Raw genomic sequence first — 288,358 nt, 5'->3', positions numbered from 1 at the left:
TTAAACCCATATTAATAGTTAGTTGTGGGACATAAAATTTAAGTATTCTAAGATGTGTTTTTTTGTTTTGGTTTGTTTTGGGGTTTTTTGTGAGGCAATTGTGGTTAAGTGACTTGTCTAGGGTCACACAGCTAGTAAGTGTCAAGTATCTGAAGCCAGATTTGAACTCAGGTACTCCTGACTCCAGGGCCGGCGCTCTATCCACTGTGCCACCTAGCTGCCCCCTCTAAGATGTGTTTTGAAGGAAAAGCTCAGTAACAGTTTAGTGGATCAGTCAAAGAAAGCTTCTTGGGAGAAGTGTGCCTTGAAAAATCAGTAGAATTGAGATCTTGGGGAAGCTAGGTGGTACAGTGGATAAGGCAACTGGGCCTGGGGTCAGGAAGATCTGAGTTCAAATCTGGACTCAGACATTTGATAGCTATATGACCCTGGGCAAGCCATTTAACCCCTATTTGCCTCAGTTTCTCATCTGTAAAATGGGGACACACTGGAGAAGTATATGGCAAACCACTCCACGGGGTCACGCAGAGTCAGACACAACTGAATGACCAAACACCAACAACAAAAAGAAGGTAAGTGGAAAGAAAAAGAAAGGGCATTGACGTCAAGAGGAATGGTGTGAGCAAATGTGTGGAGATAGGAATACTCATGGCATGGGTGAGAGACCATGAGGAGACCCTCTTGGATATACTTCTCATGATCAAAATGAGACAGTTTTAGATTTGGCATGAAAAAAGGCTTTCATGTAAAAAAGCAGTTATGTATAGAAAGAGAGCCAGATTGGGAGTCAGTACACCCAGATTCTAGTTGTTACCTCTGGAGAATCACATCCACTCTCTAGCCCTCTATTTCATTATCTGTAAAAGAGGGGGTAAAATTAGATAAGCTGTAAAGTCCCTTCCATTTCTAATTCTGGGTCAGGCCTCTGCCAGCCTAGTCTAAGCACAGGGCTTTAGAATGCAAGGAGGTCCTCATAGACTATAAAATGCAATAAAAACAACTTTACTTAGAACAAGGCCCAAATTTTCTAAACATCAACTTGCAATTATGGAAGGAAAGAGACTAGACTAGCCATCCTCTTGGACATAGTGATCCCATTGCTGGGTATACACTTCAAAGATGGAAGCAAAGGTCAAAAAACACAAATATACTCAGAGCAGTATTTGCTTTGTTTATGCACTTAATTTTTATTATCTTGTTTTCATTTTAAATTAAATTATTTTATTATTGTTGTTGTTTTTATGTTACCTTCATTTCCAAATATATCTCTTCCCATCCCTCTCCAAAGGGAAGGAAGAAACAAAAGCAGTTCATCTAAATTAATCAATACAGAAGCTTAATCAGACAGTCATATATACTGTGTTTTATACATCCATAGTTCCCCACTTCTGCAAAGATGGGAAGGAGGTGCAAAGGGGAGAGAGAGAAGATATCATCTTTACTTCAAGGCCAAACTTAATCATTATAATTAAATAGTGGGTGCAGCTAGGTGGTGCAGTGGATAAAGCACTGCCCCTGAATTCAGGAGGACCTGAGTTCAAATCTGACCTCAGACACTTGACACTTACTAGCTGTATGGCCCTGGGCAAGTCACTTAATCCTCATTGCTCTGCAAATAAATAAATAATCAAACAAATAAATAGATAACAATAATAATAATAATAAAATAGCATTCAGTTTTTATTTGGGGGCTCTTTTCATTTATAATATTGTAGCCACTGTATACATCATTTTTCTGGTTCTACTTACCTCACTTTGCATCAGTTCATACATATTCCCATGTTTCTCTGTATTCTTCATAATCATTATTTCTTTAGATGCAGTAATATTCCATTTGTTGTTGTTGTTGTTGTTGTTTAGGTGTGTTGACTCTTCCCCATTTGGGGTTTTCTTGGCAAGGAAACTGAGTGCTTTACCATTTCCTTCTCCAGCTCATTTTACAGATGAAGAAACTGAGGCAAAGAGGGTTAAGTGACTTGCCCAGGGTCACATAGCTAGTAAGAGTGTGAGGCTGGATTTGAACTGATGTGGGGCCCTGTGTTCTATCCACTGTGCCACCTCACTGACCTAATATTCCACTACATTAATGTAACACTATTTTTTGACCATTCCCCAATCAGTTACTCAATTTCTAATTCTTTTTGATGGCAAAAAAGTGCTACGCCACCAGAATTGCCTGATGCTCCCAAAGTGACTTGACCAAGGTCATACAACTAGTAAGTGTCAGAAGCAGGATATTAATTTAGCTCTTCCTGATTCCAAGTCTAGCCTCCAATCTAGTTATAGTAGCAAAGAATTAGAAACAAACTAGGTGCTTCTTGATTGAAGAATAGCAGGAAAAACCTATGGAAAATTAATATCACAGAATACAATTGTCCAGTAATAAATGCCAAATACAAAAAATACATATGGAATGAAAGAGTGAAATAAAAAGAATCAAAAGAATAATATTTGCAATGACTGCAACAACATAAATGAAAAGATCACCAAGGAAAAACAACCTGTTGATGACATCATGAGGAATGTCTTGACTTTTGTGTGAATTGGATTTTAGTGAGGCAAAGCTGTGCAAAGTTGTCAGCTTCATTCTCTCTTCCAAAGTCCTCAGAGTCCAGTGACAAGCCAAAAGTCAAGATGGCTGGCAATGGCCCAGGATGCAGTGAATGACCTTAGCATCTTCAAGGTCTTACTAAACCCTAAATTCTCTACAGCACTGCCTTCATGGCCATTGGAACAAATGTTCTCATCTGCTCATTCTGCCATAGAAGGTCTTCACATGCTTGGGGTAGACATCCTCTAACTCACTGACAGGTTTGAGGCCTGTCAGTTACCCTCAACCTGATTTAGCCAGTCTGCTGAGATGGTTTAGCTGTTGCACATGCTACAACTTCTTGGTGAGAGTTGGGTGAAGGTGCACACCAAAGGTGCATGAGTAGCCCTGAAAAGGTCTCAACAAGCCCTCATACCAGAGGTGCTAGTCTGCCCTAAACACCCCATACTGAAAAAAATAATGAATCCACTAAAAATCATGAAGAACAGATAATGAATCCTGTTTGCCTCCTCATGAGAAAGAGGTAGAAGACTACCAGGTTAGAATGTCTGTATTGTCAAGGGTGGTCAGGTATCGGGGGGCGGGGGGAAGACTTGTATGAACTGATGCAGAGGGAAGTGTGCAGAGTCAAGAGAACATTGTAAAGACACGTAATTTAGAAAGACTTAAGACTCTGATTTACACAACAACAGGATTCCATAGCCCTCGTGACAAAGCCTCTTACTCACCTTCTGACAGAGAGGTGATAGACTCCGGGCACAGAATAAGAAATAGATTTGTTGGATTTGGCCCAGTGTGGAGAGTTGTCTTGTTTAACTATGCATATTTGTTATACAAGGGTTTTGTTTTTCTCTACTTTTTTTTCTAATGGGGGTGGGAGAGAAATAGGTTTAGTTCATTGAAAAGAATAAAATTTAATTTTAAAAAATACCAAAGTAAATAGTTCCTTTCACCTTATACTGACTCTCTGAGTCCTAGTCAAGCTTAAGGGCCTAGCTTTGATGTGACCCTTCTCCAGTCACCATGGCTGGAAATGACTTTTCCTCCCTCTGAATTCTTATTGCCACTCTCTGCACCATCACACTTCTTTCTCCATGCATAGACTCTGATTGTTAGTTAACTTTTCCTGGGTGAGAGCTTTGTCCCTCCAACTAAATTTTTAATTCTCTGAGGGCAGAGACACTCACTGCATCCTTTTGGGGCCTGGCACAATAGCAAGGACTTAGTGTGTAAGTTCAGTAGATATTTATTGGTCAAATGATTCATCTCCCTGTTCCCTGGACAAACTATAAATAGATGCTCCCACTCAGAGTCTTCTGCTTTAAGGAACAGGGCCGCAGACCTGGTTCTGAAACAGCATCAGGCAGAACCAGACAAACTAGAGGAGGATGTTCCTTTGGAATTCAGGCTTCTTATCAAACTCAGCCTGGTCTATCTACCTTCAGAGTCAAGGGTCAAGCGGGAAACCTTTGTGGAGGAAGGCAGTGCTTTCAACTGGTCAGGGAGATAGAGAGAGCATCTATACCTGGAATATAAGATAATGTAACTTAACATGATATGATATGATAATGTAATATAGCATAACAGGATATAATATCATGTTCTATTATAATTATAAGCATATTGCATCCTATCATACCATATATAACATGATGTAATATTAATTATATATAATTAATATAATACAACATAATAATCGCTAACATTTAAATAGTGCTTTATGGTTTACAAGTCCTTTTGTCACAACCCTGTGCAGTAGGTCCAGCAAATATTATTATCTGTGTTTTACAAATAAGGAAACTAAGGCTTGAGGTGCCTTGCCCCAATTACATGACTGTTAAGTCTCAAAGCTAGAACTCAGAAACAGATCTCCTGACCCACAGGTCTCCTGGATGCAAGTCCAGTATTCTCTCTACTGCACCGTGTTGGACAAAGGCCAAGCAGTGGGAAACATCAATCTGGACCAGTCAGGTTGGAGTCTCATCGAGATTTCTCAAATGCAGTTACTGCTAAGTGGGGCAAACATGTAAATGAATGCAGGGCTTGTGGAAAAGCCTTGAGATTAGAGGTGAACTGGCATAGCTTCAACAATAACTTTGTTAAGTCAATAGACACCATGGGGGGCAAAGGAGCAAGAGTCAAACAGTGACTGCTGACATAATTCACACACCAATTATACACCAATCTACCCTGAGCTCTAAACAGTCTGCACAGAGAATGTGCCAAGTTGCTGACCCCACAACCCCTACCTGAAAATGTTAGCAGAGAAACACTCCGGAAGGATTTAAGACCCAAAAAGTCAAGGTTGGTCCTGCCCTTGATCTTTCTCTTTCTATTTGTCTTTTCCCCTTCAAATAGGATCCTTCACTCACTTTGGGAGCCCAGGAATCCCAACTCTCTTCTCTATCCTCCCCATCAAATCAGAGAAGCATCTGATATATGTACTTGTTGATAGACATTATGCTTTAGAGGGAGCTGAGTGAATAGAGTGCCAGGCCTGGAGTCGGGAAGACCTTAATTCAAATCCAGACTCCGACACTTACTAGTTGGGACAACTGGTTATTGTCCAAATGGTCATTTAACCATTGGGTCAAATAATGGTTAATTGGGCCAATTAACCATTGGTCATTTAACTTCTCTCTGCCTGAATTTCCTCAAGTGTAAAATAGTGATAACCTCCTTTCCAGTGTTGTTATTAGAATCAAATGAGATATTTGGGAAGCATTTAGCACAGTGCCTGGCACATAGTAGGCACTTAATAAATTATTATTCCCGGGGGCAGCTAGGTGGCGCAGTGGATAGAGTACTGGCCCTGGATCCAGGAGGACCTGAGTTCAAATCTGACCTCAGACACTTGATATTTAATAGCTGTGTGACCCTGGGCAAGTCACTTAACCCTCACTGCCTCGGAAAAAAAAAAATAATCCCTTCTACTTATTCCCTAGAGAAAATGTGTTTCTTGGTCAGTATGATCCCTCTCATAGAGCCAAGTATCATTGAGTCTTATCTCTAATAGTGGAATGAAAGATTTTTATTCCCTGATAAAGGGTCTCAGTAGTGAAGAACCACTGACTGGCTTGCTTGGAGGAAGAGGGCCCTGAGCTCAATAATGGATGTGGTTGCAGAAGAAGATGAGGAAACTCGGGGTATCCAAGGCCAAGGTGAGAAGAGGGAGCCAGCAGAGACTGTTCCCATGCTCAGAATAGATGCCTACCACAGGTAAACCAGAGTCAGCACCTCCATAACTCTGCCCTACTTCCCTTGTCCACAGTCATCACGGAGCCTTCCCCACCAGAAAGCAAAGTGATCCATCTCTGCAAAGACATCATGAGGCTTCATCCAGGCACCCCCTATGACCTCGAGCTTCTTTCTCCTTTCCCTGCACTCCAGCTAGACTGGCCTATAACCTCTGCTCCCCACCCCAAGTTCTGTGTGTCCTTCCCACCCCTATACCCTGTGCCTGAAATGACTTCCTTCCTCCCTCCATCTTTGCTTGTTGAATTCCATCTAAGACAGTCAAACTCACCTACCTCCTTCAGGAATAACTCCATGATCTTATCCTACCTTCCTTGGTAAAGATATCTTCCTGCCCCTTTCAAAGCACTTTGTTTTTAAATACTCTCATGTAATTACCATTTGTTGCTGTGTATTCTAGTCATCTATCTATATTAGAATTGTATCCATTATAGACAGCCTATGAGCTTCTTTAAAGCAGAGATTATGTCTTATCAACATTTTAACTCCCCAAACACCTAGTAGTGCTCTGCACATAGTAGAGGCTTAGTAAATACTTGTCATTTGAATAAATAAATGAGTGGATGGATGAATGAGTTAATGAATGGGTGGATTTCAGACATTAGCCAGGAGGTGGAGAAGGAGGATTTTTTTTTTCATTTGGAGAAGGGATACAAAATAGGTGTTCCTGGAATAAAAATTCAATCAACAAACACTTATTAAGTCCCTTAGTAGTATGGGGCAGCTAGGTGGTACAGTGGATTGAGTGCCAAGCCTGGAGTTAGAAAGATTCCAATTCCTGAGTTCAAACGTGGCCTCAGACACTTACAAGCTGTGTGACCCTGGGCAAGTCACTTAACCCTGTCTGCCTCACTTTCCTCATTTATAAAATGAGCTGGAGAAGGCCATGACAAACCACTCCTGTATCTTCTCTAAGAAAACTCCTAAAGCGGTGGGACACAACTGAAAACACCTGAACAACCACACGCTAAGAACCAGAAATCCCAATAAAAACAAACAAGCAAACAAAAACCAGTTGCTACCCTCAAAGAGCTCATAGTCTAATGGGAGAAACATGCAAACAACCACATACAAAGGAGATCTATGTGCAGGATAAATTGGGAAAGGCACTGAAGTGGTGGGGGTCTCATAAAGGCTCCTTGTAGAAGGTGATGCTTAGTCTATTATCACTGTGCTTCTTCATCATTAACAGAGGCATTACTACGGAGGAGATCAGTGTGGCAGCATGGACAGAGAGCCAGCCCCAGAGTCTGTAAGACTAGGGCCAATGTCCTGCCTCTACTTTACAGGACTCTGACTCATCAGTGCCTGCCTCTGAGGCACTCTCTAAAACCATAAATTTCAGAAGAGTGGTTAATCCACATTGGTAGAGGGACTTTACTCTCCTGGGAGATCCCTGAATAGATAATATCATATGCCTGGGGGGAAAAAAAGTTTTTCCCATAGAGGAGATTAGATCATAAATCAAAGAGGCCCATAGATTTCCAGAGCTGTAAGGGATCTTTAGCTATCTAATCCAAGAGTTCTTGAGGGTTTCATGTCATTGGACTCCTTCAGCAGTCTGGTAAAGCCTGTGGACCCCCTCTCAGAGTAAGGTTTTTTAAATACATAAAACAAAATACACATGATTGCAAAAGATATAAATTATATTGAAGTGTAGTTATAAAAATATCTTTTTTTTAAAGCAAGTATACCGATCCCAGGTTAAGAATTCCTTATCTAGTCTATTTTACAGATACATAAACTGAGGCACAGAGGAAAAGGTGCCTTGCCCAGTTGCACCTCTCCTTCATGGCAAAGCCATTTCAAACCCAGTTCTCTTGACTTCAAGTGGAGCTCTCTTTCCAGTTCCCCCACACTGCCTCTTTCTATTGTGGTTGTTACTGTCATCCCACCCAGACTTGGGCTGATGGTAAACGTCTTTTGGAGGATCCGGTCGCCAGTAGTCTTCACTCCTTCTGTAGCCCACAGAGTTCTTCAATGTGATTTTTTTTCTTTTTGGCCCCATTCAAAAGTGGCGTGTTTTCGCCCACCTAGCCTCCTCACATATGATGTAATGACCACCTGACCTGGGAGGATCCTGAACAATGTGGGAACTAGTGAGCAGATTGCTTCTTCCTCAGAATGTGGTGACAGGACTGGTCTTGTTATTGCAGTGAGGAGCCCAAGATCGTAGCCTCCCTTGTTCTGTCTGAGGCAGGCCAAGCGTGTTTGGGGACCTGCCTCTCCGGGGGTGGGAGGAGGATTTGGGCTTCACTATAAGACCCGAGGAAAACCCTTCACTTCCTAGAATTATAAAATCATTGAATATCAGAGCGGCAAAATATTTTAGAAATCATCTAATCTACCTCCTCCCCAGTAACACCTCAGCATTTAGGTGGAGAAACTAAGGCACAAAAAACTGAAATGACTCCCCCAAATCAATTAGCGATTGGGAGACAAAATAGGAACTCACGTCTCCTGCTTTCCGATGTTTTTTTTTTTTAATGTTATATTGCCTCTGGGGGAAAAAAGATTAATTCCATTAATTAATTATTATTATTCATGGAGAATTATTAGATGCCACCCAATTACACTCTCATCCACAAGAACCTTTCTTTTCCCAGGTCTAAATAATGCAGGTCCCTAAACCAAGGACCCTTTCCTCCAGTTCTTGCTCTCAACAAGGTAACCAAAGGAATCCCACATCCTAGGGAAGAAAAATCCTAGAATGAGGTAATGTTACCAGAGTGATTCATGGTTTGAATCACTTCCGTTAACTCTTTCTGGATTTAAAAAAAAAAAAACAACTTGTTGCACCCCTACCTACCTCCTTGCTGTCTTCCAACCTCACACCAGCTTCCTGTTTACAATACTACTGTGGTTTGTCCATCCTGAGGTAGGCTACCACCAAATCAGCCAGGTGGTCTTCAAGTCAAGTGAGCTCTCTGGGCTTGCCTTTCCTTTGCTCCTCAGCTTCTAAATCAGTGATCTGCAACCTTTTCAAGGAATAGGAACCTTTTTTCACCACAGAGCTTTGTCAGACTCCCCTCTGCCCATGTAAGAGCAGTTGTATTATTATTTTGACTGAGAAAATACATTCCAAAATGACAATGTTTGTTGTGTGCATGGATTCATGGACTCCATAGACCACGATTTGGGAACCATTGGCTCAGACTTACCCTTTGTAAGAGGAAAAAATTTCACACCAACACCTCTCCATCTTTAGCCAACTTTCCATCCATCCCTTTATTTTCTTCCACTGGATTCAGAAAATAGCATAGATCTTGAGACTGGGGGCGAGGGAAGTGCCCAATGAAAACCCTAACAGTTCAAAGCCAAGATTGACTGATATCCAAGAAGAATCTCTTGCCTACCCCACTGGATCTAAGGTCTTCTTGCTGTACACACAAAGATGTTAGATCCTGCCATTCCTTGACCCTCCTTCCAGGTCAGAAATGGAGGACAAGCTCCTAAGGAAGATAGCTTTGAACGCATAACTTTTTAAACTCTATGATCAGAGACTTAAAGAATAGAGGAATGTTTGAAGAATGGGAAGTGAAAGGAACGATTTGGGCCAAGGGAAGGGTCTCTCTCTTCTCTGAGATCCTAGAATACCTTCTATAATGCCCCACAGCCTGAATCATATATGATGCCCTTAAGTGTACTTAAGAGGCATCTAAGTGTCACCATGGATAGAACTGGATCTGAAGGTAGGAAGGCTGGAATTCAAATCCAGATTCAGATGCTTACTAGCTTTGTGAGTCTGGGTAAGTCACTTTACCTCAATCTGCTTCAGTTTCCTAAATTGCAAAATGGGGATAATAATAGTACCTACCTCACAGGATTGTTGTGAAGATGAAAGGAGTTGATATTTATAAAGTGCTTAGCGCAGTGCCTGGCACATAGCAGCCTCTATATAGATGCTTTTTCCTTCCCTCCCTTCCCTAATAACTTCATTTTTAGAACCAGACTTGTGATTTCAAAACTGCATTTACCAATGCAGGTCAGCACATGCTCAGCAATAGTCCTAGAAAGTTGACTAGGGAACTGAAAGTTTCAGTGACTTGCCTAGGATCACATAGTCAGCATGTATCAGTCAGTCTGTCAATAAATATTTATGAAATACCTACTATGAGCCACTAAAACTTGAATCCTGGTCTTCCTAATCCCAAAGCCAGCTTTCTCCACATGATAGCAAGCTGCCTCTCAGACTCTTAGATTAAATCACTTACCAGGATATCTTAATTATGTGTTGATTTATTTAATGTGTACATGTCTTATCTCCCCAGAGAGATTGTAAGCTCTCTGAAGGGTCAACACGGTGTCTTCTTCCTACTTTGAAATCATGCGCAGAGATGAGCATTGAACAAATACCCAGTAAACACCTATTAGATTGAATTAAATCTTGGCAACAGTCCTCACCTACCTTTTAGCATCAGCTAACCAATGCTCAACTGCTATTTATACCAAAGCCTTCAGCACTGTGTCAATATCTGTACCTTCCTATCATCAGCATCACCATTACCATCACCATCATCATGAGTAAACATGCACATTGCAGTTCACACCGAGTTCTTCCAGGGAAATGGGGTTCTTGCCCATTTGTAGTCTAAGAAGTTGACTGACATAACAATCAGGAATAGAAACATAAATAACTTACTCTAGGAATCCCCATCTCTGCTTTCACCTCCAGGGTAGAATCCACCTTCCCTGGCAACATCTCAACTTCAGATTATTGGCTGGACCCTTTAGCCATATGAACTTGATGCTAAAAGGTAGGTGAAGTTCTATGAACTTCAAGGTTGGAAGGGGCCTCAGAGGTCATCTAATCCAATCCAGATTTAAAAGAATTCCCATCTACAGCAACCTGCAACAAATCAAATAGTGATCCAATCTCTTCTCTTTTTTGGGGGGGGGGGAAGGAGGCAATTGGAGTTAAGTCACTTGCCCAGGGTCACCCAGCTAATAAGTCTCTGAGGCCAAATTTGAACTCAGGTCCTCCTGATTCCAGGCCCCATGCTCTAACCACTGAACCATCTTATTGTTCCAATCCAATCTCTTCTGGAAACCCTCCAGTGATGGGAAACCACTCCCTTTTGAGGCAAACCACTCCATCACCGGACAGCTCACATTTTTAGAAGGTTTTTCTTTACATTGGACCAAAATCTGTTTCCCTGTAACTTCTACCCACTGTCACAAGGCCTGCCCTTGGGAGACACATATAATCATTCCACCCTCTTTTCTGGATGGAAGTCCTTCAAATTTTTGAAAACAGCTTGCAATGTGTATTCTCTGATGCCTTCACTTTTCCTAGCTCAACTCCTCCTCCTGTGAACCAGAGGGTCATAGAGCTAGAGCTGGATGGCACCTTTATGCTCATCTAGTCTAACCTCCTTATTTTACAGATGAGAAAACTGAGGTTCAGAGAGGCCAAATAACCCACGAGGTCATGTAGGGGATAAGAGGATGTGAAACCTGGAATTTGAACTCAGGTCCTTGGACTCTGTGCTATTTTCACTATACTATGGTGCCTCAGGAGGGCATGCTGTCCAGTGGCCTCATAGTTATCTTTCTATAGATGCACTCTAGATTATCAATGTCCTTCCAACTCTCTTGTTTTCTATTGACCACCCAAATCATCTCTCATTGGGATGAGACCCCAAGAGAACAATACATGAAGAATGGGGGGTCCACTGGTTTTAATGGACTTTATAGGAGAGTGACTTTACAAGGTCTTTTTTTTTTTCTGCAGGGCAATGAGGGTTAAGTGACTTGCCCAGGGTCACACAGCTAGTAAGTGTCAAGTGTCTGAGGCTGGCTTTGAACTCAGGTCCTCCTGAATCCAGGGCCAGTGCTTTATCCACTGCGCCACCTAGCTGCCCCTCTCAAGGTCTTTTTTTTAAGACAGGGAAGATGGGACATCTAGGTGGAGTCTAAAAAGGGAGGGAAGAAGCCTGGGGAATGTAAGTGAGCTGGTAGGGCTCATATGTAGTAGGTAGGACTCCCAGATAAGAGACATTATAAGATAAGAGACAGTTAATAATCTGGGGAGTGATGGGACACTGGGGCGAGGATGGAGTGGGAGGCCCAGGAAGCCCCCAAAAGGAACATAAAAGGCATCACAAGAGGAGAGTGAGTGTCCGAGTCAGGACTCACAGGTTCCTGCCTTGTTGAGTACTCATGGCCCATGAGCCAGTGACTCAGTTTCTCCATTTAAAAAATACACAGGATCATCCCACTCAGGGGTGCTGGGAGGACACAAGTCAACGCCTTGGAGCTCTTCAGAGAAAGATTTTCATGGGAAGTTAAAACCACAACTTAAGCATTCACCTGACTCTCTGACTCACATGTCCCAGAGAGGCTCAATTCTTGGTGTGTATCCAGGGTTGGCCTTAATCTGTTCACAGCCTCCTGTGCGGTACGATTTCAGGAGCTCTGGGCTGCCATCAAAACTGAAATCCCCATATGACTCATTCCTTAGGGCTAAGGCTTTGAAGGCTCCTGTAAAAAAAAATGAATGCCACCTGACAGGGGCAAAAGATTAAGACATTATCAGTCAGTAACACCTTAGCAACTAATTACTCATCCAGCAAATATTTATGAGCACCTACTATGTGAGAGGCATGGTGCTAGATAATGTAGGGAGAAACAACAGTGAAGAGAAATCCAGTCCCTGCCTTCAAGTTGCCTATAGATTGGTTGGAAGACAAGACCCACACAATAGAAGATAGTATACGCTAAATGCCAAATGGGTGATACAGCTGACAGCTGGAGCTGACCAGGGTGGGGGCCGAGATAAAACACTAGGGGCTGGAGCTGCTAGGGAAAGCTTTGCAGAAGAGGTGGGATGAGCGGGACTCTGCAGGATGGATGGGACATAAGATAGGCACCAAGCAAGGGAAAGGGCATTCCAAGTATGAACAAAAGCAATGAGACAATGAGGCACGTAGATTTTTCAGGGAACAGCAAGTGGAGTGGAGTATGTGGATGGAATGGAATCCTCACATTGAGGTGCTGCTGTTGAAGATAAGGCTAAAAGGTTAGGTTGGCACAGTAGATAGAGCACCAGCCCTGGAATCAAGACCTGAGTTCAAATGACACTTACTGTGTAACCCTGGGCAAATCATTTAGGTCTGTTTGACTCAGTTTCCTCATCTGTAAAATGAGTTGTAAAAGAAAATGGCAAAGCACTCCAGTAACTTTGCCAAGAAAACCTCAAATGGGGTCATGAAGAGTCAAGCACAAATGAACAACAACAACATTTTGTTGAAAGCAAAATTATGCAGAGGTGGTGTTTTGTACTACCTATAAAGACTTTGTGATCAGAGGAAAGCGGTGGATTTGGAGTCAGGGGAGCTGGGTTTTCATCTGGTTCTTCCATTTTTCTCTCTGTGTGACTGGGTAGGCTACCTCTGTGGACTTCCGTTTTTTCATCTGTAAATGGTAGAACCTAAACTAATGATCTCAGATATCCCTTCCAGCTCTAAATCTATGATGACCTATGACCATAACAGGGGAGAGTAAGTCTGAGAGGGAATGGGAAATGAAAGGTACAAAGAGATCAAAGTAAAAGAAAAGGTACCCATAGCTACCAAAAAGAAAAAATACAACAGTTCTTTTTGTGGCCACATAGAACTGGAAAACCAAAGGAGCACCCATCACTTGAGGGATGTTTGAACAAATGACAGAACATAAACATAATGGAGTACTATTATTCCATGAGAAATGGCTAAAAGCATGGCAGGGAAGTCTTTGGAAGACTTGTATGAACTGAGGCAAAGTGAAATAAGCAAAAGCAGAAGAAGAATTTATACCCTGACCACAACACTGTAGAGACAAACTTGGAAAGGCTTAAGAACTCTGATCAACAGAATGAGCAGCCAGGATTCCAAAGGATGCAAGGCAAGCCCCCTACCCATCTCCTGACAGAAAGAGGTGATGAATACTTCATACAGAATAAGATGCACATTTTTGGACGTGGCCAATGTGGGAATTAGTTTTTCTCTCCTATGCATATTTATTACAAGGGTTTCGTTTTCTTTTCTTTTTTCTTAAATGGGGGTGAGTAGGTTGAAGAGAGAAAAAACATAAACGCTTATTTTTTTTAAGGGAAATGGAGGTGGGAGGGGGCATCAGAACAAGGGGGCTGAATGGAAGAAACTTGGCCTACTTCCCAATATTACTCCATTGGTGTCCTTTTAATCATGGCAACCAATCACCCCGGGGTCCCAAATAGGAGATTAAAGTTGGGGGGCGGGTAACTGACACTGGGCAGGAGGAGGATGGTGATGGTTTTCAAATGAGCACAGGAGGGATGGGAGCTGTCCCCTGTTCTTCTTCCCTACTAGCCCATCCCTCCCCCAGTTGCTGACAACCCACTTTCCATGAAGCCCGTTTCCATGACAATGTCCCACTGTCCATGGTGGTGGAGGGGGACAGTAATAATGACAAAATGAAATGAAATCAACTAATAACCCAACTGTAGCGGAGGCCGGCCGAGCGGCCAACGTGAGAAAGGAGCCGCGCGGAGGCTCCGGGCCGGGCTTTCCCCCTCCCACGTTTCCCCGGAGTTGTCAGTAACTCTTCAAATACCTTTGTTGGAGGCTGCCCTCCCCTCCCGCACAGGGCCCGGCTCTAATTCCAGTTTAAAAGCTTTAGGGCTTAGCCGAGGCAAACAGATAAAAAGGGGTTTAGAAACAGATACAAATGGGAAAACGGGGGCTTTGTGGAGCCCCATAGATACTGTGAATAAAACTCGGCAGCCAGCAAGGCTGGTTTAATCCACCCCAGAAACACCCAACGGGCAGGCGGCTGGGACAGAGGCACCCAGCCCCCAGGCCAGAGAAGCTGCCAGGGTGCCAGGGAGAGGTGGGCAAGCTCTCTCCACTCCTACGGACTCCTGGCTTCATCAGGGGCAAGGAAACCCGGCGGGGTGGGGAGAAACTGCGAAGTGGCCCGAGGAAGGAAGGCTAATATCGGGGGCTTTTTTCTTTCCGATGCTTCTCCGCCATCAGTTTTCTTCTCTGAGGTTTTTGTTAGTGTCTTGTTTGGGCCTGAGATTTGGTTTTTCTTTTTTCCCCTAAAGCACAATCAATACATCGTAGGATGATAAGATCTAGAACTGGAAGGAGGCCATCTATCTTAACCCCCTCCTTTTACAGATGTGGAAACTAAGGCTGATGGAGAGTTAAGTGACCCACCCTGGTTCACACAAATAGTTAAGCATTGGTGGTGGAATTTGAACCCAGATCCTTTAACTCTAGGGTCTGTGCTCTTTTGACCACATGTATTCATCATTTAGTATAAACCAGGCAATATACTAAGACAAATACAAAAGTGAAACAGGCTTTGCAAAATCACGTGTGACCCAGCACTGGGAGCTTGATTCACAAAGTCACATAATCCTTGTGTTAAGAGCTGAAAGGAACCTTAGAGATCCCTTTAATCAAACCCTCATTTTTTGCAGAGGAAACTGAAATTGATCAAAGGTATTTCACCTTGCCCAAGGGTACAAGGCCTGCTAGCCCTCCAATCTTTCTTTCTCTTTAAACAAACAATTGAGAGGAATTGTGGTGTAGAGGATCAAGAACCGGCTTCTCAATCAGGAAGTTCTGTATTCAAGACCCATTTATGACTTAAACTGTCTGAGCCAAAGTTTAATCTGTGTATCCTCAGACAGCTCTCCGAGGCTGTGACAAGTTGCAGATTGGTCAAGGAAATTCCTTCCCTCAGAGCCCTCTCTGCCAGTGAAATCAAAAGTCCGACAAGCAAACAAAAAGAGAATTCACTCTAATGTTTGTCCTCTCCCTGCTTTCTGACAACAAAAACCTGGTGCTCTGGGATGCCACCAGAGAATCTAGAGGGCACTTCTCAAAGAGAAAGGCCTTAGAAGCACTGGCTGTTTCTTCAATGTCCAGCTCAAGGCCAAAAGGCATTCCTTGACTCTAGCCCACATTGATCTCCCATATCTCTGGTCTCCCTCAATCTTTGTAAGCTGACATCACACCTACCTATCTATACACTCTGCAGAAGGAAATGGCAAACCACTCCACACTATCTTTGCCAAGAAAACCCCAAACAGGGTCATGACGAATCAGACACAAGTGAAACGACTCACAACAATCCATATGCTACCTTGCATTGTTCTTTAATAATTTCACACTGTATATACACCCATATATACATACACATACATACACATGTATACACACATATCTACATATGCATGCATATATACACACATGTAGATACATGCATCATATCCATGAGGACATTATAAATTATCAGAAGGCCCAGATAATGTCTTACTCTGTTTTCTCTGTGGCTCACAGTATCTAGCAAAATAAAGGCACACAGCAAGCTCTCCAAACAATAACAACAATAAAATAAAATAATTATTGAATCCAACTCAATTATTTGTGTGACTCTAAGAAAATCCTTTCATATCCCTAGACTTTACTTTTTTCCAGTATAAAAGAAGGGACTAAGACTAGGTAAAATTAGAGACAAAGATCCCTTCTACTTCTAACATTTATGTTTTGGTGCTTCTGTTAGCCTTGAACATTTCTTCCATTTCGACACGAGTGCCCTAAACTCTAAAAATCCAATCTCCTCCTATCGTCCATAGTTCTGGATTTTAATTACACAAAACAGGGGGAGGGGAATTTCTTTTTTTTTAAATATCTGAAAAATACACACATCTATTCAACAAATTTTTTTTTGAAATATTATTCATCTTTCAGTGTTCCACTGCTTTTATCCAATTATTCCCAGAGATTGTGAGATTCAAAGGACCCATTTGGTTTCAAACTCAGACCAGAGCTTAGAAAAATTGTCATGGCTGCCCCACTCATTTGGTAAATAAACATTCCATCATGCCATTGTGGTATGAGTCATTTGTGTTCTGTGCCACAAAGGCCTTACATAATAAATAACTAAATGGCCCATCATGCCAACCTCAGGTTTCTCCAAGTTGGAACTGAAGCTAGCTTGACTCTGGCTCAGGGCAACCTCTCATTCCCAGTCAGATTCCAATGCTTATCATTTCATCTCCTAGAAGGAGAGAGCTGAAAGGGGCCTTTTCATCCAGATCATCCAGTCCTATACTTCATTTTACAGATGGGGAAACTGAGGCCCAAAGCGTACATATAGAATCTTTGGAACACAAAGTTTTAAAAATCTATGTTACAATTTATAAGGTGGAGAAAAATTCTAAATAAATAAATAAACAGATAGATAAATTTGTGGGGGGAAAAGTGCATATAGAATCACTGGCTTATAAATATAGAGCTGGAAGGGACCTCAGAGGCCATCTGGCCCAGCTCCCTCATTCTACAGATGAGGAAGGGAAAGCCCAGGAAACTGAAGTGACTTTTCCAAGGTCATACTGTTAGTCACCCAGGTGATAGTCAGGAGCAGAGCTGGGATTAGAGGGCAGGCCCTCTAGGCTCCAAATTCAGTGGTTTCTTCCCATTGCCTACATTGTACGATGATCAGGCTGGGATTGCCTACACCGCGTGGGCTGGGGAGACGGTGATGAGCTGGCATTTTCCTTTCTTTTTCTGTACTCCGTGGCTTGTAGCAGAATGAGTGCCTGAGGAACCTGGCGTGGGTGAGGCTGAATGGGTGGTGGGAGAACCCACTGAATGTGCAGTCAGAAAACCCAAATTCACATCCTGGTTCTACTCCTAATTGCCTATAGGAATGAATAATAATAATAATAATAATAGCCAACATTTATGTAGTGCTTACTATATGCAGCACACTGTGCTAAACACTTTACACTTATTATCTCATTTTGGTCCTCACAGCCATGCTGGAAAGGAGGTTTTATTATTATCCCCATTTTACAGATGAAGAAACCGAGGCAGAGATGAAGTGACTTACCCAGGGTCATACAGCTAGTCCGAGGTCAGATTTGAACTCAGGAAGAGAAGTCTTCCTGACTCCAGGCCCAGTGCTCTATGCACTGCAGCACCAAACTATCTTGGATCCTCCGTAGAAGTGGTTGTGAAGGTCAAATAGATAATATGTGCAAAGCATTCTACAAACTGCTCAATATAAACATCAGCCGGTGTGACCCTGGGTAAGTCACTTAATTTCTTAGGGTTCTAGGCAGCTCGATCATGTTAAATTCCATAGAAGGTGCCCTCCTTCCTTAGAAGAAAGAGTTTCCTATGCCAATGGAATCATTGAGTTTACCCTCAATCCTTATCCCTATCCTATAAATGTCAGCTATTATTATTATTATTGTTGTTGTTGTTGATATTCTTATCAATTATTATTATTATTACAAACCCTCTATAATATAGCCATAGAGAGCTTGCCTAAGGCTTAGGGAGGTTATGATTTACCCTTGGACACATGGTATTAGTGGCAAGACTTGAACCCAGATCTCCCTGAGTCCAACATTCTGTGCCACACTGCCTCTCAGTAGTGGTAGTAGTAGTAGTAGTAGTAGTAGTAGTGGTGGTGGTGGTGGTGGTAGTGGTAGTAGTGGTGGTAATGGTGGTGGTAATGGTGGTTGTGGTGGTAGTGGTGGTAGTGGTGGTGGTGGTGGTAGTAGTAGTAGTGATGGTGGTGATGGTAGTGGAGGTGGCAGTAGTAGCAGTAGCAGTAGTAGCAGAAGCAGCAGTGCTACTAGTAATACTAGAAGCAATCATATCACTAATAGTAATAGTAGTAGCAATAGAAGTAGTACTGTAGTGGTGGTAGCTATGTTAGTAGTATTACCAGAACTAATAGTACCATTAGTAGTACTACTAGTAGTAATGGTACTAGCAGTAGTACTAGTAATACTAGTAATGGCAGCACTAGTGCTACTTGTACTAATGGATACAACAGTAGTAGCAGCAGTAGTTCTACTACTACTACTACTACTACACACTAGTACTACTAGTAGTAGCAATAGCACTAGTGATGGTAGTACTAGTAGCAGTACTAGTGATATAGTGATAGTAGGACTAGTAGCAGTAGTACTAGTGGTGGTAGTAGTATTACTAGTAGTCATAGTAGAAATAAGCTGAGACCAGGAGCCAGGAGACCCTAATTCTAAAATTGTCTCTACTACTAAAAAGTTATATGACTTCAGAAAGTCACTTAGTCTCTCTTTGCCTCAGTTTGCTTGTCTATAAAAAATGTATAGCAATACCCAGCCTACCTACTTTTATGGAGTTGTTCTGGATGATTAAATGAGGTCATAAATATGAAAGCAGATTTATGGGGGTGGGGGGAATCAACTGCTTGCTCAGCTTTTGGGCAGAAACTGGCTCTTCTCTCTCCTCCCTTCTCAATGAAACATCAATCAGCAAGTCATTTACAGAGTGCCTGCTATATACCTAGCACTTCTCTCCCTCCTTTCCTCCCTTTCTTCCCTTTTTAGCACTCTTTCCCCCACCCTCTCTAATTGTCACTTTCTTCTTTCATTCATTCAACTTCCTCTTTCACCTACTGAGCAATTTAACCTCTGTTCCCTCTCGTTCTCTCTTCATCTCCCTCTTGTTCTCTCTTCCTCCCCTTCCATCTTCACCTTTGCCTCTCATTTCTCCCTCCCATTTTTACCTCTCCTCCTCCACCTTCACCTTTTTTTTTTCTATTTCCACCCTTCCTTGGTAATTCCAGAAAAAGTCCATATTTATCTTTAGGATATTAGATCTTGAAGAAATGATAGACATCAGAATGTAGCACTGGACCCTTGACATAAGACATATTAGATTTTTTTGGTTTGGGTTTGGGGGGGGGGGTGTTTTGGTTTGGTTTTTGCAGGGCAATGGGGGTTAAGTGACTTGCCCAGGGTCACACAGATAGTACGTGTTCAAGTGTCTGAAGACAAATTTGAACTCAGGTTCTCCTGAATCCTGAGCCCGTGCTTTATCTACTTCGCCACATAGCTGCCCTCCCAGACGTACTAGATTTTAAAACTGGCTAATTAATGACTCATCAATGGAGGTGGGCTCCCTTTTTTTATAGATAAGGACACAGAGGACCAGAGAAGGAAGGTGATTTGCACGAAGTCACACAGTTAATTAGTTAGTGGCAGAACCATGACTAGAATCCTTACTTTCCAGTCTCTTTTCTACAAACACTGTGCCAGGAAACTTTGGCTTGGGGTCAGCAAGCAGGGTTCATTATTGGGATCAGGTTTTCTAACTTTCTGTGGGCTCATTGGTCTCCCCCTCTTTCTAACCTGTGGTGGTAACATTCATTATTAACATTTAAAATAATTGGTACTCGTAACAGAGCCACTCAGGATGAAGGAGCGTGGCTGGCTTTAACCAATTTGACTTACGTTACTTGATTAATTAAAGCTGAGGCTTTTATGAGACACCCTCAGGTTTCAAAATGTGTTCTTCCCAGGATCCAGGACAAGGACAAGGAGGAATACACTATTCATGAGATGCCAAAAGTGTCCTAAGGAAAAGCTGAGAGGCCAACTAATATGTTTTATTGGAGTCTATTTAAAATAGTAACCACCCATTTGAATTGGCATCACCCTCACCCACAATGCATGGTGTGTTTTATATCTACACCTTGGAACTTGATATGCTCTTTGTAAATGACAGGCTTTTGCAAAATGCTATTAGATGATTCATATGTGGAACGTGGAATGATCTTGAGAGGGAGAGAAATACAGAGGTGTGGTCAGGAGCTTCAGGGCCAGAGTTGAGCAGTACCTCCTCATCTTCAGCCTTGGCTGCTCTGTGGACGCTGTTGTTTGTCCTTCGTTCCCAAAGAGGACCATGACATCGAGAGGTGATATCATGACTTGCAGTGAATTAGATTTAAGTGAGGGTGGGCTGTGCAAGGTCACCAACCTCACTCTCTCCTCCAGAGACATCTGGGTCTAGTAGAGAGATACATCCAGATGACTGGAGATGGCCCTGGATGTTTAAGGCAATTGGGGTTAAGTGACTTGCCCAGGATCACACAGTTAGTAAATATCTGAGGTGAGATTTGAATTCAGATCCTCCCAACTTCAGGGCCAGTGCTCTATCCACTGTGCCACCTAGCTGCCCCCGTGGGTGCTGAGGATTCAGGTAGATACCCCATTCTGCCCCATCCAGAAAAGGGAGTCACAAACTGTGAGCACAGGACAGGAGGGGAGGTCACCTCATCCAACCCAGTCTGGTTTTTTACAGGAAAGGAAATGGAGACACAGAAGGATGACATTACTTGCCCAGTCAGTGATTGCTTTCTTTTCAACTTGTTTCTCAGGGATAATTAGTAAATACCAACTATGGATTGTGAGTTCCATACACACGGGGGCTATTTTTGCCTTTTCTTTGTACCCAAACAACAGGCACTTAATAAATGCTCTGTAAGTGTATGGAGGGAACCTTTCAATTATTGTCTACCTACAGGATGAGAAATTGACAAGCGAATTTTGTTCATGGTACTCTCTAAATTCCCCTTGTGGCATCTATGACATTTTCTATTTTTCCCCAACTAGTCTCCTCTGCCCCGAACATGCTCTAACTGTTGTAGGCTCATAGATCTACATTGGGAAGAAGCCTCAGAAGTCATCTAGTCCAACTTCCCTCATTTTACTGAAAAGGAAAATGAAGCCCAGAGAGGTTAAGAAGCATAAGAGATTTGAACTCAAGTCCTTAGGCTACAGAGGATCTCATAAACTCAATCACAAGGCAATTTAAATAATTGATAATAGGTTCAAAGTGTTACTGTTCCGAAGAGCTCCAGCATTTTAACACAGGATAATCTCTTTACCCAAAGTTATACATTTCAAATATTGTAACCTGAAACTACCCTACAATAAAGAAGAAAAGGGGCTTTTCCAATGTTCTTCAAAATCACACCACAGGTTGAGGCCTATTCCAGTGGGCATCCTTGCCTGCCAACTATGATCTGTCTTATTCCAATTAGTAGCATAACCTGTTTCAGTGAGGAAAGATGAGGACCCCACATGTTTACAAATAACAGTTGTTCTGACACAGGGCCATCAAAAAAAACCCCATAACTCATGACCTTGCTAGAAATTTGGGGCTCCCAAAGACTCCCTCAAACAAAGGCTATTTTTATGGACCTAAGATCACAGACCTAGAGTGAAAATATACCTCTGAAGTCATCTATCCCAATATCTTCACTTTTCAGATGAGGAAATTAAGACCCAGGTTTAGGGTCTCTGATCACATGGCTTGCCGAAGGTCACAGGTAAGATTTAAACCCAAGTTCTCTGAGTTGCCATTTTTTCAGAGTTAACATTTTTCCCCCCTTATCTATATACTGCCTCCTTTCTCCATGAAAGTGGAGATCAAGGAGACAGAGGCCCATGTCTCCGATTTAAGTTTTTCCTTCTTCTACAATGCCTTTGACCTTTTCCTATACCAAATAGAAGCTTATGAAGGAGGACCTTTCATAAGCTCACTTAATGAACTATGCAATCAAGAGGGACACGGTAGCTATCTGCTTAAAGGATTTGTCTGCAGTGGGTGCTGCATGAACATTTAACAACAGCCCCCACTGAATTGGTAAAAATGGGAATGGGCAACTTCCAGGTAGGTCTCTTTGAGTCCCTTCAGTCTCCAGGACCCCCAAGGATTTCAAGGAGATGCTTGGGAAGTCATCCCGTCAATGCAGTTAATGATCTTAACAGAGCAAAATCACAGAATAATAATAATTGCTGTTTGTACAGCACTTTTACTCTTCTGAAGTACACTACAACGATTACTCCATTTGAGCCTCACAACAACCTGCAGAAGGTCAGTGCTGAATCATCCCCATTTAACAGTTAAGGAAACCTTGGCCGAGATAGGTTGAGTGATCCATCCATATTCATAGATATTAAGTATCTGGTGGAATTCAAACCCAAATCTTCCCAACTCTAAGTCAAGCACACAGTCCTCTATGGCCCCAGTCACCTCTCTGTTTTACTGGCACAGGTCTTTTAAAAAAATCACCTAGACTGGGCAGCTAGGTGGCACAGTGGATAGAGCACTGGCCTTGGATTCAGGAGGACCTGAGTTCAAATCCAACCTCAGACAGAACACTTACTAGCTGTGTGACCCTGGGTAAGTCATTTAACCCTCATTTCCCCATGAAAAAAAATTACCTAGATCAATCTGTTCATTTTTATAAATGAGGAAAATAAAACCTAGTAAAGTGACTTAGAAAACCCCTAATCTTACAAATGAGATACCTGACGCTCAGAGAGGTTAAGTAACTTTCCCAAGGTCATGTAGTAAACCAAGTAAAGGAGCTGAAAGTAGAACTTATATGTTCTAACACCCAGTCCACTGCTCTTTAATGTTCTCTTCCTGTTTCAAGTAAGCTTAAAATGTAATAGAGGAATAATGTTTACACCACATGCTGGGGCGTAGGAGTATTTTAAATAGCCAAATATAGCCAACCTTTCCACTATCTGAGCTAAGGACAAAGCTCATGGCTCTCATGGATGAATGATTCCCACTGGTATTTTAACCAGCAGCCTCAGCCTCCCCCAGTGCCCAGTCTTTAGAAGAGCAGCCAGCATAATTGTGTTATCACGAGGAAAGCCAGGGAGAGCATGGGGGACACACAATCTGAAACTAATGAGGTTAACTTTCAAAATCTTCCCAGTTAGTGAGACTTTGAACATCCCCTGGCCAAACAGAACCCCTTCTCTCTGAGAATGTGGGTAAACGGAAAAGGCTTGAAGGAGCCTAGAAATGGTTCAGCTAAATTGGACAGAATATCCCAAATCCCTAAAGGGGACTAAAAGTAAATTGCTTTGGGGAGGGAGAAGAGGAAGGGAGGAAGAAAGGGAAAGGAAAAAAGGAAAGAGACACGGGAAGGCAAGAAGGATGGAGAGAGATGGTAAACATAGAAGGGAGAAGGGGGGAAAATCATGAAAGTAGAAGGAAAAGGTGAAAATGTGAGGGAGGGAGAAATGAGAGAGAAAGAAGGTAAAGAGAAAAAAGAGATGAAGATGGGAAGGAAGGAGAGAAGAAGACTCAGAAGGGCAGTAGAGGCTGGATTTATCTATAAGTGAAAAGGGAAAGAATGAAAGTGTGAAAGAAGAAAGAATTTAGGTAAAACAAAGAGAGCTACAAAACAAAAACAAAAACAAAGGGAGAAGGAAAGAAAGAAGGGAGAGAAAGAAAAAGAGAAGAGAGAAAGACAAAGGAAGAGAGAGGTACCAAGCATATAGTAGGCACACAATAAATGACCTGCTGTTTGCTATTTGATGAAGAGAGAGGAAAGGGAAGAGCCAGTTTCTACCCAGAATCTGTGCAAGCTGTTGGTTCCCCCCCACCACCTATAAATCTGCTTTTCTGTTTCTCTGGTTATCTAATTTGGAGGCATGCTTTAGCATCATATTCCCTCTTTGCTCCAAGGCCTTTCCATGGGCTTTGGAATTCCATCTTTGCTTAAAATGTATTTGCACTTGACCCCTTACTCTGACTATTCTCCCCTCAGCAACTAGGTGGCCTGACTCAATGGTACTTACTACAGCTGCTTTTTACTCTATTTGATTCTCAGAGATAAGTGATAAAATACCAACCAAAGATTTTAAGCTTCTTAAAGGACTTTTTCTTACAGGGACTTTTTTTTTGCCTTTTTTTTTTTTTTTTTGGTATATCCAGCACTTTGCACAGTATCTGGCATACAGTAAATACTTAATAGATGCTTTAATTAAATGGAAAAAAATATTTGGAGACAACCTACCTCATGAGTTTGATAGTCCAGGAACACTTCAGTCAGTACCTAAAGGAGACGTCTTCTACATCTACTCCAGAACCTTTGGGGTCACTGACAGAAGAATGCCACAAACCCTGCTCTCTCCTGCCAGAAGTCACGGACTTCTTTAGCCAGAGCAGAGCTGAGTCAAAAGTGATCAGCTGATTCAGCAATGTCACAAAATGATGTTTTGATGTTCTAAGTATCAGCCTCTTGGAAGAGTATAATGTGGATACAGCACCACACCTGGAGTGGGGAATACCTGAGCTCAAATTTGTTCTGGCACACTTACTAGCTTGTGACCCTGCAGGTCACTTAACCTGTCTACCTCAGTTTCCTCATCTATAAAATGGAGATAACAGCAGCACCTCCCTTCCAGAGTTGTCTCAAGGATCAAATAAGTTAATAATTGTAAAGTTCTTAGCGCAGTGGTAAGTACTATGTAAATTTTAGCATTAATATCATTAATAGTTATCACTTATTGCTTTATGCATATGCTTTTGTCAGTTCACACTTGTGAGTAGTTTGTGGTTTTTAACTTTTTTGCATGGAGAAAATAAACAGTTGTTGTTTCATAATTAAAATTGTGCATCAAGTAACTTTCTTCTCTCTTCAGGGGGAGGACCCTTGACATGAGGCAAACCTAAGCCTGAAGTGTCCGTCTCCGTCCCTGTCCCCGCCCCGGTTTCACAGTGGGAGTATAAAGAGCCAAAGAGTGTGAGAAAAAAGCCAGGCCTTTCTCCTTAGGAGACAAGCTTCCCTAGGAATGAACTCAGTCTGCTTACCTGGGTCCAGAGCTAAGGATCCCTTTAGCGGAAAAAGGCACAAGTCCCCTGGGCCAGCAGCAGATCCCATGTTGTGACACTTAGGAAACCTGTCCAAAATCTGAAGAGCTACTTCCAGCCAGCCCTGAGAGCTTAATTCCTCTTTGGGAACCCCACAAATATGTGGGTGGCTCAGCTGAGTTTCCCAGGAGTAAGCATCCAGGACTCAAGCTCACCATTCCACGGCTTTCTAGCAAGAAGGGTCACCAGAAGTGGCATGGGCCCAGCTTGGGACGGCCCAATAATGTGTTAAGTGCCTGCTACATGCCACCACAAGAAACAACATATCTACACATGAGGAGATGCAAAAGTAAATACAAAGTAAATTCAGGGCACAGGACACCATCTCTGATGTAGGGGGACCAGGAAAGGCCTCGAACTTTGAGGGAGGTAAGGGATGCTAAGAAAGATAGGTGAAGGTGTGGTGAGAATGTACTCCAAGCATGAGGAGGAAGCCCACGCAAAGACCCAAAGTCAGGAGATAGGATGTCATATATGATGGCAAATAGCTAGGTAGCAGCCAGATGGTTAGAGCACTGGCTCTGGAGTCAAGAGGACCTGAGTTCAACTTGCACCCCAGACACTCACTAGCTGTGTGACCTTGGACAAGTCACTTAACCCCAATTGCCTTAAACATCTGGGGCCATCTCTAGTTACTTTCCTCCAGATGACTCTGGAGGAAAAAGTGAAGTTAGTGACTTTGCACAGCCTTCCCTCGCTTAAAACCCAATTCAGTGAACATCATGACATCACCTCTCACTGTTGTGGTCCTCTTTAAGAATGAAGGACAAGGGGGCAGCTAGGTGGTGCAGTGGATAGAGCACCAGCCCTGGATTCAGGAGGAACTGAGTTCAAATCCAGTCTCAAACACTTTACACATACTAGCTGTGTGACCCTGGGCAAGTCACTTAACCCCAAATGTCTCATCAAAAAACAAAAGAGAGAGAGAGAGAGAATGAAGGACAAACAACAACAGTAATAAATAGGCCCCTTTGGTTGGACCATGGAATGAATGGGAATAAAGTGTAACAAACTTGTGAAGGCAAGTGGGGGAGTTCTTCACCTTTTTTTGGGTCATGGTCCTCTTTGGAAATCTGGTGAAGCCTACTGACCCATTCTCAGAATATTTTTATATGCATAAAATAAAACAGGGTTATAAAGGAAGCCAATTATGTTGAAATACCTGTGTGTATGCATTCATATGTATATGTATATGTACACACACACACATTTTTAATAAGTTCATAGGGGCAGCTAGGTGGCACAGTGGATAGAGCACTGGCCCTGGAGTCAGGAGTACCTGAGTTCAAATCTAGCCTTAGACACTTAACACTTAACTAGCTGTGTAACCCTGGGCAAGTCACTTAACCCCAATTGCCTCACTAAATAAATAAATAAATAAGTTCATGGACCCCAGGTTAAGGGTGCCCTAAAAGGAACATGGAGTTCAAGTCTCTTGAGCAAATACAAGGTCAGACCTGTGCTTTAGGAAGATTATTTTCCCAGCTTTTTGGAAGATGGATTAGACAGGAGAGGGACTAAAGGCACAGAAACCAATTAGGAGACCACTGAAAGACACAATGAGGTCCTGAACAAGGGTGGTGGCCATGTAAGTAGAAAGAAGGACCCAGAAGAGAGATGTATTGTGGAAGCAGAATTGATAATACCTGGCAATTCACAGGCTGTGGAGGGTGAGGAAGAATGAAGAACTGAGAATGACTGAAGGCTGAGAAGTCGGGGGCCTAGGAGAACAGGGGTTCCCTTGAAAGAAACAGGGATGTTAGGCAGGATAGGCTTTGAAGAAAAGATGCTGAGTTCTATTTTGGACATGTTGAGATGTCCATAAGATATCCAATTGGAAATTACTAAATGAATGGATGAAAAAGCAGATATCACCATATGTAATGTGCCATTAGGTGCCAATCACTGTTCCAGGGTTACAAATACAAAAAGGAGATACAAGCCCCGCCTTCAAGAAGCTTACATTCTAAAGAGGGAGACAACACACAAAGTGAATGGGGCTACAGAGAAGTAAACAACCTCCATCCAGAAACAATGGTAGGGATCTAATTCCAAAAAATAAAAAAGTGAGAAGAGGGGGAGAAAGATTGAGGAGGCTTATGGCAGTAACTAGGAGGGTCCTAAGGTAAAGGAGACCTTTGCCTAGGAGGTCTCTGGGGTAACTTATCACAGGCAACAATATAAGAGGCTCCAAGAAAACTGGAGCGGCACAAACCGCCCCCCGCCCCCATAGGGCTGCAGTCTCCAGTGTGGACTGAACTTCTACCTTCTTTAAAGATACTTGTCTCTCCCATTCTCTCCAAAGAAGGGAATTCCATAATATACACAGGCAGCCCCGCTAGATGTTGGCTAGATGCTTAGGGATGTGGGTTTGGCCTACGAGAACTACCTTTGAGCCACAACAGCAACAGAAAATGGATATTTATACATTTCCAAGGGACAAAAATTCCCAAAGTAGCTGTAGCATATGGGTACATGCTCCCCCCCCTCCACCGTTTATGAGGGCTTTACAATGTATTCTAACTGCACATTCTAATTACCGTATGTGATTCCCAGCAATTACCCAAATTAAATATGTTGATATAATTACCCCAATTACAGAATCGTACAATAGTTTAGTAAAAACCCTCATTCAGGGAAGAAAATGCAAAAAGGAAGAGACATAGGAGCAGAGGAGCCCTGCAGTTGTGAAGCCCCATGAGGCAATGTGGCCTTTGCCTTCCATGTAAAACTAAAAGGCTGAGAGATGATCGATTGAGCATGTAGGCCAGGCCATTCTCCCTCAGCAAAAGGGCCAGGCTGCCAGTCATAAGGTCGGCCGGAATTCCTACAGCAATCTTAGGAGGGTGAGGAATTCTGTGTGTGCCTCTAGTGAGCTTCCGTGGACAACATGTAACCCCTGCTTTATGTCAGCCTGAGCTAGAGGGATGGGATGGTAGGTGCAGTCTTGAACAACATAGGTCTCAGGAGGATTGTAGCTAAGAAAAGCAGGAAGCAGGTCAGGCCCTAGGCAATAAATGTGAATCAATCCATTAGCAACACAGGGGACATACAAAAAATATTAAGATATAATTCCTGCCCTTAATGATACCTTCCATTTACATAAGGCTCATTCAGTCATTCATTCATCTAACAAGCATTCATTAAAAAAAAAGTTGGCACTATACTAGGCCCAGGGGGTATAGAGACCAAAAAAAAGAAAGTCCCTATCTTCAAGGAACTTACATTCTATGGGAGAATAACATGAGTATGGAAAGGCAAATATATTTTATGTGTGTACGTGTATGTAAATATATACGTATATGTATACATATAGATAGGCACAGAGAGATACATACACACATACCGACATATACGCCCCAGTAACTGAGGGTATCAGGATAGCTTCCCTATAAGAAGCGGCACTTGGGCAGAGCTTTGAAGCAGCAGCTACTGCTGCTGCTGCTTGTTCTTCATTCTCGAAGTCATTGGGGTGAAGTCATGACTTGCAGTGAACCAGATTTAAGTGAGGGAGGGCTGTGCAAGGTCACCAACCTTACTCTCTCCTCCTGAGCCATCTTGGACATCAGGATGACTGGAGATGACCCCAGATGTTTTAAGGCAATTGGGGTTAAATGACTTGCCCAGGGTCACACAACTAGTAGGTATCTGCAGTCAGATTTGAATTTAGGTCCTCCCAGGGGCCACCTAGCTGCCCCTGGAGAAGAGTAAATAAAGTGTACCCAGCAATATACCATGAGGTATGTACTGCCAAGGTGGTCAAAGATGGAGGAAAGTATGTACAAAAATATTTATAGGAGCAATTTTCGTAATAAAAAAGAACTCTAAGGAAATCAGGTGTCCATCAATTGGGGAAACAAACTGTACAATCTAAAAAAAGTGTTGTTATGTTACTGGTATAAAATGTTATGGCCAAAAAAAAAAAATCAATAAAATAGCAAACGACCAAGGTGAAATCACACCCAAACCAGAAGAAATAAAAAGAGTAACCAGAACATATTAGGCACAATTATATACTAATACAATTGAAAATACAAAAGAAAATTAGAGGAATACCTTTAAAAATATAAACTATCCAAACTATCAGAAGACCATATAGAGATCTTAAATAAGGCAATTGCAGAAATTCTAGACTCTCTAAATCTGAGACAGGGAAGGAGACCCTTCTAGGCCTAGAGACAGGAGATGGGATGTCACACACAGGACCAGCCTGCCTAGAAATCATAGGGTATGAAGGATAGTAAGATGCAATAAGCCTGGGAAGGGAGGCTAGAACCAGACTGTGGAAAGGTTTCACAAGCCAAACAGAGGAGTTTGTCTTATATCCTAGGGGCAGGAAGAAGCCACTGGAGTTTCTTTAGCAGGGAAGTAATGTTTTTAAGAATAGTGTCTGGGGGGCAGCTAGGTGGCACAGTGGATAAAGCACTGGTCCTGGATTCAGAAGGATCTGAGTTCAGACACTTGACACTAGCTATGTGACCCTGGGCAAGTCACTTAACCCTCCTTGCCCTCCCCCCCCCAAAAAATATATATACGTATATACATATATATACATATATTAATATCTATACATATACATTAATTCAGGACTAGCATTCAGGAAAGAAATAAGGGCTGGGAGTCATTTGCATAAAGATCACTGATGGTAGGCTTTGTGGGGCAGTAGACAGAGAGCTGGACTTGGAATCAGGAAGATTCATCTTCCTGAGTTCAAATCCAGCCTAAATACTGAGTGACCCTGAGCAAGTCACTTAACCCTGTTTGCTTTAGTTCATCTGTAAAACGAACTGGAGAAGGAAATGGCAAACTATTCCAGTATCTTTGCAAGGAAACCCTAAATGGGGTCACGGAGAATCAGAAATGACTGACAAATGATTGTACAACAACAAACTGATACCACCCAAGATCACCAAGAGAGTCCAAAGAGGAGAGAGCCCAAGACAAACTAGTAAGTAGCAGAGCCAGGATTCAAATCCTTACACAAAAATTCAAGTACTCTGGGGCTTTCCATATATAGTATATCTTATTTGATCCTACGAGTTAGCATTTATATAGCACTTCCAGGTTTGCAAAGCATGGAACATTATATTATCTGATCTCTACAACTCTGGAAAGTCTGGTTTTTTCTCACTATTTTGAGTGATTTGAACAGGGTCATACAGCAAGTATCTAAGGTGAGATTCCAACTCATTAAGTCTTCATAGCTCCAAGTCCAGGGCTCTATCTACTGCCTATTCTCATTAGCTATTATTTAATCCTCACAACCACCCATTGAGGTAGATAGTGTAAATATTGTTATCTTCATCTCTGGAGGCATGGGGTGGGAGAGGGGGAAGGGGGGGTTTATCTTTATCACTAGGTGGGGAAGGAGGGGGGGACTGAAGTGACTTCCCTGAGGCCGGCCCTCTATGGAATTTACATTCTAGCTGGGGAAACCAAACTAATGCATGCACAATACAATTAGAGGACAAATAAGGGCAAAAAGGGTTCTGGGAAGGGAGTGATCAGAGTGGATGAGAAGAGAGCTTTGTCACAGAAATGTGATGCAATGGGAAGTCAGCAAAGTCTATCCAACACTCCCATTGTGCCTGTCTGGGCTCCTTACTTTTTTTTTTAGTGCCTCCTCCTTCATCACTGCACCCAGAGCCTGGGGCTCTGCTGGTCAGACCTGAAGGAGGATTCATTCACTCTAAAGCAAAAGGGATTTTCTTTAATAAGGAAACTTTCATTCTTAAACAGGGCCTAGAGAAAGCAATGAATAAATCTCAAATGGTGGAAACTGAGGCACCTACGCCCCTTGGTTTGGAGAGCTATTGTGATAGAGTGGGGCGTCTTCTGGCATTCCTCAAAGCAGGTTACTATAGGCGACCACCTTTTCCACCTGGATGGGACAGAGGAAGAATAAAGGCCAGTGAACAAATCTCTGACAAAGGAAAAGCAGGTAAATTGCTACCTTTGGTTTGTGATTGAAGACCTGGTCCGATTAAACAGGACCCATTTTTTTTAAGTCAAACCTCATTCCTCTCACTTTTTATTCTACCTCTATGGCTTATTAATACTGTCTCTACGACATAGAACATGCCGTGGCTAATGTACTCTTGCAAATGTCTTGTCCACACGTGTGTCTCATTCATCTTTGCACCGCCCACAGTATCCAGCACAGTCCCTGGCACACAATACTTGTCAATAAATACTTGATTGATGGATTGGCTAGCATCCATCAGTTCTCAGCCAATCAAGAGATCCTGCCTCTTCTACAGGTACCACTTCAGTTCTATACCATTGGCGTTTTAAGAATATGAGAATCCCCTTATATTCCGTAAATTGGTAGGAATATCACATCAGTGAGGTCACAGATTCTCACTGGCCCATTGAAGTCCACAAAGACTGGTGAGCAATTGTAATGTTTCCACTAAATGGGAAACAGAAGTAAATGGGCTTTTTTTGTAACAGGAGGGATCTAGGGTCAATAGAAAACATGAATAGCTCCCCTACAGTGGAGGCTGTGGGATTTTTGCTTACCTGAGTTGGCTTAACTCTGCCTGTCTGGGGAGGTAGGAATAAACTGGATGATTGACCTTTTTTTAAAAAAAAAAAAGTTGAGTTTCTTTGGTTGTTGTTGTTTTGGTTTTTTGTGGGGCTATGAGGGTTAAGTGACTTGCCCAGGGTCACACAGCTAGTAATTGTCAAGTGTCTGGGGCCACATTTGAACTTAGGTCCTCCTGAATCCAGGGCTGGGGCTTTATCCACTGCACCACCTAGCTGCCCGATGATTGACCTTTTAAAGTCCTATCAGCTTAACTAGGACTTGACTGAGGACTAGCTGCATTGTACATGTGGATATTGATTTATTACACACACACACTTATCCTGGTTTGGAAGAGGACAGGGGCAGCTAGGGTACAGTGAATAAAGTGCAGGAGGACCTGACTAATTTATCTTCCTGAGTTCAAATCCAGCCTCAGACATGTATTAGCTGTATGACCCTGGGCAAGTCATTTAACCCTGTTTGTCTCACTTCTTCATCTGTAAAATGAGCTGGAGAAGGAAATAGCAAACCACTCCAGTATCTTTGCCAAGAAAACCCAAAAGATGGGGTTATGGAGAGTCAGACATCACTGAAACAACAGCAAACAATGACAAAAGCAAATGAAAAGGAAGGAAAACAATGAGAGAGGAAAGAGAGACCAAATAAGAATAAAAGGAAAAGTAATTGTTAGGCAAAGAATCAAGTATTTCAGGCCCTAACTCCAGACCTTACTGTATCAGGGTAAGGGTATTCCATTGATTCACCTAATTAACAGGAGCCCACTGGGATTCCAAAGAGGGGAAGAGTAACTTAAGAAAAGGCAGAATCCTTGGATGGGAGATGGAAGAGGACAAGGAAGGGCTTCTGAATCAAACTATTCTTCAGACTCATGAAGTGATGCTCAGCTGGTCCTCTGAATGCAAGGAGCTGTAGAGTCTGGACCTTGCTCTCAATGAGCTATATGACAGGACTGAGAACCAGGAATCTGGGCCCAAGTACTGACCCTGCTACTCACTAATTACGTGGCTTTAAAGCAGGGCAAGTCACCTCTCAAAGGGGGTAGGCTTAGGTGAGCCTGAAGACCCCTGTGAGCTCTGACAGTCTATGGTTCCCATGACAGATTGTCTATTTCCAAACCAACATGAGACCGAAAACCAAACTTCAGCAGTTACTTCCTAAAAGGACAAATAACCAGGGACAGGACCTAACTCAAGACTTATTGCATCAGTTAAAGATTTAGTTAATAGTACTTAATGTCCCCAGTAGAAAACAAGAACATTTATAGAAAATATATAGAAACAGTGTTTCTATTTCTACCCCCAAAACGAATTCGTGTAAACGGTTCTGCCTGGATAGCTATCGAATATCAATGAAAACATGTGTACATTTTTAAAAGTGTGTTTGAATTTCATAGGTCTAAGATTTTATGTCAGGGCACAGAACTTGAGCAACACTTTCAGTGCAGATAATTACCCATAGGAAGAGAACTTCAAATACATACAGAATTTGTCTATTTAATCATTGTTCTTCAAAAACTACTGATAAGTCAGCAGTGTGCTCCCTGACAGCGATCCACATTGATGGTAAAAAGCTAAAATAAGGTAGAGAACACACAACATGAGATGAGGACTTAGATCAAACGCGTTTGTATTTATCTCTCCTCTACCCACTGAGAGTTAAACTTCCCCAAACATTATATGATGCAAGAATAGTATTCTCAATCTTGCTTTTTCTTTTTATTTACTTAAACTGTACACAAATGTAAAATACTTTAACAGCAAATCTATGTGAAAATTGTTTGGTTTTAAATTATTATGAAACAGAACCTAAAAGGAACTTTATTAAATAAACATAAAATTGGGGTTTCAGGATGCACTTCTCCATTCTACAGTTGTCATTTTCTTTCTACATTCTGTGTGCGTATGGTATAGAAAAAACATTGAACTGAATAAACAAAATCCATTTGTACCCTGAAATAATTGGCAGGCCACCCAAGGGATTGCTCAGAATGTCTACATCCTATGTGATGGCCTAGCCATCTAATAAAAATCATAACTAATGTGTTGGCCTCTTTGGTTCCAAAATTATGTATAATACATTTAACTGTATTCATTTTTTGCTGCTATAAAAATAACTCTTTTTTTCAAATGGCAGTTTTTGACTAATCATGCAACTAAATCAGTGCAAACATTAAAAGCAATCATTCGCTTAAAAAAGAAGCAAAAGATTTCATTTCAAGTATAAAAAAATATAAAAAGTCATCATTTTCAGTCCAGTTTCATCTAATATGGGTCAACACTTTAAATTGCATAGCTCACGTGGCACCTGTTTAACTAGATAGTGAGCCACAGTAAATGCACTGTCAAGTACCACTTCTGAAGACATGGATGGAGATCAGCAATTGCTACAGAATGGGCCTTCAAGCTGTTTTTTGCAAGTGCTATGCTGGATTGGTGTTTTCTGAACTTCTCGGCCGTCGTAGACATCTCCCGGTGAGGAAACCAAAAGCATTCCTTCTCCTTCTTTCCAAGACCAGTTACAACTCTGCTCCTCTGCAGACACTAGGTGAAACAGTGGGTGCTCTGATCATGCATGCATCCATCCATCATGTCACTTCCGCTTTGGGGGAACTGCTGATAGGTTCATGGGCCACAGAGGGCTTGCTTGCCTGGGCTCAACTGGTCCTGGAGGGAGGCCCCATCCAAGAATACAGACTGCAACCTAGAATTCCGCGCCCCCCTCCTCCATCTTAGAAACAGTTCAGATTTTTAACTGAAGGTTAGACCAGAGAGAAAAAGGCCCTTTTCAGTTTACATAACTGGCATATTGATCAATGAACTCCTTCTGTGATCAGTTAAAGCATCAAATAATGTGTCTCCCCACCACCACCCCCCTAAGCCCCTTCTCCACCCCACCCCACAATCTCATCTGGGTGATGAGTCAGGGAACAGCGCAAGTCACACTGTTTTTGCCTCTGCATTACTGTCTGCCTGACTGTGTTCTCATGGAGCCTGCCTTTCTTTTTCTCTGGAAGGGCTGCAGGAAGAGATGCTTCTCTGTGATTCTCAACATCACTGAGCCTGCAATGTGAGAGGAAGCCATCACCTTCAGGAGCAGGTAGAGCCTTAAAAGGTGACAGTCACTCTTACAGAAACGCTTGAGGAAACATAGCTCATACTGCACCCCCCCCCCAACCCCCGCTTCATTCCCTCTCTCTCCATCGTCCTCGAGCGCGCTCTCTTTGTGCTTTTATGTGAGCATGGAGAACTCATTTCAGTTCAGCTTGGACAGCTGGTGGGAATAACGGCTGCTTACCCATTCGCTCGGACTGACAGGCGTTTTGAGATAGGTTGCCATTTGTCACTGTATCCATTTGCTAGTATTCTGGAAGCTGCTCAGTGGGTGGCTGTGTGTGTGTGTGTGTGTGTGTGTACGTACACGTACATGTGCATTCTAAGGTATTTCATTTCATTCATGGGTTCTCTTTTTTTTTTTCCAAGCAATGGCAACATTTAAATGTCCAAGATTCACAAGCCGGCACCATCTTTGCACCCCAGTGAAATGGCTATACCCGACTCTCCACAGTGACTTTTGTCAACGCCGACGTCTGGAAGGATCTAGTCTGGGAATGTTCTCCCCCCACCCCAGCTTCCCCACCCCTTAAATCAAGCACAGCCACATTCTTCCACAATCATATTGGGAACGTCCCTCTTCACAATGTTGTATTCATCGTCAAAGTACAGCATTGACATTGTGCTGAGTTTGGTTGGAATGCAACAGGAGTTCACGGTCCCCGGGTTCAGCCCTCGCATTCGGTACTGATTCACCACCGCGGTGTGAAAAGAGGAAGCTGACCCTGGGACTCCGGCCAAGTAGGCCGGGCAGCTCCCTTCACAGTAATTCCCATAGTAACCCGTGGGCGCAATGATCCAGTCATTCCACCCAATGAGTCGGAAGTCAATAAAAAACTGTTGCCTGCAACAGAGATTGGTCCTGCCGTCACACTCCAGCCCCCTTTTCCGGATCCGATGCTTGTTGTCCGCCAGTCGGGCCTGCACTACCAAGAAGGGTCGATGAGATTCTTCCCCAGGGTCCACAAAGACAGGTACCACAGCCAGCTCTTCACAGCCCTCACACTGGAGTTCCAAGTTGAGCCTCCTCTCCCCTTTCTCAAACAGGGCCTGAATTGCCTCCGTCAGGGGGAAAGTGTGCCAGCCACTTCTCTTGAGGTCTACCTTCTTCTCCACCACATTCCACTTGTCACTGCGGTCCAGGTCCTGGAAGTACACTTTGACCCGGACTTTCCGCCGGGTGCCTTTCTCAAGGACATAAGGGAGCAATTTCAAGTATAACCACAGGCTGGCCTGCACCACAAACAGATTCTGGTTGCCCTCGTTGGAGATAAAGAAATACAGGCGGACCCTGGAGGAGGCAAGGTCATCTGTGGAGAAGGGGGAAACATACTACATTAATCCAAGAAGATAAGGCAAATGGGGAAAATTCAGACAACTTTTTTTTCCCCCTGAATGATGCTAAAATACATGTTCACCAAACAGCTGGAAAAAGTTAGTGACCAGAAAAACTGTTCCCAAGCCCTAGCGTCTCTAAATGTATCCTGGGAGAGGCAGAAAAAATAATTTCCCATTGAGAAATTCGGATCAGGTTAGAGCTGGAGGGTCCAGGCCTATAAAATCCTGCCTCACCTCTCTGGGGCCAGGGATCCCTGGAGACAGATTGTCAGGCCTCAAAGCTAAACAGAGGAACTTGTAAAGATGCCAAGATCTTAACAAGTTGTGATGGGTATCTGTGAAATCTGAAAAACAAAACCGGGATTGCACGGAGGTTCTTTGGGTGGGTTGGCTTTTTTTTTTTTTTAAAGTTAGGGCATTGCAAAACAGACCTCAGCTACCTCCTCTTTTCACTGGAGTCTGTTTACCTAAGCATGATCCAATACCTGGTGAAACCTCCATGGCAAACAAACCATCTCTGCTCTGATTTTCAAACACTTGGAACATGTGAGGAGGTTTTGAGCTGCAAGCTGCAGTTCTCGTTTCAGAACAGTTTTAGGGAAGAGGACAATTCAGCCTTGAAAACTCTGGGTTGGTGCTTTGGCCAGACCCTGACTCCTAGCTAATGGATATGCTCAAAGTCCCCAGAGAAAAGAAGGCTGGTTTGTTAGTTTTCTCAATAATTCAGCTCTATGAGAAAAGGGCTGTGCCAACTGATAGGTAACTCCTCTCCCATACTGCATTTCAATTACTTTTTCCCTCTGATCGTTTCTACCTTTTTTTTTTAACCCTTCCCCCCACCTCTTCTTTTGCAGTAAGGACAAACGAAGCAATTATGTAGCGACTATACAGCATTATCACAATACCACCACCCCCTTAACCCCTGCCCCCAGTCCTTTCCACTTTCCCTGACTTGCTTCTTTAATAACACTGACATCCACCGTTAGAAATCGGGAAAGCTGCAGCCTTAAAAGCTGATACTGGATGAACTGCCTGTGACCGGAATATGTTATTTATAACCCAAAAGGTCCATCCTATGAAATGGACCAGAAATATCATAACCCCTACTGTCCTTTTGTGCTATCAGGATTCAAGTTCCATGGCAAAGGAGATAGATAACATTTCCACCTTGGGCCCCAAAGCTCCTTTTCATCTAGGTCCTCTAATTATGCATCATACTTTCAATTACTACTGCAGATGGCAGAGAGAGCCCTGTATTTCCAAATGGTAACCCTCTCGGTGATTTTTCTTCTTTCTATTCATGGTCATGCAAAACTTTTTAATCCCTCTGAGTCCCCCCCCCCCAAAAAAAATAAAAACAACCAAATCTCGAACAGACTCTGGCTGCTTATTTGGAGAACATTCATTTCTATTTCTGAGAGCTCCTATTTAGGTTTACTTAACTGCCTCCCTGTTACAATGCATCTCTCATCTGCTTCCTCTGGAAGTACTCTCTGTATAAATATGATCTAAAGGGCGGCACAAAAGCAAGCCAACATCATTTGTGTCCTGAAAAAAGACAGCAGAGCCAAAGCTACTTTCATAAGCAGGGCCTTTTTCCTCCTCCTTTTAATGTTCTGAAGTATTTTCTTCCCTGATTTTTGCATATAATCAGTTATAAAATCTGGTGCCCCAAGCAAAAAACAAAAACAAAAAACCATCAGAAAGGCCCCTTGCCCTTTGTTAACAGCAAAATAACCATATTCTAGCCAAGAGGTATCCCCACACACCCCCTGCAATGCAGGTGTTGATTGGGTAGTATTTATGCCTTTGGTATTGGCATGTATCTATTTATGGATGCATCTTTATCTATATAAATTATGGGACCTGTTGAAAATGTATTTAAATGAAGCAGTTTTATGATTCTGTAACTACAATGTGTTATCAGCGCAACTATACACACGTCTTGCCATTACAACCCAGACTCCAGAAATGCTAGTATTCACGGATGATATGCAATTGGATACTAACACACTCATACCATTCATGTATGTCAACAAGAATATATATCCCACTGTAAGCCTATCTTCCAATCCTGAGAAACACAAACATTAAGCAATCAGTGAGCAAGTGTACTGATAGAGAGGGCCAGATTGCTACTAACCATGGGGTAGCAGACAAGTAAAAAGATGTGTGAAGCTGAAGAGAACCGCAAAGAAAAGTGGCCACAGTAAACAGGTAGAAATGGATATATGGGGGGGGGGGGTGAAGACGGACCAGGCAATTCAATACGAAAAATGGAGCACCAGGAATGATTTTTTTAAAAAAGGAGCATAGAAATGCAGAGCTAACTTAGAAAGCCAGAGAACCAGTGAGATGGATACATAGATAAATGACTAAGAAAGGTAGATTGGTGAATGAGCCTGACAGATGATAAATGATTGACCATTTAAATGAGGGATTGTGGCTGGATTGTGGGGAGGGCTGAACGAGAGATGACAGATGAGCGAATTAATTAGAGATGCAGCAGGTGGAAAGACAGATAGAGTTGGGGTCAGAAAAACACCAAATGAGGTTGGAGAAGAAGCGGGTGGATGTATTGATGAGGAAACGCGAGGAATGGAAGACAAGGGGCACAGACAAGGATAAGGGACTGAAGGGGCAAGGGGGGGGAAGCTGACCGAGTGAGGCGACGACGCTGGTCCCCACTCACCTGTCTCGGCGAAGCTGATGATCTCTGACACCTGTTCCTGGCCGTCTGAGCCCGAGCTGGCATGCCCGTCGAGGTGCGGGATCTCCATTCGGCCGTCTTCCCGCACCTTTCCCGCATGCAGCTTGCGCAGGGCGGTCACCATGGCGGCCTTGGGCACCGCGTGGGTGATGTTGGGGCGGCCCCGCATCTGCAGCCGGCTGAGAATGTGCCGCTTCACCGCCTCCAAGAAGTCGCCGTCCACTTTGCCCGGCTCCTCGGGGCGCCTGAAGCCACACGACGTGCAAGTGTCTGGGGGGGCGCCCTCGGCTCCCGGCGGGGCGGCCGGGGAAGGCAGAGGTGTCGGCGAGCCCCAGGCCTCTGGACCCAGCCAGCCAGCTACCAGAAGCAGAAGGCAGGCGGCTCCCAGCGCCCTCCCGGGCAGCCCGTCCATGGTGCGCAAGGAGGGCGCAGAAAGGGAGCCGGGGATACAACGCGCGCCCTCCCCCGCCCCCCAAAGCTCTGGTCCTCCTCCCCGCGCTGACTGCTAAGCGCCCGGAGTGGAGGTCTGGGATGGGGGGTTGGGGGGAAGGGGAAGGCTGGTTGGGGTGGGGGGTAGGGAGTATGTAGCCTCGGCGGCAGTTCTTTGCTTGGGGAGGAAGGGGAGGAGGACGTGGGGAGAAGCGAAGCGAAGGAAAGCGCGCACGGGAGGAACCCGGGGCGGGGAGGGAAAGGGGGAGGGGGTGAGATGGAGGGAAGGCAACAGATCACGGGGAAAAGGGGGGAAGGGAAGCGAAAAGAGGAGAACCGGGCTGGGGTTTCGGGGAGGGGAGCAGCGGCCGGAGCAGCCCCGGGACTGGAGGGGGTGGTAAGGGGAGGAGAAGAGGGCAAGCAACGGGGGTCACATCCAACTGGGTCCCTCAGAACACATCGAAATCTGCAGCTTTCTCTTCATTTCTCTTAGGATTTGCCACCCCCGCAGTCCTCGCTTAAAAACAAAAACAAAAAAATAAAATTTTAAAAAATAAAGAAAAAGAAAAATATATTTTAGTCCGAAGTCGCCAAGGTGAGGTGAGAGGGCTTAATTTAACTTGGAAAAGAAGGAAGGCATAAAATGTTCTAGCACCGTCTCCGTGCTACTGTAGCGGGTCCCCAGGACACACACCTGAGCGCCCTCCCAGCAAAAGAAAACACAGTTTCTCCTCGAGGCAGCCAGTGCTGCTGCCGAGTCGTGACTCGCTGGGCTCCGCTTTATAGGGAGGCGCCGGGCACCCTGTCCTCTTAGCCCTTGCAGCTCCCTTGACGCGTCACGCAGCCAAAGTTGTCTTTAAGAAAAAAAAAAAAAAGGATCACATTGACGAGCGACCCTCTTTCTCACTCTGCCTCTCCTCTTCCTCTTTTCCCTTCGGATCGTTTATTTGTTGGTACTGATGGTGATGGTGATGATGGTGGAGATTTTTCCCCCCTTCTTCCTGTCGCTGCGGCGGAGGCGGCGTTTTTCAGATCTGGTGTCTAAAAGTCTTGCAATGCCCTCGATGTGTGCATACATACACACACATATACACATACACACAGAGAGAAAGGGAGAGGGAGGGGGGCAAGACCGAGGAGAGGAGAGAGCTCGGTCCGAATGCAGCAGCTGCGAAATGGAAATCCTCCCTCGGTCAGATGAGTTCTTCTCTTTTGCCCTCTCTTTTACTCTCCCTTTTTTTTTTCTCCAAGGGGGGGGAAATAGCAACACAATCTCCTTGCGTGCGTGTATGTGTGTGTATTTGTATGTGGTGTGTATGCGTGCGTCGCTTATAGACGCTGGCCAGAAAAAAAAAAAAAAGGCTTTGCGTTGCAGTAGTGGATGGTGTCTCTCCTCTCTCCTGATTCTCCACCCCCCCACCCCCCCCACCCCCGGAGGAGGTGGAGAAAGAGGAGGAGGAGGAGGAGAAGAAGAAGAAGAAGAAGGGAGGGAGGGAGGGAGGGAGTCAGAGAGGCTGTTCAGGTTGGTGTCCCTACTGCTTAACCCCCCCCCCGTGTGTGTGTACATACACACACACACACACACACACACACACACACACCTTTCTTGCTTCTTCCCCCCCTTCTCGCTTTTTTAAGGAAGAGGAGTGGGGAGGGAAAGCCACCCCCTTTGTCTCCCCATTCCCATTACAGTGCCACTTTTTTTCTATTCGAAACTTATATCGGAGTTCTAACCACGTGGGGAAACTCCAACCTCTAACGACTCCCGCGGACTTCGAGATCGAAAACGACGTTATTTGTTCGGATTGTAGCATTATTGTTTCATGCCGCATATTTCCTCTTGCACCCCAAAGTGCTGCCGTACTTAACTTCCTGACGAGGAAATGGGGACTCCAGTTCGCCCCTTCACTGTCTGCCCACGTACCCGTACATAAAGCCTTTTCCCAATGCCTGCCCTTCCCCCAACTTACCCAGGCTCACTCCTTCCCTCATTCCACCCCCTCCAGCACACCCGTAGCAAACTACTCGCTTCTATTTCTCTCTTACGATATACGACTCAGAGCGGCCCCTCTGCCGTCTCTTCAGTCCCTCACCAATCACAGATAAATCACGACTAGGGATAGGGGGATGGGGGAGTTGCAAATAAAAACTACATTCCATAGCAAATTGCAATGCAAACAATATTAGAGCGGAATGACTTTTTTTTAGGGGTAAGAGGTTGGGAATTTTCCCCTGGAGTTGGGGGAGGGGAGGAAGGGGTGTCCAGCAGACCTAAGTGAGTAAAGCAGGCTATATTAAGAGGAATAATTACAAATCTTTTCCGGGCTGCATTGCCCTCCAGCGTCAAAGGCTGGTGATCCTTCATCTCTGAGGTGTGAGCAGGGGGCGGGTCTGAGGAGTTAGCTGGTGTGGCACGTCTAGGAGGTTGGTGGAGGTGGAGGAGTTTGGAGATGAGGGGCCCGAGTGGAAATAGTAGCCTGGAAGCTGGGTGGGGAACCCCCAGAACACTGATTCATCATCTGTGGCCCTTAACAGTGACCCCTACGGTGGTGCTAGGAACGGGGCAGCTAGGCTGAATCAAACCACTTAGGGTTTCTCTGAATCTTTAAATTCCCCCGTCTCCTTCCCCAACATCTCCCCACCACCACCTCAAATCCCCACAATACAAATCATTTAACACCTTTCCTGGTATGTTTCCCTTACCCATACCAGGACATATTTGAGCTTTAGGCACAAATACTTTTTGATACTTGCATCCCCAAACACTAATCCTACAAGACTTTTCTCAGAATGTCTCCTGCTTCCTTTCCCTCCTTTATTCCTACACAACACAGGGTATGTCACAGTACTTTATTATACACTCTCAGTTGGAAATGCTAACTCTGTGCTCCCCCCCCCCCCATTAAGATAATCAAACAAATATCCAGAGATACCTGGCAAATTCCACTCCCCCTCTCCCTCAGCTCACACAAGCCCCCCAACTGTGCAAACTGCAGACATGGAAACCCAATTGTCGTATGCTAACAGCAACACCTTACACAGATCGGTGGTGCCAATAGCATAGCATACAGGTAATGCCACTAGCACCTGCCGCCCCCTCAAACCACACACTTGAACCTACTACTCCACAGCAGACACACCCCATTCCCTTACACTCTCACCTGCCTGACACAGAGCTGAGCAGCAGGCCTTGGCTTGGCCACCTTTTACAAAAACACAGTTTCTATCTTTCCTCTTTTAAATCGAGGAGAGGGGGAGGCACTCCTGTAGGGTTTTTAATATATATATATATATATATATATATATATATATATATATATATATATATATATATATATATATATATATATATATATATATATATATATATATATATATATATATATATACACACACACACACATATATACATATATATACACACATGTATATACATATATATATATACATATATATAAAATAAATTGGAAGCATTATATGTGGAGTGGAAATTCAAAAAAGGAAAACCCCACCTCCACCCCCACCCTATTCGGCTAGCCAAATGCCCATCTTTTCCATAACTGGTAGCTTCCCCACATATATCTGCTGTGTCTGTAAGCACCTTGTGCAACAACCTTACAGTGGCCAGAAATCTGGAGACAGAGCGCCCCCTCCCTTCCACTAGGAGAACAGCCTTGTGATCTGCATGGGCCACCAGAGAATCTTCACTGAGGCAATGACAAGTTCTATGGGGGAAGGTGTAGGGGGGAAGTGAGGACGGTGACTGAGGTGGGGGGGGGGTGAGAAGGGTGAGAAAGACGCAGAGCAAAAGCTCTGAGTATGTTACAAACACATAAATACACAGGTAGAGAGGAAACAATTATGTACTTGAACACACATACCAGGACCTGTGGGCCTTGTCCATTTGCTGAGCAAAGGGAAGCCTGGGCTACTTGAGCCTCCGCAAAGACCATTCTCATGAACTTCGTGTTCCTTGGCACCATGGTGAGTGGCGCCATGCTGATGTGGTCTCGGCAGGGGAAGTGCTAGACCTGGGTTTCCACTTCTTTTCTTACCCCAAAGCTAAGGCAAGACCTCAGGAATAATGAGGCAGCTGCAGTGTATGTGATATCACAGAAGTTCAGTGTTGGAAGAAGCCCCCAGGGTCCTCTAGTTCAACTAGTAAGTGAAGAAGAATCCCTTCTCCAACATGAAGGACTCTCAACCTCTCCAAAGGCATTTGAGAGGAGTCTGGAGTGGAAAGGAGCTGGGGGGAGAAGGGATTAAGAGTAGTAATAACTAGCTTCAACCTACAAAGTTGGCAGCCCTTTTCCAGATTTGTAATATAGATATCTGAGACACCACCCCCCAGAGACAGTATTTCCCCTCATTAGAAGTCTTTAAGCAAAAGTTGGTGATCATTTGTTGGTAAGCAAGTCTGGTGAGGTTATTAAAATGCATAAAATAAAATACATAGGATTGCACAGGAAACCAGTTAAATTGAAGTAGTTATCAAGATTTTAAAAAGTTCTCTAATGGTAGAATTTCAGGTATTGAAACAGGTAGGGGAAGATGTCATTGGGAAGAGGCCTGCCTAGTATTTTAATCAAGCCATGTAGGCAGCAGCTTACTCCATCTATCCTAAGGCTGGCCCTGCCCACAAGAAGTCTCCTTACTTCAGTCTCTACCTTCCTCCCTGCCTCCTCCCACTATCCAAACATTGGATGCAAAATGAGGGAAGTAGATATATGGGTTTTAACCCTTTGGGAAGGCACATTTCTGATATAGGACTAAATAGCAAGATGGGATTTATGAAGAAGAAAGAGAAAAATACATTTCCCTCAGGATTTGGGGAGGAGGGAAGAATGGTGGAAGCAGGCCTTTGCTCCCACCTGGGGTAGGAGTTATCATCCTTGCTGCCTTTTATCTGCTGTGAGGGAACTGGGTCAAGTAGTAGTCAGAAACCATCTGCTTGAGAAGCTGGGATAATCCCTGACCTATGCTGATTCCACCCAGCCCATAGGAACAGAGAGTGTAAATTAGGTCCTACCAGAGCACCTTGTGGCTCTCTGGGGGGAGGGGGAAAATACAGTCATTCACTCCCAAATCCCCTCCCAGTGATATAGTGACAGGTTCCTGTTGCTTCAAATCCTCATCTAACACCAGGCTGTCCATCCTAATCCAGATAATGACCTCGGCATTTGCTTTTCCTGCTTGCTGTAGGGAGGCTGGGGAAAGGGAAACCCTAATTGCTAATAAAATAATGCAAACTATTGAGAACTCAGCAACTATACCTAACTAATCAAACTTAAATCTCATCATCATCCATCATAACTATCATTGATGGAGAAGAAATAAAAAGGAGATGACTTCTCTTCTGGCTATTGCCCAAACTCTCAAAAGCAAGGCTCCCCGCTGTTACAGAGAAACCTCACCCCAACAGTACCATAATGAGTTTAATACCTTGGACTATACTGGGTGCAGGGGAGGGACCTTTCTTCTAAAGAGTTCAAAGAACTTTCATGCATTATTGCATTCACATCTTCCATAATTAAGTGGCAATCTGGAAACAATAAGCTTAACCAAAAGAAGCAAATCCCAATTCAATTGGACAACGATTTCTTAAAACCCTAATAAGTACTAGGCACAGTGCTGGGCAGTAGGCATACAACAACAAAACACAATGGTGTCAGCATGCGAGGAGTTTAGATCCTACTAGAGTATACTATGGGTAACCAGGGACGAAAACAAGAAAACATCTGAGGAGCGCCAGAACACTAGTAACAAGGCGATCAGGGAAAACTTCTAGTAGGCATTCACAGGACCATAGAGTTAAAGTGGGAAGGCACCCAAGAAGATGTCTAGCCCAAGCCCTCTCCTCATTTCATAGATAAAATGAGGACTGGAGAACTGATTCACCCAAGACCACATTGGTAAATCACAAAATTAGGATTTGAACTCTTTCCTTCAGACCTTGATATTTCTAGGGGGTGGTAGATGCTGTAGAAAGATTCTAAGTGTTGATAGAGGTCTAACAGGGTCACTTTTGAGACATTTTCAGGACCCAGGCATATCAAGAACTTCATTTTGGTCATTTTGAAGTCACCTGTATAAGCTGTCCCTATGGAGTTCAGGGATTCACTAAGAGACCACTTCAGAACCAGAGTTCCAGGGGGCTGGCCAAGGGGCCATTTATACAATTTGTCTTTGGAGGAGGAGGGGTGGTTGTTGGTGGTGGTAGTAGTCCTTCATTCTCAAAGAGGACCATGACATGGAGCAGCTAGGGGGCCCTGGAGTCAGGAGGACTTGAGTTCAAATCCGGCTTCAGATACTTAACACTAGTTGTGTGACCCTAGGTAAGTCACTTAACCCCAATTGCCTCACCAAAAAAAAAAAAAAAAAAGAGCACCATGACATCAGGGTAATATCATGACTTGCAGTGAATTGGATTTAAGTGAGGGAGGGCTGTGCAAGCTCACCAACCTCACCGTCTCCTCCAGAGCTATCTGGGTCCAGTGGAAAGATATACATCAGGGCAACTGGAGATGGCCCCAGATGTTTTAAGGCAGTTGGGGTTAAGTGACTTGCCCAGGGTCACACAGCTAGTGTCTGAGGTGAGATTTGAACTCAGGTCCTCCTGACTCCAGGGCCAGTGCTCTATCTACTGCACCACTTAGCTATCCCAGGGAAGGGGTACTAGGGGCCAACAGAGAAGGAAAGCTGGAAAGGACTTCAGCCGCCATCAATTCTATTCCAATCCCCTCATTTTACAGATGAGGAAAGTGAGGTCCGGAGAGGTTAAGGTACTTGCAAAGGTTATTTAGGTAGGAATATGGCAAATATGTCTTCATCCAAGTGTCAAATATCCTCCACATAACAACATTTTACAGCAGATTTCTTGGGAGATAAAACAGAAAACTTTGTTCCACAATCTTTGATCATTAATACCAAGCAAGGAATAATAAAATAGAGGACAGGGGGCTGTTCCCAAATGCTACACATAACTGTGGCATCTGAATAATTAAACGGGAACAACTGGATTCCAGATGGAATTCAGTGTCATGCCACATTGATTACTGAACTCACAGGTAACAGGAAATTCCCATGGGAGTGCAAGGACTGAGACTCAAATGGATAAAGCAGATAGCATGTTCAGTTCATGCTTAAGTGTGGACCTCCATAATTACCAAAATGAAATTACTGCCTTGCATGGGCTCAGAAAATTTTTTGAAAGTCACACTTTTGGGGAGCAGCTAGGTGGCACAGTGGATAAAGCACCGGCCCTGGATTCAGAAGGACCTGAGTTCAAATTTGACCTCAGATACTTGACACTTACTAGCTGTGTGACCCTGGGCAAGTCACTTAACCCTCTGCCCCGAAAAAAAAAAGAAAAGAAAAAGTCATACTTCTTAACCCCACTGATTTCTATCTTTCAAGGCAACTCCAACAATAGCAAAAATAAATATATAGATCACCTACTTTGTGTAGGGCACGAGGTGGTGATGGTCGGGGGCGGGGGGGGGGGTCCTATGAAGTTTAAATAAGATATGACTCCTGCCACTCTCACAGAGTTTACAGTCTGGTACAGGAATAGGATACTAACAGACAGTGAAAATATGCAGTATTACATGATGTCTATTACAGTTATAAAACACTGTAACAAGGTAGAATTTTGTAATGAATGCTTTTTCCTGTAATTAGATGGGGCCTCGTTTATTTACCAGTGCATTTCCCAACTGGATATCTCTCAATTATCCACACCCTGTAAGCTAAATTGGGATGCATCTTCCAGCCATTTTATAAATGATATAACTAAGGCACAGAGAGTGGCTTGAACAAAATTACACAGACAGATCTTTGAATTAAAGTTGGATGATACAGTAATGCCCTCCACAGTGTAATATTAAATCATTTGAGTGTATATGTTTTCACGTCCTCTTTTATATGTTTTCACATCTTCTTAGTGAAATAATGATGCTAACAGAGAAACCTGTCACAATTTAATTCAATCAACCTTTTCGGTGCCCACAATCTGGTAATTATACAGATACTATGATACGATATGATATGATACCATATGATAATTAGGCAAACTGCTATGTGTTATTTATGCAAAAAGAGCACAATCTCATACTCAACAAACTTAAAATCTAATCATATCATGCCTTTTCTCTCTGGTTTCAAAGTGTATTTCTACAATCAGGCTTTGGCATTTCCAGATCTTCCTTTTGCTACTCCTCCTGATTCTAGAAAGTTATTTTTCTATGCTTTCCTTCTAACATGATTTTGCCAAAACCTGATTTGTTAGTGGTGGTGGTGGTTGAAATGTTAGGGATTAGGGAGGACTGGGATTTTTTTTGTTCTTTACAATTTATAGTTTAAAAAAACAACAACAGGTATTGTTAAAACCTATTTTGGTAGGTTTTTTCAAATATGTTGCCATTCATACACACACATGATGATATTTATCTCTGATCAAGATGCCAAATGGGGAGAAAGAGTTAAGTTGAGTGAGATAAAACATGAGGCAGGGATAGGAGACAAACCTCTTCCACTTCACCATTTTGCCTAAGACCAGCCAGCCCTGGAAGGGGCCATTTGTATTCTGTACTATATCTGACACATTTTGGATACTTAGGAAATAATCAATAGCAGGCCCTCAGAGGATGGGATAGCAAGCAGACTTTCTCAGAAAAGTACAAGAATGGGGCAGCTAGGTGGCATAGTGGATAAAGCACCAGCCCTGGATTCAGAAGGACCTGAGTTCAAATTTGACCTCAGGCACTTGACACTTACTAGCTGTGTGACCCTGGGCAAGTCACTTAGCCCTCATTGCACCCCCCCACCCCACCCCCCCAAAAATAAGCTTCCTCACTGAGGGTGGTGGCAAAACAAAAAGAAAAAAACCAGAAAAGTACAGGAACTAAACACAGCAGTTTAAAAAAAAAGGTAATTCATTTCACACTATTTTAATCATTAATCACATCTAGAAGATCAATTTTCACCCACGGAATGTACATATTCCTTCCTAGGTATATAATGGTCCAATTACTTATTTACATTTATTTGCTTACTAAAAACCCTAAAGGGCAACTGAACTTTTTGTTGCATTCTTCTGCTGCTGTTCAACAATAAACTAGATTGATTTTATTAAAATACAAAGCAATTATACAATTTGAAAGCAGGACTGGACCTCAGAAATCATTTCATTCAACTCACTCATTTTACAGATTAGATAAGCAAGGCCACAAGAACCAAAGTTGCCCAGGGTCACAAGATAATAAGTTAGCCAACCTGCTAACTTTGAACCCAAATCTTCACACTATGGGGTGGGCCAAAAGTCACAAAGGGGGTCTGATGTTTTAATAACTTTTTGAAAATTATTTTTTCTTTATTTTTCACCATTGATGAGATTTGATTTTTTGCATCATATAAATTCATTTCCTATATAAACTGTATATGATGCCATGGTATTGTCAATTAAAAACAAAAAGTAGTTATTAATTATTCATGACTTTTGGCCCACCCTGTACAAATCCAGTGTTCTTACCCCATCACACATACTATCTATTCATTTGAAACACATTGAATTGATTCATATTATAGTCTCCAATCTTTAGAGCTGTCTTTTAATAAATAATACAGAAATAAATACACATCAAAACACTATATTACAATATCTGGGGAAAAGTTATCATAAAAACTTTATGAAAATACTGCTTTTCCCCAAGATAAGACTCCCTTGGAGTCTGGTAAAATAGTCTCAATCTTGCCATTGTAGGCGACTTTGCAGGCAAAACAACCAGGATTATAGAAAGAAAAAAAGAAGAAAAAAACCCCAAGACCATTACAAACTTAATCTCCCTCAAAGAGCATGGCCTATTGATTGGTTCATAAAGCTGTGTTAATTTCAAGTCTTCTCAATTTTCAGCACTTTCCCTTGGGCACAACCCTACTTCAAACCTTAGTGGTTAGACTCCTTTATAAAGCAGTCTCCTTTATTCACACTGCTTCTTCCTACCCCACCCCACTCCCCCCACCAACCTCAACTTCTCACCCACCTCCCCACTTCCCCACCCCACCCCCAATCCCTTGGATGGTATTTGTTAGGCGCTAATCTGAGAAAGGATGAATTTTTCACACACCTCCTCAGACTCGCTTGCATTCAGCTCTTCCAGCGTCATGCTTTTCCCATACATCAGACTGTGTATTGAAATGCCGGTTAAAAAAAAAAATAGTGAATGAAAAGGAAAGGATCGGATTTTTGCTTGATGGCTAAATGTATTTATATCTAATTAGGAGACCCTACTGTGAATGAAGCAAAGTGTTTTAGCTCAGCCACAATGAGAGACAAGCACCTATTATATGTTCACTCTATAGGTTGGCAAAAGGATTTCTAGAGTCACAGTCCATATTAGTGCCACCAATATAATTGAGAGCATAACACACCACCTGACAACACTATTTGAGGCCCTGTCTGCAGACACATCTTTTTAAACAAATTTTATAAGTTAAATAGTTGCAATATTGTATTTTTTGTCTTTCCACATAAGAAGTTTTTCCAAAGACTAGACAAATTGAAAGTGCCTTAAGGCAAACAGATAAAACATTGTATTTAGATGTCTCTTATAACATGGTATAGTAAAAAGGTCAGAAGACTTTCGAGCCAAAAACTCTGGATTTAATCCTGACTCAATCATGGCTCTGCCACTTACTAGCTATGTGACTGGAAGGCACGTGACATTGCCTCTCAGAGCATCAGCCTCCTCACCTGTAAAATGAGTAGGTTGTATGAGATCATTTCTGAAGTTGTTTTTTGGTCTAAGTTTCTAAGATTTCCTCTTAGAGAGAACAGGACTCCCTATACCTTTGGAAACAGAAACAAGAAAAAAGAAATTTGATTTAGCGTGCAAAAACAAAAACACCACCAGGCCAAATGTTTTACCAAAACTCACCACCGTATGGTTGATACGTTAATACTTACCAAGCAAAGTAGTTTGATTGATGTATTACTACTAATAACAAACCCATGTTTGCAATGAACCAGTAGTGAATTGTTTAATCCTACTGAAGCAAGAAATGTATGAATGTTTGTTGCTCGATCTGAAAAGGTTAGGGTATGATCAAGGCAAAGGCCAGATTTAGGCAGAATTTTCCAGGAAATTTTGAGGAGGGTAAACATTTTTGCCTAGGAGGCATAACTAGAGAGTTCTTCTAGAGAAAATGGCCCTCATGCTAAGCTTTGGAGAAAGAAAAGCCTTCTGAAAGGCTAAGATGAGAAGAGAGTGCATTATAGACATGGAAGTTGGCACGTACACACATGATATGTCAAATTCAGGGGAAAGCTAGAAGCTGGTTTGGCTGTCATGCAGTGGATGAAGGGGAGCAATGTGAAATATAAGTTGATAGAGAGGTGCCTGAGAGACAACCACTTGGAGATGTCCAGAAGGCGATTGGAGGGAGATACAGGAAGGACTGCTTGGTTCTTATATATAGATTTGAGAGTTTTCTGTGGCAGTGGTAATTAATTACATGGGTGTGAATGAGATTGGCAAGGGAGAAAAGTAAAGACAAAAAAGTGGGCCTCCTCTTGGGGAACACCCTTATTTCAGAGCTAAGAAGAGGACGATAAGGATGGGAAAAGCTTGAGAATGGTCAGGAAAGGGAGGTTTCATGCAAGCCAAAGCAGCATTGAGTTTTCAGGAAAAGGTGATGTGATGGAAGAGGACAAAGCATAATTAGTACTCGGGAGCAGCAGGGCTGAGCTGGATAGACACAAGTGGAGGGAGGGGAAGCAGGGGAAAGGGTGTTTTGGGTTTGGTTCGGTTTGGTTTTGTGGGGGTTGTTTTTGGTTTGTTTTCTGCCTAATCAACAAATATTTATTAAGCATCGACCATATGCCAAACACTGGGAATGCAAGTACAAAGAAAGAAACAATCCCTACTTGCAAGAAGTTTATTGTCTAGTGGAAGAGACAAGTAAGAGAATCACAAAAACATAGACAAGATAAAGTGAATAAATACAAATAGATACAAAGTAGCTGAAAATACAGTTTGGTAATGGGTAGTAAATGAGAAGGAAATTACGGAGGAAAAGAGAAGAGGGAACAAGCATTTATTTAGTGCCTACTGTGTGTCAGGCACTGTGTGAATTTGAGGATTAAGGCTTTATGCAGAAGATCAGTGCTTGAGATGCAGTGAGAATCACAAGGACAGGCAGCAAGAGGCAGGCATTTTCTAGCCATAGGGGAGGGGGAACACCAACCAGGAAGAAACAGACTAAATTGGCCCAGTATTCTCATTCGAATGCTACCTTAAGGTGGCTCTGCTGAGGATCAGCTGGTCTCCCGGATGGAGTCACCCCAGTAGATTACAGCAGGGGAGAAAAAAGCCAAGGATTACATTGGCTAGGAAGGCCCTAAGGTAAAGGAGATCTCTGGCTATAAGACATGCAGGGGCAGCTAGGTGGTGCAGTGGATAAAGCACTAGCCCTGGATTCAGGAGGACCTGAGTTCAAATCTGGACTCAGACACTTGACACTTACTAGGTGTGTGAACCTGGGAAAATCACTTAATCCTCATTGCCCTGAGAAAAAAAAGGTAAAAAAAATATTCTTAGCTCTTACCTTAGGCTGGATTTGGCTAGCTAGCTAGTTAATTTTGCCTTATTTTTAAAAGTAAAAGACCAAAATATTGTGGCACAATTTGGCCCACTGACCCCAGTTTGCCAACCCCTGATTTAGACCAACCAGTACTCACATAAGAATCCCCTCTAAAGTATCCCTGATAAGGGGTCATCTAGCCATCCATAATTGGAAGATCTTCAGTGTAAAGGAACTCTCTTCCTCCTGAGGCAGACCATTCTATTTTGAGATTGTTTAGTGAGGAAATGTTTCCTACATCAGGCTTAACATTGCCTTTCTGCAACTTTTACCCACTGCTCCTAATTTTGTCTGCTGTGCCCACACAGGACAAGTCTAATCCTTTTGCATATGGTAGCCCTTCATCTAGTTGAGCTATTGCTCCCCCACTAGATCTTTTCTTCACCAAGCTTAAAATCTGTATATGACATGCTATCAAGGTCCTTCATACACCATCCTGGTCACCCTTCTCTGGATATTTTCTAGTTTATCAATGTTCTTCCTAAAATGTGATTACTACAGATGAATACAGTGTTCTAGATAGGGTCAAAACAAGGCAAAACACATGATCCTGGTCTGAGACACTAGACCTCTCAATGAAACTAGGTTATATTATTGACTCAAATTGGGCTTTCATTGTTAACTCGTTTCAGTCACAGCCGACTCTGACCCCATTTGGGTTTTTTGGGGGGGTTTTTGGCAAAGATACTGGAGTGGTTTGCCATTTCCTTTTCAAGCTCTTTAAAAAAAAAACAGATGAGGAACTGAAGCAAGCAGGTTTAAGTGACTTGCCCTGAGTCACACAGCTAATAAGTATCTGAAATCAAATTTGAACTCAGGCCCATCACTCTAGCCACTGTGCCACCTAGCACTCCATATTGGGTTTGCAGTCCACAAAAAACAAAAACAAAAAACTGGAGGTTTTAGTGAACTGCATATTATGCTTGCAGGCAATTTTTTTCACTCTAAAAAGATTGCATCAGGCATGCCTCCCCCATCTTGTATTTATGAAGTTGGTTATTTGATTCCAATTGTAAAACTTTACACTTATCTTTATTAAATGCCATTCAAAAACCTGAGAAGACATATTAACTGATACAAAGTAAAATGAGCAGAACCAAGAAAACATGGTGAAAAGTAACAGCAATATTGTAACGATGATCAACTGTGAATGACTTAGTTATTCTCAACAATACAGTGATCCAAGACAACTCCAAAGGACTTATCATGAAAAATGCTATCTACCTCCAGAGAAAGAACTGATGGAGTCTGAATGCAGATCACGGCATACTTTGACTTTTTATCTTCTTTATTTTTCTTGGGGGTCTTTTTGGTCTGTGTTTTATTTTACAATATAACTGATATGGAAATCTTGCACATGTACAATCTATATCAAATTGCTTGTCTTTTTAAGGAGGAAGGGAGAGAAGTTGAAACTCAAAAATTTTTAAAAGAATGTTAAAAATTATTCTTTTCATGTAATTGGGACATATCTATATATAAAAAAGATTTTAAAATTTTCATTCAATTAGATTCAGTCCAACATTTTATTCTGCAGAAATCTTCTCAGAGCCTAGCTCAGTCATATAACACTTCCAGTTTCATGTCAAATGCAAATTTGATAAGCATGTTATCTATATCATCCTAGTAATTGATAAAATAGCACAGGGCCAAAGATAGTTCCCTGGTATACTCTTCGAGAGGCCCCCATCCAGATTTATGCCAACCATTAATGACTACTCCTTGGTTCCATTCATTCAACCAGTTTCAAATAAAAATAAGTTAGCATTTATATAGCACTTTAAGGTTTGCTAAACACTTTCTATATACAGTGTGTCCCCAAAGTCTTAATGCAGTCTTAAGTTTTAATAGCTTAAAGACTTTTGAGACACCCCATATTATATCTCATTTGATTCTTCCAACAATACTGTGAAATAGGTGCTTTGATTATCCCCATTTTACAAAAGAGAAAACTGAGCCTCAGGTTGGTTAAGTGACTTGTATCATGGTTCCAAAGCTAGCAAGTGGCTGAGGTGGGATTTGAACCCAGGTTTCCTGACTTCAGGTGAAGATCTCACCCTGTGCCATTCTGCTTCCTAACATCACTATGATGCACCTCGAATAAGTCCATCTTGTCCACAAGGATAGTATGAGAGGCTTTTGTTAATGGCTTTGCTGAAATCTAGGTATTCAAATGTCTACAAAAGAGGTGTCAAACATGAGCACAACATTCAGGAATGCAGCTTTAAACAGATTACTTTGTAATTGGAAAATATTTAACAAAATAAATAGAAACACAATAAAACATAGATAATGTCCATATATGGTTTTCTAAGTCAATATGCTGTCTGCAAGGTTCCTTATGTACAATTTGTGACCCTGTTTCTATTTTGAGTTTTATACCGCTGACCTACCAGTCTAAATAACCCCATCAAAAAGAAAATTAGCTTAGTATGATAATACATATTCTTGAAAAAGCCATGCTGGCTCCTAGTAAGCACTGTTTCCCTTTCTTAAGTGCTCATAATCCATCCCTTTTTACGAGTTCTAGGGTAAATCATAATCTTTGAGAGACTTCCACATTTATGGATAAATAACACACTTTCTGAGCTATATGCCATCACTGGATTGTGACTCATTCTCATCAGCCTGAAAAGAGTCTATGACTTTCATGTTAGGAAAGTCTTTCAATATGGCAAGGTCCAGCAGCAGATAGACAGATTCCAGGTAACAAAAGTAGATTCTGACTGACTGATCTTCCTGGCCCCAACCAATCAAGGACCATTAGCCCTTATATTCCCTACATTCTAGAGTTTGGTTATCCCCATACCTATTCTATACTATCAAACTAACACATCAGCTCTTTTAATCTTTAGATTATGTATTTGTTTGTGAAATACCAATTTATGAATACAGCTATCCCTTCCACATTGTGACTTTCCCCATTGTGGTTTCAATATATCTCAGGTCAGAATAAGAAATTAAGTGGGAATTTTTTGGAAAGTTTTGCAGAAACCACAGATGACGTGCAAAAGCCAACAGATGACACAAAAAAAGTTTGGAAACTCAGAAATGCAAAAAAATATATGTATGATATTGTATAATATTAGCATAATTTATCTTTTAATACCAAATCAATTCAGACCTCTTCTCTGGTACAAAGGATGGGCCAAAAATTTTACATGGATTTTCCATATGGCCATGCTTATAAGTATTTGCTGAAATATAGTGCATGTATCTCCAAGTTAGCAATATTATGTAGGTCTATCAGTTTATGTATACATGTGATAAAAAGATTGCTAATGGTATGAATCCTTGTTTTCTATTAACATTTTCCTCTGATAACTCATTTGGGCATTCTGGGAATCCCAAAGTTTTAAAGGACAGATCAATGGAGTACCTGTAGGTCCTACAAAGTTAGCCCAATGATAGACTCATGTCCCTCCTAAGAAAACCCCTGAGGAGGGGGCAGCTAGGTGGTGCAATGGATAGAGCACTGGCCCTGGATTCAGGAGGACCTGAGTTCAAATTTGGCCTCAGACACTTGACACTTACTAGCTGTGTGACCTTGGGCAAGTCACTTAACCCCAATTGCTTCACCAAAAAAGAAAGAAAGAAAAGAAAACCCCTGAGGCCTTTTTCCATTTAGATGAAATGGTCTTTAATATTCTGGTTTTAGTTACACAGTTGTACCTGTGCTCTTCCATTTGCATGTGATTTTGTTGGTTACTGAATAAAAGTAAGCAAGTACAAGATATTCTGAGCGCTAAAAACTGAGGAGGTCAAGAAAAGTTTCATATAGGAGGTGGCACCTTAGCAAAGTCTTAAAGCAGGGTTTCTGAACTGGAGGCTGTGAACTTGGTTTTGTTTTTTTCTTTTTGAATATTTTTATAACTATATTTTAATATATTTGGTTTCTATTATAATCCCATTATATTGTGAGCTCCCTGAAGGCAGGGACTGTCTCTTTCCTCTTCCTGTATCCCCAGAGATTAGCATAGTGCCTGGCACATAGTGGGTTTTAATGTTTATTGACTGACTGTTTTAGTTTATGCATTTAAAAACATCATTCAGAAAAGCGTCCCCTAGGTTTCACCAGGCTGCCGCAAAAGTCCAGGACACAAAAAAAGTAAGGAATCCCCTGTCTTTAAGGAAGCTAAGGATTTTCAGAGGATGAGATGAGAAAGGTCTATTTTCTAGGCCTCTTCAAAGGCTATAAGCCACAGGGAAAGGGAAGAACTATTTAACTTTTATTTCCCTTATGTTTTCTCTACCACAGAGACTAATAGAGTTCAGTCAGTCGAGTGGCTAAGGTCCCTTCAGACCAGAATGAAAAATGGAGAAAAGAGCTAACAGGGAGTTACAACTGAAGATAAGGAAGAAATGGTAAAACTACCTAATTACTCTCAGTAAGTTCAAGTCACCAGCCTGGGACACAGAGATAAAAATGAAGCTACAGAGGGGCAGCTAGGTGGTGCAGTGGATAAAGCACCGGCCCTGGATTCAGGACTCCCTGAGTTCAAATCCGGCCTCAGACACTTGACACTTAACTAGCTGTGTGACCCTGGGCAAGTCACTTAACCCTCATTGCCCTGCAAAAAACAAAAACAAAAAAAAAAAATGAAGCTACACTTAGCTTCAAGGAGTTAGAGAGACAGAGAGACAGATATATATATATATACACATATATAAAATAAATTACATTATATAAATAATAGTTCTATATTAGTTTGTGTCATATATAATGTATATAGATAAGTATTATATAATATATAATTATGTATTCCATATAATGATTTTCTATAATATAATAATTCTTTATGATAAATATATCATGTATAATGTATTCATCATCGAATGATATACTTATATATTGTATACACTAACATATAATAGATACATGATATATTTTTATAATACTATAACCATTACATTATAGAAAATTATTCTACACAATACATAATTATATATACAGACAGGATTGGCGTGCTATGGTCCGTGGGATCAAAAAGAACAGGACACAACTGAATGACCAAGCAACAACAAAAATAAGGGAAGCAGATTCAATGACTGCTAAGTAGACTCCTTTCCAGCTCAAAATCTTTGATCCTTTGCTGGTTAGAAGAGCAATAACAGGGGGGCAGCTAGGTGGCACAATGGATAAAGCACTGGCTCTGGATTCAGGAGTACCTGAGTTCAAATCCGGCCTCAGACACTTGACACTAACTAGCTGTGTGACCCTGGGCAAGTCACTTAACCCCCATCGCCCCACCAAAAAAAAAAAAAAAAGAAGAAGAGCAATAACAATCGGTTCAGCGATTATATGCGCCAGTTCTCTGAGTACCTTGGAATGTGTTTTAGTTTAGTACTTCATCACCTCTTTCCTGGACTTTTGTAGTAGAAAGAACATTCTTAGCATGAAGCAGTCTGAGCCAAGCCAAGAAAACAGGAGATGAACTGTTACTTACAGAGAATACCTGGCACATGGAGGGTATGAAGGAGAATAATCTAAAAACAGTCTAGAAAGATATTGGAGAATCACATTGCAAAGAGTTTCAAATATCAGGGGAATTTGTATTTCTTCGGAGAAGCAATAGGGAACTTCTTGATCTTTAGGCATATGAATTTATCAGCTGTGTACACTTGGGAAGGGGAGATACTGGCGGAAGGGAGACTAATTGGTAGGTTACTACAAAAGTCCAGGAAAGAGGTGATGAAGTACTAAACTAAAACACATTCCAAGGTACTCAGAGAACTGGCACATATAATCACTGAGCCAATTGTTATTGCTCTTCTAACCAGCAAAGGGTCATAGATTTTGAGCTGGAAAGGAATCTACTTAGAAGTCATTGAATCATGGGGGGCAGCTAGATGGCGCAGTGGTAAAGCACCGGCCCTGGATTCAGGAGTACCTGAGTTCAAATCCGGCCTCAGACACTTGACACTTGCTAGCTGTGTGACCCTGGGGCAAGTCACTTAACCCTCATTGCCCTGCAAAAAACAAAAAACAAAAAACAAAAGAAGTCATTGAATCTGCTTCCCTTATTTTTGTTGTTGCTCTGCCATTCAGTTGCATCCTATTCTTCTTGATCCCATGGACCATAGCACGCCATATTGTCTATGGGGTTTTCTTGGAAAAGATACTGCAGTGGTTTGCCATTTCCTCCTCCAGTGGATTAAGGCCATCAAAGGTTAAGTGACTTGCCCAGGGTAGCTAAGATGTGTCTGAGGCTGGATTTGAACTCAGGCCTTCCTGACTCCAGGCCCAGCACTCTCTCCACTGGGCCACTTAGCTTCCCCTTATTTTACAGAAGACAAAACTGAGGCTCAGAGAGGCTACAGAACTTGGCTAGGGTTCACACAGCTAGTAAGTGTTTGAAGCAGTATTTGAACCTTAATGACATGGCTATCAGCAAACAACAAGATTGAAGTTTCACCATGGGAGCAATGACCTTCAAGGTCCACATGGATGACTTTTTTACCATTTTAAGGAGCTTAAGAATATGAGTTATTAATAAAAATCATCACCATAAGATCCTCTCTCACACACATAGTTCATCAAATTCCCAGTTAGGGAGATTCTTAACAATGAGGCAAAGATTTAGCATGCTCACCTATTTAAATTCTGTGTATTCAAATTGGACATTGATGTGTCCCTGCTCTCCTCTCCATTTTCACTCTCTCCATGCAAGATATATACAACTCAAAAGTAACAGAGATGAATATTATCTTTATCTTTAAAAATCTGCCTTTAAAGAATTAGGAAAACAAAATAAACAGAAAAAGAGAACTTGAGTTAAATATCCATCCTTTCTGATGGAAAGCTTTGCCAGCTGCCCTGAATTCTCAGACAACGTTGAGTTCACCAATGGTCAAAAACGATGTCTCCATTAACCCATCTGTTCCTGGTGAACAAGGATGATGGCTGCCCTAATGGAACTCAGACTCCATTCTCCTCCACCTCTACTGTCTGCCACTCTGTGCCTCTGAGTCTGCCTCTGTCCACTCTGTCATAAAGTGATTTCAAAGTGATTTTCCTTCACAGTGGAAATCCTAGACTCCTGTTTAGAGTCCACAATAACCACCTAGTCCCCCAGGACTATAAACCTCAGGGCCTCTAGTGAAGGTTCCAGAATTATTTCCTCAATCTGTTGGTAAAATTAGTCTGAACTGGTCAAAACATTGTTACAACGGGGGCAGCTAGGTGGCGCAGTGGATAGAGCACAGGCCCTGGATTCAGGAGTACCTGAGTTCAAATCCGGCCTCAGACACTTGACACTTACTAGTTGTGTGACCCTGGGCAAGTCACTTAACCCCAACTGCCTCACTAAAAAACAAAAACAAAAAACAAAAAACAAAAACAAAACATTGTTACAACCTAAAAATAATGGAGACTAAGAGAGTTGCCACAGGATTCAAGATAGGCAAAAGTCCTGTTTTTTTTTTTTTTAAGGATGAAGGCAGAATCTGCACACTATTAACTATAAAACTTAAGCTTTATTTCTGACAGACTCTTAGAACATATTATTACATTATGATTTATGAGCATCTAGAAAGAGAACTGATCACTAGGAGCTACCAGAATGGTTTCAGGAATAATAAGTCATATCAGACTAATTTACTTTTGTACAGAGTCACTAGACAGTTATATCAAGTAAATGACATGGACACACTGTGTTTGGATTTAGTAGACTGCATGCTTGATATGAACTAATCAAGTGATCAATAAGCATTGATTATGGGTTTCCATGTGCTAGGTATGGTGCAAACCACTGAGGATACAAAGAAAAGGCAAAAACAAAACAAAAGGCTTTCCGGGAACTTACATTTTAATGGTGCAGATAATTATAGTTGTTGTTGTTCAATCGTTTTCAGTCATTTCTGACTCTTTGTGACCCCATTTGGGGTTTTCTTGGCAAAGATGAAGAACTGAAGCAAGCATAGGTAAGTGACTTGCCCAGAGTCATACAGCCAGTGTGGGGCTGGATTTGAACTTAGGTCCAGACAGCTAGGTAGCACAGTGGATAAAAGCACTGGCTCTGGATTCAGGAGGACCTGAGTTCAAATCTGGTATCAGAAATTTGACACTTACTAGCTGTGTGACCCTGGGCAAGTCACTTAACCCTCATTGTCCTGCAAAAATAATAATAATAATAATAATGATAAGATGAACTTAGGTTCTCCTGACTCTAAGGAAGGTATTCTATCCACTGTACCACCTACCTTTTATAATAATAACATTTATATAATGATTTCAGGTTTGCACAGTGCTAGAAAAGGCACTAGCAGACAGAGGAAACAGGAAAGGTCTCCTGCAGAAAGTGGAATTTGAGCTGAATCTTAAAGATATTCAGGGATTCTGAGAGGTCAGGCAGGATAGCATTCCAGCTGTGGGAACAGCCAGTGTGCAAAGTTACAGATATAAGAGGTAGAGTATTATGCATAAGGGACACAGCAAATGATTATGGCTGGACACTAATTACATAGATTTGTTGTTGTTGACTCGTGTTTGACTCTTTGTGACCCCATTTGGGGTTTTCTTGGCAAAGATCCAGTAGTGGTTTGCCATTTCCTTCTCCAGCTCATTTTACAGATAAGGAAACTGAGGCAAATGGGGTTAAGTGACTTTCCCAGAGTCACACAGCTAGTAAGTGCCTGAGGCCAAATTTGAACTCATGAAGAGTAATCTTCCTGACCCCCGGCCTCTGTTCACGTATATATAGAATGGAATAGTCTATAAAGACTGGAAAGATAGGACAGGGCCAGATTATGAAGCGCTTTAAATGCCGCACCTAGGAGTACCTATTTTATCCTAAGGACAATAGGGAACCAATGGAGTTGGAGGAGGGGCAAGGTGATATGGTCAGGCCTACATTTTAGGAAGATCAGTTTGGTATCTGTATGGAGGGTACAGTGGTAAGACCAATTGGAAAGTTATTTCGGGGGCAGCTAGGTGGCGCAGTGGATAAAGCACTGGCCTTGGATTCAGGAGGACCTGAGTTCAAATCCGGCCTCAGATACTTCACACTTACTAGCTGTGTGACCCTGGGCAAGTCACTTAACCCTCATTACCCCACCAAACCAAACTAAAACAAACAAACAAACAAACAAACAACAACAACAACAAGGAAAGTTATTTCAATAGTCCAGAGAAATGATGATGAAGGCTGAACGTGGGTGTTGCCTATAAAAATGGAGAGAAAGAGAAGACTACAAGGGATGTTGTGGAGGTTTGGCACCTAACTAGGTAAGAATGATACCAAGTTTGTAAATCTAAGTGACTGAGGCAATGGTGCTGCCCTTCCTAATAACAAGGAAGTTCAGAAAAGGGATACATTGGGGGAGGGTGGTTTTAGAGATATTGAGTTTAAAATACCTACCAGACAAACAGTTTGAAAAGTTAAATAAAAAAAGGAATGTGATATTGAAGCCAAAAGACCTTGGGCTACTTGAAAAGGGGCACGGCTTATGGGAATAAGCAGGTGCTCTCTTCCACACCATGCTCTAGTCAACCTACATCTGTAGTATTATATTCAGTTTTGAGCATCACAACATAAGGGCGACTTTGATAAGCTGAAGAGCATTCCAAGCAGGGTGACTGTGATGGCAAAGGGCCTCCTCTCCAAGTCACATGACTTACCCTGGAGAAGAGAAGATTGAGGGAGGACATGATCACTTTCCAAGCATTTGAAAGGCTATCATGTGAAAGAGAGATCAGACTTCCTGTGTTTGACCCCAGATGTGGAACTAGAAAAAGTGAAGGTGGCAAAGGGGATAGCCACTCACATGTGGAAGTGGGGATTCTTTTTGGGATATGACTGGATTAGATGGCTGCTGAGCCTGTGGTTCCATTTAGGATACCAATCTAACCTCTTTCAATCTAATCTTGCAGAAAAATGGAGAAATGTTGGTTAGATGATGGAATCAGGTGAATTGGGACCCAGTTTAGCAGACCTAAGGAATAGTTTTTTGGTTTTTTGGTTTTGTTTTTTTTTAGTGAGGCAATTGGGGTTAAGTGACTTGCCCAAGGTCACACAGCTAGTGTTAAGTGTCTGAGGCCGGATTTGAACTCAGGTACTCCTGATTCCAGGGCTGGTGCTCTATCCACTGTGCCACCTAGCTGCCCCCATAGAATAGTTATTAATGAATTTACTTGGAGAGAAGTGTTTAGCAGAATGACCCAGGGATGCATTCTAGGCATTGTACTGCCTTAACTTTTTTTTTAATCAATTACTTGGATGAAGGCATCGATGTGATGCATACCAAATTTGTTATGTCCCCAGTTTGGAAGATATAGCTAATGTATTGTGTGATAGAATCAAGATTTTTAAAGACCTCAAGAGCACAGAACAATGAACTGATCAAATAAGATCAAATTTAATGGTGGCAAATGTACAATTCTACATCTGAGTTTAACTAAAAAAAACACAAACGCTTGCACAAGTACAATAGACATAGGAGTGTCTAGGCAGGAATTAATGAGAAAAATATCCGAGGAATCTTAGTGACCTGAAAGCTCATGCCAAGCTACTTCACCACTCTAGTCCAGGATTTCATCACCACTTGCCTGGACCACTGAAATAACCTCCTGACTGGTCTCCCCACCTAAAGTCTCTCCCCACTGCACCCTCCACACAAATGACAAAATGATCTTCCCAGAATATAGATCTGACCATAGCATCCTTCCCCTCCCTGTTTTGGCTCTGATACATTAGTCAAAAAAAAAACTAATCTCAATTTAGCTTATTTAATAGAGAGAGTGTAATGAGGGAGGCTATAGTCCTACTGGGTTCTGCCATGACCATACCATATTGGGTGTCAGATCATCAGACCTGGTCATCATATTTCTTGAAGGACATCAACAAACTAGAACCCAGAGTAAGTGATAGGGGAAAATGATAAGACTGAAATGATAAGGGAACTTGAAACCAGGCTGTAGAAAAATCAATAGAAAGAACTGATGGCGATCAAAGGGATGCCCATCCACTGGGGAATGGCTAAACAAGCTATGGTATATGATAGTGATAGAATATTATTGTGGTATAAGAAATGACAAGCAGGATGATTTCAGAAAAGCCTATAAAGACTTATATGAGCTGATGCTTAATGAAGTGAGCAGAACCAGGAGAACTTGTGCACAGAGACAACAATATTGTTTGATGAAGAACTGTGAATGACTAGCAATACAATGATCCAAGACAATCCAATCCCAAAGGACTAACAATGAAGCATACTATCATCCTCCAAAGAAAGAAAAGATATTGATGGAACATAGACTGAAGCATGCTATTTTTCACTTTCTTTGATTTTTTTCTTTTATTCAAGTTTTCTAATGCACAATGATTAATATGGTAATGTTTTTCATAATTGCACATGTATAACCTATATCTGATTGCTTACCTCCTCAGGGAATGGGGAGAGGAGGGAAGGAAGGAGCAATAACATTTGGAACTCAAAACTTTAAATAAAAATGTATATTATTTTTAAAGAAAGAAAAAAAGAACTGGAGATATTTAGCTAGTAGAAAAGGAGACTCAGGGCAGGACAAATGAAGGAAGGGGAATGATAGCTGTCACCAAATGTTTGTTTTGTTTGCCTCCAGATGACAGAAGTAGGAGTTATGGATGGAAATCGTAGAAAGAGAAACTTTAATATTCAGATTCATCCAGTAGACGCTAGATTCCCACTTGTTGGGGATATTATAAGGAGGATTCCAGCTATGATATAGATTGGACTAAATGACCTCTGAGGTCCTATCCAACTTTCAAATTCTGTAATTCTATAATCCATAGATGGGTTGCTACATTTACGGGGAAATGAAATTCTCACTGTGGGAGTTCCTCACACTGATAAAATCACAACTCCTTCACATATCCACATACAAAACAAAACTCTATCTAGAACTATAATTATTCTGTATAGTCAAACTTTCCAAAAAGCCAAAGGTTTGCCTCTTTGAAATTTAAATAAACAAATAAAAATTAGAGTATGGAAATCTTTCTAAAATATATATTATTGGATTATATATTTAGAGCTAGAAGAGAGCTTAGAGGTCATTGAGCCCAACCCTCTCTTTTTACAGATGAAGAAAGTGGGGCCCAGAGAAGTCAAGTCACTTGATCAAGGTCACACAAGTAATAAATGATAAGGCATGGATTTGAACCAGGACTGAGAGTTGATCCAAGGTCCTGCAACTAGAAATCCAGTGTCCCATCCACATGAAGCTTAACTAAAATATGCTGAGTGTGTAATTTAAGATTCTAAATGTGGATTCTAATCTGTTCCCCCAGTTTGGGGGAAACTGACTAAAATCACTGATAAAACGAGTTTAGGTTTTTAAGGGTTTATTGGAAAATAGAAAGAAAAAGATTGAGAACAGAATTCTAACAGCCTGGCATTCCTATCTTTCCTCAAATTTCCTGTGAAGTCCTCTGCCGCCACCACCATCAAGTCAGGAAGCCAAAAGGCCCAGCGCTCTCTGCACAGGCTCCCTTTCCTCCTTCCTGTCTCCTCCCAGACCATAGGAGGCTCCTCAAGTTGATTGGCTGGTAGCCTTGATAGACAGCACCCATGAGCAAACGTCATTTCCTGACGCCAAGGAAAAGCCACAATGCCTCTGAGGCATTTTCCTCATGGTGGAGCTTTCCCACAGCAAGTCTCCAGTAGGTGGCGTCATTCTAATCATTACATGAGTAAGCATTAACCATAGATTAAGAAAGGTGATTACCTCTTAGGCTTGTTATATCAAAGCAAATAACATATGTGAAAGTACTTTATCATGAAGTGCCGCAAAATCCAAGCTGCTATTATCAACGACATTCCATTAAAGTAATGTTTATACAACAATAATGGTGATGATGAAAAAAATAATAATGACAGTAATAATAATAATAGCTAGCATTTATATAGTATAGTGCCTCCTATATGCCTGCACTGAGCCAAGCCCATTCCAATGATAATCTCATTTGATCTTCATAGCCACTCTGGGAGGTAGGTGCTATTATTATTCCCATTTTATAGTTGAAGAAACTGAGGCAGACAGAAGTTAAATGACTTGCCCAACTAAGTAAGTGTCTGAAGCAGGATATGAATTCAACTCTTCCTGACTCCAGGCCTAGCTCTCTATCCTCTGTGCTACTGAACTCATAAGGTATATGGTCCCATCCAAATGAGGCTCTCTACCAAAGGTTCCCACTTGATGTATTTCTGAATTATGTTCTGCTTTATATAGTTGTTTTTTCCTGTATTTTCACTTTGCTGTTGGCTGTCACATCTTAATGCTGTCTGTACTTGTGTGCAGCATCCCCCCAAACCCCCTTTCTAAATAAAAAGATTGTTCAGAGGATCATTAATTCGAAGCTGGAAGACCTTCTAGTCCAAATCTCTTCTTTTGCAGGAAACCGGGGCTCAAGCAAGTTAAATGACTTGCCCAAGGCCACACTGGTAGTATCAGAGGTGAATTTGAACCTAGGTCTTCTGACTTCAGAGTCAGCACCCTGTCCATTGCACCATGCAAATTCTCCTCTTGGAATCAGCATATGAAAAATAAAGGTAAATGGGCTTTGACTGAAGATATCAGTCTCTCTCCCTTGATTAAAGTACATAATTCACGGACTTGATCACATAGTGGTTTCTCAGCAGAGCCTCATTCCCCACCCCCCTCATTTTCAACTATGTTCCCAATCTGTGATATTGCTACATAGCGGATTTCCTGATAGGTGATGTAGTCTTATATAATAGTAATAATAGTATTTGCATAGTTTCAAGTATGTGCTTTTACATACTAGTGCTAAGTGCTTTTACAGTTATCTCATTTGATCCTCATAACAATCACAGGAGGTAGGTGCTATTATTATCCTTAGTTTACAGTTGAGGAAATTGAGGCTGATAGTGGATAAGTGACTTGCCCAAGGTCATATAGGTGGTAAGTATCTGAGGTAGGATTTGAACACAGGTCTTCATAAGTCTAGGCCCAGTGTTCTATCCATTGTGCTACCTAGCTGCCTTATGATGTAAGTCATGAATGTTTCCAGATGTGTATATACATACACACATATAATAACAAGGATAGATCTTATTATATATATAATTGTATGTATAGTATTATATATTGGTAATGTTTTATATAATCGCACATGTACAACCCATATCTGATTGATTACCACCTCAGGGAGGGGGGAGGGAAGGAAGGGAAAGAGGAATAAAATTTGGAACTCAAAACTTTAAATAAAAATGTTTATTATTTTTAAAATCCTATTATATATTACAAATCTTATTTTGTATATATGTTCATTCACTTCTGCATCAGCTTGTACCCATACATGCTTATGTTTGTGTTTACATGAATGGCTGTGCATCAGCAGATAACTGAATATGGGTCTGCGGATTTTATGTATATATACATATCACTACATTTTTTTAAATGGGCAGTACAGTGGATACAATGCTGAGCTTAGAGTCAGGAAGATTCATCTTCCTAAATTCAAATCCAGCCTCAGACACTTACTAGCTATGTATCCCTGGGCAAGTCATTTAACCCTCATTGCCCCCCGCCAAAAAAAAAAAAGATTGGAAAAGATAAACTAATTCCAATTCTCTACTCCTTGGACTAGGCATATAAAATATAGGTATACAGTATATAGAATAAGATAACAGAGTAAAATATCATTATACTTAAACAATCTGATGTATACCTAACAATTCTACCTGGTCAAAATTAGTCATGTCATTTAAGTTAAATGATTTGCCTAACTAGCTAATCTCTCTCTCTCTCTCTCTCTCTCTCTCTCTCTCTCTCTCTCTCTCTCTCTCTCTCCCCGGGGGGGGGGGGGGCAATGAGGGTTAAGTGACTTGCCCAGGGTCACACAGCTAGTAAGTATCAAGTGTCTGAGGCCAGATTTGAACTCAGGTCCTCCTGAATCCAGGACTGGTGCTTTATCCACTGTGCCACCTAGCTGCCCCCAATCTCTCTTTTTAATCAACAAATATATACATAAATACAGTGCTACCAGATCAAACTCTGAGTGACCATTACACTGAATTTTTCATTTCCAGATTTGCTTGGTTTCAACTTTACTGAACAAGCTATCCCCAGAGGTGCCCCTAAATGTCCCCACCAACTCTATCTTACTGTCGGTGTGTTCTCTTCCCCTGTTAGATTGTAAGCTCCTTGAAGGCAAGGACCATCTTTCTTTTTCTTATTTGTATCCCCAAGTACTTAGCATAGTGCTTGGCATACTGTAGGTGTTTAATAAATGTTTATTGAATCGAATTTTTTAAAAAAACTGCAGAGAAGATAAGGCTTCTTACTTTGCTAGGAAAAATGCTTCCTCTGTGAAAGTGAGTTCCCTGGCTTGTTAATATCCCATGCTGACAATCCATTCACTGTAATGGCTGAATGTGAGACCTGGTGTTTATGGCAGCCTTGGGATTTGGCTTAAATTATGTGGTTCTTTCTACCTTATGCCCTTGAAAGTCAAAAGCATATAAATTCTTGATTAAATAATGTCCACTCATTTCACATTTCTTCAGAGTAAAAACCACCCCACCTACTTTGCCTTTCTTTCCTACAGGAATTGACAGAGAGCCAGTTTACCCTACACCACCCTTTACTGACATTCCTCTAACACTAAATCATATGGATTTACTAATACAAATTTGAAAATGGCTTTATCTTCCTGGTCTGTACATAGTATTTGTTCTTCAAAACTCTCCCCCTCTCCACCCTCACCCTAATTCCACCCAAATCCTTTTGTGCCTATCCTGCATAATCCTCTTCTCCCAAGTATTAAGCAAAATAAAGTGGTATCAAACACCACATTTTCACCAGAGATTTAAATGGTTAAAAACAAAAAGAGTCAAATCTATCACCACTACTACTCATTTTAACAAAGAGAACGTTTTCCCAACTTCTCAGTAGTTCCTTTTCTCCTAAAAGGGGGTATTGAATCTTAGGGGAAAAGAAATGAAACCCTTTTTTTAGATATTCTGGCCTACCTTCTCAGCCATCTATTCCTTTAGAGAGAAAAATAGGCCTTAGATTTAGGCCTAGTTCTGTTAAAAAGTGCACCAAGAGACATTACCATTCAGGAAATCCCTTGTAATTGTCAACCAATTCTTCTTTTGGTTGGTTTATCCTGGGCCAACTTGGTCAATACTGAATTGGCTCATCAAGATAGGAAAAAAGATAACAGAGCTGCCTCCAAAAACTATAATCACTGAGGTCATCACCTTTGCTTTGAAAATGAGAAATGTATTTGCTTTGGGGAAGGAACAATAGGAGGACAAAATGGCTCCTTTTAAACTTGGGCGACTTCACTTGAGTTTTGCTCAATCTCTAGCACAAACGGCTAAACTATCTGAACTCCAAACCAAAATAAATATAGCTCTGAAGTTAAACAATGTTATTACATCAAGGCTGATGTAATGGCTCCAAACCATGAGAAAATAATGTTTCAGCATAATGGGCCCCTCTGTTTAGCCGGGGGAAAGGCTGGGCTGCTGGCTTCTAGTCAATTGGAATTTGGCATTTTCAATAGGAGCTAAGCTGGTTGTGTGTGTGTGTGTGTGTGTGTGTGTGTGTGTGTGTGTGTGTGTGTGTGTGTAACTTATTAGTACTGTTTCAGGATTTGTGGTGTGAATGTTTGTAGATATGCATTAAACTATAATTGAGAGGTACAAAGTACATATCCCTGAACTTAAACAAAACAAATTCATCCTTACATACCTCCACATGATGCTTTTCCCGGGGTCATGTTTCTTAGGCCATCACAATGGAATAGGGAGATTTTCTGGGAACTTATATCTGAGAAATGGGATCAAAAAAGGTTGCTTCAGGGGAGGGGTTATGAAATGGAGTGAAGACTAGCTACTGAATGGAGGATTTTGCTAGTAAACCATATAGCTCATATTGTTTCATCAGTTGTTTTTAATTATCTACCACAAGGGACACCTTCATTCCGAAAGCCAATTTCCAAATAAAGAGAGAAGATACAACCAAAGAAAGTGCTGCCTGTCATCAGATGAGTAGCAAAACTAAGATGCTAACCACAAACAACTCTTGAAGAACTCTAATGGTGTCTGGAGGCAAAACAGGGAATTGTTCACATAACTAAACAGAAAAGGGAGCATTCTGAGTAAGAAAAAAAATTACTTTGGAAAAGGTATCTGATGAGAAAACGTATCTCCCTTCTATATGAAAAAATAGAGGACCACAGGTGCCAAATGTGGGATGTTTTGCCAGATGCAGTTGTTATGTCGGTTGGTCTTTTTTTTTTTTATGACCACGGACATCTCTTTGGGGTAGAGGGGAAAGGGAGTCAGTGTCAAAACAAAATGCATAAATAAAATTTAAAAAAGAAAAATGTATCTGAGTCCAATATTCTGAGAATTCAAAAAACATTGGACATTTGTGCTGCTGTCAGGCTGTGAAGTCTTAGCTTCAATGAAATCATATCTGTAAGGCACTTTAGACATTAAATCATATTATTGTCAACTATTATTTCTTTTAGGTTATTCCTCTCTTTACTTCCCTAATTTAATCAAATCCAGACAATTGTGAGGTGGCCCCCAGCATCTAGAAGTGGGGTGAAGCCGACTGGAAGATATGTCATTAAGTTGACAAGCATTTATTACATACTATGTGCCCAGCACTTATGCTAAGGACATGAAAAAAGGTAAAAACAGCCCCTGATCTCAAAGAACATACATTCTAGTGGGGAAGACTACAAGTAAATGATTAAATGCCATACAAGATATATACAGAGAAGGAACAAGCTAATAAGAGAAGGGGAGGCTCTAGCACCTGGGAAGACCCAGCCTTGTGCAGTAAGTGATACAACTTGAGTTCTGTCTTGAAAAAAGTCAAGGAAACTGAAAGGTTTGAGGAGGCAGAGTATTAGGGAGATGGGCGACAGCCAAGACAAAAGCAAGGAGATAGGAGATGGACTGTCTCAAGTGAGGAAGCACAAGTGGGCTGGTGTATCTGGATCACAGAGTACATGGAGGGGAGTAAAGGTAAGGCTGGAAGATTTCTCCTTTCCTGCTGTGCCTTCAGCCGAACTGAAAAAAGCTCTGAAATAATGAGAAATGGGTTCTTTTCCCAGTTCCATCATTCATTCTGCCTGTAAAGAAGTTATTCCAAGTCCCTGTGTTTCACAGAGTGATAGCACTACCTCATCCTGCCTCCCCACGTGTACCAAAGGAGCATTTTCTGGAAAGATATAAAGCACTAAGGACAAAAGTCTACATAAATTCACAGTCTGGGGATTGAAATAGGTTCTCTTTTCAAAAGTCCCTAAGCCAGAGGTGGGAGATATATCAGAGAGCTATATTGACAAATTAAATCTGATCTTTGCTGATTAAAGGTTCTACATAAAATTTAAAGGTTGTTTCTATGTACTATTAATCAACACTAAATACCAGCCACCTGCAAGAACACAAGAGCTAATCACTGCTTTGGCCCATGGGGGTCTTTAACTAAATTAGGCACGAACAGAAAACCACAAAATTGTAGGAGATCACAGCATAGCTTTGTTCGGAAGCACAGGGATGTATTAAGTAATTTCTCAAGTTTCCTTCTAAGGTTTTAAGTCACAGGGGATAGACAGTAATAGACAGATGAGTAAAGTTATTGGTACTTGGCTCTCTCCACAGCCACTAGCTTCCCTGGGGGCAAAACAATGCTTACAGTTTGGGACCTTTGCTTTATTGAAAGCTGATGCCTGTAATTTATATGATCAAAACATTAGAGAACCTGAGAATCTGGCTGCTAAGTCATCTTCTAGGCATACATGGGAGAAAGAACTATTGAACTTGAAAACAAGTATGAAAATAAACTGATGTTGCTCTGTCAGCAAAATATAGAAGATAGGAGTGTATGACCATAATGGACTTGTAAATTTATGTTAAATAAAATATATGTAATGATTATATAAATAATAAAATATACGTAACAATAATAATGTACAACAACAACAATAATAATAGCTCAGCTTTATAAAGTTCTTTAAGGTTTACAAAACACTTTCCTTAAAACATGCCTATCAGATTCATGTATAAGAGAGAGAAAGAGCCTCAACTTGTGACGTCATTAGTACTATAGTCTTAAAGAGTTGCCTGGAGTGGTGTTGAACCCTACTTTCATTTGAAGGTCTTTCTCTTGATTGCTTGCAGAACTTTTTTATTAATTGAATTGTTAAATTTAGCCACTCTGTGTCTTGGCGTTTTCTGCCTGGGTGTTTTTTTTTTCTTTTCTAAAGGGGATCTGTGAATTCTTTCAAATGGAATTTCATTTTCTATGTTCAGAAATTCTAGGCAGTTCTCTTCTATTATTTTCTTCATTATGATGTTAAGGTTTTTTTGTTCTGTCAAGTTCTTCTGGAAGATCTATGGTCCTTAGATTGGCTCTACTCATCTTGTCTTCGAGATTAGTATGTTTTGTTTGTGTAATGATCTTATTTTCCTTTAATGTTTGAGCTGTTTTTCCTTCTCTCCTAGATTGTCCTTCACCTCTATGTATTCGAATTCCTAATTTATTGTTCTCTCTTTTGTTTCTTTAGTGGTGCTTATAATTGCAGATTGCAGTTTTCTTATTCTGCCCATTATTTTTTGCTGTGCAGGACATAAATTCTATCCTCATAATTCTTGTTTCTCTTTTGAACCACTCAGGAACAATGTGTTGTGGTTCTATATTCTCTCTAGTTTTGTAAAGCTCAAAACCCAGGTCCTCTGTCTCATCAAGTGTTGGATCATTTTCCTTTGTTTTTTAGGTTTCATTTACAGATGCCTAAACTTATTTACTCTCTCTGGAAGTCATATTTCCATGTTGTTAATGTTTTTTCTGTTGATTTGTCTGTTTATGTTAAAGGTCTTTGAGTTTTCTTCTTCCTGAAATCTTTGACAATTTTAGTTCATTTTCCCCCTTTTTTCCCCTATCACTCATTTTCTGACTCCCTCCCCTCTGTGATTTCCTTGGAAGTTGAATAGCAAAGCAGTCTCAGCCTCCTCCTACACTGGGCCCAAGTGTCTGCCCCAACTGACTTTTGGGAGGGTTAGAACGGGCCCCAGCTGGATGCCGTGCTTTCCCCCTCATGCTTTGTGAAATGCTGCTCAGCCCTTCCCAACCCCTCCCCATCCTACCCCCAACACCCATAGTGTCCTGTCCTGGTGACCTGTCCCACCCCTCTGTTCCTCAGTTCTCTGCCCCAGGACTGGCAGTTCAGAGACTTGCAGCAGTGATGCTATGGGGTTGCAGCCTCCAGCAGACCTTTGCTCCTGAAGAGCTATGGCCAAGGGGCAGCTAGGTGGCGCAGTGGATAGAGCACCGGCCTTGGATTCAGGAGGACCTGAGTTCAAATCCGGATTCAGACTCTTGACACTTACTAGCTGTGTGACCCTGGGCAAGTCACTTAACCCCAATTGCCTTACCAAAAAAAAAGAGCTATGGCCAAGTTGGTTGTCATGGCCCAAGCAAATTTGTACAGCCTGGATTCAAGATATTCATGGTACTGAAAAGAGGAACGAGTTAGAAATGGGTTTTGTTATGCGCTAACATAGAGTCCGAGAGTCTGCCAATAGAACCTTCTGACCGCTAGTATGAAAGGGGCGGGGTGCTGAGGGAGCTCAGGGTCAGTAAGTGTCAGTTCATGGATTTCTAGGTTTGTTTGTTTTTTCACCTTCTTGTGATTCTGGGTGTCCCTAACCAGGTAAATAGCCAAAGTTGCTTTATCTTTGATGCATAATTTCTGTTTTTGAGAGGTCTGAGAGGTCTGTGGGGATCAGAGAAAATGTTTAGTCCTCCATCTTATTGTTCACATGACCCAGAAGTCAGTGGGGTCAAACTCAAAATAGAAATGGGGGCCATTAATCCACACATAAGGATCCCTGCCCCATATATTGACTTAGTTTTAAAATGTAATATTATCTATGTTTTGTTATATTTTTATTTATTTTGTTAGATATTTCCCAAGTACGTTTTAATCTTGTTGGGGCCTCACTCAGGAATGGTGCAGGCTGCATGCATGCCACCTGCCAGCTGGGTGATTGACACCTCAGCCTAGAGCACTAGGTGACTTGCCCATGGTGACATAGTCAGTGCATTACAGAGCCAGGACTGAAACCCAGGCCTCCCTGACTTTGAGGCCAGCCCACTGTCTCTCCACAATGCCTTACTGCTTTCTCCTGTTCACATATTATTTTCCTAATTATGACTGAGGAAAGGAAGGTTCAGAAAAAGTAAGTGATTTTCCCGCGATCATGCACTGGGTACTGGAACTAGGGCTTCATCTAAAGTCTTCTTGCTCTAAGAATAGTGATTCTGATGCCAGTGTTGTTTGCACAGTAGTTCTCTGCCTCTCAGCTAAATAGCTGTTTAGTCTTCATTAAACTGGAAGACATAAGGCAAGATTTCTACTCTACATCTGGCTACAGATTTACAGCTGACATTTATACAACACTTTCAGGTCTTCAAAGCACTTTTACATAAATTAGTTCATTTGACCCTCACAACAACCCTGTGAGCTAAACACTAAAGATATTATTAACCATATTTTACAGATGGAAGAACTGAAAGTCTCTGAAAGGTTAAGAGACTTGTCAGTGGTTACGTTAGTTAGTAAATATCAGAAACTGGATTCAAAACCATCTCTCTCCTGATTCCAAGTTCAGGGTTCTACTATGCTGTGCTAGTTCTTTGGTTCTTAGAGTCGATCTCTTTTTTTTTTTATTTGTAAAGGAGCTGAGGTGGTGAGGTGGGGGTTAGGAGGGCTATGAGTCGTCAGCCAATGATCAGTAATTGCTATAACACGACATCAAACGCTGCCAGTTTGGCAATGTAGTCAAATAATGGAATGGCAGAAAAGCTGCTCGACTGAGCTCAACAAACCATTGGATCTTTTCATAAAAAAACTGAAGTGTAGCTTTTCAGATGGGCTCAGAAAACACTTCTGCTTACTACTCAAGGGTTTTCTTTTATTTTTAAAGACCCTTCCGAATGTTTCTAAGGGGCGCAGGGCTGCATCAGTTGGCAAAGAGCATCATTAGTAGCTTGGGTTCCATTTTGTTCTCATACTGACACACTTCCCATCTGACTAATTTCAATCTTTTTTTGAGTTTCTGGGACTCATTTGGATATCTAACCCAAACTCCCTGACTACCAAACAAGGATAAGTAACTGCTGTGTGTGGAGGTAGCTTCTAAAACTCCAAATAGCTTATAAACAAATTTTACCTCCAAGATTCACAGGTGTTAGCTGACAGTCAAATGTCAGTCTTTTTCAGGATTGCTTGCATGTCTTAGTTGCAATGGAAGTCACAGAACAACAGCTAGGCTGTTGTCTTAAGTGTAGGGATACCAAAAATACTTCATCACAAGTGGCCGTTAGCTTTTGTTTTTTTGTTTTGTTTTGGTTTTTTTAGCCATTGGTTTTGAATCAAGGCAATGGATTGAATTTTCTTATGGCATGGGCTATCCTATGTTTAAAGGAGTTACTTGGGTGGGAGGAAGTGGGGAGGATGGAGGGAAGGGGTAGAAACTTCTCTGTAAGTCTTTGAAAATAAAACCAATTCTCTAGCTCAGGGACCCTGATCTCATTGGAGTGGGCTCATAAAGGGAATAGCTTTCATACCCAATTGGGAGGAGTAATCTATTTAACCCTGCAGGAAAGTAGGAGAGGAAGAGGATAAGGAAGGAAGGGTGAAAAAAGGGAGTGCACAGCGAGAGAGAGGATAGTCAGAAGTAAAACACTTTTGAGGAGGAATAGGTAAAAAGAAGATAGAATAAATGTCATGGGAAGGGAGTGGGATGGAGGGAAATAGTTATGATGATTGATTATAATGGCAAAACATATGGTACCTACTTTGCTGGGCTTTTATGAAGAAAATTCTCTGTCAAGCTTAAGGTACTATATACAGGTTATAATGAACAGGATACTATCAGAAAAACCTGGAAAGACCTACATGAACTGAAGCAGAGTGAAATGTACTGTATACAAAATAACAGCAATAGTGGGGGATGATTTGCTGGGAAGCATGTGGTTATTTTCAGCAAGGCAATGATCCAATATAACCCTGAAGGACTTATGAAGATTGCAGCCCATCTGCAGAGAAAGAACTGATAGTATCTGAAAACAGATGGAAACACATTTTAAAATTTTCTTTTTCTTTTCCTCTTTTACAATTCCTTAATCTGAAGTTTTGGGGTTTTTTTTTACTGTTTTCTCTCACAACTAGCTAATATGGGAATTTTTCCATGACTACTCATGTATAACTTATTTTGAATTGCTTGAGTTCTTGTGGATGGGGGGGGTGGGAATGGAGGGGGAAGAGAAGTTGGAACACAAAGTTTTTTTTAAAATTGATGTTAAAATATTGTTTTTACATATATTTTAGAAAATAAAATTCTATTAAAAATAAGAATAATAACAATAAAAAAAGAAAAGAAGACCAATTCTCACCCATCTGGGATAGCTTTGGTGGAGTCCTGCCCAAAGACAGAGAGAAGGACTCGCTGACCCTCCCGCCTTAGTGTTCTGTGGCACTATGAAAAGCTGACAACAATAGTTGGCAAATAACAGCAGCCGACAGTTCCCAATGGCCTGTAGCCAGCAATAACAGAGTAGCCCAATCTGGGCAATGTACCTTGAGCTAATCAAAGGACAGCTGCAAATGGCAATGAATCCAAAGGCTGCCAGGATTGGCCATTTGACACTCTGTATAGACAAGTAGATGGAATTAGTAGATGTACATCCGTTGTATGTCCATAAAGGAAACAGTAGCAGAACAGGCTCTCTGAATACAAAGTGTAGGTGTTTGTATATACATGTGTCATAAAACACATAGACACATACACTGTTTATATCAGGGTGATGGAAAGGTCTGCTTGGGAGGTCTAATTTCCAAGATAATAAAAGCACCAATAACAATTAGAACACTTTCTTCTTAAGAGCAGAACATGTTTTCTGCATTTATCACCTCTTTTATCTTCACAACATCCCTCTCAAGTAGAAAGAGGTTGGTATCATTCTCCCTGTTTTTACAGCTGGAGAAACTCAGGACCCGAGAACCTTAAGTGACTTGGTCAAAGTCACACAGTGAAGCAACCTGAGACTATTGGTAAAAAGTCCCCTGACATCTAATCCACTAGATCCACTGGATTTACCCTGATTCCCATTTCATTCACCTCCTTCTAAAGCAATTTTCTTTTTAAATGCCCATTTCTTGAACTTAGTTTTAGATACCTAAGTTAGCCAACAAATATTGATCAAGTGCTGATGCTATAGCCTCAAAACTGTGTGATGCAGAAGTTTGATGTGTGATACCTTCTCACAGGTATCTTATAGTCTAGATGGGAAAGCAAAACCAATATACATGAAAAGCTAATGAATAATATCACAGCATATATACAGTTTATGTTACAATAATATGCAATGCATAATGGGATGACAGATTTGGTAGTACAAGTTATAAGTACTGTGGTAATGAGAGGGGGAGGAGATGTAGGATAAATGGAGCTCTGAAGGTTGGGTAGGATTTGGATAGATGGAGGAGAAAGAAAAGACATTTCAAGGTGAAGAAAAGACCAGTAGCAAAAATAAATATGGGAATGAGCATAGCGTAATTATGGAAAAGTGAAGAGATTAACCCAAGTACAAAGAAAGGTTTATGTTGGCGAGTGCTAGGAAATAAACTTTAATGGATAGGGTAGATCTAGATTATAGAAGGTCTTTAAAAAGGCCAAAGAGTTTAGGGAGCCACTAGAGGTCTTCCAGAAAAGGAAAACAATGAAAACATTTTTGCGGGTTGGATTGAAGGCAAAAGACTCCAATCAAAGACAGAGATCCACAGAAATCTAATTATGGAACTTCTCAAACAACAGGCATGCATACCACTTAAAGACATGAATAAAAATATCCACTAGGGGAACAGACTGAATCCCTAGAATCAATCATCAAATGGCTGGAAGTCACTTGGTTATATCACCTTTTACACGTGAGGGGATTAAAACACAAAGTTCTAGAAATCTTAGCAAACTAGTTGGCTCATGTCCATTTCTCACCTCAAAAATACCCAACTGATTAGATAGACATGGAAAGCCTATTCATTAATTCACTAAAGTTATAACCATAAGTTTAAATTCTAAGTGTTTGTGCTAAAACTCTTTCACCAACATCACTTGCAGAACAAACAGACTGTGTCCTGTGTCCTCATTGCACTGATGGGGTTTGCTTCTTGGTTGATACCAATTCCCTTTGAGAGAGAAAATGAGGGCACCTTGCTTAGACTACAGTTTGTTTGCTCTCACTCTCTCTGGCCCTCTCCTTTGCTTTTAGAACTTGTCCCACGTCAAGCAGAACTTTATCTACTCTAGAGCAAATAGATACAATTTAGTTCCACTGGCTATCACATGAGAATATGTCATCTTTGTGGAGCTTCAATCTTATTTTTTATTATTCACATTTTTTTTACAAACTTCTAATGTTTAGTTTAGTAGACAGGGAGGAAGGGAACAAGCATTTATTTCTTCTTCTTTCTTCTTTCTTTTTTTTTGTGGGGCAATGGGGGTTAAGTGACTTGGCCAGGGTCACACAGCTAGTAAGTGTCAAATGTCTATGGTTGGATTTGAACTCAGGTCCCCCTGAATCCAGGGTTGGTGCTTGATCCATGGAGCTTCAATCTTTACACACGCTGTAAACATAATCCATGTGATATAGAGAAGAAAAAAGTGGTAAGCCTGGGGTCAGGAGACCTGGGTTTGAATTCCATCTCTGACATGTTATGACTTTGGACAAATCACCTAAACTCTTGTAACTTGAGTTTCCTCATCTGTAAAGTAGAAATAATTCTTGGGTGTGCCTGCCTCTCTATTTTGTTAGAAGTAAAGATGTTGCAAATCTTAAAAATAAAATCATGAGTTATCATTATCATCATTATTACTGCTTATTGAATCATCAGAGCTTCAAGAACTCTAGCTATTGTGCAGCAATGAGAAGTCAATGGTTTTTCTCTTCTCTCTCAGGATACTTATTTGTAAAACCTAGGGTTAGACCTTAGCAAGCCCAAAAGAAAAAGAAAATAGCTATAAAGAATGTCTAGGATTGCTCCCTGACCAGACTTATTTCCAAGAAATCTAATACAATCACCTCACTTGGTTTTGTCCTCACGGACAATAAAACACAGCTGAAAACCATGACAAAGGGCAATGTTTGGACTTGCCCTTGATGTCATATTAACCACACCCATGACTGCATTATACCTGTTTTTAAAATATTTTTCCAAAGAGCTCATGTAAAAAACATAGTAAAGTGGAATTTTTCCTGTGTTGTTGATGAACTTTCTAGATGATACAAGGACAATAATAAGGTAAAACACATCTTCCCCAGCAAGTGCCAACTTGTTCCTGAGGCTGTAGCTTTCCTTGCCATTTACAGAAGAGGCTGGCAGTCAAGAAGCATGAAGGTAGCTACAGGTGACACTCAATTAAGAATATTTTGAAGCCTATTATTAAACTCAGAATAAACAACCTTTGGGAACTTTGTCACACCAACTGAATTCACCCTTGGCTATTGTATGTGCAATGGAAACCCTGTCTCTTGAAAACAAAATGTTTTCACTTTTAATGTGTTGCCCAAACTTTGTTCTCTAGATTAGCCCCAAATATTAATATACTAAATAAAGCTTCTGTGGCATATTTAAACTCTATAACAAGTTCTCACAATTGGGGGATCCACATCAAATAAGAATTCTTTTATGGACTCTAGGAGCATAAAAAATAGCAAGTACTAGTCCTAAAAGAAAAATCAGTCCCAATTATTCCTAATTAGCTCTATCTTTCTGTTTTCTAGTCCCATTTTTGTTAGCTTTTCCATGGAAGTCTATGAGGGAGCCCTATTTTCGGTAGCCATTGCTGGTCTGCTTCTAGCTTTGTAATTAAGTAATAATACTTAGGATTTCTGTAGCCCTATTCCTACAAAGAGTTTCTTTTTAAACATTATCAAGTCTTACATAATGCTTGGAAAGATGGGTGGAGGTAGTGATTATTGCTGGCATCTAAAGATGGAGAAAAATGAGTGGCCCAAAGAAATTAAATGATTTGGTTGAGATTATCCAGTAGGGGGGCAGCTAGATGGCACAGTGGTTAAAGCGCTGGCCCTGGATTCAGGAGTACCTGAGTTCAAATCCGGCCTCAGACACTTGACACTTACTAGCTGTGTGACCCTGGGCAAGTAACTTAACCCCAATTATCCTTGTGAAATTTAAAATTGGATATTAGATCATAAATCTCCCCTACTTAACTTTTCCCTTAATTTATCTCCCAGACTAGTAAATGGAAGAAGCTTCTGGTTTTCTAGATAGAGCCTTTATTGTAAATAAGGTGTTGTTGATTAGAAGGATAGGAAAGTAGAAATACAGTAGAAATCGTCTTAAATCTAGGCTTAGTCTATATTTCTTATAAAAACTCACCAAACCAAAAAAGGCCACCTTTGGAGTGAGGGAGACCGTCTGTGCTGCGCCGCCAGGAGTCCCGCCAAGCAGGCAAAAAGGCCTCCTCTGCTTCTCTCCACCCCGGAAGTCAAAAAACCCGGCAGGCAGTCTGACATGCGCAGCAGGCGGACTGTCCCCGGCAGGCAGTCTGACATGCGCAGCAGGCAGACTGTTCATCTCCTCCCCAAAAGGGTGGTCCTTGAAAAACTGGCGTCTTTCAGTTATCCTAACCGACTGTTAAAAACTTTCATATTTTACCACATTTCCCCCCTTTGCTTCCTCAAGAAATGGAATGTTTCCTTGATGGAACAGTAAAAAGAATATAATAACTTTTGCTGACTAATAATATGCGAACAACAATACAGAAAAAGAAGAGAGGAAAGTTTTGTCCAGAGGGGCGATTTTTTTTTTTTTTTCCTTTCCTCATGAACCGACGCTTGACCTTAAGGACCCTCCCACCCTCCCTAGTTTGGCCATAAGCCGGCTAATTCGGTGGATTTTCCGAATACCCCCCCCCCACGGACTTTCCCTTTGTCTAATCTCCCTTCGTGGTCGCCAAACTGTGAAATTTAAAATTGGATATTAGATCATAAATCTCCCCTACTTAACTTTTCCCTTAATTTATCTCCCAGACTAGTAAATGGAAGAAGCTTCTGGTTTTCTAGATAGAGCCTTTATTGTAAATAAGGTGTTGTTGATTAGAAGGATAGGAAAGTAGAAATACAGTAGAAATCGTCTTAAATCTAGGCTTAGTCTATATTTCTTATAAAAACTCACCAAACCAAAAAAGGCCACCTTTGGAGTGAGGGAGACCGTCTGTGCTGCGCCGCCAGGAGTCCCGCCAAGCAGGCAAAAAGGCCTCCTCTGCTTCTCTCCACCCCGGAAGTCAAAAAAACCCGGCAGGCAGTCTGACATGCGCAGCAGGCGGACTGTCCCCGGCAGGCAGTCTGACATGCGCAGCAGGCAGACTGTTCATCTCCTCCCCAAAAGGGTGGTCCTTGAAAAACTGGCGTCTTTCAGTTATCCTAACCGACTGTTAAAAACTTTCATATTTTACCACATTTCCCCCCTTTGCTTCCTCAAGAAATGGAATGTTTCCTTGATGGAACAGTAAAAAGAATATAATAACTTTTGCTGACTAATAATATGCGAACATCCTGCAAAAAAATAAATAAATAAAAGAGATTATCCAATAGGTTGGAGCAGCTAGGTGGCGCAGTGAATAGAGCACCAGCCCTGGAGTCAGGAGGACCTGAGTTCAAATCCAGCCTCAGACACTTGACACTTACTAGCTGTGTGACCCTGGGCAAGTAACTTAACCCCAGTTGCCACACACACACACACACACACACACACACACACACAAAGATTATCCAATAAGTCAAACACAGATCCCAAAATAACCAAAGTCCATATTATCCTCACCCAATGTCTTACTACATAGATTATGTTGCCTTCATCAGAAAGAGCAATAGGACTGAGTAGGAGAAAGCCATTAATAAGTTAATCTAGTTTTACGGAAGTAATATACGTCAAAATGTGGTGAAAAGTGCAGAACCAACAGCACTATTGTTCAAAGAATAATTGTGAATGACTAATACTCTGAGTATTATAAATATTTAAATCAACTACAAAGGACCTCTGATAAATAGAAGTACGCATAGTAGGGTTTTACATATATTTATAAATCTGTGTCAAATGATGGCCTTCTCTAGTGTGGGGTGGGGAGAGAGACAGTTTGGAACTTAAAATGTAACAAAAAATAAATAAAATTTTTAAAAAGAAAAGTACAAAGTGCTATAAAATTGCAAGGCATTATTTGGTGGATGGATTTTTAAAACATTCATAAAACTGTTAAAGCATATAAACTGTGAAAATAAAAGCTTACCATATTTATCAGGCTCTAGAAATGTAGGGTACCAAGTTCAGCAAAGAAAATGAACATATGACAAAACAAAACATATGACTACCCACTGACGATGATGTGTCACTTAAAAGTTCAACTTTCAATATGAGGCTATTTTTTAAGCTGTTTACTAGTTTGCCTGTGGTAGAGCTAAATGCTGATTGTTGTTTCACTTCTTGACCCCTCCTTTCACCACATGAGAAAGACCGTAGCTAACCGGAAAACAGATTTTCCATAATTGATCCATCAGTTAAGGTCTGATCACGTGGAAGGAACAAAGATTGAGATGCTCCTGATGGCCAAGGCACTTCCTGGGAATAGAGTTGTTTGATAAGATTCTAGCTTGACACTTTAGTTCTATGAGACACACTACCCTTTCAGTGGGCACATTCCCTCCCAAGGAGTAAAACATAAGAAATGAGAACCACTTCACTCTTTTTACAAATGCCCTAGAGATGAAAGCCTCATCTATCAGATTGATTTCCTCATATTTTTTTTTTGTGTGTATATATATGGGGCAATGGGGGTTAAGTGACTTGCCCAGGGTCACACAGCTAGCAAGTGTCAAGTGTCTGAGACCAGATTTGAACTCAGGTCCTCCTGAATCCAGGGCTGGTGCTTTATCCACTGTGCCACCTAGCTGCTCCCTTATGTGTACATATATAACATATGTTAACATATAGTATATGTTATATAGGTATATATTACATATAAATAGAACGGTTCTTTCTGTTTACTGAGCATGAAACAAGAAGTCCTTACAATGTGTTTTAAAAGACATAAAATAAGAGATATAAAGGCAGACATGGAATGAATATCCTAACAGTGAGAGCTGTCAGGAATTAGAATGGGTTATATTAAGATTAGGAGAGATTCTTACCTGTCTGGTATGGAATAAAGTATAGCATGACCTAAAGGCAAGCAGAAGGTCTGGAAACTTCTCAATGTCCCTTCGAGGCCTAGAATTGAACAAGCCCTAGCCGTGATCACCCACAGAGATAAAGAGAAACCCTCCTGGCCTGGTATGTAGCCAGAGTTATAGTGGGGGGTAATCTCATGGTGGATACCTACTTCTAGTATATCCAGAGGGTTCAGTTTTATCTTATGACCCTTGTTCCAGAATGGCTTTCTTTTTTTAATCCAGAAAAACACCCCTGACTAAGTTACTTTTCCTGACAAAGAGAATGCTTACTGATCACTTCTAAGAAGTTCATACTGCCCCCAACCAGTCCCAGATTTCCCCCACCAGGGAAATAAAGGTTCCTGTTTTCTTACATGAAAACGTATGTATGATATGTCTTTTTTTAAACAGCCTTTTACTTTAAGCTAGCAGATATGTCAGAGTTGTTAAAAAAACATTAGCGCTTTAAAGGGAACAGAAGTATCTTGGCCTGTTATTACCAAATGACCTAAAGAGATGGAAATAAAACTATTTATACATGTTGTGAATTGTGCAAAATCTATAACTTTGGGGGAGGGGAAAAGGCAAGTAGGAAGGGAGACAACAATTGAGTGCTAGAGGCACCTGGAAGTGAATAACATACTTTGTTTGAGTATTGCTCAATAGTGACCAACATTCACCAAGGTTCTTGCCAAAACTCATGTAAAGGATCAGAGCCCTGCTGATTGATTATTTCATTCCCTGCTGGAAGCAGCAGGAGGAGCTGGTCCAAGGTTTCAGCGTCCTTTGTGAAGCTTAGATTCAACACGGTGCCAGAGCCTTAGAAGGGCATCTCTCTCGTGCGAGACAGGCAAGCAGACAAGCACCTACCTGCACAAGACGTGTCTGCAAGAGGAAAATGAGGTGTCTCTCTCTATGCCTCCAACACAAGGAGTCAAGTTAGGAAACAGAAGCTCATTCATTCCCTTGCTGCCGAACAGTGAAGGGAACACTGCTTTCTCATCAATCCCTCCAGCTGCTATTTACCAGGGGGTTAAGAAAGTACTGGAGGTCCCCAGGCCCTGATCCTTGCAGGTGCTGCTACTCTGGGAGAGGCTGCACAAATCCTAGGAAAAGAACGCATTTGATACAAAAGCACCCTTGTCAGCCGCCTCTGATAATGGTTGAACTGCAAAGGACAAGCCCTTTTCTAAAACAATCCCCCACCCACAATACCTGCAACCCAAGCAAAAATTACAACGGAAAAAAAAAAGCCAATCAAGAACTTGTGTTAGAGCTGTGTAGTTAGGCAGTTCAAAGGGCTCTCATGGGCTTATCAATGGCAGGATGGAAATGTGTATGAATGACATGGAGCATCTTGATGGATTTGACTCCTTAGACTCATATGAAAGCAAGCACAAAGGTCAGATTCTGAAATGCCTCCTCATTATTGTAATTAAGCATTCACTGAATACCTCCATTCAAAGCATTGGTCTACAACCATAAAGAGATATAAGGCATAGTCCCTATCCTTAACGAGTTTATAATCTAGTTGGGAAGAAAGGTTATATATAGAAAGGTAAGAATTACAATATAAGGTGGCATATGTGCTAAGTGCTAAATGAATAGTAGAGATTACTTTAACATACACTATACTTCAAGGGAATGAGGTTTTTTGTTTGTTTGTTTGTTTTGCAGGGCAATGGGGGTTAAGTGACTTGTCCAGGGTCACACAGCTAAAGGGAATGAGTTTTAAAGAATTAGAGGTAGATCATTTCTCCAAAGACTAGTCCCCAAGTTAATACCCTTAACCAACTATACAAGTAATTTTCCACAAAATTACTTGGCCATAAAAATTTTCCTTAGCCTGTGGAATGGTCAATAGCCCCAAAAGCATTTAACAGTGACTCTCCTTCCTATTCCAAACTTTTATAACATTGCTATTTATTTCTGACTGTATAGGTCATACCTGTCACTTTCTAAAATTGGCACTCAAGTTTGATAAGCCACATGAAACTGAGTCAATATTTCTCAAAAAGAGTTATTTTCAAATTGGTACAAAATCAGAGTCTGTAGCATTAGCACCTACTTTGTGCTGAGCATTGTATAGGGCCAAAAAAACAGCGGCAGCTAGGTGGTGCAGTGGATAGAGCACTGGTCCTAGATTCAGGAGGACCTGAGTTCAAATCCGACCTCAGACCCTTGACACTTACTAGCTATGTGACCCTGGGCAAGTCACTTAACCCCAATTAACTCACCAAAAAACAAAACAAGAATATAAAACACATTCACTACCATCCAGGAAGTCATAAAATAGTTAGCATCTTGGTAGCACAATAGATACTATTGAGTGCTAGGTATGGAGTCAGGAAGGCATGAGTTCAAATATGACCTCAGATATGTACTAGTCATGTGACCCTGGGAAAGTCACTTAACTTCTGCCTCTATTTCCTCCTCTGTAAAACTGAAGATAATAATAATAGCACCTCGCTTTTAAGTAGTGAGGAAAAAATGAAACAATATTTATAAATCACTTTGCAAATTATAAAGCATTTTATAAATGCTACCTTGCTAACTATTATTGGAATGGAAAGACTAACCCATATTTTTTAAAAACCCAGCCAATTGATATTAATTATAACTACAGAAAAAGATGAGAGAAGTCATTGAAGGGTGGAATGCCTCTTCTTAGAAAAAAGTGGGATCCTGAGTTGGTGTTTGAAGGCTGGATGAGATTTGGACAATCAGAAAGGAATACAAAGAGCATTCTGGGGGGGTAATTACATAAGCAAAGGCAGGAATAGAAATAAGCATGATGCATAAGAAAGCAGCCCAAACTAGAATGGAGAGTGTTTGGGGGAGTGATGGCAATAATGATAGCTTCATATTTATACATTTAAGAGCTTCCTTCACAGAAACCTTGTATAGTAGATAGTACACATATTATCATTCCATTTTATAGACAAGAAAACAAAGGTTCAAAGAGGTGAATCAAATTGCCCATGGTCACCAAATTAATGAGCACAAGAGAAGGGATTCAAACCCATATCTCCTCTTTCTAAGTCTAGGAATCTTTCCACTGCATCATGCTGGACAGATCAGATGAGATGAGATTAAAGAAGACCTTGAAGGTCAGTTATAAGACTTTAGACTTTATACAGTAGTTGATAATAACAAAGTACCATAGCATGATGAAAGCGATATTCAAAGCATATCAGTTTGATTCATGAAGCCATGAATTGCTCCAGTCATTCTGGAAAGTAATTTGGAACTATGCCCCCAAAACTATTAAACCATGAATAATCTTTGACCCAGCAATACCATTACAAGGTCTATACCTCAAGGAAGTCAAAGAAAGAGAGAAAAAATCCATATGTACAAAATACTTATAGCAGCTCTTTTCAAGTGGCCAAAGAAGTGGAAACTGAGGGGATGTTCATCAACTAGGGAACAACTGAAGTTAGGGTATATAAAAGTGATGGAATGGAGATTGTTTCCGAGAAACCTGGGAAGACTTGCATGAACTAATAAAAAGTGAGCAAAACCAGGAAAAATAATGTATACAATAACAACAATATAGTAAAGACAGAAAACTCTGAAAGGCATAGGAATCCTGATAAACAGAAGGACCAACAATAATTCCACTGGACTCATGATGAAACATGCTACCCACCTCTGGAGAGACTCAGAGTGCATATTGAGGCTTATGTGTGTGTATGATTCATATATATGTCTATATATTGAGGCATATGTGTGTGTGTGTGTATATATATATATGTAGTGTGTATGCATGTATATATATATACCATGTGTATATGTATACATATATACAATTCATATTGTATATATGTATACATATACATACATATATATATATTTGGACATGGCTAATATAAGAATTTCTTTTTCTTGACTAAAAAAACCTGTTTTTATGACATTTTTGAAATGAGTTTTGTTTTTCTTTCTTTTTTAAAAAAATTTTTGTTTGTTTGTTTTTTGGTGAGGCAATTGGGGTTAAGTGACTTGCCCAGGGTCACACAGCTAGTAAGTGTAAAGTGTCTAAGGCCAGATTTGAACTCAGGTCCTCCTGAATCCAGAGCCAGTGCTCTATCCAGGGCACCACCTAGCTGCCCCTTGTTTTTCTTTCTTAATGGGGAAAGGCACAGGTAGAAGGAAGAGAATTTAGGCCTGATAATAAAATAAAGTTGGATTTATCTGTATATGTACATAATAAAAATGATAGATTTTAATATAAGAATATGAACTTCCACAAGAATGCAAGAATACTGGTTTCCATAATATGGAATGTACAAAAAGAGCAGAAAGAGAAGACAGGGAGAACAGTTAGGAATTAGGTCTATTAATTCAGGTATGAGGTGATGACATGCCAGATTAGGATGATAGTGATGAGAATGCAAAAAAGGAAAAAACATTTAATGAAAGAATAAATTATGGGGCAGCTAGATGGCGCAGTGGATGAAGCACCAGCCCTGGATTCAGGAGGACCTGAATTCAAATCTGGGCTCAGACACTTGACAATTACTAACTGTGTGACCCTGGGTAAGTCACTTAAGCCTCATTACCCCACCAAAAAAAAATATCACGTCTTGGTGATAAACCCCATATATGGATAAAGAAAAGGAATCAAAGATGACTTCAAGATTTCTAATATGAAATAAGAAAGAATTATTTTAGTGTTATTAGAAGTTAGAAAGAGAAACTGGGTGGGAAGATAAATATATGACTAGACTCTTGGTAGAGTTGTGAATGGTTCAGCATTTGGATTTCCATTTGGAATGATGCCTCCCCACCAAAAAAGTGAATAAACTGTCCATGCCCTTAGACCCAGTGATTCTATTCCTGGGCATATGCCCAAAAGGAAATAAAGGACTGAAACAAAGTTCCTATATAAAGCACAATATTTAAAATAACATTATTTGTGGTAGTAAAGAAATGAAAAAGTGAGTGCCCACTGATTTAGGAAAGGGTTGAGAAAAGTATGAATATGAATACAATGAAACGATTGCACAATAAAAAGTGACACAGGTAAGCAATTCTGAAAAGTGTGGGAAGAGCTCTATAAATGGATGCATACTGAAATAAGTAGAAGGAAGAAAAGACTATGTATAATGACAAAAATATAAATGAAAATGTAACTAAAGTCAAAATCTAAATAATTGAAAAACCAGTTAAGTTCCCAGAGAATAGATAATGAAACTTAGGTCATCCCCCATAGCAGAGAGGACTGATGGGATGGAATACTATACCTACTGTCAGATGTCTGTTGATAGAGTGGGGTTTTTTGTTTGTTTTTGTTTGTTTTGGGGGCTTTTTTGTGGGGCAATGAGGGTTAATTGACTTGCCCAGGGTCACACAACTGGTAAGTGTCAAGTCTCTGAGGCTGGATTTGAACTCAGGTCCTCCTGAATCCAGGGCTGGTGGTTTATCCATTGTGCCACCTAGCTACCCCTGATTGAGTGTTTTTGCAGGTATTTCTTTGCCACAAGAGAGTTCTCTCTAGAGAGGGAATTGGAAATTACTGTGATGATGGCCAACCACAATTTCCAGAAGATCAAATGATGAAACACACTATTCACCTCCTTGAAGAGAGGTCATAGACACAATTAATGAGTACAATATATACATTTTTGGACATGGCCAATGAGGAAATTTGTTTTGCTTGACCATGCATAAGTAACAAAGGTTCTCTCCCCACCACACCCCCACAAGGGGAGAGGTGGGAAATAAAATAGACTTTTGGTCATTGAAAAAATAAATTTAAATTTAAAAAAAGAAATTATGATATGAAGACAAAATTAATAAACAAAATGTATTTTAAAACAATAATGAGGGGCAGCTAGGTGGCACAGTGAATAGAGCACCAGCCCTGGAGTCAAGAGTACCTGAGTTCAAATCCAGCCTCAGACACTTAACACTTACTAGCTGTGTGACCCTGGGCAAGTCACTTAATCCCAATTGCCTCACTTAAGGCAAAAAAAAACCAAAACCCACACAATAATGAGCCAGGAAATAAAAAAGTGTGTGTGTGTGGGGGGGGTGGTTGATAGTTTGAATAGGAAAGAAAATCTGGGATGTGCTAAAGCTAAAGGTCAAGACATCTAATAGGTATGAATATATCATAAGGGCTTCATGGTCCAAAAAGAGCCTCCTAAATGTTTGTGAACTGGCCTCATATAATATTAAGGTTTACAGTATGCCAATGACTGGATTAAAAATCCTGGAATGAATGGTTTACCTCTGTGTTCAAAAATGGTATCTTTTACAAAGCAGCAATAATCTGTCCATTAACCCTGGTTAATTTGGGTTTCATTTTGTTTTTTATATGGACAAGTGGAGTAACCAGTCTATCCTGCTGTGTATAATTTCTTTTTTTCTTTCTTTTTTCTTTCTTTCTTTTTTTTTTTTTTTGCAGGACAATGAGGGCTAAGTGACTTGCCCAGGGTCACACAGCTAATAAGTGTCAAATGACTGAGGCCAGATTTGAACTCAGGTCCTCCTGAATCCCGGGCCGTGCTTTATCCCCTGTGCCACCTAGCTGCCCCCTTGCTGTGTATAATTTCCCTGAGTTGTTTGCTATCAGCATGGAAAATGGGTTTATTCCCCATTTAATATTTGTGATGGTTTTTTGTGTAAGTAGCATGAGGTAGGAAGGAAGCCTTGCCTTTGGATATAACTTCAGGTAGCCCTCCAGTAAGGAAGAGTGACTGGGAAAAGCAGATTGAACCTAAAAATATTTTTTCCTAGTTGTTGTTCAGTCATTTCAGTTGTGTCCAACTCTTTGTGACCCCACTTGGAGTTTTCATGGCAAAGATACTAGAATGGTTTGACATTTCCTTCTCCAGCTCATTTTACAGATTGAGGAAACTGAGGCAAACAGGGTTAAGTGACTTGCCCAGGGTCACACAGCTAGTATGTGTCTGAAACTAGATAAGAACTCCTGAAGATGAGTCTTCCTGACTGCAGGCCTGGCACTCCATCCACTGCGCCATTCAGCTGCCACAATTTTTCCCTAGAGTAGGGCATATAGATATAATTCTGGTCCAATACCTCTCCTCAGAGGAGAGCAGAGGGGGCTAGTCTTGGGGCTCCAATCTTCTTTAGTCTCCCTTGAAGATAGGTGAAGGAGAATCTAGAGATAGATATCTACTTAATCCTCCTTGCAAGCTGTATTTAAACCCACGTGGCCATACATATAACCTACTTGGGCAACACATATTCTTTACACAAAGTATATACAAAATAAATTCAGGAAGCAAAGGGTATTAACTACTCAGAGCAGAAGTAGGAAAGGCTTCATTCAGATAGGAGTAGCCACCTTAGCTTCAAAGGAAACTAAAGATTCTAGACACAGGGCACAAACTGGGCAAAGATATGGAAGGAGAAGACGGAATGTCAAGTACAGGAAAGAAGCCAGTAGGCCAGTTTGAGAAGCAGAGAATGTATGTGTGTGTTAAGGGGGATAATATGAAATAAAATGGGAAAAGTAGATGGAAGCCAGATCACAAAGGGCTTTAAATGCCGGGTTAGGATGGATATTTTGCCCTAAAGCAAAAGGGAACCACATTTTAAAAATAAAAAATCCACTTTGATTCCTTCATTCTCTACCCCCACTTAAAAAATATCACCCCCTCCCCCATACTGTCAACTCCAATTTTGCTTCTATTTACCACCAATCCCTTTTAATTTTTTAAATCAACTTCTCAATCTCTGCTCCAATTTCTTGCCCCACACTTAAAATAATAATAATAAACTCAATGAGGGTGGGGCAGAGGGTACGTGCCAAGTGTGGGATTTAGCGTGGATTAGATCTTTTCAAAGGCCTAATGTTACCAGTTGAAATGGTATTAGCTGGTGGCTGGAGTTGGAGTTGGGTAGGTAGAGGTAGGAGACTAAAGAATAGAGCACTCTACTGGGTCTACTCCATAAAACTGTGAAATTATCATTATTTAGCTAGCATTTACATAGCACATTGAGGTTTGCAGACCTAATGTTTGCTTTACAAACAGACCTTCATTTGATCCTCACAACCACCTTAGGAGGTAGATGGTACTGCTATTCCCATTTTACGGATGAGGGAGCTGAAACAAATGGAGGTTAAATGACTTACCTAGAGTCACATGATCAATAAATGTCTAAGCCTGGATTGTCTTCCTGTTTCCAGGCTCAGCACCATAGCTTTCCAAGGTGACAGCTAGACAACCAGATACAGTCATCAGAGCTGTGTTAGTAGATGCTAAGGGTTTAACTTATCACCCATCACAGGTTTGAATTTTAACAGGGATCTTCTTCAGTGAACACCTTAACCCAAAGGAGTAATTAACGAAAAAGAATTTTACCAGATCAGAATCAGTTGGAGAAATATCATGAGGTATGTGGGTCTCTTCATACCCCATCAATCATATCATGTAAGGAGGCCCTGGAGAAGGAAGAGAAGTTGGGGTTTACTAGGACAAGAGACCAATTATTGCTTTATTTAATTTTAATTAGTCAGATCTGGAGTTAAATGAGGGCTTAGAAATCACAGAATCCAACCCCTTTATATTACAACCTTAATCTAGATTGTGTCTACTTTTTATCAAGCACCTACTATGGTCTGGGCTCTATGCTAAGCACTGGGAATACTAATACAAGCAGAAAGCAAGGCAATCCCTGACTTCAAGGAGCTTATAGTCTAATGGGGGAAGATGACACATAAAAAAGGCCAAAAAGTGGGGTGGGGGATGGGTACCTGTGTAGGAAGAAGGTGAAGAAGTTTAGAGAATCCAGAGAAAAGCCGGGCTTGGGTAATTCCTCAAATGGAGGTTCCAAGCCAGAATTTACCAGTTAGAGGAGGGCAAAAGCATCTTCCAGGGTAAGAGGTCTGCTAGGGTGGAGGTGGGGAAATCCAAAGAGCTGGGAGCAGAGCCAAGAGGGGATGCGAAAGGTAGATATCTACAGCAAGGAACTTGATTAAGGTTAGGAAGGTTCAGCGACTTATCCCAAAGCTCACAAAGAAGTGGAGCCTCTTCAAGACTGAGTTTGTATAAAAATCCACAACCACCTATCTGTCCTCACACCCCTGATGAGAACTAAAAAAAATTTGACAGGAAATCGTGAGGGCATTTGCTTTTTTCCATTTAAAAAAAATAAATTCATGCTTTCTATCTTACCTCCATTTTTTAAAAAAAGGCACAAATATGGTTATTTTTCCATGACTACTCATGTATAACTTATTTTGAAATGCTTGAGTTCTTGTGGATGGGGGATGGGAATGGAACACAAAGTTTTTTTTAAAAAATGATGTTAAAATTTTGTTTGTACATATATTCTGGAAAATAAAATTCTATTCAAAAAATAAAAATAAAATAAAATAAAATAAAAAGGCACAAATAACTTGCCAGCTAGAAGCCCTGAATCTTTCCCTCCCCATCTCTTTAGTTGTGTTTATTATAGGGGCGATAAAATAAGCCCTTCTTGGCAAGCCTGATTCTTCCCTATCTTTAATTCTCCATAGCACATCTTTACAAATATGAAAGAACTTTTCAAGTTCTGGCCCAAACTGATATGTTGGAGCTATACTGGTGTAGTGGCACCACTTACTTAGAGTCCCGGTCCCTGGATTCATATCCTGGCTCCACCACTTATATATGTGATCTTGGGCAAGGCCCAACCTATCTGGTCCTCAGTTTCCTTATCCATAAAATGAGGGGGTTAGATTAAATAATCTCTGAGTTCCCTTTCAGCTCTAAATTTATTGTCCTATGAAATACAAACAACAGGAAATAGAATTTTCACAAAAGAGAACTTGAGGGGAAACTAATCAATCAATAAGCATTTATTAAATGTCAACTCTGTGCCTAGAATTGTGATAGGAACTCTGAGAAATATACAAGTAACATATGGCATAGTCTGGTCCAAAAGGGATCCTATTAATAGGAGGACTTTGGAACTTATAAAAATCAAAGCCATTTGCAAAAATCATCTTTAAGTGATGACAGACCAAAATTAGACCAAAAAAATTTCACTGGGCTAAGAAAATACAAGAATTTGTCTGCATCTAATACACTTACAATTCCCACAAATTGACTCCCAGCAAAAATTACCATAAAAGGAATAGAAAGTAAATATTCACAATATACAAGAATTTGATAAACACAAGGATCCCAGCTATTATGGCAGGAACTCACTATCCCACATAACTCTTGGGGAAAACTGGAAAGCAGACAATTTGGCAGAAACTGAATATAGACCAACACCTCACATCATATATCAAGACAAGTTCCAAATGGGTATATGATTTACACATGAAGGGTAGTGTCATAAATTAGAGAAACATGGAGGAAATTATCTACCAGATCCATGGTAGAGGAAAAGTTCATGACCAAACAAGAGATAGAGAGGTTCACAGGAGGCAAAATGGACAATTTTTATTATAATAAGATTAAAAGGTTTGTATATAAGCAAAACCAGTTCAGCTAAGATTAGAAGAGTAGAAAATTTGGAAAAATCTTTGCAGCAAGTTTCTCTGGTAAAGGTCTAATGTCTAAGATATAGATAGAATGGTTTCAGAATAAAAGCCATTCTCCAATTGATAAATGGTCAAAGGATACAAATAGGCAGTTTTCAGAGGAAGAAATCCAAGTTGTGAATAGCCGCATGAAAAACAACGCTCCAAAGCATTAATAATTGGAAAAAATGAACATTAAAATAACTCTGAGGTTCCATCTCCCACAATTCAAATTTCACCAGAAAAGGAAAACAACATATGCTGGAGGGGCTTGCTATGGAAAAAACGGGTACATTAATATACTATTGGTAGAACTGTGAATGGGTCCAATCATTCTGGATAGCAATTTGGAACTACGCCCCAAAAGCTATTAAACTGTGCATATTCTTTGACCCAGTGATACTGCTACAAGGATTACACTCCCAAAGAGTTCAAAGGAAGAAGAAAAAGACCAATATATATGAAAATACTTATAGCAGTTCCTTTTGTGGTGGCAAAGAATTGAAAACTGAAAGTACCCATCAATTGTGGAATGGCTGAACAAGTTATAGTATACAAATATGGGATACCACTGTACTATTTTTTTTTAAAGATAAAGGGGATGTTTTCAGAGAAACCTGAGAAGACATGTGAATTGATGTAGAGTGAAATAAGCAGAACCAGGCAAAAAATATATACAATGAACAACAACACTGTAACAAAGACTTAGGAACTCTGATCTACACAGGGATCCAGCACAGCTCCAGAGGACTCATGATGAAATGTGCTGCCCACCTCCAATTAGAGAGATGATAGACTAAGAGTACATGTTGAGGCATATTTTTTTTACATGGCTAATGTAGGAATCTGTTTTTCTTATCTATACATGTTCATAATGGGTTTTATTTTTCTTGCTTTCTGAATGGGGGAGGGATGGTGGAAAGAGGAGAATTTGAACCTGAAAATAAAATTAAAAACTGAATGTTAAAAAAAGAAAGCCAATCACCACGTAAGATTAAAGCTAGAATCAATCTGGGGGAACGAAGCATATTTCATTTAAGTTTATGGCACAAAGGTCAGTATTCATTTCCATGGCTGCCCTAAATAGTTCAGGACAGAGAAAAAGGAAAGGCCTCCCTCAATTACTCATCCCAGTATCTAACACTACAACACACACACATACACACACCTGAAATTCAATTTTCTCAGTGAAGGAGGGTGACAGCTAGGAATCTTACTATGTAAGTGTCCCTTTACATATATAAAGATTATACTGGGTCTTTTGTTAGCTCTAAGTTAAAGAACTGATTTTTCTCCAATCTTTTCCCTTATTTTCCAACTTTTAACCACTGACCATTTTGAATGCCTTTGTCCAACATTTTTACAAGTTCTCCACATTTCCCAAAGTCAAGGAGCCCAGGATCAGGCATGGTATTTAAAGGGGCTAATCAATAGTGGCTATAGTGCAGTTTACAACAATACACTGAAATCACTACTTTCCAATATCAAACATAAGGAAGGGGACAGGAGCTGAACTTGTCCTTCCACTTATATCAGGAACTTGCAAATGAGGAAACTCCTCCTACCAATAAGGTTGGCACCTTCTCTGAAATTTATTATCTTAGAGAGTTTCCTAGAGCACTGAGAGGTTAAGATTGGCCCAGGGTTACAGAACCAAAATGTGTCAGAGGTAGGCCTTGAACTCTGGCCTGCTTGGCTCTGAGCTGGCCAGCTCTCTATCCACTATCCCATAGTGCCTCTCAGAACCCACATTTGAGATTCGATAGTGTTATAAATTTAACCAGATGGTTGGAGAAACCTTCCACTCATCTGTCAGTAAGCATGTATCAAGCACCCCTTGTGTGACAAACACTATGCTAAGGACTAAGGATACAAAGAAAAGCAATAAAACCAGTCCCTGCTCACGACATCATGCAAACAACCATGCAAAAATAAGATATATACCAGATAATTTAGTGATAATCAACAGAGGATGAATTAATTAGGGAATCTAGGAGGCAGATGTGAGGGAGAACATTGCAGGTATGGGAGACAGCCAGAAAAAAATTCCTAGCCCTGGATGAGTGTAGACAGATTTCAGATGTAGCAGATTCAGAGAAATCCTACCTAAGTTCCCCCCCCAATATTAACCAAATATTACTATGTTGGTGTATGTTTTGCTTAGTGTTTTAGTTAAAATGAAATCTTTGATCAGAATCCCAATGGCGTCCTGCAACAATGGGTACAATTCCATCAAGATGTTGTCTGAAGAGCTTCAAACAACCAGAAATTTGCTTCTCTTTTGCTTCAATTTGTGAATCAGTTTTGAAACTGTGTCCCAGCTAATTAAAATGTACTAAAGTCCATTATAATACCTATAGCCCATCATCCTCCACACCACTGCCAAGGAATTATTCACACTACTCCCCCACTTAAACTCCAGTAGCTCCCTATTGCCTCATGGATAAAACTCCTTTGTTTGGCTTTTAAAGCCCTAAAAACTAGGTTCTACCTATATTTCTAGTCTAATTATACATTGCTCTTCAGATTCTATGACAGAGCCAAACTGGCCTTCTCTCTGGTCTTCAAACATAGCATTGGATGCCTTCCCTGATCTCAGTGCATCAGCCCAAAGCACACTGGATACAACCACCACCACCATCCCCAAGCCTGGAATGCACCACCTCCTTATCTCTCTCTACCTTAAAGAACCTCTCACTTACTTCAAGACACAGCTTAACATACCTTCTACCCAAAGCCTTTCCTTGATTTTCCCCCCACCCCAACTGTTAGTGTTCTCCGTCAGCACTTACATTACAACCATCTTGATTTACTTTGTATTTATTCTATAATACATATGAACACATCTCTTCTGATAGAAATGTGAGTTCCTTGAAAGTAAAGGACTTGGGCAGCTAGATGGCGCAGTGGATAAAAGCACCGGCCCTGGATTCAGGAGTACCTTAGTTCAAATCCGGCCTCAGACACTTAACACTTACTAGCTGTGTGAACCTGGGCAAGTCACTTAACCCCAATTGCCTCACCAAAAACAAAAAAAGAAAGTAAAGGACTTTTTTCATTTATCTTTATATCGCCAGCATTTAGTACAGTACCTGGTATATACAAGCACTTAATAAATGGGGTGATTATTGGTTAGGATTGATTAGAATAGAGAGGGCTTGAGGTTGGTCTTACATGAAGTATAGATTTAAATGGGCAGAGAGGATAGGTTAAGAACATTCTAAGATAGGGAAAGAGCATAAAGAGAGGAATAGGCATGGAGTATGTGAAGCACAGTAAGGAGACTGGCCTCACTTGGTTAGAACATCTCGTTAGCGTTCATTGATGGGGACCTCCAAATGTCAGGCTGTCTGACAAGCCTAGGTTTGATCCAAAGTAAGCCACTATATATAGGTTCTGGAAATTGGGAGAAGGAAAAGAGAAAGGAGACTGGGGGAATGAAGCTTACATGATAAAACTTATGCTTTTTAAAAATTGATCTGTACTACACTCATCTGACCACTAGGCGGTAGATTCTTTGTCCCCCACAAGCCATTAAAAAAAGCTATAAAGTAACTCTCAGAATTTACTGTTCAGTCCATCTCTGCAGCAAAGTGAATGAATGACCAAAAGGAGGGCAGAGGATGCTAAATATCACACAGTAAATTTTAGACCATAAACATTCATTTCCTTATTGGTATTCTAAATATAAGAGCATTGCCCAATGACCAATGAGTGGACATACTACTGGAGGAACTAAATATTATCCATTTTTACTTTAATTATAAATGAAACCAGAAGATAAAAAGATTATAGAGATTTAGAGTCGGAAGGGATCTTGGAGGTCATCTAGTGCAACCTTCTTATCTTACAGATGAGGACTCTAAGGTCCAAAAAGGTTACGTGACTTGGCTAATGTCAACTGGCAGAGATAGGATTTAAACTCAGGTCCTGTAAAGGCAAATCCAGCACTCTTTACACTGTACCACATTGCATCCTAGTTGCACCTAAATGAAAGGATGTCCCAGGTTCTCCTTGAAAAAGTAAATAAAGGATAATCCATTTGAAGTATTCTTCCCTACAAACCCAAAGCCAAATGCCTGGTTCTTGCCTTGTTTGTTTTTTCCATTTCATAATCTATCCTCTGTATTTCTATATCTCCTCAATTCTACCCTCCTTAATGGCCTCCCGGACTGGTCCACTGCCTATTTAACTGTATATTACTATTATTTTTAGTATTATTCGTTTATTATTTTGGCCTGCTAATAAGTTAAACAACAAAAAATGGGAAATGAGAAATGCTTGATGGCCTATGGGAAAATGGATAGAGTGTTGCAGACTTATGCACTGTTGATGGAACTGTGAACTGGTCCAGCCTTCTGGATGAGCAAATAATGGTATATTAACTTTGTCTTTTGGTTAATTAGTCATATTTGACCCTTTATGACCCCTTTTGGGGTTTTTCAGCAAAGATACTAGAGTGGTTTGATATTTTCTTCTCCAGCTCATTTTACAGATGAGGTAACTGAGGCAAACAGGATTAAGTGACCTGACTAGGGTCACACAGCTAGTAAGTGACTGAGGTCACATTTGAACTCAGATCCTCCTGACTCCATAGCCAGAATTCTATTCATCTTGCCACCTACTTGCTGCATAATAGAATACTAACTGCAACATGAGTCATGACAAAAGATATTTATTCAGAAAATCCCAGGAAGACTTGTATGAAATAATGACAAAGTGAAGTGAGAAGAAACAGAAGTACAGAGAGAAAGACAGATAGAAGACAGGCCTTCTTCTGGATACTTTCTCCTTCCTAGGTTTTGTGACATAACTTTCTCCTGACTCACTACCTTTCAATCTCCTTTGCTTGTTCTTCATCTTTGTCATGCCCATTAATTATGGGTGTCCCCCACGGTTCTGTACTGGAGTCCTCTTTTTTTTTCTGTCTATAGTATCTCACCTAGAGATTTCATCCATTCCCATGGGTTCAGTCATCTCTAGTCAGATGATCATCAGATCTATATATCCAGCCCTAAAGTCTCACCATCACCAGCTAACTCTCACATAGCTCAAGCTGGACATCTCAGCAGCTTCCCCTCCAGACCATCCCCTCTTCCAAACATTCCTATGTCTGTCTAGGCTACCACCATCTTCTCAGTTACCCAGGCTCACAACTTTGGTGTCATTCCCAACTCCTACTTAGCTCACATATCCAATCCATTGACAAATTTTGTCTTCCTTATCTTCACAATAGCCTTCATGTACATCAGGTTCTCTCTACTTACAAAGCCACAAGCCTAACTCAGTCTCTTGTCACCTCTCAGCTGGGCTATTGCAATGGCTTTCTAACTCTTCTCCCTCTCTCAAGTCTCTCCTCATTGCAATCCATTCTTTATGCAGTTGTCAAGCTATTTTTTCCCCTAAAGTGTCCCTCCCCTTCTCAGTGAGCTCTAAAAGTCTGTAGTGCACTTACGGTTCTTCATAACCTGGTCTCCTTCATAACCTACACTCCTAGGCTTCTCACACCTTTCTACACACTGGCCTCATCTCCTGTAGCTGTCCCTTTGCACTTCCTATCCCCCATGACTGGAGTGCTCTGCCTTCTCACCTCTGTCTCTGGGTTTCTTTGGCTTTCTTTAAAACACAGTTCAAGTCCCACTCTCTGTAGGAAGCTGTTCCTGCTGGTCCTTGTTGCTTCTCATGCCATCCTCCTCTCAGATTACCTTCTGTTTTTGTTTTGTTTGTTTGTTTGTTTGTTTTGCAGGGCAATGAGGGTTAAGTGACTTGCCCAGGATCACACAGCTAGTTAAGTGTCAAGTGTCTGAGGCTGGATTTGAACTCAGGTCCCCCTGAATCCAGGGCTGGTGCTTTATCCACTACACCACCTAGCTGCCCCCTCAGATTACCTTCTATCTATTCCACATATATAATATATATAGCTATTTACATGTTATCTCCCCCATTAGAGTGTATGCTCCTTGAAGGTATGGACTGTTTATGCCTTTCTTGGTATCCCCAGCATTCAGCACTGTGCCTGGCACCTAATAAGCACTTAATACTTACTGACTTAAGGTTGAAAGTAATTTTAAAAGATTTGAGAGGGGCAGCTAGGAGGCGCAGCGGATAGAGCACCGGCCCTGGAGTCAGGAGTACCTGAGTTCAAATCCGGCCTCAGACTCTTAATACTTACTAGCTGTGTGACCCTGGGCAAGTCACTTAACCCTAATTGCCTCACTAAAAAAAAAAATTAATTAAAAAAAAAAAAGATTTGAGAACTCTGATCAACAGAAGAACCAGACATGGCTACAGAAGATTGATGATGAATTATGCTTCTCACCTCTTTGGCAGAGACATCATGAACTAGAAATTCAGAACAAGAAATACATTTTTGGACAGGATCAATGCATGGATTTGTTTTGCTTGAATATATTTTGTTTTGTTGTTTGTTTTTTGTTATAAGAGAAAACCAGTTAGTAGGGAGTAGTAGATATGCAAAATAGAAAAGAAAATATCACCAATGAAACATTTAAAAAATGACAAAAAGACAAAAGCAGAAGGAAGTTCATAAGAGAATACAGATAATACATATAGTTTTGTTATTGTTGTCTTAAAATGGAATATATACTTAAAATTGTTTATAATGGAGAATTAGCTTCCTATATCATCTACTTTTCTTTTGATATCGAAATTTTTCAAGTGTGCTTTAGTTTTATTATAAAAAATTCTTAAATAAAAATTAGCATCATTTGCAAGAGAAATGTTAAAAAAAACTTTGGCACTAATATCAGGGTGTAAAGCAGGGATGTCCATTGTTTCCACTATCACTCGTTTCAATGCCAGAAATGCTAAGTATAACAATTCTTCTTTCATAAAGAAATTGGGGAGCAAAGAGTTGGACAAATTATCTCTGGTTGCAGATATGATATGTGATGTGAAGATTTACTTCTAGAACTTCCAGAAATTCAATGAAAAAATAATCACGGCAGGTAACCAATGTGGTAAAATATGAAAGTTTTTAACAGTTGGTTAGGATAACTGAAAGACACCAGTTTTTCAAGGACCACCCTTTTGGGGAGGAGATGAACAGTCCGCCTGCTGCGCATGTCAGACTGCCTGCCGGGTTTTTGACTTCCGGGGTGGAGAGAACGGGAGTAGGCCTTTTTGCCTGCTTGGCGGGACTCCTGACGGCGCGGCACAGACGGTCTCTCTCTCTCTCCAAAGGTGGCCTTTTCGGTTTGGTGAGTTTTTATAAGGAATATAGACTAAGCCTAGACTTAAGACGATTTGTATTGTATTTCTATTTTCCTATCCTTCTAATCAACATCACCTTGTGACTACCATACAATAAAGGCTCTATCTAGAAAACCAGAAGCTTCTTCCATTTACTAGTCTGGGAGATAAATTAGGGAAAAGTTAAGTAGGGGAGATTTATGATCTAATTATCCAATTTTATTCTCACACCAATGATGTCAGTCAAGCATCAGCACACAACACCCTCCTCATCAGCCTCCTTATATAGCAAAAGCCATAAAGAAAAAATAGAAAAATTTAATTTTTCAAACTACCAAATTCCTAAGATACTCAGAGTTTGACTACCACAAAACACAGTTTGCAAATAATAGAAATAAAGGAAGATAATTGGAGATCTACACATTCACAGCTAGGCTGTGATACAAAGGGCTATCATACCTAAACTACACAGGATCACAGACTTAGAACTGGGAAGGATCTCAGCTACCATTTGGTCTAATCAGTTCATTTTAAAGATGAGGAAAACTGAGGTACAAGAAGTTAGGTGACTTGCCCAAGGTCATTCTTACTTAAGTAAGAATTGGAGGCCACATATGAATCAATGTCCTCTGACTACAGAGCCAGTGCTTTTTCCATATACTGCTCTACTTACCTAACAAAGGGACTAAAGAGACAGCGTTTGGAAAAAACAAAAAGTCAAGAATTTCAAGGGAAATAATGAGAAAATTCAAGAATCAAGGCTTAGCATTCCCAAGTCCCAAGTTATATTACAAAGTAGTAGTCATCAAAACAATTTGGCATGGGTTCAAACACAGAGAAGTAGATTAGTGGAACAAACCTGATGGACTGGAAACAAATGACCACAGGAAACAGTCCAGTATTCTATAAACCCAACAGTACATGCTACTGAGGAAAGAAATCTCTCTTTGATAAGATCTGCTATGAAAACTAGGGAGCAGTCTGACAGAAAACAGGTGCCAAAAATATAGGTGCCGGTTTCCATCTAAGACCAACAATTATTCCTCAATAGGTAAATGGTTGGGGGGGGGGATTAGGAATAGTTTGTTTTTATTCTTTTGAAAACCATCAACAAGCACTTTACACTCTAATCACTAGTAATAAAATGCAAATTTAAAGAACTCTGAGGTTTTGCCTCACAGCCATCGAATAAGTATCAAATGATAAAAGATGGAAAAGGAGTCTATGTTGTAGAAGCTGGGCTAAGTCAAGGAAACAAATACAATGTTACCATATCTATGAATTGGTCTAACGGTTCCATAAAACAATTTAAGTCTAGAGACAATGCATATGGTGTCCACTTACAAAGAACCTACTATGTGCTACTATGTGCTCACTGAATGAGCTTACATTAACCGAGAAGACATCAAGCACAGGCATAGTATGTACATAATAAGTACAAAAACAAATACATATAAATACAAAGTAGTTAAATACAAGGTATTTTGACAGTTAGGGATGGCACAAGAAATTATGGGCCTAAGCTTCATGTAAAAGATGATGCTTGAGCTTGTCTTGAAAAAGGAAGAGAGGAAAAAGAAAAAAAAGAAAAAGAAAAAGTAAGAGACGGATTCCCTTTGACAAAATGGGGGGGGCAGGGGTGTGGGAAGGGGGAGGCTGGAATTCATACATTTTAGACATGGAGGAAGCCTACAGCAGAAAATGAAAAGAGGAACACAGAGAAGGCCTGTTTGGCTGGATCACAGAGTGCTGGACACATGTACAATGAGGCCAGAGAGACAGGCTGGGGCAAAGCTGTGAAGGACTTTAAAAGCTAAACAGAAGAGTTTATATTTGATTTCAGAAGCAATAAAAAGCCACTGAAGTTTACTAAGTAGTGGTATGAAATTAGCTACACCTACATTGGGTAGTCGATTGAGTTACCAACAGGTTATCCATAGAGATGTCTTTCCAAATCAGCTATCTGTGCATAGTCAAACCATCAACTTGTTGGAACAAAGAATAGGGAACAGGGCACTCAATTTGAAATCAGGAAAACCTGGGTTCAAATCATGCCCTTGAGACACTGCCTTGCCTATGTAATTCCAGGTAGGTCGCTAACTTCTCAGTGTCTCAGTTAAAATTAGGAGAGGTTTCCAAATGTCTCCAATGTCTCCAAAATCCCCTACAGGTATACATTTATGATCCTATGATCCAATTCTATATTAGAAGAAAGAATTAAAATGAGAAGATATACCATGCAATTAAAAAAGCTCCGAACCTGTATTTAAACAAGCTGCTGACATGCAAAATGGTAAATGGATAAAAAGTAGACATTAACACAAAATATAACCATTTCCTAAAGTAATGTAACCGATGTGAATCAGATACCACAAAAAAGATGCCCCCAAAGCCTATAAACCACCTCAGCCAGTAAGTGCTGGCTCTACTTTCCTGGCTGAGGGATACAGCAGCCAAAGGAAACATTACCTTAACTATAAACTCGTTCATAAAACCTTATGGAGGAGGATGGTGGAAGAACACGAACAGTGTCATCTCCTAAAACAATGAAAAGGGGCAAAGGAAAAAAAACGAGTTAACAGAAGACACAGTGAGAGATACAAATAACCCAGAACATCCTAAGGATGAAGGATAAAACTTCTAGACAAAAATGGGGGGAAAGGGGGGAATCTGCCACTGCTTTTAAAACAGATTATTTTCTCCATCAATTGACAGAAGATCCATCACATTTGGACTCCAGCATCACATTTCCCAAGTGTGCTAGAGAAGGAAATATTAATGACACCTTTTTTTTTTAGTGAGGCAGTTGGGGTTAAGTGACTTGCCCAAGGTCACACAGCTAGTAAGTGTTAAGTGTCTGAGGCCGGATTTGAACTCAGGTACTCCTGACTCCATGGCCGGTGCTTTATCCACTGCGCCACCTAGCTGCCCCTTAATGGCACTTTTAAAAACATGAGCAAAGCAGACAGACGGGAAACCTACACAGAAGAGACCTGAACTGGAGGAGATGCAATTGAGGGGCTGAAGGATCAATTCTCAGCATATTTTTTTAAATGTCAAATGTTTAGACAAAGTTATGGTAATTACTATGGGAGGAAAGTATGATTTTTTAAAATATCAACAATTAATGCTCTATTAATGTTACTTTTCCATCTCTATTAATCCTTTGACAGAAACTTTTTATCCAAAGAGTAGTTCATCCAAGCCCAGTGTTTAGAAGCAGGAAATCCTGGTTTCAAGTCCTGACATATACAGGCTGAGTGACCTTTAACCTCTCAGTGCTCTAGAACAGGACAGCTATCATTCAGGAAATTATTATAGTAATTTAAGTGTGAGACAATAAGAACCTAGAGTGGTAGCCCTGGGAAGAGAGAGTAATGTAGTTATGTGTAACAAAGATACCAAGAAGTTAAAAAGCAATATAACTTGGTGACCAAATAGTTAGGCCCAAGGCAAAGGGAGGAGTCAAAAGATAACTAAGGTTGAGTTGGAAGACCCGAGACATAGTGAGTCTAATAATAAGATTGGACCTATGTCAAGGCCAGAAGATACTCCTAGAAAGGAAGTTAATGAGAAGATAGAAAGAAAAGAATTAAATAATAGAGAGGATGATGTATGGCATGGAGAGAAAGTAGGAGGCTGAGGAGGAGACAAGGGTAAGGTTAGAGACTAGACCTGCGATGATTTCACCGATATAGGGAACTCCCTGTTGAGAAAATTTCCTTCTAATATAGGTTAGCAATGCAACTTATAGTATTGCCTAGAACACTGAGAGGTGAAAGGACCTACCTAGTCACATAGCCAATATACATGAGGATTGAACCCAGGACTTCTTGGTTCCAAAACTAGCTCTCTGTGCCCTCTGCCACAATGCTTCTCCATATGGGGGCAAAATAATAATAGCTTATCTACATAGCACGCTACGGTTTATAAAACATGTTACATCATTATCTTATTTGACTTTTATAACAACCCAATGAGGTAGGTAGCACAAATATAATTCCCATTTTACAGATGAGGAAACTGGGATTCAAGGAGCTTGAGTTTTGCCCAAGATCATAAGCTAGTAAGTGGCATAACCTGGAGTGTGATTACAGGGCATGACAGTATAAGAAACATGTTCTGAGATACAAAAGGGGAGATGTAAATTTTGGTCAGATGTCTAAGGAAAGAAAAGGTTAGGAAACCACTGCCTTGGGCTATCCCACCTCCTCCACAGATGATATTATCCAAGGTTAGTAAAGAGCTGGCATAAAGCCCTCTACTCTTTCATCAGGCTAGCCACATCGGCTTGCCCTGTTTTATTACCTTTGCATTGCCTCAGAAGAGCTCACTCCATCTGGCTGTGACTGTTAAAAATGTGCTCTGCTTTCTTAAAAATAAAAACCCCAATCGAGGGATGAAAGAAAGTGCTTTTGGAAGCAGTCCAGGGAACCACTGCATACAGGTGGGAAGGGAGGCAGAAACAAGAAGATGAGTGAAGAGGGAAATCAGGTGGAGGTAAGAATCAGAAAATGTTGGAAAAACAATTTGATTATAACAAAAGCAACTGCTTTCAAGCACAAGATAAGCCAAAAGATGTTTTCCAATGCCCAGAGACTGCAAAGATCTGCCACTTAGTGTAAAGAGGGAAGAGAGGTGTGAAAATGTAATTCAAGAAAGATGCAGCTACTTTTAGCAAGGCAATGCCATAGAAACATCTGTTAAAAGCCTGCATTGAAATGTAAAGCAACATATACTTGCAACTCCATTTTCTACTAGTGAATGATCTTATGCTTTGTGGATTATCTATAGCAGCCCAAGGTCACAGTCAATCAAATAGCTAGGTTCTCAATCCTCAACAGAATGGAGCTGGAAGGGGATTGAGACCAAGTCCATGTTGCAAGTTCCCCTTCAACCTTTAGGTACATCCATCCCAACCTTAAAGCTTTGGGGAATGGAAGGAGGAGCTCTACAATATTTAGAATTCATTTCCTTATAGCAAATCAACAAGCATATCCTCTCTGCCCCTACTCTCAGGCAGACTTTCATGAAAACTTCACCAAAAAACTAGAATTTCTTAAAATGAGATTTAGGTCCACAGCCTAATTGCTATGATGATTCCTTTTCATGATGAAAGCATGTGCCTTGGTGAGTGGTGGGCCTGGAACCTTGGATGTTAACTTCTTTGAGCACAGACCTTGTGGGCAGAGGCCATCACATTCAAATTCAGTCAGAATGCCAAGCTGCAGCAACTAAAATCATGCCACTGTGGACATGACATCAGAATTGTTCCTCAGAATCAAGGCACAGGCACGCTTTAGGTACATAGTAATATGCATAAACATTCAGAAGAAAGATCTCCTTTGCATCTGGGTACAAAAATGTTGAGATTTGGTGAAGGGCTAGCATTTCCCTTTAAGACTCCAAGTCATTTTGCAGTAAACAAGACTTAGTGTGGGAACAATGTCCCTATAAATTACAATACAAATTGATTAATGCCATAAAAATGTTGCTGAAACCACTGGCCCTTGAAAACAGTGGGTCTTATGTTGTCTGCTGTATCCCAAGGAAGATTTAACTTTGGAGCTTGTGTATTGTTCACCTTTATGTTGGCACACACACAGACTTCTTAAAGCATATAATAAGGCAGGTCATTAAACTAAACAACTTAATTTGGACCATTTTCAAGGGAGTGATTCAGTCATGAGTTCTCAACACACAATCAGTTTACAATATCTTATCAGATGTTATAAAAGGAGTGGGAAGACAAGCCAGAAAATGTTTTTCTTCCTTTCTGGAAAAGTTTACCTTCCCATGGCCACAAGATGGAGCTAAATGTTTTTTTTAGTTAAAAGCAATAGCTATAGCTTCCAACTCCCTAGGCTATATACCATCTAGTTTATACAACTAAATACAAAAAGAAAATCGCAGAAGAGATTAAATGAACATAAAATTCTTAGGTGTGATGCTTGCACACAAAAAATATAAATTATGTTCTGAACATAGTCGAAATGGAGACAATCACTTGCTTTTACTTAGGATCATACACAGGATTTGGGATTTGAATAGGAGAAAAACTTAAGGTCATCTAATCCAACCCGCCTCATTAGACAGATGAAGAGACTGAGGAAGTGAAATGACTTGCCCAAGGTCATAAATTAATCCATGAAATTTGAACCCAGTTCTTTTGATTGTAAATACAGTATTACAACCACTTTTTTAGGGATAAAAATGGCCATGTGCATGCTGTCATGAATCACTGAGAGCGTGATACAACTGAAATTTATAATTGGCCACAAGAGACCCAAATTCTCATTCTGGCTTTGTTACTATTGAACTGTATGACCTTAGGCAAGTCATGCAAGTTCTCTGTGCCTCTGTTTCCTCATCTTCCACAAAACTTATCCTTACACATCATAATGTTGGTGAAAATTAGTGAAGTAGAACTTCGGAGTTGGAAGGGAATTCAAAAGTCATGATGAATCAATCAACAAGTATTTAGCACCTTTTATGTGCCAGGAACTAGAGTGGGAGGAAGTTAGGAAGGAAGGGAGGGAGGGAGAGAGGGAGGAAGGAAGGAAGGAAGGAAGGAAGGAAGGAAGGAAGGAAGGAAGGAAGGAAGGAAGGAAGGAAGGAAGGAAGGAAGGAAGGAAGGAAGGAAGGAAGGAAGGAAGGAAGGAAGGAAGGAAGGAAGGAAGGAAGGAAGGAAGGAAGGAAGGAAGGAAGGAAGGAAGGAAGGAAGGAAGGAAAGCCTTGTTTTCAAGGGGGTTTTATTCAATCATGAGAAACCTACAAAACAAACACATAAATATAATATTGGAAGGGGGCACTAACAGATGGTGGTAGAGTCTGGAAAAACCTCATATAGGTGATGACTTGGCTGAGTTGATTTTTTTTTTTAAGTGAGGCAATTGGGGTTAAGTGACTTGCCCAGGGTCACACAGCTAGTAAGTGTTAAGTCTCTGAGGCCAGATTTGAACTCAGGTACTCCTGATTCCAGGGCCGGTGCTCTATCCACTGTGCCACCTAGCCGCCCCCTGAGTTGAGCTTTAAAGGGAATTTAGGAATTGTAAGAGGCAAAGGTGAAGAGGGACAGCATTCCAGGCATGGGGACAATTTGTGAAAAAGCACAGGAGACAGGCAATGGCATGGCATGTGTGAAGAATAACAAGGATGACAATCTGACTAGATATAGGACACTGAAGGGAAGTAAAAGTATAAAAAGGTAGAAAGGTAGGTTGGAGCCTGGTTGTGAAGGGCTTTCAGAGCTAAACATAGGAGTTTTTATTTGACAGTAGAGGTAATAGGGAACCACTGGAAGTTACTGGGCTAACTTGTTTGGGCACAGACCTTTAGGTGTGATCAGACTCGCACTTTAGACACCTATATGGACTATATACTAGAGACAGGAGAGACCTGAGGCAGGGACCAACTAGGAGGCTAAAGTAATATCCCACACCAGAGGCAATGAAGTCATATAGTCCAACCCCAACCTGAACAGGAATCCCCCTTACACTACCCCCAACAACTTATCATTTGGCTTCCCCCTGAAGACTCCTAACTAATGAGGTATTCACTAACTCACAAAGAAGTCTACTTGGTTTGGGGCAGCTCAAATTCTTAAGAAGCTTTTTCTGTTTATCATTCTGGACGTCCCACTTCTGTTAATGCAACCAAAGATCACACTATTCTTTGTTTACCGTATAACACTATGGAATTATACTGAAATTGGAACAAAGTCTTGGCAATCCTAATGAACAGCCTAGCAGGCTGTATCTTCCCCATACTTCACTTGTGCAGCTAAAAAAAATCCAAATGTAGAGGCTTTACATTTATCCCGATTAAATCTATCTTATTAGATTTATTCCATCCATCTTAACCTAGAGAGATTATTTTTAATCACTATTCTATCATTCAGTATATTAGCTCTCTCTCAGCTTCTTGTCACCCACAAATAATGTATATAAAAATACTCCATAAAATTGTAGTGACCCATAAAGTATTATTTTATTGTTGTTTTTTACCAAATGGATATGGGTCTATAAAAAAAAATCACCAGAAAGGCATCAAGGATAGGCTGTGTGAAGAAAACAGTATAGGGATAAGAAGTATTTCCTGATTTCATATTCAAAATTAAACATTCTTACAGTAAAAAAATGTGAATTATAAATAATAAGCATCCATTTGTTCTGTATTCAATTTAATAAAAAATACCATGCCAAAATGGCCTAAATACATAATTTGGTCTCTGCTTAGAAATGCATAATATAGGTGCAGCTAGGTGGCGCAGTGGATAAAGCACCAGCCCTGGATTCAGGAGTACCTGAGTTCAAATCCAGCCTCAGACACTTGACACTTACTAGCTGTGTGACCCTGGGCAAGTCACTTAACCCCCATTGCCCTGAAAAAAAAATACATAACATAGCACCAAGAACTGTAAATAGACATAGGAATAATGAGACTCATTAGGGTTACTGAAGGAGGTGGTGAAGTCTATGAAGTCCTTTGGTTTTAAGAATGAGAAAACACTCATCTGTGGAGTTTGTGGATGAGCAGCCAGTTTCTATAATCTTAAGATTTCTCCAATACTGTGTGGTAAGGACCTATGAATTCCCCAAACAGTCAAGGTTATTATGTCCCAAATCATGGCTATTTTACAGAGAAAGGAATAAATCTTTTAATACAGTGCAACAAATGCACCTCAAGTAATCTATAAAATAAATTCTTATAAATCAAATCTTTTTTTTTTTTGTAGGGCAATGGGGGTTAAGTGACTTGCCCAGGGTCACACAGCTATAAAGTGTCAAATGTCTGAGGCCGGATTTGAACTCAGGTACTCCTGAATCCAGGGCTGGTGCTTTATCCACTGTGCCACCTAGCTGCCCCCTAAATCAAATCATTTTATATGCAATCGGGAATTTTGCATTATGCTTTGTAGTTTTCAAATACATTATCTACCTAGTTAGATCCTAACAACCACCCTGGGAAATAAGAGGGATGGGATGATACTATGTTTACTGCAAAAATAGAGAGATTAAGTACTGGCCCTGGAGTCAGGAGGACCTGAGTTCAAATTCAGCCCCAGACACTTAACACCTACTAGCTGTGTGACCCTAGGCAAGTCACTTAACCCCAATTGCCTCACCAGAGAGAGAGAGAGAGAAAGAGAGATTAAGAACCTCTTTGTAAATAGTTACTTCCTAAATTTGTTGTGATCAGATTTTCTTAAAGGAAGATACACTGTATTGCTGACTACATTCACCTTCACATTCTATACTAATAAGTATAATTCCATTTAAAATAAATTTTTATATAAAAGAATCAATAGCTCTAGAAAACTGCAGTTTACAGTTAGTTTGAAAAGGAAGTAGGACATCAAAACTAAATGCTTTAAAATAAGGTAGAAAGGGGCAGCTAGGTGGCACAGTGGATAAAGCATCAGCCCTGGATTCAGGAGGACCTGAGTTCAAATCTGGCCTCAGACACTTGACACTTACTAGCTGTGTGACCCTGGGCAAGTCACTTAACTACCATTGCCCCGCTGGAGGAGGAGGAGGAGAAGGTAGAAAAATAAACCAAAAGATAAGAATGGGTTTAAAATATGCTATATTCAATCACAGGAGATGGGAGATGAGAAAAATCTGGAAAGAGTCTAAAGGACAGAAATGGAGATCATTAAAGCAGTCTTGAAAACAGTAATATAAAAAAAGAAAGTAAATTTTAGAGGTGACCAAGCAACTTGAACTATACATAAATTAAGCAGATATTCATTGCTTCTTCCCTCTCTGAGATGTTATCCATGCAAAATCACATTCCTGCATGCTACTTCTAAACCAAAACAATCAGATTTTAGCAGAGGTAGACAACAGACATCATTGGAGAAGAGTTATAAAACAGATACTATAAGATTATAGGAATTAAAATTTTAGCAGTCCATGTTGCTATATATTCTGTTTTGAAAATAATAAAATATAGTATGATCCTTGGGGATAATTTCCATAAGGTAGCATGAACTGCTTCAGAAAATAAAGGCTAAAATCTCTTACAGTCTATTCAAGGCAAAAGTGCCCAAGACCCAGAGTCATAAATTTAAATTGGTCATTTAAAGTAACATACAGAAAAGGTTTCCTTACTTTTTACTAACTGCAAAAACCAAATATCTCCAACAGAAAACCCTTTAGAGTCCATTTGGTATAACACAGCAATGGAACACTCTTAGGCTCCTGCACTTAGAAATAATTATTGCACTTGTCATAATGTTTATTAGAATAAGCTGATTCTGTTGGCAGATACTGCTAAGATCATATAAGACATAATAGCTAAGATAATAACTGAAAATTCTAAAAAAGAAAATCTTGCAGATTCTGGAATCTACCATTAAAATTGGTACATGTGTGTATGTGTGTAAATATGTATGTTTGTATATATATTATGTGTGTATATGTATACATGTGTGTATGTAGTGTGTGTATATGTATTGTGTGTGTGTATATATATATATATATTTTTTTTTTTGAAGATGGGTTGGATTTGTGGTGAGAGCAAGAGATAACTGTTGGACATCTCAAGAGAAAGAAAAGCTCTATACCAATAAAATCACAGGTTTAGTCCATAACCCCAAAGTCATCACTTTTTATAAAGTTTCATTAAAATGGGTTTATTTTCTTATCTCATCAATGCACTTTCAGCTATATTTGAGATACCTTAGGAAGCCAGAGTTATGAAAAACAAAGTTCCTTCACAATTTCTCATTATTTAGAAGTAGCATATTTAATGCAACCACTACGAATACTATATTAAATTCAATTATACTCTATACTGATTTTCTACTTCAATTTTCTTATCTGGAAAAACTACGTGAAACAATAACATGTTTAATTTGCTCTAACATATGTAAGCCAGTTTTAGTTTTAAGTTTTCTACTGCTTTGAATTAATAAAGTTTTGTAGTCTTTAATAGGAACTCATGACAGACTGGTAGCAGTCATAGGTCATATCTGTTGTATTTCTATATTAAGCTTACAATTTTTTTAAGTGAGGCAATTGAATATAATGTATTATTTTTAAAAATTGTAAGCTAGGGGCAGCTAGTTGGTGAAGGGGATAGAGCATCAGCCCTGGAGTCAGGAGGACCTGAGTTCAAATTTGAGCTCAGATACTTAACACTTACTAGCTGTGTGACCCTGGGCAAGTCACTTAACCCTCATTGCCCCTCAAGAAACAAAACAAAGTAAAAATAATACACTACACTGATTTTTTTTTTATTGTTGAAACCAACTGGCTAGTAAGGGAAAAAAACTTTTCCACCTGCAACTACAGAAAAGCATTAATCAAGAATTGTATGTTCAGAGTTAAAAACAGACCTGAAGAGATCAGTTAGTCCATCTTTTTGTATCAAGTTGTGCAACATTCAGACCATCTGAGGTCACTCGTATTTGGTCAACTACCAAGTATAACATTTGTTTCCCCAATTTTCCTTTCCTCCTCCACCCCCAACTCCCTTACCCTAAGGGGAAAAAGTGTATGTGTGTTGCATGTGTTTGGGTGGGAAGGGGAGAAGGGTTATATTCCAACTTCTTTGTCAGACTTCTTGACTTGAAAGACTGAGTTCTAGTAGAACTTAATTCTCCTTTCCTCTTCACTTCTTCCTCAAACCACCTAATATCACAGTTTAAAAAAGAGCAAGAGATTACAACACCTACTGTTATCAATTCCTTCCTTTCCCAAGGTAGCTGAAGAAAATACTACCACTAAAAGGGCTAGGCACAATGCCTTAACAAGCACTCCCTGCCAACCTGGACATAAACCTCGGTCCTCACCTCTCTAGTGTTACTCTGCTACTGTTACACAACCAGGTGTGCCAATTTTGACTTAATGTGTTACTTGTGTGGCAATGAATCATTCTGGCAATATGTCAAATATAGTATAACTAAAACTAGTGGCCAAAAATAAGAGAAGAGAGATGAACAGCTATATTATGTTAGAACATGATTTAGCATTTGAACTAAAAAAGAACCTGTGGGAAACTTTTTTCTGTTCATTTATTCCTACACAATCATGGAAATTAGTCATATGGTTGGAAATGTATAAAATTGTACATTGCTCAAATCAGCATGACTTTGAAATTTTTAACAAACTTCTCCAAATGCTCTACAAAAAACTAAAATTAATTAACTCAAGCAGCATGTCAAGTGGTACAATTCAGTAGTTCCCATTTTCACTTTGCAATAGTAAAAGTAAATATACTTGAAAGCAATATAAAGAACACTGAATAATTATGCGATTTGTGGAACACGCCTCAAGATTTTAAAATAGAAGACAGTCAAAAACCTCATGTCAAACATAATCAAGGGCTGTAAAATCATTATCAAGAAAATATTAGCTCAAATCCTGAAATCTGAGGCAAGAGGGCACACTATAATAAAAATTTTAACTGTAGGGACAAATAAAACAAATAATACTTTACAAATTCATAGTGGGAGTAGGGAAGAGCTGAAACATGAAACCCAAGTTCCAGAGTTTCGGACAAAATTTATGGGAAAAAAAATGAAGGGGCAGCTAGGTGGCACGATGGATAAAAGCACCAGCTCTGGATTCAGGAGGACCTGAGTTCAAATCCAACCTCGGACACTTGACACTTACTAGCTGTGTGACCCTGGGCAAGTCACTTAACCCTCATTGCCCCACCCCCCCAAAAATATATGAATACCTACCATTTGAGGCTGATGTGTAACCCCAATTGAGTCACATCATGGTTTCAGGCCTCAATTTTCTCTTCTGTAAAATTAGAAAATTGGACTAGGTAATGTAAGGGCCCCAACTATCTCAAAAATTAAGATTTCTATGCTGGGAAAACAATATTTTCTCACATGTCCTAGACAATCCCTGTTGGCAAAAGAATAAATACTAGGCTGTTCTGGTTAGCTGTGGCAATTCCTATGTTCCTACAGAATGGATACTGTTATATAATCCAATGAGTTAGTCCTTCAAAGTTACTTTGTAATATCTTTATATGACCAAGTCAATCAAGTAAACATTTTTCAAATTCTTTTTTGTTGTTGTTTTTTTGTTTTTTTGAAGGGGATGGATACCTTTTATTTGTGTAACAAAAATGGTAACATTGGAGTCATTGGGCAGGGGGTCCTTCCTTTGCCCAGGGCTCTTCTTCTTCTCCTCCTCCTCTTCCTCTCACCCACAGCAGGTCATGATCAGGCCCCAGGCCAAGGATATGCAATTGGCTCAGCCAGAGATACAGGAGGCCACCACAGAGAAGGCCACAGATTAACTATGGTCCAAATAAAAGCAGAGTTTCCAAAATGTCCTCCAGGTTAGAGCAGAGAAAAGGGATGATGAATAAAGGTTTTCTCATGGTACTTTTTACTGTGCCCTTCTGGCCATCAGCATTTCCCGAATGTTGTCTTCTGCATCCTTCACACTGCGCTCCAGGTATAATTTTCTCTATTCCAGTTCCTTAATTTTTTCTTCTGCTATCTTCTGTTTTTCTAACAGCTGGATGTGAATTACTTCCTTGGACTGAAGAATAAATATTCTCCCTACACCTTCATACATGTGAGTCTCATCTACCAAAGTCATAATCTCTGTATTAGTAAGATGTGCGTGCTTTTTCGTTCTATTTAGCTGTTCGATCTGTGTATCTGCAAGCTTCACCTTCTGCCGAGTATCAATAACTTTGGCTTGTAGTTCTGTGAAAGCCTTCTTCAACTCCAGATCCACAGGGGCAGCCATCTTGGATCAAACTCCATTTTTCAAATTCTTAAACAGTTTTGTGATGAAAAAAATATTCCTCAAGTATCTGAAAACATAAAAGCTGAAATCTTCTTAGGTCTTAGGATACAACTTGGACAAAACTATTCAGTTTCTATGGCTTTTTTTTTACTGTTTTAATATCTAGCTGAACACAAAAATCATTTGTTTCATGATCTGTCACATTTAAGTCCTACAATTACATGCTTATTGTTCCTTTTTTCTTCCAATAACATCCCAGTGTGTGTGTGTGTGTGTGTGTGTGTGTGTGTGCGCTTGTGAGCATGCAATCGCTGTATTTCAGGGATCTATGATCTCACCACTGTGTGTACTCCCTCCATTGATGCAGATCACAAGAGCATACAGGGACATAAATAACTGAGGAGAATAAGCCTAAATTATAAGACACTAACGTCATCCAGTTGGCTAATAAATGACTATCTCAAATCTGCAAATAAGGCACACTTTCTTGTTTTTATTCAAATGAAAATTAGTGTCTATACAAATCCTTATAATAATAGAAAGATTATACATCTCTACGTATTGCTGTTCAATTACATATGATTTTTAAAACACACCAATTGCAAATACTGAAAGGAATTTCCAATCGAACAAGTTACAGTATCTAGTTCCCAAACCTGATATTTTTTCCAAAACCAGTCATGGGATCATATAAGAAATACAAGCAAAATGTGGAGAAAATATCATCTCAGAAAATCTAGTATATTACTCAAAGAATCATAGTTTTAGAGTTGGAAGAGGCTTTATAAAGCATTTAGTCCAACTCCCTTGTTTCACTGCTGAGGAAATTAAAGTTCACAGGAGTTGTGTTTTGCCCAAGGTCATACAGGAAAGTGATAGAGCTGGGATTTAAAGTTGGGCTCTTTAATTTATGTACTTCCTCACCATGTATTTAGATTTGATGGAGAGTTCTTAATAAATATTTTTAAAAGGTGATGCTCAAACTAAATGACTAAAACTTGAAGAATAGTCTAATGAAGGATTCTTGAAGAGTAAAATGACATTAATATTTGTAATCGTTTCCTTCCTTCAATTTCAGAAAGCTAACACAAAAAATAATGTTTGTCTGGTAGAGATTCAAGAATGAGAAAATAAATAAAAAGAAAAATGTCTTCCTTTCGCTCCTTTTTCATCTCACCAGCAGAGTGCCTTGTATACTACAGATACACTCAATAAGATTTGAATGGATGATAAGAAGATGTAAATAAAAAGGCCCAAATTCAGAAGTTTTTGTCTGTTTTTATTCCAAAAAAAAAAGGTCATGATTCACCGGGAAGTTATACAAGATGCTTCTCCAAATCAAAATCATAATCTTTATAATTTCTTTAACAATAAAATAGAGAGTGTTTTTCTTTTTGGCACCTACACTTGAAATGTCATTTTTACTGAAAAGAAAAAGCGGCTAACTTTTGACTTTTTTTAAACCATATTACTCTTGCTTCTGGTAAAATTTGCATGATTGCCTAACTTAGGAATATGGCAGCAGCAAGTAGGACAGCTACACTTAACCATATTTCTCCCATCCCTAAAAATCTCTTTTTAAATATTAATATGTCTGTCAGAAGAAAACTATATGAAAAACCACAACCAGAGAGAACAAGGCAGTGGCCTACCTTCACTCTCCTCACTGTTTTTTTTTTTATTTAAATTTAGAATTACTGAGTAATTCTGTGAGAGGTAGCAAAATGTCTGGCACTGGCTCTGGCTTCATGATTTTAGGTTACAACTATAGCTCATCATTCTTCCAAAGCATTTGTATTAAACTAAAAACGGTAAAGAAACAAAAAGTAGAGCATCAGCAACATTTGCTACATGCACAGGAGTTTATCAGTGCTCTAAGAGAAAGTAAAATGTTTAAATGATGGCAATTACTTTTATCAATAAAATGGTACTTGTAAACTGTTAATGCCAATTAGTGTGCAAAATTAGCATAAGCATGTAATTTTAAAGTGTGTTGTGGGGTTATTGTTGTTTAATTAAAAAGCGGCAAAAGGTGAGGTATGAGAAAGTGCACTTTTTTAAAAGTTCCCACACAATCTTAGGACCCTTAGAGAAGAACCAGACAATAAGGGTAAAACTAGCCAGTATTTAAATATTTAAAAAAAAAACCAAAAATAAAGCCAGAACAGATTACATTTTATTTCATAAGTGTGTATGAATGGTTTATGAATGCCATAATAACCTAGTTCAGACAACTCAAATTTACATTTTAGCTACTTTTCAGACTCTTCTGGGAAATACTAAGAAAATCTGACTATAAAAGTCACTCAATTTTACTTGTCATTAAACATAACCAAACCTCTTGCTTTGTAATTTAATGATTTTTCTGACTGCCATTAATAAAATGGTAAAGTGTTAGACTGCTGTGTGTGGAAGAAAGTCTGGTTTTCCTTCCCCAAACCTAAATAAAACAAGAGATTTTTAATTTCTGACTGAAATAGTGATGTTATAAAACTGGAAAAATATCATTAGCTGTATAATACAGTATTTTAAAAATTAACACTGGATTACTTTCTTCCTGTGGTACTAAGTTTGTTGTTTTTAAGCTTTTAGTTTTAAGAAAAATTGAGAGAGTAGAGTAGTTCCATTCCAGGAAAATGGGTCACTTTTTCTGCCAGCTATTGACTGATTCACAGATTTTTTTTTTTCATTTAAAGAAGTAATGCATCAATCAGGTAAAAAGAAAAGAAAATAGAACTAAAGAAATAGTCTTCCTTTCATGAATCCAGCCCTATGTCCTCAGTGGCAACTGACAGATTTGATCCACCTTCTTAGCAATCACAGTAAACAGCATCTTTCTTTAAAACTTTTCTTGTTCTTGCTGCTTTTTTTGCCATTCTTATCTTTGTTTTCTGACACCTTCTTTGCTCTTATTTCTCTCATTAGGTCAAAGAATACCTGGAGAAAAATAAAGAAGAGGGAGAAGAAAGCCATTTCAAAAGTAATTCTACACAACAGTAAAACCAAAATGATGTGCTAAAGCACAAATCAAAATTAAATTTGAAAAAAAAAAAAAAAGTAAAATAAACTATGCCAAGAACACAGGACCTAACTAAAGCAAAAACCAAAAATCATTTGAATAGATTAATGATGCTTCTATCGTATAAATGATCAAAAAAAGATAATGGAAAGCAGCATTCTTAACTGTTACCAGTCATGTAGCAACCTATTTTAAAATAAGTTTGTTATTCTTTTCGTGAAGCACAAAAATAAAATGCAGTGGCAGGAAGAAGTTGAAATAATCCATCAAATTACTTGAGAAAAGTGACTAAACAGTCCATGTCCTCTAACCCAGCATCCTCTACTGGGCATATAACCCAAAGGAAGGGTCCATAAATTTTCATTAAAATATTCATAGTAGTACTTTTTTTTTGGTGAGGCAACTGGAGTTAAATTACTTCCCCAGGGTCACACAGCTAGTAAGTGTTAAGTGTCTGAGCCCAGATTTGAACTCAGGTCCTCCTGACTCCAGGGCTGATGCTCTATCCCCTTCACCAACTAGCTGCCCCTATAGCAGTATTTTTTGTAGAAACAAAAAACTGGAAATACTAGATGTCCATCAACTGGGAAATGGTTGAACAAACTGTGATATATAAATTACAGGATATTAATGAACCAAATGGAATGAGAAATATGAGAAATTCAGAGATACATGGAAAAACTTATATGAACTGATACAGAGGAAAATAGAACATATACAACTACAATAATATAAATGAAGACAAGAACTAAAAGACACCAACATTAGTTTGATTAAATTCTGACCAGCGATGGATCCTGAGATGCTGAAACACACTAACAAAACTAACTAGAACCCTGGACAAGTCACTTATTCTCCTTGAGCCTCTTTAGCAACTCTCCAGGGTTATCTTTTTTTTTTTTTTTGCTGGGCGGGGGTGGGGGGTGGGGGGTGGGGGTGGGGGTGGAGAATGATTAATATGAACTTTCTGGAATACTAGAGCAAGGGCAAGGGTTTTTCCTATGAACTAAGGCAATAATAAATTCTTGAAGGATTGGCTATCTCCAACACCACTTACCTTCTCCCCAATTTCATAATGCTCTTGGGGGGTTTGTGCTACAGTATTCAACCTTATTGTTGTAACCTTAAAGTTTTGGGGATAAATTTCTGTAATTCCATGATGACTATGCTATACCTTGTTTTCAAATGCTCAGGAGCCTGATCATTCTTATCCCAGTGATTATAGATCCCCCAAAACTAGAAATACACCAATACTGTATATCCTTTTTTTCTTATTTTGAGTGTTTTGTTTATATGTGTGTATGTATGTATATATATATATATATATATATATATTCTTTTCATCCCAACAGCTTCAAAAGTTTATCATATCCTTAATTCACCAGAATAATTCTTACCCTTGCTCTAACATTCCAGAAAATTCATATAAATCCCACCCCCCAGCTCCCCACAAAAGATATAGCTGTTAAACATTTTCAGATATTCTAAGAGAAAAAGGGAACAAATACCTGGACAGGTAGGTGGCAAAATGGATAGAGCATCAGGCCTGAAGTCAAAAACACCTGAGTTCAAATTGAACTTTACACACACTTCATCATTGTGAGACCCTGGGAAAAGTCATTTATCCCTATCATGAAGTATTCCTTCTCACAAATCCAGTTCTCTCAAAAACTAACAGAGGCAAATCAAGAGTATCTGTTTTGATTCCAAAGAATCTTCAAAAACACAATTTGGATGGATATGCTCACCCTTACACATGCCAAAAAAAGGACAAAAACTTTTTTGTTGTCTTCTGCATAAAATTAAAAGTTGAAAGAAACCTTGAAAATTATCTAAACCAAACCCCTCTTTTTATAGATAATGAAGGTAGGGAGGAAATGGTAAAGTTATACCTGTAGACATTTTTTAAAAATGTTTATTCTGAAGAAACACCACCAACTAAAATGCTATCCAGAATAGGATAAGATTCTACATGAAACCACAAAATCACTATTATGTAAAACTTGCTTTTTAAGACATATACTATAAATTCAATGTTACTTTTGTGAGAAATCATTATTAATAATTGCTCTCTTGGTAAAGTCTAGTACTCCTCCCCTTCTTTCTAAGTTTTCTTTCAGGTTTTTTCTGAAGGACTTTACTGATAAAATTTGAACTAACTTCCTTGGACTAGACCACACTTAGGTGGAAATTATTGTCCTCAGATGATCTTGGGTGGGGTTTACATTCTTTCTCTGATTTCTCTTTTTGACCAAGATTTGAGTGACCTAACTCACATATCCCAAGACCTCATTTTAATATAACCAACCTCCAATCATGTCAACCGATAAGATCTGATTGCTATTTAATGGACCATGTATAGTTAGAAGGTTGTAAGTCCACCACCATTTTGGTCTTTGGTCTGAGGTGTCCATTGACCATCCTTTTATTAATAATCCATCAGTCTTATTAATAAAAAATGCTTAATTACCCAGAAACTATATCTCTCATATTTTTAATTGTCACACTTTTGAAGCTTTCCTGGTCACCCATATTTCCCTTTTAACTTTTGTTTGCTTCTGTTCATTTTTTAAAATAATGCTCCAATGACTTTCTTTTCTTTTTTCTTTCTTTTTTTAATATAATTTCTTAGCCTCCCCAGGGAGAAAAAACACCTTACAATATACATAGAGTCAAGCAAAATAAATTCATACATTGGTCATATCCAAAAAAGTAAGTCTAATTCTGCACTTTGAGTCCATCACTTCTCTGTGAGAAGGCAGATAGCTTTACTTTATCATCAATCCTTCTAAGTGGTAGTTGAACATTACATTAATCAAATTTTTTAAGTCTTCCAGAGTTGGTTTTTTCCTTATGATGTTATTTTTTTCATATATATAGTTGCACTGGTTCTGCTCACTTCACTCTGAATTAGGTCATGCAAGATTTTCCAGGTATTCCTGAAACCATTCCTTTCATCATTTGTTAGTATAATAAAATACATTTAAACACCATAAAGCTATTTCCCAATTCATGATTACCCCCTTAGTTTCCATGTAAAACAAAATGCTAACTTTTTGTACATACTGATCATTTCCTTCCGTTTCTTTAATCTCTTTGGGGTATAGAGCTATTAGTGGTATGATGGTTCAAAGAATATGTGATTTTTGGAGCATAGTTCCAAACTTCTTTTCAGAATGGCTCAATTAATTTACAGATCCAACAATAGTGCATTAATATGGCTGATTTCCCACACCCCCTCCAATAACTGTGCTTTTCCCTAGTGAGATTGTTTTAATTTTCATTCTCTAATTACTAATGATTTAGAGCATTTTTTAGCTGTTGAATAGCTTTTTTCCTTTGAAAATTGCCTACTCATATTCTGTGACCATTTATCTAATGTGGAATAGCTATTATTCTTATATATTTTGAATTTGTTCCTTACATAACTTGGAGATCAGGCTTTGTCAGAGAAACTTGCTACCAAGAATTTTTAAAATATTATGCAATTAAAATGATCCATTTTATCTTCTGTGATTCTTTCTATTCCTTTCTTGGTTATGAATTCTCCTCCTATTCAAAGCTACAAAAAGTATCTTTCCCTGTTTCCTCTAATTTAGGTGTAATATGACATTCACATTTACATTCATGCATCTATTTGGAACTTATCTTAGGTATGTAATGTGAAAACTAGTCTATGACTATTTTCTGCCACAGTGCTTTCCAGGTTTCCTAAGATTCCATATTTTGTTGAATAGTTAGCCCCTGTCCCACTAACTGAGATTTTTAGATATTTAGTTAACACCACGCTACTGTGTTCATTTGCTTCTGTATTTTGTGTTCTCAACTTGTTCCACTAATCAACTTTTCTGTTCTTTAATCAGCAGCAAAAAGTTTTCATGATTACTGTTTTGTAGTATAATTAAGCTTCCTTCCTTCCCACCTTTATTTTCCTTTAAATTCTTGACTTTTTATAACATAGATAAAATACAATTTCTTCTAGCTCTGTAAGATTTTGATAACTTAATTGGTTTGGCACTGAATAAATGAATTTAGGTAGTACTATTATTTTTATTATATAGCGTGGCCTAACCATGAGCAATTAATATTTCTCCAATTATTTAGATTTGTTTTCATTTTTTTAAGGAGCGTTTTGTAGTTGTGTTCAGAGAGTTCCATAAATAGTAATTAGGAGATCTGAACCAAGAGTCATATGACTCTAAGTTTGGTGCTCTTCCCACTACACAGTTTTCCTTCCTTCTAAGAATATATTTCTCTGCTGCATAGGATTGCATGCACATTTGTGTTACTAGTGCCTAACAAGAAAGAGATAGATTAGGAAAACTCTGAGTCTAAATAAGTTTTATGACTAGAAGTACTCTTTACCATAAATTTGCTACCTAAAAGTCCACCACCCAATAATTATCGAGTTTATAATCAAGCTGTGAATTACTAAATAATACAACCTGAATTTCACGTTACTTTTGTTCTAGCAACAGAGGAGAAAGGATGACTCAATTTAAACAGATGACACAAACAGTTGTCAGCTGTCCTGAAAAACAGTTCTCTTTCACATAAATTGTTTATAAGTGAAAACAATACTACTATTCCAAGATCCTGCTTGTTCTGGTTTGACAGGTAAAACTGGTCCAAGAGAGAGAAACAAATATCAGATGTGAAATTCATGCTGAAAAAGCCTTCCTTATTTGCTTAAAAGAAAATCAATATCTGATATTTACCATTATTATTGTTGTTGTTGTTGTTTCTAAGATTAAAGTTCATTTAATTTCAAAGGAAGCAGAGGTCTGGAACTATGTATGATCTAACAAGGACTGAGATGAAATAGACTTTTAAACAATGTTATATGCTACTTGGTTATGTTTCATAATGAGACATTCTTAACTAAAAGAAGGCAGGGCTATATCTTCCTAACAGAAATTAAAATGCTTATAACTCACAAGAGATTCCATCACCTTTAATACTGACTACCCTGAGATACTATTCTTCAGAATTCTTCCTACAGCTACAGAGTACTCCATATGTGTATAAATGTTCTTCTCTCTTCATAATGAAAATAACTCTTTTCTCCAAATGAAAAAATTGATCCAGGTCCAGATGCCAATAAAACTAATATAAAGAGATATTAATAACTCTGTGATTATTAAGTGACATGCTGAATCTGAAAAACAAGACCATGCAAAATGATAGCAGAGAAAAAAGCCACATCTTTCTGGTTGTTTTTGTTTGTGTTTTCTGGATAAATATATTGACTATAAAATTGTATCTGCTTTTTTAAAAAAAGTAGTCTTTAAAAGGAATCCCTGGTACCTAATTTTTCCTCCCTTCCCCAGTCCCCCTGCCTAAATTTAATTCATGTCAATGTCACAACGCTAGATGTCCTCACAAAAGTTTCAGCTATCCAAAAGAGAAATTAAGAATTTATGTTGGTGAAGGGTAAAAGGAGGAAAAGAATATTTAAATAATTTAGGCCTTAAGAATACATATTGTTGGGGCAGCTAGGTGGCACAGTGGATAGAGCACCGGCCCTGGAGTCAGGAGGACCTGAGTTCAAATCCGGCTTCAGACACTTAACACTTACTTACTAGCTGTGTGACCCTGGGCAAGTCACTTAACCCCAATTGCCTCACTTAAAAAAAAAAAAAAGAATACATATTGTTTAATGACCAAGTTAGAAAGAGGTAGCTTTAGTGCTTTTTGGTACTGAAGGGTCAAAGAACAGAAATACCTGAGTTCAAACAAAAACCAAACCTTAATGTTCTGTTCAACAAAAACCAAACCTTAATGTTCTGTTAAGTAGTAATAGTTCCTCTGTGAAATGGACCAAGTGAATTAACCCTGCTTCTTATTAGCAATAAGAAATCAAAACATGAAACACTTAATGGCTGTCCCTCCTTCAACAAGCTTTCCCCAGAACATACTGATTACTTATTACTTAAATCTTTACTTCAAATAACTATGTAAAAATTCAATATGCTTTACCAAAGTTATCCAAAATCAATTTAAAATTTTTTAATTTGCTCTTTTCTGATGTTTTAACATTTCTTACAGCATTGATTAGTAACAAAATACTCTAAATACTCCTGAATACTTGAAAAAATCTCAATGAACATGTTCTCATTTCCGTAAGTTTCTTTATAAATGGAAAGTTAAGAATGATAAACATTTGATTATGTCTTACATCATCTTCAAAGAAAAAGAGAAATTCCCTACCTTGTCGACATTGGCTCTGGTTTTGGCAGATGTCTCTACATACTGGACACCCCACTCTTCTGCTTTACTCCTGGCCTCTTCGATGGGTACCTGTCTCCGCTCTTCCAAGTCAGATTTGTTTCCCACCACAAGCAAAGGGATTTTATCTTCTTCAGCCTTAACACGCAGAATCTGTTCCCTGATGCATTACATCAAAAATAAAAGAGCTGACAAGACTATAGTACGTAATATCAGTGGTGACAGAAACAACAACACATAGAGCCTTAGAAATAATGAAGACTTCAAAGTGGCATGATGAGGAGTTTCTGCAGGAGCCACATTCCAAATACTACATTTTAAGAATCATTTAGATCAGGGGCAGCTAGGTGGTGCAGTGGATAGAGAACCAGCCCTGGGTTCAGGAGGACCTGAGTTCAAATCTGGCCTCAGACACTTAACACTTACTAGCTGTGTGACCCTGGGCAAGTTACTTAATCCCAGTTGCCTCACCAAAACAAAACAAAACAAAAAAACCAACCTTTAGATCAGATTAAAAGAACAAGGGAGCATCCCCACAAATAAATAAATACTTGAATGTCCCTGGAATGGTAGGGGAGCCCATCACTTCCTCAAGGTGGAGCTCCATGACATTCCTGCACTGCCTGCTGAGGAAGCTGACTTAGATCCAGCTGAGGGAAGAGGCATGAAGTTCCTCCAAGCTCAGGACTATCTGCTAGGACCAAAGGGGGATGCATTCTCCTTCCAACATGTACTTGGTAAAGCTCCTTCCTTTCTCTCCCAACTAAACTAATTTTGCCATATAGTCATCTTCATTTCATTCCCAAATAGCTCACTTTTCTCTTTTTTTTTCTTTCTTTCTTCTTCTTCTTCTTCTTCTTTTGGTAAGGCAATTGGGGTTAAGTGACTTACCCAGGGTCACAAAGCTAGTAAGTGTCAAGTGTCTGAGGCCAGATTTGAACTCAGGTCCTCCTGAATCCAGGGCCAGTGCTTTATCCACTGTGCCACCTAGCTGCCCCTCACTTTTCTCTTAAATTCAGGTGCACAACGTGTCCTAAATATGAAATGACAGTTACAAAAGTCACTCTGTCATCAGTTAGATACCTATGCAAAGAACCATTTTATGTGTTTGGGTTTTTTCATGTAGATTCTGAAATGGTTAACATCTGAATGATGAGGGATTTTTCAGGTATAAATAAGGTCTTAACCACTCGGTATCTTAAATGTGTATGGGTAAGTTATTCCAAAAAGTCCTACTAACATTATTCATCAGGCAGCTAGGTGGCACAGTGGATAAAGTACCAGCCCCGGATTCAGGAGGACCTGAGTTCAAATCCGGCCTCAGACACTAGATGTGTGACCCTGGGCAAGTCACTTAACCCTCACTGTCCCTCCCCCCAAAAAAGGGGAAAAAACACATTATTCATCACATTTCAACAAGATGCTAAGCATACCAGTAAAGATGAAGCCCCAGAAATTCATATCAATTTCCAAACTCAAAGCATTTCTTTAGACTGAAAACAAAATGAAAAGATAAACTAGGCTAACAATTTAACTGCCAAGCGCATCACCGACTTTGTAGTCACAAGTGTTGGCAACCGCAATGTCATCATGACTCCTCACTATCCCTCATCCCATATAAACAATTCTTTCTCCACAACATCTCTCCTATATGCCCATTCTCTCCACTCACTGAGCCAACACCTTAGTTCATCAACCTCTTAGACAGACTAGGCAATGCAATAGCTTCTTTTCTTTTTTTTTCAGGGCAATGGGGGTTAAGTGACTTGCCCGGGGTCACACAGCTAGTAAGTGTCAAGTGTCCGAGGCTGGATTTGAACTCAGGTACTCCTGAAACCAGGGCCGGTGCTTTATCCACTGCACCACCTAGCTGCCCCCAATGCAATAGCTTCTTAATTGAGTCTTGCTGCCTCAAATCTCTCTCACCCTTCCCACCCACCCTTCACATGGCTGGCAAAGCAGCCTTCTGAAAGCACAGATCTGCCCATTGCGCCCCATCTCTTCAAATACCAGTGGCTCTCTATTCCCTCTTAAAATATAAACTTCTCTGTTTCAAATGTCAAGGTCTTCACAACTTGGTCCCTTCCTGTCTTCCAAGTCTTCTTATACATCTGCACACCAGTCACACTGATGGACTTGTTGTTCATAACCCATCATGTTCCATCTCCCGTCATCATACCTCTGCACTAGCTGTTCCCCAAGCTTAGACTTCTCCCTCCCCTTCTCCTCCTCAACCAACCCCTAGCTTAGACATACTCTCTAAGCCAGGTCATCAGGTATGCACAGAAAGGAGGGACATTCCTGAGTGGCAATTCTGGGGTTGGGCAATTCCAAGGCTTGGACAATTATAGCCACCTCTCCCTAAGAACGGCACATGAAGCCCCAAGTTCTGTTTCTGCAATCTGAGAAATGCCATATCCTCAGGGTTGGGAAGGTGGACATGATGAAGGAAATCTGAGTAGAAGGCATATTACATGCAAGTATAGGATAAGGTGTGAGAAGCCTGGGATAGGTTTAGGGGATGTATGGAATGGGACCTCTTACACAGGGATGGATAGAGGAAAATACCATTGGACCTTAGGGGAAGGAGAAAGAATCTGAAGTGATATTAAGCCTGAGAAAAATGAGAAACAGAGTTGTATATATAGTGTTGCATTAACTTTTCTCAATGAATACCATAAAAATGAATTTTAGAAAACCAGCTGGGAGATCTAAAAATGAGAAACAATTCTAAGTGATTTTTAAAACGTCATCATTAGAAAGAAAAATGTTTCTGTCTTCTAAATTTGGGGGATAGCTCCTAAATTCTAAGCACATCAAATTTTGTCTTCTTTATGCCCTAAGTCTTACAAATAAACTGTTTGAAGGAAATTCAGTCTTAAAGATTCATAGATCAGAAAGGAGAATCTGAAGATACATAATGACTACAATAAAATAAATGAAAACACTGCTAAAAAGGAATTAAACTCAGTTTTATTACAATGATTAACCTTGATCTAAACAAAAAACTAACGAAACCTACTTTCCTATCTTGGGAAAGAGGTGTGGAGGAAGAAGGAAGGTTTCTAAGGGTACAAGGTGATGCATATACTGTCAAATGCGGGCACTGTCATGATGAATTTTGCTTAACTGTTTTTCTTTGTTTCAAGAAGGGTTCAACAGCAGAGATAGTATATTGGGAAATAGTTTTGTTGTAAAAATAAAAGACATCAATACATCTTTAAAACATAATATAGCTTGGGCAGCTAGGTGGTACAGAAGATAAAGCACCAGCCCTAGATTCAGGAGGACCTGAATTCAAATCTGGCCTCAGACACTTGACACTTACTAGCTGTGTGGCCCTGAGTAAGTCACTTAACCCTCATTACCCAGCAACACCCCCCCAAAAAAACTCTGAATAGTGAAAATTAATAATAATATAGCTATAATCCACCATGTTTTATTTCTTGGAAGCTAAACTTCTATTTTAAAAAACATTAAGATTTTGATGAGGCAATAATCAAAGCACAGTGGATCAGGATGGGCCTCAAAGTCAGAAGGAGCTGGTTTCAAGTCCTACCTCAGTACTTCTTTTCTCAGTGCCCCAGACAACTTTCTCAAGGTTACATGTGATAGAGTAGTTACAATCTGCACTGGCAGAGAGGGGGTTTCCTCACTGGAACACCCCACAGCAATGAAAGTCCAGACAAAAACAAAAAAAAATCAACAGAAAAAAAATCAAAGGCTAATCAAGATATTGTAACTGGGTGTTGGGCAAGGGGAAGCCCCAAAGAGATTCCCATCTCTATTTCTGGACACACCTTCTGGAAAGCAAAGTCCCCAACGTAAATGTATACCTTCTGGGGTTTTCCATTTGTGTTTCAGACCTTATGTGTTGTGGAACACATACTGATAGACAAAAGCATGTCTTTTCCCATAGTCTACTAACATGAGAGCAAATCTTCCAAGATTAGAAGAGGAAGAACAAGCTTGCAATTTGTCTCCTAAACAGCTATGTTATCTCAAACATCCTCCTAATCGTCCAATCTCACAATCTCAGTGTCATGCGCAACTCCTCCTTCTCACCCCACATATCTAATCAGTTGCCAAATTTCATTGTTTCCCCCCCATAACATCCTTTACATACATCCCCTTCTCTCCACTCATTCGACCTCAACCCTAGTTCAGACCCTCATCGCCTCTTGCTTGGGCTAATGACTAACAGCTTTTTAATTGGTTTCTCTGCCTTAAATTTCTTCCCACTCAAAGGCCAAGGTAATTTTCTGAAGTGCAAATCTGACCACACCATCATCCCCGCCACTAAATGGGGTCTACTGAATCTCCTATTAAATTCCTTTGGTTAGCATTTAAAGCTCTTCTTAACCCAGTCTCTTCTTTCCAGTCTTCCTGCACTTTATTCCTCTCCACATATTCTAGGATCTAGCTACTCTGGTCTTCTTGCCGATGACATTGTATGTCCCATCTCCAGACCTTTTCATGCCTGGGATCTTCTGCCCCCTCACACCCACTTCCTCTATTCCCTAGCTTCCTTTTTAAGAACACTCAAACTCCGTATTATGCAGGAGGCCTTTTTTGGTTCCCCTGGCTAATACCTTTTTCTTTAGAATTACCTTCCACCTACTTTGTATACATCTTGTATTTACCTAGTTATTCACATGTTGTTTCCCCCCCATTAAAATGAGAAATAGAATCTTCTTCCTAAGGACAGGAACTGTTTTTTCATTTGGTTTGGGGTTTTTTTTGGGGGGCGGGGGCAGGTTACCTTTTTTTGTATACTTAATAATTAACACAGTGTCCAATATATAGTAAGTGCTCAATAAATGTTTAGAAATTTACTCAAATGGGGTCACTCTTAAGTACATAGTAAAAAAAAAATACTCTGAGACTTTGTTATAGGCTCAAAACATGATCTCCTATGAAATGCACAAGAAAATGGCAATTTCTCCTTAGTTTCAAAGGGTCAGATGGAAAGGCATGCCCCCTGAATTAGTAATTCCATACTATCCCATCTCTTCCAACAGATGTGCCGTCATCTTCATTCTATCCCTTATCTTCAATATCACCCTATCTATTGGTTCTGTTCCCTACAACCATGCCCACATCTCCCCCCATCCTCAAAAAACCCATATAGGAATAGAGCACCATGCCCAGTTGTTTTTTGGGGTTTTTTTTGTTTGTTTGTTTTTGGTGAGGCAATTGGGGTTAAGTGATTTGCCCAGGGTCACACAGCTAGTTAAGTGTCAAGTGTCTGAGGCCAGATTTGAACTCAGGTACTTCTGAATCCAGGGCTGGGACTTTATCCACTGCGCCATCTAGATGCCCCTCCCAGCTTATTTTTTAAAAGTCAAGAGTAGCATAAGAGTCACTGAATTCATCAACTGATCTCTACCTATTTATGTATAATCACAAAAAACTGGCTAGTTCTGGGACGGGTATCCAAACTTTACATACAGCTTTATTCACAATAACACAATGTACAATTCAGTACAAGTATTATCTCCATTTTACATATGAAGAAACTCACTGAAGGAGGTTAAGTGATTTGCCCTTGAATGAGACCTGGAGCTGAGAATACAGCACAGGCAGCACAGGTTTGAAACATTCTTCCCACCTTGCCTTTCAGAATTATCCTTTCTTTTAAGGCTCCTTTTACATTATCACAAAATTCTCAAGATGAAACAAAGACTTGATGTAGAACTATTAAAGAACACGAATGTCATTTTTGTGCTAGCTTTGTTGGAAAGGAAAAGGATGACAATCTTTCTACTGAGGATAACTATACTGCTTTCCCTTTAGGTAAACCATGGAACAAGAAGAAAGAATAAGATGTTGTAGTGTCCTTTCTGTCTTCTGAAGAGGTATCAAAAACATGAACATCTGCATCACCCCAAAAAGTGAAAATAATTTTGAGGACATTTGCTGCAGTAGGCAACCAAGGCCCATAAAGAATAGAAGTAGCAAAGAAAATTCCTGAAAAAAGGACTTCTAGGAACAAAATTATACTACAATATATCATAGTCTCTTTGTTTAGGAGGATAGAGAGTCCTTTACATTATTATAATATGTGTGTGCAGTTGTATGGTATTATATACTATGTTAAAAGATAATATACTTGGGGCAGCTAGGTGGCGCAGTTGATGGAGCCCCAGCCCTGGAGTCAGGAGTACCTGAGTTCAAATCCGGCCTCAGACACTTAACACTTACTAGCTGTGTGACCCTGGGCAAGTCACTTAACCCCAACTGCCTCACTTTAAAAAAAAAAAAAGATAATATACTTTTTGGTTTGGGGTTTTTTGGGTTTTTTTTTTGGCAAGGCAATAAGGTTAAGTGACTTGCCCAGGGTCACACAGCTAATAAGTGTTAAGTGTCTCAGGCTGGATTTGAATTCAGGTCCTCCTGAATCCAAGGCCAGTGCTTTATCCACTGTGCCACCGAGCTGCCCTAATAATATATTTTAATGACTCAAAACAATACAATAGAAGAACTGGGAGACTGTTTTTTTGCTCTCCATTCATATTTTCTTATTTACCTTCATTTTACCTTTGAGGCCTCCCTGGCTCAACAGTGCTTCCTTCTAAATCTTGGAATACAAAAATTAGCTTCCTCATTTTCACCCTTGTTAGTCACCTGACTCTGACTGACCAGAACTTACTAAGAAAGGAAAAGAAAATACTAGGTGTTTTGTCTGGTTATCAAAGTCTCCTTGAGATTAAGATACTTTAAGTTTACCTAAAAATAACTGGGTAATTTCTTGTGAGAAGCACAGATGAAAATATATAATTCCCCCCAAAATATGGGAAATTTTGATTGAAAGAAGTATCAGGGTATAAACAGTAATTATTTATTTCTCATTTCTTTATAATAGAAGATTAGCAACTAGAAGCATTTTAACTTTTTGCTTAAAAAAAACCAAAACTTTAAAATGTACAATTAATGTGATTTATTTATTCTACTCCAAATAGGGAAAAATTAAAATTCTTAATTTGGCAAGCTCTGTAGTTCTAAATCAAATCTTTTCTTCTCTGTCCCTGTCCTACATAACCAAACCTCAAAATACAATCCATGCCAACTTTACACTGAAATTTTAAAACAAATATGTCACATTAATCACTCACTATCTCATAGGAGCTATAGAAACATACAATCACCAATTACTGGATGTGTATGTGCATGTAATATACACACATATGAAACATACACGTGTATAAATGCACACACACACACAAATCAGAGGATCCTCTTTTGGAGAAGTTAAGATTTCAATATCTGTACCCATAAATACAAGAGCCAAAAGGTCCACAGAAGGAATCTAGTGCAGACTTCTGTTTTGATGCATAAGTGCCAAAAAACCAGACAGTTATACTTCTATTTACAAGTGCCAACATCCTCTTTAAACAACTGGGACAACACTCAGCAGTTACACTGGGGGTAATATTACTGGCATACATTACTTCTCAATCTAGGCTATAAGGAAAGAGGACAAAAAAGACTGCAAGAGACTTCACGTAGCTTTTATTTAAAAACATACCTGAACTCTGCTGTGGCTGTAAAGGATTCATGTTCTGTTATGGAGAAGACTAAGAGAAACCCCTCCCCACTTCGGAAGTAGTTGTCTCGAATAGCTGCATAATCTTCTTGTCCAGCCGTATCCAGAATGTCTATCTGCACTTCTTCTCCATCAAGAACCACTTTCTTTCTATAACTGTCCGCTTTAGTAGGTTCATAGTCTTCTACAAACTAAAGAACACAACACACAATTGTAATGTCATGAAATAACTAAACCACCTCAAAAACAGAATTTTAATACACACACACTCTGCTTATAAACTAAAGTTATTTACTGAGTCCCTACTATATGTAATATAAAGTTTTCATTGTATAATTATTATTGATGTTCTGCATTTCTATGGTGGTTTAGTTCCCTCAAAGCAATACATAATCCATCATTTCATTTGTCTTTTGAATACTTCTATCAAGTAGACAGGAATTATCTTTGTTTTACAGATGGGGGAAAACTGAAGAACAGCTAGGATAAGTTGGTAATATTGTGACAAAAACTAGAAGCACACATTTATATAACAACTTAAAATTTATAAAAGCACCTTTCTCACAATAACTATCCCCCATCCTTTCCCAAACATACTAGGATATCTTAATTTTTGCTGTCAAATTTTTTATTAATAAAAATTTTTATTTATAGTTTTGGGTTCCAATTTTTATCCCTCTTTCCCTCCCTCTCCTCCCCCCTCCCTAAGATGGCAATCAGATATGGGTTATACATTATGTAAAACATGACCATATTTGTCATTTTGTACAAGAAAATGTGATTAAAAGAAAAAAATGAAAGAAAGTGAAAAATAGTGTGCTTCAGCCTGTTCCGTCAAGATCAGTTCTTTCTTTGGAGGTGGATAGTATATTGCATCAATAATCCTTTGGGATTGTCTAGGATCACTGTATTGTTGAGAATAGTTGAGTCATTGCCAGTTCATCAAACAATATTTCTGTCTCTGTGCACAAAGTTTTCTTGGTTCTGCTCCCTTCACTATGCATCAGTTCGTGCAAGTTTTTCCAGGCCTTTATAAAGTCATCCTGCTTGTCATTTCTTATAGCACAATAATATTTCATCATCATCATATGAAACTTGTTTCCAATGAACCAGGTTTAAATGTGCCAGCATGATTGAAAAAAAAAAAAGTACCTGCTAAAATCCTCCTTTGAATATCATGATTCATTTCACTTTCTTTGAAATATTTTTGAGTTGATTAGAAGGGTTTTTTTAAAGTTCCATTTATTCCTTTGAGACTGGAAGTCAGGATACTTTGAGACTGGGAGTCAGAATGTCCTGATCCTACTAAATATCTCATTACTAAATGAAAAATGTATGCTATTTTTGGACATCTAGATTACAACTCTGATGTTTACATTTTTCAGCTAGAAAAAACAGGCAATGAGACTTTCTAGAAAGTTAGGGCACATGAGCTAGATGGAGTCTAAAGGAAAAGACAAACATTCTGATTCCCTCTAAAGTTGTTATTTGATCATTCTTAAACATTCAAGTAGCCACAAGTCATTAAATTTTTATATACCTATGTTTTGGGTTTTTTTTTTTTTTGCTTTTTCTCACCTACCCTTTATATTAACAGTCATCTCCCCATTGCCAGTTGCTACAGAAATCATTACTGCCACAGCTATACCATTACTATCTTCAGGTTTCTGAGCATCAATTGAAGGGGGAGAGGACACATGACTAGAGAAGCCTAGAAATTAATGCTTGGCTTCAATCATTTTGAGAGGCAGTCACCTGCTAATATTTCACAAAAAATCTAAAACTGCTGACTTCCAGAGTGTCACTGGCATTCTACCTATGAAATCTGATCTTCAAAAGTAAAACTAGGTATGTAACAGAAAGTCGAATAGCGGCAACAAAATCAAGTCTCCTCTTACTCGGTTTTTTTCCTCTTTCCCTTCCAAAAATCTTGACCTGTGTTTCTTTTACCATATTATCCCAGTAACTCTTTCCCCAGACCTGAACACATACCAGAGAATAACAGCTAACAATAAATAACAGTAGCTGGTATTTACATATCACTTTACCGTTTGCAAACACCTTATATTGTCTCATCTGACCCTCATAATGACCCTGTGAGGAAGGTGCTATTTTTATCCTCATTTTAAGACACAGATTAGGGAAGTGACTTGTCCAGTAATAGATAGCTAATAAGTGTCTGAGAAAGGATTCAAACTCTGGTCATCCTGACTGCCAGTTCAGTACTCTATGCACTATACCACGAAGAGAAGGGAATAAGCATTTATATAGTGCCTACTATTTGTCAGGCACTGTACTAAGAGCTTTATAATTACTCTCTGATTTGATCCTCACAACAACCCTAGGAGGTTAGTGCTATTATTATTATTCCCATTTTACAGATGAGGAAACTGAGGCAAACAGAGAAGTGACTTGGTCAGGATCACACAGCAAGGAAATGTCTGAGGCTGGATCTGAACTCAAACATTCCTGACTCCAGACCCGGCACTCTATCCACCACACCACCTAAGTTCTCTTTGTTAGGTCTAACCCCAGTTTCAGGGAACAAGAATATCAGAAAAATGACACGATTTGTATCCATACTTGTTCCTCAAGCAGTCATACTAGTTAAGGCTTTGTAGCCAAGGCCAAGATTTGTCCATACAGCCCTAATCATCCTAGATTAAGAGCTGGAAGGAATTTGGATATTGGCTAGCCCAGGAATTCTCAAACTTTTTATAATCTTAAATATTACTGAAGATCCCTAAGAGCTTTTGCTTCTCTGGATATGTGTCAATATTTACCATCTTAGAAGTTGGAACCAATAAAATTTTACATTTATTATTTAAAATAGCAATCATTTCATTACATGTTAACATAAATAACAAATTTAAATGAAAAATAACTATACAAAACAAAAAGATGTAGTGAGAAAAGTGGCACTGTTTTACATATTTTTGCACATCTCTTTAATGTCTAGCTTAAAAGAAGACAGCTGGATTCTCAGATCTGCTTCTGCATTCAATCTGTTGTGAGATGTTGTTTTGGTTGAAATGTATGAAGAAAATCCGGCCTGACACAGATATGTAGTTGGAAGAGGGAGGAGCATTTTAATAGACAAATAATGTCTTTGTATTTTAATAAAAATAGTTTAAACCTCAAGGACCCCTTTAAAGGGTCTCAAGGACACGTAGGGGTCTGCAGACACTTTGAGAACCCAACCCTTAAGAAATAGTTTCAGAGAAAAAAAGTGACGCACCTAAGATTACACCGTAGTAAATGGAAGACCTAGGAATTGTAGCTAAATCCTCTGACTATACCACACTAAACAGAGATTCTGTTCTGCACTGAATGCTGGGCTTACTGATTCTATGAATGCCTGGCCATACTTTGTGGGAATCTTCTCTCTCTTCATCTATCAAACCTCTGTCTCTGATGCTGTTTCTTTACCCCATGATTCCCCGCCCCACCCTCTTGCTTCAGGACAGTGATGAGAAAGCTAAAAGAAAGAAGCATACAAGTTTCTGAAGGGGGAAAAAAACAGTCTCTCTGATCTAGGGTCCAAATTTGTCTCTCCTTTTATGAAAATAGCATTTTCATTCAATCACACAGATGTTTGTCTTCCCATTTTAGCTTGTGATACAAAGTAAGGAGAAGTGGACCAAGCAGAAGACCAGAGGAGCAGTTCATCTACCCCTTCTAAATAGGACCGGCAAAGAACACTCCATCTGGGGCACAGAGCAGTGGGTCCTTTGCCAAACTGTATGCAATATAATATCTATTATCACACCAGATGCAGCACAGTTTTGATGATGACACCCACATCAAGTAAGTGATTGAAACTTTGGCAAGGCTGGAGAAGAGAGAGAGCCAAACTTCACTCTTGCTGTATGGAAGAAAAGTAGGGACAACTTTACATCTATTAATTATGGCAAAGATCAGATTCTAAACCTTGTGAAAACTCAGTTCAGTTCCCTCTCAGTCCCACAGTTAAACTTTTCACAAGGCTAAGCACCTGATCAGCCCGTTATCAATTGGAGGTTACAGGTTTTTCCGTCTTCCTCTCTTCCCTTTTCTTCACAAACAGCAGGACCAAAGTGTAACAAGAGAAATAAAGGCAAGAAAAAGGAAACCTCCCCTCCAAGCCCCTCCCAGCCCTGCCAAAGTATAAATCACCTACCTGATGTCAACAATTTGTAAATTTTATTCTTGCTGAGATTCACAGGAGGCTGCAGACCTGTCACTCTTCAGGAACCTTTTACAGGGTTGATTTGTTATATGACCCTAGAGGGCACATAGGGAAATACATACTAAGAAAAAAACTTAAAAAAAAAAAAAAAGAAAGAAAAGAAAAAGGGACGTCTGTACCAACAGGTGTATGAGAAAGACAACTTGTGATTTAATCATCTTACCTCATCATACATGAACTGAAGGGTAAGTGCTGATTTGCCCACCCCTCCACTGCCAACCATGATCACTTTGTGAAGAACTAATGAGCTCTGGTTCTTATTCTTGTTTGCAGCCATTGTGTTGGTTGTCTAGGGTTGCTGAGCACTGTCCAAGGCGCTGCTGAAGAACTGCTGATAAAAAAGGACAAAGACTTAGGGGCATTTTGTTCTCTACCCAGTTGAAATCAAATAAAATCCATGCCTTCTACTGAATCCTAACCCACATATTCCCAAACAGGGGCTATACTTTTAGACTTGGGAATGCAATAAAAAGCTTCCAACAGTTCAGAAAGTCAATAATTACAGGAGTCAAGCCAGGTGAAAAGCAGTAGCACACATGGTCCTGCTTGTTTCTGGGAGCAGACTAGGAAAGGAAAAAAGAGTTTTGAACAAGAAAACATCTTACAGATGGCTACATGTTTCCTCAGAATGACCAAACAGCCCTGAGTTCCAGATTCCACCCCCATCCCCTCCATGTCACTACCCTGCACAGAATCTCTGTGCCAGGCTCAGAATTCACACAACCTCGTTTTCCACCCTCTATTTTCTCATCCTCCTCCCACATAAAAGCTTCCATTTAAATTGGTGAGTGTGAGCTATAAATGGAGAGAATTAAATATATTTTTAATCCACTACTAAACACTGCAAATCTAAAGGATGAGGAAACAAATTTAACTGGATTCTCATATTTGTGTCGTTTTTCTCTGGAGTGATTTTACTGTGAATTTATAGAACAATATTTTCATTTTAGTGTGACAAAAAGAGGATTTGTTTAAACATTAACAGATTAAATACTAATGATAATGAAAACTTAGTTACTATATTAGAAGAAAAAAATGGTACACAGACTGGCAACTCCTAGATTAAATATCACATGTAAATACATAATAAGAAACAGATTGTTCCAAATAAATGAAGTTCTATCCATTTTGTTTGAAAGACCAGATTTCCCCATCCCCATGAGGTACAGAGGCTACTAACGTGCCTGATTCTATTATCGACAGAGAAGTTTTAACCTTCCCCATTCCTAAGTTGGGTCAGTTTTCCCCTCTTTAGGCAGCCTGATTCCCCCCACCTCACTCTTCATTCTTAATGATCTAGAACCATGGCACTCCTCTCAGATCACTGATCTCCATTATTACATTTCTTCCCCTTCCTTAACCTGTTCTTTGTGCTCACCAAGCTAATCTCTGAGGGATGGCACTAGCATTAAGAGAAATCAAGAAAGGTCTCTTTCAGAAGGTGGGATTTTAGCTAAGACTTGAAGGAAGTCAGAAGGCTGGGCTGAAGAGGGGAAGCATTCCAAGCATGGGGGGGGGGAGGCAACCAGTGAAAATGGAGAGTTCGAGAGACCAGGTGTCTTGTTTTGAGGAACAACAAGGTCAGTGTCACTGGATCGACATATACATGGGGGGGGGGACTGTGGGTCAGCTGGAGGCAAAAGGTGTAAAAAGACAAGAAAAGGGGTAGAGTTGTGAAAGGCTCTGGATGACAAACAGAGAATTTTATATTTGATCGTGGAGGCACTGAGGAGTCACCAGACTTTTTTTACATGGAGGTGTGACATCATCACACCTGTGCTTTAGGAAGATCAATTTGACAGACTACTGGAGGATGAAATAGAATGGGGAAAGACTTGTAGCAGGGAGACCAACCAGTAGGCTATTGCAATAGTCCAGGAATGAGGTGATGAGGGCCTGCACCAGGGTGGTGGCAGTGTCAGAGAAGAGAAGGGGGAATATTTGAAAGACGTTACAAAGTTAGAAACAGGACTTGACAAATTGATTGAACTGGGGCCAAGGGGGGGGGGGCCGCGGGGGCGGGGCTGAGAGTGTGAAAAGTTGAAAATGGCATCTAGATTTTGAACTTTAGTGCCTAGGAGGATAGTGGTGCTTGCTACAGTAATATGAAATTTAAGAGGAGGCTTTAGGGAAAATGAATGTTTAGTTTGGGACATGTTAAGTTTAAGATGTCTACAGGAAGCTGAAGCTATAAGACTCCAGCAGAGATAGGAGGGAGGGATGGATACATAGGAGGCCCTGAACCAACTTTTAAAGGAAACCATGATTAAGAGTGGGCGATAGTAGGGGCAGCTAGGTGGCGCAGTGGATAAAGCATCGGCCTTGGATTCAGGAGTACCTGAGTTCAAATCCAGCCTCAGACACTTGACACTTACTAGCTGTGTGACCCTGGGCAAGTCACTTAACCCTCATTGCCCCGAGGGGGGAAAAAAAAAGAGTGGGCGATAGTAGCAACAGCTGATTATCAGGAGGGATGAGGAAGTGAAGACGGAGAAAGATGTTAAGCTCTCTCTAGGAGCTTAACGATGAAAGATGACAAATGCTTGAAGGAATGACAGGAACAAATGAAGGTTGTTCTAAGAATGGAGGAGAACTAGGTATGTTTGCAGGGAAAGAGCCATTAGGAAAAGAAAACTGAATAGAAAGGAATCATTTATGGGGCAAGCTCCTGGAAGAGACAAGAAGGGGCAGGTTCAAAGGTAAAGTAAAAGGGTTTAGCACTGACCCCTGGAGAAAAGTAGAAGTTGAATTAAGATATATAGATTATACAGATCCTAGCTTTGGGGGAAAGAACTCACTATTCAACAAAAATTGCTGAAAAAAATTGGAAAGTGCTCTGGCAGAAACTAGGCATAGACCAACATATTATACCATAAACCAAGATAAGGTCAAAAATGGGTACATGATTTAAACATAAAAGATGATATCATAAGAAAATTAGGGAAGCATGGAAAATTTTACAGATGTATGGCTAAAAGAATAGTTTATGACCAAACAAGAGACAAAGGATCACAGGAGATAATTTTGATTACATAAAATTAAAAGGCTTTGCACAAACAAAACCAATTCAGCCAAATTTAGAAGAAAAGCAAGAATGGGGGGTGAGGGGAGTTTACGGCAAGTTTCTTTAATAAAGGCCTTATTTCTCAAATATATAAGGCACTGAGCCAAATTTATAAAAAAAATAAGAGTCATGGGGCAGCTAGGTGGCACAGTGGATAGAGCACCGGCCCGGATTCAGGAGGACCTGAGTTCAAATCCAGCCTCAGACACTTGACACTTACTAGCTGTGTGATCCTGGGCTTAACCCCAATTGCCTCACTGCCCCCCAAAAAACAAAAAAATAAGAGTCATTCCCCAATGGTCAAATGGTCAAAGGATACAAATAAGCAGTTTTCAGAGGAAGAAATCAAAGCTCTCAAGAGTTATTTGAAAAAACAATGCTCTAAATCAGGGCTTCTTAAGCTTATTTTACTCTTGACCCCTTTTTGTCTGAAAATTTTTTATGTGTCCCCAAGTATATGGGTTTATAAAATAGGTATACATAAACTTTTAATGGTGCCAAATTTTTCACAACCCCCACATTCAGTTAGATGCCCTCATATGGAGTCAAAACCCAGAGTTTAAGAAGTTTTGCTCCAAAGCACTACTGATTAGAGAAATGCACATTAAAACAACTCTGAGATTAAAACAACTAGGGGTTGTGATAGGTAGCTATAGCATTTTCAGTGGAGCTGTGAATCAGGATTTCATTTTGTTGAACACTTTGGAATTATGCAAATAAAATGATTAAAATATCTATACCCTTTGACACATAAATTCCACTATTAGGTTTGTACTTCAAAGAAGTCATTAATTAGAAGAAAGTTACCATATCCTACAAAAGATTTATAGAAGCACTTTTTCATCATAGAAAGGAACTAGAAAAAGTACGACAAGTAGCCAGAAAGAAAGAATTCAAGTACCACAAACCCACGAATTCAAGTATCACAATCATATATGATTTAGCAGTCACCACTGTAAAGGAACACAGCACTTGGGACACAATATTCCAGAAGGCAAAGAATGTAGGCTTACAGACAAGAATAATTTATCCAGCAAATCTAAGCATGCTACCAGGGGAAAAACTGACCTTTAAAAAACCAGAAGATTTCCAAGCATTCCTGACAAAACAAACAAACAAACAAAACCAGAGCTGCACAGAAACTTTAAAATTCAAACATGGGAGTGAAGAGAAACAATGAAGATAACATCCTATGTTCTAATATGGGGAGATGATATATGTCTCCACTAAACCCTATCATGATCAAGGGTCATAGAAGGAGTAAAATTAGACACGGCCTGGTTTAGTTCTCTTAGGTCTTAATGATCTAAAGAGAAGAAAAAGAGTGATGAAAAGGAATACATTGGAGTGAGGGATGGGATGAGTGGAAGGAAGAAGAGAAAGGAAAGTTGGAGAAAATTATCTCTCATAATGAGGGTGAGAAAGCTAACATCTATACAAACAAGGAGAAGGGAGCAGCTGACACTTCAACCTTACTGTCATCTGAATTGGTCAAAGGAAAGAATACACACACACACCAGAAATAACATTTCATGAAACAGGAAAATATGCAGGGAAGAAGACAAAGTGGGAAAGGAGAATTAGGAGGATAGATTAAAGAGATTAGTCCTAAGCAAAACACAGTCTAAAGATGTACAAAAATATTAATAGATCTTTTTGAGATGACAAAGAATGTGAATCTGAGTGGGTGCCTATCAAATGGAAAATGGCTGAACAAGTTATAGCATGTAAATGTGATAAAATTCTATTGTGCTCTTAAAAAAATGAAGGAAAGGCTTTCAGAGAAGCTTAGGAAGTTTTGCATGAACTGATACAGAGTGAAGTGAGCAAAACCAGAAGAACAATTTATATAATGATAACAACATGGTTACGGCAAACAATTCTGAAAGAAGAACTCTCATCAGCACAATGAGCAACCATGATTCCAGAGGACTACTGTTGAAACATGCTCGTCACCTCCTGACAGATAAATGAAAGACTCAGAAAACAAAGTGAGACAATTTTTTTTGACACTGTCAATGTGGAAATTTTTTAAATTGACTAAACATGTTTGTAATGAGTTTTGTTTTTCTTTTGTTCTCAACTGGGGTGAGGAATTGATATGGAAGGCTTAAGAAGGTGTATATTTTCTGATTGAAACAAATAAAATAGAATTAAAAAAAAAAAAAGAATGCTCCTACCCCCCCCCAAAAAAGAATGCTCCTTACCTCCCCCCAAAAAAAAAGAAAAAGAAAAAATACTCCTTGATAGCAAAGACTGTTTTTGCTTTTCTTGGTATACTTAGCACAGTTCCTGGCACATAGTAAGGACTAAATGCTTGTTGACTGTTTCTTGATCTTACTTCCATTCCATAGTATGTAGGTACTGAAGTGGCTAATATGCTAAAACAGCTCCAGTAAGTCTAAACTAACATAAACTTTCTTTTCAAGTAATTAGGATAGTAAAATGTGAATGTCCATGTCAACAAAGGCCACTTCTATAATTTGGGAAAAGCATGCGCTCAAAATGCACAATAGATGCCACAATAACATCACCTTGACACCATGCAACTTAATTCCAGGAATATGTTGAGGCCTGCTCTAGGACAGATGCATAATGAATCCTCTGGATTTGGGTTCCTTTAGGCCCAAAAGCTGTGATACTAGTTTTTGATGCTTTCCCCCAAGTAGTTTTCTCTTGTTCTACATTTGTTACAAAACAGAACTTATTTTCTTTCCCCCTAAAGTCTGCCCCCTTCCTACTTTCCCTATTACTACAGAGGTTAGTACCATCCTCCTAACCCCTCAGGCTAACAACCTAAGACTCATCCTCAACTCTTCACTCTCTCTCACCCCCCTATTTCCAAGCTGTTGCCAAGACCGGATGATTTCATCTCTGCAACATCTCTCAAATTCACTCCCTTCTTTCCTCTGACACTGCCACCACTCTGGTGCAGGCCCACAACACCTCACATATGGACTGTTGCAAAAAGCACGTTTCAAGTCTCTCCCAACTCCAATGCAATCAATCTCCATTCAGTCACCAAACTGATTTTCCTAAAGGGCAGGTGTGACCACATCACTCTCCTACTCAATAAACTCCAGTGGCTCCCTATTACCACCAGAATCAAATGCAAAATATTCGGTTTAGCATTCAAAGTTCTTCATAACCTAACTCCCTCCTGCCTTTTCAATCTTCTTACATCTTACTCCCTTATCATATACTCTTCAGTCAAATGACACTGGCCTCCTGACTATTCCACAAACAAAACACTCCATCTCTGGGCTCTGGACACTTTCTCTGGCTGGCATGCTCTCCCTCCTCAACTCCACATACAGACTTCCCAAATTCCTTTAAGTTCCAACTAAAATCCCATCTTTTATAAAGACTTTCCCAACCTCTCTTAATTATTCCTTCCCTCTTTCAATTATTTCCTGTTTATCCTGTACATAACTTGCTTTGTATTTACTTGTTTGTATGATCTCTTCCTCATTAAACTCTAAGCTTCTTGAGGAAAGAGACCATCTTTTTTCTTTTTTTATATTCCCAGTGCTTAGCACAATGCCTGCCACTTAGTAGGCACTTAATAAATGTTTAATGATTGAATGTTCCTCACCATAATTTTTTTTTTTTGGAGGGGCAATGAGAGTTTTTGGAACTGTAAAACCACAAAAGGCTCTATTTTCTTCTACTAAATACTAGTGTTTTTTTATTCCATGATACTTGAGGTATGGGGGGAGGGGGGAAGTCTCAGAAGGAAAAGAAGCTATAGTTTATGGCTTTATGAAATGGAAATTCCACTCAATGCAATCATCTCTTTCTTTATCCTCTAGTCACATACTAAATCCAGATATCTTACTTGAAAAAACTTTTAACAGTCACTATTTCCTTATAAGATAGAGAGAAACCATATCAAAACAGAGGTTTATCCATATCCTTTAATAGTAAACCAAATCTGATTGAAATCAATTACTTCCTACTAAAGTTAGCCTGAAATGAACAATATAAAGACAAAAACTAAGCAGTCGAGTCTGAAACAAAGACCTTACTTCTTTAGTCAATTATTTTCTAAATGAAAATACATGTTAAAGTTAAGGTTCAGAAAATAAATATACATGAAAAAAACTTCATTTAATTTTTTAAATCAAATTTTCTTTTACCATTAAAAACATGGTAAAATTAACTGAATTTTTCCTATACCTCAAGAGAGTACTGAGGGGCCAACTACTTTGATTTTTTTATGCAAAATAAAATTAAAACACTTTCCAGAGGCAACAGAAAAATTAAAGTAAAATTCTTGATTGTTATACTTTATTGGCGGGGGGGGGGGGGGGGGGGGAGGTTTTGACAGGGCAAGGAGGGTGTTAAGTGACTTGTCCAGGGTCACACAGCTAGTACGTTTCAAGTGTCTGAGGCCAGATTTGAACTCAAGTCCTCCTGAATCCAGGTCCAGTGCTTTATCCACCTAGCTGTCCGCTATTGTTTATGCTTTAGCCATAAGGTCGTCAATCCTTTAATATTGATTTTACCTAAATGCATTTATGATATTGTTTGGGGGGGTGTTATTTTTTCCTAATATATAATTTCATTAAATATTGGTTAATTTGTCCCCTAAGGGTAAGGAAGAGGAGCTAAAATAAATAATATATTGAATCCCTGCTACCAAGAAAAATTGATATATACACTTACAGTAGCTGAAATGTTACTTCAGTTTCTTCAGGATAAATTAGTCCTCATTCTTTACCTTGAGAAAATAGCACAAAGTGTACCTTCTTCTCTCAATGAGACCTGAAAATTTAATTAAGGGAAATGTTTAATATAGTATTGGGGGTTATTTTTTAAGATATTTACTCAAAAACTCCAATATCTTCAAACTAGAACAATTCAATCATTATTCCAAAAGAATAAAGCTCTACCAGGTTCCCCTCTACCACTCACCTCCCCCCCCCAACTCTGACTAAAAAATATGGTCCTAAAAAGCTTTACATTTTCTTTAATTTTATATATGGCTTTTAAATTTTACATATCATTGTTTGGAAAATTAAATAGATCCTTCTATTTTTTTAAGGTTCTGTTCCTAGGTTTTCTCTGGCTTTCTCTAGGTTTTAACTGGCTTTAAAAGTTTCTACTTATAAGCTTCTGCTAACTTACTAATTTTTGTTCTAAGACTTAAAAATTGAGATTCTAATTGTTAACCTTGGCTGATTCTTCCACTAGCTAAGAACCTGTGGGGTGCTTCTCACATTAAGATTTCTTGAAGAGGTGTGAATAAGTCAATGTTCAAACCACTCAAAATACTTGGGAAGTTAAGACAATAGTATAATTACTGTCTGTTAGGAAATTGTCAGCAGTTATTTCAACAAAGTTTTTCTCTGAGACTTAGAAGTGTATATAATACGATATATGTACTCAAGAGAGCAGAACAAGCTAAATATTTGTAAAAATATTTCTCTATTCCTGTCATCATACAAGCTTTTCTAAATCTATGATTTTTAATCGTATAAGTGAGCAAAATAGATTAGAAAAGTATTGAAGCTTTGTGCAAGTTGTATATGGGAAAGGGTGATTTTTAGTTTTTAAATAAATCTATTAAATGTATTATTCATTACACAAAAATTAATCGTGTAAAATTTTCACCTCCGACATGTCTTATTTAATGTTCTATGGCTTTGAAAATTTTCGTTTCAAGTTTAAAATTACTTAACGTTAGGTAAAAGGAGGGGAAAAGACCTAAGTGTATAAATTCTACACTCAGATTAAAGCACAAATGCAGTACTTACTAAAATTAAAATAGGTTTCAGCACTTCTGATACTGTTGCAGGAGCTCTTAACCAGAGATCCATCATCTTAGTTGAGGTTTTGTTTTGTTTCTTTAAATTTTGAAAAGGGGTAATTCAATATACTTGGTTTCCTTTGTAATCCTGAGTTTTGCTTTATACACTTAAAAACATTATTAGTAGGGAGGAGTTTGTAGGCTTAACCAGACCGCCAAAGGGATTCAGGATATAAAAAAAGTTAAAATGCCCTACTCTACTGTGATCCCTAGAGACAGATGCTGTGGCTGCTTGAGTAGAAAGAAGAGGAAAATGTATGAAGAGGAGAGGAATTATGAAGGAAAAGAGCAAGGGGTACTGATACAAGTTCAAAAGAAAACTATAAAAAAAAAAAGGCTAAGATTAAAAAAGACCCAAAGGTCAGGATTGAACTTTTTTTAAAAAAGATAAAAGTAAAATTCATCCAATGCCTTCCCCACCCCCACCCCGTCCCCAACTATTATGACAAATTATAAGTGGGTCTAATTCTGAAGTTCACATCTCTTAGAAAGTAAACTTTCTTGCTTACTAGTAGTTCAGTGACACAGTGGATAAAGCACTGGTCTTCCAGTCAGGAGGATCTGAATCCATATCTGGTCTTAGAAGGCACTTATTAGTTAACTAGTAAAACTTATATTCATCTCAGTTTCCTCAAAAGTAATATGGGGATAATAACAGCATCTACTCCCCAGGACTGTTTTGAGGATTCCATTTAAAAAGTGCTTAGCACTGTGAATAGCATATAGTAGGCACTTAATAAATGCTTATTCCTCCCTCTCCTTATCTGGATTTTTTTTAATTATAAAAGACATTATGGGATTGCTATTTATAATACATATCCTGGTTTTCAAAACATAAATCTTAGAAAGGGAGAGCTGACAATTGAAATTTAAAGGAACCTTAGATCAGGACTTCTTAAACTTTTTCCACTCAAGACCCCTTTTCACCAGCAAAATTTTTACATGACTCCAGGTATATAGATATATTAAATAAAAGTATACATAATCTTTAATGTTGCCAAATTTTTGGGACCCCTACATTCAGTTAGGTGACCCCAAATGGGGTCATGACCCACAATTTAAGAAGCTAGGCCTTAGGGGCGGTTAGGTGGCACAGTGTATAGAGCACCAGCCCTGGAGTCAGGAGTACCTGAGTTCAAATCTGGCCTCAGACACTTAACCCTTACTAGCTGTGTGACCCTGGGCATGTCACTTAATCCCAATTGCCTCACTAAAAAAAAAAAAAAAAGAAGCTAGGCCTTAGATAACTATTTTCACTGTGGGCAATGGGGGGGATATTTGGGCTGGACCTATGCATCCAGTGGTGAAAAGATTGCTCTACCAATAAAGATAAACAGCTATTCTGCTATTTAAAACTATCAGACTTACTTGATATAGATTTAGAGATTCAAGGGTTATTAAAGGATAACTAGTCCATCCTCCTCACTAATTTAACATATGCTCTCTGTAGCCCAAGGATGTCAAATGACTTGTCCAAGGTGACAAAGGTCAGGGTTTGAACTCAGGACCTTACTCCAAAGCAAAAAAACTCTTTGGGGGGAGGGGCTGGATAAGGGGGGGGGGGGGGAGATACAGGAAGCCTGAGAAGTTGTCTAACTAGCCCTGCCCCAAAGAAGCTGGCTCTCTATCCATTACCCAATGCTGCTTCTACAGTTAAGATATCAGACCTCGTGCTTGCACATATACTCATTAAGAATTATTTTTTACTTAAGTGTTAAACATTAAAAACCCCCCATGTTTTTTATATTTTAAAAAAGACTAAAATAATCTAATCATTACTAAATGGATAAGTAATCAAAGGATATGAACCAAGTAACGGTTCTCAAGGTGAACAAACACAAGTTATCAACTACCATATGAAAAATGTTCCAAATCACTAATAATGACAAAGAATCTATTAAGGACTAACTCTGTGCCAGGCCCTGTGCCAAGCACTGGGAATACAAGTACAAACAAATTAGACAGTGCTTGTCTTCAAGGAGTTTACATTCTAACAACAAAATTCAACACATATAGAGAGATATTTTGTACTATTGATTTTTTTTTTACTTATCTCAGAGGAACATACAGCAATGAAGACAGCCAAGGAAGAAGTGGTAGGTCTGTATCTAAGCTATATCTGGTGAATATTCACTAATCAAAATCTCAGGAATCCAGAGACAGAAACTTAGTATGCCACATTGAAGGCAGAGGCTGAAGCATAAGAGCATGATTCAATGAAGACGGCAAATTTAAAACAATTATGAGGTTCTAACTCACACCTATCATATTGGCAAAGGTGACAATAGGGGAAAATTAGGATTGTTGGAGGGGCTACACTAATGTGCAGTTCACAGAACTATGAACTGGTTCAACCATTCTAGAAAACAATTTGGATCACCAAATCACCAAACTATACATATATATACCCTAAGACCCAGTTATACTCTTATTAAGTACATATACCAAAGAGCTCAAAGATAAAGGAAAAGAACCTGTTTACACAAAAACCTTTATAGCAGCTCTTTTGGTTGTAGCAAAGAGAACTGGAAATAAAATGGTTGCCCATCAACTTGGTGGCACAGTGAGCTGCATCTGAAGTCTGGAGACCTGAGTTCAAATTCAGCCTCAGACATTTATTGGCTGAGCTCTCCAGGCCCTGGTGACCCAAGGCAGTCATTTATAATTTCTGTGCCTTGATTTCCTCAGTTGTAAAAAGGGGATAATAATACCTATCTTGCCCTGTTGTTGTGAGGGTCAAAAGAGATATTATTTGTAAAGTGCCTAGCACAAGTACTTAGCACATACTTAGCATTTAACAAATGTTTGTTTCCTTCCTTTCCTTCTATCAAGTGAGGAATGACTGAACAAATTGTGACATATGGATTAATTAATATTATCACTCTGTAATAAATGGTGCTATATGCCAGGCCTGATTCAGGATAACTTCAGGTTTAGAAATGTAATGAAATAAAACACTCACAAACTAACAGCCAAAGAAAGATTTACTTAACCATAGCAAGGATTTAGTTGGATACAATTCCCCTGCATTTGTATTGGCCAGGCTTTTATATTTAACCACCAGGAAGCTATGTCAGTGGCTTGAAGCCTTAGTCCACTGAGCCAATGAAATCTTGAAGTCAGCTTTCCATACCTTTAAAAGACAAACTAGCCTAGCCTACATAGCATACATGTTCCTACCACGCTTGAGAAGATTTACATGAACTAGTGCAAAATAAAATGAATTAAGCCACGGAGAACAATTTCCACAACAACTAAAATAATATGAAGGAAAACAAATCTGCAAACCTTCAGAACTCTGATCAAAGGAAAGATCAATAATGACTTCATGTGGGGCAGCTAGGTGGCACAGTGGATAAAGCACCAGCCTTGAAATTCAGGAGGACCTGAATTCAAATATGTCCTCAGACAGTTGACACATACTAGCTGTGTGACCCTGGGCAAGTCACTTAACCCTCATTGCCCTGCCCCCCCAAAAAATAAATAATGACTTCATGTTTTCTATGTTTTGTCACAGAGATGATGGACTAGAGGTACAGAACGAGATATACATTTTCAGACAGACCCAATGTATGATTTTCTTTTGTTTGACTATACTTGTTACAAGGGAAAGGTTTCTATTGGAAGGCATATGTGAGTTAATAGGAATAAAGATACAAAAACAGGAAGGAAGGGAGGGAGGGAGGAAGGGAGGAAGGAGCATTTTAAAAAACAGAACAAAAGATGAAGGAGACACAAACAGGACAACAGTATAAATGCTGTATTAAATTTAATATATGCTTTTTTTTTTCAGGGTAATGAGGGTTAAGTGACTTGCCCAGGGTCACACAGCTAGTGCATGTCAAGTGTATGAGGTCACATTTGAACTCGGTTCCTCCTGAATCCAGGGCCGGGGCTTTATCCACTGAGCCACCTAGCTGCCCCCCTTAAGGGAAGTTCATGGTTTAATGTACAATTCTTTTCTATTCTTTGCATGTAAGAAAAAATGTTCATGTTTGTTGATGATTGTCAAATTCATAATAACAAAAAAATTTTTTAAAGATAAACATGAAGGGGGCAGCTAGATGGCGCAGTGGATAGAGCACCGGCCCTGGATTCAGGAATACCTGGGTTCAAATCCGGCCTCAGACACTTTAACACTTACTAGCTGTGTGACCTTGGGCAAGTCACTTAACCCCAATTGCCTCAAAAAAAAAAAAAGAAAGAAAAAAAAAAGATAAACATGAAGAATAGAACTTAAGAGAAGCCACGAAAAGGTTTACTTGACTCTAAAGAGGTATACTCAAATTTCTCCTTCCCCTTACTTAAATTCTTCAGCACTTCAAATCCCTTTTAAAATAATCAAGAATTGGACAACAACTGCAGGAGTCGATTTACCTAACAAAGGTAACAATTCTCTGTTAGGGCAAATATAAAGACCTCAGCCTGGTAGTACAGAGACAACTTTCTAACCAAAATATTTTTCATAAAACTTCGTAAGACTTTCATAAACTTTTAGTTATAAGATTAAGATCATGGAAATATCCAACTGCAAACTAAGCAAAAAAGATCTGATCTAAAACTAGAACATTTCTTGGTCAAGCAAGTTATGTAACCTAGTTTGCAATGTGAAATTCAAGAATTATGCATTCATCCATAACCTCATCCCAATTATAACAGTCAGGGGCTTTTGAAAGAGTCTAACCTTATATTCTGATATCCTTAGTACCAAGTTAACAAAAGCTTGGCTACTGGCTATCATTAATTCACATTTTGGAATCAATGTCCACAAAAAGCTTTAAACTTTTCTGTTAAAGCTCCTTTTTTTAAAGTGCTCAATATGGGGGCAGCTAGCTGGCACAGTGGATGGAGCACCAGCCCTGGATTCGGGAGGACCTGGGTTCAAATCCAGCCTCAGACACTTGACACTTACTAGCTGTGTGACCCTGGGCAAGTCACTTGACCCCCATGGCCCCGCAAAAAAAAACAAAAAAACCCACACAAAATTAAATAAATAAATGAATGAATGAATGAATAAATGAATGAATGAATGAATGAATAAAGTGCTCAATAAGGTTGTCCTGATTGCTTTAAAAAAATGTCTTAACTAAGTAGTAAAACTGCTCATCAGAAACATTTCTCTTTAAACAATATTCTTTGACAGATATGATTTCATCACATTGTCTGTAATTCTTGTATTGGGAGATCTCAACTCTTCTAAGCCTTAGGATCAGTCAACAAACCCTTATTAAGTGCCTACTATTTGCACTGTGCTAGACCCTAGGAGATGCCAAGACAAAAATTAAATAGACCCTGCCCCAAGGAGTTTACATTTTATCAGGAAAGATTAAAAAGTACACACGTAAGTATATTTAAAAGATGGAGAAAAAGAGAAGGCCTCATGTAAAAGTGGCTTGACTTGAGCTTTGAAGAAAACTGGGGGATTCTTGGAAGCAGAGGTAAGGAGGGAGTACGTTCCAGACATCAGTGGCAGTCAGTAGAAAGGCATTGAGATGAAGTTGTGTCTCATGTGAAAAGTAAGAAAGCCAGTTTGGCTGGACTATGGCGTTTGTGAAAAGGCATAATGTATAACTGGCCTGGCCAAGTTAAGTTAGAGCCAAGTTGTAAAAGGCTGTAAATGTCAAACACAGGAGTCTATATTTGATCCTAAAAACCAAAGGAGAACCACTGGAATTTATTAAGCAGCAAACTGACATGGTCAGACCTGCACTTTAGGAATATGTCACCTTGGTTGCCCAGAGGAAAATAGAGGGAGGAGGAGGGTGAACCAGAAAGGCCAATTAGAAATCTACTGCCATAGTCTAGGTGAAAAGTAATGAATATCTGAACAAGGGTAGTGGCCAATGTTAATAGAGATGATGGGATGGATATCAGAGATGCCATGGAGGTGACAGCAACAACAGATTGCTAGATAACAGATTGGCTAGATATGGCTGATGCAGGGAAGAGAATAGGGAGTGGAGGGTCACTCTGAAGCTGCAAATCTAGGTGACCAGAAAGATACAAATGTTTCTGGCAGAAAATGGATGTTCATGAGTTGTTATGGCCAAAATATTCATCATCTGATGGCCCATTCAATATTTTATATTTTTATACTTAAGATTTCTTAAAATGGCTTAGACTCTCAACTCAATTCAAAATGTAATCTCTGCAAAGTCTCACTCTAATGCTTCAACGTGGCATGTGAACAAAATGCAAGAATCTGGCAGTCTACCATACTTTAAAGGATTCAAGTATAGTCCCTACAGTAGACTCTATTTTCCAAGGAACGACCTAGCTAAGAATGGGAAGAATCAACCTTGGAAGGCTAGCTACTTGGTCATAGCAACCCATAAAACAAAAATATAAAATGGCCCATAGGCTTGTGCTGACCCCTTCCACCTCATTTCATGAAGCGCCTAGTCTCTTTTCATAAAACCTTTAAGAATATCTATATTTGTATCCTTGACATGGTTTTGAGAAGGGAACATGTAGGCTTTTACAATGATACAGCAAACTACATCTTTATAATGATATAACTAAAAGATACAGAAAATGTAAGATGCCATTGTTTGTTTCTTAATTATAAAAAAGCATACCGATTTAGTAGAAAAATGCCACCTATACTCATTGCATTCAACAAGCATTTATATGGCATCTATACTTTGTGTCATGGAGATACAAAATTAAAGCCAAATGTCTCTATCCTCAAGGAATTTGCACTGTATTAGAGAGGGAAGAGAAAGAAAGGAGAGGCACACACAATTTATACACAGAAAAATATGTAAAAACAAAATGTATACAAAATAAGTATAAAATATGAAGTTATTTCAAAGAAAAAAGAGAGAACATTAGTAAATTCCAGGGGAAGGAGGCAAATGAGAATAGACTTCTTATAGGAGGTAGCACTTAAATTGATCACTTGAAGAAATCTGAGAATGATTTTTACACAACAGAAGTAAGAAGGGAATGCATTCTAGACATGGGAGACAGCCAATGCAGAGAAATCGTGTGGTATATTATCAAGTTTGGCTGGAATGCAGAATGCATGAAGGAGAGTAACAGACAATAAACCTACAAGTATAGGTTTGAGTCAGACTATAAAGCGCTTTAAAAACAAGGAAATTTGCATTCTATCCTAGAGACAAGTGCAGCTTCTAGAACAGGGAAGTAATATGGTCAGATTGTGCTTTAGTAAAATCACCTTGGAGGCTTGTATTGAGGGAAAGGAGAAACTTCAGTCAAGATAAATATTTATGGGACTAGTGAAGTAGTCCAGGTGAAAGGTGATAAGGACCTGAGCTATAGTGGTGGTAGTACAGAAGAGATGGGGACAGATAGAAGAGATTCTGTGGAGATAGAATTGCTAAGACATCATGGTTAAGGGAGAAGAGTTAAAAATAACAAGCTGATGGGCAGCTAGGTGGCATAGTGGATAAAGCACCAGCCCTGAATTCAGAAGTACCTGAGTTCAAAACCGGCCTCAGACACTTGACACTTAACTAGCTGTGTGATCCTGGGCAAGTCACTTAACCCTCATTGTCCTGCAAAAAATAATAATAATAATAATAATAATAATAATAACATCAAGCTGAAAACAGGATAACAGAAAAGATGATGGATTTCAAAAGATAAAAAGGAGGCCAGGGGTGGGGGGAATCTATCCTGCCATTCTGATTTGAACAAGTTGACATACACAAAGGACATCCAGGTGGAAATGTTCAACAAGCAAATGGTGATGAACTAGAGTTCAAGAGAAATATGAGGGTTGGATCTATAAATCTGGATTGATTTGTATTGAAATTATGGGGGAGGGGTAGCATGTACAGCAACATGTGAAAAGATGATAAGGACCCATGTCATGAATACCTAGGAAGGAATCAATGTCTATGAGGAAGGAGTGTTCAACAATGAAAAATGATACAGCAAAATCAAAAAGGATAAGGAATAAGAAAGGGCTCTCAGATTTCACAATAAGAGCTCATCGATAATGCTGGAAAAGGAAATTCCAGTTAAATGATATGAGGTAAATGCCTGACCCAGATCTCCATGCCACTTCCTTCACCATGCTTCCAGCAGGTCTTTCCCATCCCCACCCTCCAAACCTTCAGCAACTCTCTATGTGTTTTCTTCTACCACTGGAATATAAGCTCGTCTTGTTTGTTTGTATTTGTACCTGGCACATAGTAAGCAGATAAGCCATGAATGCTTTATCTATCAGTAACAGCTGAAAAAGATACTACCCCAAAATATGTAGATTCAAATGGAAGAAATACATCAATGTACTTATTAAATCGAGATAACTCATTTTTCAATCCACCAATTATACAGAAGTTTTTTGTGGAAATTTGGTTAGTCAATTTTCATTGTGCCAGATGTCAATCAGTTGTTTTTGGAAGCTAATCAGCATTAGATTTTTAACAAGTTAATTAACCCAATGAAACTCTTCTTTTGGAAGATTAATTTTGGTTAAAGAATTTTGTTTCCAAGGAAAGTGTGAGGATATGAAAATTTTCACAGATGACACATATTTCTGGCAACAAAGGCTTAGTTTTTAAATGCCTTGCTAATCCCAGTGGTTTCATTCTATCACTAGCTAATATCTCAAGGCACAATGTATATACATTTAAGGTGAGGTACACCATTAATAATAGTGTATATGAATCAATATTTCAAAAAATCTTAATAATTTCAAATTCAACAGGGAACTTCAAATTGTCAGGTCTAATTAGATAGTCATTGTTTTTACTTGTAATGTGGCTAGCAAAAAGTGTCAGCTCTGCCATTTGTTCACCTTTCTTCACAGTATTAATATCATCCTCCATTCAGTTTCTTTGCCAGAAACTTTTTTTAGCTGTTGTATATTTTGTTAAGAATTAATTTAGTTGGGGGCAGCTAGGTGGCGCAGTGGATAAAGCTCCAGCCCTGGATTCAGGAGGACCTGAGTTCAAATCTGGCCTCAGACACTTGACACTTAACTAGCTGTGTGACCCTGGTGTGATGTTTAAAATCTAAATTGTGGTCGCCTTAAATTAGAAGCTTTAGCACCAGTCTTTAGGCATTAAGCATTTATTACAGCATACCAGGTATTTGTGTAGAGTTCAGAAAGTTAAGAAAAGGTGTATCTAGCCTAGAGTTCCAGCCTGGTCTGGTTCTTCCTCAAGTCCTCCGCCATGAGCCTGCTTCAATCACAAACTCTCTAGCAAACTGATTGTGGAAGCTTTTTATAGGTCAGGAGCATGAGCGGTCCTTACACACTGCTTCAAGCTAGATTGGTTAGCGTCATCCAAATCCACTCAAGTGTGATTACAATCTAGTTAACTTGTAGGCTAATCAGCAGTCACTCACTCTCACTTAATTCTATCAATTTAGATTAATCTCCAGGTGGGCCTCTGAGTATCTGCTAAATCCCATTTTTATCACATTCCCCCCTTTGTTTCCTCAAGAAATAAGGAAGTGTTATAGATTGCATAACTACCTCAACCCTGTATTAAATAAAGGAGGGGAATGTAATGGAATGTATTAATTTGATCATTGACAATGCTATGCTAAGGATTAGTAAAAAAAAAAAAATCCAGCAGCTCAAACAGCTAAAGAAGAAAGTCCAGCTTTCCAGAACAGAGACCAGACCAGAGTCCAGTTTCCTCCTGATGACATCTTACCACTCCAAGAAGACAAGAGAACTCAGAGACTTTATATGAACAGTTTTGTTTTCTCCTTCTGTAATTATATATACCATCTGTAATGTATTCTTTGCAGAGGCCCTCCCTCTGCAAGACCAATGTCAAAGCATCTTGTTCATGAGGGACCGCCCCTCTGGACAAAACTTTTCTATATTGTTATTTACATATTGTTTGTTAGCATAGGGTGTGTTTCATCAAGGAACACCCTGTTCCTAGAAGAAACAAAGGGGGGAATGTGTCAGGATAATGAAATGTGATGGTTGAGATTTGGCAGATACTCAGGAGCCCACCTGGAGATTAATTTAAACTGATTGAACTGGATAAGGTGACTAACTTGACTGGATTGCTGGCTGACTTCTAGTTAACTAGATTCTAAGCATATCTGGCTGGTACTTAAGAGTACTTAAGAAAGTAATTGTTCTCAGAAGCTAGCAACTTTGAACTTTGACCACCTTCGGGCCCAAACAGCCAATCATCTTGAAGAACCTCCCATTTCTGCGAGGGGAACAGGAAGGAGGAAGCGGAGGCTGCTCAGAGAGCTCACGCTCTTTGGACTGTGAGACATCGCGGTGGCGGCAGAGGACTTCACAGGGGAGTTAGGAAAGTTAGGATTGCCAGATTATAGGAATTCTGTTCTCAATCTTTCTCTTTCTTTTACTATCTTTCAATAAACCCTTAAAAACCTAAACTTGTTTATCGGTGATTTTAGTCAGTTTCCCCCCAAAACTGTGGGGACAGATTAGAACCTACATTTAGAAATTTAAATTACACACTGGGAAAGTCACTTAATCCTCATTGCCCCACCCCCCAAAAAAAGAATTTAGTTAAAATTAGACCATATAATACATAAACCCACTTAGCCAGACATATATAAACTGTAATATGCACAATACACTGAAAGCAAGTAAATGACTCAACCCCTCCACACTGTGGAACTCTCAGTTTTTCCTCAGGACACCCTGAAAACCATACATGACACCAAACTACCTGACTCACTCTGAGAGCCTAAATTTTAATCTGTAGATTAAATACTAGGTCAAATTAAATTTCTTATTTTTAAAATAAAAAGTAAAATAAATATAAATGCTAATTTTTCTTCTTGAATGCCAATGGAACATTTTATGTGCCTCTAAGCATGTCCATCCCCAACATGAAGATCATTGCCGTTGCTAATCTCTAAAATAAAAAAAAAGACAAATTCACTAAGAGCCATGTAAATGTATCTTTGGGAAACAGAGGCAGCTTTTGAATAATAACTTACTCTGTTATATTGCTTTGCATCTTACAAAGCTCTTTCCTCAAGACAATCCTGTTGAGTATTATTCCCATTTTATAAAAGGGAAATTTGAGCCTCAGAAAGGTTAAAAGACTCACCTATGACCATACAGCTAACAGATTACAGGATTATAGAATTTAGAAATGAAAGGTAATTTAAGAGTTCATTTTTTCCAGCCCTCTTAATTTCACAGATTAGGAAACTGTGGCCCATATATGTCAAGTGAATTGTCCCAAGCAGAACAGCCTGGATTCAAATTGAGATTCTCTGATTCCAAATGAAGTATTCTTTGCACTGTTGTTATGCTTATATGTGAAAGCTGGAACTCAGTTTCCCCAGTGACCTTCATTAAAATACCTGGTGTATTACTTACAATCAGTAGTTAATTATTTATTCATCAGTTTCTTCACCTATAAAATGAAGGTTAAAAAGGATAATCTAATTCTTATAATTCTAGGTGACCAATAAAGTCCTTCCAGTTCTTTGTGACCACAGAATCTTTCAAAATAGGCTAGGTTGTGCTGGCTTAGGACATCTAGTTCAACTTGGATCTAAACAAGAAACCAACAAATAATGGCCACTGGCATTTACTTGAAAACCTCTAGCCAGGGAGAAAAATTACTTCTTGAAGAAGTTGCTTCCACTGCATCATCCACCTAATCCTGATAGGTCAGTCCTCTAACACCCAACAGAACAGTATCAATCCTTTCTCCACAGTACGTCCTTCTAAATCCTTAACTGCTAAGTCGTCTTTCACACACGAAGAATCCCCAGCTCTTCCCACCAATTCTCATGCAGTTTCATTTTATAGTTCTTGCTTATCATGGTTGCCCTCCTCTGGACATTCTCCAATACCCCAAATTGAATATAATATTCCAGATGTGAACTAAACAGTACAAAGTACAGTAGGGTTACATCAATGAAACAAGTATTTATTAAACCCCTGCTCTGTCAGGAACTGCGGATACATAGATAAAAATGAAACGGTTCCTGATCTCAAAGAGTTTACATTTTATTAGAGAAGATAACATGTAGGAGGTGACTACATGTTCACCTCTTTAGTCTAGAACACTATACCTCTCTCACTACAACTTAAGAATGAATTAGCTTTTTTGCCTGTCTATCTATGCTTCCTTACTGTGTGTTTGAGAAGTTGATTTAACAAAAACCTACGATTTTATACTTATTCCTATTAAATTAAATTTTACTACAGTCCGTACAAGTACATTATAACTTTTAGAAACCATTTGGGATTCTGTCACACAAGGAGTCAAGAATTTTATTTAGCTTTGTGACATCTAGAAATCTGATAAATATACCATCTATACTTTTTCCAAGTCATTGATAAAAATATTAGACAGCAGATAGGTCAAACAAAGATCCCTGGGGCATTCTATAAGGCCCCTTCCAAACTGACACTGAACCATTACTGACTACTCTCTAGGTCTAGCTATTCTCTCAGTTCAGAAGCCAACTAAGTACACCATTTTCTAGCCCTCAAAGAATCATAAATTGAAAGCTGGAAGGGACTTCCAAAGCCATCTAGTCCAACTCCCTCAATTTTATAGATTAAAAAACTGAGACCCAGCAAAGTTAAGTGACAAATCTGAGGTTTGAACCCTGGGCCTTTGATTCCAGAGCCAGTGTTCCTTCCATTCTTTACCACAAAAGAGTATGCAAGACTGTCCAATGTTCTGTTAAATACTAGGTAAACTATCTTACAATAGCTAGTAATAACTAGAATTTATGTAATTCTTTAAGGTCTGCAAAGCACTTTACAAATACATTATTTTTTCTCACAATAACCCTGAAAGGTAGGTGCTATTATTAACTGCATGTTATAGATGAGGAAACTGAGGCTGAGTGACTTGCCAGGGTTCTTCCCCACTCCAGGTCGAGTACACTATCCACTATGATATCTAATTGATATCTACAGAATTCCCCTGATCTAGTTAATACCTATTAAATAACCAGTTAATAACTGTTAAAAAAAAAAAAAAGGAAACAAGATTAATCTGGTATGACTATCCAATGAAAATAGCACTGGGGGGGCAGCTAGGTGGCGCAGTGGATAAAGCGCCGGCCCTGGATTCAGGAGTACCTGAGTTCAAATCCGGCCTCAGACACTTGACACTTAACTAGCAGTGTGACCCTGGGCAAGTCACTTAACCCCCATTGCCCCGCAAAAAAAAAAGAGAAAGAAAATAGCACTGGGGTGAATCCAAAGCCCTGGGTCCCAATCCAGGTTCTGCTCCTTTCTTCCTGTTCAAGCTTTGGCATGTCACTTCACGCCTGCGGTTCTCAGTTTCCCCTGGCACACAAGGAAGATGGATGAAAAGGCCTCAGAGGTCCTTTTAAGCTCCAAATCTATGATCTATTCTTGATGAAGCCGTGTTAACTTTTTGCAATGACAGCTTCCTTTTCTAGATGTTCACTTAACCATCCCTTTCTTTATATGTTCAAGAATTTTGCCAGCACTTAAAGTCAAGCATACTGGCCAATAGTTTAGAGATCCTTTATAACTCGGAGTCTGAAATTCCTGTTTTTCTGAAATTAGACAGGCAAACTTCTCACTTTACCATTCCTTTTTGCTCAAGCAAATGCCTGAAAAGAATATATTTCCATTTCCCATTGAAACAACATTTCTTAAAATACTTTATTCTGAGCTTCTCATGTGAATACAGTAGTCTCAGATAAACTGCCCCAATCAAGTACAACTTAATTTAGGGAAGGGAAGGGAAGGGAAACAGAGGCAGCTTCATGTCCCACCAATAGGTGCCAGGCACTATGCTAAATGTTTTAGAGCGGCCTCATCTGATCATCACAACCATCCTGAGAGGGAGGTACTATTATTATTCTTTACAGTTGAGGAAAATGAGACAAACAGAAATTAAGTGACTTGCCTAGGGTTACAGAGCTAATAAACGTCAAAGCCTACATTGGAATTCCAGTCTTTCTAACTCTAAGCCCACAGATCTATTTATGGCATCAATCAACTGCCCAGATGATCTTCAATCCAGGAAATCACTAATTATGGATGCCTTTCAAAATGTTAATTACCCCTCCCCAATTTGATTCTTTGCAAAATATTTCCACACTTTTAGGATCAGATATGTATGATTTTACCTTCATATGAAAGCTTTTGCACACATGGGATGAATAACAGTTTAGAAATTGATTTAGGTGGGGCAGTTAGGTAGCACAATGGATAGAGCACCAGCCCTGGAGTCAGGAGGATCTGAGTTCAAATCAGGCCTCAGACACTTAATACTTACTGTGTGACTCCTGGTCAAGTCACTTAACCCCAATTGCCTCACCAAAAAAACTAAATAAATTGATTTAGGAACATTAGAAAAATCTACATATTGTAACGATTGGAATAACGCCACCTGCTGGATACTTACTGTAGAGGAGTTCTGCCCATGAAGGGAAGGTCTTTGAGGGCAAGACCAGGAGTCAGGAAGTGACGCGGGCTAGTGGGAGGAGGAAGGAAGAGACTGGCGCTCAGTCTCGCACTCTTTCCTGGGGACTCTGGCGGAGAAGGGAGCTAGAAATGTGCTCTCCCTTTAATAGATAGGAATCTAGGCCTTTCTCTCTCTCTTTATCAAATTCTTATTCTCCTTAATAAATGCTTAAAAGTCTAACTCTTGCTGAAGCTTATAATTTATTGGTGACCACTCATTAGATATTTTAGACAGACTAGCTAGAATTTTAACCCTTAACAGATGGCTGACCACGAAGAGGAAAGCTAACCCTCAGTCTTCTGATCTGCTGGTTGGGTAAGAAATTTCCCCTCCCTCTCCCTTTAACTGCTAAGTACTGGCGCACTGGCTGTGTTTTCCTTTAAATTTTTTCGAATGGACCTTTTAAACTCCCTAATTACCCTATTTTTGATTTTAGTCTGTTTAACCAGACAAATGGGAGATAAGATCATGTTAATGCTTTGTTTTTGTGGATTTTCTATTTTTCTTTTTATTTTTGTTAAAAGAGCCAGCAACTTACTCACACAAGGAAATATCACTCCCTCTCCCAACCATGCTTTTTCAGAGAAACCTGAAGAGATTCCTGCAGCTTTTCCCAATTCTAACACTAATTGTTGCTCTAATTTTGCATGCCTGGAGGCAATGACCCACCCTCTAGAAGCTTTTAATCCCCTAGCACCTGGAGGCAAAGTGGGGGAAGAGGAATCCAGGCCTGAGTTCAAAATCAAGTCTGATTCAAATTGCTCTGGTCCCTCCCCTCCTCTCCAGACCCCACCCTCTACTCCTCCTATGGCCAAGCCCATGGCTTCCCCTGCCTGGGAAGTCCAGAGATCTGATGCGCATGCTCAACTTTTTCTACCTGCATTTGCAGCTTCAGGCTCAGCCCTTCCCTGGCCTGGCTGTGCTTTTGAGACAATCTTAGAAAACTCTTTAAATTCCAGATATGCTCGTTTTGTTCATAATTTTGCTAACCTGCTTTTGTCTTTAATTAGTAATCTTATAAAGCATTTGTATGGTGAAAAGCCCGACAGACAATATAGAGGGGTTAAAGAAGAAAAACTTAAGCTGAATAAGAATGACAATCAACATAGTTCAAGACTCTGCTTCTTTTGCCATGGAAGGGTATATATTTTACAGAAATGTAGAAGTAAGCAGCAAGGTATTGATATGAGTATTGGGGATTTTAGATATCGGAATCAAGAGTGTTCTGAATTCACTCAGATTATTAATGTCAGTTCAGAGGTTACATAGGATTTCTATGCTATTACATATACATTTTGAAATTAATGGTATGGGTTTATTTTCATAGAGATTTTCATGCTTTTGAGATTGTGTTTTATATTTAGTTTTTAAAACAAGGAGAATATTTGTAAAAGCTTTTTATAGTCATGTGATCAAGTTTATATTTTATAATACTCTTATTAATATTAAGTTCACATTCATTTAGACTTCCTTAGTTTGAATTTCATTGTCTTTTATTGTTCCATGTGTATTTTCTTCTATTCATTTGTCTATCTAATTTTGAAACATTGCAAGATGGTTTTGATTTTATTATACAATGTTAATTCTAGGAGTATTGTGCTCCCATATTCTGAGTTGTTTGTTTTTGTTATTTTTTCTCAACTGATTATTTGATCAAACTCTTTGAAGCATTTCCCTGGCAAATTGGTTGCCATGGCAAGTGTAAAGAAGTATTATTTTTGATAAGCATATCCAAAAAAAAAAAAAAAAAGAGGGGAACATTTGTAAAAGTTTTCTTTTTTTCAAAAAAAAAAGTTTTCTTTGAGATTCTGTTGTGCTTTAACTTATATTTAAATATGTTCAGATTTTTCACAAAAGTAATTGTATACTAAGTAAAAAAAGGTATTATTTGAAATTGTTGCATAATTATATATTATATTCTGAGTCAAGATGTATTCACATTTTTTGCAATCATTTATTATCCTCAATTTTTAAATCCATATGAGACTTGGATTATGGGAACTTATCATTTAAGACACTAATTGCCTTTATTCTGAGTTATCAGATGCCAGTTGGCCAAGATGCCATCCAATCACAAGAGGAATACATGCAAGAGCAGGCACTGAACTGTCACATGAGGGGAGACATGCATGAAGTCAAGGTATGGCCGAGGGAACGGCTTTTGACTAATGTTGAGGTTGGATTCTCTTGGTTTAATATTTTATTTTATTTTTCCCCACAATATTGTACAGATGGCTGGAAGTATTCATCCCACCCATCTCACTTCTACACCTGGCTTCTATGCTCCCTCCTATATGCCTGATGCCATGGACATCTCAATCCCATGCATCTGATTAAGTCTGACTCAGTTTCCTCCAATATGTTCGGTGCCATGGACATATATTCCATCCACCTATTTTAAGTCTGGCATACTGTATGGGCAGTACATATTGCTCAAGTGTGGGAATGCTCACATCCCATCATTTCTCTGTTCTTTTATGGTAACCCCCATAATTATCTCAGGTGTCATGATAAATACAGTGTTGAATTTGGCCTTGACACCTGTTACCAATTATATTAGATTTTTGAATTTCTCATAATGGCATGAGGATAATTAGGCAGATGATGCAAAAAGTGATGAAACAAAGATAAAAAATTATTTTTAATAATTAATATTGCAGCAATTGTCTTCTCAATTACCCTCCATAAGGGGGACTATAGTAATATTATAATTTTAAAGAATGTTTCAATTTTTGTTTTATTATATGTTTCATGTGTAACAACTAAGATTCTGAATTCCCTTAGACATGTTTTTGAGAACTTTCATTGTTTGATTTGATTATTGACAAAGCTATTTTAAAGTTGTGTTAAGCTCAATTTTGTAGGAAATTTTCCTGGCTGATTACCAGCATCCACACATCAACCCCTGAAAAGACTTCCATTCCACGACTACACCTAGAGGACATCTGAGAAAAGACTTTCAGAGACTTTAAATGAACAGTTTTGATTTGTTGTTTTTGTTGTGTTTTTTCTCTTTCTGTTATAATATACACCATCTGTAACATGTATTCTCTGCAGAGGCCCTCCCTTTGCAAGACTAATGTCAAAGCGTCGGTTCATGAGGACAAAAAAAATCGCCCCTCTGGACAAAACTTTCCTCTCTTCCTTTTCTATATTGTTGTTCACATATTATTAGTTAGCAATAGTTATCATATTGTTTTTACTGTTCCGTCAAGGAAACATTTTGTTTCTTGAGGAACAACAGGGGGGACTGTAACGATTGGAATAACGCCACCTGCTGGATACTTACTGTAGAGGAGTTCTGCCCATGAAGGGAAGGTCTTTGAGGGCAAGACCAGGAGTCAGGAAGTGACGCGGGCTAGTGGGAGGAGGAAGGAAGAGACTGGCGCTCAGTCTCGCACTCTTTCCTGGGGACTCTGGCGGAGAAGGGAGCTAGAAATGTGCTCTCCCTTTAATAGATAGGAATCTAGGCCTTTCTCTCTCTCTTTATCAAATTCTTATTCTCCTTAATAAATGCTTAAAAGTCTAACTCTTGCTGAAGCTTATAATTTATTGGTGACCACTCATTAGATATTTTAGACAGACTAGCTAGAATTTTAACCCTTAACAATATTTACACAAAAGAAGTCAGTGCCTAAAAGACAGGTGTTTTCCACCTAGTCTCCCACCTCCCCCCCCCACCCCACCCCACCCCCACTCCACCCCCAAAAAATCACTAAAGCCAATATATTCTACCAGTAACAAGGGGCAGTTGGGAAAGGAAGGAGAACTTCAAAGAACTAGAAAAATTTTACCTTGAGGACCAAAAGTAGCATTAATTCTCCTTATCCCATCCCCAAAATCTACCACCTGCATACTGATGCACAAAATTCCTTTAATGGTGTTCTACAATTAGATTTTTTTAAATGTAAAATATAAATGTTGGTTGAGGTAACACACTGAAAACCCTAATCTCCACTAAAAGTATAATCAATCAACAATAAATTACTGACATCTGCTTTCTCATGCCCCTTGCAAGAATAATACTTATACTACCATACAGGATTATGAGTAAAAGCACTTTGAAAACTGTAAAGGCATATAAATGTGAGTTGTTTATTATGACACAGAAAATACCTAGTGGGGGCAGCTAGGTGGCACAGTGGATAAAGCCCCGGCCCTGGATTCAGGAGTTCCTGAGTTCAAATCCGGCCTCAGACACTTGACACTTACTAGCTGTGTGACCCTGGGCAAGTCACTTAACCCCCATTGCCCTGCAAAAAAAAAAAAAGAAAGAAAATACCTAGTAACATGCTGGTGGGTCCTGCACCAAAATTCTGAATTTATTTGTGGCCTCAAGGGATAGGTATGGGCACAATACAGAGGTACTTAAGATAAATGTTCAACAACTTCCATGATAGAGCCAAGAGAGGTAAATTTAAAAACAGAACCCTCTTATTCTTACACCTCCCCCTTTCAAAAACCCAGTTACATTTAATTTAATGTAAAAACTTAGGAATGAATGCAACTAATTTAGGGATAATGTAATAATGAGAAAATAAGTGAACCTTCAGCTCCTGAAATAGGAAGAGTTAGGCAGGCAACACCAAATGGGAGGAAAGGTCCAACAAAGGAAGACTAAACAAATTTTAATTCATTTCCAATTTGGCTGAAAATGGGCCTGGTTTACCTTCCACAGAGGAGGAAGGAAAAGAAGCAATGGCCTGATGTCTTCCTGTCTCTGGTCACAAACACACATAATTTATGAGTGAGCTGAATCTTCATTCCCAAAGGATTTGTTAATTGAGGCATTACTATAGTTTCCAACAGCTTTTAAGAGGAAAAAAGGAGAAAGACCGGTGAGGTAAGAATTTACAGTTTCAAGATAAAGGGTCAAAAAGAAGTTTTCGTTCCCCAAGAGTGCAGTATGCCTCTTTGCCAACTACTGCTTTTAAAATAACACTGAAGATTAACAGTCAGTTAACAACCTTTCCAGTAAATCCTTTTGGTAATACTCTTTTTACTAACTTGTTTAGAGGGTTGGAAACTCTAAATATCTAAGTCTAGTGAACCCATAAATATTAAAGTTAAGCTCAATTTTTAAGCCTCCCCAAAGCTACTGCATATTTGGCTATTTAACTCAATCATTTTAGTATCTGATGCTAAAATCCATAAGTAAAGAATGCTAAGCTGCAAAATACACACATCAAAAAGCACCAGCACAGTCAAACCCCGAGCTCTGCTTTAATTCCTTACTATAACCTTACAAATATGAAAGCACATTATAAGGTTTGGGCAAAAAGAGAGAGGGAAGAGGTACAAAAATGTCTGGACTAAACAAACAAACAAACAAACAAACAAAAAACAGTTGATACTTATTTAACAAGGACCAGTTACTATGTGTAAGGCGCTTACAGGCAAGACGCCAATGACCAAGCAGGACTAAATTTTCCTTCAACTTTGCAATAGTGGTTTAAATGGTTTCTTCTTTAGATGTACACTATACTCTGTTGAGGGCAGCTAGGTGGCCCAAAGAAGAGAAACTTGGGACTGGAGTCAGAAAGACCAGAGTTCAAATCCAGCCTCAGATACTTTACAAGCTGTATGATGCTGGGTAAGTCACTTATCCCTGTTTGCCTCAGTTTTTCTCATCTCTAAAAAGATCTGGAGAAGGAAATGACAAACTACTTCGGCATCTTGGCCAAGAAAACCCCAAATGGGGTTACAGAGAGTCAAACACAACTGAAATGACCAAACAACAACAAAAATACTCTGTTGAGAATGTAAGGAAATAGCAGCCAAATATTCACCCTTCAGGATACAAGGGGAAATGTGATAAAGCAAAAATCATGTAGTAGAAAGAAAACAGAATTTAGAAACAGAGGACCTGAATATGAATCACAAGAGTGCTACTTACTAGCTGTGTAACTTTGCGCAAGTCACTGTCTCTGGGCTTCAGTTTCTTCACATGTAAAATTGAGGGCAGTGGAGAGAACCTTATAGGAAGTGGAAAAAGCACTGCCTGTGAGTCAGAGGCCCTGGATTCAGAAAGTCTCAAAGATGATGCTTGCTCACTATGTGACCTTGGGCAAGTAACCTCAGAAGGAATGTACAAAATAAAAAGGTTGTTCCAGATAGCCTATGGGCTCTTTCCAACTCCATCTATGATCCTATTAAGGGAGAAATGGGTTAGGCTAAATTATTTCTAAAGTTCCTGCCATCTCTGTCCTTTTACCCTAAATTTTATAAAAAGACATGTAACATACTAATCAGTCTAAAAGAAGAGTTCCTCTCTGTCCCCTTCTCTCCAATAACACAGGCACCATCCTAGTTCATGCCCTCAACATCTTCCTCCCTGTACTGCCTCATCTTTCCCTCCTCCAACACATCCTCCACACAGCTGCCAAATTCATTTTCTGGAGAACATGTCACTGCCCTCCTCAATAAACTCCACTGGCTTCTGGCTACCTCTGTGAGCAAGTATAAACTCTGTTTTGGCATTTAAAGCTTTTCATAACCTGGCCTTTTCCTACCTTTCCAGTGTTACATATTACTCCCTTCTTCGTGTTCTTCACTTTCAATCTCCTACCTTCAAACCTCTGCAGTGACTGTCCCATGCCTGGAATGCCTGCTAGCTTGCTCTCTTCATCTCATATCCTTGGCTCCCTTCTGATCAAGTGCCATCTTCTGCAAGAGTTCTTGCCCAATCACCCTAACTGCTAGTGCCTTCCTCTCTAAAGTTACCTTTTATCCACTTTGCATATCTATACACACATATACATATATACATATAAACGGGCATGTTATTGCCTCCATTTGAATTTAAGTTCCTTGAGAGCAGGCACTATTTTTTCTTTTTCTTCATATCTCCAGTGTTAGTATGGTGCCTGGCACATAGTAAAGGCTTGTTAGTGGATTGGTCCTGGTCTAATTTAAATATGCTTGATGGTATCTGTGTGTATACATGTGTGTATACATATGTATATACATATATACACACTTTCCCATATATGTATATATATGCATACATATACATAGATATGCACACACATACCAGCCAGTGTGCTCCTGGGTACTTGCCCTTAACTTGTCACTTAACCTGTTTGCCTAAATCTACTGGAGAAGGAAATGGCAAACCACTCCAGTAGCTTTGCCAAGAAAACTGTATATGGTGTCACAAAGAGACACAACTGAACAACATTAATATATAAGGTTTATGTCAGATTTCTTTAAAATAGCATTAATATTCCATTTTTTATTTGATGAAGATTTAATATTTATGATGAAAAAGTACAATTATTTAAATTGCAATAATTTTATTTTATATCTTTTTAAAAATAAATGCCAAGTTTTTCATCTAATAGGCTGGGAATATACAGAAATCTCAAATTATAATTCTGTTCAAATTTCACAAAAAAAATAAAACAATTTAATAGTAACTGTGAACAGCACCTTTGCATTCTGTTGGGGGTTTTTTAAGGAAAACATGCTATTAGAGTTTCAAACCCTTGTGGTAAAAAGTACGCCAGTTTTTGAAGGACCACCCTTTCAGGGAGGAGACCAACGTGCATGGGCTACTCACGCCAGTCCGGGTGCTAAGCACTCCACTTCCAGGGTGCGAGCCTAAAAGGCAAGGATAGAACGGAAGTAGGAGCTCTTTTTGGCTCTCCTTGTTTGCTGGCTGCGCTGCACACACAGAGGCTGACGGAGGTTGGACTCGCCCAGCTCGCTGTAACAGCACGTGCTTGATGCGGCTCTCCCCCGCAAAGGTGGCCTTGGGCTTTTGGTGAGTTTTATATGGACTATAGACTAAACTTAGACTTAAGACTGTTTTGTACTTCTACTTTCCTATCCCTCTAATCAACATCACCTTGTAATTAATTTCCAAACAATAAAAGCTCTAAGGAGAGACCAGAGGCTTCTTCCATTTACTAGTCTGGGAGATAAATAAGGGAAAAGTTACAAAGGGAGGTTAATGCTCTAGTATCCAATTTTAAATCTCACACCTTGGTGAAGATCAGTCAAGAAAACTATTAACAAGCACTATTCAATTGTTTTGATCTTGAAGTTAAGGAACAACTGTCATCCTGTGTTCATACTAACTACCAATCCTCCTCCTTCTTGGGCATTCACTCACTGACATCCAGTCTGTTCCCTCTAATAATACAAATATATATCCACTCCCCAATGTACCCAACACATTTAGCCTCCAATTCTTAGGATCTGAATTTCTATGGAGGCATAAATGTATACGTGTTCCAGATACCATAACTGCGGAGTTTATTAATGGCATGTACCATCCCAGCAAAATTTGTGATCAGAGATCATATATACTTGCTAGATTGCTAGGCTAAACAGTTATTTGTAATCAGGCTGAAAGACCACCACCATTAAATGGTTCACATACTGAGCCACAAAGGCTACTCTACTTCATGGTCTCTGAATGAGACCATGGATAGTTTGATCCAATTTTTCCCCTCCTACTTAGCTTCTGTATTTCCCAGTTAGAAAGTAGATGATGTAGATTAAATATTTTGTTAAAGCATAAAACATAGTTATTTGTTACTAGTAGTAATCTCTTTCTCACCCCCACCTCAGCCATGCCCTGAATTGCTGGATTCTCCCCAGAAATATTTATTCAATCATTTGCCCTACTGTATGCACACAATACCGGGAAGTCAGAAACCAGTTTGAAAGTAGTCTCTATGTCATAAAAATCAAATAGGCTTAAAATCCAGCTATGCAAGGAGACTAAACTGCTTCTCAAATGAAGTTCATTCAATTCCTTATCATTATTATATGAAGGTTTGCGACAGAACACAAAGGATTGTTCCAATTTCAAATGTATAACCATCAGCTATTACTTCTATACTTGTGCAATATTCCAAGGACTAAAGCCACAAGAAAATTCACAATTCTGGTGGTAGAGCCTGCAAAATGTTCCCAGATGATAACTCAATTCTACTATGAGCAAGGGATTGTACTAAATTGACACAAACAGAACCCAGTTGTCTTCAAAGAGCTTACTTGAGGGGTAAGGAGGATGTGAAGATATGTGTGCTCAGGTAAATAAATACAAGATAATTTGAGGAAGAAAGGAATACTAAGAACTATCAGCAAAGACTAACTATGGGAAACGTTTACATAAGTGGTACCTGGGCCTTATAAGAAACTAAGGAGTCAAAGAATCCTTAAGAGGAAGGACTGCTCTTCCCAGCAGGAGGAACTACCTGTGCAAAGGCATTGAAACAAAAAGGGGAACACAAGATTAGCCAGTTACACTGTAATGCAAGATGATCAGGGCAGCTTAGGTGGCCCTGAAGTTGGGAGGACCTAAGTTCAAATCTCACCTCAGACACTAGCTGAGTGACCCTGGGCAAGTCACTTAACCCCAAATGCCTTAAATATTCAGAGCCATCTTGCAACTGGACCCAGATAGCTCTGGAGGAGAGTGAGGTTGGTGACCTTGCATAGCCCTCCCTCACTTGAATCCAACTCAGTACAAGTCATGACATCACCCTGATGTCATGGTCTTCCAGAGGAAGGTCAAACAACAATGTAGGATGAAGTATAATAAAGTTGGAAAGACAGGATGAAGCCAGTGTGCAAGGAATGTAACTGTACATCACAAACTCATATTTAGGTTTTAATATTTTAAAAATTTCTTATAACAGATTTGAAGTAGCAAGTACAACTATCATTCCCATATTATGAAGGAGGAACTGGAGTCCCCAAAAGGTTAAGACTTGTGCATTAAGAGACGGAACTTGGATTCAAATTCAGTTCTTCTAAAGCCAGTTTTTTCCACTGCTGTCCTCTAATTCCCATCCACAATCTTTCTACCTTGAACCTTTACTTCCTGCTGACACTTTTTTTTAACCAGGTTTCTTAAAATAAAAATTTTGACAGCACATCTCAAGACTCTTAGCTATCCCAAAATAATTTACATGGCCAAGATACTCACTACCCCTCTGAAAAGTCAGGCATTACTCACCTGGCCCAAAAGTTACACTAAAAAAAAATTACTTTAAAGAGTAAATTGAAAGCTCTTTGCAGTAAAACTGCAGAGGTCAAACAAAAAGATAGCAATTCAAGCAGATGAATAGCTCATTAGGTAGCATCAATCAGCTGAAACACTAAACAGCCAAAGTTCTTACAAGCTTGCTAACTTCCTCTCCCCAAAATTCTTGCTTGATAAATTTTTAATTTTCACTTTTTCCAATAAATTCCAACTTCAATATTATCCAAGGACTGCCTACAACTGGCCTGCAGTGTCAGCTCTCAGTTATCTCAATGCCAATCTGTTTAATATTTTATCAAACATAACTTTAAGCATATGGCATTCCACCTAGACACATTTGCAAGATTGGCAATAGCACAGCTTGCCAAAAAGAAACTATTTTGGTCGGTAAGAGGTGATTAATGAATGAAAGTGCAAAATGCCCCACGTGGGTGCTAGGAATCTAGATAACAAGGATCGCGACTGGAGAGGGCACGGATCACAAGGGGGCAATTTGTGTCGAGTGCATCGCCCAAACCAAAAATGCTTCACGGTACTGATGCCTGCACGGCTGTACACGGAGAACTTTGCACAACTCGGAAAGCAGATGAACTCTGCACATGACACCGGCTGTGGGAATGAGGAAGGGGACCACACTCGGAGGAGGCCTTCCTTTAAAAGAGGTAGGAAGTTAAAGCCTTACAATTTCTGGGGAGAGGAAGGAGGATCGGAGGGGAGGGGGAGGGCTGAGGGGGTAGGAGGGTAAGGGGTCAGTAAGAGATGCATATTATGCCAAGGGTAGCTGCTTTCTATGGGGGGAGGGAGAACGGGGGGGGGGGTACGCAGGGCCTTCAGCCTGTGTCCGTGGGAGGAACGACACACTCCCTTTACTGCATGCTTTCAGCTGACTGGGCCAACCTGCATCTGCCCAGGTAAAGGTGACTAAGGAGCCGGGCTGGGGGGAACCGCCCAGCCTGAAGGCTGGGGAGTGGGGTGGGGGGTGCAGGGGAAGAGCACCAGAGATTCGGTCCTATTAAAAACCCCTACCAGTTTTTTAAGTTTCACTCTGGGAGGCAGAAAAGAGCCTCTAATGGGCCTGGGGCCTCATAGGATGGGGGGAGGAGGAGAAATGGAGGTGACACCCCCAGCCAACTTCCCCCATCGCCTCTTCTCTCAGGGGCGGGGCGGGGCCCCTTAGAGCCAGTCCCCGGCCCCGGGCAGCGGGGACGCAGCCCGCCCTCACCCCCAGTGTGGAGGGGGAGAAAGAAGGGGAAGGGGAGGGGCCACGCCCGAAGTCCCGCAGGCCCGCCCCGCACCCGACCCCACCCCCCACCCCCCACCCCCGCTACGGCCGTTACCTGGACCTGCGAGTGTCCTGCCCCCTCTTCCTCCTCTTCTTTTTTCTTCTTCTTCTTCTTCTTCCCAGCCCCGACCCACCCCCTTACTCCCGGACGCTTTTAAATTTCTCCTTCCTCCTCCCCCGCCGGGAGCCGGGCCACCCTCCGCCGCCGCCGCCGCTGCCGCCTCTTCAGTATTGTCATTGAGCCGCCCAGGCACGCTCCCGAAGGCGCGCCCCCGCCGTCGCCGAGGTAACCCGGCGGCTCTCGGGAACGCGCGCTCCCCTCCTACCCTCTCAGATCTGGGTTCCGTTACCACCCCCTTGGGCCCAGCAGCCAATCAGGAGTGAGGCGTGGGGTGGTGCCTAGGCGTCACGAGGGATAAAGAGGAGGCGGGACCTCGGGGGAAGGCGGCTCGAGTAGAGCCGGCGCGCTCCCCCAGCCTTCTTTCCCCCTAGCCACCTTCCCTCCAGCCACCTTCCCTCCCTGGGGCTGCAGGCTGCGGAGAGAGCCGGGGGGCGAGGGGCTGGGGAGGCGGCGGCGGCGGGGGTGGGGCAGGCCCTGAGCCGGCCTTAGGCCTGAAGGAAAAATCTGTTGAGTCAGGAGAAAATGAGAGGAGGAACCAAGGGAACCGAGACGTGAAAGACGCATTTAAATCAGCCGGGAAAACGTGCCCGGAGCCGGGCTGGTCAGGCGGCGCGATGCCAGGGGTGCCGCCGCGGGGGGACGCCCGGCTCGGGCGCTCGGTGATTAGAGCGAGTCGAATCTCCTGTCATTTGTCCTGCAAAATGCCGGGGCTGGACCTAAGTCACCGCCAAGGGCTCTCCCAGCTTAAGGATCCAATGCTTATAGGCTAGGGAGAATAGCAGGAATACTCATCGGGGTCCCCCAAGCTGGGAGTCCCGCAATAAAGCCGGGCCCTAGGGCAGCTAGGTGGCGCAGTGGATAGAGCACTGGCCCTGGAGTCAGGAGGAACTGAGTTCAAAAACGGCCTCAGACACTTGACACTTACTAGCTGTGTTGACCCTGGGCAAGTCAACCCCAACTGCCTCACCAAAAAAAATAAAATAAAATAAAGCTGGGACCCTCAAGCTTGGAGTCAATCAAGAATTTAAGGGCCTATTATCTTCCAAGCAATGCGATTTAAAAAAAAAAATCTGATTTCACTGCACTAGGGAACTTCCAGTTTAAGTACTTTCTCTTTAGGTAGGCACCCGCCACCAGGGGTTCTTAAGCCCTTTGTCAGACTGTTTGAAGCCCCTTCTCAGAATAAGGTTTACAAATAATTTGAGGAAATTCTAAATTTCAGTTAGAGGTTAGTGGAAATAAAGATGTCAGGATGGGCTAAGTGCCCCTGCTTTATAGGCAATCTGTAAACTTTCAGAATTGACTGGGGCTGAATTGATCTGACCCCTGGTCAGTATGTGTTCAGGGCATGGATCCCAGACTTCCTGACTCTGTCTACATGCTGCCTCTCTCAAGGGCCAAGATCATCCAGCCATGGAATTTTAAAGTTGTTACTCAGTACAGTACCTCAGAGGCCATACCTGCAAAAGTTATAGTTCCTCTACAAGATAGCAGGCATTGGGTCAAAACCCCATGACTCCCTGAAGTATCCCATTCCACTTTAAAGTTAGCTCTGTACAGAAATTTTTCCTTACATAAAGCCTAAATTTGCTTCTTTGGGATTCCACCCATCCTTGTGCCCTCCAGAGGCAAACAAAAGCCTAATTCCTGCTCTGAGGTTCAGAGAGAAGTGACTTACCCTAAGTCCCTTAGGGTCAGTGACTGAGCCCAGGTTTCTAATACACCTATAACTTGGACTCAACCTTAGGCTGGTGTTCTCATTCCTCTCTGTCTCTCTCTGTCCATTTTTTTTCTTTGGTTAGTTATGTACTTATTTATTAGTGACTTCACCAGCTCTCATTAATTCAATTATGTCTCCGGAGATAACTCTCAGATCTATATATCCAGTCCTAGTCTCTCCTGAGCTCCAGTCCCACATCCTAAGTGCCTTTTGGACTGGATGTCTAAAAGGTGTCTCAAACTCAAATTGTCCAAAGCAGAACTCATGGTCTTTCGCCAAAACACTCACCTCTGTTTCCGACTTGCCTATTTCTGTTGTGTAACCTTCCAGTAACACAAGGGTTTAAAACTTATCATCCTCATCTCTTCACTTTTCTTTATATCCTATATCCCAATCAGTTTCTAGGTCTTCAGAGCCCAAAACTAATAACCAATGTTTTCTTCCATTTGTTCCCTTCTCGGCTAAAAACAATTGCTAGCATTTACATAACACCTACTATGTGCCAAATACTGTGCTTTATAAATATTTTCTCATTTGATCCTCACAACAACTTTGGGAAGTAGGTACTATTATTATCTGCATTTTAGTTAAAGAAAATGAAGCAAACAGAGGTTAAGTGATGTGCACAAGGTCATACAGCCAGAGGCGTCTGAGGTTAGATTTGAACTCATGTCTTCCTGACTCTAGGCTACCTAACCTCCACCTATCCTAATTCACAGCCACCATCCTAATTCAGTCTTCACCAACTCTTGCCTGGACTATTGCAATAACCTCCTAATCAGGCTCCCCTGAGTACAGTCTCTGCCTTCTCCAATCCATCTTCCACACAGATATCAACGTGATTTCCCTAAAATACAGGTCTCAACATGAAATGTCTCTGCTCAAGAAATTCTTATAAGATAAAAATACGAACTCTTCTATTGGCCATTGAAAGGCCTTCACAGTCTGGTCCCAGACTACCTTTACCAACATATTACACATTATTTCCCTTTACATATTCTACATTGCAGCCAAACTTTCCCCACAGGATCATCTATCTCTTCTCCCCAGGCCTTTGCACCTACGGAACCCGAACCTGGAAGGCACTCCCCCTATTCTATGCCAATTCAAATCCTTAGCTCACATCACGTGCTACCTTCTATGTGAAACCACCTCTGATTCTCTCAGCTATAGTCTCCTTCCCCCAAACTGCTTTGTATTTACCTTGGATGTGCTTTGTATTGGGATGGGAGGGAGAGGGGGGGATGACAGAAGAAAAGAAGGAGAGAAGGGGGAGGGGAAAGGAGGAAGAAAAGAGGGAAGGAGAGACCTGTTATGGTTGAGAAGGAAAGGAAGGAGAAGTAAAAGAAAGTGGGTAGGAAGGGGGCAGCTAGGTGGTGCAGTGGATAAAGCACTGGCCCTGAATTCAGGAGTACCTGAGTTCAAATCTGGCCTCAGACACTTGACACTTACTCGCTGTGTGACCCTGGGCAAGTCACTTAACCCCCATTGCCCTGCCCCCCCAAAAAAGTGGGTAGGAGAGAAGCAGAAAGGAGGGAGAAAAGGATGGAAGGAAGAAGGGGGAAAGAAGGAAGGAGGGGTAGATCTGTTATGGTCAGGAAGAAAGGGAAGAAGTGAAAAAAGGAAGGTAGGTAGGGCCAACAACTTTTAATTCGAACATTAATACTCTGAATTCATTGTTCCTCCAGTCAGCTGTCCTAATTGACATTTGCCTTGTTCTGATTTACTCCTTTTCACTTACACCTCCTGTTCTCCCTCTGTCTTCTATCTTCAACTTCCATTTTCCCCAGCTAGGTGGCGCAGTGGATAGCACACTGGCCCTGAAGTTGGAAGGACCTGAATTCAAATCTCACCTCACTTACTAGCTGTGTGACCCTGGGCAAGTCACTTAACCCCAATTGCCTTAAATATCCAGGGTCATCTCCAATCCTCCTGATGTATATCTTGCCACTGGCCCCAGGTGGCTCTGGAGGAAAGAGTGAGGTTGGTGACCTTACACAGCCATCCCTCACTTAAATCCAGTTCAGTGCAAGTCATGACATCACCCTGATGCCATGGTCCTCTTTGAGAATGAAGGACAAACAACAGCACCTCACGTTCTCCCACCATCTTCTATCTCCATCTTCCATCTTCCCCACCCAAAGCAAAGATCCTTCATGTGTAGTCACAAACCTAACTCTTTTAGTTTGCAAATATTAGGTATATGTTTCTACATATATATGTCTATAGTCAAAATTAAATATAAGACTAAATTCCAAAAGACAAATATAGTTTATTTTTGTTTTCCATAGGGTTTTGGAACGTTGGAATCACTACTCCCATTCACCAATGTAAAGAACCCATAATTAACTGGATAGCCATATGCGTGTATTAGTAAATCTATTATAATAGCAAAAACTCTTATGTAGTGCAATAAGATATGTTCAGCACTTCCCTCAACAACCCTGTGAAACAGCTAATACAAATATTAATATCCCTATTTTGCTTTGAAACCTTAAGTTAGCCCATGATCTCATGGCTAGTGTCTAAGGCAGGATCTGAACTCAAGTCCCCTTACTCCAAGTTCAATTTCATATTTATATGTAGGAAGTGGCATTCCCTTTTTAAACTCCTAGAACTATAAAGACTATTTGTACTAGAAAAAAACCTAGTTCAACCTCATTTTACAGTCAAAGCAACTAAGACCCAGAAAGGAGACAGTCCAAGGTTGTGATTCCCTATCCAGTGTTCTTTCCACAAGATCTCCCTGCCTCTGAATATCTATTATTCCATATATGAATAAATGCCTTCCACCAGACCCATTAAGGTGATACAATAATTAAAGTTGGAGAAATGTTTCCTCCTCAGATCAGGGATTCTGAATTTTCAGTCCAAAGATCCCCAAGGATTCCGTGGAAAGTTTCAGGAGGTCTGTGAACTTGAATGGGAAAAATATTATGTCTTTATTTTTCACCAACCTCCAACTGAAATTTAGCACATCATTCAACTTTTTTCAAGTGTTTAATTATTCTAAGAGGGGGTAGAAGGACTGAAGACTGCCAAAGGGGCCTATGCCACACACAAAAGAGGTTACGAACCCCTCATCTACAGCTCTTCTATTTCCAACAGGCGCAGTTTAGAGCTGATCCATATCTTCCGAGGCCACTGTGTCCCCCACTCCAGGTGATTTTACAGGTGAGAAAACTGAAGCCACCAAAAGTTAAGTGATTTGCTCAAAGGAATTCAAACCCAGGTCCTCTGCCTGCAGCAGGTCTAGGGTTCCTTCCACAAGCCATGCTTCCTCTTTTGTAACACCATAATTTTTCTTTAAAGTTTGTAACTCCATAATTTATTTTAAAAATCAAAAGCCAGCATAGAAAGGATGTTTTTTCCCTTTGTGTAATATTTTAACCAAAACAAGTTTAGATATGTGAGCCAAGCCCTTATTGCCAAAGCCAAATGAGAAATTCAGACAGCAAAATGAACAAATCAAAGGCAGACATTTTCCAGTCCTTTCAGTAACAATGGTATTCTTGAGTGATTTCTTACCCTTCCTTAATAAAATTTAAAATGATCATTTTTTTCAAATAGCTAACTAGATGTGGCAGGCTCTGTTCTGCCTACCCCCTTGTTCCTCAGCTCAGCACCTAGAACAGCACTCTTCACTCTTTCCTGTTGTTCTCTAATTGTTTCAAAGGTGAGGCCTGTCTTCCCTAACTAGACAATAAAATCCTTGAGGAAAAAGATCAAGTTTTATACTCCTTTTGTTTTTATCCCCTGGTACCTGCCATAAGGCTAAACCATTGTTTTCATCTTTGGAATGAACAACTTCCACATTTTTTTATCATGTGTAAAAATAATCTTAATATGTTATTCTTAGGACAGATTTTCATTAATAAATAATTTTAGTTTGGGGAAAAGAGTTTGTTATGCTTTTTTGTATGACAACACAATGTATAATGCAGTGACTTACAAATTGGGCAAACAGAAGAATACATTTATCCTAAATGAAACTGAGGGTCACACAATCTTATTTTCTAGCCACCTAAACAAAAATTGAGTCACTGTTATTCATATTCATTATTATTAATTAATATGTTCACAATTGTTATTATTATTCACCATATGTTTATATTTAACAGTCCTTATAATGAGGTAGGTTCCCGGTTTTACCTGAAATAAATAATCTGCCCCCTGACTTTTTTTTTTTTTAGTGAGGCAATTGGGGTTAAGTGACTTGCCCAGGGTCACACAGCTAGTAAGTGTTAAGTGTCTGAGGCCGGATTTGAACTCAGGTACTCCTGACTCCAGGGCCGGTGCTCTATCCACTGCGCCACCTAGCCGCCCCTGTCCCCTGACTTTTTAATGCTTTCTTTCTCCTAAAAATATATTGAATTTATTTGTTTGGCAGGGATTGTTTCTCCTTTTGTCTTTATATCACTAGGGCCTAACATTGTGTAGTACTCAAATAACAGTGGATGAGGTGCTCAATGAATAAATGAATACTGGGTACTTGACAGATTCTTTTTTTTTTTTTTTTTTTTTGCAGGGCAATAGGGGCTAAGTGACTTGCCCAGGGTCACACAGCTAGTAAGTGTCGAGTGTCTGATGCCAGATTTGAACTCAGGTACTCCTGAATCTAGGGCTGGTGCTTTATCTACTGCGCCACCTAGCTGCCCCTTGACAGATTCTTAGGATAGCATGTTATAGTGAAAAGGAAACTGAGTTATTGTCCCAACTCTGCCACCAAGTCAACTTGAGCAAGTCACTTCATTTCTTTAAGGCCTCAGTTTTCTCCTCTATAAAATGAAGGAGTTGGGTGAAATCAGTCACTAACTATATCAATAACCATTTATAAAGTACCTACTATGTGCCAGGCACTATGCTTAGGCCTAGGATATAAAAACCAGCAAAAGACAGTCCCTGCCCTCAAGGTGCTTACAATCTAATGGAGGAAGACAACATACCAAGAAAGCTGAAAAGTAACAGGGTGGGGAGGTACTCAGTGGGAGGAGAGGTCTTGGGGGGGCAGGGGGGGGGGAGAGAATGTCCAGAGGAGTACAGCCAGGTGAGAAAGGAAGAAGTGATTTGCTCCTGACAACCGTCGTCAACCTAGGTTTAGTACCCAACCTGGGCACCCTCTTTGAAGGGATGTCATGAGAGCAGCTCTCCATTCTCTATTCTCCAATTGGCCAGGGTTAACAAATACTAAATCACTCAATAAATCTGAATGTATATGATCTCCAAGCTCCCTCTAGGCCTCTCTGACATCCTGTGATTCTATGACTGATCCCAGGACTCTACCTATCCATTCTTATTCTTCATTTCACGTTCTGCTTCCTGTACCTTCACTCTGTGAGAAAATAATTATTAATAATGGACTTTTGGGAGACACAGGGACCCCCCACACACTCGAGAGCTTAGCTCAGGAACCTTACCCCATCTCTTTCAAAGCCTGCCCAGAGTCAATAGAAATGGAACTCAGACTCAGTAGAGATAGGAAGCACACCAATCGGAAAGCCTTTGTCCTCAGAGGGTTTGTCTTTGCACTAGGCTGTGATGTACAGCTCATTTTAATATGGACCACCCTCAGGTCACCTAAATCAATGTGTAAGAGCCACCTCTATCAGAAGAGAAAAAGAGCTGGAGGTCACAAGATGAAAGTCATTCTTGGGTGGACGCTGGCTGAGGAAGGCTGAGATCTTGATCTGTCTGTCTGTCTGTCTCTCTGTCTCTCTGTGTAATGTAAGGCTTCTGAACTCTACTTTGGAGCCATGTACTCGCTCTCTCTATGGTGCTGGGGTTTTCGGCTTGTATTAAATGCGGTCAACTCTTTACTAACATTTAATATGATTTAATACATGCTTAATGCCCAAAACTGGTGCAATAGCCATTAATTTATAAGTAGCAATATATTAGAAACCCCAGCTAAGTTCCCCAATAATTTAGAACAGAGACAGGCTTCCCCCCAATATTTCAAACGATGCCACTCTCTGACACTGGTCAGAGTCCAAAGGGATGATTAAAGAGGAAACTGAGCACAAATTATCTGGATGGTCAAAGAATACTATTTATTCTAATCATTTTAGGAATAAGACAAACAAAGATCTGCCCTAGGTAAAACTGTGAAGCAAGCAGCCTTCATCTTTCCTTTTCTCTTACCCTCCCCATTCTTTTTTTTTTTTTTAGTGAGGCAATTGGGGTTAAGTCACTTGCCCAGGGTCACACAGCTAGTAAGTGTTAAGTGTCTGAGGCCGGACTTGAACTCAGGTACTCCTGACTCCAGGGCTGGTGCTCTATGCACTGTGCCACCTAGCTGCCCCTTAACCTCCCCATTCTTATTCATTTTTCTCATTCATCAATGAGGCCCAGTGTCTTTGGGCTCCATCTCCACTGGGGAAAAGCTCTCTCAGGAATGGATCTATTAAACACCTACTACAAAGCAAAACACTGTGCTACAAGCTGAAGGAGATGTGAAGTTTAGGTAAGTCCAGCCCTGCCCACCTGGAGTTTACAAAGCCACTCCACTGATACACAATTAGAGAACAATAAGGGGTGGGTCCTAGATACCATAATACTCTGTAGTCTTAATTTAAGAAATCAAAACTGGAAGTTTATATATCAATCTAAATTTGGAAGTTGTTTAGTCCAATTATCGATTTTCCTACATCTGATCCATTGAAAGACTACCTCCTTTAAAAGGTCCAGCTAAAATGCCATCTCCTACCATAAGTGTATTCTCAGTTATTCCCAGTTGACATTTATTCTTTTCCCCAGACCTGGAATAGGATTTAGTCTCCACCTCTCTTATTATCATTGTTGTTCTTCATTTATGTCTAACTCTTCATGACCCCATTTTGGGTTTTCTTGGCAAAGATCCTGGAGTGGTTTGTCATTCCTTACAGATGAGGAAACTGAGGCAAACAGGGTTAAGTGACTTGTCCAGGGTCACACAGCTGGTAAGTTTCTGAGGCTAGATTTGAACTCAGGTCTTCCTGACTCCAGGGCCAGCATTCTATCCATTGTGCCACCTAGCTACCCATACTCTTACATTAAACAAGTTCTATTCTGCACTGTTGGTGCAACTGTAAATTGGCCCAGTCATCCTGCAAAGCAAATTTGGGACTATGCCCCCAAAGTTAATAAATTACAAATACTCTTTGACTCAACTATACTACTACCAGACCTATACTCCACATAGAGACTTTTTTAAAAGAGGAAAAGGACCCAAATACACAAACATTTTTATGGCAGTAATTTTCATAGTAGCCCCAAACTGGCAACTAAGAGCATACCTACTTATTGAGAAATGGCTAAGCAAATTATGGTAAAGGAATGTAATGGAATATTGTTGCGGCTTAAGAAGTGATGAAATGGACAGTTTCAGAATAAACTGAGAAGACCTCTATAAATTAATGGAGGGGGCAGCTAGGTGGTGCAGTGAATGAAGCACTGGCCTTGGATTCAGGAGGACCTGAGTTCAAATTTAGCCTCAGACACTTGACAGTTAACTAGCTGTGTGACCCTAGGCAAGTCACTTAACCCTCATTGCTCTCCAAAAAAACAACACAAAAACAAAAATAAATCAATGAACAACAAAATGGGCAGAATTAGAACAATTTGTGCAATGATAATGACAACATAGAGAAAAACAATTGTGAAAGACTTTAGAACTCTGACCAGTGCAATGATAAACCATGAGCCCAGAGGACTGAAGATGAAACAGATCATCCATCTCCTGCCAGAAAGCCAAAGAGGTGATAGACTTCCTGGGCAGAAAAAGATATTCATTTTTGGATGTGGGGATCTATGTTGTTGTATTATGTAGTATTTGATACGAGTATTTTTTTTCTTTTTTTCTTAAGTGGCGGAAGGAGGGGCAGAGAGGAAAAGATAATATTAATGCCCATAAAAATAAATAAACAGACAAATTAATAAGTGAATACATGGAAAAATTAATAAATAAATCAATGAAAATCAGAGAAGTAAATAGATGAATGAATGAATGAAAGCTTTAAATATTTTAGGTTCTATTCTGTATTATAGGTGGTCGTATGTTTCATATGCCCCTAGCAGACTGTGAGTTCCATAAGTCTTCTGTTTAATAGTGTTTCTTCTTCGATGCCTATCACAGGACTCAGTAGAAGAGGATGTGTTAGTCAAAGTTGAAACTGAACAACTGAAAGTATGACTCCAGCCAGAGGTAGTTGGATTTTATCTGGGAGCTTTAAGATAAAGGAATGATGTCCTAACATCATCCAAGGAGTAGGCAAGTTATTCTTGAAATCACCAACTGACTATGGCATGCTCACGTGTAAAACCACAATAACAGATCCAAGCCTTTTATTCAAACTTTACCTGGCAGCTCAGAACCATATGGAAGAATATTTTATTAGTAAAGCACCAACAATAGGAGATAGAACTGCCATTTGTAGTGTGGGCGTCTCCAGATAAGACTATGCTCCCAAATGCCCTAAAATGTTTATAGGCCATGAGAGTGAAGCCCACCATTTTTTGGTAGGAAGTTTGTTGTAGCATTCCCTCCCTCCCAAACTTTAAAACTCATTTCAATCTTCCAACTTAATAATTATTGGAGTAGCAAGAAAACCTGATATTTTTGTAAACTAGTGGCTTACAAGTGTCTTTGTTAAAAGTCTTTCCAAAGGGGCAGCTAGGTGGCGCAGTGGATAGAGCACCGGCCTTGGAGTCAGGAGTACCTGAGTTCAAATCCGGCCTCAGACACTTAACACTTAATAGCTGTGTGACCCTGGGCAAGTCACTTAACCCCAATTGCCTCACTAAAAAAAAAAAAAAAAAGTCTTTCCAAAATACTCTATCACAGGAGAGGTTATCTATTTTTTAAAGTCCCTCTGGGAAGGGGATAGGAGGAATACTAATATGAATTAACCAAAGACTGGTAAGAATAATATGGTTCAATTGAGCCAGTCCATGCAATTAGCTCTGAGATAAGCCATCTTCTTCCACAAGAAATTGGTCCAGTTGAACCCCCTTCCCTACACATACACACACAAATCTGTATCTTAATACATCTAAATAAATCATTGACTCACAAGCAGAAGTTAAGGAAAATTAACTCCCCAAAATAAAGTATTGTTTCTTGAATTATTTTTAAATGATCATTTCTCATGTCATTTGGTCCTTAGTTCTTCTGGTTGCACATAGATATTACTCGAACTGCAGAAATGGAATAGACCTCTTAACCAGCTTAAACCCATATAAAATGGTAACTGCAAAGATCTTCATTCAATTTACATAGATGAAAAATAGAATCTGGTACAGCATTTTCCCCCTTAGGTAATTTCTTTCTTAAATATGTATATTCTTTACATTCTTCCCAAATCACTATGATTCTGAGCTAGTGTGATAGTAAAAAAAGTATTCAAGTAAAGTACATCTCCTCTTAATATCCTGTGACATGAAAGCCAAGTTACTATGGACACTACTGAGCTTTCTACTGGCGGACACTGGATAAACAGATCACTAGAAAGTGAGTTTAGAAAGGGTATGTAACCTCAAGTATCGACCTCTAACTCATAGATGAGAGGAAGGTAGATCATAAAATCAGTTTGACGGTGTTGTTGTTTTTTTTTTTTAGTGAGGCAATTGGGGTTAAGTGACTTGCCTAGGGTCACACAGCTAGTAAGTATTAAGTGTCTGAGGCCGGATTTGAACTCAGGTACTCCTGACTACAGGGCCAGTGCTCTATCCACTGCGTCACCTAGCCGCCTCTTGATGGTGTTTTTTTAATGAACTTTAAAAGTTCATTTTTTATTTATAGTTTTGGGTTCCAATTTTTATTCCTCCTTCTCTCCCTCCCAGAGGCAGCAAGCAATCTGATATGAGTTATACATGTATGATTATGTTATTTGGTACAAACAAACCTGATTAAAAGAAAAAAATGAAAGAAAGTGAAAAATAGCATGCTTCAGTCTGTTCCATCAATATCAGTTCTTTCTGTGGAGGTGGATAGTATGTTTCATCAGTAGTCCTTTGGGATTGTCTTGGATCATTGTATTGTTGAGAATAGTCAAGTCATTTAAAGGACCTTAGAGGTGATTTTGTTCAACCCCCTCCTCACATTTTACAGTTGAGAAAACTACGGCCTAGGGAAGTTATTTGGCCAGGTCAAGATCACCATGGTTGAAGGTGGAAGATGTAGGTACTGAACCAGACCCTGAAGGATAAGTGATGAGTAGAAAGAGTTCGTTTCAGACAGCAGAAAAAGAATTAAACTTGTTCTCCCTAAAAGATTTTATATCAGTCATTATCCCCTAGTATGAATTTAGGTCCTTGGACACTGCTCCCAGAGGCATTGAAGATTTAAATCAAATGTGAATCAAACGGGAGCAGCTAGGTGGCGCAGTGGATAGAGCACCAGCCCTGGATTCAGGAGGACCTGAGTTCAAATCCGGCCTCAGACACTTAACACTTACTAGCTGTGTGACCCTGGACAAGTCACTTAACCCCAACTGCCTCACCAAAAAAAAAAGGAAAAAAAAATGTGAATCATTCAAGAAATAAAGTCCATGTGTGGAAAGACAGACTTTGTTCCCTATTAAAGAAAGTTCAAGTATCAGAGTTATCAGATGACCTTGCCAATGCTTCTTATGATATGTTTCATATATTGTGAGCTAGAAGGGACCTTGGTCTTGTAATGATTGGAATGATGCCACCTGCCGGAGACTTACTGTAGGAAAGCTCCACCATGAGGAGAAGGTCTCTGAGGGCTAGACCATGTGTCTTTTCTTTGGCGTAAGGAAGTGATGTTTGCTTGTGGGAGGAAGAAGGGGGAGGCTGGCTCTCTGACTTTTTTTTTTTTTTCCGAGGACTCTGGTGGAGAAGGCAGCTAGAAATGCGCTCTCCCTTTAATAGATAGGAATCTAGGCCTTTCTCTCTCTCTTTACCAAATTCTTATTCTCCTTAATAAATGCTTAAAAGTCTAACTCTTGCTAAAGCTTATAATTTATTGGTGACTGCTCATTAGATATTTTAGACAGACTAGCTAGAATTTTAGCCCCTTACAGTCTCTAATCCATTCTTCTTATTGTATAGATGAGGAAACTGAGGCCCAGAGAATTCAAGTGACTTTGCCCAGGGTCATTCAGATAGTAAACAGCTAACCTGAGTCCAAACCCAGTTCCTCCAACTCCATAATCCAGAGCTCTTTTATACCAGTAGTAAAATCTAATTCATATCAGTTTGACAAACATTAAACTCCTACTGTGAGCAGCTAGGTGACACAGTAGATAGAGCACTGGGCTTGGAATCAGGAAGACTCATAGTCATGAATTCAAATCCAGCCTCAGAGAATTCAAATCTGGCCTCAGACACTTACTAGCTGTGTAACCCTGAGCAAGTCACTTTTTCTTTTTTTTTTTTCTTTTTTTTTTTTGCAGAGCAATAGGGGTTAAGTGACTTGCCCAGGGTCACACAGCTAGTAAGTGTCAAGTGTCTGAGGCCGGATTTGAACTCAGGTACTCCTGAATCCAGGGCCGGTGCTTTATCCATTGCACCACCTAGCCGCCCCCCTGAGCAAGTCACTTAACCCTCTTTGCCTCCATTTCCTCATCTGTAAAATGATCTGGAGAAGAAAATGGCAAACCACTCCAATATCTTTGCCAAAAAAACCCAAATGGGGTTGCAAAGAGTTAGGCACAACTGAAACAACTTAACAAAAAAATATGCAAGGTACAGTACTAGGCTCCGAGGACACAAAGATGGGCCTGGCCTGCCACCACCATCATAAGACACCTTGGGCTCAGTGCACGTTAGAGAAAAGTTCATTGCCATCACGTCCACATCCTCATTCCTCAGCAGGCCGAGCGTACATAGCTTGGGTGTAGATAGGAAGACCTCGTGTCTCCCACTTCACCCCAGTTGGCTTCAGACACATTTGCAAACAGCTGAAAATAATGGCAGTGTAGGAAGCCTAGAGGCATACCGAGCCAGACTTCCTAAAACAGGGACAAGACTCCAGAACAAATAAGCTGAGTCAGTTCTAAGAGGATCTGTCTACGGAACTGCACCACCTCACCATCCTGCCATCATCGGCCCCTCCCACTTGAATATGTCAGCAGTCCCTTCTGTGGGATTCAGTCATCTCTTTGAAAGCCAAATCACAGCATAACCTCTTCTTTACGTGGACTCAGAGGAAACAGAACAAGGCCAAAGGCATGACTCAAAGATGTCTAAATAACTGTGTCAGCAACTACGAAACACAACGGGGGAGGCTCCTGCACTGGAAAGAAGTTGACATTTTTAATCAAGAGTTGTCCCTATTCCTCTCCACTCCCATCAACTATCTTCACTTGTTTAAAAATAATCTATTCTGGATTTGCAGTTTTACCCACAATCCCTTTCTTCTGTTCTACTGTGTATATAGAAATGTTCACTTCATTTGGTATGTCAGTTCAGAATTTTTTAAAAACAAAAAATCATATTTCTATATAGTTCATATATTATATTTATTTCCGGCCCTCTGGAACCCAGTATATGGACAAATCATAGATTTATAGAAGGCAAGGAGCCTTAAATGCCTTCTAATCCAACCTATTAGAAGCAGTTAGGTGGCTCAGTGGATCTAGTGCTAGGTGTGGAATTAGGGAGACCTGAGTTCAAATGTGACTTCAGACACTTACTAGCTGTGTCTCCCTGGGCAAGTCACTTAGCCTCTGTCTGTCTGCCTCAGTTTCCACAAATGTAAAATGGGGATAAAAATAGCATCTCCTCTCCCCCCCCCCCCCCGCCTTGTGAGGATCAAATGAGATAATATTTATAAAGTGATTAGCCCAATGCCTGGCACACAGTAGGTGCTATATAAATGCTTGTTTACTTCCTTAACTTCCTTCCCCTCAAATTAGAGATATGGAAACTGAGTCCAAAGAAGTTAGTAACTTTTGCCAGGTCACATAGGAAGTAAGTAGCAGAGGAAGAATTTGAAGTCAGGTTCTCTAATTCCAAACCCGGTGCTTTGTCTCCTAAGCTACATTGCTTACAGGGCAAAAGCTAGAATGAAATTAGAATGGCAAAGAATCTTTCTGACTGTGATGTTTATAGCCATTTTGTTGTTCTTCAGATATCATGATTTGCAATGAATTAGATTTAAGTGAGGAAGGACTGTGCAAAGTCACCAGCTTCACTCACTCCTCCAGAATCATCAGTGTCCAGTGGCAAGATATATTATCAGGATGACTGGAGATGGCTCCGGATGTTTGAGACAATTGGGGTTAAGTGACTTGCCCAGGGTCACATGGCTAGTAAGTATCTGAAGTAAGATTTGAACTCAGGTCCTCCCCCCAACTTCAGGGCTAGTGTTTTTTCCACTGCACTGCCTAGATGCCCCTATAGTTATTTTACAGAGAGGGAAACTGAGGCCCAGAGACATTGAGTCATCTCTGAGCCTAGAATGGACTTCAAGACTCCTGACTTCTAGCTGAAGGGTATTTCTGAAATGTCTCCTCAGGCTCCACTAGAAATCCCAGGGCTCTCCTAGACCTCGACACTTTCCCTTCTCTAGGATGAAGTTTCCTTTGACACACCAGCTCTGTGGGACTACCAAAGAATCCACCCCCTTCACAAACTTAAATTGTTCACTCTGGGGCAAGAGTGCTTGTCCCCACAAAAGATCTGCGTGTGTCCGGTGCCTAGGGAACTTTGTAGTTCCTTCTCTCCATCTAGTCACAGTCATAAACTTGGGCGATTGGGTTTACAAGGTTTACGAGGCAGAGTTACACAACCTCAGCAAGACATAAATCTGATTTCAACGTTTATGATGATAAATCGCTCAAAACTCTTTAGGTATTCAGTATATTCCCAGGGCAGGCTGACCCTGCTACTTCCTGCCTCAGCTTCCCAACCAGGACTGCCAATCAGAATTCCTGCTCTCCTAACCCCCGACCCCCAACCCTCAACCCCCAACAAATTATACAAGTCTTTCCTACCCTTGAAGGCCTAATTCAAGTCCCCATGGCTCCATGAAGCCTTCCCTGAGACTCCTGGCCCAAGCTGATCTCTCTCTCAGTGACCCCCTATAAGCACTTATAAATAATACCACCGGGCAGCTAGGTGACGCAGTGGATAAAGCACCGGCCCTGGATTCAGGAGGACCTGAGTTCAAATCTCATCTCAGACACTTGACACTAGCTGTGTGACCCTGGGCAAGTCACTTAACCCTCATTGCCCTGCAAAAAATAATAATAATAATAATACCACCCCATTCACTACTTAGTCCAATATCTTGGCTTGTTCTCTTTTACTAGGGTTAAATCTTAACACCTCGGTTAGAACATAGACTCACTAAGGAAAAAGATTGGATCTTCCCCTATATTCCTGATAGTCCCTAGCTCAAAGCTAGCTGCGTACCTAGTGGGTGCTCAGCAACTGGGTGTGGACTGACTGATTGAAATAAGTGAAATTGGGCTTTGGTTGTCCCAGAACTTATTACTCAATTAGCAGTCAAGGTTGTCTTCACCATTGCCCTTATACATTTATTTACATAATTTATGTTCATGTAAATTGTTATTATCATATTTATAAAATAAAAATTTCTATAAAATCTATTTCTATACATTTATAATATTTATGTAAATATAAATGTGAGTTTATTCATAATATTTATATAAATATACAGTTACATACAAATTTGTCAATGAAAAGGGAGAGTAAATTATATTCTCCCTTTTCCTCTCCAAGGAACCATCTTCTGTCCTCTCTCAAAACCTCAGCACTTTTATCAAGTTTCTACAACTTTCTTCCTTCAAAGGATGGAAATTCTATTCTGGAGCTGATTCTCACCAATAGGGAAGATTGGGTTGTTGTAGTGGAAATAAGAAGGACTCCCTGAATGTGCTAGTGACCATTCCATCTTAGGATTTGTGACAGGGGAAAGGAAATCCATGAATAGCCTAACACCCCTCCTAGACTTGAGGGGGAACAGATTTCAAATGGTTCAAAGGAAAAATAGGTCTAGAATCATCGCCTTCAATTCCTCACCTTCTACTTACTTCTCAATCCCCGGAAATCTGGCTTCTACCACTTGCCTGAAATAGCTTTCTCCAAGGTCACCAATGATTTAAAAAAAAAAAAACTACCAGAGGCCAGCTAGGTAGTGCAGTGGATAAAGCACTGGCCTTGGATTCAGGAGGACCTGAGTTCAAATGTGGCCTCAGACATTTGACACCTACTAGCTGTGTGACTCTGGGCAAGTCACTTAACCCTCATTGCCCCACCAAAAATCAAACCAAACCAAAACAAAAAACGACTAAATCTGGTCCTCTTTTCCCAGGCTTCATTACACACAATGCCTCTGCAATTTTTGAAACTATTGACTATCCCCTCCTGTTGGACACCTTCTCTTCCCTTAGCTTACATGACTCTCTTGGTTCTCTTCATACCACTCTAACCATTCCTTTTCGGTGTCCTTTGCTGAATCATCATCATCACCTTCCCACCCACTAAATGTGGGCTCTCCCTAAGGGCCCCCTTCTCTTTTCTCTCTCTCTATTCTCCCTTGATGACCTTATCTACTTCCAAGGCTTTAATTGTCATATCTATGCATTTGACTCCTAAATCTTTATGTCTAGCCCTTATCTCAGAACTCTAGTCCCATTTCACCAAATGTGATTTCAGGCTCAACATTTCCAATACAAAATTCCTATTTCCCTATGAACCTCATCTGGTCTCCAAAATATCTTGTTTCTCTTGCACTTAACTACCATCCTATCCTTCAAGTCACCCAGATTTGCCACATTGGAATCATGCTTAACTGTTCATTCTCCCTGCCACCTAAATATAATCAGTTGCCAGATCTCATCAGTTTTGTCTCCACAGTATCTCTCCTTATCTTATCCCCTTCTCTCTATAGAGCAGCCTCTGAGTCTAGTTCAAGCCCTTATCTTTCACTTACACACTTCTAGATGGCCTGCCTAATTCTAGTTTGCCCCCTCTCCAATCCATCCTCCAAAAGTGATATTCCTAAAACATAGATCTGCATCACCCCTGACACCCATGGGTGCGTGCACATACACTCAAAAATTCTTCCTGGCTCCCTATTAACTCTAGGATAAAATACAAAATCCATAGTCTGTCATTCAAATCCCTCCACAGTCTGGCTGCCGCCTCCCTTTCCAAGCTTATTCATATTAATCCCCTTGACATATTCTTTGTTCAAGTCAGGCTGGCCTCTTAGCTGTTCTCCATATGCAACATTCTATCTCTGGCCTTCACATCTGTACCCATGGTCCTTTGAGTCCAGCATTCATTCCCTCCTCCCTTGTACCTTATAGAATCTCTAGCTTCTTTCAGAGTATAGCTTATGACACTTCCTATACAAGGTCTTTCATTCTGTCCCCAGCTGTCAGCACACTCTTCCTCCTAGAATTAATCTGTATGGTATCAAGTACATACACTTTCTATTTACTCACTTGTGGGCAACTTGTATTCCCCCAGTGGAATGGAGAACAGGGACTGTTTTATCTTTGTTTTGTGTTCCTAGTACGTAGTACAGTACACACACAGTAGGTGTTCAATATATGTTTGTTGGATTGAATTAAATTGACTACAACATGACAGTGAGAACACTAGAGAATAAGAGGCAGAGGCAACAAAAAGTGGGAAGAGGATGGGGGTGGGGGAAGGAAGTTGGGAAAGCCCCCAAGACAATCTTTTTTTTTTTTTTTGGTGGGGCAGTAGGGGTTAAGTGACTTGCCCAGGGTCACACAGCTAGTAAGTGTTAAGTGTCTGAGGTTGGATTTGAACTCAGGTACTTCTGGATCCAAGGCCGGTGCTTTATCCACTGCGCCACCTAGCTGCCCCCCAAGACAATCTTTATAGACTTTATCATTTTAGTCAAGGCCAATTGCATTTTGTATTAATGGTGACCTAGAAAGAACAATAAGGCATGGTGACGAGGTTTAGGGGATGGGGGGAAGAAATTTTCAGCTAGGTTCTGAACATTTCCACACAGGTCGATGCTTCCAGATGGTCCTATATGTTCGGGGTCCCATAGCAGCTAAGAAATGCACACTCCCCCTAGCTGTGTAAGTTATGTTTGTCAAACATTGAGCTAATTATAGCTGATTAAAGTATCATTATTGGGTAAGCTTAGACTGAGACTAACAAACCAACTAGTATGGCCAATTCAATTCAAGGAATGTTTTTTTAAATGTCTGTTACATGCAGGACACTGCACTAGGCACTAAGAAAGACACAAAGATAAGCCAACCACAGGCCCTGCTCAAGGAACTCATAATCTAATATGTGCAAGAAAAAAAAAAGCCACCTTACATATCTACCCAGCACTTGACAATTTATAGAGCACTTCCCAACAACCCTTTGAGGTAGGTAATGCACATTTTACAGCTGAAGATCAGAGAGGTAAAGCAGTCAGCCCAAGGTTGCACTGCCAGTAAGGGTCAGCATTAGGAGCAGAAAAATGTCTTCAGACATCTAGTCCAGCCCTCTTTCCCTTAAATCATGCTGTCTAGGGGCAGCTAGGTGGCGCAGTGGATAGAGCACACACCCTGAAGTCAGGAGTACCTGAGTTCAAATCCAACCTCAGACACTTAACACTTACTAGCTGTGTGACCCTGGGCAAGTCGCTTAACCCCAATTGCCTCACTAAAAAAAATCATGCTGTCTACCCCAAGCCAGGACAGGGGCGGGGGGGGGGGGGGGGTCGGTAACCAACCTGAAACTTGACATCAGAGTAGCATTGTGCAGAGCTCTGTGAATTAATGGGGAAAATCTCCATGGCAGACATTTCCATGACAAACAGTTATTATAATGGAGAGTACACTAAACTAGGAGGCCCAAAACAAACTAGCCCAGGTTCTGACCTTAAGTCACTTAAAGCCTCTATGCCTTGGCTCCCTTATTTGTCAAACGGGAATAATGCCTGGGCTACTTAAGTGACCATACGAGTATAAGGTATCATCAATTAGAATCCTGAGAAATGAGGATCTGTGATCAGTCCATAGGACTTACCTTCCCCTACTCTCCATCTGCATTACGGAAAAAGAGGAAAAATCTTGAGAAGGGCAGAGAGAATATTTAACTTCCTAAAGAAAAAAATGATTTCAAGAACTTTAGCAACATCTATTTGTATATCATTCATATCAGGCTCATAGGATCACAGAGCTAGACCCGTAAAGACACTGAGCAGAGGCTCCCATAGGTTAAGTGACTTGCCCAAGAACACACAGCTTGTAGCGACCAGAGTCAGGTCCCTGGATTCCAAGTCTAGTGGATTTCCTCCCAAGAACCCCTGCTCTACAGCACTTCACTAGTCACAGTTCATTTGAGTTTCTGTGTGCTTGAGAACAAGAAAGTTGCACTTCTTTAAAACAGCCTATTTTTCATATTTTTCATTCATTCAGGCTGACCTCCCTTCCATTACTCTCCTCTAAATCTGCAGAAGTAGGTACAATCTGATTCTTTATGACTCCATTTGGGGTTTTCTTGGCAGAGATACCAGAGTGGTTTGCCATTTCTTTCTCTGGCTCATTTTACAGATGAGGGAACCAAGGCAAACTGGGTTAAGTGACTTGCCTAAGGTCACCCAGCTAGTAAATGTGTGGGACCAGATTTAAATTCAAGAAGATGAATCTTCCTGACTTCAAGCCTGGCACTCTATCCACTAGGCCACCTCGCTGCCCCAAATCTGCACGACTAAGAGCTTGTATTGGATCTCTCCCTCTGCACCTAAGTAGGACAACACCTGAATCAACTAAAATGGATGTGTGCCTCAGCTTCTGTTAATGCTTTTCTTGATGAGAAGATATCATGGTGCAAGGGGAGTTTGTGCTGTACTTGGACTCAGAAGACATGGGTTCAGGAATATCACTTAGTAACTCCATGACCAGGTGTCAGACCCTGAGCCTCATTTTCCTTGTCTGTAAAATGAATTGGTTGCTAAGGAATTTGTTGTCTAACCCAAGTGCCCCAAGCTGCCACTGATGCCCCCGTATCTATAAGGGAAGATCAAGCATAGAATTCTAGATCTAGAGTTGGAAGGAGACTTAAGAGGTCATCTGAACCAATCCTTGACTTCCCTGATTTCCTTTAAGCCCTAACAACAATCCCACCTTTTAAAGGAAGCCTTCTCCAACTCCAGTGCCTCCCCTCTGTTATTTTTATCCTGTATATAACTTGTTTTGTATATGTTCATTTGCATGTTGTCTCTCTCCCATTAGACTGTAAGCTCAATGAGGGCAGGAACTGACTTTTGTCTCTTTTTGTGCCCCTAGTTGCTTAGCACCATGCCTGGCACATAATAGGGGTTTTTTGTGGGGTGGGGCAATGAGGGTTAAGTGACTTGCCCAGGGTCACACAGCTAGTAAGTGTCAAGTGTCTAAGGTCAGATTTGAACTCAGGTCCTCCTGCATCCAGGGCTGGTGCTTTATCTACTGCACCACCTAGCTGACCCCAATAGGGTTTTTTTTGGGGGGGGGGGGTTGGTGAGACAATTGGGGTTAAGTGATTTGCCCAGGATCACACAGCTAGTAAGTGTTAAGTGTCTGAGTCTGGATTTGAACTCAGGTCCTCCTGACTCCAGGGCCAGTACTCTATCCACTGCGCCACCTAGCTGCCCCCCATAGGGTTTTAATAAATGTTGAATGATTGATTTTTTTTTCTTTTTTTGGTGAGGCAATTGGGGTTAAGTGACTTGCCTAAGGTCACACAGCTAGTAACTGTCAAGTGTCTGAGGCTGGATTTGAACTCAGGTACTCCTGAATCCAAGGCCAGTGCTTTATCCACTGCGCCACCTAGCTGCCCCCTTTGAATGATTGATTTTTTTTTCTTTTCTTTTCTTTTTTTTGGCAATGGGGGTCAAGTGACTTGCCCAGGGTCACACAGCTAGTAAGTGTCAAGTGTCTGAGGCCAGATTTGAACTCAGGTACTCCTGAATTCAGTGCTGGTGCTTTAACCACTGCGCCATCTAGCTGCCCCCCGAATGATTGATTTTTAAAATAAGGGAACTGAGACCTGGGGAGGTTGAGTGAGCCCAAGTTCATACAAGTAGAGACAGGATTTGAATCCAGATCCTCTGACTCAGTCAAGAAGCACTCATTAAGCACCTACTGTGTGCCAGACACTGGATATAAAGAGAATTCTAGAATGACTCTTTCAATCAATAAGTATTAAATGGGATAAAATACTAGTCATAAGATCATAGATTTGGAACTTGAAGGGGCCTTTGTGTCACTGTTCTACATAAAATCACCCTCCATAAACTTGAAACCTATGGAGTCACCCCTGGTCTTCTCTTCCCAGGATGAAAGTAGGGCTGGGGTAGAGGTGGGGGAGGTGGTTGGGGGACTGGATTGATAACTCCAATTCAAGTTTGAAAGTAATAGGCACTAGTCATGCTTAATACAAAGGAATGAAAATCTAATTGTGAAATTTCAGTTATCAAGAGAAGGAGATTTTGTGATAGGAGGAATGGTTGGGGAAATTCTTGGCATCCCTCTAATCCCACCACATAGGCAGTACACACTCTGCCTTTGCATGAAGCTGGCTTGTGACCCACAAAAAACTGGCACAACAGAATGAGACTGGAGACCTCTTCTTCTGGCTGGGGCCTCTCTCTCTGGGAACAGGGAATAGCAGAGAAACCAGTGCCTCGGGCTGGTACGTTAGGTTGGACATGCAGCAGCAATCCCGGGCCAAAAAGCCCATCAATCACAGGGGCTTGTTTTTACACTTGGGGTTTTGTGAGCTGACAGGACATGTTAATCGTAATGTACACTTAGCAGACAGAAACAAGGGCCAGTAATTACCAGGTAGTGAGTAACCCGGGTCATATGGCTGGCACCATTCCCTGATTCAGGAGCCCACAGCTGAACCATGGGGGCCTGTGGGCTTGTGGAGAAGTCTGTAATGTAAGCAGGTTTGGGGTTAGGTGAAGGGGAGTAGGGAGAAACAAGGAAAACGGGCAGGTGCACGGCGGGCCAAGGGGTGGCTTTAAAGAAAGCCTGAGAGACTCAGGGCTGAAGGTTCCCACAGGGAGAAGCAGCAGTTCCTGCTTGCCTACACAGCACACACAGATGGACAAGGGGGAAAGGTGAGCTCAGGGCAGCACTGAGGATGTGGGAATCATTCACCCAAGTGGCTCTGAAGGTCAGGGCCGGAGGGCCTCCTCAAAATAGAATGAGGCACCAGGGTAAGGGAGGGGAAGACTTCTTGGGACCCTGCTGCCTGAACTCCAGTTCTGTCCCCAGAGTAAGCCAGGGGTTTAGACAAGTCAGCATCATCCTCTGGGGGACTCTAACTGTGCCAAGGAAAAACAAGAAACCAAAAAGAGACCTTAGCAATATGAAGCATGATGTAGGAGAAACAGGACTGAACATGGGAGTCAGAACATCTGGACTGAGTTCTGATTCTGCGAGCTGTGTGACCTTGGGACAGTTACATCTCCATCTGAGTCTCAGTTTCCCCATCTGTAAAGTAAAAAGGGTTGAACTAAATTCCTTCCCAGATCTAATATCATGATTAAGTAGACAATAGGGCTCCTCTTTTAAGGGCAAGTTCCTTCAGTTACCTGTCCCATCCTATCGTGTCCTATCTTCTTCTTGTTCAGTGATTTTAGTTGTGTTAAACTCCTTCTGACCCCATTTGGGCTTTTCTTGGAAAAGACACCAGAGTAGTTTGCCATTTCCTTTTCCAGCTCATTTTACAGAGGAGGAGACTGAGGCAAATGAGGTTAAGTGACCTGCCCAGGGTCACACAGCTAGAAGGCATCTGAGGCCAGATTTTAACTCAGAAGTTGAGTCTTCCCAACTCTGGGCCTGGCACTCTACCCACTGCGCCACCTAGCTGCCCTATCTCCTATCTTAGAAGTACATATTTATCAAATGCTTCTGTATGCCCAGGCTTGTGCTAGGCACTGTACAGGACACAAAAGAAGACAGGATCTCTGACCTCCAGGAGTTTATCATCTCCAATATGAGGCCACCTCCTACATGAGATCTCTCCAACTCCCCCAGACGCTAAGGCCTCTTCCCAGAAATTAACTTTGTAGTATGTGTGTGTACTATGGGGAGTTACCAGGACACCTTTGACCAGCTGATTCTCATCCCCTCCTCAGCCCAGCTAATGAAATTACAGAAGGGGCCAATAATGGAAAATGAGGAGGTAAGGTCCTAAGAGAAGTAAGCACGAAGAAGGAATTAGAGGGCTGCTGTCCATCACCCGGCAGACAAATCTGCCACCATGCCCCTAGGCCTCCCTCCAATCCTTTAGAAAGAAATCACCCGAGGGGGCAGCTAGGTGGCGCAGTGGATAGAGCACTGGCCCTGGAGTCACGAGGACCTGAGTTCAAATCCAGCCTCAGACACTTAACACTTACTAGCTGTGTGACCCTGGGCAAGTCACTTAATCCCAATTGCCTCACCAAGAAAGAAAGAAAGGCCCTCTGCCAGTGAAAACATGTGTCTAAACAGAACCCTACCCAGGCATTATTGCACCTTTGGCAAATTCAGTTGGGGCACGTGTAACAGTGCATCAGAGGACAGGCTGACTGACAATACTGTTGTACTAGGAGAAAGGTTCCGCCATGCCACCCCTTTCTCTGCTAGGGTCAAGAGGGCAAGTCCAGAAATAGGAGGCTGAAATGGATGTATCACATGAGGCTGAGGCACCGGGCAAGGATGGTGCTCCCTCCATAGGAGGAAGCTCACCTCCTTCCTGGTTGGCACCACGAGGCAAAGGCCCAGATGCCCTTCCATGATTATGGTTCTATATTCAAATGTCAACATGTTGACTAGGCCCTCCCTCACAGGCTTGAATTAAAATATAAAGAACTACGTAAATGCAAGCTCTTTTCATTACCTACTTCATGTGGGTGAGGGAGGCAGAATGTAAATGAGTTACACCCTCGTACTGAGACCCTAAAGAAAGGCGCTATGCAAGCTGTTACCATTTTTAGCTGTCACCAAGATCTGTTTACTCACAGCGCATTCTAAGAAGGTGCTTGTGTGCTCTCCTCATGGGAATCCCACCTGCCAGGAGATGGTGAGCTTTGAGTTATTTCTCCAAGACCAGGCAGCGATTTGTCCTGTTCCACACTCACCCTCCCTCATAGTGTTCCCTCTGTGAGCAAAAGCTCACGTTTGCATGACTGGACATGGTGAGGGGGTATTCAGTCTCTGCTGGAGCCTCGGAACACAGTGGCCATAACTGGCTTCCCACATGATCAAATGATGAGCTTAGCTTCATTAATTCCCTGCTCCTTTAACCAGTTTCTGTCTTCCTCTGAGACATTTGTTCTCATTGATCCTATCCAGATTCAGCTAATCTTCCCAGCCTACCTCACGCCCCAGCTCCATAAAGCCTTCTCCCACACTCCACCCTACAGGGATCTCTCTTCCTTCTGAATTCCTGCAGCCCTTAATCTGTGTCAGTACTTAATAATCTATGTATGTCTTTGTCACTGTTATTTTACTCAGTTTGTCTTCACTCCCTGACTTGACTGTCCATTCCCTTCGCAGGGACTATATGTCTTTTGAGAGAAAAGAGGAAAGCACCAGTGTACAGAGAGCGGGGAGAGAGGATCATAGCATCCGGGATTTGGACCTGGGAGGGACCTTTGAGTTCTTCTAGTTCCACCTTTTCATTTTTCAGATGAGGAAATTAGATTTGGGGGAAAGGACGGATAGATAGAAAGGAGAAGCAAAAGGGAGAGGAAGGGAAGAAGAGAAAAGAGGTAGAATATAGAGTGAGCAAGAAAAAAATGAAATGGGGAAGAGAGAGGGAAGGAAGAAATGGAGAGAGGGAAAAGAGAAGAAGAATGTTTATGGGAGAAGGGTTTAAAGGGAGGAATTCCCACTGTGGAAGGGCAAGGGTAAGAGGACTTTTTTCTTCTCCCTGGCTCTGCAGGACACTCTCTGTATTATCCTACTCTGCAAAGCCAGGAGGGGCAGTTCAATGGTTATTATCATTTGTCTCAGAGACTCCCCTCCTATTTCCCTTTTCCTCCTCACTCGAAAGAAACCTCCTTCTGCCCTTAACCCCCACATGAAGAACCAGACCCTTCTTACAAGAAAGCGTGAGTTTAAAGGATAATGCCTTAGGGGGCAGCCAGGTGGTGCAGTGGATAGAGCACCGGCCCTGGAGTCAGGAGGACCTGAGTTCAAATCTGACCTCAGACACTTAACACGTACTAGCTGTGTGACCCTGGGCAAGTCACTTAACCCCAATTGCCTCACTAAAAAAATAAAATAAAAGGATAATGCCAACTTTTCCATTATTATTGTTTGATTGTTGCTGTCGTTTTCTCATAGAAAATAATAACCCATCAGGGAATAGCAATCTTCACCCTTTCTGGACACTGTGGTTCTTTCAAACAATCTCCCCAGAATAATGGATCACAGTGGTGATTTTCTTCTAGGATTCCCCCTAAAAATCCCCCACCAACTGGGAAGTTCATTTAAAATAGACACATATCTATCAGAGACAGCCACCCAATTACTGGCCACCTCCCAGCCACAGAGTTTGACTGCCCCATAAGGCATAGCCCTCCCCTCTCAAACACTGAGCCAAAGCCAGGTTGGCCCAAGGCCAAACTGATAAGAAAGCAAAGTGTTTTCATCTCCCATAGCCTCCTCTTTCAGCAACCTCTCTTTCCTTGACTCAGTGTCCTTCATGCTGCACCCCACTTCCCAAGGGTAGATCCCCACATTGGAGCATTCCACCAGAACCTCCACCCCTTGGTCTCCACGCATCCTCTTAGGGTTCTGATGGACAAGAGAAGCTAAGCTGCTAAATGAATTCATGCTATGATGTTAATGGCTAACAAAGCTTCCCAACATGTGCACATTATAACTGGGGCCTTCAATGTCTCATCACAAAGAAATTATTCCAATGGTGCAATTTCAGCAGTCAGAGAATCTTGAACATGGGACTTTGTCCCAGAATTCCCTCAAACCACAATAAATCTGTCTGAGGGAGGGGTGGTCCAGCCTGGATGAAGGATAATATAAAGCTTTAAGGTTTGTAAAACACTTTATTACTACACACAGAGAAAGCCAGTAGTGCTTCATGAAGAGTAACTTTCCCAAAACAGAACCCACTGGCTCCCTGTCCCCCAAGCTCGAAACCAGAATACTGCTTTCCCAGTCTTGTTCCTAAACATCATTGTTACCACTATTCTGCCAACTCAAGCTTTCTACCTTAGAATTACTTTCAGGGGCAGCTAGGTGGCACAGTGGATAGAGTACCGGCCCTAGAGTCAGGAGGACCTGAGTTCAAACCTGGCCTCAGACACTTGACACTTACTAGCTGTGTGACCCTGGGCAAGTCACTTAACCCCAATTGCCACACACACAAAGAAAGAATTACTTTCCACTTCCTCTCTTTTATTCCACCCTCATCTCCATCCCCATCCCCAATTAGTATCCACTATTGCTTTCAGAATCATAGCTACTGCCTTCATCCAGGACCTCCCATGTTGCTGGTGACCAATATGATTCAGATCCTCCAACAGGAGTAGACAACTGCCAGAGGTGAGAGGCAGGGCACAACACTTAATTTTGAATGCCAGAGAATTCTGATTTTCTCTGCATATTGATAATTATTTTGTGAGAATTCAAATCTCATGAGTTACAACCATGAGATCAAAACCTGCAGTGGAAAAATACCCTATAATGGGTGCATTCTTAAAGGGAGAGGGACATTTTCAGATTTTGCTTGGTGGTATAAAGACCACCCCCAACCATGCCCACCACCCCCATTGACCTGACTGCTAAACCATGCATTTTCTTAGCCAATATATGCTACTGTAAGTGCATACTGTTGAAATCACTTTAATAGTAAAAAGAATGGGGAATCTACATTCAAGCAGCAATTAAGTAACTTCTAAACTATGAGACAAGTGACTAATAACTTACTCTTGATTAACAGTGGTTTAAAAGCCTGGACTCAAGAAAGAAGGACTTTAATAGGGAAATAAACCTTGATGTTGCTGAAAGGAGGGTGTACTTTGTCTTCTTCAGACAACTAAAATCCAATGACACTCAAATGATAGGTGCCATATTTCCTATATTACTCCACACAATGTAATTGTACAACTGTGTTCTATTTCTGGAAATGACCTGGCAAAATACAGTAAGAATGACAAAACTAGTCACACCCTCCGACTCCATAATTCCACTACTAAAGCTTTAACCTAAGTATATAATTAAAAGGAAAAAGGGAGAGAGAAGATGGGAAAGAGCGATCTGTACCAAAGTATTCATAGCTATTACATTTTTTAATTTAAAAATTTCTATTTTCAATTCCAAATTCTCTCCCTCCTTCCACTCCCTCTCCCTACCCATTGAGAAAGGAAGAAATAATCCAATACCCATTATACATATGAAGACAGGCAAAACATATTTCTACATTAGCTAGGCTACAGGGGAAAAAAGCAAGAAAAATAAAGTTGGGGGAAAGGGTTCAATTTGCACTCAGAGTTCATCAATTCTCTCTCTGGAGGTGGATAGCACTTTTCACCAGGAGTTCTTTGCAATTATCATGGATCACTGTATTGATCCCAGCAGCTACATACCTATTATATTTATTCAAATGGATCTGTGACCTCATCCCTCTGTTAATGTTGGCTGAAACCCAGCCATTCCTACCCATCCTGTGTGGTCTTTGTCCATGTTCTCCCATCCGTTTACCCCAGGAGGTAAAGGGAGTTTCTAGACAGTCTAAAAACTGAGCGATTCTTAGGACCCTTTCTTGGTATTATAACACTGTTACTGATGGGGGCAACTAGGTGGCCCAATGGATAGAGCACTGGCCCAGAAGTTGGGAGGACCTGAGTTCAAACCTCACCTCAGACATTTACTAGCTGTGTGATCCTGAGCAAATCACTTAACCCCAATTGCCTCAAACAACTGGGGCCATCTCCAGTCATCCTGATATATATTTTGCCCCTGGATTCTGATGGTTCTGGAGGAAAGAGTGAGGTTGGTGACTTTGCACAGCCTTTCCTCACTTATATCCAATTCACTGCCAGTAATGCCATCACCTTCCCATGTCATGGTCCTCTTCAAGAATGAAGGACAGGGGGCAGCTAGGTGGCACAGTGGATAAAGCACCAGCCCTGGATTCAGGAGGACCTGAGTTTAAATCCAGCCTCAGACACTTGACACTTATCAGCTGTGTGGGGCAAGTCACTTAACCCTCATTGCCCCACCCCCCACCCCCCCCAAAAAGAATGAAGGACAAACAACAACAACACTGTTACTAATAAAGGAGAAGTGTATGGCAAAGAGCAGAGGGCTATTTTGTATTTTTCTTTGTTTCATGGGTTGTCATAGCCCAAAAAAAAAAAAAATTGCTCACCAAGTGGCTAGCCCCATAGTAATAAGTCTCTGTATTTAGGTTAATTCTCAGGCTGGTTTATTTGTGATAAGAAAACAAAATAGAAACACACTTTATGTAAGGCAGTTTGATTAAGTGAACAAAGCAGTAGTCATGGAATTAAAAGAACTGGGTTCTAATCCAAATTCTGATCCTTCCTCATCGTGTGACATTAGGCAAATCACTTATCCTCCACTTCTTCATCCGTCAAATGGAGATAAAACCATTTTCACTCCCAGACTCACAGGACTATGAGAAAAAGTGGTTCTCAAGTTTAAAATGCTATAACTCTGCGATACATTAACAAATTTCAGTTTAACAATATAATAGATTATCTGCATCATTCAAATGACAGGTATGAGACGTACTAAGAAACATGGAAAGACCTATGAAGTAAGGAAGTATCGCATCTAGAAAAGCATCTAGCATTAGTCAAAAGTCCTGGATTCAAATCCTGGATTGGTCACTTATAATCTGTGTGATCTTGGGTAAGTCACTAACCCCTCTAGGCCTTGGTTTTCTCATCGGTAAAATGAAGGATTTAGACTTAGCAATCTTTAGGGTCTTTTTCAACTTAAAATCTATGCTCCTATGTCTTGAGTTTTTTAATTTGTTTTGGATGAACTATTGCACCATTGATATAGAGCAGAAATGTCAGGTGAGGCTCAGGTACAAAGATTAAAATGCTAACTGGGAAAAGTTTAACAAAAATTAAAATACAATGCAATATAGGTAATGTTAACTTGTGGTTTTCTAAATCAATATGTGGCCCACAGTAATCCATTCCTATTTGAGTTTGACACCACTGATAAAGAACTTCCAGTTAGACTATGCACAAAGGACTATAGATCTGTGCATAACCATTGATCCAGCAATAGTTTATATCCCAAAGACATCCCCCAAAAGAGAAAAAGACCTATTTGTACAAAAGTATTTATAGCAGCTCTTTTTGTGGTGGATAAAAATTGGAAATCAAAGGGATGCCCATCAATTGGGGAATGGCTAAACAAATTGTGGTACATGATGGTGATGGAATATTATTGTGCTTTCAGAAAGACCTGGAAAGACTTGTATGAAATGATATATAGTGAAGTGAGCAGAACCAAGAGAACACTGTACACAGAGACAGCAATGTTGTTTGATGAAGAACTGTGAATGACTTGACTATTTTTTTTTTTTTGGTGAGGCAATTGAGGTTAAGTGACTTGCCCAGGGTCACACAGCTAGAAAGTGTCAAGGGTCTGAGGCTGGATTTGAACTCAGGTCCTCCTGAATCCAGGGCCGGTGCCTTATCCACTGTGCCACCTAGCTGCCCCAACTATTCTCAACAATACAATGATCCAAGACAATCCCAAAGAACTATTGATGAAACATATTATCAACCTCCAAAGAAAGAACTGATATTGATGGATCACAGACTGAAGCATGCTATTTTTCATTCTTTCATTTGTAAATCAAGTTTTATTGTACAAAATGACAAATATGATAATGTTTTACATAACCATACATGTATAGTCCATATCTGATTGTTTGCCACCTTAGGCAGGGGGAAGGGGGGAGGGGAGAAGGGAGGGAGGGAAAGAGGGATAAAAAGTGGAATCCAAAACTACAAATAAAAATGTTTATTACAGAATTTGAACCCAGATCCATCAACTCTAGAGCCAGTGTACTTTCAGTTATAATAACCTAGTCTTATTGAGTTGCCAGGGACACTGAGAAAGGTTAAGTCACTTGCCCAGGGTCCCAGGCAGAGGTAGGATTTCATTCCAGTCTTTCTGGTGATGGTCAATTTGGGTGGGGAAGAGCACAGTTTAGTGGCTTTGTGGCTAGAGTTGCAACTTGCTTTCCAAAATGGCTGAATTAATTCATAGCTCCACCATTAGTGAATTATTTTCCCTGCCTTCCCACAACGCTTCCTAAAATTGTCATTTTCCTCTTTTGTTACTTTTGCCAATCTGATAGGTATGTATAAACCAGAGCCTCCAATTTGTTTTAATTTTCAGTTTTCTATACTACTGAAGATTTGGAGTATTCTTTTTTATGGTTGTTGATAACTTTTATTTATATTTTTAACTGCCTGCTTATATCATTTGACCATTTATCCACTGGGGAATAACTCTTGTTCTTATATATTTGATTCCATTTTCTATATGTCATGGATCTCAACCTTTATTAGAGAAACTTGCAGCAATTTTTTTTCTCCCAGGTAACTGCTTCTTAGGTAGGCAAGGGCAGGGTCTTTGAAGGAAAATTAGAAGGCCTGATTGACCAAGAGTAGAGGATTCCCAAAGGGAAGTAATAGAAGATATGGCTGAAAAAGTAGATAAGTGCTGGACTGAGGAGTTTAGATTTCACTACACAGCTGTGATCATGTCACTTGTCTGCTCGATAAACTCCAGGGGCTCTTTATTCCAACAGAATCAATTATATGCTCCTCTCTTTGGCATTTAACACTTTTCACAATCTGGCCAGAACCTACCTTGCTAGCCATAGAATACACTCCCCTGCCTGGTGCCTAATAGTCATTTAATAAATACTGATTGGGGCAGCTAGGTGGTGCAGTGGATAGAGCACCAGCCCTGGATTCAGGAGGACCTGAGTTCAAATCCGGCCTTAGACACTTGACACTTACTATATGTACTAGCTGTGTGACCCTGGGCAAGTCACTTGACCCTCACTGCCCTGTAAAAAACCAAACAAACAAAAAATGCTGATTAATTAACATATTGATTGATATGTTCTACAATCTAGTCAGACTGGTTTTCTTGTTGTTTTTCACCTATGACTCTCTATCTTCCTATCTCTGGGCCTCTGCTTACTGACTGCTCTCCATGCCTAGAATGTGTCCCCTTCTCATGTGTACCTCACAGTGTTCCCAATTTCCTTCAAAGCTCCATTCAAATGCCACCTTCTACCTGAATCTTTCCTGATTCCCCCCTCCCCAGAGCTGCCAGTGTCTTTTCACCAAAATAACTAACAGTATTTATATGTATTTTGTTTTATGTGTATATATATGTATATCTATATACACATATGTATAGATATGTGTGTATATGTATATACATATGTGTGTATATACCCACATGTTACCTTCCTCCAGTGAAATCTGAGTTCCAAGAGACAGTTTCATTTCAGTCTTTGCTTCTGAAAGGTCTCAAACCGCGTTTGGCAGATAGTAGGTGTTTAATAAAATCTTGTTGATTAATTGATTCTGAAATGGGGAATGATTAGAAGTTTTTGATTGGAATGAAATAATCAAAGGGGAGTTTAGGAAAATTAACCCGGCAGTGATGAGTAAGACTGATTCAAGGAACAAGACACTGAAGGCAAGGAGATGTTGCAGCAGTATTAATGTAAGGGGATTAAGGGCCTGAGTTAGGGTGGTGGCAAGAGAACCAAGAGGAAGGACATGGCTATGAAGACAATGCCCAAGGGAAGGGTTCTTGTTGACTTCCTGAATGTGGAGATGAACAAAAACTCCCTTGATTTCTATTCTAGTCATACTCAAAATTAGGCCCTCAAAAACTTTCCCCATTAACTCCATCAAATCCTGATTCTGTGCCCCACCCCATCACTGAAGTGTTTGTAGTGTATACATTATATATGTCTATTTACTGCTTTAAATGTCTTCATAAGTCTTTCTAAAATGTGAGTACTTTTGCCTCAAGGAAATTGTTAATCCCTCCAATGGCAAGAACTATTTCAGAGTCCATCTAGGAATATTTTCTTTTTTGTTTTGTTTTGTTTTGGGGGGGGGGTTTGCGGGGCCAAGGGGGTTAAGTGACTTGCCCAGGGTCACATACCTAGTAAGTGTCAAGTGTCTAAGGCCGGATTTGAACTCAGGTACTCCTGAATCCAGGGCCAGTGCTTTATCCACTACGCCACCTAGCTGCCCCGGAATATTTTCAATGGCTGAGAGAGGGCAGGAAGTGGCACCACAGTCTGACCTCAGGAAAAGGAGGGGAGTGGTCACTTGGATCCTAGCAAGGGGTTTTTGGAGAGGAGGGGGAATCCCTAGGAGAGCAACAACACCATTACAGAATCTTGGCTGGGGTGGTCTGGGAACAGCTGTATCACATCACTGTGGGCTGGGAGAAGTAGTTGCCAGAGGACCATGAGATAAGACACTATTTTCCTGTGAGGAAATCTAGCACCTCCCTTCGTGTCAGCACTATAGGGCAACGTCCCTGACATACTAGGCTAGCTACACCAACTCTGGGATGCTATCCTGTGTTGTTTTGAAAGCCCCACAGAACACCTAGGACAGGTGCAATCATTGGGTCCCTGTTAGAAGACTCTTGACAGTCTTCTAAAGGTGAATTTTCTTTGGTGGGTGTTGGAGAGAGAGATAGAGTGAGAGCAAGAGAGAGAGAGAGAGAGCTAGAGTGAGAGAGCGAGAGAGTAAGAGAGAGAGAGAAAGAGTGAGGAAGGGGGAGGGAGGGAGGGAGCACCTCCATTTAATTTGTTGTAACGACAAAAAAATGAAGAGCTGCTTGTAAGGAATAATTAGGTGAATGAGAATCTATTAGACAAAATGACTCACTAACAAAGTGCACCTGCATAACATTGGATTAAAAGCCCAAACCAAAGGAAATGGAGCTTTAATAGGGAAATGAATGTTGTTGATGCTTCCAGAAAACCAAACCAAACCAAACCAAAAAAACCTTTTTTTTCAAAACGCAAATGAAACTCGATGATAAGCTCAAATGATCATCCCTATTTTTCCTATTGTGTGCTCCCTAGATTTAGAGAAGGCAGGGAATGGGAGTGGAGATGGGCAAGAGAGAAACCTCTGGACTTGATGTTGGGGCAAAATGGAAAAGGACTCAGAGTCACAGAGATTTGCTCACATCCAGGCTGTCACATCCTACCTGTGTGACCTTGCACAAGGCTACAGTAAGAAGGGAATGAGACCGTGTGTGCAAAGTGCTTTGAAAAACACAGAGGCCAATCTAGATGCCATTGGGTTTGATGGGGCAGGGGGACAGAAGAAGCACAGCTTTCAGGGGTAAGGGGTGGTTCCTCTGTATTCCACCCTACTCAGACCACCTCTTGAGGATTATGTTCAGTTTGGGGGGGCACAATTTGGGGGAGGCGGGGCAATGAGGGTTAAGTGACTTGCCCAAGGTCACACAGCTGATAAGTGTCAAGTGTCTGAGGATAGATTTGAACTCAGGTCCTCCTGAATCTAGGGCCAGTGCTTTATCCACTGTACCACCTAGCTGCCCTGGGGGGGGGGCACAATTTAAGAAGGATCTGGATTCACTATTGTAAAGAGAAATGCAGATTAAAACAACTCTGAGGTATCACCTCACACCTATCAGAGCAGCAAATATGGCAAAAATGGAAAATATTGGATGTTGGAGGGGATGTGGGAAAGCTGGGATGCTAATCCACTGTTGGTAGAGTTGTGAAAAGATCCAACTATTCTGAAGAGCAATTTGGAACTATGCCCAACAGGCTAAAGAACTGTGTATACCCTTTGATCCAACAATACCACTGCTGGGTTTATATCTCAAACACATCCTCAAAAAGAGGAAAAGACCTATTTTACAGTTTTGTACAATGTACAAAAACATTTATAGCAGCTCTTTTTGTGGTGGCTAAGAATTAGAAATCAGTTTCCACCTAGGAAAAGGAAGACTGTCCATGACCTTTCATCTTTTTTTCTTGGTCAGAAACTTCTTGCTTCATTTATTTATTTATTTGTTAGTTAGTTAGTTTGTTTGTTTTCTTATTCATTCATTCATTTATTTGATAATAAACATTTTTATTTATAGTTTGGGGTTCCAATTTTTATCCCTCTTTCCCTCCCTCCCTTTCCCTCTCCCTGAGGCAGCAAACAATCATATATGGGTTATACATGTCTGATCATGTAAAAGATCCTTCACCTTTTAGAGCTTTCAGCAATTTGCTGTTCTTTAAAATGTGGATCATAATACACACCCTACTGTGCAGAATGATTGGGAGGAAAGAGCTTTTTAAATTGTAGATCTGTACAAATGTAAACTCATTACTTTATTTATTTGTTTGTTTGTTTGCAGGGCACTGAGGGTTAAGTGACTTGCCCAGGGTCACACAGCTAGTAAGTGTTAAGTGTCTGAGGCTGGATTTGAACTCAGGTCCTCCTGAATCCAAGGCTGGTGCTTTATCCACCGCACCACCTAGCTGCCCCCCTCTTATTACTTTAAACAAATAGATTTTTAGATTATCTACCAAGAACTGTTTTGAGTACCTACATGGGCACTGTAGAGCTGTGCTGGTCCCTGTTGGTGGGTAGAGAAGCTATGTTCCATCCCTTCATTTGGCCTCACATTCCTATTGCCCTCAGAGGGCTTATAATCTAATTAGAGAGACAATATTGACATCCTCCCTTTCTCCCTTCAAGCCAGATGATGCAGAAAAATGTCCTCAATGGAGAAACAAGAACAAGAAGGACTGTTTAGTAAGATAGGAGGAAGCTCAGAGAGCTAACTGAGTGAGTCATTCAGCAAATTAAACTGAGGATAGCAATTTAATGTCTTCTCTCTGGCAAAGAAGCCGGCAGTTAACAGCTTCTCTTGTGGGACCAGAGGAGAGTGGCTGAATTTGAAAGCTAGAAGGACCCTTAGAGAGTCCATCTAGTCCAAGCCCCGAATTTTACATAAGGGGAGACAGAGGCCCAGAGAGGGGAAGCAATTTGTCCAGGTACAATGTGGCAGATATAGGATTCAAATCAAAGTGTTCTGACTTCAAATTCAATGGGTACCCCCCCATTTCCCCCAATTATACCATGCTCCCAGATGTCCCAATTAACTGACAAAATGCTTTCCCTACAGAAAAACATTTATTTATTTATATATATATATATATATATATAAATATATATATAAAATAACTGCCGGAGGAGGGGGGGAGGGCAATCAGAGTTAAGTGATTTGTCCAGGGTCACACAGCTAGTAAGTGCCATATTTAAATGATCAGACATGTATAACCCATATATGATTGTTTGCTGCCTCAGGGAGAGGGAAAGGGAGGGAGGGAAAGAGGGATAAAAATTGGAACCCAAAACTATAAATAAAAATGTTTATTATCAAATAAATGAATGAATGAATAAGCAAACAAACAAACAAATAAATAAATGAAGCAAGAAGTTTCTGACCAAAAAAAAAAAAAGATGAAAGGTCAGGTCCTCCTGACTCCAGGGCCGGATGCTCCATCCACTGTACCACCTACCTGCTCCTAGGAAAATAATTTCTTTTAATCTTCCTCACTACCAAGAGGACCCCCAGCTTATTACAACTAAAAGGATGTTTTGTGTAATTCTCATCTACTTAAACAAAATCTATAAATTCAAGTTGTTTTCTTCTTAATGGTGAAAAGAAATCCTCATTTACATTGAGAAAAGGAAAAAAAAAAACAACATTTGGAAACCAGTTACTCACCAGCTGTTTGACTGAATCCTACAGGGAAGGCTAGTAATGCTGGATCCATGGTACTAACTCATTGTCAAGAGCTGTTCAACCATCCAGAATACCTCCCTAGACAAAGCTGGCAAGTTTATTGCCATTTTAGCCAATTTAGAAAGTGCCTCTATGATTGTAAATAATTTTTATGTACTTGCAAGGGGGAAAAAAGACCAAATGAAACTCTAAAATTTCATTTTTTCCACTTGCTGACACATTAGGAGGAATCCCATTAAAAGGCAGGGATTGCTGGGTCAAGGTTTTAAAACAGTCTCCAAGATTTATTGCCAGAGAAAGGACTCGTTTAGATTTAACTGATACTCGTAGAGAATGAATCCTGTTTTTAGAGATTAGATTTTTCCTCTCCATTGCATGGCCCAGAAAGCAACACTGACAACAGTGCTCATGATTTATGTGCATGCTTATTAGACCGAACACTTCATTTGATCACGTACTGGTCAATACCAAAGAGGCATCCCTTACCCTAATGAAAAATGAAGAGTCAAGAGCTATGGTAGATATGTAAGAATCACAAAAAAAGACATTTATCTTGTTACAGATGACAGAAGCCACTTAAAGTGGTAGTAGCCAGGGGCATAGAGTACTGGGCATGGAGTCAGGAAGACCTAAATTCAAAGCAAGCCTCAGACACTTACTGTGTGACCTTGGGCAAGTCACTTAACTTCTGTTTGCCTCCATTTCCTCAACTATAAAATGGGAGTAATAATAGTACCTACCTCTCAGCACTGTTTTGAGGATCAAATGAGATAATATTTCTCTCTTATATATTTATAAAGTACTGAGCCTAGATCCTGGTACCTATTATTGTTATTGATCATCATCATTATATACTTTTAAGGCTTTAGGGGGCCTTAGAGATTATCTAGTTCAGGGCTTCTTAACCTTTTTGTGTGTCCTGGACCTCTTTGTCACTCTGGTAAAGCCTAAACACCTTTTCTCTGGATAGTTTTAAATGCATAAAATAAAATACTCAGATTACAGAGGAAACCAATTATACCGAAATCTAGTTCACAGATCCCAGCTTAAGAACCCTTGGTCTAGTTCAACATCATCATTTTACCGAGGAGAAAACTGAGGCCCAGCGGGGGAAATTTCTAATGGAAGGTTATCCAGCTAATTTGGCATCCTGCATCCCAGCCCAGTGTTTTTCCTACCAACCATGGTGTCTTTGTATCACCATCATCCCCCAAGGCCCTCAAAAATAGAAAGGCAGACACATACCCAGAACACAGAACATAACAGGGATGAAGACACAATACACAGTTATTGAATTCTCATTAAAATAAAATCTGGAAAACTACCTTGGTATGAAACAGAAAGGTTGGGGCCAGTTACAAATGTCTTTCTTTCTTTTCTTTTTCTTTCTTTCCTTCCTTCCTTCTTTCTTTCTTTCTTTCTTTCTTTCTTTCTTTCTTTCTTTCTTTCTTTCTTTCTCTCTCTCTCTCTCTCTCTCTCTCTCTTTCTTTCTTTCTTTCTTTCTTTCTTTCTTTCAGGTAATCAGGGTTAAGTGACTTGCCCAGGGTCACACAGCTAGTAAGTGTTAAGTGTCTGAGTCCACATTTGAACCCAGGTCCTCCTGACTCCAGGGCTGGTGCTTAATCCACTGCACCACCTAACTGCCCCATAAAGGTCTTTTAAAGCTAAAACAGGAGTTTATATTTTAGCCTAGAAGCAAAAAGAAGCCTCTTGAGGTGGTAGAGGAGGGGAGTCACATGGTCAGATCAGTATTTAAGGAAAATTTCTTTGGCAGCAATGTGTACTCAAAGACTGGTGGGAGACTTGAGGCACAGAAATCAGCTAGAAGATTACTGCAATCATTTAGGTGGGAGGTGATGAAGGGTCTGAACTATGGTTGTTAACTGTGTGAGTAAAAGGAAAGGGTCAAAATGCAAGAGATGTTGTAAAGGTAGAAATGACTGCACAAAATTTATGGTCCATGTAGCACTGTTTGGCAATTTATCACATATTGCCTCGGGCCATCTCTTGGCCTATTCCACTCTTACTTAACCCTTGTAATTGTTGCTTAACTTTTGGTGTACTTCGCCTAGATTGTAAGCACCTTCAGGGCAAGGACTGAATCATAAATCTTGTCCTCCCCGCCCCCCCCCCCCCACAGCACTGAGCACAGGGTACCTAGTAGTCACTCAATATGAGAATACGTGATGGATCTGTGATTTCGTTGGCCTGGGGTGTGCCCAGCATGGGAACTCCCACCAACACAAATGAAAACCCACCTATGACTCCATAATTTCTAGGGAGTTCTCTGAGGCTCAAAGAGGTTGAGGCACACCATTAATAAATAACAGAAATGGAATTCGAATTCAGGTCTTCCTGAGTCCAAGCCCAGCACTCTATCCCAAGGCTACTTTTGAATATTCCATGAATATATTAAATATGCCCCAGTGATAGACTCAGAATGTGAGCTCTAAGAGGAGCATTAATGGTTATCTTGTCCAACCACTTCAGTTTACAAATGGGAGAATTAAAACCTAGGGAGGAGAAGATCCCGAAGTCACATATTGAATTAATGGCATGTGTGTGACGAATGAATTGCACAAAATAAGACCACTGGGTAGGGCTTAAAAATGTTCCTCTAACGTTTTGTTGCGGTGGGATTTGTCATAACAGTTTATCCTTTACAAACACAACAATCTTCAATTAAATGGAGAGAATACCATTCAATTTCTGGTCTTTCTTGCCTCTCCAAGGGGGTAGTGATGTGGGAGGTGTTCATCTAAACTATGCTCCTGACCTGAGGGGTAATCAGTAAGTAGCACCTGCTGCCAGAGATAGAATCTGGCTGGCCCCTACAGCAGCAGTTCAATTTCCTCACAGAGAAGCTATGACAGATATGAGTGCGTGCAGGTGTCAGTATTTAGCGCCAGCTATTTGAAGGAAATACACATAGAAATGAGGGTTGAGTTTTTATCAAATGTCTATTCTATTACAGTAAAAAAAAAAATCTCATCAATTCAGGCACCACAATGCTTTGCACATGAGTACTTAATAATTGTTGGATTGAATTCAGAGTTGATGGCAGATATGAACAGGAACTGGACTGAAGTAGGAGGTAATAATGTTGGACAATAATTGGCCAAAAAAAAAAAGCTAATAAAAACTTTACAAACTCATTCAAATTTATAAGAAAAAGAACTATACTCCAATTGATAAATGGTCTGAGGATATAAAAAGGCAGTTCTTTTTTGGGGGATGGGGGGTAGGGCAATGAGGGCTAAGTGACTTGCCCAGGGTCACACAGCTAGTAAGTGTCAAGTGGTCAAAGGTCAGATTTGAATTCAGGTCCTCCTGAATCTAGAGCCAGTGCTTTATCCATTGTACCACCTAGCTGCCCCCTCCCCCCAGGCAGTCCTTAAGGAAAGAAACCCAAGCTCTCTATAGCCATATGAAAAACTGCTTAGAATGACTAATTAGAAAAATGTAAATTAAAGCAATTCTGAGATGCTACCTCATGCCCATCAGAGTGGCAAAGATGACAAAAAGAGATAATGATCAATGTTGGGGGGCTGTAAGGAAACGGGTACACTGATGAATGGGTATACGCATTCTAGAAAAAATTTCAGAATAATACACAAAATGTTACTAAACAGTGTGTACTATCCTTTTACCACTATATCACTGGTAGGCCTACACCCAAAAGAGATCAAAGAAAAAGGAAAAGGTCCTTTATATTTATTTAAATAAGTTTTTTTCATGGTAAAAAAAAAAACCTGGAAATTAAAACAATGTGTGATTGAGGAATGGCTGAATAAGTTATGGTACATGAAATGTGATAGAGAACTATCATGCCACACAAGGAATGAGAAACTATTGGTGATTTCAAAGACAATATGAATTGATGCAAAGCAACATGAGCAGAATCAGAGGAAGTATTTCTAATATGATACCGATGTCATAAAAATGAACAATTTTAAGGACTTGTACAGACTGATGATGAATGAAAGGAGCAGAACCCGAAAAACAATTTATACAATAACAACAACATTGTAAAAACAAACCATTTTGAAATCTGTCAGAACTGTGATCAACACAATGTCCATTTGTGATTTCAGAATACCAATGATAGCAGTTAAGTGGTGCAGTGGATAAAGCACCAGCCCTGGATTCAGGAGAACCTGAGTTCAAATTCAGCCTCAGATACTTGACATTTACTAGCTGTGTGACCCTGGGCAAGTCACTTAACCCTCATTATCTCGGAAAAAAAAAAAAAGAAAGAAAGAGAAAAAAAAATGGAGTACCAATAATGAGAAATGCTATCCATTACAGAGATATGATTGACTTAGGGTTCAGAATAAGACAATTTTTTGGTATAAAGCCATTGAGACAATTTGTCTTACTTGACTATGCATATTTGTTACAAGAAATTTTTTTCCTTTTCTTAATGGAGTGGTAGTTGGGTGGGAGAGAAAATAGATTTCTATTGATTTTTATAAAGAGAGAGATAGGAAGTGCTACACATGTGGAATGTTGCACACACTTTCAGATGGGGCAGTTGAATTTTTGCTTTTACTGAACTGTTTTACTTTGTTACAAAAGACCTCCCATTAAGTAGGACCAATCTGTAAGTGTATGTGATTTAAAAACAAAACACACCAATACAACTTTTGAAAAATTTTGAAAAGAAAAATGCAACTTCAGTTGGATAACTGGAAGAAGAATGTCCAAAATGAAGGGAATGATGTTTCCATTGTACCTTACCCTAATCAGACCACACCCGGAGTCCTGCGCTCAGTCCTGGGTATCACATTTTAAGAGGAACACTGAAAAACTGAAGCCTGTTCAGAGGCGCATCACCAGGATGTCAAGTGATCCAGAAATGTAGTTTAAAGAAAGAATTAGAAACATTTTTCCTGGGGAAGAGAGGACTTCAAAGAGACATGATAAGTGTTTTCAAATATTTAAAAGACTGTCATACAGAAAAAGGATTAGATTTATTCTGTATAGCTACAGAGGAAGACCTAGGACCAAGGGATGGAAATTCTAAGAAGGAAGTTAAATGACTCAGTATAATAAAGAGTTAATGAGTTAAGAAAGAGTAAATTACTCAGCATAATTTCTTACAATTAAAGGTGTAGAAATAAAGGAATGGGTTCACCATCACTGGAAACATTTGGGCAATGGTTGAATGAATACCTAACAGAACTGTTGTAGAAGACATTCTTGCTTCAGGTGGGAGGTTAGAAAAGATGATCTTTAGGCCCTTCTCAGTGCCAGAAAGTTTATCACTCTATAATTCAGATAGTCCTCTGATCATTAGAAGTCATCTGGTTTGACTGCATTTGGCTACCTCAAACCAAATCATTCCTGGCATTCATTATGCCATTTCACAATAATCTAAGACCATATGACACTTGTTTCTCTGTGTCTCTCTCTGATTCTCTGTCTTTCTGTTTCTTTATCTCTGTCTCTGTCTCTCTGTCTCTGTCTCTGTCTCTGTCTCTGTCTCTCTCTCTCTCTCTCTCACACACACACACACACACTCTCCAGTGGTTGGTTGGTTTGACCACAGACCTCTCCAATCAATAAACTAGACACTCACCTCTTGCTTTGGACCAGTCAGCCAAGTGAACTTTTTCCTAACTCTTGGAGAGAGTTTTTCAGGCCAAAGCTTCCCGAACAGCTGTGAGTGAGTCAGGCTCACACTCTCAATCTTGCCTTGGCTCCTTTGCCAGCTCTAAAACGACATTCAACACCAAAGGAAAATGATCAGTGTGTGCCCAACTTTTAAAACCGCTTATCTCAGGCAGACCTTGCCTGGGTTTGACATGGAGGCTGGGTCTGTATATTCAGTAATTAAACTTTTTCCAACTAAAGCATAGCTTTGGGCTGGACTGGTCACTTGCAGATTGTTCCCAGGACAACACAATCAATAGAGCCAGAAATATCAGTTGTACCAGTTGCATGGTTCTAGAGGGAGCACACAAGTCCGTGATTGGGCAAGGCAGTGCCCTCTCTGGGCTTTCCTTTCCTTATCTGTCAAGAAACCTGGCCGTCTACAAGCCTGTTATGAGGATCAAGAGATAACAAATGTGAAAGTGCTTTGCCATGTATTAAACACTCCAAAAGCCTGAGGTGAGATTATTTTTCTAAATTGATTCTTAAGACAAATCCTAGGAATAGTCTCAAGGGGATATCACAAATGATGTATTTGGTTTTGTTTTGATTGAGAATATATTACGCTCAAAAAAACTATCTCCTTGCCATGGAGAAAAATGCTAATTCAGGTCCTGTCATCCCTTCTTCCTTCTTTCCATTGCTCTCCTGCCTTTCTCTCCCTTCCTGATCCTCTCACTCCTTCCTTCTCTCCCTTCATTCCATCCTTCCTTTTTTCTTTCCTTCTTTCTCTTTTCCCTTGTCTTTTGTATCTCTCCTTCCTTTCCGTCATCTCTTTTCTGCCACCTTTTTCTTTCCCTCTCCTTTCATTCCATCTTTTCTTTTTTCTCTCCTTCCTTCCTTTTCCCCTCCTTCACTTATATCTCTCCTTCCTTTCCCTTTCTCTTTCTCTCTATTTCTTCCTTTTCTCCTCTTTCTCTCCTCCCTTCTCCCCTCCATCCACCCCAGATAGACTGCTCCTTTCCTGCACAGGGAGAAATGCAAACATGAGTCAAGAGGCTATCATGAGTCACTGATGACTTTTTTTTTTTTTTTGGCTGTATTGTATCAGAAGGAAGTGGTGGCATACCAATCAAAGAACAAGTCATTTGGAAATTAGGAGTTTCTCTCAGTTTGGTTTTTTCTTTTTTCAGAAAAGAGGGAAACTTTTCCCACACTCCACCTCTTTGTCCCACCTCAAGTAAAAAAATGAATGTTGGTAATAATTTCCCCAACTCCATTTTGGGAATTGAGAAAAATGCTGGGGCAGCTAGGTGGTGTAATGGATAGAGCACCGCCCCTGGAGTCAGGAGGACCTGAGTTCAAATCCGGCCTCAGACACTTAACACTTACTAGCTGTGTGACCCTGGGCAAGTCACTTAACCCCAACTGCCTCACCAAAAAGAAAAGGGAAAAATGCTGATTCTACATTCTTTCCATGGCTATCAACAAAGCACACCAGGCCATGTCTCTGTAAGAACTTAATTTGGGGGGAGGCAAGATGGCAGAGAGAAGCCAGGAAGTTGCCTGAGTTCTTCCAAGTTTCCCTCGAAACAACATTAAATCAATCCACAAAACAGATTCTGAAACTACAGAACCTACAAAAAGACAGAGAGGCACAATTTTCCAACTTGAGATAATTTAGAAGACTTCAGGAAAGGTCAGTCTCACTTGGGCAAAAGGGGAGCACAGCACAGTGCAGCATGGAGGGGGTCTGGGCAAATCAGCAGGAGGCTCCTGCCACAGCACAGATTAGCAGCTGAGGCCCCTTGGTCCTGGCTCAGCAGGCTGTTGGTGCAGCAGGCCAATTGTTTTTTTTTTTAAAGACCTTTTTTTTGTTTGTTTGTTTTTTGGTGAGGCAATTGGGGTTAAGAGACTTGCCCAGGGTCACACAGCTAGTAAGTGTCAAGTGTCTGATGCCGGATTTGAACTCAGGTCCTCCTGAATCCAGGGCCGGTGCTCTATCCACTGCGCTACCTAGCTGCCCCTGCAGCAGGCCAATTGTGAGACCCACCAGCTCCGGTTGAGAGGGCAAACAGCCAGCTAAAGAACCAATCACAGGACAAGTACAACTTGGCCAAGCCATCCCAGTGCAGGGAGCAAACCCAGGGTGGTTAGGAATCCACAAGCCACAAAGGCCCCAGAGCAGAAAGCCAGTGACCAGGCCCCTATCCCCCAGAACAAGAAGCTTGCAACAGTGGCCCTGTGCCCCAGGAGTAGACCTCAACTTGAAAAGTCAAAAAAAAGGCTATAATACGAATAAGAAAGAGAAAAGGACCCTTACCATTAACAACTTCTATGGTGACAGGGAAGACCAAAACACAAACTCACATGAGGACAATACTGTCAAAAATGCCTACATGTAACCTCAAAGGGGAAGATGAATTGGTCTCAAGAACAAAAAGCCTTTTTGGAAGAGCTCAAAAAGGATTTAAAAAATCAAATAAGAGGGGCAGCTAGGTGGCACAGTGGATAGAGCACCGGCCCTGGAGTCAGAAGTACCTGAGTTCAAATCTAGCCTCAGACACTTGACACTTACTAACTGTGTGACCTTGGGCAAGTCACTTAACCCCAATTGCCTCACCAAACAACAACAACAACAACAAACAAACAAACAAAAATCAAATGAGAAGGGGCAGCTAGATGGCACAGTGGATAGAGCACCGGCCCTGGAGTCAGGAGTACCTGAGTTCAAATCCAGCCTCAGAAACTTAACACTTACTAGCTGTGTGACCCTGGGCAAGTCACTTAACCCCAATTGCCTCACTAAAAAAATTTAAAAAAAAATCAAAAATCAAATGAGAGAGGTAGAAGGAAAAATGGGAAAAGAAATGAGAGAAATGAGTTACACCAAAAAATTATGAAAAAGAGTCAACAACTTGGAAAAAGAAGCACAAAATTGACTGAAGAAAACAATTCCTTAAAAAATACAATTGGCCAAATGGGGGCGGGGGGGGGGGGAGAGGAAATTGGCCAAATGGAAAATGAGGTGAAAAGGCTTACAGAAAATAATGCCTTAAAAATTAGAATTGGGCAGATGGAAACTAATGACTCTGTGAGACACCAAGAATCAGTCAAAAAGAATCAAAAGAGTGAAAAAAAATAGAAGAAAATGTGAAATACCTCATTGGAAAGACAAGTGACCTGGAAAATAGATCCAGGAGAGATAATTTAAGAATTACTGGACTACCTGAAAGCCATGATCAAAGAAAGAGTCTAGACACCAAATTTCAGGAAATTATTAAGGAGATACTGTCCTGATATTGTAGAATCAGAGGATAAAATTGTCATTGGAAGAATCCACCAATCACCTCCTGAAAGAGACCCCAAAAGGAAAACTTCAAGGAATATTGTAACCAAATTCCAGATTCATCAGACAAAGGAGAAAATACTGCAAGCAGCCAGAAAGAAACAATCTAAATCATGGAGTCACAGTCGGGATTACACAGTAGCTGGCAGCTTCAACATTAAAGGATCAGAAGGCTTGGAATATGATATTCTGGAAAGCAAAGGAGCTTGGATTGCAACCAAGAACTTAATTTTTAAATACTTATTTCCATCTACTATCTGTCAATCAATTCCATTCAATAGATATTTATTAAGTGATTGTACATATATAACCTATATTGGATTACTTGCTGTCTTGGGGAGAGGGGAGGGAGGGAGAAAAATTTGAAACTGGAAATCTTATAAAAACCAATGTTGAAAACTATCTCTACATGTAACTAGAAAATAATAAAATATTTATATGGAAAAAATAGATATTTATTAAGCCCTTACTATCTATAAATGCTGGTGATAAACCAGATGTATATCTGTTGGCCAAGGACTATCCTAGAGAAGTCTGATGGGGCTCATCACTAGACTGGCTGCAGGGTGATGAATTTTCAGCCTTAGCAACTCAAGAGCACCATCTACTAATCTAGAAAAGAGCTGTGTGATCTGGGATGTGGAGGGAATGCAGATCCTTGGAGTGGCTGTACCTGGAAAACAATGGGGAATAATACAAAGAGCTATCTGATATGGTGCCTGGCCTTGAGGAGCTTACGATCAAGTAAATGGAAGATACATGCCAGTAACTCTAATACAAAGTAGGGAATGACAAGTAGTATTAAAGTTCAGAGACAGACAGATAAATGAAAGATAGGTGATAGCTAGATAGGGAGATGATGGATGGATGGATGGATGGATGGATGGATGGATGGATGGATGGATGGATGGATGGATGGATGGATGGATGATAAATGGGTGAATGGACAGATAGATGGATAGATAGATGATAGGAAAATGTAGGTAGATAGATAATAGCTAGATAGGTAGATAGATGATTGATAGGTAGATAAATCAATAGAACATTTTTAAAGCATTTACTATGTGTTGGACACTGTACTAAATAATGAGGATACAATTAAAAGCAAGCAAAACCATCCCCTCCAACACAGGGCTTACTTTCTAACAGTAAACCCTAGGAAGACTTGTGTTAACTACTGAAACTTAAGTAAGTAGAACCAGAACAACAGTGACTATAATATAGTAAAAGAAAACAACTGTGATAGACTAAATAACTATGTTGAGTAACTAGTCAAGACCCCAGAAGACTGACAAAAATTTGTGCTTCCCCACTCTTGGCCACAAAGAGTCAGACATGACTGGAATGACTAAACAACAGCAATAACTCTTGGCAGAGAAGGGACAGACCAGAGGGGCAGAATGGGACATACTTTATCAGACACAGCAGATTTGACTTGCTTGACTCTACTTATTTGTTACAAGGAAGGGCTTTTATTTGGGGGTGGGGTGGGGGAGGGCAGAGTGTGATAGGAGTAATAATGTTGTTGTTGCATTGTTTTTCAGTCATGTTAGACACTTTGTGGCCCTATTTGGGGTTTCCTTGGCAAAGATACTGGAGTGATTTGCCATTTCCTTTAGATCGTTTTACAGATGATGACACTCAGGCCAACAGAGTTAAGTAACTTGCCCAGCTAGTAAGTGTCTGAGGCCAAATTTGACTTCAGGAAGAGGAGTCCAGGACTCTACCCACTGTGCCACCTAGCTGAAAGAAGGAGGTTATATATAAGGGGATATATAAGCAAGGAACTGATGGAAACATCCTGTTAACTTTAATAAATACATTTCTAAAAGCTGTACATAAGAAATTAATGATGTTATATATACTTTTCTATTCTTTTTAAAAGAAAAATCTTCATTTTATGTATGCCAAGTTCATAATAACAAAACATTTATATATTACATGTTTTACTGGGTATATAATACCATCCATGTACGGAGCTTTTGGTGAGGAACTCTCTCTCCCAATGCAGAGTAATGCCTTCTCTGCAATTTCTAGTCTTAGGAGAGGTAGGGGTGAAGATGGGAAAAGGAGACAGAGAAGGGAAAAAAGGGAAAGACGGGTAAATAGATTAGACAGAAAAACAGCTAGATTGATAGATAATAAGTACATAAATAGGTAGATAGATTGATTGATTGATAGATTGATAGATGTATACAGACAGATACACAGATACATGGATGGATGTAAACAGGCAGACATATGGATGGATGGATGGATGGATGGATGGATGGATGGATGGATGGATGGATGGATGGATGGATGGATGATGGAGAGATGGATGGAGACAGGCAGATGGACAGACAAACAGATGGATAGATGTAGACAGATGGACAGATGGATGGATGTAGACAGATGGACGGATGGATGGATGTAGACAGATGGACAGATGGATGGATGTAGACAGATGGACAGATGGATGGATGTAGACAGATGGACAGATGGATGGATGTAGACAGATGGACAGATGGATGGATGTAGACAGACAGGTAGACAGACAGAAAGGCAGATAGATAAGAAGTAGATACATAGATAGATATTTCTGAGAAGTTATTTGAATTTGTAGATTATTTGATTTTCATTTCCTAGGTAAATAGGAACCCCACACTGAATAATGCCTGTCATGCACACAGAGTAAAACTTTGATGACATGAAAGCCAGCTGCTCAGAGCTACCGAAAGTGGTGCACACTGAGCTAGGGAATGGACCTGCCATTTCACTAATATAAGGAATGGACCTGATGAGGAAACTCCCTGCAGCAATTTGGCAAGTCAGTCCCTTCTCTGCAGCCCAGAGCCTTCGAGAGTTGCCTGGGCCACTGAGGGATTAAGTGATGTGCCCAGGTTCACAGAGGCAGTATGTGTCAGAGTCAGGGATTTGAACCCAGGTCCTTCTAGTTCCAAGACCAGCCAGCCCCTCTAACCACTGTGCCATCCTGCCTCTTTTCATTCAGTCCCCATAATGCAGTTTGACATTTTTATAGCCCTTCATTGCTTACAAAGTGTTTTCACATGCATTCTCACCTCAACACAAACCTGTGAGGTAAGCTGTGCGGGCAATTATCACCCCCATTTTACAGAGGAAAAAACTAAGGCTCAGGCACATTAACTGATTTGCCCTAGGCCACAACCCACCGTGAGCCACCAACATGACATAGCACTTAAGAGGTTATGATACAAAGTCCCTTTCCCCCCAAATAGATCTTGCACAATGTGGGTCTCTCAAAGTGCAAAACTTCCTCAGGGAGAATACTTTAGTCAGTTATTTTGCAACCTTAGTATGAACGAGTTTTAGACTCTTCCCTGAGAGCCAGCTTTGAGAGATGGCAGAGAAGAAGAGATGAGGACCCCAGATGACTCTGGCAAGAGTCAAGAAGGTCACACAACATCAGAATGGCAATAGAGTCCTAGAAAGACACTCTGTAATTCAACTTGATTGAACAAGACATTTTCTATGTTATGTTATTGTTATTTAGACATGTCTGACTCTTTGTGACCCCATGTGCGGTTTTCTTGGCAAAGATACCAGAGTGGTTTGCCATTTCCTTCTCCAGCTCATTTTACAGATGAGGAAACTGAGGCAAATAGGGTCAAGTGACTCGCCCAGGATCGCACAGCTAGTAAGAGTCTGAAGCCAGACTTAACAACAATAATATAACATAAAGGTCATCTATGATAACCCAACTATGATGCAAAGCCTTCACTCTCTCTCCTGAACGCTTAAAAATGTCTATTCCATTCGTTTGCCACTTAATATATAATTACAGAAGAGTGGTGGAAGTTTGGGGCTTAAAAGACCTTAAAGATCACCTAGTACAATCCCTGCAGCTTATAGATAAAGAAACTAAAGCCAAAAGAGGGACTGGCCTAGGATCACACGGTCACTAAGTAATACAACCAGGATTTGAACAAAAGGCACCCTGATGCCAAATTCCTGGATCTTTCAGCAAAGACAGATTAGATTCTGCCCTTTGTTTCATGGATGGAAGGGCTTATGTGATGCCTACAGACCTATGTCAGGCAAGAAAACTCAAGGCAAGAATGGTCTCATGCATGGGCAGAAAGAGATTCCATTAACTGACTCCAGGCATTTTCACTGGCTGTGACCCCACGCCTTGTAATGCCTCCACACCTCCTGGCTTCTTTCAAACCTTCAACCAATCCCCCTTAATTCTAGTGCCTTCCCCTTGCTGATTACCCTCAATTTATCCTGTATATATTTTCTTCATACATAGTTGTTTGCATGTCGTTCCTCGCCCCCATTAGATGGTGACCTCGTTGAGGCCAAGGGCTGTCTTTTGGCTTTCTTACTTTTCCTAGATCTCAGCACAGCACCTGGAACGTAGTAGGCATTTAATGAATGTTCACTGATTGACGGACTAAAATATATTATTTGATTCAAAGAACATAGACTTGCCTCCCTCAATGGCCTGACACCATGCTCTTCTCTCCTATAGGCATGAAATCCCCAACATTAAGGTCACCTCATTAAGGTCAGTTAATAAAAACAATAATCTTATGATTTTAGATTTACAGATCATTTTCATAAACATCATCTCATCTGAGTCTCACAACAGCGCCAAGTATGGCAAAGAATTGGAAATCGAGGGGATGCCCATTAATTGGAGAATGGCTAAACAAGTTGTGGTATATGCATATAATGGAATACTACTGTGCTGTAAGAAATGATGAGCAGGAGGAGTTCAGAGAAACCTGGAAAGACTGAAGTGGACTGATGCTGAGGGAAATAAGCAGAACCAAGAGAATTGTACATAGTATCAATAACATTGTGTGATGAGCAACTGTAATAGACTTGGCTCTTCTCAGCAATACAGTGATCCAAGACAATTCCAAAGGACTCATGATGGAAAATGTTCTCCACATCCAGAAAAAAGAACTGTGGATTCTGAATGCAGATTGAACCATACTGTTTCTACTTTTGTTTTTTCTTCTTTGAGTCTTTTCCCTTTTGCTCTGATTCTTCTTTCACAACATGACTAATGCAGAAATATGTTTAATGTGATTGTACATATATAACATATCAGATTGCTTTCTGTCTTGGGGAGGGGGAGGGAAGAGAGGGAGGGAGGAAAATTTGGAACTAAAAATCTTACGAAAACAAATGTTGAAAACTATCTTTACATAGACCTGGAAAATAATAAAATACTTTTATGATAAAGTTTTTTTAAAAAATCTGGGTTGGGGTAAGGATCAAGGATGAAACATCCGCTGATGGGCATTTCCTCTCATTCCCTTGTTCTTCATTTCCTGTAACCTTGGGATGCCATGATGACTCTGGACTCTCTGATGGAAGCCAGGGAGATTGATTCAGAGGGGGCTTGTAAAACAAAAAAAAAATGTCAGGAACTCAATGAGGTCTAAAGGGGAAAGGATTGACCCAGGGTTCACTGAAGAGGCTTCCTGGGAATGGACAGGAAACAGGAAGGTCACTCTCTCCCATAAGAATTCAGCCTCGCCAGCCCATCTGTCCAAAAGGAACAAATAGGCCCAGAGCTGTTAACAGAAAGGTTAAAGGGCTTTTTAGGGAAGCTATCTGTCATAGAAACCATGAAAGTGGCACTGTGTGAACAATGGGTCCTGTGGAAATATGGAGAAAGGAAATGGAGCCTGACACAGAGAGTCAGAGAAAGTCACTACCCTTTCTCTCCCCATCTTAAAAGATCTCTCCCATACTCCCACCCATGTCACTTATTTCCATCTTAGGGCCAAAGATTGACTCTCCCTGCCTCCCCTGGGGCCTGTTAGGCTGCCCCACCCATACCGAGACAGCATATAGTTCGACAGCTGGACAGTGCAGCCAGGCTGGGATCTCCTGGGTCCTGCTGTCCAGGCCAGGTCAGAATGAGTTCACTCTCACTCTCACTTTCTGCTTCATTTGGTAGAGTGTTGGACTTCACCTCTAACATCCCTTTCATCTGTAAGACACAAAGATTCTATGAGCCTCTGAAAAGATTCTGTAGCCACTGAAATCTCTAGCTTACAGCAGCTAGTATGGGGAGGGGGTGGCGGGGAAGGTGGCGGGGGAGAGAAAGAGGCAGATATGGGGACAGGCTAGGAGGGGCAGTGGTGACAAGAGACAGTGTGATATTTTTCCAGGGGTATGTGGTAAATGTTTAACAACCAGCTCTTCAGAAGGAGAAGGGAAAAACAAACAACACCTGTATACATGATAAACTTGTAAGTTCAATCTGCATCATCAACATTTTCTCCATCACTTTCTTAAATCTAGACAAAGACAACAAAACCATAAACCCAGCCCTGGTTTGTAGGCTTGTCCAATTTCTGAGTTGTAAATGGTCACCCTGAGAATTTAACAATCTGCTTTAGGGAATCCATTAGAGCTAGCTGCGGTGTACCTCTGGACTCATCCTTCCACTATCATGTTACCTGGCTTATCCTTATATTCACCTGGACATGTCTTCCGGCAGAGCTGCTGGTAATTTAGCAGCCAGCAATCACAGGAGCATCTAACAAGTCTACACTCTCTCTTTGTGTAGGTTAGACCAGTGCAGCTATTATGTGACTCCAGAACTTGGCCCTTACCCCCTTGGGTAAAGGAGGGGTTCTTTCAGTCTCTCTGCTTCCTTTCTCCCTTCTATGAGGTCCTCCCAGTGTTCTAATGCTCTCCCTCCCCTGCATCTACTCTCAGGAAAGAATGCCATAAGTCATTTACACTTGAGTATGAATGTAAAGCACAGTGCTGATTTAGGAATGTTTTCTGAAGTATGTTATCTCTGATTATGTAAAGAACACCACTATTCCCTAGTAAAAATAATTTCAGACATCAAGTGGGGAAAGTGTCCGGAGAAAGGGGAAGGGTACACAGAGGGCTCTTTCTCAGAGAAATCTCAGCCCACCCACCCTTTCCCCAAGCTGCCATTTAAATATCACTTGAAAATTTGCTAACTGCCTTACATACATTATCTAATTTGAACTTTATAACAACTCTGGGATTTAGATACCTGGTTATTCTTTTTTTTTTTTTTTTTTGCGGGGCAATGGGGGTTAAGTGACTTGCCCAGGGTCACACAGCTAGTAAGTGTCAAGTGTCTGAGGCCGGATTTGAACTCAGGTACTCCTGAATCCAGGGCCGGTGCTCTATCCACTGTGCCACCTAGCTGCCCCCAATACCTGGTTATTCTTAACCCCTACTTTACAGATGAGGAACCTGAAGCTCAGAGATATTAAGTCATTTGCCCCTGATCACACACTTTATTGGCAGGATTTGAAGCAGGATCCCAGCCTATCTTCCTGACTCCACATCCAACATTATAACAACCTGCTTTTAAAGACCATGAAGCCCCATCAATTGAGCATGTGAGCTATTGAAGAGAATGAAATCATTGCATTGATGACAAAAGGTCAAATATAGAGAAGACACACACACACACACACACACACACACACAGAATGGCCCTGTGAGAAGATGAATTAGGCCACAGCCTACCGAAACTCATCCCAGGAGCTACCCTGCCCTATCAGTCTCTCATGTTTCCCTCCCCTCCTATCTGACCAAAAATTCCATCATCCAAAGGTAGGGAGAACCAATTTCCAAAAGTCTCCAACTAAAATACACATCTGTGGCCAGGGAGGTAGGCAGGCCCCCCAAGTGATCCAACTGGCACATTTTAGGGCTCAGTACAGCCGTTATAAGCACTTCATAAATACATTACATTCATTTGGTCATTCACATTACTATTAGCTGATCACTTTCTTGTAAGGCACAGGAAACAGAGCCTTGGGGGGATAAAATGGGATAGAGACACACAAGGATGAGGTCAGCCCAAACAGCCCTGCATTTGTAATCCCAGGACAACTCCCTCCTTCTCTCTGGGCCTCCGTTTCTTTATCTATAAAATGAATGGGTTGGTGAGGAAGGGTTGATAAAACACAGTTCTTCATAGAAGTGGCAGAGGAGACAATGAAGGTGATAAGTTGCATATCACATTTTAAGACCCAGCTGATGTGATGATGGGTAGTTTTGTTGAACCACTTTTTGTCCTTTTTTTTTTTTTTTTTTTTTTACTAATCTGCTGCAGAGGATAGCTCGCTGGCTTTGATAGGGATGGAGAAGTGACACATTCAGAAGGTGGTACGGTATGAAAACAAAAGATAACTATAAAAAAAAAGATTTTTTTTTTAAAGACTGATTCTAAAAATATGGGGCTGGGTGCAATGAGCACTAAGCTCCTTTCCAGCTCTAAATCAGTCAGTTGGTTTGTTCTTGACAGTGCTTGGGGTGAGTCAGTCAATCAGTAAAAATTTATTAAGCACCTACTATGTGCCAGGCACTGTGCTAAGCCATGGGGATATTAAGAGAGGCAAAAGATGATCCCTGATCTCAAGGAGCTCATGGTCTAATTGTGGGAGACAACGCGTCCAAATATACCAGATGAATTGGAGATAAGCAACAGGGAGAAGGCCTTTGAGTTAAAAGGATAACCAAGTGAGAAGACTACTGATTTCCATTTCAAGAAGAAGGAACAGATCCTTTGTGACAAAGGCTGGACTATACCTAGAGTTAGTTCCCAAGGGGACCCTCTTATTTGGAGATGGACATTCTCTAACTTTAAATCTACCACTGAGGGAAAGTAGCTGCCAATGGTGCCAAAAAGACCCCAGTATCCGGAAATTGATGCAAGGTCCGATTTGTGCTAGTTGCTGTAGACCCTAGATTCAGAGCTAGAAGGGACCTTCAGAGGTTAACTAGTCCAAGGGCCTCATTTTACAGAGGATGACCTAAGGAGCAGAGAGGGGTGAATGACTTGCCCAGGGACACACAGCCTGTTGCATGTCAGAGGTGGGACTTGAACGCAGGTTTTACTGATAGAAGCCAACTCTCCTTCTACCATACCATGCTGACTCTTACTTCTATAGATTTGAATACATGGGCTAGAGAGAAGGGTAGGACCTATGACTTCACTGGTCCATATATGTCCCCTTCGTAAGGCCTCCTTCCATGAATCTGGGTCATTAAAAGCTACAACAACAGAGTACAAGTTCAAGGAGGCTGTACCAAATTGGAAAGGCCTACACTTGGCGGTCTGACAATGGACGATATATCTGTCCCCTGAGGAGCAACCTGGCTAAGTATTTTTTAAAAGTCCATTATTGGGGCGGCTAGGTGGCGCAGTGGATAAAGCACTGGCCCTGGATTCAGGAGTACCTGAGTTCAAACCAGCCTCAGACACTTAACACTTACTAGCTGTGTGACCCTGGGCAAGTCACTTAACCCCACTAAAAACAAAAAAGCCCATTATGAAAGGGCTGGCTACCATGTCCTGAATTGTTTTCCAGCCTCAGAAACCCATAAAGAACCCATCTACTAAAGGTGGGTAGAGATTGTCATCTGTATTAATAAAGAGACGAAAGAGCACGAATCTAGAGTCTGAAGCCCTGAGTTCAAATCTTTATTCTACCACTTCCTTCCTGAGTAACTTTGGGCAAATCACTTAACACCTCTGGGTCTATTTCCTCATCTGGGAAATGAGAAGGTTAGACCAGATGACATCAACTCCCAGCTCTAAATCCTATGAGCATCTACACTAGTGCATGAAATCAGAGTTCTCTAAAGCACTGCTGTCTAAGACATCTGCATTTCGGGTGTGCCTGTCATGATGTTGTCATACATACCCCCAAAGAACTGAATGTTTTAGGGTAGGGGCAGGGGAGGGAGCAGGGAAGATTGGCTAGCCCCAGATGGTCCTAAGACAGAGAGGAGAATGAGAGGATGGTGATCAGGGAAGAGAGGCCCAAAGCAATGGAATTCTATATGGGTGGAACCTGGGGGAATCCAAAAGAGGTGATTACAGGGAAGATTGATAAGGGACCAGAACAAGCCTCATCTATTTCCCAGCTGTGTTTGGGCCCACCTAAGCACTGTGAATTTCATTGTCCGTCTAGAAAGCTCCCCAGTTGTGGGTGGGGAGAAAGGGAGACTAGCAGCATGAAAACAAACAGCATCAAATCCCCCCAAGGTCAGCTATGCATTTCCACCATCACAGCCTCTAGCCCATGCCAAGACTGTGGGCCCTGCCTCATCAGCACAGCCTTCTAAGAGCAGGGAACAGCCTCACTCCTCTTCCCCCCCCCCCAATCTGAACCCCTTATGGTCTGTTAGACCACAGAATGTCAAACCCTTTGATTTTATAACTAAAGATAAAATGAGGCCCAGAGAGGGAAACTGACCCAAGGGGACATACAGAGGTAGAGCCTGAGCCAGAAGTGGTGTGATATACCAGAGCTTCTTAAACTTTTTCCACTTTTGACCTTTTTTCTCCCAAGAAATTTTTACATGATCGCAGGTATATAAGTATATAAAATAGGTATACATAACCTTCTACTGTTGCCAAATTTTTTGTGAGCCCCACATTCAGTCACGCAACCCCATATGGGGCTGCGACCCCCAGTTTAAGAAGCTTTGTAATCTACTATTCCATTTTACCTTAGTGTAAATGATCCCTTCCAAGCAAGTGGGCCCTCAGGCCCTATGAAGGGACTCTCCGAAGTATTAAGAAAAAGAAACTGAGAGACAAAGGAGGGAGACAGAGATAGAGAGCGGAGAGCACTTAAAATGAGTATGTATGAAATTTTGGAATTGGCAAAGTCAAATTTTGCCAACTTCACAATCACGCCAAGAGTCCCCCCATCACTATTACCGCTAGCTTCTCTGAGCTCCCAGTATGAAAACTAAAAGGTCTGTTTCTCCATTAAGGGGTCTTCCTTTTACACCAGCTACGGGCACTTTCTGCATCTTCTTCTTCCCTTTTCAGTCCCACTCCCCTGACAGGGCTAGGGGACCCTAGTGCAGAATCCTAGCCTACCTTCCCTCTCTTCCTTAATTCCTTCATCTTTAAAAGGAGAGAGTTGTAAGAGACGGGAGAGTCTATCAAGTCCAATCTCATCATTTTGTAGATGAAGAAAATAAGGACCAGGTGTCACAGTCAGTGACAGAGGTAGGATTCGAACCCGGGTCTTCCGGGCTCCAAATCCAGCTCCCTCATCTACTATAGTTGAGGCTAGAGGACTTCTAGGCTTCCTCCCTCCCAGCTGGAACTCTATGCTACAAATAGGCAGTCCTAAGATTTCCCTTTGCCGCGGCTGCCTCCCCTTCTCCTTTCCCCCAAGGCAAGCCTGGAAAAAACCAGCTGTCGCCGCATCTGGCTGGGGCGGTCCGCAGCCCATCCCCACCAGCTAGGCCACAGACCCAAGAAGCTGAAGCTGCCTTGGCTACTTACAGCACCCACCGGAGCCTGGACGTGAAAAAGCAGCTTCCTCGATAGCACCAGCAGAAAGCCTGAGGCAAGGGCAGGGGCGGGGGGCAGGGGCGGGGGCCGCCTGCCCAGGACCTCTCTCCCTCCCTCCCTCTCGGACAACTCCGCCCACGCTCCCTTCCTCCCTTCTCTCCCCCCCCCCCGCCCCCTCCGCCCTCCCCCTCCTTTGGCTTGGGAGGGCAAGGAGAAAAGGGAAGGGCTCAGGATGTGAGATCACACTAGGAAACAGTCAGAGATAACGCGCGGCCCAAACCGCTGAGCCAAGAAAGTTTTATCTGTCGGTCGTGCAGCCTTCTTCCAGGGCATTGTTCCCCCTCACCCAAGTTCCAAAGTCCCCAGTTCCTGTTTGGGTCTTTGGTTGCCTTTTCGCTTTTCCCTTTGGAAAATGCAAGAAACTCACATGCAGCCAATACCTCTGTAACTGACAGTCAGTGCAGGAGGATTTTGAGGAAGCGCCTGGGTACCCGACAAGGCTTGCAAAAGAGACCAGTCGGTTCTGTGGAACGGAGTCTGGCTGGAGAAACAGAAACAGAGAGAGACAGACAGAGAAGGAGGGAGGAAAAAGACAGAGACAGAGACAGAGACAGAGAACTAATTCATAAGAGGCAGTTAAAAAAAAATAGTATGCAACCCTACATGCCATAAAGAGTGAATGGGGTAGTGCTGTTGGTGCTGCAGTCATCCAAAAAGAATGACCATACAGATCTTTAAGCTTTTCAAAACATTTTTCATAGATTATTTCATTGGAACTTTACCACCACCCTGAGGTTATCACCCCCATTTTACAGATAAGAACATTGAGACCTCAGTTTGTCCTGAACCTCTTTCCTGTCCTCTCTCTACTCCCAGTTGGTGACCTCATCTGCTCCTATCGATTTAATGATCAGCTCTCTGCATATTCTCACAGCTCTGATCTGCAGTCCTGGGTCACCAGTCAGCTACGGGACATTTTGAACTAGGTGTCTCCCCTGGCATCTCAAACTCAGCCTGCCCCATTACAGAATCTCTACCCTCTACACCCTCCCCCTCTTTTGAACTTATTTCTTCCAACGACAACTGCCATTATTCAGTCTTCCAGGCTGGTTAGAATTGGCATTATATCTATTCAATGGCTGTCTTTCCCCCTCCCCCCATCTCTCCCACCTGTTTTTTACTAACATAGACCACATTGTAGTTTGGTTCCTCATGGGCTGGTACCTGGTCTACTACTGGTCCACTCGGACCTAGTCTACTGCTAGTGTCTCCCCACTCCACCCTAACCTCCACATTGCTGCCAAAGCACAGATCTGACCCTGCCCCTCCTCCTTCGAAAAGCTGAAGAAACAGAAATTTCCCTCTAGAATGCTCTAGGATGTTGCCTCTGGAATAAAATGAAAACCCTTTTGGCTTTTAAGGCCCTTACCAACCTGACCTCAACCTATCTTTCCAGCACCATTACGTAGTACTCCCTTTCCTACACTCTTCGGTCCAGCCAAACCGGCCTTCTCTATGTTCCTCACACACACACACACACACCCAGCTGCCACTTGAACATTCTGGTAATCCCTATATCCGAGTATACCCCTTATAGAATCCTCCAAAGGCTCATCTTTTTTTTTTTTTTCAAAGGCTCATCTTAAACACCAATTTCTATGGGAATCTCTTCTTCACCCTTCCAACTTCTATTGCCCTCCCTCCTTATCTTTTGTTGATGTTGTTCAGTCATGTCTCACTCTTCATGACCCCATTTGGGGTTTTCTTGGCAAAGATCCAGGAGTGGTTTGCCATATCCTTCTCCAGCTCATTTTACAGATTAGGAAACTGAGGCAAACGGGGTAAAGTGACTTGCCCAGGGTCGCACAGCTAGGAAGTATCTGAGGTCAGATTTGTACTCACAAAGATGAATCTTCCTGACTCCAGGCCTGGCACTCTATCTACTGAGCCACCTAGCTACCCCTCCTTATCTACTTTGTAGTTAACACCATTCACTTTGCTGGCAGTGTTTTGGAAAGCAGAAAAGAACAACAATTATAAAGCACTTTTTATAGATTTATCTCATTTAAGCAACACCCAGTAAGGCAGATACCCAAGAATAATAATTTTTTTAACAGATAAGAATATTTAGACCTTGGTTCTTAACTACCTTTTATTTCTTTTATATTTGTTCAACATATATTTATTCTGTATCTATTCACAAATGAGCATCCTTGGCAGCAGGCTCAGCCAGTCTTTTGAGTGGGTTGGCTGCAGGCACAGCATGTTGGGCATGCTGAAAGGACTGGGCTCCTGTTGGCCAGTTCTTGGTACATTTATATGTTGTATCTCTGGATAGAATTCAAGCTCTTAGAAAGCAGAAACTGCTTCAGTTTTTGGTCTTTGGATCCCCGGAGGCTGGCACATAGCAGTAATCTAATAAGTACTTTATTGTTTTGATTTGACTCAGAGAGATAAAGTGACTTGCACGAAATTGAAAGATGTATCAGGCAGGATTTGAACCCAGGTCTTCATGATGCCACGTTCTATCCATTTTGCCATTTTGCCCCTGTTAAGAAGGGGAAAAGAATATTGTATCTAGATTCACAGGACTTGGTTCCAATCCTGGCTCTGCTCCTAACTACCTTGGTGGGATTGCAAGTCACTGACCCTTCCCAGACCTCAGTTTCCCTGTTGGTAAAATGAGGGTATTGTAATTGGTCTCATAGTCGGGCAAAGAGGGTTAAGTGACTTGCCCAAGGTCACACAGCTAGTAAGTGTCAAGTGTCTGAGGCCAGATTTGAACTCAGGTCGTCCAGAATCCAGGGCAGGTGCTTTATCCACTGCGCCACCTACCCACCCCCTCTAAGGCCTCTTTCAGTGCTATATCCCAAGACCTTAGGTGAGCTGGAATAGTTAAAAGAAAATAAGAGAAGAGAAGAGAAGAGAAGAGAAGAGAAGAGAAGAGAAGAGAAGAGAAGAGAAGAGAAGAGAAGAGAAGAGAAGAGAAGAGAAGAGAAGAGAAGAGAAGAGAAGAGAAGAGAAGAGAAAAGAAAAGAAAAGAAAAGAAAAGAAAAGAAAAGAAAAGAAAAGAAAAGAAAAGAAAAGAAAGGTCTTAAGGAGGAGGTGTGATCCTGCCTTGAAGAATGATTGGCATTGAAATAGAAGGAGGAGGGGAAGACAGTAGAAGTCGTGGGAACAGCAGGAGCAAAGACACCCAGACTGGAGTGTATCTGTCATATCTGTGAAATGGGAGAGACAGTGGTCTAGGCAGAGAAAACTGTTAGGGAGAAGAAGTGAGGAATAAGGCAGGAAAAATAGGGCAGGCCAAATGATGGGTACCTTGAATGCCAGACTGAGAAGTTTGGATTTTGTCTTAAAGCCAGCAAATGGTATGAAGAAATCATTATTCTCAGGAAGAAAATAATAATCTCTGCAACAGTTTATAGGATGGGGGGCAGCTACGTGGTGCAGTGGATAAAGCACTGGCCCTGGATTCAGGAGTACCTGAGTTCAAATCCGGTCTCAGACACTTGACACTTACTAGCTGTGTGACCCTAGGCAAGTCACTTAATCCCCATTGCCCTGCAAAAAAAAACAAACAAACAAAAAAACGTTTATAGGATGGCTTGGAGGGGGAGAAACTATAGGGAGGGAGGGACACATGAGGTGATAAGGGAATGCCCCAAGAGATCATGGGACAATCGCAGGATACAGAGGGCACCGCTCCCCCAGCCTCAAATTTTGGTAAAGTGGCTACTACGAGAATCCAGAGGAGGCTGAAATTGTTTAGTGCAGGGATGCAGTCACTGAGGAAATCCCTCCATCCACAGAATCTCAAGGGTCTGAAGGGACGTCCAAGCTCTTCTACCTAAGCAAGCCAACTCCGACGTCCTAGACAGGTTTCCTTGAATTCTGAATTCAAGATGACTTGAGCAGTGTCACACAACCTAAGCAGCAAGTCTTCTTTCTATTTGAGGTCTGGCTTAGGAGTGCCCATTTTTGTTAAAAGTCCCAGGTTTAAGTAGACATCATATTGGTGGGGGAGAGACAGCAAAGGCATGAAATCTGTGTTATGGCAAGGTTGGTATGACTCCACAGTTATGGAAATTAAAGTGTTATCTCCACACACAAAGATACCCAAGGGTTATGTCGTCCACTAGTACAGACAGCTAAAAGATTAACTGTAGTACATGATCCAGCTAAAGTTACTTTTAAGGTATTTCCTTAACAGTATCGAATAATGAAATGAAAGGGATATAACATAGTAGATAGACTCAAGGATGATGGTTCTTGACAGTTTGACCATACGTCCCTGGACAAATTCATTGACCTCTCAATGCCCAAGGCAACTCTCAAACACTACAAGCTGCAGAACTGTTTCCTCACCTGGAATTGTTCCTCATGTTAATTAAATCATCTCTTATAGCATAGTAATATTCCATCATAAGTTCTCCCTGACATCCTCTGCTGTGGGGGCTTGCCAAGTCATTCTCGGGGCTGCTCAGAGCACTGGCCCTGAAGTTGGGAGGACCTGAGTTCAAATCTCACCTCAGATACTTACTAGCTGTGTGACCCTGAGCAAGTCACTTAACCCTAATTGCCTTAAAACATCCAGGGCCATCTCCAGTCATCTTGATATCTATCTCGCTACTGGACCCAGACAGCTCTGGAGGAGGGAGGTCAGTGACTTTGTATAGCCCTCCCTCACTTAAATCCAATTCAGTGCAAGTCATGACATCACCCTGATGTCATGGTCCTCTTCAAGAATGAATGACAAGGGGGCATCTGGGTGGCACAGTGGATAAAACACCAGCTCTGGATTCAGGTGTGCCTGAGTTCAAATCCGGCCTCAGACACTTGACACTTACTAGCTGTGTGACCCTGGGCAAGTCACTTAACCCCCACTGCCCTACAAAAAAACAAAAACCAAAACAAAACAAACAAACAAAAAAGAATGAATGACAAACAGGCAGCTAGGTGGCGCAGTGGATAGAGCACCAGTCCTGGATTCAGGAGGACCTGAGTTCAAATCTGGCTTCAGACACTTGGCACATACTAGCAGTGTGACCCTGGGCAAGTCACTTAACCCCCATTGCCCCACAAAAACAAAACAAAAAAACAAACAAAAAAAAGAATGAATGACAAACAACAACAACAACATTCTTTGGAATCCACCTGTCACCCAATTCTCACCCGTGGCTTCAAGAAGCTGTCATGAGTGCAATGGCCACACCTCAGCTTTGGGCAAATGAGCTAAATAAATCTGAGGGTAACCAACAGGCCTCAAACCCATCATCAAGTTAGACGGATGTCTACCCCAAGCATATGAAGACTTCCCCCTACTCCCCCACTCCAGGAGGAATGGGCCTATGAGAACAATTTGTTCCAAGAGCCATGAAAGCCGCTAAAGCAGGCTCTGTAGACTGCTTAGAGCTTTGTCAGATATCAAAGACACCAAGGTCATTCACTGCACCCTGGGCCATTGCCAGTCCTCTTGACTTTTGTCTTGCTACTAGACTTGGATGACTTGAAGAGAGAGTGAGGCCAACAACTTTGTTCAACTCTGCCTCACTTAAATCCAATTCCTATGCAAGTCAAGACATCCTCCTGGGATAACAAGAGGCCTATCTCTTCCTCCCTGTCCATCCTTTCTTTCCCTAATCCCTAGGAAGTAGGAATAAGAAGGAAGGGAGACAGGAGACCTTTCTGAGGAAAAATCAATGCACAAAGAGCACTAGATTTGGAGTTTAACGACCAAGGTTCAAACTCAAGCCTGATACTTCTTACCAGTGTGGACTTGGGCAAATGACCTAATTGATCTGGACCACGGTTTCCCCAGCTGAAAAATTTGAAGTTTGAACTAGTTATCCTCAAAAATCCTTTCTAACTCTAAACCTATGATTCCATCACTTGTTAAATGACTGACAAGTAGGGGATGTAGAAATTCACATAAATCATGGGTCATAAACTATCCCCTGATAGCAGAGTAATATTGAGGTCATCGCTCTCACTGGAAGAAGGAAACCTTATTGAAATAGATTTCTTGGGGCAGCTACGTGTCACAGTGGCCCTATGTGTCACAGAGCACCGGCCCTGCAGTCAGGAGGACCTGAGTTCAAATCCAGCCTCAGACATTTAACACTTACTAGCTGTGTGACCCTAGGCAAGTCACTTAATTCCAATTGCCTCACTAAAAAAAGAAAGAAAGAAAGAAAGACAGAAATAGACTTCTTCAGGGCAGCTAGTAATGGAGTAGATAAAGCACTGGCCCTGGATTCAAGAGGACCTGAGTTCAAATCTGACCTCAGACACTTGACACTTACTAGCTGTGTGACCCTGGGCAAGTCACTTAACCCTCATTGTCCTGCCAAAAAAAGAAAAAGAAATAGACTTCTTCTAGGCTTAATTTATGACTTACCCAAAGTCCAATTTTTCCTGTATATATATCTTGTTGGTATATAGTTATTGCATGTTGTCTCCCCCAGTAGATTGTGGGCTCCTTGAGGGCAGGGACATTTTTTGCCTTCCTTTGCTTCTAGAGAGCTTACTACAATACCACACATATAGTAGGCACTTAATGAAGGCTAGCTGATTGACAAGAATTAAGGATGGGAACATCTCATCAAGACTAAGATGAACTCTAACATCCTGTTCAGCCCTGAATGTCTCTTTATCAGTATCTTTGTGTTACTGAATTGTATCTGCTCTGACCCCCACCCCCCACTCCCTTTCCTCCTCTCCTCTAGTTCAATTAGGTCAGGAAAAAGTGAAAGAAAACAAAATGTCTGGCTCTGTAAAACCCACCACGGAGACCAAAACAAATTCCTGTGTTCTAATAGCTACGCAACTCCTACAGACTCCCCCTGCCCTTTTCCCTAGGAAACCCAATGAGCCTTGATAATCAAGAAAGCTGTGGCTCTAGATAATGATAATGGCGACTGCTAAAGTTTGTTAGCACCAAGGGTCTTATAGAGCACTTTGTAGTAGGGGCAGCTAGGTAACACAATGGCTAGAGCATGGGCCCTGAAGTTGGGAGGACCTCAGTTCAAATCTCACCTCAGATACTTACTAGCTGTGTGACCCTGGGCAAAACACTTAACCCCAATTGCCTTAAATGTCCGGGGCCATCTCCGGTCGTCCTGATATATAAATCTTGTCACTGCACCCAGATGGCTCTGGAGAATAAAGTGAAGTTGGTGACTTTGCACAGCCCTCCCTCACTTAAATCCAATTCACTGCAAGTCATGACATTGCCTGGATGTCATGGTCCTCTTCAGAACAAAGGACAAACAACAACAGTATAGATAGTATCTCATCTGATCCCGACAACAGTCCTGTGAGTGCCTGTGCCACTTTACAGATGAGGAAACTGAGGCTGCCATCTCATAACACACAACTAGAGGATAACAGAGCCAGGATTCTAACCAATTCTGGTACTTTTGCTACTAAATCATTGGTTTTGAAATCAGAAGATCCACGTTCAAGTCCTAACTCTGTCCATTGATATCCAGGTCACCTTGGAGAAGTCATTTGCTTTTCTCCAAACCTCAGCTTGCCGCTCATCTAGAAAATGGGAAAAATAAAACTTCTACTACCTACCTTGTAGGGTTGTTGTACGGAAAAGGCTTTGTCAACTTTTTTTTTGGGGGGGGGGGGGCAATGGGGGTTAAGTGACTTGCCCAGGGTCACACAGCTAGTACGTGTCAAGTTTCTGAGGCCGGATTTGAACTCAGGTCCTCCTGACTCCAGGGCCAGTGTTTTACCACTGCGCCATCTAGCTGCCCCCCTTTGTCAACTTTTTAAAGCACCAGAGAAAATGCAAGTTATCGTTGTAATTTTCTCCCCACAGCTGACGCCCAAGCTTGGAGCTCTAAGCAGCCCAGACAACTGGTCACACTCAGTTCAGTTCCATTTCGCAAGTCACTTCCTTTAGTACTGTGATGGGGAGAAGAGGTCAGCTTCCTGTCGTACCACCCCTGGAGAAGGAGGCCTTAGTTCTTCAAAACAAACCAAACAAAACAACCGTACAGCAGCCCCGTGTTAGCTATTTTCCCTGTGTTCTTTCCCTCAGTCCCAACCTACCTCCCCCAAATCTTCCATTCATCTTCTTACATTGGTCAGGATCTTCACAAGTTTTAAAACTTCTCCTCAGTTTCCCCCTCCTAAAATAGTAGGTCCTTTTGGAAACATCTGTATTGGGAGCCAGGATCAAGATCCATTTTAATGTACTGCCTGTGTTCTCTGACAGGAGTAGACTTGATGGAGTTGCATTGGTGTATTTTTCAATCACATTGTAGTGTTGTCGTTCAGTCATTTGAGTCATGTCCAACTCTTTCTGATCCCATTTGAGGTTTCTTTTACAAAGATACTAGGGTGGTTTGCCATTTCCTTCTCCGGCTCATTTTACAGATGAGGAAACTGAGGCAAACCGGGTGAAGTGACTTGCCCAGGGTCACAGAGCTAGTAAGGACCTGAGGTCAGATTTGAAGTCAATTCTTCCTCAGTCTAGGCCTGGTGCTAGATCTCTAACTGCCCACACATTATACAGGGTAGGCCAAAATTCACAAAGTCACGAAGGGGTTTCAATATTTAATAACTCCTTTATTTTTTAATCACAAATAGCATATGTAGGAAATAAATGTGTATAGGAAATAAAGAAATGTATAGCAATATATGGATAGGAAATATATATATATGGATAGGAAATAATATATACATGGATAGGAAATAAAGAAAACTAATATTCAAAAAGTTATTAAAACATCAGACCCCTTCGTGACTTTTGGCCCACCCTATTAGTGTCCAAGCTTTAAAGTTAGAAGAGATTTTGGTCATCTGGTCCAACCCCCTCATTTTATATATAGATGGAGAAACTGAAGTCCTGGGAGGTCAAACAACTTGTTCCTAGTCATAGAGGAAGTAGCAGAGCTGCGGACTGAATTTAGGTCCTCTGACTAATAAATGAAGTATTCCATCCACTGTTCCATGCTAAATTACTTGCCCTATGGTATTGACTGAATCCAGGTAATAACGAATCATATTTTACTGGGTTCAAATTTAAGTCAGGGGGCAGCTAGATGGTGCAGTGGTAAAGCACCGGCCCTGGATTCAGGAGTACCTGAGTTCAAATCCGGCCTCAGACACTTGACACTTACTAGCTGTGTGACCTTGGGCAAGTCACTTAACCCTCATTGCCCTGCAAAAAACAAAAAAAACAAACAACAAAAAAAGATAGCATTCACACACGCAAAAAAAATTTAAGTCAATTATATTCTCAGCAATACAATGATCCAAGCCAATCCCAAAGGACTACTGATGAAGCATACCATCCACCTCCAGAGAAAGAACTGATAGTGATGGAACACAGACTGAAGCATGCTATTTTTCACTTTCTTTCTTTCATTTTTTCTTTTATTCAAGTTTTCTTATACGAAATGACTAACATGGCAATGTTTTACATAATTGCACATGTATAACCTATATCTGATTGCTTACCACCTTGAGGGGAGAGGAGGAGAGGGAGGGAGGCATAGATGGAATTTGGAACTCAAAACTTTAAAGAAAAATCAGTTATTATTTCACGGGCCATGACTCAGCTGATGAGATTCCTGAGTCCAGGTGAGTGGGATGGGAGTACACCCACTGATCCCTGTAATAGAGACTCGAGGAGAAAGGAGGCCAAAGCATTGATTTATTTCTTTCGAAAGAAAGGTGACCACACTCACTGGGACAACCAGGAGGTGTGACACACCAGGATTAGAAATCAAGCAGTTTTTATACTTTTTACAGACATCTCATTTGAGCAAAATGCGGTAATTGGGTTCAGCCATAAATCATTCTCCTGGAATGTTTAGCGATTACTTATTTTGCAACATTTTCAGTTTCTGCAACAACTTTATCATGTCTACGTAATGTCTCAGTGCAGACTCTTTGAAACAGTTTTTAAGTTGATATGCCTATATTTAGAAAGGGGGGATAGTAGCTTCCCATTATTGCCTCTCTCTAGAAAAAAAAATAGAGGGAGAGAAATAGGGGGCTGTAAAGGACTTTAAGACTTTGAGATCAGATCACTAGGCCGAAGGGGGGGCACTTTCCATCTCAGTGGAGGGTCATATCCATATGTCCCTCTCACAGGTAACAATGGCCTGTGTGCTGGGGTTCATGAGTCTAGAGCTAGAAGACACCTCAAAGTCCATACAATCCAATCCCTCACTTTATAGATCAGGAAACTGAGGCCCAGTGAGGTTGAATTGTATCCCTAGGCCACACGGATAGGGCAGCTAGGTGATGCAGGGGATAGAGTGCCAGGCCTGGAGTAATGAAGACTCATCTTCTTGAGCTCAAATCTGGTCTCAGACACTGACTAGCTGTGTGACTACTGGACAAGTCACGTAACCCTGCTTGCCTCACTCATCTTCTTGAGTTCAAATCTGGTCTCAGACACTGACTAGCTGTGTGACCCTGGGCAAGTCACATAACCCTGCTTTCCTCAGTTTCCTCATCTGTAGAATGAGCTGGAGAAGGAAATGGCAAACCACCCCCTGGATCTTTGCCCAAAAAAACCTCAGATGGGGTCACAAAGAGTCAGACAAGATGAAAATAACTCAACAACAACCAAAGGTCACACAGATAACGTCAGAGGTGAGATTCTAACCTAAATCCTCTGGCTCCAGCATCATTGCTCATCCCACGGTACCAGTTTACTACATTTACTTATGCTAGTCAAAAAGCACACAGTCCTTATTCAGGAATTTGCCATCACTCTTAACCTGGTGCAGTCTGGATATCCTGTTTTTACATTACACTTCAAAGGAAAAAAATCTGAGATGGTCTCATAACCTGCTTACCCCACAGCTGTGCAGCTGCAGCTGCAAAGATCTCTGCCCCCAGAATTCAAGCCTTTCAGCACAACATTGTCACTCACCATCAGGGGATGGTAGCCCAGCTGCTCCCTATGTCCTGAGCTCCCCTTCAAGGGTCACAACACAGCCAGCCTGTACTCAACAGATCCTTTGTGTCTGTACTTTGACTTTCTGTATAAGTAACATTCTAGCAGCTAGGTGGCACAGTGGGTAGAGGTGGCACAGCGGGTAGAGTGCCAGGCCCAGAATCGGGAAGACTCATCTTCTGAGTTCAAATCTGGCCTCAGACACTTCCTAGCTGTGTGACCTTGGGCAAATCACTTCACCCTCTTTGCCTCAGTTTCTTTATCTATAAAATGAGGTGGAGAAGGAAATGGCAAACTGCTCCAGTATCTTTACCAAGAAAACCCCAAATGGGGTCACGAAATGTTAGACACGACTGAAAGGATTGAACAACATAAGTAACATTCAGCTAAAGCACTAGTTTAGGTGGGGCTGTGGCTTCAAAGGATTAGTTAGCTTTTAGTTGCTCTCATGCTAGTTAGTAAGATTTTAAACCCACCTGTGTGTCTTATATCCGTTGTTTATTTCTGTTATAGAAGCTCAGGAAAGAAGATGAATCTAGGCTGGCATAGCTGGGGAAGACTTCTTGGGTAGAATCAGAAGCAAATGAGGGTGGGGTAGGGAAGTTTCAAAGTAGCAAATTCAGGTTTGATAAATTTGAAAACCCTTCCTAACAATCAGAGCTGTCCAAAAGCAACATGGGCCAGGGGACAGGCAGCTAGGTGGCGCAGTGGATAAAGCACTGGCCCTGGACTCAGGAGGAACTGAGTTCAAATCTGGCTTAGACACTTGACACTTACTAGCTGTGTAACCCTGGGCAAGTCACTTAACCCCCACTGCCCCGCAAAAAAAAAAAAAAGAAACAAACAAAAACAAAATCAGCATGGGCCCCTTGGGCACTGGTGGGCACCTCCTTCCTGGTTGTCTTCAAGCAACGGCTGCATGACCATTTGTCCAGTATTTTATAGAAGGGATTCTAGTTCAGATCTGAGTTGGACCAGGTGGCTGTAAAATTCCCTTCCTACACTAAGATTCTGGGACTAAACAGAGGGTCAGCAAAATTGTGAGGCAGGCAAAGGGTCGGTAACTTTCTACCCACTTTCATTCCTAATTGGAAGGTTTCACTACCATGACAAATGGAAGCCGACTTTCATGAGACCTTTATCTGAGTGACAATAGAGAGGTTGAAACAACATTCAGATGCAAAATAGCTTTCTCCTTCTATTTTATTTTGACACTTAGAAATACACAAAACTGCCCTGCCTTGTCCTAAAGTCAATTTTTTTCCAAATCAATTTTTTTTAATGAGGAAATATAATAGAGTGGAACAATCATTGGGCTGGGAGTTAGGAGACACTGGGTTCTAGTCCCTTCTCCACCAGCTAGAGCAAGTCATTTCCCCTCCTCCAACCTCAGTTTTCTCTTTTGTGAAATTAAGGGATTGGATTAGATAAAGACTAGATTACTTAACTCCTTCTCAATAGGCAGATTGTAGGGGTGTACAAACAATGGTGTCATAGATGGAATCTAAGAGATAATAATATTAATAGAAAGCAAAGATTTGCAAAGTGATTTCTAAATATTATCTCATTTTATCCTCACAACAACCCTGTCACTCCCATTTTACAGATGAAGAAACTGAAGAGCAGAGAAGTTAAGTGATTTCCAGTTTTGGTTTTTTTGGGGGGGTTTGGGGTTGTTTTTCTTTTTTGGTGAGGCAATTGGGATTAAGTGACTTGCCCAGGGTCACACAGCTAGTAAGTGTTAAGTGTCTGAGGCTGGATTTGAATTCAGGTCCTCCTGAATCCAAGGCCAGTGCTCTATCCACTGTGCCACCTAGCTGCCCCTGTGATTTGCAGTTTTAACACAGATTTGGAAGGTTCAGAATACCCAAGGCCTAGTACAAAGGAAAATATAATTTATAACAAGGCAGTAAAGTTGTTCAGTCATTTCTGAGTTGTATCCAATTCTCTGTGATCCCATATGGAGTTATTTTGGCAGAGATACTGGAGTCGTTTGGCATTTCCTTCTCCAGCTCATTTTACAGATGAGAAAACTGAGGCAAACAGGGTAAAGTGAGCTAGGTTGAGGGAAGATACAAAACAAAGGGCAGTCAAGGAAAATGATATCAATAGATCCATTAGGCCCTTGGGTAGAATTGGGCACTATCTACTTGGGACCCCAGAGGGAATGGGACACCTTCCCCCAAAACAAGCAACGTCTGATGGATTTTTTAAAATCAGTTATTTGTTGTTTATTCAGTATTAGGGTTAGTATGACACTGGAGGAATTGGTTGCACCTTCGTACATAGATTTTTTATATAATATGGAAATTTACAACTATTGATATATATATATATATATATATATAGGTAGACAAAATCAGGTCCTCTGGAAGGGCGATACATGGGGCCATGCTGGAGAGCCCTAATGGAGGGGAGCACAAAGATAATCAGTGCATCCAAGTTTTACTACTCTATGGTGTTTCGTGTCCAGGAATGTTGTCTTCTGGACCTACTAGAACCTACAGCACCTACAAGGCAGACAGGGGGTGGGGTTGGAGAGCCAGTGCTGACTCTGCTTAACATCAACTAGTTCAAGACTGTATATATCCAGCATCACTAGGCAAGCAGGGTTTAACAAGTAGCCACACTGTATTATTCCCCCATTTCTAAGTTTAGGAAGAGCGTGTTCATAGGTTTAATATTTCTGGTGTCACTAATCAGAGGAAAGATTTGACCTACATGAAAAGCACATCATACCTAATCCCTTAACCAGTGTCATGTTCTCTAGACAATAAAGTGGCAGCACAGTAAAAGACTTTAAAATTGCAGCTCCTTCTGGATTCCCCAAAGAGTATCTGCCCTCTTCTTTAAACGGGACGCCTCATCTGGATTCAGGGTTACCTTCACCATATCTGAAATGCCATTCTGCCCCAAGACACAGGGGACACTAAGGAAGACATCTTCGTTAATGCCATATAGGCCCTTAATCATGGTGGGAATTGGATGCACTCTCCTAAGATTCTTCATAATGCTTTCTGCCAGATCTGCCACAGACAATCCAATGGCCCAGGAAGTATAGCCCTTCAGCTTGATCACCTCATCAGCACTTTCAACCACCTGTTTATGAACTTCCTTCCAATTCTCTGAATCAGCATCAGTTCCCAAAGCAGGATACAGATTCTTCAGAGACACACCAGCAACATTCACACCACTCCATACAGGAACACCTGAGTCTCCATGTTCCCCAAGGACCCATCCATGACAACTTGAAGAATGGACACCAAGTCTCTCCCCCATTAGGTAATAGAAACGGGCAGAATCCAGATTGCAACCACTTCCAATAACACAGTTTTTAGGAAAGCCACTTAGCTTCCAGGCCACATATGTCAAAATATCCACTGGATTGGAAACAATAAGCAGCTTGCAATTAGGGCTGTATTTAACAATATTGGGAATGATAAATTTAAAGATATTCACATTATGCTGGACCAAATTAAGACGACTTTCTCCCTCCTGTTGACGTGCCCCAGCAGTAACGACAACCAGCTTTGAGTTTGCAGTCACACTGTAGTCTTTGCCAGAAACAATCTTTGGTGTTTTGAGGAAAAGGCTGCCATATTGGAGATCCATCATCTCTCCCTTTAGTTTGTCTTCTTTGACATCAACTAGATGGCGCAGCTAGGTGGTGCAGTGGATAGAGCACCCGCCCTGAAGTCAGGAGTACCTGAGTTCAAATCCGACCTCAGACACTTAACACTTACTGACTGTGTGACCCTGGGCAAGTCACTTAACCCCAATTGCCTCACTAAAAAAAAAAAACATCAATATACTTGGTCTTCTGGGGGCAGCTAGGTGGCAGAGTGGATAGAGCGCTGGCCCTGGAGTCAGGAGTATCTGAGTTCAAATCCGGCCTCAGACACTTTACACTTACTAGCTGTGTGACCCTGGGCAAGTCACTTAACCCTCATTGCCCCGCAAAAAAACAAACAGACATCAACTAGAGCAAGTTCATCAGTCAAATCCTTCATTAAGATACTGATGGCACATGCCATGCCAACTGCACCAACCCCAACAACAGTGATCTTGTTTTGGGGAACCTGGTCTTCCTTTAGAACATTCCGAATCTGATCCTTGACAGTAGTTGCTATTTTGGGGGAAATCTAGGTTGCTGGTCAGGTTGCGAGGAGTTCTGAGTTAGATGTGAGACTGCTGCTCCCGGACTCGCTGTCTGATGGATTTTTATAGGATTGTATTTGGATTTTATCTGTTATTTTAGCAGGACCAGGCATTGGGGAAAGGGAATGAGGACTGATTTCTTCATTAAGAAGCTCAGAGAGACTGCTGTATTCCTTCCACTCACCCAGGGTCACCCAGCTAGAAAGTGTCTGAGGCAGATACTGCCGCTAATTCCACACCATCTACTGTCACCCAACTGCCTGTCATCTAATCAGACCCATCATTTAAAAAAATATGACAACTAAGGCAAAGAGGAATACAATGATTTGCCTTAGATCACGCAAACAGAAAGCAGCAGAGCCAAGATTTGAACCCAGATTCTGTAGCCCCAAATCCAGTGTTCTTACTACTGCTCACACATTTCTCTCCTCAATCCAAGACTGATAGATATCGACTAATCTTATAATTTTTTTTTTTGCAGGGCAATTGGGGTTAAGTGACTTGCCCAGGGTCACACAGCTAGTAAGTATTAAGTGTCTGAGGACAGATTTGAACTCAGGTCCTCCTGAATCCAGGGCCGGTGCTCTATCCACTGCGCCATCTAGCTGCCCCTTCGACTAATCTTAGATGCTCCAATGGGGGATATAATAGAGAAAGAGCTTTCTTCCCTTTGTCCTCAATTTCATTGAAATGGGAATGAAGAGGTAGACAAATCAAGGATAGCACTAAAGTCATCTCCTTCATGAACTCTTTATCTGTTGCTGTCTAATTGATTTTATTTTTTTATTATCTTTTTTGTGAGGCAATCAGGGTTAAGCGACTTGCCCAGGGTCAGTCACACAGCTAATGTCAAGTGTCTGGGGCCACATTTGACCTCAGGTCTTCCTGACTCCAAGACCACATACTCTATCCATTGTGTCACTCACCTGCCCTCACTAATTGCTTTTTTAAAAATAATTTTTAAAAAATGTAACTCCCCCCTGCAAAAAAACCCCCAGGCTCCACCATTTCTTTTACAAAGCAGTTGCCTGTAGCAACTCTCAAGCCCATAATTTGCTTTCTTCCCACCACCTTGTAGGTGTGTCTACTAGCTATTCCTTGAACATAGCTCTGGATCTTTGTTCAGGTCATATTCCCAGTCATCCCTTTCCTCAGTGCTTTTCTCATCTTCACTTCTTCAAATCCTCTAAGACTAAGATGAAGTCTTTACAATTCCTTAGAAAGGGGGCAGCTAGGTGGCGCAGTTGATAGAGCACTGGCCCTGGAGTCAGGAGTACCTGAGTTCAAATCTGGCCTCAGACACTTAACACTTACTAGCTGTGTGACCCTGGGCAAGTCACTTAACCCCAACTGCCTCACTAAAAAAAAGACAAACAACAAAATAAAACAATTCCTTAGAAAGTCTTCCCTGACCCACTTCACCCAGCAAGCTTTCCTTCCCTCAAACTCCTATCATTTACTCCCTGCACCACTCATTGGTCTCTTGTGATTGGACACGCATGACATCTCCCACATTGTGTTCTTGTATTCATGGGATCTAAAAATGATTTTGAGATGAAAGGAACCTTAGGGATCTTTTGGTCCAACCCCAAATCAAGTATAGTTTCTACTACATTATCTGTTATATCCTGTTAGTATATTATGGTTTTATAAGGACCCCTTGGGGAGAAACTATGTCTTAGACCTCACATCACCTTATGTAGATGCCCAATAAGTAAGTGAGGAAAGAAGAGTAACACTTTTGTTTTTGTTTTTTTTAATTTTTTGCAGGGCGATGGGGGTTAAGTGACTTGCCCAGGATCACACAGCTAGTAAGTGCCAAGTGTCTGAGGCCGGATTTGAACTCAGGTACTCCTGAATGCAGGGCCAGTGCTTTATCCACTGTGCCACCTAGCTGCCCCAGAAGAGTTACTCTTAACGAAATAGTAAAAATTACCAAAATAATCAAGGTCTTTGATGCGATGATTTCATTGTTGGGATTATACCCCCTTGTGACAATTGGAATGACACCACCTGCTGGAGAACTACTGTAGGAAAGCTCCGCCATGAGGAGAAGGCATCTGAGGGCAAGCCATGTGGTTAGTTCCTTGGCGTCAGGAAGTGACGTTTGCTTGTGGGTACTGTCTATCAAAGCTACCAGCCAATCAACTTGAGGAGCCTCCCATTTCTGGGAAGAGGACACGAAGTAGGAAGCAGACTCTGGCAGAGGGGTTCTTCCTCTTTTGGTTCCTTAGCTCATCATGGTGGGTCGGATGATGGGGTCTCTTAGAAATAGTTAGATTTTTACCTTTCTCTCTGATCCTAATGCTCTTTAATAAATACTTAAACACTTAAATACTCTTGCTAAAGCTTATAATTTATTGGTGACCACTCATTAGATTTTATATAGTATAGCTAGAATTTTAGCTCCTTATACCCTACAGTATTTTTTTTTAAAAAAGCTATCCATTTAAAGATTTTCACAGAAGAATTATGGGTAATGGGGAGGAACTAGAAGTAATATAAATGTACAGCAGAGTAACACTTAAATAAATTATAGTACATTAGTATAACAGAAAATTATAATTAAGATAAGTTGAGGGAATAAGCATTTATTAAGTACCTACTGTGGTCCAGGCACTGTACTGAGCTTTACAATAAAAAAGAATGAGGAATGCAAAGAAATCTGAAGAAACTTTTATAAAATAATTAAAAATGAATGTAACATCTGGGGCATCTTTCTCTCTCCCATTGGATCTCTAGAATAGCTACCCCAGGTTTCAAATGCTCTCTGGTCTGAATATACAAAACCATAATTCACAAGTCCCTCGTTATCTTTTCTCCTGTTAAGCAAAGGAAAAAATAATTTAAAGCAAAGGCATTTAATGAAATAGTATAAAGACAGGCAATTCCCCTGGAACATAATCTCTCACAACTATCTCATTGGGGACAAGGGTAAACACACAGAGCTCACTAATGAGGTATATACACACGGGGAACATGTATGGCCAGAGCACATGTGTAGCAAGGCAATTCACAACTCTGATGGCCAGTGTCTCCTGGTGATGATCCAGAGCTGCTCTCACTGAGCTTGTTGCCCAGTGGGTGTGATGTCTCATGTGGGCACTGTGCCACCTGGGCCAGTTCACACTGTCTGCTTGATAGCACTCCCTTCTGTCAGCTTCTGAGCTTAATCTCTTCAAGACCATCTGCTAGATATTTTAGCTTCAGCATTCTAGGGCAATGGTCTTCAAAGTGGAGTTGTGGCCACCCGGGGAGTCATGGAATAAGATCAAGAGGAAATCAACAAATCAAAGGGTGGGAAGATGGGTCACATCCCACTCTCTTCCTCCATAGCCAGTTGTGGACTTGTCTCCAACACAACTACCCCAGATAGTCTGTAAATGCTTATTAAGCACCTAATATGTGCCAGACATTGCTCTAAGCACTGGGGATACAAAAAGAAGCATACAGAGCTTACAGTCTAACGGGGGAGATGACCAGCAAACAAATATATACAAATAGGCCATTTACAGGATAAATAGGATTAAAAGAGGGAGGACTCTAAAATTAAGAGAGATTGGGAAAGACTTCCTGTAGAAAATGAGATTTCAGTTGGAATTTAAAATAAACTGGGGGAGGAAGTAGGCAGAGATAGGAGGGAGAGCATTCCAGGCCTGGGCAAATAATGACAAAAATGCCTGGAGCCAAAACATGGAGTGTCTTGTTTGTGGAGCAGCAAGTGGGCCAGTGTCACTCAATCGAAGAATATATGTTAGGGAAGAAGGTATAAAAAGACAGGAAAGGTAAGTTATAATAGGTTTTGAACCCCAAACAGAAGATTTTGTATTTGATCCTGAAGGTGATAGGGAGCTACTGGAGTTTATTGAGTAGGGGATGTGATATGGTGGGAGGTGCGCTTATTATCCATTGTTTGTTTCAGTAATATCCAACTCTTCATTAACCCCACTTGGGGTTTTCTTGGCAAAGATACTGGAGTAGTTTGTCATTTCTTTCTCCAGCTCATTTTACAGCTAAGACAAACCGGGTTAAGTGACATTCCCAGGGTCACATAGCTAGTAAGTGTCTGAGGTCAAATTTAAAGGGAGGATGTCCTGACTCCAGGCTCCACTGGGTCACCTAGCTGCTAATCATCCCTTCAATGATGAGAATCTGGGATATGCACAGAATGCATCTATTGTCATCTCCCTAAGGGGAGACTCCTTCCTGCTTCTGGGTGGAATTCTGATGTGGAAAGAAAGAACCTTGGAGACACTGGAACATGCAGAGAGATTCTGTAACTGGCTCTAGTCAGCTAAGCACATGGTTAAGAGGAGACTCTAACTGGCTTCAGAGTCATTTGAGAAAGTCTTGTCAGCTTTAGCTTCTCTTTTTGCCTCAGTACACCTGGAGAAGCTTGGAAATAGGTGAAAGGAGTGGCATCTGTAATTTTGTGAATCCAGAAGGTCTGGAGGGCTCCTTGGCACCCTTGGCTCCAGAATCTGTGTTTGCAGCTAGTAAAGCATCCATCAACGGGCCCGGAATACAAAGGGAGTGGAGCCTCCTTCAGCATCCCAGAATTCTTAGACTACAGTTTTTTCAACCTATGTCCTGAGGATCAGGAAGCAACCTTTGGAAGTGACCTTTGGAACCCCATGCCACTAGTAGTTGGGATGTAGACTCATTTAATGATCATGCCACTTCTGGACATAAACGTGGTAGGACCAATGTATGGAAGAACTGAGCCAAGTTTCAAGTCTACTCTCCCAGAAACTGAGGTGGTAGAGAGGAGAGTATTCCCCAAGGTATTAGTGGATTGGGGAAATGTACACTTATTCTTGTTATATCTGTGACATAAAAGTCATTTTGCAAAAGGTACTCCATGTTAAATGGAACTTCTAGTGCTACTCAAGGGCAGCTAGGTGTTGCAGTAGACGGAGCACGGGGTCTAGAGTTATGTAACGATGGGAATGACGCCACCTGCTGGATACTTACTGTAGAAGAGTTCTGCCTATGAAGCAAAGGTCTTTGAGGGCAAGACCAGGCTTCAGGAAGTGACGCGGACTAGTGGGAGGAGGAAGGAAGAGACTGGCGCTCGGTCTCACGCTCTTTCCTCTGGACTCTGGCGGAGAAGGGAGCTAGAAATGTGCTCTCCCTTTAATAGATAGGAATCTAGGCCTTTCTCTCTCTCTTTACCAAATTCTTGTTTTCCTTAATAAACGCTTAAAGGTCTAACTCTTGCTAAAGCTTATAATTTATTGGCGACCACTCATTAGATATTTTAGACAGTTTAGCTAGAATTTTAACCCTTAACAGATGGCTGACCACGAAGAGGAAAGCTGAACCTCACTTCTGATCTTCCGGTTGGGTAAGAAATTTCCCCTACCCTTTAAACTGCTAAGTACTGGTGTACTGGCTGTGTTTTCCTTTAAATTTTTTCGAATGGACCTTTTAAACTCCCTAATTATCCTATTTTTTATTTTAGTCTGTTTAACCAGACAAATGGGAGATAAGATCATGTTAATGCTTTGTTTTTGTGGATTTTCTATTTTTCTTTTTATTTTTGTTAAAAGAGCCAGCAACTTACTCACACAAGGAAATATCTCTCCCTCTCCCAACCATGCTTTTTCAGAGAAACCTGAAGAGTTTCCTGCAGCTTTTCCCAATTCTAACACTAATTGTTGCTCTAATTTTGCATGCCTGGAGGCAACGACCCACCCTCTGGAAGCTTTTAATCCCCTAGCACCTGGAGGCAAAGTGGGGGAAGAGGAATCCAGGCCTGAGTTCAAAATCAAGTCTGATTCAAATTGCTCTGGTCCCTCCCCTCCTCTCCAGACCCCACCCTCTACTCCTCCTATGGCCAAGCCCATAGCTTCCCCTGCCTGGGAAGTCCAGAGATCTGGTACGCATGCTCAACTTTTTCTACCTGCATTTGCAGCTTCAGGCTCAGCCCTTCCCCCGCCTGTCTGTGCTTCTGAGACAACCTTAGAAAACCCTTTAAATTCCAGATATGCTCGATTTGTTCATAATTTTGCTAACCTGCTTTTGTCTTTAATTAGTAATCTTATAAAGCGTTTGTATGGTGAAAAGCCCGACAGACAATATAGAGGGGTTAAAGAAGAAAAACTTAAGCTGAATAAGAATGACAATCATCAACATAGTTCAAGACTCTGCTTCTTTTGCCATGGAAGGGTATATATTGTACAGAAATGTAGAAGTAAGCAGCAAGGTATTGATATGAGTATTGGGGATTTTAGATATCGGAATCAAGAGTGTTCTGAATTCACTCAGATTATTAATGTCAGTTCAGAGGTTACATAGGATTTCTATGCTATTACATATACATTTTGGAATTAATGGTATAGGTTTATTTTCATAGAGATTTTAATGCTTTTGAGATTGTGTCTTATACTTAGTTTCTAAAACAAGGAGAATATTTGTAAAAGCTTTTTAGTCATGTGATCAAGTTTATATTTTATAATAGTCTTATTAATATTAAGTTCATATTCATTTAGATTTCCTTAGTTTGAATTTCATTGTCTTTTATTGTTCCATGTGTATTTTCTTCTATTCATTTGTCTATCTAATTTTGAAACATTGCAAGATGGTTTTGATTTCATAATACAATGTTAATTCTAGGAGTATTGTGCTCCCATATTCTGAGTTGTTTGTTTTTGTTATTTTTTCTCAACTGATTATTTGATCAAACTCTTTGAAGCATTTCCCTGGCAAATTGGTTGCCATGGCAAGTGTAAAGAAGTATTATTTTTGATAAGCATATTCCAAAAAAAAAAAAAAAAAGAGGGGAACATTTGTAAAAGTTTTCTTTGAGATTGTGTTGTGCTTTAACTTGTATTTAAATATGTTCAGATTTTTCAAAAAAGTAATTGTATACTAAGTTAAAAAAAGGGGTATTATTTGAAATTGTTGCATAATTATATATTGTGTTCTGAGTCAAGATGTATTCACATTTTTTGCAATCATTTATTATCCTCAATTTTTAAATCCATATGAGACTTGGATTATGGGAACTTATCATTTAAGACATTAATTGCCTTTATTCTGAGTTATCAGATGCCAGTTGGCCAAGATGCCATCCAATCACAAGAGGAATACATGCAAGAGCAGACACTGAACTGTCACATGAGGGGAGACATGCATGAAGTCAAGGTATGGCCGAGGGAACGGCTTTTGACTAATGTTGAGGTTGGATTCTCTTGGTTTAATATTTTATTTTATTTTTCCCCACAATATTGTACAGATGGCTGGAAGTATTGATCCCACCCATCTCACTTCTACACCTGGCTTCTATGCTCCCTCCTATATGCCTGATGCCATGGACCATCTCAATCCCATGCATCTGATTAAGTCTGACTCAGTTTCCTCCAATATGTTCGGTGGCATGGACGTATATTCCATCCACCTATTTTAAGCCTGGCATACTGTATGGGCAGTACATATTGCTCAAGTGTGGGAATGCTCATATCCCATCATTTCTCTGTTCTTTTATGGTAACCCCCATAATTATCTCAGGTGTCATGATAAATAACAGTGTTGAATTTGGCCTTGACATCTGTTACTAATTATATTAGATTTTAAAATTTCTCATAATGGCATGAGGATAATTAGGCAGATGATGCAAAAAGTGATGAAACAGATAAAAATTATTTTTAATAATTAATATTGCAGCAATTGTCTTCTCAATTACCCTCCATAAGGGGGGGGACTATAGTAATATTATAATTTTAAAGAATGTTTCAATTTTTGTTTTATTATATGTTTCATGTGTAACAACTAAGATTCTGTATTCCCTTAGACATGTTTTTGAGAACTTTCATTGTTTGATTTTATTATTGACAAAGCTATTTTAAAGTTGTGTTAAGCTCAATTTTGTAGGAAATTTCCTGGCTGATTACCAGCATCCATACCTCAACCCCTGAAAAGACTTCCATTCCACGACTACACCTAGAGGACATCTGAGAAAAGACTTTCAGAGACTTTAAATGAACAGTTTTGATTTGTTTTTGTTGTTTTTTTTTCTCTTTCTGTTATAATATACACCATCTGTAACATGTATTCTCTGCAGAGGCCCTCCCTTTGCAAGACCAATGTCAAAGCGTCGGTTCATGAGGACAAAAAAAAAAAATCGCCCCTCTGGACAAAACTTTCCTCTCTTCCTTTTCTATATTGTTGTTCACATATTATTAGTTAGCAATAGTTATTATATTGTTTTTACTGTTCCGTCAAGGAAACATTTTGTTTCTTGAGGAACAACAGGGGGGACTGTAACGATGGGAATGACGCCACCTGCTGGATACTTACTGTAGAAGAGTTCTGCCTATGAAGCAAAGGTCTTTGAGGGCAAGACCAGGCTTCAGGAAGTGACGCGGACTAGTGGGAGGAGGAAGGAAGAGACTGGCGCTCGGTCTCACGCTCTTTCCTCTGGACTCTGGCGGAGAAGGGAGCTAGAAATGTGCTCTCCCTTTAATAGATAGGAATCTAGGCCTTTCTCTCTCTCTTTACCAAATTCTTGTTTTCCTTAATAAACGCTTAAAGGTCTAACTCTTGCTAAAGCTTATAATTTATTGGCGACCACTCATTAGATATTTTAGACAGTTTAGCTAGAATTTTAACCCTTAACAGTTAGGAAGATCTGACTTCAAATCTGGCCTCAGATACTTACTAGTTGTGTGACCTGGGCAAGTCACTCCATTCTATTTGCCTCAGTTTCCTCATTTGTAAAATGAGCTGGAGAAGGAAATGGCAAACCACTCCAGTATCTTTGCTAAGGAAAGAGTTGGACACAATTGAAACCACTGAACAACAAAGTGCTATTCACAGGCCCTCAATAAACAGGGATAGCACAACCAGTGGGGACTTAAGTCAGTGGCTGAGAAAAGTGAGACCCATGACCCTTCAGGACACCTGAGAACCCTGAGGGAAAGATGCAGCTGGTCTGGCCTTGAAAAAGTGGGGCCAGAGCATTCATGTGCCAGTAATAAGTTCCAGAATGTTGTCGGGGAAGCAAAGTCAAGCTCACCTGCTTTCATTTTCCAGACTTCACTCTTTTCCCTTTCTTTGTAGATCTTCAGTCTTTTTTCTTCCTCATCAGTATCTCCCCTCTGGCATGTTCCATGACCTTTAAAGAGATCATTGACAGTATTTCAGCAATTATAGTTGTCCATTCTTTCAGTAACCAATGATGTAGATTGTTTGGGTCAGGTGACTTGGACTTGTTATGGGGAACTGGGTGCTCTTTATCTCCTTACTTATCTTGGGTGTCAGCTCCCTAATAACCATATTTGTTCTGTCCTTTCCCAGTACAAAGATCATTCTACTTGCCAAAGACAACAGAAATAAAATAAGAGTTGAGCAGCTCAGCCTTCTCTCTCTTATCAGTTATTGTCCCATCTATTCTAGCAGTGGCCTTATCCCATCTTTGACCTTCTTCTTTTCTCAATAGAGGTTTACACACACACACACACACACACACACACACACACACACACACACACACACACACACCATTTTTGTCGCCCTTAGCTTTCCTTGCCAGCCTGAAACTATTTTTACAGGACCATGCCACATTTGTATTCAACCTCTGCGACCTGTCCTTAATTTTATCTTCTGTATGTCTTTTTAAAAATCTACACTTTCACATTGGTTTCTTTAAACAACTCCCCTTTTTATTTCTCATCAAAATAACTTCTCTTTATGTCTTCAGGATTTCATTCTTGGAAGCTTTCCATTGATCCTCATCTAATTTACCCTGTAGATTTTTAGTTCACAATAATCCTACTTATCCTTCCTCTATACCCTCTGAAATCCACTCTCCCAAAATATAGTGTCATACTATTCCCACATTTCTTCTCATTCTCTTATCATAAACTCCAAAATGGAATGATCACTTCTTCCTAAGGTTCCCATAATTTTCAGCCCATCAACTAGTTCCTCCCTGTAGATGAGAATAGAATTTCCCCTCATTGGTTCTTGTACCTTTTGAAGATTAAAATTATCATTTAGAGAAGCCAAGAAATTATTAATTGCTCTGCTTTGGGGAGAGAAAGTGGAGGGAGAGAGAGAGAACTCTAGTAGATGTTTGAATAATGAAGTCCCCATGTTAACACCACTCTACAAGAAGTGCTGAAGACCTCACTCATCCATGATGGCCTAGCTAGTGGAATTCGTGAAGCCACCAAAGCCTTGGACAAATGCCAAGCCCATCTTTGTGTTCTTGCTTCCAACTGTGATGAACCTATGTATGTAAAATTGGTTGAAGCCCTGTGTACTGAGCACCAAATTAACTTCATCAAGATTGATGACAAGAAGAAGCTGGATGAATGGGTAGGCCTCTGTAAAATTGACAGAGAAGGAAAGCCCCACAAAGTGGTTGGCTGCAGTTGAATTGTTGTTAAAGACTATGGCAAGGAATCTCAGGCCAAAGATGTCATCAAGAAATATTTTAAATGCAAGAAATTAGCAAATAAAAGCCTTGGTCTGAAAAAATAATAATAATAATGAAGTCCCCTTATCACCACTGTGAGAAAATAATGAGATTTGGCAGATACTCAAAGGCCCCACCTGGAGATTAATCTAAACTGACTAAATTAAGTGAGAGTGATTGATTTTTCTGATTGGCTTACTTAAAGTTAATTAGATTGTAACCACACCTGGCTGGCCCTTAAGTTGGCATTGTTCTCAGAAGCTAAGGACTTTGAACTCAGCATGAGACCACCTTCAAGTCTGGTGAACCAATGGTTTTGGATGATGCTAACAAATCAGCTTGAAGCAGTGTGAAAGGACAGCCTCTCCTCTGGACCTATAAAAAGCTTCCACACTCAGTTTGCTCGGGCAGTTCATAGTTGAAGCAGGCTCGTTGTGGAGGACTTGAGGAAGAACCAGACCAGGCTGGAACTTTAGGCTAGATAGGCCTTTTCTTAACTTTCTGAATTCCACATGTTTTTGTTTTTACTAATACCTCGTATTGTTCCCTGAAGCAGACATTCAATCTCTCAACTCCAGGTATTTTTCCTGGCTTTTCCCCCATGCCTGGAATGCCCTCCCTCCTAGTCTCTTCCCTGAGACTTCCCTGGCTTCCTTCAAGCCCCAGTTAAAACCCCACCTTCCAGAGGAAGCCTCTCTTCATCTCCCTTAATGCCAATGCCTTCACTCTGTGATTATTGCCTAATTACCCTGATAGTGCTTCTTTGTACAGAGTCCTGTGCATATTGTCTCCCCCACTAGACTGTGAACTCTGTAAGAGCCAGGAATGTCTTTTGCCTTTCTTTGTGTCCCCATACTCAACACATCCCTCGGCACACAGTAGGCATTTAATGAAAGTTTATTGACTACTAACCACCACGTGGGTGACTTTATTTCCCAGGTTTATAAGACTTAGAGCTGCAAGAGACTTTCCAGCTTGTTTAATTCAACCTCTTCACTTTACAGTTAAGAAACTGAGGCACTTGGGGCAGCTAGATGGCATAGTGGATAGAGCACCGGCCCTGGATTCAGGAGTACCTGAGTTCAAATCCGGCCTCAGACACTTAACACTTACTAGCTGTGTGACCCTGGGCAAGTCACTTAACCCCAATTGCCTCACCAAAAAAAAAAAAAAAAGAAATTGAGGCACTGATAAGGGAAGAACCTTCTCCAATCTTAAATAGTGAATCCACAGAGTTAAAATTTGAACTCAGGTCCTCAGACTCAAAGTTCAAAACACTTTTCACCATACCTACTGCCTCTTTTTCTCTGTCATCTGCCCTTTACCTAAAAAGTATATTAATAATAGTATACTAATAGGTATGTCAATAATAATGACTTACATTTGTATAGCAGGCTGGCAGAGTGCTAGCTGTAGATTCAAGGAGACCTGGGTTAAAGGCTCACCTAGGACTATGGCTATGTCAGCCTGGGCAAGTTACCGCACCTTTTCTTTGCCCCCAGGTAATTCTTTAAGACTATACATTGCAGCACTCTGTAATTCATTTCAATTCAACAAACATTTATTAAGCATCTACTACATACCAGAAATTGTGCTAAATTCTGGGGAATACAAATAAGAAAAATAGTCCCTACTCTTAAAGAACTCACAATCTAATGATGGAAAGACCATACACAAAAGTAAGGTGCAAAGGAGGCCATCAGTGACTGCCCAATATGGGTGGCCTGATGCTCAGTGGACTGGAACCAATAGAAATACAGATAAAAAATGGAGAGTCACTTGCAAAGTTGGGAACCTTCTCTAAAGGTAGGTTTGGGTGGGAATGCCTTGATCTACCCTCCTATCAAAGGGAGTGATGTCACAGGTCAGGAGACAAAAATAATAATAATAATAATAATAATAATAATAATAATAATAATAGCTAACATGTATGGTTCTTTTTAAATATTATCCAGCAATTTCCATTCATCTAATTCACCCCAGTGGTGTCCTTAGGAAGTCAAGTATTATTACCCAATGTGACGTGACAGAGGCTCAGTGCCTTGCTAATCCGAGGTTACACAGCAAGTTATTATCAGAGCTAGGACTAGAACCCAAGCCACTTATTTCTGAGTACAGCCAACCATGTTTCCCCTATAATAATGGACAGAAGAGAGTCACTACCTACCCAGCATTTGGTACAAAGGAAACCTCTTCCATTTTGTACCTTAGTTCACCGGCCCTATGGGCTCTGACCTGGTTTATGTTTAAAGGAAGAGCCTGGGAATAGAATGGCCCTGGGATCCCAGAAGGGAAAGGAGAAGTTGAACCTCCTCATTGCATCAGCAGTGAACAGGAAGTCCTCTGCAGCAAGTCAGTCTCCCGCCGCCCACTGCTTCCCTAGGCCTCAGAGAAGCCAGCACTTCCTCTTACCCAGGCCAAAATCTGAGGACCAACTACGGGATGGACAGAATTAATGAAGAGAAAGGGAGGTCATTGAGCCTTCACTGAGTCAGGCGGCTGTCTAACTCAAACACACCTAAGGCCTGTACGGTCCCTCGCTCTGGTCCAAGCAGTCCTTCCTGTTTGGCTGGTGTTTTATGATTCCTTGGGCTGTGTCTATACATGCAAACTGGTTTAGGGAGAAAAGGTATAAATTCAGTGACATTCTCAATTTTCTTTCACTTCTCCCTGCCGGTGTCACGGAGTAGTCAATTATCCCCAGCACTGCTGATCCTCAATGGTGAATGTTCATTTCCATCAGTGATTATACTTGTCATGATCAGTGACTGTATGAACTGATACAAAGTGAAGGAAGTGAATCAAGGAAACCGTCCTCACAATGAATACAATGATGGAAACAAAAGAACAAGAAAAAGTGAAACAACACTGTCTAATTATGATGGCCAAGTCTGACTCTGCAGAAGATCTAGGAGCCCTTCATCTTAGCCCCTTCTCCACCCCTGCCCCGTTTCCAGCCTTCTCACACCTCACTGGACACCATGTCCTCCCCAATCCAGTGACCCCAGCCCCTTTGCTGTGCCATGAACAAGATATTCCATCTCTTGGTTGTGGGCATTTCCTCTGGCCGTCCCCCATGCCTGGAATGTACTCTCTCCTTATTTATATCGGCTGACTTTCTTCCCTAGTTTTCTTCAAATCCCAACTAAAATGCTATACTCTCCAAGAAGACTTCCCCGGTCCTTTGAATTCTAGTGCCCTCTCTCTTTTAACTGTTGTCTATTGAGCCTGTACAGAGCTTGCTTGTGCTTAGCCGTTTGCAAGTGGTCTCCCTCCTCAGCTTGTGGGCTCTTCGAGGGCAGGGACTGTCTTCTGCCTTTCTTTGTAAACCCACAGCTTGGCACAGTGCCTGACACAATCCAGCAGGCCCTTAATAAATATCCAGTAACTATCTGACTAAGGATTCACCTCCCTCCCTTCTTTGCAAACGTGGAGGGCTTTGGGTGTCTAACACAGCACATAATATGAGACTTGGCTGATGTCTGGGTTAGTTTTGCTGGACTGCTTCTTTCCCCTCTTCCTGTTTATTCTTTGTGATAAGGGATGGCTCTCAAGACAGGGCAGGGAGATATTGGGAGGTGAAAGTGATAATAAAGAAAGAATGATTTGATATTGTTCATATACGTCACAGTTTCAGTGCATTTTATCAGTCTGAACACTCCTCCCTATTCCCTAATGGTATAGTCTGACATCCCTCCCTGCTTTCACATCCATATTTTAATGTTTTAAGTATCAATGTGATTCACAGGAAGGTGGGTTAGCAGTACCAAACCTGGAGCTTTACTATAAAGCGGCAGTCATCAAAACTATCTGGTACTGGCTAAAAAATAGAGTAGTAGATCAATGGAATAGGCTAGGCTCAGGAAATGCAGTAGTAAATGACACTAGTAATGTAGTGTTTGATAAACCCAAAGACTCCAGCTTCTGGAATAGGAACTCAGTATTTGACAAAAACTGCTGGGAAAACTGGAAGATAGTATGGCAGAAATTAGGCATAGACCAACATCTGACACCTTATACTAAAATAAGGTCAAAATGGATACATGATTTAGACATAAGAGGTGATACCATAGGTAAATTAGGAGAGAAAGGAATAGTGTACCTATCAGATCTTTGGAAAGGAAAACAGTTTTTGACCAAACAAGAGATAGAGTATATTATAAAATGCAAAATGGATGATTTTGATTATATTAAATTAAAAAATTTTTGTACAAACAGAAGCAATGCATCCAAAATTGGAAGGGAGGCAGAAAGCTGGGAAACAATTTTTGAGGCCAGTGCTTCTGATAAAGGCCTCATCTCTAAAATATATAGGGAATTAAATCAAATTTATAAGAATCCAAGTCATTCCCCAATTGAGAAATGGTCAAAGGATATGAACAGGCAGTTTTCTGATGAAGAAACCAAAGCTATCTATTCCCATATGAAAAAATGCTCTAAATCTCTAATGATTAGAGAGATGCAAATTAAAACAACTCTGAGGTACCACCTGACACCTATCAGATTGGCTAAAATGACAAAAAAGGAAGATAATAAATGTTGGAGAGGCTGTGGGAAAATTGGAACACTAATGCATTGTTGGTGGAGCTGTGAGCTGATCCAACCATTCTGGAGAGCAATTTGGAATTATGCCCAAAGGGCGATAAAGCTGTGCATACCCTTTGACCCAGCAATCCCACTTTTAGGTCTTTTGCCCAAAGAAATCATGGAAGGGGGAAAGGGACCCACATGTACAAAAATATTTATAGCTGCTCTTTACGTGGTAGCAAGGAATTGGAAGTTGAGGGGGTGCCCATCAATTGGGGAATGGCTGGACAAGTTGTGGTATATGAATACAATGGAATACTATTGTGCTGTAAGAAATGATGAGCAGGAAGAGTTCAGAGAAACCTGGAGGGTCTTGCGTGAGCTGATGATGAGTGAGATGAGCAGAACCAGAAGAACATTGTACACAGTTTCATCAACATTGAGTGTTGACCTACTGTGATGGACTATATTCTTCTCACCAATGCAATGGTACAGAAGAGTTCCAGGGAACTCATGATAGAAGAGGATCTCCAAATTCAAGAAAAAAAAAGAAAGAAAGAACTGTGGAGTATAGATGCTGATTGAACCATATTATTTCTTTTGTTTTGGGTGCTGTTGGTTTTTTTTTTTCTTTCTATTTTGAGGCTTTGCATCACTGCTCTGATTCTTTCTCTTGTAACAGGATTAATGCAGAAATAGGATTAATGTTATTATGTGTATATATATGTGTGTGTGTATATATATATATCTATATGTATATGTATAGAGATATATAGATATAACCTATATCAGATTACCTGCTGTCTAGGGGAGGGGGGGAGGGAGGGGTGGGAGGGAGAAAAATCTGAAATTGTAAAGCATGTATAAACAAAAGTTGAGAACTATCTTTACATGTAATGGAAAAAATAAAATACCTCATACATTAAAAAATAATAATAATAATAAAAAAATAAACCAAAAAAAAAAGTATCAATGTGGAATGTATATATTTTGTATTCATATATAATGGAGGATCGGAAGAGAAGGGAATAAACATTCAATAGCACCTACCATGTTTCCAGGCATTTTGTGTTTTTTATGGATCACTATTTCATATTTTAAGTTTCTGCCGATGTATGTTTGAGTCTTTAAACATTCCTTTTGGGTGGAAGAAATAAATAGCTGTACCATACCTGATCCACCTTTTATTGAGTGCCTTTCTACTCCCTTTTGGGTAGACCCTAAACAGAAGCCAAACTGAAGCTTTAAGGGATTTTCCCCATAAGGAGCCAGAGGCTTTCAGAAAAGGTTACTCACTTTAGGGGTCAGGCTCCCCCAAGATTAACCTGGTCCATGATAAACCCAAAGACTCCAGCTTCTGGAATAGGAACTCAGTATTTGACAAAAACTGAGCTAGAATTCACTATTTGTTATCTATGAGACGTTGGCAAAGTCTCTGGCCTCTATTTCCTTGTCTATAAACTGAGAAATTGAACTAGATCAGGGCTTCTTAAACTTTTTACACCGGTAGCCCCCTTTCACCAGAGAATTTTTTGGGGGGTGGGAGGGTGGGGCAACGAGGGTTAAGTGACTTGCCCAGGGTCACACAGCTAGTAAATGTCAAATGTCTGAGGTCTGATTTGAACTCAGGTCCTCCTGAATCCAGGGCTGGTGCTTTATCTACTTCGCCACCTAGCTATCCCCTACATTAGAGAAATTTTTACTCAACCCCCAGTATACAGGTATATAAAATAGGCATACATAATCTTTTACTGCTGGCAAATTTTTCACAACTCCCATATTCAATTATGCGACTGAATATGGGATGGAGACCCACAGTTTAAGAAGCTTTGAACTAAATGACTTCTGATATTCCTTCTGGCTCTTATGCACCTTTTCAAGTGTAAATCACTATTGATAACGTTGTGGCCCAATTTACATCCATTTCCTTCGCCTCTGGGTAACCTTCAATGTTTATTTAAGATGGAATAATCTATCATTATGAACTATATGACATCGCTGGGAAACTACTGGTAAAATGATAGGCCAGGCAGTTAGGTGGTCAGGAGGACCACAGTTCAAATCTGGTTTCAGACACTTGCTAGCTGTGTGACCCTAGGCGAGTCACTTCACCCCATTCCTTCACAAATAGACAAATGAATAAATGAATGAAATGATAGGCCATGGGACAGGGGTGTGCTGGTAGATTGTTTAACAGCCAGCTCTCCACAAAAAAAAGGTATGCAGAGAGACTTTTAAGTTTAATATGCAGTATTAACATTTTCTCCATCACTCTCAAGTCTAGATAATAAATAGAACAAAACCAAAAAAAATCATGATTCATAAAATTAGCCAGTTTCAGCATCAGTCCACTTAAGTCTTTCCAGGTGTTTCAGAAATCTGCCTGCTCATCATTTCTTACAGTACAATAGTATTCCATTACATTCATATACCACAACTTGTTCAGCCATGCCCTGACTGATGGGCATCCCCTCAATTTCCAATTCTTTGCCACCATAAAGAGAACTTCTATAAATATTTTTGTATGTGTGGGTTCTTTTTCCTTTTTTATGATCTTTTTGGGATATAGACCTAGTAGTGGTATTAATGGGTCAAAGGGTATGCACAGCCCCATAGCCCTTTGGGCATAATTCCTAATTGCAAACCAGAATGGTTGGATTAGTTCATAATTCTACCAACAATGCATTAGGGTTCCAATTTTTCCACATCTTTTCCAACATTTATTATTTTCCTTTTTTGTCATATTAGCCAATCTGATAGGTGTGAGGTTGTACCTCAGAGTTGTTTTACTTTGCATTTCTCTGATCAACAGTGATTTAGAGAATTTTTTCATATGGCAATAGATAACTTTGATTTCTTCATCTGAAAACTGCCTGTTTGTATCCTTTGACCAGTTGGGGAATGACTTGTATTCTTATATATTTTATTCAATTCTATATATATTTTAGAAATGAGGCCTTTATCAGAAACATTGGCTGTAAAAATTGTTTCCCAGCTTTCTGCTTTCCTTTTAATCTTGTCTGCATTGCTTCTGTTTGTACAAAACCTTTTTAATTTAATGTAATCAAAATGATCCATTTTGCATTTCATAATTTTCTCTATCTCTTGTTTGGTCATGAATTCTCCCCTCCACAGATCTGAGAGGTAAACTATTCCTTCTTCTCCTAATTTTCTAGGCCAGTCTTTCTCAAATGACCATGAATTTCATTAAAGAGACTCTCTAGGGTTTCAGATCTCCATGCAAGCAGCAAAATATAATCTATAATTGAAAGCATCTGGAGAATCTCACTCATATGACTCATAAGGAATCTCCCCTTTGTACTCTTTACAGTGTATCTTCCATGACTGGTGCATACTTTAGCAGAATACATGCACACATACACACACACACACACAGAGGTATATATCATGTTTTTTTGTGTATAGAGATAGGTCTGGGTAAAAGTAAAAAAAATAAAAAAGAAGTTTTTAAAAAACTGTTCTGTTATTGGTAGATGTATATAATAAGGAAGGAATATGATCCAGGTGTTTCACCTACCCTTTTTTTTTCTTAACCTAACCTCATTTCCTTATGAACCAAAGTGTTTGGAATGAAGGGGACTTTGTTGCTCTAGCCTCAATATGATTTCTGTGTGTTTTTGAAGGCTCAGCCTCTAAAAAGGCTTGGGGAAAACAGGCTTCCTATCAGTGATAAATGGAAAAGGTTTTTGAGGAAAGCCTTTAAGGTTACAACTTCATAAAATATATTCTTATTATTATGAATTCAATAAACATTTAAAAGTTTCTTATAAAATAGGTTGTATATAATACCATGAATTTATTATATTTGTTGTTGTTTAGTCATTTTTCAGTTGTGTCTAACTCTTCTTGTCCCCATTTGGAGTTTGCTTGGAAAAGATACTCAAGTAGTTTGCCATTTCCTTCTCCTATTCATTTTACAGATGTGGAAAGTGAGGTAAACAGGGTTAAGTGACTTGCCCAGGGTCACACAGTAAGTTTTCTGAGGTCAGATTTGAACTCAGGTCTTCCTCACTGCAGGCCCAGTGCTCTATCCACTGCACCACCTAGCTGTTATCTATTATATACAATGTTTTGTTTAAAGTATATGCTAAATTTAAAAGTCATTCCAACACCACCCTGCATATCTGTGTGCCCTTCTGAATTTCTTTCTGCTCTCTTTTAAAAAATTGTTTCACTAATAATCTTTTCTTTTTTGTATCACTATTACTACCCCCATGCTACAAATAATTCTGCCCCTTGCTTCTTCCCTTTGACCATTTCTGAAAACGGACATCTCATTCCATATGTCTTTTCTATCTCTTCTCTGTCAAGAATTGCTAAGCATGCTCCATCTTTATTTTCCTGGAATCCTGAATGGTCATTGCATTCATCAGGGAATCTCAAGATTTTCACAGGTGTTTTCTTTTACAATTTGGAGTCATTATACACATTGTATTCCTGGTTCAACTCACATCATTCTGCATCATTTCATACAAGTCTTCAAAGGTTTTTCTGAATCCATCCCTTTTGCCATTTCTTAAGTCACAATAACATTCTATTACATCTATAGACCGTAATTGGTTCAGTCATGCACCAGTTCATGGGTACACAGTTTGTTATCTCTACAAAAATAGTAGTGGAATGTTTTAGGTTGGGAATGGCAAGAGCCAAGGCTGAGAAGAAGGAATGAATGATCATGGTTTGTGTTGATCTATTTTCCATATGGGGCATCAATAGTGTTGCTAACCCCAAACCCCAAAGTAATTGACTTACATCATACATCCCTTCCAAATGATCTGATTAATTAGTGTCATTATATTTACTTAATTAAAATCATTTGAGTTTTGAATTCACAGATATATCAGTAGAGAGGCAACATGACATAGTGGGTAGGGATTAGGGCTCAGAGGCTATGCTCAAGTCTACTCTCCAGCCCATACTCATATGTGACCCCCAATAAGTTGTTATTGTTGTTTTCAAAGAGAACAGATGATATCATAGGGGCAATATGCTTGTTAACTGGATTCAAGTGAGGCAGAGTTGCACAAAGTCATCAGCCTCACTCTTTCTTCCAGAGTCACCCTGTCCAGTAGCAGGACAAAAGTCCAAGACAACTGGTGATGACCTTGGAGTCTTCCATGTCTGACCCAGTTCTAGGCGCTCCAAAGCACTTGCTTTTTTTTTTTTTCTTGGTGAGGCAATGAGGGTTAAGTGACTTGCCCAGGGTCACACAGCTAGTAAGTATCACGTGTCTGAGGCCAGATTTGAACTCAGGTCCTCCTGAATCCAGGGCTGGTGCTTTATCCACTGCACCACCTAGCTGCCCCTAAAGCATCTGCTTTCAAAGCTTCCTTCATGGCAGTTGGAACAAATTATTCTCACCAGGCCATTCTGCTTGGGGGAAATCTTCACATGCTTGGGGTAGATATCCCCATAACAGGTTTGAGGTCCATTGGTTACCCTCAACATGGGTTAGCCCATCTGCCAAGACATTTTTACTGGGATGTGGCCACTTACATTACTTCAGACAAGGGCATGATGACATTTGCCTGATTGGCATATGTGGGCAGTAGGTTGTCTCCAAGAGAAGGGCATTTTGAGATGTATATCAGCGAGTAAGTCAATCTATTTTGGGGAACCCAAAACACAAACACCAAAAAAGACCTGGGGGGACCCTAACAAACCCTTGGTAGAATCTAAGTGTTCCTTACAACCATCTGGTTTCCCTGGAACTTCTCTGAGGTCAGCCTGACCCTGAGCAAGCCACTTACTTTTGGAGTACCTCCAGGCAATTCAGTAAGCTCTAAACTGCAGAGGAGGGGCTGATCTGCATTGGAGAGAGAGTTTCCTCACTGGGAGCATCTTATCCAAAATACGTAGCAATAAGATTTACCTCAGGGGCAGCTAGGTGGTGCAGTGGATAAAGCACCAGCCCTGGATTCAGGAGGACCTGAGTTCAAATCTGACCTCAGAACCTTGACATTTACTAGCTGTGTAACCCTGGGCAAGTCACTTAACCCCAATTGCCTCACCAAAAAAAAAAAAAAAAAAAGATTTACCTCAGTGCTTCCAGCAACTGTGATTTCATCATGTGAACATCTTAGTGAAGTTCCGATGGCTGGGAAATATAATCTACTAATAGTCAACCCATTGATCATTAGACCTTCCAAACTTGATTGGGACAGTCTTCAGCAATGAGGCCCGAACTTAAGTCTTCCCCGCTTGGCAGGGCCTGACAGAATTTTCAGGACACTGGTATAGCCTTGGAGAATCTAGAGCCACCACATTGCCATGATGAATCCTAAGAAGAGAACATTAGTGATGACAATATGAATAGTAATGATAACTAATGTATATACAGTGCTTTGGGGGCAGCTAGGTGGCACAGTGGATAAGGTGCCGGGCCTGGACAAGTCATTCAACTGTCTTTAATGGTTGGCCTCTCCCTGTAAAGTATCTGCATGCCTTTATCTTGTTCAGCCTTGGTTTATTCATCTTTAAAATAGGGATCATAATGATAATAATAATAATAGTACCTACCTAACTGGATTTTTTTGAGGACAAAATAAGATCAAATGAGATAACACGTGTTAAAGTGTTTTGCAAACTTTAAAGCATTATATAAATAGTATGACAATGATGATTATGTCTTACCTCTTACTGTACTATTTTACTGCTGACTCAACAATGTTTGCAAAGCATAAGAAATGACAAGCAGGATGACTTTGGAAAGGCCTGGAAAGACTTGTATGAGCTAATGCATTGTGAAGGGAGCAGAACCAGGAGAACACTGCACAGAGACAGCAGTATTGTTTGATGAAGAACTGAATGACTTAACTATTCTGAACAATACAATGATCCAAGACAATTCCAAAGGACTATTGATGAAACATACTATCGACCTCCAAAGAAAGAACTGATCTTGATGGAACAGACTGAAGCATGCTATTTTTCACTTTCTTTCATTTTTTCCCTTTTATCTGTGTTCTTATACAAAATTACTAACATGGTAATGTTTTACATAATTGTACATGTATAACCCATATCTGATTGCTTACCACCTCAGGGAGAAGGGAACTCAAAACTTTAAATAAAAATGTTTATTATTTTTATTTTTTTTAAAAGAATGTTTGGGGGCAGCTAGGTGGCACAGTGGATAGAGCACCAGCCCTGGACTCAGGAGTACCTGAGTTCAAATCCGACCTTAGACACTTAACACTTACTAGCTGTGTGACCCTGGGCAAGTCACTTAACCCCAATTGCCTCACTAAAAAAAAAAAAAAAAGAATGTTTGCAAAGGATTACCTGTAAGGAAGTTTACACTCCAGGAAGTCTGGCAGAATCATTCATTGCTTGAGATTTGTTAACCCCCGGTTTCATCATAGTGAAGAGATTTCCCTCCTTGACCAGTGCAGGTAAGTATTCTGATCCCAGTTCTGATACGTGCTACCTATGAAGACTTGGATAAGTGACTTGAACTGTTTGGGCCTCAGTTTGTCTTAAAAATAAGGAACTGGGAAAAATTATGAAAATTGCTCCTGAGGAAAAGGACCCACATGTACAAAAATATTTATTGCAGCTCTCTTTATGGTGGCAAAGAATTGGAAACTGAGGGGATGCCCATCAATTGGGGAATGGCTGAACAAGTTGCGATAAATGAATGGAATGGAATGGAATACTATCATGCTATAAGAAATGATGAGCAGGCAGATTTCAGAAAAACCTGGAAAAACTTAAGTGGACTGATGCTGAGTGAAGTGAGCAGAACCAGGAGAACACCGTACATAGGAAAAGTAACACTGTGTGATGATCAACTGTGATAGACTTAGCACTTCTCAGCAATACAATGATCTAAGACAATTCCAAAGGACTCATGATAGAGAATGCTCTCCAAATCTAGAAAAAAAGAACTGTGGAATCTGAATTTGGATTGAACCATACTGTTTCAACTTTTTCTTTTCTTTTTTGAGGTTTTCCTCTTTTGTTCTGATTTTTCTTTCACAACATGACTAATCCAGAAATATGTTTAAACATATTAATGTGATTGTACCTACAGAACCTACTTGATTGCTTTCTGTCTTGTGGAGGGGGGAGGGAAGGGAGGGAGGGAGAAAAAATTGGAACTAGAAATCTTATAGAAACAAATATTGAAAACTATCTTTACGTGTAACTATTTTTATGATTTAAAAAAAAAGAAAATTGCCCGAGAAAGAAAAGAAAAATGGACCTTCCTCCCTTTGCAGAAGTCACAGAATCACAGGTGTAGAAGATCACCTCTCCTGTCAGATTTGGTTGAAATAATAGTTTTGATGAACGGGGTTCTTTTTCTTTGCTTTTTCTTCATTATTACAAGAAATGATTTGTAGGGAAGAGAAGAAGGTATACATTTGGGTATGAGGGTGATGTCAAAACAAAAGACATCAATAAAAGTTAAAGTTTTAAAATGTTTTTAAAAGTCTCTCCTCAGAGTGCATGTGTGTGTGTAAAAGGGGAGATACAGGTGTGGGACACTATGTACTGTCAGGCTTGATTGATATGTTGGATAATTTTACTTATTTTCTTTTTATTCTTTTTTTGGCAAGGGTGGGGGCTCACTAGGTAGGGGAAGAGGGGTGGATGTATTCAGGAATGAAGGTGATATAAAAACAAAAGATATCCATAAAAATGTTTTAAAATAAATAAAATGAGGGGTTGGACTAGAACTTCTGTAAGGCTTGAGAAGCATTCGATCTTACAATTCTATGTTGCCCTGAGGCTTCATTCAAAGGAACATCTTCTCCTGGGGGGAGGGGGGAAGAGAGGGCTTGCTTAGATGGAGTGTGAACACAGCTGGGATGTATAGAAGGCCCATCCACGGAGCTTTGGAGGCAAGTGAAAAAGACATTCATGATGGGGTGAGAGGGAGGGGAGCTGGACAAGATAATACAAGAGGTCTCTTCCAACTCTGAAATTCTAAAGATTTAGACAATTCAGTAAACTCTAAGGATAAGTTAACTGCCTTCCTCCCCTCCTTCTGCACAGTAACCACGAGTCTAGAGAGAGACCCCCTCAACCTCATACCCCTTGAGTAATAGGGCTACCATTACACTTATTTATCTTTTCTCCTATTTTTATAGCATATCTATGTCTGGACATTTTCCTTTTCAGGACCTCCAGGAATTGATCTACCTGTCATAGTGGAGAGGGCACTGAATTTGAAATCAAGAAAATCTGAGCTCAAACCTGTACACTCATAGCATAGGGCTGATCAGGTCACTTAGCAGCTCTGTGCCTCTGTTTCCCCCTCTGTAATATGAGTGCTGGACTTATGTCCTCTAAGGTACCTTTCAACTCTAAATTTGTGATCTAAATTTATGATAGTAGGGACTAGGGCAGTAGTCTGAAATAAATATTTCAACCCCTTGGGGAAGACATCTATTGGGAGTATTGGGATTCACCCTGAGCCAAGGGAAGGTCAGAATTCTGTGTACCTAAAACAATAGTGTTCTGGTAAATGTTTAACAACCATCTTGGAGGAGAGGGGGGAGTACCATTTAATAATGCTAATTTAATCTGCATTATTAGCATTTTCTTTAAACTTAAAATTAGACACTAAATTTAAATTTAGTCTGTTTTATTAACATTTTCTCCATCATTTTCTTAAGTCTAGAAATCAACAAAATAACAAATCAAGCCCTGATTTGTAGTATTTGCAAATTGCTGAGGTGTAAACGCTCACACTGAAAATTTAACAGTCGGTTCTTACAAGCTGGTCTCAAAGTGGCTCCAGCACACCACTGGCTTAGGCCACAGCAAAAAGAGTCAGCCAATATATTTGGCAGATTGGTTGGGTTTGCAGCCCTGGTAGGCTCTACGGGGCTTTGAATTTTTTGTTGTTTTTTAAATGTAGAGTTCTTTGAAAGAAAGTTGTAATACTAAATCAGTCGCTAGAGGGTGAGGTGGGAAGGGAGACCCCCCCCCCCCAATGAGTCGACCTTTGCAAGTTACGCCTGAAAGAACCCCATCGGACTTCCCCAGCTGAAGGGAAGCAGAGAACTTTAGAAGTTCAGAGCTGGAAGGGACCTCATAGAGCATGTAGTCTATTTTACAAATGAGGAAACTAAGGCACAGAGGTGACTGGGTTAAATTCATACTTGATGTGAGCCACAGGAGGGTTCTTTCCTGGTCTGTCACTGGTAAAATGAGGGGGTTAGACTAGGAGGACCTAAAGGAGGAGTGAAATCTATGGTCCCATGACTGAAGATAACAGTTCTAGGCAGCGTTGGAAGATCACCAGATCTGGGGTCAGAGGATGGGTTGAAATGCTGCTTCTAGGGAGGCAGCTAGGTGGCATAGTGGATAGAGCACCAGCCCTGGATTCAGGAGTACCTGAGTTCAAATCCAGCCTCAGACACTTGACACTTACTAGCTGTGTGACCCTGGGCAAGTCACTTAACCCTCATTGCCCTGCAAAAAAAATCAAAAAACAAACAAACAAACAACAACAACAAAAAGAAAGAAAGAAAGAAATGCTGCTTCTGCCACTTAACCACTTGGATGACTTTGGACAAGTCACAACCTCCTGAACCGTCCCGTTCATCATTTATACAATGAGTGGGTTGGACCAGATGGTCTCTGAAGACCCTTCCAGCTCTCATCATAATCTTACGACTATTTTCTGTAGCTCACTTCAGGAACTTAACCCAGTTACAGGTTTCCCTCATGCGATATTTCCTTACACAGAAATGTAACCTATCCTATTCTAAATTGTCAGTGGATGTTCTCAGACTGATTTAGAAAATCAGGAGAAGTGATCGTCCTTTAGCTGCTGAGGCAGGGGAAAGGTCCGGCTCTCCTGGCTCTTCTTCCCATTTGGGAAGGAGAACAAGCCTCCTTCAGATTTTTGGGGGGAGGAAGAGATGCTCTCACTCCAGCTTGGTGGCGTGGTTTGGAGCCCTGGGCCTGAAACCAGGAAGACCTGAATTCAGTTGTGGCCATAGATACTTCCTAGCTGAGTGACCTTGGATGAATCACTTAACCTCTGCCTCATTCCAAAATAGGAATAATAACTTTACCTACTTCTCAGGGTTGTTGGGAGGATCAAATGAAATAATATTTGTAAAGCACTTAGCACAGTGCCTGGCACATAGTAGATACTTTAAAAATGGTTGTTTCCAGGGGCAGCTAGGTGGTACAGTGGATAGAGCACCAGCCCTGGAGTCAGGAGGACTCATCGGCACCCCCTGTTACCTGTGCACTCATCATCTAGCTGTGTGACCCTGGGCAAGTCACTCTGTTCTGTTTCGAGGAGAGGAGGGAGACCACTTAAGTGAGCCTGTTATAAGGAGTATGGCTATAGGGAGGCTCTCAAAGAGCAAACCTTGAACTGTGTGTCCTATCTGTAATGGCTCATCGCCCACCCAGGATAACCACCGGGAACATCGACAGTTTGCCCTGCTCTCTGTTTCCCTGGCACTGCCTGACAAGAAGCAATTCTCACAAACATTTAGCAGAGAACAGATTTATGAAAAGATGAGGCAACGCAAACAACTCCCTTCCTCTTGAGCACCCCACAAGATTTCAGAAGTACTCCCCCTAACTCAGTCCTGACTGGCTAGTCTCACTTCAACTTAAAGGCCTCGGCAAAGGGCAGCATCTTGTTGTATCATTTGCCACCCTCTCTCCGAGTCTCACTCATTGCTACTTGCCCAGTTATCCCAGTTCCCACTGCTGCTAAAAGGACAGGAACTCTTGCCATAGATCCCCTCACACCCTCAAATCTGGGACTGCTATGGCCCCAGTAGCTGGCTACGGCTGTGGTAATTACAATGGGCAGCTCCCATTGGGCTAATCCCTGGCTAGTTGTGCCATCACTGTCCGAAAGCTTACTCTACATCATTGATGATGACTGTGGGCACACCAGCCCCCAGGCCCCAGAATTCTCTGCTCCTGCTCTATTTTCCAAGGGGAGGGATGAATGTGGAAAACTCTGCTCTTGCATGGAGAGGAAGAAGGAGTTCCTAGCAGGGAAGGCTAGCTTTCTGAGGAACTGCCAGCTACAGAGCAAAAATATGGGGTGGAGGAGGGTGGGGAGTAATATTGGGGGAGGGATAGAAATGGGAGTGGGGCAAGGTGGGAAGGGGTCTTTAATCTCATTCAGAGAACCAACTGTTTTTGAGCACTTTCTGCATGCTCTATTTATATGCAAGCCATCCAAACTACAGCTGATCCCTATCCCTTGGCAACCCTCTTTTAGCAATTAGTTCATTTGCTGGAAGGAAATGAAAATGTACCTTTGGAAACCCAACTATTCCAACTTCCACTCAGTCAGACTGGCCTCGACCAAGTTGAATGGGAAGGTTTGATTGCTCCAGAATTCCTTGGGCTTTCAAAACCTCATCGGCACCCCCTGTTACCTGTGCACTCATCAACTGACACCTGGGCTTTGCAGACCAAAGTGAATTGTGTTGGGTTGTTGTTGTTTTGGCCCCTGGCAAAACTGCTCCCTGTGCCTGTTCTCACCCTCTCTGCCCAGGGAGCCACTGCTCCCACCCGCCTTGCCTGGCCCTTTCCCCCAAGGAAGCTAACAAAGGAAGGAGCACAATGACCTATTGAACTGATTTCCATTTGCCAAAGGGGCCAACCCGAGGGAGGGAGGAGGGGTTTTTTAGCTGAACACTGAGAAGCAGTGGAGCCTAATTGCCCTGATGCAGCCTCATAACAACCCCAGTTAACCAAACGGCTCTAGCATTCAAAGAAAAAGAACACCAACTTTCCCACTGCAGCATCCATGTTTCCATTAGTAGCCTGCAATGCAATCTCCTTCTTTTATGATTATTCTTAAATTGATCTGGGGGATAAAGCACCGGCCCTGGATTCAGGAGAACCTGAGTTCAAATCCGACCTCAGACACTTGACACTTACTAGCTGTGTGACCCTGGGCAAGTCACTTAACCCCCATTGCCCTGCAAAAAAAAAAAAAATTTGAACTGGGGAAGCTAGGTGGTGCAGTGGATAGAGCACCGACCCTGGAGTCAAGAGGATCTGAGTTCAAATTCGGCCTCAGACACTTGACACTAGCTGTGTGACCCTGGGCAAGTCACTTAACCCCCATTGCCCCCCCAAAAAACAAAACAAACAAAAAAAACAACTAAAAGTTTAAAAATTAATTAATTGAACTGTCCGTTTCCACCACTACCACCCCCAATGAATTTCCTTAAGGACCTGATCTGTAATGAATAAACTGCAGGACAGCAGGCAGATGCGCCCCACAGAGCACATGATGCCATGGAGCATATTGAATAGACTGAGTCAAGAAGACCTGGTTCAAATCCTACCACAAACTAATTGTGTGACCTTGGGTAAGTCACTTAATTCTGAATCTCAGTCACCTCCTCTGTAAAGTGAGGATGATATGATTGTAACATACCTCCCCAACCCTCCAAATAGACACAAACACTCACAGTTTGGGGTCCCCAGAAGGGGGCTGCTATGGTCCCTCAGCACTCTAGGGGTAAGCCTGAGGGTTTGGGTACCGCTGCTCATGGGTACCCACCAGTATGCTTTCCATTACCAATCAAAAAGTTGTCTCCATTCATTTTTAGAAAAGGGGTTTACTGAGAAGGTATAACGAGAAGAGCTGGTATAAGGCATTCTCCACTCCTTCAAACTGGAATTGCATTCTCTCTACACATAGAAGGTGTAATGATTGGAATGACGCCACCTACTGGAGACTTGCTGTGGGAAAGCTCCACCATGAGGAAAATGCCTCAGAGGCATTGTGGCTTTTCCTTGGCGTCAGGAAATGACGTTTGCTCATGGGTGCTGTCTATCAAGGCTACTAGCCAATCAACTTGAGGAGCCTCCTCTGGTCTGGGAGGAGTCCTGATCTTGTCCTCTATACAGATGGTTCCTCATTTATGAGAGAGGGAACCCGTTTTACTGGAGCTGCTGTAGTTTCTGATTATGACACCCTCTGGGCAGCTTCTCTGCCTTCCCATTTTAGTGCACAGGCTGCTGAACTTGTGGCTCTTACACAGGTCTGTAATATAGCCAAAGGTAAGAGTGCCACTATTTTTACTGACTCGAAATATGGCTTTGGCATATGCCACTTTATTGGTATGATTTGGCGTCAACGAGGCTTCCTAACATCCTCGGGCAAGGCTATTGCCAATGGGGACCTTATCAAGGACCTCTTAGATGCCCTGAAACTGCCTTCTTCCCTAGCTGTTGTACATTGCCCTGCCCACACAGGGAATAGTGATCCTGTTTCAAAGGGAAATGCACGAGCCGATTCTGCAGCCAAGCTTGCTGCATTAGAAGCTCCTGAACATGTATTTAATCTTTCACCTTCTGAGGATATTCCTTCCAACCTAACCTATGACGATTCTGAAGTAGAAAAGTGGAAAAAGAAATTTAAGGTGAAACAGATCAGCCTCCTATGGTCTGGGAGGAGACAAGAAGGAGGAAAGGGAGCCTGGGCAGAGAGCGCTGGGGCTTTTTGGCTTCCTGACTTGATGGTGGTGGCGGCAGAGGACTTCACAGGAAATTTGAGGAAAGATAGGAATGCCAGGCTGTTAGAATTCTGTTCTCAATCTTTTTCTTTCTATTTTCCAATAAACCCTTAAAAACCTAAACTCGTTTTATCAGTGATTTTTAGTCAGTTTCCCCCAAACTGGGGGAACAGATTAGAATCCACATTTAGAATCTTAAATTACACAAAGGTCCCTGGTGAAAGTAGGTTCAAGCTTTAAGCACGGGGCAGCTAGGTGGCACAGTGGATAGAGCACCGGCCCTGGATTCAGGAGGACCTGAGTTCAAATTCGGCCTCAGACACTTGACCCTTACTAGCTGTGTGACCCTGGGCAAGTCACTTAACCCCAATTGCCTCACCAAAAACAAACAACAACAACAACAAAAAAAAAAAAACCAAGCTTCAAGCACAATGGTAGTGAGGTACACATGAAAAGAACATGTGTGACCTGGTTCTCCTGGACCTGGACATCCTTTTCTTCCTCTGTGAGGTCTTCATAAAGTTCCATTTAGTTGGAGCTCTCTTCTGGGTGAAACATCTGCTGCTGGACCAGAGCGCTCCTCTGCTGGACCAAGTCACTTTTCTCCAGGGCAACTTCTCTGATACTGTTCATACTCTTTCTTCCTTTTCTGCTGAAGAGAAGTGAAGAAAATAAACATTTCTTCAGAGCCTACTATGTGCCAGGCAGTATGCTAAGTGCTTTACAAATATAATTTTTTTTACTCACCTGTGAGGTAGGTCTTATTCATTTTACAGTTGAGGAAACCAAGGCAGAAAAAGGTTAAGTGACTTGTCCAGAGTCACACAGTTAAATAAATGTCTGGGGTCAGATTTGAACTCAAGTCTTCCTGACTCTAGGGGCAGCTAGATGCCACAGTGGATAGGGTGCCAGACCTGGAGAAGACTCATCTTCATGAGTTCAAATCTGGATACTGGAGTAAACTATCCAGATGTTCAGTGGAAAAATTAGTCTCCTCGTTTGCTTGGCTACCTGAGATGGGAGGTAGGAGGGGCTAAAGACAAATTTCATTGACTTCATAGCCTTGCCCAAACTAAGTTTTCTGTTTGGAGGCAAAAGACTTGGGTTCATATTTGAGCTCTGAGTTTATTACCTGTGTGACTTTGGGCATATTTCTTTCCCATTTTGGGCCTGTTTCCTTATCCAAAAAAATGAGGTAGTTTGACTAGGTAATCTCCATCATCCCTTCAGGCCTGAAGATCTATTCTGATCCTTCCTTTTCTTCGGTTTGCCTGTTTCGTGCTTGCTATGGTCCTACCATCCTACTGGGGGCCCTAGGTGGCACAGTGGATAGAGTACCAGACCTGGAGTCAGGAGGACTCAACTGCATGAGTTCAAATCTAGCCCCAGACACAGCTAGTAAAGCTGTGTGACTCTGGGCAAGTCACCTAACCCTGTTTGCCTCAGTTTCTTCATCTGTAAAATGAGCTGGAGAAGGAAATGGCCAACCACTCCAGTATCTTTGCCAAGAAAACCCCAAATGGGGTCGTGAGGAGTGACTGAATAAAAAGCTATGTGCCGGGCACTGTGCTAAGTGCTGGGCAGGCCTAGCCCATGACAACCTTTCCAGTATATTTGCAATTTAACGGTGACTCCTGAAGATGGGTCTGAAAACCCAGTCCAAACAATCTATAGGGGCAGAATTTCAGGCATTATGAAAGATGAATGGGGGGAATACTTGGGAGTTGTTTAGTCATTTTTAGTTGTGTCCGATTCTTCATGATCCCTTTTGGGGTTTTCTTGACAAAGATACTGCAGTGGTTTGCTATTTCCTTCTCCAACTCATTTTACAGATGAGGAAACTGAGGCAAACAGGGTTAAGAGACTTGCCCAGGGTCACACAGCTAGTAAGTGTCTGAGGCCAGATTTGAACTCAAGTCTTCTTGATTCCAGTTCTGGGACTCTGTCCACTGTACCACCCAACTGCCAATATTTGAGAGTGTCAAACCTCAAATTGTACCACATAGATGCCCATCTACTCTACTATAGATGTATGACACTAGCCCTGACTTTGAGAGTGAAAGTATTTTTTTCTTATCTAGTAAGTCTGACTTTTTGCAAGAGAGTATATTGCTAAATGTCCCCATCCCCCCATACCTACCTAATCCCTCCTCCCACTCCATCCCTGAACACTTGCAGGATGAGAAATACAAGATTATCTATCCTAGCTGGAGTCGTTACTGGCTTGCTGCAAACCCCAGTATAATCCCCAGAGCATTCTTACCTGGTTTTGAAATGTTTTTCAGTTCTGGCATGGGCATATGGGTGTGTCTGGTGTGCTGGGAACTCACAGATAAAGGAGACTACTGGTAAATCACAGGGTCAGAGGGGCTCAGAAACATGCCAGCTTCCTTATCCTGACAAAGAAATTAATGCTCAGAGTTCCCTTGAGAAGTAAATGGCAACTATATTATTATAAATTGTGCAATTAAGATGAAGTCTCCTGGTGATGTGAGCATCTAGAATTGATTCCAAAACATGATTCATTTCCATTTCCAGTTTTTGGAGGGGAAGGGAGAATTTAGTTTAGACTTGTGATTTCATCAGTGGAGAGGAAAGACTTCCAGTTTGGAAACTCCCTCCACCAACACAGATCAGCAGCTCATCTCTGATCTAATCTCTGTCCTTAGAGGGTTGGCTGGCAGCACTGAGAGACTAATGGACTTAACCAGGGTCAATCACAAGGCAAGTATATATATGTCCAAGGTAGGATTTCAACCCAGGTTTTCCTGATCTTACAGCCTGCCCTCTATCATTCTGCTATGTTGCCTCTCTCCCGCAATGTCCAAATAGCTTTGTGGGAAACGCTTCACCAAGATGATAAGTAGAAATAAAGGGTCAGAGAAGGTTTTCTTGAATCCTCAGAATTGAAAAGAATCTTAGAAGTCACTGAGAATTTTCCCCCCTAAGGATCATACAAACTGCTCCAGATTGTGTTGCACTTTTGACCTTTTTCTTTCTATAATTATTTCCTCTATGCATTGATTTTAGAATCTTCAAGAACGTCATCAAATTAAAATTAGTGTAAGGGGAGGAGAAAAAATTCAAAACCTTTAAAAATAGAAATTCGGTGATAATGCTTCTCTCTAGCATACCAAGAATACATTGATATTAAAGCTATCTATAATCATATGCAAAAATGCACTAAATCCCTATTGAACAGAGAAAGGCAAACTCAAACAACTCCGAGGTCCTGTCTCACACCTATCAGAGTGGCTACTATGACAAAAAAGGCATGCTAGGTATTGGAGGGAATGTGGGAAAATAGGAACACTAAGGCGATGTTGGTAGAATTATGAATTTGTCCAACAATTCTGGAGAGCAATATGGAACTATGCCCAAATGGTTATAAAACTGTGCATACAGGGGGCAGCTAGGTGGCACAGTGGATGAGGCACCAGCCTTGGATTCAGGAGAACCTGAGTTCAAACCCAGCCTCAGACACTTACTAGCTGTGTGACCCTGGGCAAGTCACTTAACCCCAATTGCCCTGAAAAAAAAAATATAAAAAAACTGTGCATACATACTTTAACCCAACAATACCACTGCTAAGTCTATATCCCAAGACATTCAAAAAAGGGGGAAAGGACCTATGTGTACAAAAATGTTCATAGTAGCTCTTTTTGTGATAGCTAAGAATTGGAAATCAAAGGGATATCCATTGATTGGGGAATGACTAAACTGTGGTATATGATTATAATGGAATAGCATTGTGCTATAAGAAATGACAAGCAGGTTGGTTTCAGAAAAACCTGGAAAGATTTACATGAATTGATGCATAGTGAAATGAACAGAACCAGGAAAACACTGTATACAGTAACAGTAATATTGTTCAATGAAGAACTGTGAATGACTTAGGTATTCTCAGCAATACAATGATCCAAGACAATCTCAAAGGACTAATGATGAGGCATACTACCCACCTCCAGAGAAAGGACTGATATTGCTTAAATACAGACTGAAGCATGCTATTTTCCATGTTCTTTCATTTTTTCTTTTATTCAAGTCTTCTTGTACAAAATGACTAATATGGAAATGCTTTACATAATTGCACATGTATAACCTTTAAAAATACATTGATATTTTGAGCATTTGTGATATATGTGTTAATAAATGGAGTCATTGTGGATTTTTTCTAAAATTCCCATTGCAGGAATCCTCTCTCCAGCATCCCTGACACATGGCTGTTTGAGAAAACTCACTAATTCTTAAAATGTCTATTCAGTGTTGGACAGTTCTAAGTATCAGAAAGTGCTTCCTTATGTTTTACAATGATTACACGTGTATAACCTATATTAAATTGCTTACCATCTCAGGGAGAGGGAAGGGGAGAGAAGGGAGGGGTGGAATCTGGAACTCAAAATTTTAAAATGTTAAAAAAATTGTTTTAACATGTAATTGTGGGAACTTATTTAAAAATAGAAAAAGAAAATGCTTCCTTGCATCAATACAATAACTACTGCCATATGAATTCTATTCATCCTTGCTAGGTCTACCATCAGAAGCCACACAAAATTATAACCTTATTTTCAGATATAACCAATGTGTTGGTTTATTTTATTTGACTATATTTATAGTTATAAGCAGGGGTGTCCTGCAGCCAACTCATACTGAGGTCACAAATTCTGATTATTAATTTTTAAATCTTTTTAAAATTTATTTATTTTTAACATTCATTTTAAAAGAATTTTGAGTTCATATTCTCTTTCTTCCTCCAGCCCCATCCCCACTCATTGAGAATGCAAGCAATATGATATCCATTTACATGTGAAGTCACGCGAACTATATTTACATATTAGCCATGTTGCAAAAAAAAAAAGCAAGAAAAGTAAAGTGAAAAAATATGCTTTAATCTCCACTCAGCATTCATGAGTTCTCTCCAATTGTTAAATTTTCAGTGCGAGCATTTACACTTTGGAAATCAGTAAACACTTCAAATCAGGGCTTGAGTTATTGTTTTATTGATTTCTAGGCTTAAGAAAATAATGGAGAAAAATGTTAATAATGCAGATTAGACATAAAAGTGTGCTCTGAGTACATTGTATTTTTTTTTAGAGTTGGTTGTTAGGGTCAGCTAGGTGGCACAGTGGATAAAGCACTGGCCCTGGATTTAGGAGGACCTGAGTTCAAATCCAGCCTCAGACACTTGACACTTACTAGCTGTATGACCCTGGGCAAGTCACTTAATCCCCATTGCTCTACAAAACAAAAAAACAAACAAAAAAGAGTTGGTTGTTAAACATGTACTAGTCCATTCATATGTAGAGAAGATGCTTCTCTGGGAAGGATCAGGGAAAAATAATTGGGAAATTTGGGTTTTTAGTATGTATTTGTGAAGGAAGGTGAGGAAAAACCTTCATCCAATGAAGACCAGCACCTTCCCAATGTATAATCTCGGAGAGCTACCTGGAGCATTATGAGGTTAAATGACTCACCCAGGGTCATGCATTCAGAATATGTCAGATGCCAGACTGATATCCATGTCTCCCTCATGGGAAACAGTCCTCTATCTATCCATTATGCCATCTATCTACCTTCTAGTTATAAGTATGGGGGGGAAAAGATAAAAGAAAAGAGCCTGAAGAAAACATTAAAAATAACACAAGGTGGTTGCCATGGTGGGGGATGGGTAGGGAATGGGTTTGTGTTTGTTGATTATTAAGTTTATCATAAAATTAAAATAAAATAAAATGTAACAGAGGACTGGGATTGGCCAAAGAGAGCCAAGTCCTTATGAGCATGGTAAGCCTGCTCTGCCTGATAAGTCCCCACTTAGACCACAGAGCATGAGAAGTTGTTGTTTCCAGGCTGCTTTTGCTGACCCAGAATGGAGAACACTTACAAAGGACACTGACCATGTGATGGGGGGTCTCATATACCAGCTGCATTTAGGTGTAGAGGCAAGGAATGCTATACTGTAAGTGTCAGGGTGGGGAGTAAGGCCTCAGGCATTGATCTCTCCACTGGGGCTGCTGTCATGAGGCCCCCAAGTATATGGTCCTGCTGTTGCTTCTGTCTCTTTGGGGTCTATCCTTTCCCACTCTAAGGAAATGGAGTATTAGACCTGGAACCGAGTGAGATTTGAAAGTCTGAAAGACCAGAGATCCAGTAAAAGTACCATCAAGGCCCTTAAAAGTCATCTGTGGGGGCAGCTAGGTGGCGCAGTGGATAGAGCACCCGCCCTGGAGTCAGGAGGACCTGAGTTCAAATGCTGCCTCAGACACTTAACACTTACTAGCTGTGTGACCTTAGGCAAGTCACTTAACCCCAATTGCCTCACTTAATAAAAAAAAAGAAAAAGAAAGTGAACTCAGTGGGGCAAATGTTCACAGTATCTGCTTTTCAGTTTAAACCTACTATTTCCCCAGAGACTAGAGAAAGATAAGGGAGAGTTTGCCTGTTTGGGGAAAGGGTTTGCACATCTGTTCTCCTTGTATTTTCTCAGTAAAAGCTAATTGATGTTATCCAGTTAAATGATATTGGGGAACTATTCATTGAAGAGTACTAGTTATATAAGCAAGATACAGATCCCCCCTGGCCATTGATATTGGGGAGAATATACTAGAACAGGGAATAAAGCTGCTAGCATTCCAGAAAAGTTCACTGCTCTTCAGAGGTACCCCTAGAATCCTAAGGGTAGAGGTAGCTAACCCTCTGGAGGACCTGCAAGCAAGAGTTGGGCTAAAGAACCCAAGTCTTTATAAGAGAGACAAACATTAAAAAAAAAAATTACTCTCTCCTTCATGTGACAGCCCTCCAAATATTTGAAGAAAACTAATATGTTTCCCCTAAGTTCTCTCTTCTCCAGACTAACCGTGCTCAATTCCCTGAAACAATCTGCTCATGGTCTCATTTGTAGTGATGAGCTTTAGGTTTTGAAATGCTTTTCAAAGCCACCTACTCAATGATTCTTTTTTTTTCTTTTTTCTTTTTTTTGCAGGGCAATGGGGGTTAAGTGACTTGCCTAGAGTAACACAGCTAGTAAGTGTCAAGTGTCTGAGGCTGGATTTGAATTTAGGCCCTCCTGAATCCAGGGCTGGTGCCCTATCCACTGCGCCACCTAGCTGCCCCCTACTTAATGATTCTTGCTACACAGAATCTGCCAAAAATCTAATCACAGCACTAAATTCCAATGCAGTATTTATTTGTCCAATCAATATTGTCTTCCTCAGTCTAGTGGACGGAGAAACCCAAGTTCAAATCCCCACCCTGCCCCTTCCTAGCTGTATAACCCTTTTTACCCTTTAAAGAAATTATTTTAATCAGTGTTTTTTATTTCTATTTCATATTTATTATGAATATATAGTGCTAGACTTGGATTCAGAAAATGTGAATTTGAATCTTGCCAAGAACACTTACCGACTGTGTGACCTTCTTTTTCTTTTTTTCTGCAGCAAAGGGGAATAGGTGAAGGGAGCAAGAGAAAACAGATTTTTTTTGTTTATTAAAAAAAAAAATGTCAATTTTGAAAAAAAAAAAGGCAAGAGAAAACATACCTTCTTCCCTTCATTAGTGAGGGGGCAGAGAGGGAAGTTCCTATAGGGTTACAGTTTCAGGACCTTGACTATACTATGAGATTATGTTTACTGAATGACTTCCTTTTTCTCATCTTTTTTTTTTTTTTTTTGATAAGAGGTGGAACACTGGGGAGGGAAGGGGCAGAGATGTCTTCAGAAATGAAAGTCATATAAAAAAGAAACCAATACAAACTAAAACAGAAACAAAAACAAAAAGAAAGGGTTGCACAAGATAGTGTCTAGGGTACTTTCCAGCTCTGGCATCCTATAACTCTGTGTTTTCTAGTATTTATTTATTTATTTTATTTTGGCGGGGCGGGGGAGGGGGGTTGAGGCAATTGGGGTTAAGTAACTTGCCCAGGGTCACACAGCTAGTAAGTGTCAAGTGTCTGAGACCGGATTTGAACTCAGGTCCTCCTGACTCCAGGGCCGGTGATCTATCCATTGCACCACCTAGCTGCCCCAGTATTTTTTTATCTATTATTATTATTATTATTACTCTCTCCTGGTGCATGTCATATTTGCCATTTCAGGCACAGTGACACACGAGGAGGGAACAACCTTCAAATCCTAAAGGTAGCTGGGCGGTGCAGTAGATAGGGCAGAGGGCCTGGTGTCAGGAAGTCCTAATCAACTGCAGCTCAGACAATTATTACCTGTGTGACCCTGGGCAATTCACTTAACCTCTTTTGCTTCAGTTTACTCAACTGTAAAGTGAGGATAATAATGGCACCTACCTTGAAAAATTCTTCTAAATGAGATGGTATTTGTCAAGTGCTTAGCACAGTGGATAGGACAGTAGGCACTTTCCTATGTTGCCTCTGTATAACATGTAAACTTATACTGTCTTCATCCATGGTCCACTGACGTCTCCTTTTTAAAAAAAGGATCCCCCCTACCCCCAGGGGCAGCTAGAAGGCACAGTGGATAGAGCACCAGCCCTGGAGTCAGGAGTACCTGAGTTTAAATCCGGCCTCAAACACTTAACACTTACTATCTGTGTGACCCTGGGCAAGTCACTTAACTCCAATTGCCTCACTTAAAAAAAAAAAAAGGATTCCCCCCCACAAAAGTTCCCAAGGGTCATAATATGCCCTTTGGGCTTATCAAACCATCTCCTCACTTCTTCCATAATTTAAACATCTCATAGCTGTAGAGCTGACAGGAACCTTACAGGCCATGAGTCTGACCCGCTCATTTCAAAGTTGAGGAAACCAAGGCCTCACGATGGCAAGTGGTTTGCCCAAGCTCACACAACTAGCAATTGGTGGAGTCAGAATTTGAACCCAGGTCCTCCTGAAAGTACCCTCTAGCACCAGGTAGAATCCTCTGCACACTGTAGCCTTCCTTATCTTCACCATCTTGGCAAAGCTGACTTGGGAAGGGGGCAGAGTATAATCAAATCCGGTTTTGTTCTTCCATGTCTAAACTTGCCACTGGGTTACTGGGTAATCTTCTGCTTGGCTTCTTGCTCTGGCTTCCCAACTGCTATTGAGCTAAGGCTGGAGTGGCCAGTCATGTTTTACTCACGTGTACTCACTTCTTTTGCAATTCTGCTGGTTTTCTCGGTGTGGCAGGCAGAGTGATCATTTCAGTTGTTAGGTCATTCCCAGATTTCATCCAATGACCCTCAGGGAAGTAATGGGCTATTTCATACCTGTTCAAGCTGGTTCCCTAGACACATTTCTGCCCTTAACCCGTTGACTGCATCTACAGGCATTTTAGCGGCTTTCCAAATACAAATGGAAGGTCTGGACCCTCTAATCAGAGCCTACTGGAAGCTAATGGGCTCTTGGCTTGCCTAAGGAATAGGTTGATTCTGGTATCATTGAAATGACCAATGAGCAAAATGATTCCCTTGCCTTATTAAAGATTCTGGGTTTTTTGTACAGGACCACAGCTAAATGACATAGAGGCCTTGAATAGGTCTAAAATCTCCTGTGAGAGTAGGCAATCTGGGTGGTTGCCCAAGACTTTATGTGAGCAGAGTCATGATGGACAACAGTTTATTGAGGCCACCAGAAGGGGCAGATAATGTAAAACAAAACAAGTTCACATGTCCACTCTCCTGCCCACCACGATAATGCAAAGTAAGTGGTCCTGTGCCTATCTGACATCCACCAAATTTAGGCTACTTCTTGTGACTTCTCTCCTCTTTTAGATTAGGATTTTTAGATAATGATTTTCATTGTAATTTTCAGCATTTGATCCCATTTTCTCTCGACCTTTATTACATACTATGTGCAGGGCATTATGTTCAGTGCTGGAAAGACAGATAAAAATTAAATAGCCCCTACCTCCAAAGAAGTTACATGGTTCAGTGAAGAGAATGCTGGAAATAAAGTCCTGAGAACCTTGATCTGAATCTCCCCTATGACAAAAACCGTGGGACTATGGGGCAAGGCATTTAATATCTCTGAGCCTCAGTTTCTTAATCTATAAAATTAGGAGAATAATCAGAGTCTTAAATAGAGTTTTTTTCATCTAGGCCAAAAACGTTTGGGGAGGTTGATGGCATCACAGTTTGACGGGGAGTGGGAGGCGTGATAATGAAGAGGAGAGTCCTCTCATAGGTATAGTTGCACTAGGAAAGGAGGTGGCCAGCCTTCCAGAGTCCAGGCACAGGGGTTGGTGATGAAAACAGATCCCAAGAGAGGGCTGGTAAGAGATCCCCAGGGGGGGGGGGTAATGGGCCAGAGCTAGGTGAGGGGACAGAGTCACATTGAATATTGAAGGCCAGTGAAAGATCATTAGGCATTAGGGTGATAATCTTTAGGAGGGAATACCCTCTCTCCTAGGATATTGGCACCCTAAAGAAAAGTCCTAGCCATTTCTCTCTCATAGTCATACCTATTATATCTATTTCACAGATAAAAGGGGGAGAAGGGAACAAGTGTTTATTAAGCATCTACTATGTGCCGTGTACTGTGCTAAGAACTTTACAAATAGTATCTTATTTGATCCTCACAACAGCTCTTCTTTTTTTTTTTTTTTTTGGCAGGGCAATGAGGGTTAAGTGACTTACCCAGGGTCACACAGCTAGTAAATGTCAAGTGTCTGAGGCTGGATTTGAACTCAGGTCCTCCTGAATCCAGGGCTGGTGCTTTATCCACTGCACCACCGAGCTGCCCCCAACAACTCTTGATAGTAGGTACTAGCATCCCCATTTCACAGTTGAAGAAACTAAGGCAAACAGAGTAGCTTGCCCAGGATTACACAGCTAGCAAGTGCCAAAGCAGACATTTGGCAGAGTTCTCCCTGACTCCAGCCCGAGTTCTGTGCACTATGGTGCCACCTAGCTATCTCTGGGTTGTAATAGGGTGTTGAGCGGAGCACATGTAGAGCTAGGTTGGACATATGCATGACACTGAGGAAGAACTTTGATGATGAGGCATTACCCTTATTGGCTCCTTAGCCACAAGAGAAAATAATTCAGAGGAACTTTAGCAAAGGGAATGACTCAGACCAAGGGACTCTCTTCTTTTGACTTTTCTGGTGGCATCATGGAGCTCTGGGACTTTCCGTGAGGGAAGGATAGTTCCTTTTCCCACTACCTCAGCCACCATGTGGCTGTGAGCCCAGGAACATGCCACAGCTCTTGTCTCAATAGGCTGGATCCTAGTTTTGGGGCAGCCTCTTCTGATCTTAGGTAAACAATTATCACTCCTCCCAAGATGGATGCATCTAGACTTGGAGGACACTTTCTGAATTCAAGGAGTTTCAGGTCGTGGGTCCTTTGGTTGAAGCTGATTTGGTGGCAAGGAGAGGAGCCCCTAACCAGATGAGCACTGAGGAGAGGACAAATTCAATCCCTGGTGCAGCTTGCCAGAAGGCATCTGCTGTAAGCAGGGTGATACAGATCCAAGATGAAGTGTGAAATGTCTATTCAAGAGTCCCATAAACTCTTTCATGTTTCCATGGTTTAAAGTATCAACCTCAGGGCAGCAAGGTGGCACAGTGGATAGAGCACCAGCCCTGGAGTCAGGAGTACCTGAGTTCAAATCCGGCCTCAGACACTTAATACTTACTAGCTGTGTGACCCTGGGCAAGTCACTTAACCCCAATTGCCTCACTAAAAAAGAAAAAAGAAAAAAAAAAAGAAAGTATCAACCTCTCAGTGGAGTATAATGATAGTTAATACTGCCACTTCTTTATTCATTTATCTTTATGTCAATTCATCCTTGTGTATGGTTTGTGCTAAATATTTTTTTTATGTTCAGAGAATAAATATCTGTCCCATACCTGATTCATATTCTACCTTGACTGTTTTTCTACTTTCCCATCCTGAGAAGACTGCAGACATGAACCAAAACCTTGAACACTTTTCTCTAGGGCCCTAGGGTGGGGGTCTAATAATAAGAAAAGAGATTCTCATCTCTCATTGGAGGTCAGCCTTTCTTAGGATTGAGCCCAATCTCTCCACGTCTGTGGAGCCAGAGTAGCTAGGCCCTTGAGTGAACTAGCATTTATTTATTTATTTTTCAGGGCAATGGGGGTTAAGTGACTTGCCCAGGGTCACACAGCTAGTAAGTGTCAAGTGTCTGAGGCCGGATTTGAACTCAGGTCCTCCTGAATCCAGGGCCGGTGCTCTATCCACTGTGCCACCTAGCTGCCACCTAGCTGCCCCCTAGGCCCTTGAGTTGAAGAAGGAGATTGCCCTACTCCTCATGAGCCCAACAGTGGTTCTTATTGTTAGAGTAGGCAAATTAATTAAGCCTACTCACTATTCACTCATTTCTCTCAGTCTCAATTTATTCATCTGTAAAGTGGGGATACATAATGTTAGTACCTACCTCACAGGAATGTTGTAAGAATTAAAGAAGATATTCTATGCAAAGCATGCAAACACCTGCTATTATTATTCAATCACTCTTAGGAATTTGATCCAGAATCTGAGGATCCTAGGTGGCTTTGGAGAGGATATGATTTTTTTTTAATGACATCTTCCTCAGGAATTAGGAATATGGCCCCCACATGACAAACTTTCTCTTAATAATCATTATTGATTCATTTGTGGGGAGAGGGGGAGAAAGAAGACAAGAAACTCTTGTTGAGTCAACCTAACACAATAAAACAAGCATTTATTAATCTATTATTGTATGCAGAACCCTGGGCTAAGAAAGGGTTGAGAAAGAAAAAAAGTTTAAATAATATGGAATCCTCCTAGGAGGATTAGTAAGATAGTAAGACAAAGACAAAGACACAGCTAAGAGATGCAGCTGCACCACCATCCTCCTCCAAGCACAACCCCCCAAGCTCATCTCTTGGACTTCATAGTTAATATTTAAATCTTCCTTTTGTTTTCAAAAGAAGAAATCAAAGCTATCTATAGTCATATGAAAACATGCTCTAAATCACTATTGATTAGAAAAAATGCAAATTAAAACAACTCTGAGGTACCGCCTCACCTATCAGATTGGTTAAAATGACAGAAAAGGAAAATGACAAATTGTGATGTGAGACAATAGGGACATGCATACGCTGTTGGTGGAGTTGTGAACTGATTCAACCATCCTGGAGAACAAGTAGGAACTATGCCCAAAGTCATACAAAATTGTGCATACTCTTTGACCCAGAAATACCACTACTAGGTCTGAATCAGAAAGAAATCAAAGAAAAAAAGAAAAGAACCCACATGAACAAAAATATAGCAGCTCTTTTTCTGGTGATGAAGAATTGGAAATTGAGGGGATGTCCATCAACTGGCGAAGAGCTAAACAAGTTGTGGTATATGAATGAAATGGAATACTATTGTGCTGTAAGAAATGATGAGCAGGCAGATTTCAGGAAAACCTGCAAAGACTTAAATGAACTGATGCTGAATAAAGTGAGCACAACCAGGAGATCATTGCAATAGTAACAGCAAAATTGTAATGATGATCAATTGTGAAAGACTTAGCTAATTTGATCAATACAATGATGCAAGATAATTCCAAAGGACTCATGATGAAAAATGTTATCCACCTCCTTAGACAGAACTGACGAATTATTAACTGAAGATTGGAGCACATTTTTTCACTTCCTTTATTTTGCTTGCTTTTTAAAAAAAAAAACAGGGTTAATATGGAAATATGTTTTATATGATTTCACATGTATAATTGATATCCTATTGCTTGCCTTCTCTGTAGTTGGAAGAGGGCCTAGAGAGAGAGAAAGAATATTGGAACTCAATTTTAAAAAATTATTAATAATAAATAAATAATACAATTTTAAAACAAAAAATATTCCCTTTGTAAATTGGGGGGGGGCGGTGATGAGGCTTAAGTGACTTGCACAGAGTCACACAGCTAGTAAGGGTCAAGTATTTGAGGCTGGATTTGAACTAAAGTCCTCCTGAATCCAGGGCCAGTGCTTTATCTACTGCACCACCTAGCTGCCCCCTTTATAAATTGGCAGATCTTCCTAAATCTTTGGCACATCTTCTGTTTACTTCAAAGCTGATAAACCCCAATTGCCTTAAAAAGCATCTGGGGCCATCTCCAATCATCCTGATGTATGTCTTACCACTGGACCTAGAGGTCTCTGGAGGAGAGAGTAAGGTTGGTGACCCTGCACAGCCCTCCCTCACTTAAATCCAATTCACTGCAAGTTATGACATCACCTCAATGTCATGGGCCTGTTTGGGAACAAAAGACAAACAACAACAACAAAGCTGATATGCAAGTTATCCTTACCGATTGGAACAGCAACCAAGGCAAGGCAGCATGGCAGAAAGAGACTTCAACACAGAATCAGAGGGTACCTCTTCTAGTCTTGTCTTGGCCACCAAGTGGCTGTGTGATCTTGGGCCATTGGCTTCCCCAAATCTGGTCCCTCCACTACTGCTTCTGTAAAATGAAGAGGGTTGTACTAGAGTATTGTCATATTCAAAAGAGGGCTGGATTTTGGAATTAAAAGCTCTGAGTTCAAATTCCCTCTTTGCCACTTACTATCCAGGTGATCCTGAGCAAGTCCCTTCACCTTTCTAGGCCTCAGTCTCCCCATTTGTAAAATGAGAGGGTTGTATTAGATAACCTGAAGAGTCCCTTCCATGGCTGAATCTGTGTTCCCATAACTTGCTGTTCCCCAAGGTCCCTTCCAGTTCTCACAGCCAGTGATTTTAATTGGATAAGATAACCTCACAGAGTCTCTTCCAACTCCATAATCAGTGATCCTTGGAGAAAATGCATTCTGTAAGAACAAAGCCACACATTGTCAGGTGGATTTTTCTTGGCATGAAGTTACCTTGCTTTCCCAAGCCCTTGACCAGCCCACTATGCCCTTCTGCCTGGGAGGCTGCCCCAGTTTCATCCCATCACCCAGCTGGAGGGAGCCCCCTGAGGCCCTCATTGGAGAGTCCATCAGTCAGGAGGTCTTCTGGATGTGATGTCAAACTGCCTGAGGCTTGACAGATCACTGACCTTCCTGAGTATCCCATGCCAAGCCCGGAACTCTGTTAGCTGCTCTGCTTAAGCCAGGTCCTTCATGATCATCTTTTCATCATTTTTACAGCATAGAGAAACCTTCCCAGGTCACACCTCCCACATTTGGAATTGGTAATCATTTAGATTAGGGATATTCTCAAAAGCAGCAGAGCAGACTAGAGAGGCAGACTCAAATCCAGGAAGACCAGGGTTGGAGTCCTTTCTCTGACACATGCTGACTGCGTGACCCTGGGCAAGTCATTTAGTCCTCCAATCAATAAACATTTATTAAGTGTCCACTATGTTCCAGGGGAAGCTAGGTGGCACAGTGGATGGAGCACTAAACGTGAAGTCAGGAAGACTCATCTTCAGAAACCTACTAGCTGTGTGACCCTGGGCAAGTCGCTTAATCCTGTTTGCCTCAGTTTCCTCATCTGTAAAATGAGCTGGAGAGGAAAACGGAAAACCACTCCAGTGTCTTTGCCAAAAAACAACAACAACAACAAACCCAACATACACAAAAAAACCCCCAACAAAACCAGATGAGGTCTTAAGAGTTGGATACAACTGTAAAAAAAACAAAAAACACAACAAAAACACTATCCTAAGCCTTTCAGTTCTCTGGGCTGGCTAAGGTTCTAAATTGCAGAGAAGGTACAACTTACTAACTTACATTGGTGAAGGGAATTTCCTTACCTGAGAATTCCCTACACCCATGAATTCTTCGGCACAAACCCTATCCCTATACTTTGAGAGAGGCTATGTGGAGAAATGGACGGAGATTTGACCTGGATTCATGCAAAACTGACCTGTCACTTATTAACCCTGTGACTAAGCTTGTTGCTTAATTTTTCTGAGCCTCAAACAACCCTTTGAAGACTATACATTTTAGATAGGGTACTATGGGAACTAGTGGAGGGAATTCCCACACTGAGTCAGTCATGGATCACGGAAGTATCATCATGAGTGAAGGGAACACCTTCAAGGTCATCTTTTCCTCAGAGAGTTTTCAGTCTTCCTCATCCCATTCCCTGCTTCCCTTTTCCCTATCCATCCTTCGGGGTCCTGTCTGAATCTCACCTCCTCCAAGAAACCTTCTCTGACTATTCCAACTCAGAGTCATCTGTCCACCCAATCTCTACCATACCTTTAACCAAAGACTGAGTGAGGTAGAAAGAATGTTGAATTTATTTTAAAATTTTAATATTTTATTCTTCCCCAATTACATGTAAAAACAATTTTAACTTTTTTTTTTTAAGGCAATTGGGGTTAAGTGACTTGCCCAGGGTCACACAGCTAGTAAGTGTTAAGTGTCTGAAGCTGGATTTGAACTCAGGTACTCCTGAGTCCAGGGCCGGCGCTCTATCCACTGTGCCATCTAGCTGCCCCAACATTTATTTTTAAAAATTTTTTGAGTTCCAGGACAGCTAGGTGGCACAGTGGATAAAGCACCAGCCTTGGATTCAGGAGGACCTGAATTCAAATCCGGCCTCAGAGACTTGATACTTACTAGCTGTGTGACCTGGGTAAGTCACTTAACCCTCATTGCCACAAAAAACAAACAAAATTTTTGTGTGTTCCAAATTCTCTCCCTTCCTCCCTTGCCCTCCTCATTAAGAAAGCAAGCAATATAACATAGGTTATACATGCACAGTCATGCAAAACATATTTCCATGTTAGTCATGTTGTGAAAGAAAACACAGACCAACAAAACAAAACAAAACAAAACAAAGAAGTAAAATAAAGAAAAAGTATGCTTCAATCTGTAGGGAATGTTGGATTGTAAGTCAAGGGACCTGGGTTCCAATTGCCATTTTGTTTTATAGAGGCAGTGTGGCACAATTGAAATAGCAATGCATTTGGAGTTAGAGGACTTTGGTGGACTAGATAGCTTTTAAGGTTCTTTCCAATCCTCATACTAGACTCCCTTTGATTCTAGTGTACTTATTAGATGTGTCTCTGGGCCTTAGTTTTCTCATCTGCAAAATGAAGGTGTAAACTAAGTTTCAAGTCTAAGGCTTTTGCAAGGCATTTGCTTGGGTGTGACTCCTAATTTGGTCTAGGAAGAAAGATAAAGGACTTTGGAAGTCTTATATGTAGGGTACAGTCCCTCAACATGTCCTTGATTTCCAGCTTGCCTCTCTAGAGATTTGGGGGATTTTCACCTTGGGGGCATCAGGGCCTTTCTTGAAGGCTTCTTCTTCCCAGTGGGAGAGCTTAATCACTCTGTGTATCTTCCAGTATAGAGTATTCTGTATAACTTCTCTGATATCTATTTGCTATCTGCTTGGTAAATAGGTTTACTCACTATTCCTTAGTTGTTTCAGTTAGATCTATTTTTGTTTTTGCTTTGTCTGAGATTTATGATTGCTACCCTGTTTTGTTTTTAAACTTCAGCTGAAGCAAAATAGATTCTGCTCCAGACTTTTACCTTTACTCTGTGTGTTTTTCTGCTTCAAATGTGTTTCTTGTAAATAACATATTGTAGAATTCTGGCTTTTGAATCCACTCAGCTATCTGCTTCTGGTTGGGTTTTTTTTTTAATCATAAAGGTATTTTATTATTTTCCAGTTACATGTAAAGGTAGTTTTCAGTATTTTTTTCATAAGATTCTGAGTTCTAAATTTTTCTCCTTCCCTC

At 40.7% G+C, this 288,358-nt stretch overlaps 3 protein-coding genes, 1 long non-coding RNA gene and 1 pseudogene across 8 annotated transcripts; all 5 read right to left on the bottom strand.

Annotated features, from left to right (window-relative positions):
• Positions 1–35,481: 35,481 nt before the first annotated feature.
• INHBB (inhibin subunit beta B) lies at positions 35,482–40,803 on the bottom strand. The gene is made up of 2 exons (XM_043995555.1): positions 38,996–40,803; positions 35,482–36,275 (listed from the first exon to the last, which is right to left on the bottom strand). Exons 1-2 carry the CDS (start codon positions 39,423–39,425, stop codon positions 35,500–35,502), a joined length of 1,206 nt encoding a protein of 401 aa, XP_043851490.1. The 5' UTR covers positions 39,426–40,803; the 3' UTR covers positions 35,482–35,499.
• A 71,816-nt stretch (positions 40,804–112,619) lies between these two features.
• Positions 112,620–114,122, bottom strand: LOC122750528 (annotated as a pseudogene).
• Positions 114,123–115,033: 911 nt separating this feature from the next.
• Positions 115,034–226,301, bottom strand: RALB (RAS like proto-oncogene B). Of its 5 annotated transcripts, XM_043997274.1 has the most exons (7): positions 226,221–226,300; positions 211,562–211,696; positions 142,525–142,623; positions 134,956–135,123; positions 130,547–130,755; positions 123,001–123,178; positions 115,034–116,708 (listed from the first exon to the last, which is right to left on the bottom strand). In XM_043997274.1, exons 4-7 carry the CDS (start codon positions 135,067–135,069, stop codon positions 116,589–116,591), a joined length of 621 nt encoding a protein of 206 aa, XP_043853209.1. In that variant the 5' UTR covers positions 135,070–135,123; positions 142,525–142,623; positions 211,562–211,696; positions 226,221–226,300; the 3' UTR covers positions 115,034–116,588. The 5 variants fall into 5 exon arrangements, with proteins under 5 accessions (XP_043853209.1, XP_043853211.1, XP_043853208.1 ...); XM_043997276.1 differs by lacking the exon at positions 142,525–142,623 and having other exon boundaries at positions 226,221–226,301; XM_043997273.1 differs by lacking the exons at positions 211,562–211,696; positions 226,221–226,300 and adding an exon at positions 169,408–169,551.
• A 13,657-nt stretch (positions 226,302–239,958) lies between these two features.
• On the bottom strand, positions 239,959–241,269 carry LOC122749377 (L-lactate dehydrogenase A chain-like). Its single transcript, XM_043995730.1, has 2 exons — positions 241,130–241,269; positions 239,959–240,806 (listed from the first exon to the last, which is right to left on the bottom strand). The coding sequence occupies exons 1-2, from the start codon at positions 241,191–241,193 to the stop codon at positions 239,959–239,961; spliced, it is 912 nt and encodes a 303-aa protein (XP_043851665.1). The 5' UTR covers positions 241,194–241,269.
• A 43,140-nt stretch (positions 241,270–284,409) lies between these two features.
• On the bottom strand, positions 284,410–286,477 carry LOC122746021. Its single transcript, XR_006355510.1, has 4 exons — positions 286,415–286,477; positions 285,245–285,485; positions 284,990–285,142; positions 284,410–284,455 (listed from the first exon to the last, which is right to left on the bottom strand). It is a non-coding gene; the product is annotated as an uncharacterized LOC122746021 (long non-coding RNA).
• Positions 286,478–288,358: the final 1,881 nt, after the last annotated feature.

The sequence above is a fragment of the Dromiciops gliroides genome, chromosome 3 (genome assembly GCF_019393635.1).
Source record: "Dromiciops gliroides isolate mDroGli1 chromosome 3, mDroGli1.pri, whole genome shotgun sequence".
Classification (NCBI taxonomy): Eukaryota; Metazoa; Chordata; class Mammalia; order Microbiotheria; family Microbiotheriidae; genus Dromiciops; species Dromiciops gliroides.
This window is presented reverse-complemented; position numbering and strand designations above follow the sequence as displayed.

Excerpts from the sequence above, each read along its gene's own strand:
- INHBB (XM_043995555.1), bottom strand. The coding sequence starts at position 39,425 with ATGGACGGGCTGCCCGGGAGGGCGCTGGGAGCCGCCTGCCTTCTGCTT. Across the intron at positions 36,276-38,995 it reads CATCAGCTTCGCCGAGACAG|ATGACCTTGCCTCCTCCAGG; the intron begins GTGAGTGGGGAC and ends CCTTCTCCACAG.
- RALB (XM_043997276.1), bottom strand. The coding sequence starts at position 135,069 with ATGGCTGCAAACAAGAATAAGAACCAGAGCTCATTAGTTCTTCACAAA. Across the intron at positions 130,756-134,955 it reads TTCAGTTCATGTATGATGAG|TTTGTAGAAGACTATGAACC; the intron begins GTAAGATGATTA and ends TGTGTTCTTTAG. Across the intron at positions 116,709-123,000 it reads CCAGAGCCAATGTCGACAAG|GTATTCTTTGACCTAATGAG; the intron begins GTAGGGAATTTC and ends ATTTTTCTCCAG.
- LOC122749377 (XM_043995730.1), bottom strand. The coding sequence starts at position 241,193 with ATGGCATGTGCCATCAGTATCTTAATGAAGGATTTGACTGATGAACTT. Across the intron at positions 240,807-241,129 it reads ACTTGCTCTAGTTGATGTCT|TTGATGTCAAAGAAGACAAA; the intron begins GTTTGTTTTTTT and ends TGCGCCATCTAG.